General features: G+C 44.4%; 1 long non-coding RNA gene across 1 annotated transcript; it reads right to left on the reverse strand.

The window, feature by feature from the left end:
• Positions 1 to 11,629: 11,629 nt before the first annotated feature.
• LOC141264465 (uncharacterized) lies at positions 11,630 to 229,071 on the reverse strand. Its single transcript, XR_012319956.1, has 3 exons — positions 229,012 to 229,071; positions 227,026 to 227,170; positions 11,630 to 11,718 (listed from the first exon to the last, which is right to left on the reverse strand). It is a non-coding gene; the product is annotated as an uncharacterized lncRNA (long non-coding RNA).
• Positions 229,072 to 288,358: the final 59,287 nt, after the last annotated feature.

Genomic DNA, 288,358 nt, shown 5'->3' on the forward strand with positions numbered 1-288,358 from the left:
TACCCTTAGAAAACATGAAAAATATTTTGACCATATGGACATGTGAAACTAAGGTGCATCTTGTAATTAGAATTACAGGTGTCAACAAACTTGTAATTAGTCAGCCTGCCTATTTAAGGGGTGAAAAATAGTCACTGTGCTGTTTGGTATCATGGTGTGTAACCACACTGAACATGGACCAAAGAAAGCTAAGGAGAGAGAAGTCTCAGGAGATTAGAAAGAAAATTATAGACAAATATGTTGAAGGTTAAGGCAGAGGTGCACAACATTTTTTGGTCCAAGGGTTACATTGACATACTGAACCAATCCCAAGGGACGCAATATTTTTTTTAAAGGGGTACTTACATTAATGCATCACCAGAAACAAGTTTTGAGTATTTGAGGAGGATTTGGAGAGTTTCTGCTCAGTTTCTACTCCAAAAAAATCAGTGTGGACACAGCTAACTTAAACTGGAGCAGAAACTTGCCAAAAAATACAGAAACAGTGTTGGATACCTTCCTGTCTCTTCCACCTACACTGCCATGTCCACCTCTATCTCCTCCACCTCCTAGTTCTTAGTAGATTGTTGTTTAATTTTTTTATTCTAAAAATGCAAAAAAAAATGATGGATACCTCCTGCCCTATATACGAGCCTATTTGGGGACTCATATTGTATATAAGAGACTGTGTGAGCTCATTTTGTATATTGGAGGCTATGTGGGGGCTCATACTGTATATGTGGAGGCTATGTGTGGCTCATACTGTATATAGAGAGGCTATGTAGGGCTCATACTGTATATAGGAGGTTGCTGTGGGGGCTCACGTTGTATATATGGAGGCTATGTGGGGCTCTTGCTGTATATAGAGAGGCTATGTGGGGCTCAAAATGTATATATAGAGGCTAAGTGAGGCCTCATGCTGCATATAGGAAGCTATGTGGGGTTTCATGCTGTATATAGGCGGCTATGTACGGGCTCATACTTTATATAGGAGGCTATGTAGGGGCTCACACTGTATATAGGGGGCTGAGTGTGGGCTCTTACAGTAGTTAAGGAGCTGTCAGCATATTGAATTTTGCTCAATATTAAGGGATATAATTAATATGAATATAAAATAATTGTAATTAATATGTTAATATTAATATTGAGCAGAATTAATTTCAGCCCATTGGTGTGGCCCTCCACAGCAGTCACAGTCTCTCATGTGGCCCCTTGGGAAAATGAGTTGCCCGCCGCTGATCTATCCTGGTTTATATGTGTGCATCATTGTAACTCTGCTGTCAGTGTCTTCTTTGGATGCCTTTGCATACATGTATTTGTGCATTCAGATGCTGGTCATATTGTTCTATATACTGTATATACCAGATCTCCGATGCTTGCGCTCATTTTATGGTGCCTTCATTTTATTACGCCCATTATGTACTCGCAATATCTCCTTTATACACATGCGTATGTGGCACCCCAGGTCTGGTCGCCACAGTGGCAGCAATGTCATGTCTGAGAGCAGGTGGGAGGTTCCCTGGTTGGGGACAATTAGCATGCAGCACCTCCTGCCTCAGTCCAGGGAGGGGAGAAACCTGCCCTTAATATACTGGATCTGGGGCGGGGTTAGACAGACAAGTTAGAGACAAGGTTCCAGTAAAGTTGCAGATAGGGACAGGTCAGCAGCAGGCTGAGGAGTCCCTGTAGGCAGAGGAGGAACACGATCCCATGTTTTGATCACCCGTTATTGCATTTTATTGCACTGTTGCGGTGACCAAAAAAACCGTAATTCTGGTGATTAGAATTTTTTTCTTGTTACGCCATTTACTGATTGGATCAATTATTTTTTTATATTGATAGATCAGGCGATTATGAATGCGGCAATACCAAATATGTGCATGTGTTTTTTTTTAATCATTTTATTTTGAAAGGGGCGAAAGGGGGGTGATTTAAACTTTTATGTTTTTTTATTTTTTTTATATTTTTAAAAACATTTCTTTTACACTTTTTGCTTGCTTCTATAGTCTCCGTAGGAGACTAGAAGCAGCAGTTGTCAGATCTCTTCTGCTACAAACAGGCGACGAGCAGATCACCTCTATGCAGCAGAAATGCTCCAGTGCTATGAGCGCCGACCACTGGGCGACGCCCATAGCCATCTGGACATGACAACCACAGGGGTCTGCTGCAGACCCCGAGTTGTCATGCCCACCCATCGGTGACCCACGATCATGTGATGGGGTCACTGCTGAGCAGGGCCAATGCCGCACTTCCGGCGCGGCAATGTTAAATGCCGCTGTCAGAGATTGACAGCGGCATTTAACTGGTTAACAGCTGCGGGTGGATCGCGATTCCACCCGTGGCTGTTGCGGGCACATGTCAGCTGTAATAATCAGCTGACATGTGCCCGGTTCAGTGCAGGCTCACCGCCGGAGCCCCCGCTGAACAGGGGGTCATGGCCTGGGGCGTACTAATACACCCCAGGCTTTAAAGGGGTTAATGGATATGTTACGTGTGCCTACATTGTGATATACTGACACATATGCATAATATCATGTTGTCTTGTTGTTTATGGATGTGTGCTTTATTTCTTTTCTACTCATGCACACACTATAATTTGCTGTGAGATGTGGGACTAGCCTTATACAGTATCTGAGTGTAATTTCGCCGATATCCATCATACAATGCGCTGTTATTTTGATCAATACTTTATACTTAGCGTAACATGTGTCGCCGATCACGGTCAAGTGTGAGGTTGCCTTCAATCATGATTATACCGACTATGGTCTCATTCCTGGGTGTTGCCGTACACCTGCCTTTACTTTTACTAATTAACTACTGGCTATTTAACTAACAGTTTTTTTCCTTACTTGTAACTCGCTTCTCGCTTGCAGTGATTGCCTCAAAAATTTGTGCAATAAAATATTAAATAGGATGTCCCAAGATCATAGTTCACGTTAATATATATCTTTGAATAATAATAATTTCCACAATTGGTTGTGATTATAAAAATTGCTCCTGTGCTGAGATAATCTTATTAATGTGCCCCTGCTGTGTACTGTGTAATGGCTGTGTCTGACCGTGCAGGAACATGGTCTGATCATACCACAGCTCCTGGGCAGGTCGGGAGATAAAAAAAAGTATACTGACATTACAGCAGGAGATCGCAAATTGTTTCTTTGAGGTAAAACATTTATTAAAAACAGGCAGCAAAATGCTTTACCTTACAAAAAGAATCAGCTGAGAGCCCCTGCTGTAATGTCTGTATACTCGCTTTGCTTCCTCCTCTGCCCAGGAGATGTGGTATGATCAGACCATGTTCCTGTATAGTCAGACACAGCCATTACACTGTACACAGCAGGGGCACATTTATAAGATTATCTCAGCACAGGAACATTTTTTTTAATCACATCCAATTGTGGAACTTATTCTTATTCCAAGATCTATTGATTAAAATGAACTTTGTTTGTGAGAAAACCCCTTTAAGTTAAGCATACCATTATTTTTTTCAGGTTATTTTCATTATTTTTTTTTTAAATATCTGTTGAACCACAATTCAAAATCAATGTCTGCTTTTCATTAGTTGAAATTCAATAAATTTAGGTAAAAAATACTTTTGTCAGTTTCAAGTTATTTCAGTGATCATTGTGTTTTTTTCTCACTTTAACAAAAGGATACCATACCAACAATTTTGTCCATGCGTATATATGTATAAATACATGTATGGTCAATACAAAGGATTGACACGTGATTTATTCCTTCCAAGAACCATACAGAGGACTAGTGGACATTTAATACATATGGATGAAAGCTGTTATCTAAATAGGAAAGGGTTCTTTACAGTTAGAGTAATCAGACTGTGGAATGCCATACTACAAGAGATAGTAATGAAAGATATAATGTAAGCATTTTATAAAAGGGCTTTATGCTTTTCTCACAACAAATGGCAGTGTGGGTCACAAATAATCTACAAGTAGATAAAGTATAACTGATCAAATAGATTGAACTTGATGAACTTATTTCTTTTTTCAACCTATATAACTATGAAACTACAGTATGTAAGTATATAAGTATGACTTCTGGTGCACTGATATATGGTAAAAAGGAGATTGCAGCACTGTAGATTACACTATCTTGTTGACAGTCTGCTGCTAGTGACGCGCCCCCAGGGCCATGGGGTACCCGGAGCCGGGCCGGTAGACGCTGGGGGTTGTAGTCACCGTGGCGGTGACCCGGTCCATGACCCAGGGCGGTCAAACCAAGGGGTAGTATTTGTATATGAATGTAAATGTCCGACTACGCCACCTGTGGAATGCGGTCAATAGGAACCGCCGCTGCGGAACAGTCCTCTGAAGCCGGTGGTATAGCAGCGAGGGTGGTATAACTCCCCACAGGAAGAGTGCAGCCTCAGGGCAGTGTAGGTGGATGATGGTGGTTGTAGTGCAGGGAGTCAGTAATAAACACGGAGTCAATGGGATGCAGTCTCAGGTCCTTTACTCACAGTTGTTTCATTCCAAGTCATCACTGCAGATCACAACTTGCCACGTCATCCTGTGTTTACTCAGTGAGGGGCTCAGCCGACCCCCAGGTAACTCCGGAGCATTTAGCAGGACCCCCTTCTGTGTGTCCATTCTCTGGCCTTCTCCCTGCACCTCACACCCAGTGACACTTCTATCCGGTATCCTCGGGCCTTGGCGGGCAACGTGTGTTCCGTCCCCTGGGTCCTATGTGGCTACCTTCTTAGTGTACTGGTGTGGACTTGTGGCCTGCTGTACTTGTAGTGCTGCAGCCTCCGGTTTTCTAGTTGAACCTTGTAGTTCTTGCTAGTTGAGGAACCGGTTCCCTTTATCTGGCCGGACCCCCCTACTCTCTAGTAGCGGCGGGCGTACGGGTGGCTTGCTGCATGGCCCGTACCCCTAGGGTCCCTTCTCTCCTCGTTCCTGGAGCCTTTCCTGCTCCCTCTCCTCTCTTCTCTCCTTCCAGGCTCAGGCCTCCTGGCTAGGCCCGCCTCTGGAGCAGAGCTCATGCAGAGCCTCTGCTCCTGTCACTTCTCCTCAGACTGAACTGTGATCTAAGATGGTTCCTCCCTTTTATATGCTCCTACTCCAGTGCTCCCAGGATCTACGTCCTCCACCCCATCCACTACATAGTTCCCCCTCTCTAGGTGGTTCCTCCCCACTCCAGCCAGGGATCAGGGACTGTGCTCTCCCGTAGGAGCAATCTCGCCCTGTCCCCCGGAAATGTAGTGTAGTGAATGTAGTGTTAGGGTATTGAGCCATACTCCTTCCTTACCTGAGAGTGAGATACCACACCTCTGGGTGAGATGCAGTACCTCTGTGGCGACTGAACCCTCAGGGATGCCACACTAGCCAAAGAAATAGCCAGGTATAGCAAACACATGATCTCTGGTTCAAGTCCCCAGATGATTAAGAATATTTTAATAAAGAATACAAAAGTGTACCTTCTCATAAAAAAAAGTTCAAAAACTCTCAAATGCCAAAGGTTAATGTAGAATTTTGAGCCAATTGCAACTTTTTATGCATGTTAAAAATAGTGACAACATAATTATATTTGTTCCACACGCTTCAGAGACACTGCAGGTAGCGCTTCAGAGACACTGCAGAGCGCAAGCATGCCTGCGCTCTGCAGTGTCTATGAAGGATGACAAGCTGGATGGCATTGAGATGACAGGCTGGATCGCAGCTGAGCGCTGCCATCCAGCATGCCATCCTTCATAGACACTGCAGAGCACAAGCATGCTTGCGCTCTGCAGTGTCTCTGAAGGATGACAAGCTGGATGGCAGCGCTCAGCTGCAATCCAGCCTGTCATCTCAATGCCATCCAGCGTGGGAGAATTCTCCTGATCAAGCGCTGAGCGCAGGAGAATTCTCCCACGCTGTCAGTGAGGTGAGCTGAGTTCATTGGACATGAACTCGGCTCATCTGGATGCCGTCACAGCCAGACACTGAGGAGCGCAAGCATGCCTGCGCTTCTCAGTGTCTGCGGCATGGCAAGCTGGATGGCAGCTTTCGGCTGCGATCCAGCCTGTCATGTGAATGTAGCAGAGCTGAAGCCGTCCTGGGAACCATGGAAAGGTAAGGATGAGGTTGGTTTATTATTTTACTTTTATTGCAGAAGACATTGGTTTCAGCTGGAATGGGCGATACGGTAAGTATGGTTTAATTTAGAACATTAAAGAATTGTGTGTTTATTTCAATTAAAGGACTTTATTCTGGGTGTTTGTGTTTTTTTTAACTTTGACTAATGGGTTAGTAATGGGGGTGTCTTATAGACGCCTTTCCATTACTAACCTGGGCTTGATGTCAGCTGGCATTATAAGCTGACATCAACCCCAGCCCTATTACCCCACTTCCACCACTACAGGGCAGTGGGAAGAGCGAGGCTAAGTGCCAGAATTGGCGCATCCTATGGATGCGCCATTTCTGGGGCGGCTGACGGCTGGTGTTTCTAGCCTGGGAGGGGGCCAATATTCATGGCACCCTTCCTGGGCTATTAATATCAGCCACCAGCTGTCTGCCTAGCCTTTGCTAGCTATTAAAATAGGGGGGACCCCACGTCATTTTTTTTTTGGGTCCCCCATTTTAAAAGCTAGCAAAGGCTAGGTATTCAGCTGGGGGCTGATATTAGTAGCCTGGGAAGCTCCGTGGGTATTACCCCCTTCCCAGGCTTCAAACATCTGCCCCAGCCGTCTGCTTAACCTCCGCTAGAGACTAAAATTACGGGGAACCCCACGCTAATTTTTTTTTTAATAAATCCTTTATTTTAGCACTAAATGACAAGTACAGTAATCAACACTATCACTGTACTTATTATATATGTGACTGGCATGTTTCTATCTATCTAATCTATGTGTGATGCTCTATTCTTTCTGTTCTAAATTGTCGGGTACCGGTGTATGCCGCTGATGAATTGCCGGCCGGCTTTTTTAAAGAGACGGGTGCATGAAAACACTATTATTTTTTTTTTAAAATCCTTTAACACTAAATGACAAGTACAGTAACCAACACTGTCACTGTACTTCTTATATATGTGACTGACATGTTTCTATCTATCTAATCTATGTGTGATGCTCTATTCTTTCTATTCTAAATTGTTGGGTACCGGTGTATGCTGCTGCTGAATTGCCGGCCGGATTTTTAAAGAGAAGGGTGCATGAAAATCGGAGGGCACTAGTGTGTTCCACGTGCCCTGCTATGTTTTTCATGCACCCTCCTATATACCCTGCCTGCCTGTCTGCCTATATATTCTGCCTGCCTGACGTTTAATTAAGCACTGTTCCCATCGATTTGGGCAATTTTTGACCTTCTGCAGACCGCCAGGGGGGGACCGCCAGAAAAATGCTCGAGTTTCCCATAGACTTACATTGGGCTCGTTACTCGGGTCGAGCACCCGAATATTCCAATGTGCTCGACCCGAGCCTCGAACAGCCGAGCATTTTAGTGTTCGCTCATCACTAACAGCTACTAATCAGTGGTGTGGGTGGGGTGTACAGGACTCAGCATTCAGCATTCTGAGCACTGCTAGATCTGCAGCCGGACTGACCAGCGGCACGATACGACCACTGATCGGTAAACTTTTACCGATCGGTGGTAAATTGAATGCCACTTTGCTCATTCATCAGGTGATGGGCAGGAATGGCATGCATTTTTAGCAATGCTCATTCATGATTATCTTAAAGTCATAAAATGTTTGTGCAGCACAGAGTTGTTTAAAAATGTTGCTACTTTTGGCATTTTCACACCATTTCGCCAGAGCTAGGTTGGGATGGGGTATGAAATTAATCAATAGTACTGCCATGATTGTAGTAACATGACTGGAGTGACATTTCTGGGGAGGCGCACAGAGGAGCTTGCCACTGAGAAGATGCGCCAAATTCATTAATTGGCGTGTGACTCTTAGGCTGTGTGCCCACGTAGCGTTTTTCAAGCGTTTATGCTGCGGAATTTCCGCAGCGGAAACGCTTGTGAAACGCTAGGTAATCCGCACCCCATGGTCCCCAAGGGGATTCCGCATGTTCTATGCACATGCTGCGGATTTTTCCGCAGCGTTTATGCTGTGTACAAAAATCCGCAGCATGTCATTTAATTTTGCGGAAGTGCAGCGGAACTCCCGCCATTGACTTGCATTGAGACGCACAGAAACCGCGACTGTACATTTTTACAAGCGGCTTCTATGCGTCTCTATGTGCGGATGGTACCCAGTTCTGGAGGAGAGGAGACTCTCATCCAGACCTGGGTACCATTGTACCTGTAAAAAAAGAATAAAATAACAAATAAAGTTTATACTCACCTGTCCGGCGTCTTCTCTCTGAATGCCAGCAGCGCTGAAGGACCTTCGGTGACGTCACAGTCATGTGACCGCAGGCCCTTCACCGCTCTGTCTCGCGATATGCCGGCAGCCGGGAACCAGACAGGAACGAGCGCTGCAGCCACGCCGGGGCCTCGGGGGTGAGTATAGCTTTATTTGTTTTAATTTTTACGGTCACACTATATAAATCCATGCTGTTTGCATGGATTTATACAGTGTGACCTAGTTGTCAAGCACTTTCCAAGTGATGCTATCGCCTGGAAAGTGCTTGTCAATCTGCATGCGGAAACGCATGTGAACCCGCATGTGGATCCGCATGTATTCTGCAGGAAAAACGCATGCACAATCTGCATGCGTTTTTTTCTGCCAGGGAGATGCAGAAATGCTGCAGAAATTTTCTGCTTCATTTCTGCATCGTGGGCACTTAGCCTTTATGAATTAAGTGCATCGTACTCTAGCAGCTCTTCATTAAGACTGATGTGAGCAATCCCAGTCTTAATGAATCGGCCCCTATGGTTTTTAGTTTTTTTCTACTTTTCAGATTTATGTTTGCTTTCAGTGAATATAAGCACTCCTCTATTTAGTTGAAGGCAGTAAACTGTGATATAATAGCCAACTATCAGCTGAGAAATGGATACAATGGTATCCAATCTAGCCAATGTTCTTTGACTGTCTATTTTAATGTTTACTCACCCTAATCTTTCAAATCTTACAGGTTAATATATCTTTCTTGTATAAAGGCAATGATAAATAGAAAAATCCTCACTCTTTATTTTGTATTTAAAGGGCACCACATTTGGCACCAACTATTATAATGTGTTATCAGCAGAGGACTGGCTCCATTGTCTCCATTCAATCACTAAACAAACTATCAGAAAAACATTCCCAGACCTCAATGCACAAGTTTACTTGGGGCTTACCATGACATATTGATGTGTAACAGAGTATGGCAATAATTCTATGCATGTCAATATTACTTAACATCAGAGCAACAATATACAGTAAATATTTTATTTATTAAATACTAGTTTTCTAGTAAATATGACATGAGCCAGTATTTGCATGCTAAATATACAAATGAAACAAAATAAAAGTTGAAAAAAATGACGTCTTTGAGTATATTTTTAGGGGTTTTGCTAAATCTTATTTAAGCTAAAATATTTATATAATGATATGTGAATTTTATGGTTAATTAATTATCAATTATTTTATTTTTGTTGTTACATATTCACATTTTTTTATTCTGGAATCAAAGAAACACAAAATCTCACAGCAGGTAATAATAAGGAATTTAAAAGGAAGTTAAGTTATTTATCAAAAACGTACGTAAATGTTCTTAGAGTTACATGAACTAGAGATCTGTAATAGTAACACAGTACTGAAAATTCAAAAAAGGGTTTCTATGAATGTCTACCCTTGAACAGTATGGGGCATAATTATTAATTCTATATAATTTTTAAACCATGTCTTTTCAGTATAGTACAGTAGCCTTTCATGACTTTCACTACATTTACAGCTGCAATCAATGATTCGTTGATTTTGGTTTAGTAACAAAATTAGCACTGAGGGGTTTAATACGGCCCTCTTTGGTTGCAGTGTGTCAAGAATAAAAGAGACCATTAAGGTACTGCTACTGTAGTATTTCTCAGATCAATCAACTTACAGGTACAATAAGTGACTATACAAACTATAGCATTTCCCTATATATTACTTGAATATTCACAGATTGAGACTATCACTCCCATTTTTAATCTGGCAACTCAGCATTGAAGTTATACACGACAATCAGAATAAGCTTTTCTCTATTCCTATGTGGAATGAGCTGTGCATCTTGACCTCCTATCCCTGCACTGTAAAACTATAAAATGGCGCTCTTTGGATGGCCTCATTCTTTTATACTGTCTGTCATACTCCTTATGATTGACTGGGCTAGATCATGTGAGGCATAGTCCCAGTAAGTTAGTAAGTTAGTGTAGGGAGTATATTTGGGGGAGAAAGGTTGAACAGGATGGACCTAGGTCTTTATTCAATGCTACTATGTTACTATGTGATTTGATACATGCAGGGCATTATGGGGAAGTCCTTATGGGGAAGCCATTAATGGGAAGCTTGGCCATGGCTGATTCATCAGCCTGCTCACTGAGTCTTCAGCAGTATGTGAAATGGCACATGATATTTTTTTGTTTTTGTAATCCTCGTTAATCGAATCCCAGAGTATTCCCATTACCAGAGACTCACAAATTTCAGGAAAGTCAACTGGATGTCAATCCTCCACAGATTGATTTGCCTATCCCTACTGATATGCTCAGCTACACTTGTAGGTCTGAAAGACAATGGAAGCCACTAAAGTAGATTATTGCAAAAGCTTTTTCACAACATCTACAGCAACAATCTCAAGAGGTATCTCTACTATTTGTTTGGAATGTTAGGACTCACAAGACCATGAGGACAGAGGTTTTTCCCAAAAAAATAATACCTTATGTTATCTCGTGTTCATCATTTTATTGATTTTTTAGGATGTGGTCTGGCATTGTTTTGTTGGAGCCAGAATTTGATGTAAGTGCTTTGTGACCCGCCTGATCTAATAACAAAACGAAAGCCACTAATAACACTCAAGAACAGAAAGGCCAGACATTGCTGAAAGTAATGTAAAACCAGGTCTATGGCAAAATACCTAGGACAAATGAAACCAAGGTTAACCCCTTGTAGACATCTGCTGTACTTGTAAAGAGAATGTCAAGTGTGCACATATGAAGAGTTCTAGTGAGCTTCTCTCCGTCCATACACATAGAGTGTTGGCCGTGTTATACAGCTGTCACCTGCCTCTAACAGAATTTGGGTCTGATCGCTGCTGTTTAACCAGCTAAATTGTCATTGTCAATAGCTGTCAAATTCTCATGGATTTGGTGAAGAAAAAGAAAGTTATGGGTCTTTGAACAAGGGAAAGAAAAAATTGAAAGCACAAAAAAAGCTAAAATTGATTTGGTCAGGAAAAAATGAACTTGTACAAGTATGATGAAAAGAGAACAGTATGAAGAAGGAAAGGAAGGACTCTTATCTGAAGGATATCACTTCATCTGTCATTAGAACTGGATGACTGGTGTTTGATTATGTGACTGTGTACAGAAGTGCAGGATGAATTCTGGAGTGTATAGATCTATACATTTTGCTCAGCTTGCTAAAATAGATAAATGCTCAAATACTTTAAGTATGGAGCTTTATAGTACAGATCTGTAAAGGAGTCGTGCAATATCAGTCAAGGCTAGTTATATTCTAGAATACCAAACAATGCAGACCTTACTTACCATTACTATTGCAGTTCCACTACCACCTCTTCATTGCTCCCCATCAGTGTGGACAGGGCTAAAATGATGACGCAATGTCTATTGCATATCACCACAGTAGCCAATCACTTAGTTACAGCCAAACGGTCTGTGAAAATGGAGGAAGTATTAAAAAATTACAGTAATTCATATAATTCTTAAAGCGTTAATGCAATATAGCTACACATACAGTTGTGCTCAAAAGTTTACATACCCCTGCAGAATTTTTCCTTGCTTGGCTTTGTTTCAGAGAATATGAATGATAACAAAAAACTTTTTCTCCACTCGTGGTTATTGGTTCGGTGAAGCCATTTATTGTCAAACTACTATGTTTTCTCTTTTTAAATCTTAATTACAACCTAAAATCCAAATGACCCTGATCAAAAGTTCACATACCCTGGTGATTTTGGCCTGATAACATGCATAGAATTTGACACAAATGGGTTTGAATGGCTACTAAAGGTAACATCCTCACCTGTGACCTGTTTGCTTGTAATCAGTGTGTGTTTATAAAAGCTGAGTGAGTTTCTGGGATCCAGACAGACTCTTGCATCTTTCATCCAGCCACTGATGTTTCTGGATTGTGAGTCATGGGCAAAGCAAAAGAATTGTCAACGGATCTACGGGAAAAGGTAGTTGAACTGTATAACACAGGAAAGGGATACAAAAAAAATATCCAAGGAATTGATAATGCCAGTCAGCAGTGCTCAAACTGTGATTAACAAATGTAAAATCAGGGGCTCTGTAAAAAACAAACCACGGTCAGGTAGACCAACAAAAATTTCGGCCACAACTGCCAGGAAAATTGTTTGGGATGCAAAGAAAAACCCACAAATAACATCAGCTGAAATTCAGGACTCTCTGAAAGCTAGCAGTGTGGCTGTTTCAAGATACACAATAAGGAGGCACTTGAAGAAAAATGGGCTGCATGGTCGAGTCACCAGAAAAAAGCCATTACTGCGCAAATGCCACAAAGTTTCTCGCCTACAATACGTCAAACAGCACAGAGACAAGTCTCAAAACTTCCGGAACAAAGTAATTTGGAGTGATGAGACCAAAATTTAACTTTTTGGCCACAACCATAAACGTTACATTTAGAGAGAAGTCAACAAGGCCTATGATGAAAGGAACACCATTCCTACAGTAAAGCACGGAGGTGAATCGCTGATGTTTTTGGGATGTGTGAGCTACAAAGGCACAGGAAACTTGGTGAAAGTTTAAGGAAAGATGAATGCAGCACGGTATCAGCAAATAATGGAGGAAAATTTGTACTCATCAGCCCGGAAGCTGCGCATGGGACGTACTTGGACGTTACAACATGACAACGATCCAAAACACAAGGCCAAGTCGACCTGTCATTGGCTAAAGCAGAACAAAGTGAAGGTTCTGGAGTGGCAATCTCAGTCTCCTGACCTAAATATCATTGAGCCACTTTAGGGAGATCTCAAGCGCGCAGTTCATGCTAGATAGCCCAGGAATTTACAGGAACTGGAGGTTTTTTGCCAAGAAGAATGGGCTGCTTTATCATCTGATAAAATAAAGAACCTCATCCACAACTACCACAAAAGACTTCAAGCTGTCATTGATGTTAGAGAGGGCACTACACGGTATTAGGAACTGGGGTATGTGAACTTTTGATCAGGGTCATTTGGATGTTTTTGGTTGTCATTAAGATTTAAAAAGAGAAAACACAATAGTTTGACAATAAATGGCTTCACCCAACCAATAACCATGAGTGGAGAAAAAGTTTTTTTGTTATCATTCATATTCTCTGAAACAAGGCCAAGAAAGGAAAAATTCTGCCGGTGTATGTAAACTTTTGAGCACTTTTGAGAACTGTATATTAAAAAAATAAACCAGGGTCTAGGCAACCAAATGACAATAAATGGTTAATATTCACTTTAAATGTGACCTAACACGCTCATTTGGTCAATATTTATTGCTGCCAACCTTTCAGCACATATGTACACTTAGCTCAACTTGACTCAATAGAGAGAGGACAATATGTCACCAGACACCTCTGGCAGCAGTTCTTCCTTAAAGGCATTGTCACTTTTCAGTAAATATTCTATCATAGGTTGCTGTAGCTGTATATAAACAACAAGTAGAAGTCACCCTCCCCAGGTCCGGCACTGGTTCTTTACCACAGGTTTCTGCTATTTTTCTGCAGCCCTGTCATCACATCAACAGGCTGTCAGCAATCAGTGAGCTCAGCATCTTATGTTGTCTAAACCGACAGGGCCCCTGAGCTCACACATTGGCTTCAGCACCATCAACAGGAAGTCAGCACTGCAACCAAACAACAGAGACCAGGGCAGTGCCAGAGAGCTGGCGCTGGACCCCGGGAGGGTAAGTAATACTTGATTTGTCCTTTTTATAGCTGCTATAGCCTGTGAAAGAAGTTTTTCTGGAAGTTTACAATCCCTTTTAAGAACAACGGGATTGGATATGTTGAAATACAACTTCCCAATCCTTCTTTTTCTCCAAGATCTACTGTGGGAGAGGGTGATTTACTAGGTTCCTACAAACATTAAATGGGCAGCAGGTCCCTCCGATACCAGCGTGATTCATTTCAAGTGTATGGCCATGATTAGACCACAAAGACATATTATCCTGCAGTGTTGATCAAGCAAAAGGCAAAAACCACATATTCCTTACTCTTACAGCTTTAGTGCCATCTAAAGTAGGAAATGTATGTCGGGAAAAAAGACTGGAAATCAACTACTGGATAAACTTCTTTCCAATCCATGATGTACTATTACTATTACAACATGGAGAGGGTGCAGGTGTATGGAGTGGACTCAGCAGCTGAGCCCGCTCCTTACTGGGCAAGTGGCAGCTGTGTTATACAACCAGTCCCTGCCTCTCACAGCAGAGATCATACCTACAGTAGCTCCAATTGCTTAACCACTAAAGGAGGACCTGTCACTTGTTAAAAAATGAATTAAATATACCTTGTAAAAATCCCCAAGCGCTACTGATGCTGCTGCTCTTTTCTGCTTTTAGTTGTGTCACTGCATTGCAGAGATATTCACATTTGTTATTTTTTAAGCGCAAGATGTGAAATCTCTGATTGTAGTGCAACTGGGCATTTCTTAAGAATCTTCTTCAGCGACATTCACTTTCACAGGCTTTAAGTTCCAGATATTGCTAATCACAGCTGATCTAGCTATAATTGGCAGCATCTTGGAGAAAGTGGTGAAAGTGCATGCCCCCAGCAAAACTCTGAAGAAATGCACAGCTAAACTGCATGCAAAAATTTCACATTCTGTACTCTAAATGTAAATATCTATGTGACAAAGCACAAAACATAAATGACCAGTGATGTCTCTTCTTTAAATGCTGCTGTCCATCTCTGACAGCAGCATTTAACCTCCGGGCCATTTTCCGTTTTTTAATTATTTCCTCTCCTATAACTTTTTCTTTTAATATGGCAGTATGAGAGCTTGATTTTTGTGGGATGAGTTGTACTTTTGAATGACACCATTGATTTTACGGGGAAAAAAGTCCAATTCAACAATTGTTTTTTGGGTATTTTATTTACCATGTTCACTATGTGGTAAAACTGACTTGGCAATATGATTCCCCAGGTCAGAACCAGTATGCAGATGTCAAACATGTATAGTTAAATTTTTATATAAGTGGTGAAAAAAAATTCTTAAATTTGCATTAAAAATGTTTATCGCTATTTTCCAAGAGCAATAATGTTTTTTCATTGTTCAGGGTCTAGGACTGGGTGATGGCTTATTTTTAACGCTCTGAGAAGTTTTTTTTACTGATATAATTTGGGGATAGATACAATATTTTGATCACCTCTTATTGCATTTTATTGCAATGTTGGGCGGACAAAAAAACGTAATTCTGGAGTTTCAATTTTTTTTCTCATTTTGCCGTTTGCCAATCTGATTCATTTATTTTCTATTTTTATGGATCAGACATTTATGAACACAGCAATACTAAATATGTGTGTTTTTTAATTTTCTTTAATTGTTTTATTTTCAATGGGGCAAAACGAGGGTGATTGAACTTTTTGTGGATTTTTTTTATTTTTTCATATTTTTAAAAACTTTTTTTTTCACTTTTTACTTTATTTGATAGTCCCCCTAGGAGACTTGAAGTTGTGATTGCCCAATCATCTGTGCTATAGCTATGTATAGCTAAAGTCACAATCTCCTATGAATGCCAGCCACGAACCGGCATTCACAGGAGTATCATAATGACAGTCATGGGGGTCTCCAGCACACCCTTTGGCTATCATGACAACTCATCGGCATCCTGATGACAGGGACTCCGATAAGTGGCCAGAATGATGTGCTTCTGGCCGCCGCGTGTTAAATCCCACTGTCAGAGATTGACAGAGGGATTTAACTGGTTAACAACCACGGGCAGAGCAGCGATCCACTCACAACTGTTAAAGGCACCTGATAGCTGTGACAGCACATGTAGTGTAGTCACAGACTATGATGACTTTATACTGCAGGTTCAATTACCCTATGGGGACTAAAAAAAAAATAAAATTGTAATAAAAGAAAATATTTCAAAAAAACGAAAATAGTTTGAATTAACCCACTTTTTTCAATCCAAACATTGAAATTTAAAAAGTAAAAAAAAAGCATACTGCCACATCCATAAAGGGCAATCTGCCAAAATATAAAATTATTTAATCCATAAGCTAAACAAATAATTGAAAAAAATAATCACCCAAATTGCTGATTTTTGGTCACAATACTTCCCACAAACAAATGCAATATGAAGTCCTAACACAGCTCCATTAACAGAAAAATAAAAAATATGTCTCGTAGAACAGAGAAACAAACTATTTTTTTTCACAAAGTTCAGCATCTAAAGTAAAATTAAAAAGTATGGAAGTTTGATATCAGCTAATCATACTAAACTGGAAAATCATGATTCTAGATAATTTTTACTACACAATAAAAGATAACCCAAAAAGCAATTTCTGAATTGTTTTTTTTTTGGTCACCATTAGAGATGAGCGTTGTTCTACTCGAACTGTTCGCCAATCTCAAATTCGAGCTGTTTTGGGCGGTGTTCGAGCCGTTCGGCGAACACGAACAATTTGAGAAAAATTCGGCTGTTCGAGGTTATGTTCGATAACTGTTCGTGCACCAAAATCATAATTGGATTTTTTCTCAGTAATGATGAAAATTAATGTTAATACGCAGTTTGAGTGTACAGCGGGGTGGGGGAAGGGGCAGGGGATGGATCTCTGCAAGAACAATGAAGATCTCCATTTTTTTTTCTCTTTCCCGCATTTGCAGTGGGGAGGTGCAATCTGTCAGCCTATCAGCAGCGCACACACGGAGCGAAGTGCTTTTTTTCACACAAGCAAGGGCATGTGTCATTGGCAGTGTATGTCACATGTCCTTGCCCTATAAGACCAAGCCATTTTCCCCGTCGCCACCATTTTCTCACTGCTGCAGCTGCGTGTTAGACGGCACCGCTGTTGCTGTGTGCGCTATACCTTGTTAATTTCAAGCCAATTTTCGCACAAATCTACAGATAGCTTGGGAGTAGGGAATAGTTGTGATTGCAGTCCTTTTAAGGACTAGGTTACAGCATTTCCTACGACTTTTATCAGGCAGGTCTGTGCTCTTAAATAGATAGATTGTGGGAGTAAAGACTAATTGTAATTGGAGTCCTTTTCAGGACTAGGTTACATCAGTTCCTATCAGTTTTTGCCAGGCAGGTCTGTGCCAGTGCTGTGCAAGTTTTTTTCACAGCATTTGGCTGAATCTAGCAAAGCTAATCCTTTTTGGCCTATTGCAGAGTGTGTTAGTCAGTGGAGTAGCCTATCTGTGTTGCAAGATATACCACCTGTGTATAGAATACCAATTTTTTTACTGCACCTAGTGAAGTAAAATCTTTTGGGCATAGCATCATTCTATTAGTCCATCTATACTGACCTCCATCAGGTTGCAAATTGAATATAATTTTTTTCTGCATCTAGCTCTGAAAAAATATTGGGCTTCTAGCTGTGTGTGGGACTTGTTCTATTAATCCATCTATACAAACCTCCATCAGGTTGCAAACTGAATATATTTTTTTCTGCATCTACCTCTGAAAAAATATTGGGCTTCTAGCTGTGTGTGGGACTTGTTCTATTAATCCATCTATACAGACCTCCATCAGGTTGCAAACTGAATATATTTTTTTCTGCATCTACCTCTGAAAAAATATTGGGCTTCTAGCTGTGTGTGGGACGTGTTGTATTAGTCCATCTATACTGACCTCCATCAGGTTGCAAACTGAATATATTTTTTTCTGCATCTACCTCTGAAAAAATATTGGGCTTCTAGCTGTGTGTGGGACTTGTGGTATTAGTCCATCTATACTGACCTCCATCAGGTTGCAAACTGAATATATTTTTTTCTGCATCTACCTCTGAAAAAATATTGGGCTTCTAGCTGTGCGTGGGACTTGTTCTATTAATCCATCTATACAGACCTCCATCAGGTTGCAAACTGAATATATTTTTTTCTGCATCTACCTCTGAAAAAATATTGGGCTTCTAGCTGTGTGTGGGACTTGTTCTATTAATCCATCTATACAGACCTCCATCAGGTTGCAAACTGAATATATTTTTTTCTGCATCTACCTCTGAAAAAATATTGGGCTTCTAGCTGTGTGTGAGACTTGTTCTATTAATCCATCTATACAGACCTCCATCAGGTTGCAAACTGAATATATTTTTTTCTGCATCTACCTCTGAAAAAATATTGGGCTTCTAGCTGTGTGTGGGACTTGTTGTATTAGTCCATCTATACTGACCTCCATCAGGTTGCAAACTGAATATATTTTTTTCTGCATCTACCTCTGAAAAAATATTGGGCTTCTAGCTGTGTGTGGGACTTGTTGTATTAGTCCATCTATACTGACCTCCATCAGGTTGCAAACTGAATATATTTTTTTCTGCATCTACCTCTGAAAAAATATTGGGCTTCTAGCTGTGTGTGGGACTTGTTCTATTAATCCATCTATACAGACCTCCATCAGGTTGCAAACTGAATATATTTTTTTCTGCATCTAGCTCTGAAAAAATATTGGGCTTCTAGCTGTGTGTGGGACTTGTTCTATTAATCCATCTATACAGACCTCCATCAGGCTGCAAACTGAATATATTTTTTTCTGCATCTACCTCTGAAAAAATATTGGGCTTCTAGCTGTGTGTGGGACTTGTTGTATTAGTCCATCTATACTGACCTCCTTCAGGTTGCAAACTGAATATATTTTTTCTGCATCTACCTCTGAAAAAATATTGGGCTTCTAGCTGTGTGTGGGACTTGTTCTATTAATCCATCTATACAGACCTCCATCAGGTTGCAAATTGAATATAATTTTTTTCTGCATCTAACCCAGCCAATAGTTTTGGCCTAATACCACAGTTTGGCCACTCAGCTCTGCTCGGTTCCCATCCATTGTTTTTTTGTGCAAACAACTCCAGAGTTGTGAATTAGTTAACCACCAAAATGAGTGGAAAAAGGCCTGCTGCTGGTGGAAAGGGGAATAGGCGTGTTGGGAAGGGGAAAAAAGGTTGTGTCCGTGGGGTAGGTGTTAAAGCAACAGTAACATCTGCAGAAGAATGACCATCTTCCAGCCAAACTAAAATGTCTACTTCTTTTAGCGGACAATGTGATAAGATCCCTTTCTTACGGCCACGCCAATCGCTACAAATTCCAGATGAGGCACAAAAACAGCAGGTGCTTCAACGGATATCAAGTGCTCCTTTAAGTGGGCTCTCCTCCACATCAACTTCAACATCACAAATACTCCATTCCTCAAAGGTGTCACCCCAATCGCACTTGCTTCCTCACAGCTCCCAAATCTCCAGCTGCCCGTCTGAGTATGAGGTAGAACAGATGGTTGAGTCTGCAGAGCTGTTTACTCATACTATAGCCTGGGAATCAGAGGTCGACTCCAGCGCTTCTGTGAATCCAGACGAGGAAATGATCTGCACTGATGCCCAGAATCTTTATGAGTCGGATCCAGGACCAGACGCAGAAGGTTCTGACCATAATGTAGACCCTCATTCCCAAACTGTAACTCCTGTTGGTGGAGACAATGAGGAAGACGATGATAAGACTCAAATACCTGATTGGAGCGACAACTTTAGTTTTTTGTCAGGGCAGGAACAGGTTGGCTCTGAGGACGACGGGTGTGATAACGCACAGGGTGATGATGATGAGGTTGGAGATCCCACTTACTGTCAACCCACAGTCAGCCAAGAGATGAGGTCAGCAGAGGAGGTGGAGGAAGATGCTAGTGACGACGAGGTCAGGTTGCGCCTTCCTGGACAGAGACGTAGTACTGGAAGCACGTCAACAACTGCATCCTCAAACACAACTCTGCCTCTCACCACAAGTCGTGGTGGCTCTTCAGGTCGCATGGGTGCTAAGCCTTGCATAGCCTGGGCATTTTTTCAGATCAATAAAGATGACCCAACTCGTGTTATCTGTAACATTTGTCAGCAAAAGCTAAGTAGAGGCCAAAAAATACATAGTTTGAGTACTTCATGCATGAACCGGCACATGGACATGAAGCATAAGTTGCAGTGGGAAGCTCAGTGTGCTACAATGCGGCCTAGCCGGCCGGGCCAACCACCTTCTGCCATATCTTGTGCATCCGCGGCCTCTTCATCCTCTGTGACTGGGGGGACAGCAGTCACACCTGTTTTGGGGCGCAGACCTGCCACCTCTTTACCCGCAACAGCCAGCGTGATTGGCAGGTCTTCATTTTCTTTGGAGGTGGTAACACCAGCTGGTGTTGAGCGCTGTCCGACATCGATAGCACCACCTTTGGATCAAGGCAACCTAACATGTCCGCCTGCATCTTCCTCACAGACCGGCAGTTTGCCGGGGACACCCTTATCAACCCCGTCTAAGCACAATAGCCAGCCCTCGGTCCCTCAGATGTGGACAAGTAAAAGACCATTTCCTCCTAGCCATGAGAAAGCTAAGAGGTTGAATTTCACCATCTGCAAGCTCTTGGCTACAGAAATGCTGCCTTTCCACCTGGTGGACACAGAGGATTTTCGAGACCTTATGTCCGTCGCAGTGCCCCAGTACCAGATGCCCAGTCGGCACTACTTCTCAAAGAAAGGTGTGCCTGCGCTCCACCAGCATGTCGCACACAACATCACCGCTTCTTTGAGAAACTCTGTGTGTGACAGGGTGCATTTCACCACAGACACTTGGACGAGTAGGCATGGACAGGGGCATTACATGTCGCTGACTGGGCACTGGGTAACTATAGTGACAGCAGGACAAGGGGCTGCTGTCCAAGTCTTGCCGTCCCCACGAGTTGTGCGTCAATCCTCTTTATGTCAAAGTTCCTCCACTGCTTCTGCCTCCTCAACCTCCTCTCGGTCTTCCACCTGCACCCAAAGCCTGTCTGGTCATGCCACAAGCTTTCTAACTGCGCAGAAGGGATCCTGCACACCTCCTTACTATGCTGGCAGTAGGGCTCAACGTCATCAGGCGGTTTTTACATTGAAATGTCTGGGAAATGTGAGTCACACAGCTGAGGAGTTGTGGTCAGCTCTGGAGAACCAATTTCATGAATGGTTGTCTCCACTGGACCTGAAACCAGGGAAGGCCGTGTGCGACAATGCTGCAAACCTGGGTGCGGCCCTTCGCCGGGGCAATGTCACACACGTGCCTTGTATGGCTCACGTGTTGAACCTGGTTGTCCAGCAATTTTTAGCCCACTATCCCAGACTAGATGGCCTTCTGCAGAGGGCACGGTCGCTGTGTGCTCACTTCCGCCGTTCGCATCCCGCAGCTCAGCGACTTACATCTCTACAGAAGTCGTTGGGCCTGCCACTTCACCGGCTAAAATGCGATGTGCCTACCCGGTGGAATTCAACTCTGCACATGTTGCAGCGACTGTGGCAGCACCGACAAGCCCTGGTGCAATACGTTCTGACGTATAGCCTGGGCCAACGAGATTCAGAGGTGGGGCAAATCACGCTGGAGGAGTGGTCTCAGATCAGGGACCTATGCACCCTTCTGCACAGTTTTGAAATGGCGACGAAGATGTTTAGTGCTGACGATGCCATTATCAGCATGACTATTCCGGTGATTTACATGCTGGAGCACATGTTAAACAGAATTCGGAGTCAGGTGGTGGCACAAGAGGAGGTGGAGGAAGTAGAGGAGGAGGAGTTGTATGCGGAAGGGCTAACATCTGCAAGGTCCAGACGGTCGGCAGCACCAAGGCGGCAGGCATGTGAGGGTGGGGGAGATGGTTTTACCAGGGCGCATGGTAGCAGCCAAACTAGTGAGGAAGGTGCAGGAGCCCAGGAAGAAGTGGAGGACGAACTGATGGAAGACTCATCAGATGAGGGAGACCTTGATCACATTTCTGTTGTGCGAGGTTGGGGGGAGAGGACAGAGGAAGGAAGCATGATTGTTACCTCGCCACCAACACAACAGGGACTTGGTGCTCCTGGATGCGCAACACACATGAGTGTCTTCTTGCTGCACTACCTGCAACATGACCCTAGAATTGTGAGAATTAGAAATAATCCTGACTACTGGGTTGCCACACTGTTAGATCCCCGGTACAAAAGTAAATTTGCAGAAATTATTCCTGCCATAGAAAGGGATGCACGCATGCAGGAGTATCAGCAGAGACTGTTGCAGAATCTTACATGTGCTTTTCCACAAAATACCAGTGGTGCACGTAGTGAATCTCACAGTTCCAACTTGCCAACCGTGGGACCGTCAAGTGTTCAGCACTCAAACCGTAACAGAACCACAGTATCTGCTGGTAACATCAATTTTGCGGAATCATTTCACCACTTTTTTAGCCCATCCTTTGCAAGGCCACAGGAGACAAGAAGTCTGACACATAGTCAACGCCTAGAGACGATGGTACAGGAGTATCTCCAAGTAAACATTGAAGCCACGACTGTGTCACTGGACCCTTGCTCTTTTTGGGCTTCCAATCTGGATAAATGGCCGGAGCTAGCCACTTACGCCTTGGAGATCTTGTCATGCCCCGCAGCCAGCATTCTGTCTGAACGTGTGTTCAGCGCTGCTGGTGGTGTGCTGACAGATAAGCGCACGTGGCTCTCCACTGATAATGTAGACAGACTCACGTTCATAAAGATGAACAAATCATGGATCCGAAACGACTTTTCTACCCCTGTGTCATCCTGGAGAGAGTAAAAGCTTGATGATTGGTTAAAATCACCCTACCAACCGTTTTAAGCTTTCAAATTACTAATCATGTTTATCTGTATCTTGGCTGGAAAATAATTTGGGCTTTGTAGCAGTGTGCAGCACTGATCCTATTAGGCCATCTATACTAAAGCTTCACCAGATTTAAAATTAATAATAATTTTAAGCTGCATCTAGCCCGGAAAATAATTTTGGGGCTCCGAGATGCGCAAGACACATAAGTGCCTTCTTGCTGCACTACCTGCAGCATGACCCTCATATTGTCAGAATTCGAAGTAATCTTGACTACTGGGTTGCCACACTCTTAGATCCCCCAAACTTTTCGATCAACCTTTTCATTTTAATAAAGACCAAAAAAATGGTCATTTTTGAAATTATAAGCATTAGCAGGTTGTTAGAAACTGAAATCAAACAGTTTTCAACTCAAAACTTTATTCTAGGTGATGTTACATTTTCACATAGGACCCCTTGTTCGAAAGGAGCTTCTGAACTCTCTCGTCCATTGAATTTGTCAGGTTTTGGATGGTTTCTGCTTCAATTGTTTTGCATGAGGACAGAATACCCTCCCAGAGCTGTTGCTTAGATGTGAACTGCCTCCCGCCATCATAGACACTCCTTTTAATGATGCTCCAAAGGTTCTGAATGGGGTACAGGTCAGGGGAGCATGGGGGTCACACCATAAGTTTGTCCCCTTTTATGCCCATATCAGCCAGAGATGCAGATGTTTTATGTGCAGCATGAGATGGTGCATTATCATGCAGAAAAATGATCTTGCTGTGAAATACACGGTTCTTCTTCTTGAACCATGGCAGGAAGTGCTGTTTGAGAAAATCCACATACATTATGGAGTTCATCTTTAGCGCCTTCAGGGATCCTAAAGGGGCCGACAATCTCTCTCCCCATGATTCCAGCCCAAAACATTACTCCACCTCCTCCTTGTTGGCGCTGTAGCCGTGTTTGCGTGGGGTGTCCATCAACCAGCCATCCTCCACTCCATCCATCTGGACCATCGAGCGCTGCACGGCACTCATCCGTGAACAAAACAGTTTTGAAATCAGTCTTCATGTAATGTTTGGCCCACTGGAGCCGTTTCTGCTTGTGTGAAGTGGATAGAGGAGGTCGACAGGATGGCGTATGCACAGCTGCAAACCTCTGAAGGACCCTGCATCTTGTTGTTCGGGGGACGTTGGAGGCACAAGCAGCTTCAAAAACTTGTCTGCTGCTATGACAAGGCTTTCTTGCCGCTGCTCTTTCAACCTGACGTAATTGCCTGTAGGAAAGAGTCCTCAATTTGCCCTTATCAGCACGCACACGTGTGTACTGTGAATCAGCTACATACTTCTTGATTGCCAAGACACTTCATCCTGATCATCGCACAATGTTGATTGTAGTCATGCCTTGACCTAAACACTCCACAATTTGTTGCTTCTCTGCAGCCGACACATCCTTTTTCTTTCCCATTTTGGCAGAAAATGTAGGCTGCTTAATAATGTGAGACAGCCTTCTTAAGTAGTCTTGCCTTTCATTGGACACACCTGCCAAACTAATTAGCACAGGTGTCTGCAATTGCTTACAGTGATATAAAGAGCCCTGACACACATCACCATTAGTGTTGAGCCACCCCCGTAGTGTTCGAGTTCGGTTCGGTTCGTCGAACACCCGTGTGTTCGCCGAACTGTTCGTCGAACTGTTCGTCGAACACCTTCGAACACCGTTAAAACCAATGGCAGGCAAACAAAAACACATAGAAACACATAGAAAACACCTTCAAAGGTGTCCAAAAGCTGACAAACTGCTCAGAAGACATAACTAACACATGGAAAAGTGACAAGTACATATAGTCATGCGAAAATAAAAGAGGTGGAGGAGTAAAAGGAGGGGGAGACACAGATATAGGCATGTCATGCCCTTCTAAAATCCAAAAAGTGAGAAGCCGACACGGCCAGTCCGCTCCTGCCCGTGCCACCTCCGTGTCGCCGGGTTTGTGCCAGAGCCGCGGTGAACCCTGATGGCCAGCCCCCCTCTCCCAATACTGGTGCCTGTCCGCTGGTGGGTCGAGCGAGCCCCCCTGTGGTGGAGGCAGCTCTAAGCTTTTTAATTTAAATTGTCTCTCTAATTTGAATGAATACACTTTAAATCCATTTACAAGGATCTATTGGAGGGCAAGTCTCATGCCAGCAGCCGCGTAATTCCAGCTCCAGTAGCGTCCACTAAAGCTGCTGCAGTTAAAAAGCTTTTATAAGGATCGAGCTCGGCTGTCCACCGCAAGGCATCCTACTGCCAGTCCCAGCCCCTATGCCTTGGGGTGCCTCCTGATGCTCTTCACTGAGTATCCCGTGGTCCCGAAGCATTTCCTTTGAAAAAATGAAGTGTCCAAACTACAGGTGGTGTAGCTTGCTTAACAGCCGGGATAATCCGCTGACTAGCAGACCCTGCTACTAGGCACAAAGTATTTCCTGGGCTTGATGCAGTTAAAAATTTGTAATTAGATACTCTCGTTGGATGCTGAGAAAGCATTCCATAGAGTCTCCTGGCACGCCATATATGATTCTCTTAAAAAGCTTGGGGTAGGGGTCTAGGGGACCCTTTTATAGCCAAAATCACGGCCCTGTATCGCAATACGTCACCTAGGCTGAAGATAAATGGAACTGTAGCACCCTGAGGGCTCGGTTGCTACAGAGGTATTGCACCTCACCCAGAGGTGTGATATCTCACTCTCAGGTAAGGATGGAGTGTGGATCAGGACCCGACACCTGCATGCATTACACCACATTGCCGTGGGGCAGGGCGACCAATATGCCTCTGATATGTGCACGACAGTCCCTGTCCCTGGCTGGAGTGGGGGGAGGGAACACTGAGGAAGGGGAACCCTGTAGTGCAGGAGCAGGGAGGAAGCAGTTCCTGGGTGCATTGAGAAGGGAGTATAAAAGGTGGGCACCATCTTAGTTCAGTGCAGAGAAGTCTGAGCAGAAGTGGCAGGGAGCAGGGGCTCTGCATGAGCTCTGCTCCGGAGGCGGGCCTAGTAACAGAGGCCCAGGCCTGGAAGAGGGAGAAGGAAGGAAGAGGAGCGGAGAAGGCTCCAGGAACGAGGAACGAAGGGATCTCAGGGGTGCGGACAGGCGAGTCGCCACCGCACGCCAGAATCCACCTGCGTGGAGGGGTCAGGCCAAAGGGGGAGACCGGTCCCCGAAACTAGTGGAGGCAGGAAACGACCCTCAGCTAGAAACAGGAGGCTGTGACATTTTATGTGGCGCAGCCCCTCGCTACACCCGCTAGGAAGGCACCACATAGGGTCAGGGAAACTGGCGCCAAGTTTACCAAGAGGAGGCCCGAGGCAGCCGGACAGAAGGGTTGGTAAGAAAGGCCAGACAAAGGACACACAAAGGGGGTCCTGTGAAGCGCTCCAAAGATATCTGGGAGTTGTCTGAGCCCCTCACCTGGTGAGCACAGTACGACATGGGCAGCCGTTACCTGCAGACGTGGTCTGGATAATAAGAACTGTGAGTAAAGGCCCTGGACTGCATCACTGACTCCGTGTCATTACTGCTGCTGCCCTGCACCATCACCCCCATCCTTCGCATACACTGCCCTGAGGCTATACTCCTCCCGTGGGGAGTTATGCTACGCTCTGCTGCACCCACAACACCAGCCTCAGCGGTCTGCCCTGGAGCAGCGGTTCACTCTGACCGCAATCCACGGGTGGCGTAGTCGGACATTTAAACATCAAAACCACATAAATAGTTCCGCCACTGGTTTGACCGCCCTGAGCCACGGAACCGGGTTGCCGCCACGGAGACTACAACCACCAGCATCCACCAAAAAGGGTCCGGCTCCGGGTGTCCCAAGGCCCAGGGGGCGCGTCAGAACATTTTCATCACCTTTCACAATCACCAATGGGACAAGGCAGGGATGTTCTCTGTCCCCTCTCTTATACATCCTAGTGACGGAGCACCTGCTCTCATCAATTCGCCATAACCCCAATATTAGGTGGATTGAGGTGGGAGGCACCGAGTACAAGTGCTCTCTATTTGCTGATAATGTCCTAGTATATATCACTCAATCACATATATCCATCCATGCTGTTATGGCTGAAATAGATCACTTTGTTACATGGTCAAATTTTAAAATCAATGCAGCGAAGTCTGAGGCCCTCGATGTCTCCCTCCCCAAATCCATATAGGATTCCATCCAGTCCAACTTTCCCTTTGCCTGGCCCTCACAGGGTATCAAAAACTTAGGAATTTCTATTCATAGAGACCTCTCCCATCTATGTTATCTTAATTTTGGGCCCTTTATTGAACAACTCCATACAGACCACGGTTGGCAAGTTAGAACTGTAAGATTAACTACGTGAACCACTGGTGTTTTGTGGAAAAGCACATGTACACTGTGTTCCAAATTATTATGCAAAAAGTGTTTAGGAGTGATAAGGGAAGAATTTGTTTGTTTGTCAGTTAAACTCATTGATGGTGATGTGTGTCAGGGCTCTTTATATCACTGTAAGCAATTGCAGACACCAGTGCTAATTAGTTTGTCAGGTGTGTCCAATGAAAGGCAAGACTACTTAAGAAGGCTCTTTCACATTATTCAGCAGCCTACATTTTCTGCCAAAATGGGAAAGAAAAAGGATGTGTCGGCTGCTGAGAAGCAACAAATTGTGGAGTGTTTAGGTCAAGGCATGACTACAATCAACATTGTGCGATGATCAGGATGAAGTGTCTTGGCAATCAAGAAGTATGTAGCTGATTCACAGTACACACGTGTGCGTGCTGATAAGGGCAAATTGAGGACTCTTTCCTACAGGCAATTACGTCAGGTTGAAAGAGCAGCGGCAAAAAAGCCTTGTCATAGCAGCAGACAAGTTTTTGAAGCTGCTTGTGCCTCCAACGTCCCCCGAACAACAAGATGCAGGGTCCTTCAGAGGTTTGCAGCTGTGCATACGCCATCCTGTCGACCTCCTCTATCCACTTCACACAAGCAGAAACGGCTCCAGTGGGCCAAACATTACATGAAGACTGATTTCAAAACTGTTTTGTTCACGGATGAGTGCCGTGCAGCGCTCGATGGTCCAGATGGATGGAGTGGAGGATGGCTGGTTGATGGACACCCCACGCAAACACGGCTACAGCGCCAACAAGAAGGAGGTGGAGTAATGTTTTGGGCTGGAATCATGGGGAGAGAGATTGTCGGCCCCTTTAGGATCCCTGAAGGCGCTAAAGATGAACTCCATAATGTATGTGGATTTTCTCAAACAGCACTTCCTGCCATGGTTCAAAAAGAAGAACCGTGTATTTCACAGCAAGATCATTTTTCTGCATGATAATGCACCATCTCATGCTGCACATAAAACATCTGCATCTCTGGCTGATATGGGCATAAAAGTGGACAAACTTATGGTGTGACCCCCATGCTCCCCTGACCTCTACCCCATTCAGAACCTTTGGAGCATCATTAAAAGGAGTGTCTATGATGGCGGGAGGCAGTTCACATCTAAGCAACATCTCTGGGAGGGTATTCTGTCCTCATGCAAAACAATTGAAGCAGAAACCATCCAAAACCTGACAAATTCAATGGACGAGAGAGTTCAGAAGCTCCTTTCGAACAAGGGGTCCTATGTGAAAATGTAACATCACCTAGAATAAAGTTTTGAGTTGAAAACTGTTTGATTTCAGTTTCTAACAACCTGCTAATGCTTATAATTTCAAAAATGACCATTTTTTTGGTCTTTATTAAAATGAAAAGGTTGATCGAAAAGTTTGGGGGATCTAAGAGTGTGGCAACCCAGTAGTCATGATTACTTCGAATTCTGACAATATGAGGGTCATGCTGCAGGTAGTGCAGCAAGAAGGCACTTATGTGTCTTGCGCATCTCGGAGCCCCAAAATTATTTTCCGGGCTAGATGCAGCTAAAAATTATTTTTAATTTTAAATCTGGTGGAGCTTATTATAGATGGCCTAATAGGATCAGTGCTGCACACTGCTACAAAGCCCAAATTATTTTCCAGTCAAGATACAGATAAACATGATTAGTAATTTGAAAGCTTAAAACGGTTGGTAGGGTGATTTTAAACAATCATCAAGCTTTTACTCTCCCCAGGATGACACAGAGGTAGAAAAGTCGTTTCGGATCCATGATTTGTTCATCTTTATGAACGTGAGTCTGTCTACATTATCAGTGGAGAGCCGCGTGCGCTTATCTGTCAGCACACCACCAGCAGCGCTGAACACACGTTCAGACAGAACGCTGGCTGCGGGGCATGACAAGATCTCCAAGGCGTAAGTGGCTAGCTCCGGCCATTTATCCAGATTGGAAGCCCAAAAAGAGCAAGGGTCCAGTGACACAGTCGTGGCTTCAATGTTTACTTGGAGATACTCCTGTACCATCGTCTCTAGGCGTTGACTATGTGTCAGACTTCTTGTCTCCTGTGGCCTTGCAAAGGATGGGCTAAAAAAGTGGTGAAATGATTCCGCAAAATTGATGTTACCACCAGATGCTGTGGTTCTGTTACGGTTTGAGTGCTGAACACTTGACGGTCCCACGGTTGGCAAGATGGAACTGTGAGATTCACTACGTGCACCACTGGTATTTTGTGGAAAAGCACATGTAAGATTCTGCAACAGTCTCTGCTGATACTCCTGCATGCGTTCATCCCTTTCTATGGCAGGAATAATTTCTGCAAATTTACTTTTGTACCGGGGATCTAACAGTGTGGCAACCCAGTAGTCAGGATTATTTCTAATTCTCACAATTCGAGGGTCATGTTGCAGGTAGTGCAGCAAGAAGGCACTCATGTGTGTTGCGCATCCAGGAGCACCAAGTCCCTGTTGTGTTGGTGGCGAGGTAACAATCATGCTTCCTTCCTCTGTCCTCTCCCCCCAACCTCGCACAACAGAAATGTGATAAAGGTCTCCCTCATCTGATGAGTCTTCCATCAGTTCGTCCTCCACTTCTTCCTGGGCTCCTGCACCTTCCTCACTAGTTTGGCTGCTACCATGCGCCCTGGTAAAACCATCTCCCCCACCCTCACATGCCTGCCGCCTTGGTGCTGCCGACCGTCTGGACCTTGCAGATGTTAGCCCTTCCGCATACAACTCCTCCTCCTCTACTTCCTCCACCTCCTCTTGTGCCACCACCTGACTCCGAATTCTGTTTAACATGTGCTCCAGCATGTAAATCACCGGAATAGTCATGCTGATAATGGCATCGTCAGCACTAAACATCTTCGTCGCCATTTCAAAACTGTGCAGAAGGGTGCATAGGTCCCTGATCTGAGACCACTCCTCCAGCGTGATTTGCCCCACCTCTGAATCTCGTTGGCCCAGGCTATACGTCAGAACGTATTGCACCAGGGCTTGTCGGTGCTGCCACAGTCGCTGCAACATGTGCAGAGTTGAATTCCACCGGGTAGGCACATCGCATTTTAGCCGGTGAAGTGGCAGGCCCAACGACTTCTGTAGAGATGTAAGTCACTGAGCTGCGGGATGCGAACGGCGGAAGTGAGCACACAGCGACCGTGCCCTCTGCAGAAGGCCATCTAGTCTGGGATAGTGGGCTAAAAATTGCTGGACAACCAGGTTCAACACATGAGCCATACAAGGCACCTGTGTGACATTGCCCCGGCGAAGGGCCGCACCCAGGTTTGCAGCATTGTCACACACGGCCTTCCCTGGTTTCAGGTCCAGTGGAGACAACCATTCATGAAATTGGTTCTCCAGAGCTGACCACAACTCCTCAGCTGTGTGACTCACATTTCCCAGACATTTCAATGTAAAAACCGCCTGATGACGTTGAGCCCTACTGCCAGCATAGTAAGGAGGTGTGCAGGATCCCTTCTGCGCAGTTAGAAAGCTTGTGGCATGACCAGACAGGCTTTGGGTGCAGGTGGAAGACCGAGAGGAGGTTGAGGAGGCAGAAGCAGTGGAGGAACTTTGACATAAAGAGGATTGACGCACAACTCGTGGGGACGGCAAGACTTGGACAGCAGCCCCTTGTCCTGCTGTCACCATAGTTACCCAGTGCCCAGTCAGCGACATGTAACGCCCCTGTCCATGCCTACTCGTCCAAGTGTCTGTGGTGAAATGCACCCTGTCACACACAGAGTTTCTCAAAGAAGCGGTGATGTTGTGTGCGACATGCTGGTGGAGCGCAGGCACACCTTTCTTTGAGAAGTAGTGCCGACTGGGCATCTGGTACTGGGGCACTGCGACGGACATAAGGTCTCGAAAATCCTCTGTGTCCACCAGGCGGAAAGGCAGCATTTCTGTAGCCAAGAGCTTGCAGATGGTGAAATTCAACCTCTTAGCTTTCTCATGGCTAGGAGGAAATGGTCTTTTACTTGTCCACATCTGAGGGACCGAGGGCTGGCTATTGTGCTTAGACGGGGTTGATAAGGGTGTCCCCGGCAAACTGCCGGTCTGTGAGGAAGATGCAGGCGGACATGTTAGGTTGCCTTGATCCAAAGGTGGTGCTATCGATGTCGGACAGCGCTCAACACCAGCTGGTGTTACCACCTCCAAAGAAAATGATGACCTGCCAATCACGCTGGCTGTTGCGGGTAAAGAAGTGGCAGGTCTGCGCCCCAAAACAGGTGTGACTGCTGTCCCCCCAGTCACAGAGGATGAAGAGGCCGCGGATGCACAAGATATGGCAGACGGTGATTGGCCCGGCCGGCTAGGCCGCATTGTAGCACACTGAGCTTCCCACTGCAACTTATGCTTCATGTCCATGTGCCGGTTCATGCATGAAGTACTCAAACTATGTATTTTTTGGCCTCTACTTAGCTTTTGCTGACAAATGTTACAGATAACACGAGTTGGGTCATCTTTATCGATCTGAAAAAATGCCCAGGCTATGCAAGGCTTAGCACCCATGCGACCTGAAGAGCCACCACGACTTGTGGTGAGAGGCAGAGTTGTGTTTGAGGATGCAGTTGTTGACGTGCTTCCAGTACTACGTCTCTGTCCAGGAAGGCGCAACCTGACCTCGTCGTCACTAGCATCTTCCTCCACCTCCTCTGCTGACCTCATCTCTTGGCTGACTGTGGGTTGACAGTAAGTGGGATTTCCGACCTCATCATCATCACCCTGTGCGTTATCACACCCGTCGTCCTCAGAGCCAACCTGTTCCTGCCCTGACAAAAAACTAAAGTTGTCGCTCCAATCAGGTATTTGAGTCTTATCATCGTCTTCCTCATTGTCTCCACCAACAGGAGTTACAGTTTGGGAATGAGGGTCTACATTATGGTCAGAACCTTCTGCGTCTGGTCCTGGATCCGACTCATAAAGATTCTGGGCATCAGTGCAGATCATTTCCTCGTCTGGATTCACAGAAGCGCTGGAGTCGACCTCTGATTCCCAGGCTATAGTATGAGTAAACAGCTCTGCAGACTCAACCATCTGTTCTACCTCATACTCAGACGGGCAGCTGGAGATTTGGGAGCTGTGAGGAAGCAAGTGCGATTTGGGTGACACCTTTGAGGACTGGAGTATTTGTGATGTTGAAGTTGATGTGGAGGAGAGCCCACTTAAAGGAGCACTTGATATCCGTTGAAGCACCTGCTGTTTTTGTGCCTCATCTGGAATTTGTAGCGATTGGCGTGGCCGTAAGAAAGGGATCTTATCACATTGTCCGCTAAAAGAAGTAGACATTTTAGTTTGGCTGGAAGATGGTCTTTCTTCTGCACCTACCCCACGGACACAACCTTTTTTCCCCTTCCCAACACGCCTATTCCCCTTTCCACCAGCAGCAGGCCTTTTTCCACTCATTTTGGTGGTTAACTAATTCACAACTCTGGAGTTGTTTGCACAAAAAAACAATGGATGGTAACCGAGCAGAGCTGAGTGGCCAAACTGTGGTATTAGGCCAAAACTATTGGCTGGGCTAGATGCAGAAAAAAAATATTTTTAATTTGCAACCTGATGGAGGTCAGTATAGATGGACTAATAGACCAAGTCCCACACACTGCTAGAAGCCCAAATATTTTTTCAGAGCTAGATGCAGAAAAAAATTATTTTTAATTTGCAACCTGATGGAGGTCAGTATAGATGGACTAATAGACCAAGTCCCACACACCGCTAGAAGCCCAAATATTTTTTCAGAGCTAGATGCAGAAAAAAAATATTTTTAATTTGCAACCTGATGGAGGTCAGTATAAATGGACTAATAGACCAAGTCCCACACACTGCTAGAAGCCCAAATATTTTTTCAGAGCTAGATGCAGAAAAAAATTATTTTTAATTTGCAACCTGATGGAGGTCAGTATAGATGGACTAATAGAACAAGTCCCACACGCTGCTAGAAGCCCAAATATTTTTTCAGAGATAAATGAAGAAAAAAATTATTTTTAATTTGCAACCTGATGGAGGTCAGTATAGATGGACTAATAGACCAAGTCCCACACACTGCTAGAAGCCCAAATATTTTTTCAGAGCTAGATGCAGAAAAAAATTATTTTTAATTTGCAACCTGATGGAGGTCAGTATAGATGGACTAATAGACCAAGTCCCACACACTGCTAGAAGCCCAAATATTTTTTCAGAGCTAGATGCAGAAAAAAATTATTTTTAATTTGCAACCTGATGGAGGTCAGTATAGATGGACTAATAGACCAAGTCCCACACACCGCTAGAAGCCCAAATATTTTTTCAGAGCTAGATGCAGAAAATTTTTTTATTCAATTTGCAACCTGATGGAGGTCAGTATAGATGGACTAATAGACCAAGTCCCACACACTGCTAGAAGCCCAAATATTTTTTCAGAGCTAGATGCAGAAATTTTTTTTATTCAATTTGCAACCTGATGGAGGTCAGTATAGATGGACTAATAGACCAAGTCCCACACACTGCTAGAAGCCCAAATATTTTTTCAGAGCTAGATGCAGAAAAAAATTATTTTTAATTTGCAACCTGATGGAGGTCAGTATAGATGGACTAATAGACCAAGTCCCACACACTGCTAGAAGCCCAAATATTTTTTCAGAGCTACATGCAGAAAAAAATTATTTTTAATTTGCAACCTGATGGAGGTCAGTATAGATGGACTAATAGAACAAGTCCCACACGCTGCTAGAAGCCCAAATATTTTTTTAGAGATAAATGAAGAAAAAAATTATTTTTAATTTGCAACCTGATGGAGGTCAGTATAGATGGACTAATAGACCAAGTCCCACACACTGCTAGAAGACCAAATATTTTTTCAGAGCTAGATGCAGAAAAAAATTATTTTTAATTTGCAACCTGATGGAGGTCAGTATAGATGGACTAATAGACCAAGTCCCACACACTGCTAGAAGAACAAATATTTTTTCAGAGCTAGATGCAGAAAAAAATTATTTTTAATTTGCAACCTGATGGAGGTCAGTATAGATGGACTAATACAACAAGTCCCACACACAGCTAGAAGCCCAAATATTTTTTCAGAGGTAGATGCAGAAAAAAATATATTCAGTTTGCAACCTGATGGAGGTCAGTATAGATGGACTAATACAACAAGTCCCACACACAGCTAGAAGCCCAAATATTTTTCAGAGGTACTGTAGATGCAGATACAAATTATTTTTAATTTGCAACCTGATGGAGGTCAGTATAGATGGACTAATACAACAAGTCCCACACACAGCTAGAAGCCCAAATATTTTTTCAGAGGTACTGTAGATGCAGATAAAAATTATTTTTAATTTGCAACCTGATGGAGGTCAGTATAGATGGACTAATAGAGAAAGTCCGACACACTGCTAGAAGGCCAAATATTTTTTCAGAGCTAGATGCAGAAAAAAATTATATTCAGTTTTCAACCTGATGGAGGTCAGTATAGATGGATTAATAGAACAAGACCCACACACAGCTAGAAGCCCAATATTTTTTCAGAGGTAGATGCAGAAAAAAATATATTCAGTTTGCAACCTGATGGAGGTCAGTATAGATGGACTAATACAACAAGTCCCACACACAGCTAGAAGCCCAAATATTTTTTCAGAGGTACTGTAGATGCAGATAAAAATTATTTTTAATTTGCAACCTGATGGAGGTCAGTATAGATGGACTAATAGAACAAGTCCCACACACAGCTAGAAGCCCAAATATTTTTTCAGAGGTACTGTAGATGCAGATACAAATTATTTTTAATTTGCAACCTGATGGAGGTCAGTATAGATGGACTAATACAACAAGTCCCACACACAGCTAGAAGCCCAAATATTTTTTCAGAGGTACTGTAGATGCAGATACAAATTATTTTTAATTTGCAACCTGATGGAGGTCAGTATAGATGGACTAATAGAGAAAGTCCGACACACTGCTACAAGGCCAAATATTTTTTCAGAGCTAGATGCAGAAAAAAATTATATTCAGTTTGCAACCTGATGGAGGTCAGTATAGATGGATTAATAGAACAAGACCCACACACAGCTAGAAGCCCAAATATTTTTTCAGAGGTAGATGCAGAAAAAAATATATTCAGTTTGCAACCTGATGGAGGTCAGTATAGATGGACTAATACAACAAGTCCCACACACAGCTAGAAGCCCAAATATTTTTTCAGAGGTACTGTAGATGCAGATAAAAATAAGTTTTAATTTGCAACCTGATGGAGGTCAGTATAGATGGACTAATAGAATGATGCTATGCCCAAAAGAGTTTACTTCACTAGGTGCAGTAAAAAAATTGGTATTCTATACACAGGTGGTATATCTTGCAGCACAGATAGGCTACTCCACTGACTAACACACTCTGCAATAGGCCAAAAAGGATTAGCTTTGCTAGATTCAGCCAAATGCTGTGAAAAAAACTTGCACAGCACTGGCACAGACCTGCCTGGCAAAAACTGATAGGAACTGATGTAACCTAGTCCTGAAAAGGACTCCAATTAAAATTAGTCTTTACTCCCATAACCTATCTATTTAAGAGCACAGACCTCCCTGATAAAAGTAGTAGGAAATGCTGTAACCTAGTCCTTAAAAGGACTGCAATCACAACTATTCCCTACTCCCAAGCTATCTGTATATTTGTGCGAAAATTGGCTTGAAATTAACAAGGTATAGCGCACACAGCAACAGCGGTGCCGTCTAACACGCAGCTGCAGCAGTGAGAAAATGGTGGCGACGGGGAAAATGGCTTGGTCTTATAGGGCAAGGACATGTGACATACACTGCCAATGACACATGCCCTTGCTTGTGTGAAAAAAAGCACTTCGCTCCGTGTGTGCGCTGCTGATAGGCTGACAGATTGCACCTCCCCACTGCAAATGCGGGAAAGAGAAAAAAAATGGAGATCTTCATTGTTCCTGCAGAGATCCATCCCCTGCCCCTCCCCCCACCCCGCTGTACACTCAAACTGCGTATTAACATTAATTTTCATCATTACTGAGAAAAAATCCAGTTATGATTTTGGTGCACGAACAGTTATCGAACATAACCTCGAACAGCCGAATTTTTATCAAATTGTTCGTGTTCGCCGAACGGCTCGAACACCGCCCAAAACAGCTCGAATTTGAGATTGGCGAACAGTTCGAGTAGAACAACGCTCATCTCTAATCACCATCAATGAGTTTAACTGACAAACAAACAAATTCTTCCCTTATCACTCCTAAACACTTTTTGCATAATAATTGGAACGCAGTGTACATGTGCTTTTCCACAAAACACCAGTGGTTCACGTAGTGAATCTTACAGTTCTAACTTGCCAACCGTGGTCTGTATGGAGTTGTTCAATAAAGGGCCCAAAATTAAGATAACATAGATGGGAGAGGTCTCTATGAATAGGAATTACTAAGTATTTGATACCCTGTGAGGGCCAGGCAAAGGGAAAGTTGGACTGGATGGAATCCTATATGGATTTGGGGAGGGAGACATCGAGGGCCTCAGACTTCGCTGCATTGATTTTAAAATTTGACCATGTAACAAAGTGATCTATTTCAGCCATAACAGCAGGGATGGATATATGTGATTGAGTGATATATACTAGGACATCATCAGCAAATAGAGAGCACTTGTACTCGGTGCCTCCCACCTCAATCCACCTAATATTGGGGTTATGGCGAATTGATGAGAGCAGGTGCTCCGTCACTAGGATGTATAAGAGAGGGGACAGAGGACATCCCTGCCTTGTCCCATTGGTGATTGTGAAAGGTGATGAAAATGTTCTGATGCACCCCCTGGGCCTTGGAACACCCGGAGCCGGACCCTTTTTGGTGGATGCTGGTGGTTGTAGTCTTCGTGGCGGCGACCCGATTCCGTGGCTCAGGGTGGTAAAACCAGTGGCGGAACTATTTATGTGGTTTTGATGTTTAAATGTCCGACTATGCCACCCGTGGATTGCGGTCAGAGTGAACCGCCGCTGCAGGGCAGACCGCTGAGGCTGGTGTTGTGGGTGCAGCAGAGCGTAGCATAACTCCCCACGGGAGGAGTATAGCCTCAGGGCAGTGTATGCGGAGGATGGGGGTGATGGTGCAGGGCAGCAGCAGTAACGGCACGGAGTCAGTGATGCAGTCCAGGGCCTTTACTCACAGTTCTTATTATCCAGACCACGTCTGCAGGTAACGGCTGCCCACGTCTTACTGTGCTCACCAGGTGAGGGGCTCAGACAACTCCCAGATAACTTTGGAGCGCTTCACAGGACCCCCTCTGTGTGTCCTTTGTCTGGCCTTTCTTACCAACCCTTCTGTCCGGCTGCCTCGGGCCTCCTCTTGGTAAACTTGGCGCCAGTTTCCCTGACCCTATGTGGTGCCTTCCTAGCGGGTGTAGCGAGGGGCTGCGCCACATAAAATGTCACAGCCTCCGGTTTCTAGCTGAAGGTCGTTTCCTGCCTCCACTAGTTTCGGGGACCGGTCTCCCCCTTTGGCCTGACCCCTCCACGCAGGTGGATTCAGGCGTGCGGTGGCGACTCGCCCGTCCGCACCCCTGGGATCCCTTCATTCCACGTTCCTGGAGCCTTCTCCGCTCCTCTTCCTTCCTTCTCCCTCTTCCAGGCCTGGGCCTCTGTTACTAGGCCCGCCTCCAGAGCAGAGCTCATGCAGAGCCCCTGCTCCCTGCCACTTCTGCTCAGACTTCTCTGCACTGAACTAAGATGGTGCCCACCTTTTATACTCCCTTCTCAATGCACCCAGAAACTGCTTCCTCCCTGCTCCTGCACTACAGGGTTCCCCTTCCTCAGTGTTCCCTCCCCCCACTCCAGCCAGGGACAGGGACTGTCGTGCACATATCAGAGGCATATTGGTCGCCCTGCCCCACGGCAATGTGGTGTAATGCATGCAGGTGTCGGGTCCTGATCCACACTCCATCCTTACCTGAGAGTGAGATATCACACCTCTGGGTGAGGTTCAATACCTCTGTAGCAACCGAGCCCTCAGGGTGCTACAGTTCCATTTATCTTCAGCCTAGGTGACGTATTGTGATACAGGGCCGTGATTTTGGCTATAAAAGGGTCCCCTAGACCCCTACCCCAAGCTTTTTAAGAGAATCGTATATGGCGTGCCAGGAGACTCTATGGAATGCTTTCTCAGCATCCAACGAGAGTATCTAATTACAAATTTTTAACTGCATCTAGCCCAGGAAATACTTTGTGCCTAGTAGCAGTGTCTGCTAGTCAGCGGATTATCCCGGCTGTTAAGCAAGCTACACCACCTGTAGTTTAGACACTTAATTTTTTCAAAGGAAATGCTTCGGGACCATGGGATACTTAGTGAAGAGCATCAGGAGGCACCCCAAGGCATAGGGGCTGGGACTGGCAGTAGGATGCCTTGCGGTGGACAGCCGAGCTCGATCCTTATAAAAGCTTTTTAACTGCAGCAGCTTTAGTGGACGCTACTGGAGCTGGAATTACGCGGCTGCTGGCATGAGACTTGCCCTCCAATAGATCCTTGTAAATGGATTTAAAGTGTATTCATTCAAATTAGAGAGACAATTTAAATTAAAAAGCTTAGAGCTGCCTCCACCACAGGGGGGCTCGCTCGACCCACCAGCGGACAGGCACCAGTATTGGGAGAGGGGGGCTGGCCATCAGGGTTCACCGCGGCTCTGGCACAAACCCGGCGACACGGAGGTGGCACGGGCAGGAGCGGACTGGCCGTGTCGGCTTCTCACTTTTTGGATTTTAGAAGGGCATGACATGCCTATATCTGTGTCTCCCCCTCCTTTTACTCCTCCACCTCTTTTATTTTCGCATGACTATATGTACTTGTCACTTTTCCATGTGTTAGTTATGTCTTCTGAGCAGTTTGTCAGCTTTTGGACACCTTTGAAGGTGTTTTCTATGTGTTTCTATGTGTTTTTGTTTGCCTGCCATTGGTTTTAACGGTGTTCGAAGGTGTTCGACGAACAGTTCGGCGAACACACGGGTGTTCGACGAACCGAACCGAACTCGAACACTACGGGGGTGGCTCAACACTAGTCACCATTTCACCTCAATTAAAATTTTCTTCCTGTACATTGAATGGTAAAATGAATATTGTCATTCAACACTACAACTTGTCCTACAAATTCAAGCCCTCATGTGGCTATGTCAAAAGGAAAATCACTCTTAAAAGAAGGGGAGGAAAAAATTAAATGACAAAAATGAACATTGGCTGCATTTTTAACCTCTTCTTGACGTGTGCCATAGAAGTCGAAAGCAGGTGTATGGAGCCGACTCACGGGGTGAGCCCGCCTCATATCTGGCAGGTCATGGATGTGTGCTACAGCCAGGACCTGCCTCCAACTCTGCCCGTGATTGTTAACCTGTTAAACGCAGACAGTGGCATTCAACTTGCGCTGTCATGGGGGCGCGTCATTCCATGCGTATATGGGCATGCCCGTGACATGATCGCGGGTTGCCGATGGGTTGTTATGAGCGGTCCCCTGAAGACACCCGTGCTTGTCATTACGGAACTCCTTTGAAATATTACCTGTGGCCAGGCTTAAAAGGAGGCTGTGATTTTTGCTATATGCAACAATGCTGTAGCAAAAATAAAAAAAACATAAAAGTTCAAATACCCCCCCTTTTCCCACATTAAAAATAAAGATATTAAAAATTACACATATGTGGCATTGCTGCTTTCAGAAAAGTCCAATCTATCAAAATATAAAAAAAGTTAACCCAATCGGTAAACACCGTAAACCAAAAATGTCAGTTTTATTGGTTCCTGAAATGACACAAAAAATTCGATAACAAATGATCAAAAATGTCACATCTATCCCAAAATGGTATCAGTAAATCAGCAGTCGCCCTACAAAAAATCAGCTGTCTGACAGCTCCATATGCCGAAAAATCAAAACATTACAGGGCTTGGAAAATATCGACACAACTGCAACATTTATTTTTTTTGCAAACTTCTGAATTTTTTCACCATTAAAATAATAACAAAAACTGGACATGTTTGGTATCTCCATAATCGTACTGTTGAGCAGAATCATATTGCAAAGTAATATTTACTACAAAATGTACAGTGTAAAAACAATTCCCAAAAATCAATGACAGAATTGTGTATTTTTTTACAATTTCTCCCCAATTGGAATATTTTCCCTGCTTTCCAGTACACTATGTAGTAAAATGAATGATGTCATTCAAAAGTACAACTCTTCCCACAAAAAAACCAAGCCCTTATATGTCTATGCAGAAAAAAAATAAAAGAAAAAGAAAAACATTATGGCTCTGGGAAGAAGGGGAGGAAAAAGCGAAAATGCAAAAATGGAAATTGGCCATGTTGTGAAGGATTTAAGATGCTCATGTACTCTGCTTTAATACTTTTTAAAATAAGTCATATTTCGAGATACTTTCATTTCAGAGTTTGTGAACTCTTAAATATGTCAGCTTTGCATAGTGACATTACCCTGCCAATGATCATGTTTCATACTTCAAAGGTAAAGTGTTCCTGAAGACAAATCCTCCATATTAGCACCTGCTACAAGGCATATTGATAGAACCAGCTGTCGTGTAACTCACTGTATAAGTATATATTTACAAACAGCTTTTTAGACCTTAGGTAAATGAAGACAATGTTCAAGTTTCATAAATCCGGAAAAATTGTACAGGCTGTAGATGTTACATGTATGAGAATAGATATTGCTGCAAGTCTTTAAATTGCGCAGTAATTTGAATTACCTGATTGAATGTGTACAGTGCACTAATCTAAGTTCCATGTTCCCTGTGAATCAGTAGTCTGCAGTATGTGCAGCATGGCGATGTCTCTACATTTTCTAACCATGCAACCAAAGACGTAGCTGTGATCATTCAGATTCTTCTCCTACAACGCATCTGTCTGGGCTATGTAGTCAATTTGTGCTCTGCTGCATTACCAGGTATAGGAGATTGTTGTCTGCTTTCATCTTTAAAGGGGTATTCCCATCTTCAAAATCCTATCCCAATATGTAGTAGGTATAATAATAATGATATTAGCAAATACCTCCAATTAGAAATGTAGTATAGTATTTCTGATTCACTATGTGTCTTTCCTCATGTACCAGCATTGCAGGACCTTAGGTATCCATGGTTATGACCACTGTGGTAGATCTGTTCACTTGGTTGCACATAGAGGTAGACTCAGGAGCACTGTCTCTTTAAATCTTCTGTGGTTTATTAAGAGCACTGCATAAACCACGGAAACATTAGCAAAAAAAACACGGCCTTCCCAGCCTAACAGGAAAAACAAAACATAACATATGGCACAGTCCCGCCCACTTCAGGAACAAAACAACCCCAAGGTTTAGCTTCTCTTAACATGAACACCACAGCTCCAGATCTTGTGCCTTCAGATCCACCCCACACCAAATGCTCTAAAAGGCGGGGATTTTACCTGCTGAATTCCTCCCTTTCTACAGGTGTTTAATCACCCTAGCACTAAAGATGGCTGATTAACCCCTTTCTATACTTTATGTGCTAGAACGCTTTTTTAATGTTTATAATACTGGAGCTAACAATCTCGGTGCTACACATCTTCCCTCCAGTACTTTGCCATTGACTTTGTCACATATCCCCCCCCCCACTCTGCCAAAAGCCGTAAGTTTTGGCACCTTCAGTCACCAAAAAGTGAAGTCTTAACAGGGCATCTGCTTTACCATGCAGCTTCCCAGGCCTGTGTTCCAACTGAAAGTTGAAGTCCTGTAGCCCTGAGCTTCAACTCTTGGAATGCCATCTCTGCTTCAAGAGACCATTTGGCCATCACCGTCATCGTGCCCTTAAGGCCAGTCAGGGGTGTGGCTATCATAGCGAAATTCAGGATACACCGCTCATAGTATCCCACCATTCCCAGAAATACTTGAAACAGTTCCTTGGAGATCGGTTTCGGCCAATTTTGGACTGCCTCCACCTTATTCACACGCAACTTACTTTGTTTCTTCCGACGATGTAGCCCAGGTATTTTCCCTTCTTTTTCCCAATGGCACACTTCTTTGGGTTTATGGTAAACCCCACTTTCCTCAGCCCATCCAGCACGGCCTGGACCTTCTGCAGATGACTTCACCAATCCGGGCTGAATATCAAAATATTGTCGAGGTAAGCTGTGGCATACTTTTTGTGAAGAGCTAACTCTGGTCCATGACCATCCAGAATGTAGCTGGGGCTCCTTGCGGTCTGAACGGAATTCTGGTATACTAAAATCAACCATCAGGTGTAGAAGAGGCCATCTTCTCTTTTGCCCTTTGAGAGAGAAGGATTTCGCAGTAACCTTTTGTTAGGTCCAGGGTAATGATGTATCTGGCTGACCTTAGCTTCTTTATGAAATCATCAATATGAGGAATCGGATACATATCACATTTCAACATCACATTTAGTTTCCTATGGTTGTTGCAGAAATGCAACTCTCCCCCAGGCATTCGCACATTTAGTTCCGTCAGGATTTCATGTCAAACCACCTGTGTACGTCTTGGCAACTCCGAGAACAGGTGCCGGTCTCTGCCACTGTGATATACTCATTGTCCCCTTCTGGCTTGTCTAGCCCACACCAAGGTTCAACGGGATCCCTTAGTTGCCCTGCCTCTATGGATATCGGCATGTGAGAAATTTGGAAGTCAGAGGTGGTAGCGGGTAACTGGCATTTGGGACAATATCTTAGGATTTCTTGGTGACATCTGGGCCAAAAGAACCTCTGCATGACTCGTTCTTGAGTTTTGTCCACCCCCAAATGGCCACCTAGGACATGTGACTGTACTCTGTCCAACACCCTTTGTCTATAGGGTCCTGGTACCAATAACTGCTGCATTATCTCCTCCCTCACCTTATTAACTCAGTAAAATAAGTCCCCACTCAACATAAAATAGGGAAACCTGGTGTCAGTCCCCAACTCCTGTGCCATGCCGTTTATGATGGTTACCTTATTGAACGCTTCTTTTAGCGATAGGTCCCAATGTTGGGTGAACCCAAAATTTTCTCTAGTCACCCCTATCTCAGGAATGTCTTCCTCCAGGGATACTACCTTCTCCTCTTCACTCAATACACAGTAGGGAAACCATCAGACTCTGGGATTGATGAGACTTTTTTAGGGATCACCCGTTTCTTACCCAAGCAATAGAGGACCTCACCCATTCCCCACAAGTCTCAAAACAACACAGAGTCCTGGGCTATGATCACTGGGTGCAACAAATCCGGGACCATGCCGCCCTCATGGGACTCAGTACCTCAGGCTGTCTCAATGACCACTCTGGCCACCGGATAGTCTTTAGCATCCCCATGAATACAGCAGATGCCAACCTTCTTCCCAGAGATCAATTGGAGAGTTAATGTGGCTCTCACGAGGGTCACCAAACTCCCTTCCTTGGGATCTTGCCCGCACTTCTAACACCAACTGTGGTAGATCAGTTCACTTGGTTGCACATAGAAGTAGACACAGGAACACTATCTCTTTAAATCTTCTGTGGTTTATTAAGAGCACTGCATATACCACGGCAACGTTAGCAAAACAAACACGGCCTTCCGGGCCTAACAGGAAAGGCATAATCTATGGCACAGTCCTTGTTGCTACAGGTAACCACCCTCTTCAGGAACAAAACAACCCCAACAGTTAGCTTTCCTTAACATGAATACCACAGCTCCAGAGCTTGTCCCTTAAGGCCCACCCCATACCAAATGCTATAAAAGGCTGGGATTTTATCCTTGGCGTTCACACCTAGTACTAGGGACTAATCACACTAGCACTAAAGATGGCTGATTAACCCCTTTCTATACAACGTGTGCAGGAACAATTTTTCTATGTTTATATTACTGGAGCTAACAATCTCAGTGCTACACATCTTCCCTCCAGTACTTTGCCAGTGACTTTGTCACACCACTGATATAGTGACAGTTAGATAGCTAGTTGGTAGTTGTCGTAACCATGGATACGTAAGGTCCTGCAATGCCTGAACATGAGGAAAGAGACAGCGAATCACAAGAACAATACTACATTTCTAATTGGAGGTATTTGCTAATTTTATTATTATTACACCTACTACATATTGGGATAGGATCTTGGAGATGGGAATACCCCTTTAAGTGACAGTCACTTATGTAAATTATTAACAATCAGTAAATGGAAAAAGTTAAACACTATACACATATCTAAATAAAAATCTCATTAAAATGGATTGTCCAGCTTTAAGGACAATTGTTTTCTTACTTAAATGTATGCAATTGGTGCTTAAAATAATTTTTGCAATTGGGTTTCATTAAAAATTTTGCAACGTTTGCCTCCTATAGCCGCTGCATGACATTGTCTATTGCTGAGTGCAGAATGAGGGTCGGCCAAATTATCTTTATTTAATCAGATATGTTGAGGACATGATTTTGTGACACTTACTATTATACAGGTTTGACAGGTTCTCCTCCTGCTCTTGTTACTGCAAGCTTTTCGCACAGACTGAAAAGCTCTCCAGTTCATACAATGGCTGCTAGTGGAGGATCACTGCCTTCTTCTACATCCAATGCTAGTTGTACCACCTGGTTCTTTGTCCTATGGGCAATAGTAATTTCCGCACTCTCTGTGGATCCCTACAGAGCCCAATGATTCCATCCCTTCATATACTGGTACAAGTGGATTTTTCTATTTTTTTGTCCAAGAAGGACATTCCACACATACCCTATTCTAGCCCGACGAAGGGTACTTTTCCTGAAACGTTGCTATAATTCACTCTGCGTCTAATAATTTTTTTGGGATATGAGGGTACAAAAATAAAAAGCATAAAAAAAAACATTCCTTTTTGTGCCTATATTTAGTGTGCTAATCTTTAATACACTATTAATTGTCTGATAATGTAGGGAGCAATGTGGTCTACTTGAGTGAAATAAGCACCCAATCTATTCTGTGTATCTTAAATTGGAGGTTTCTCAACCCACCTTTTGTCTATTGATGTCAAGTATTTAACTAGAAAAAGTAGTGCAGTATGATGCTTATTTTATCCATTTTTGGGGGGTTAGATCAGTGTCAGATGGTGTGATCAAAGCCTCCAACACAGATATGAACAGAATGTTTCTTTGCCAGTTTGAAATATATAATTTAGCAAATTTGAAGTCAATATATGAATGTCATCCATATTTCTTCAGAAGAAACTTCACAGGAAAATAAGTGCAATCATGTTAGAGTGCCTTGAAAAAATATTCATGCTTTCCACATTTTCACATTAAACCCACAAACTTAAAGGGATTTTCCCACGAACAAAATTTCATTTTAAATCAATAGATCTTGGAATAATAATAACTTTCACAATTGGATGCGTTAAAAAATACTCCTGTGCCGAGATAATCTTATACATGTGCCCCTGCTGTGTACTGTGTAATGGCTGTGTCTGACCGTACAGGAGCATGGTCTGATCATACCACATCTCCTGGGCAGGGAGAGGAGAAAAGAAGTATACAGACATTACAGCATGGGATCACAAATGATTCTTTCTACGAAGTAAAATATTGTTTAAAAACAGGCAGAGAAATGTTTTATCTCACAAAAAGAACGAGCTCTGATCCCATACTGTAATTTCTGTGTTCTCTCTTTTGCTTCCTCCCCTGCCCAGGAGATGTGGTATGATCAGACCATGTTCCTGTACGATCAGACACAGCCATTACACAGTACACAGCAGGGGCACATTTATAAGATTATCTCAGCACAGGAATATTTTATTTAAACACATCCAATATTATATAGCACTGTGTACTTACATTTTGCCTTTCTACCCAGTTAATTATTCTGTTTTCTCTGCTTTATGTAGAAACAGAAAGTCTCTTGTTCCTGCAGTTATCATTCCCCTCAGGGACTTTTACAGTGACTTATGGCTCATACAGTGAAAATTGACCTCCTGTTTCTACATAAAAGGATTCAGCTAGTCTTTTTTTAATCACAAGATGTCATAGACCGGATGGAAAAGAGAAGAATTATCTGAAGAGAAGGGCAAAATAAGCAATTATAAGCACACAGTGCTTCACGACATTTGACGTAAATGTACGTCATGGCGATCATGAGAGCACAAGAGTGGTGCCCGCACGATCGCTGCCGGGAGTTCGGTTTAGGTGAAAGCCAATCCTCGGTTGTCACTGCCAGGAGCAGTGCCTCAACGCCCCAGGCCATTTAACACCCTATTTGAATCATGTCTTCCATTTCTTATGGCCCTATGTTTTCTGAGTTCAAAGGCTGACTGTTCATCTCTTCCAGTAAATCAAATGGAAAAAAATTGTTCTTGTGAAATATCTTCCTTATAACTCCCGGGGTGCTGTAGGATTGGAGACCAGGGCGCTGAATGGATTGAATTGAAATTCCACTATGTAAAAGATTAATCCCCATTGAATGGTCTCAGGATGTTCTACTGTTGGTAAGACATAGAACTCATGGCAGCATTCACTTTTTATTTTTCAGACAATCATTCTAGATATCCTAAACATTCTAAAGGGGGCTTCATTAGAGAAAGTTTAAGCCCAGTCCTATGCAGACCAATCCCTGTACTTTCTTCAGAATGTCAGTCTTTCCTTGATGTTTTTCTTGAAAAGAAGTGGTTTGTTTGCTGCCCTTCTTGACACCAGATCAGACTTCAAAAGCCTTCACCTCACTATGTGTGTGCACAGATGCACTGACAACTACCCATTGGGTCCTTGTGTGCGGTTGCTTTTCATCCAAAGGAGTGGACTCATTCACTATTTTGATTCCATGAATAAAGAATGGTATCTACATATCCTCCAAAAGCAACTTTTTCCTATGATCCAGGAGCAATTTGGAGATGACCAGTGCTTTTTACAGCATGATGAAGCAACATAGCGCAAAGCAAAAGTGATAATTAAGTGGCTTGGGGAACAATACATTGAGATTTTGGACTTATGGTCATTAATCTGAATCCAATTTAGAACCTGTGGTCAATCCTCAAAGGCGGGAGGGACAAAAAAAAACCAAAGAAATTGTGATATAATTCATGCATTGATAAGGCAAGAATGGGTTTCCATCAGTCAGGATTTGGCTCAAAAGCTGATATCCAGCTTCCAGGGTAAAATGCAGAAGTCTTGAAAAATAAGGGTCAATGTACTGTAAATATTGAGTCTTTGAATAAACTTGATGTATTTGGAAATACAGGTTTAAAAACTTATGAAATTCTCCCAAATTGTACATCTCACTAAAAGATATAAAAGCACTGAAACAGCAAGCTTTATGAGAACCAAAATTTGTGCCAGTCTCAAAACTTTTGCCCATGACTATACTCAGCTTTCTCCGCCACTTCAATAGGCAAAGAATGGAGGGGGAGGTAAAGCATATGCACTTCAGTTCCATTCAAAATGGAGCTCTGCAGAGCCATGTTCTCAACATCAAAAGCCACATCAGAGGACAACTTTCAATTCTGAGAATACTTCTTCTGTGACTGCATAATGGAAAGGTTCTCCAACTGGTAAGACTATGATCAAGTCACATTTTTGCCCATTGGTAGTGGCTTCTCTCTGAAGTCCTTAAAAATGGGATTCATGCATATCTGCAGAAGGAGCTATTGGTCAAATGCATATTTGTGTCCACCTCAAAAAGGCTGACACTGCCAAAAATGACTCCATCTGATTCATTAAAATCAATGGTCCCGTCAGCGGATATGCTTGAATGACATTTTCAGGGCTTCAGATGAAAGCCCTGACAGAGCCATTGATGTGTGTCAAAAATGTGATGTGAACATAGACTTTCTGTGATTTCTGGGGAACTTGCAGTAGAATCTCTTTGTCTGTCTCCAGCTCACGCCTCCATTGAATGTTATAAGCACCAGTTGCTGTTTCCTAACTCAGTAATGGCAAAGTCTATATTCACTGAAGACAGATTTTGCCTGTGAATTGAGAATATTGAGATTAAAATGTAATTTTCCCTGCTGAGAAATATTATAAAGTTTCTTATTTTCATGTGTACTTTTGATTTATGAATAAAAAAAATAGATGTTTATTCTATAAGGTATTATCTGACTGTCCCCCAATTTTTCCTATAAGCAGACAGCCCCTTTTCTCCGTTACCAGTCAGCAAGATGGTTAAAGCTCTCATTAGCAGTTATTCTCAATGAGCTAATTATACAGAGACAAGCTTAACAGAATCTAGAATGCCAGAAAAGTCAAAACATGATCTGGTATCTGTCACCATCTATCTACTCCATTAGGGAAGAGTCAGATTAATGAACAACAAAACTAATATAAAAAAAAACTGAAAAGAGCAGTTAATTGTTATCATCTACACTGTGTGCACAATTATTAGGCTAGTGAGTATTCTGACGATATCATCATTTTTATGCATATTGGATAAAGCAGATCTGGTGATATATGTTTGTGTAATGAGGAGGAAGTGGCCAAAATAAATCAACATCCTTTATCAAGGTGAACAGAATTATTATCTTCTCTTCCTCAGGCAAAATGAACTAAGAAAAGATTTAACTGAATCTAAAAGGTCAAAAATTGTTAAAGTCTTAGGCTGTGTACCCACAATGCGTTTTTGGTGCGTATTTTGGTGCGTATTTGCAGCGCGTAAACGCTCCAGAAAGCATTGCATACCTTATCCCATGACTTCCTATGACATTCTGCAAGTTCTGTGCACATGATCCGTATTTTTTCTGCGCAGATTTTACTCGCAGAAAAAATATGGACATGACCAATTCTTGTGCGTTTCTGCATGCGTATTTGCCTATACAATGCATTGGAAAAACGCATGGCAAATACACATGCAAATACGTGTCAAATAAGCATCAAAAACACATGTAAAAACCGCATGCGTTTTTCTGCCAAGGAGATGCAGAAATCCTCAGGAAAATCTCTGCTTCATTTCTGCATCGTGGGCACTAAGCCTTACAGAGTGATGCAGAGGTCTTGAAATTGCTAAGATAGTTGGACATGATCACAGAACCATCAAAAGTATTGTAGCAAATAGTCATCAGGGTCACAAAATACGTGTTGAGAAGAAAGGAAGCCATTATCCTCCAGTGCTGTCAGATTCCAGAACTGTAAATCTCCCTGAAGGCCCAGAAGTACAAGGTACAAGGTGTCAATGCTCAGTGACATGGCCAAGGTAAGGAAGGCTGAAATCCGACCACCAGTGAACAAGACACAGAAGGTGAAGCACCAAGACTGGGTAAAAAATATCTGATGACAGGTTTTTCAAAGGTTTTATGGACTGATGAGTAGTGTTGAGCCACCCCCGTAGTGTTCGAGTTCGGTTCGGTTCGTCGAACACCCTTGTGTTCGCCGAACTGTTCGTCGAACACCTTCGAACACCATTAAAGCCAATGGCAGGCAAACAAAAACACATAGAAACACATAGAAAACACCTTCAAAGGTGTCCAAAAGCAGACAAACTGCTCAGAAGACATAACTAACACATGGAAAAGTGACAAGTACATATAGTCATGTGAAAAGAAAAGAGGTGGAGGAGTAAAAGGAGGGGGAGACACAGATATAGGCAGGTCATGCCCTTCTAAAATCCAAAAAGTGAGAAGCCGACACGGCCAGTCCGTTCCTGCCCGTGCCACCTCCGTTTGTGCCAGAGCCGCGGTGGACCCTGATGGCCAGCCCCCCTCTCCCAATACTGGTGCCTGTCCGCTGGTGGGTCGAGCGAGCCCCCCTGTGGTGGAGGTAGCTCTAAGCTTTTTAATTTAAATTGTCTCTCTAATTTGAATGAATACACTTTAAATCCTTATACAAGGATCTATTGAAGGGCAAGTCTCATGCCAGCAGCCGCGTAATTCCAGCTCCAGTAGTGTCCACTAAAGCTGCTGCAGTTAAAAAGCTTTTATAAGGATCGAGCTCGGCTGTCCACCACAAGGCGTCCTTCCGCCAGTCCCAGCCCCTATGCCTTGGGGTGCCTCCTGATGCTCTTCACTGAGCATCCCGTGGTCCCGGAGCATTTCCTTTGAAAAAATTAAGTGTCCAAACTACAGGTGGTGTAGCTTGCTTAACAGCCGGGATAATCCGCTGACTAGCAGACACTGCTACTGGGCACAAAGTATTTCCTGGGCTAGATGCAGTTAAAAATTGTAATTAGATATTCTCGTTGGATGCTGAGAAAGCATTCCATAGAGTCTCCTGGCACGCCATATATTATTCTCTTAAAAAGCTTGGGGTAGGGGTCTAGGGGACCCTTTTATAGCCAAAATCACGGCCCTGTATCGCAATGCGTCACCTAGGCTGAAGATAAATGGAACTGTAGCACCCCGAGGGCTCGGTTGCTGCAGAGGTATTGCACCTCACCCAGAGGTGTGATATCTCACTCTCAGGTAAGGATGGAGTGTGGATCAGTATCCCGACACCAGCATGCATTACACCACATTGCCGTGGGGCAGGGCGACCAATATGCCCCTGAGATGGGCACGACAGTCCCTGTCCCTGGCTGGAGTGGGGGGAGGGAACACTGAGGAAGGGGAACCCTGTAGTGCAGGAGCAGGGAGGAAGCAGTTCCTGGGTGCATTGAGAAGGGAGTATAAAAGGTGGGCACCATCTTAGTTCAGTGCAGAGAAGTCTGAGCAGAAGTGACAGGGAGCAGGGGCTCTGCATGAGCTCTGCTCCAGAGGCGGGCCTAGTAACAGAGGCCCAGGCCTGGAAGAGGGAGAAGGAAGAAAGAGGAGCGGAGAAGGCTCCAGGAACGAGGAACGAAGGGATCCCAGGGGTGTGGACGGGTGAGTCGCCACCGCACGCCCGAATCCACCTGTAAAGGCCCTGGACTGCATCACTGACTCCGTGTCATTACTGCTGCTGCCCTGCACCATCACCCCCATCCTCCGCATACACTGCCCTGAGGCTATACTCCTCCTGTGGAGAGTTATGCTACGCTCTGCTGCACCCACAACACCAGCCTCAGCAGTCTGCCCTGCAGCGGTGGTTCACTCTGACCGCAATCCATGGGTGGCGTAGTCGGACATTTAAACATCAAAACCACATAAATAGTTCCGCCACTGGTTTGACCGCCCTGAGCCATGGAACCGGGTCGCCGCCACGGAGACTACAACCACCGGCATCCACCAAAAAGGGTCCGGCTCCGGATGTCCCAAGGCCCAGGGGGCGCGTCAGAACATTTTCATCACCTTTCATAATCACCAATGGGACAAGGCAGGGATGTCCTCTGTCCCCTCTCTTATACATCCTAGTGACGGAGCACCTGCTCTCATCAATTCGCCATAACCCCAATATTAGGTGGATTGAGGTGGGAGGCACCGAGTACAAGTGCTCTCTATTTGCTGATGATGTCCTAGTATATATCACTCAATCACATATATCCATCCCTGCTGTTATGGCTGAAATAGATCACTTTGTTTCATGGTCAAATTTTAAAATCAATACAGCGAAGTCTGAGGCCCTCGATGTCTCCCTCCCCAAATCCATACAGGATTCCATCCAGTCCAACTTTCCCTTTGCCTGGCCCTCACAGGGTATCAAATTCTTAGGAATTCCTATTCATAGAGACCTCTCCCGTCTATGTTATTTTAATTTTGGGCCCTTTATTGAACAACTCCATACAGACCACGGTTGGCAAGTTAGAACTGTATGATTCACTACGTGAACCACTGGTGTTTTGTGGAAAAGCACATGTACACTGTGTTCCAAATTATTATGCAAAAAGTGTTTAGGAGTGATAAGGGAAGAATTTGTTTGTTTGTCAGTTAAACTCATTGATGGTGATGTGTGTCAGGGCTCTTTATATCACTGTAAGCAATTGCAGACACCTGTGCTAATTAGTTTGGCAGGTGTGTCCAATGAACGGCAAGACTACTTAAGAAGGCTGTCCCACATTATTAAGCAGCCTACATTTTCTGCCAAAATGGGAAAGAAAAAGGATGTGTCGGCTTCTGAGAAGCAACAAATTGTGGAGTGTTTAGGTCAAGGCATGACTACAATCAACATTGTGCGATGATCAGGATGAAGTGTCTTGGCAATCAAAAAGTATGTAGCTGATTCACAGTACACACGTGTGCGTGCTGATAAGGGCAAATTGAGGACTTTTTCCTACAGGCAATTACGTCAGGTTAAAAGAGCAGCGGCAAAAAAGCCTTGTCATAGCAGCAGACAAGTTTTTGAAGCTGCTGGTGCCTCCAACGTCCCCCGAACAACAAGGTGCAGGGTCCTTCAGAGGTTTGCAGCTGTGCGTACGCCATCCTGTCGACCTCCTCTATCCACTGCACACAAGCAGAAATGGCTCCAGTGGGCCAAACATTACATGAAGACTGATTTCAAAACTGTTTTGTTCATGGATGAGTGCCGTGCAACGCTCGATGGTCCAGATGGATGGAGTGGAGGATGGCTGGTTGATGGACACCCCACGCAAACACGGCTACAGCGCCAACAAGGAGGAGGTGGAGTAATGTTTTGGGCTGGAATCATGGGGAGAGAGATTGTCAGCCCCTTTAGGATCCCTGAAGGGGTAAAGATGAACTCCATAATATATGTGGAGTTTCTCAAACAGCACTTCCTGCCATGGTTCAAGAAGAAGAACCGTGTATTCCGCAGCAAGATCATTTTCATGCATGATAATGCACCGTCTCATGCTGCACATAACACATCTGCATCTCTGCCTGATATGGGCATAAAAGGGGACAAACTTATGGTGTGACCCCCATGATCCCCTGACCTCTACCCCATTCAGAACCTCTGGAGCATCATCAAAAGGAGTGTCTATGATGGCGGGAGGCAGTTCACATCTAAGCAACAGCTCTGGGAGGGTATTCTGTCCTCATGCAAAACAATTGAAGCAGAAACCATCCAAAACCTGACAAATTCAATGGACGAGAGAATTCAGAAGCTCCTTTTGAACAAGGGGTCCTATGTGCAAATGTAACATCACCTAGAATAAAGTTTTGAGTTGAAAACTGTTTGATTTCAGTTTCTAATAACCTGCTAATGCTTATAATTTCAAAAATGACCATTTTTTTGGTCTTTATTAAAATGAAAAGGTTGATCGAAGAGTGTGGGGGATCTAAGAGTGTGGCAACCCAGTAGTCAGGATTACTTCGAATTCTGACAAACTGAGGGTCATGTTGCAGGTAGTGCAGCAAGAAGGCACTTATGTGTCTTGCGCATCTCGGAGCCCCAAAATTATTTATCGGGCTAGATGCAGCTAAAAATTATTATTAATTTTAAATCTGGTGGAGCTTAGTGTAGATGGCCTAATAGAATCAGTACTGCACACTGCTACAAAGCCCAAATTATTTTTCAGCCAAGATACAGATAAGCATGATTAGTAATTTGAAAGCTTAAAACGGTTGGTGAGGTGATTTTAACCAATCATCAAGCTTTTACTCTCCCCAGGATGACACAGGGGTAGAAAAGTCATTTCGGATCCATGATTTGTTCATCTTTATGAACGTGATTCTGTCTACATTATCAGTGGAGAGCAACGTGCGCTTATCTGTCAGCACACCACCAGCAGCGCTGAACACACGTTCAGACAGAACGCTGGCTGCGGGGCATGACAAGATCTCCAAGGCGTAAGTGGCAAGCTCCGGCCATTTATCCAGATTGGAAGCCCAAAAAGAGCAAGGGTTCAGTGACACAGTCATGGCTTCACTGTTTACTTGGAGATACTCCTGTACCATCGTCTCTAGGCATTGACTATGTGTCAGACTTCTTGTCTCCTGTGGCCTTGCAAAGGATGAGCTAAAAAAGTGGTGAAATGATTCCGCAAAATTGATGTTACCAGCAGACACTGTGTTTCTGTTACGGTTTGAGTGCTGAACACTCGACGGTCCCACGGTTGGCAAGTTGGAAATGTGAGATTCACTACGTGCACCACTGGTGTTTTGTGGAAAAGCACATGTAAGATTCTGCAACAGTCTCTGCTGATACTCCTGCATGCGTGCATCCCTTTCTATGGCAGGAATTATTTCTGCAAATTTACTTTTGCACCGGGGATCTAACAGTGTGGCAACCCAGTAGTCAGGATTATTTCTAATTCTCACAATTCGAGGGTCATGTTGCAGGTAGTGCAGCAAGAAGGCACTCATGTGTGTTGCGCATCCAGGAGCACCAAGTCCCTGTTGTGTTGGTGGCGAGGTAACAATCATGCTTCCTTCCTCTGTCCTCTTCCCCCAACTTCGCACAACAGAAATGTGATAAAGGTCTCCCTCATCAGATGAGTCTTCCATCAGTTCGTCCTCCACTTCTTCCTGGGCTCCTGCACCTTCCTCACTAGTTTGGCTGCTACCATGCGCCCTGGTAAAACCACCTCCCCCACCCTCACATGCCTGACGCCTTGGTGCTGCCGACCGTCTGGACCTTGCAGATGTTAGCCCTTCCGCATACAACTCCTCCAGCGTGATTTGCCCCACCTCTGGATCCCGTTGGCCCAGGCTATAAGTCAGAACGTATTGCACCAGGGCTTGTCGGTGCTGCCACAGTCGCTGCAACATGTGCAGAGTTGAATTCCACCGGGTAGGCACATCGCATTTTAGCCGGTGAAGTGGCAGGCCCAACGATTTAAGTTGCTGAGCTGCGGGATGCGAACGGCGGAAGTGAGCACACAGCGACCGTGCCCTCTGCAGAAGGCCATCAAGTCCGGGATAGTGGGCTAAAAATTGCTGGACAACCAGGTTCAACACGTGAGCCATACAAGGCACGTGTGTGACATTGCCCCGGTGAAGGGCCGCACCCAGGTTTGCAGCATTGTCGCACACGGTCTTCCCTGGTTTCAGGTCCAGTGGAGACAACCATTCATGAAATTGGTTCTCCAGAGCTGACCACAACTCCTCAGCTGTGTGACTCACATTTCCCAGACATTTCAAAGTAAAAACCGCCAGATGACGTTGAGCCCTACTGCCAGAATAGTAAGGAGGTGTGCAGGATCCCTTCTGCGCAGTTAGAAAGCTTGTGGCATGACCAGACAGGCTTTGGGTGCAGGTGGAGGACCGAGAGAAGGTTGAGGAGGCAGAAGCAGTGGAGGAACTTTGACATAAAGAGGATTGACGCACAACTCGTGGGGACGGCAAGACTTGGACAGCAGCCCCTTGTCCTGCTGTCACCATAGTTACCCAGCGCCCAGTCAATGACATGTAACGCCCCTGTCCATGCCTACTCGTCCAAGTGTCTGTGGTGAAATGCACCCTGTCACACACAGAGTTTCTCAAAGAAGCGGTGATGTTGTGTGCGACATGCTGGTGGAACGCAGGCACACCTTTCTGTGAGAAGTAGTGCCGACTGGGCATCTGGTACTGGGGCACTGCGACGGACATAAGGTCTCGAAAATCCTCTGTGTCCACCAGGCGGAAAGGCAGCATTTCTGTAGCCAAGAGCTTGCAGATGGTGAAATTCAACCTCTTAGCTTTCTCATGGCTAGGAGGAAATGGTCTTTTACTTGTCCACATCTGAGGGACTGAGGGCTGACTGTTGTGCTTAGACGGGGTTGATAAGGGTGTCCCCGGCAAACTGCCGGTCTGTGAGGAAGATGCAGGTGGAGATGTTAGGTTGCCTTGATCCAAAGGTGGTGCTATCGATGTCGGACAGCGCTCAACACCAGCTGGTGTTACCACCTCCAAAGAAAATGATGACCTGCCAATCACGCTGGCTGTTGCGGGTAAAGAGGTGGCAGGCCTGCATCCCAAAACAGGTGTGACTGCTGTCCCCCCAGTCACAGAGGATGAAGAGGCCGCAGATGCACAAGATGGGGCAGACGGTGGTTGGCCCGGCCGGCTAGGCCGCATTGTAGCACAGTGAGCTTCCCACTGCAACTTATGCTTCATGTCCATGTGCCGGTTCATGCATGAAGTACTCAAACTATATATTTTTTGGCCTCTACTTAGCTTTTGTTGACAAATGTTACAGATAACACGAGTTGGGTCATCTTTATCGATCTGAAAAAATGCCCAAGCTATGCAAGGCTTAGCACCCATGCGACCTGAAGAGCCACAACGACTTGTGGTCAGAGGCAGAGTTGTGTTTGAGGATGCAGTTGTTGACGTGCTTCCAGTACTACGTCTCTGTCCAGGAAGGCACAACCTGACCTCGTCGTCACTAGCATCCTCCTCCACCTCCTCTGTTGACCTCATCTCTTGGCTGACTGTGGGTTGACAGTAAGTGGGATCTCCAACCTCATCATCATCACCCTGTGTGTTATCACACCCGTCGTCCTCAGAGCCAACCTGTTCCTGCCCTGACAAAAAACTAAAGTTGTCGCTCCAATCAGGTATTAGAGTCTCATCATCCTCTTCCTCATTGTCTCCACCAACAGGAGTTACAGTTTGGGAATGAGGGACTACATTATGGTCAGAACCTTCTGCATCTGGTCCTGGATCCGACTCATAAAGATTCTGGGCATCAGTGCAGATCATTTCCTCGTCTGGATTCACAGAAGCGCTGGAGCCGACCTCTGATTCCCAGGCTATAGTATGTGTAAACAGCTCTGCAGACTCAACCATCTGTTCTACCTCATACTCAGACGGGCAGCTGGAGATTTGGGAGCTGTGAGGAAGCAAGTGCGATTGGGGTGACACCTCTGAGGACTGGAGTATTTGTGATGTTGAAGTTGATGTGGAGGAGAGCCCACTTAAAGGAGCACTTGATATCCGTTGAAGCACCTGCTGTTTTTGTGCCTCATCTGGAATTTGTAGCGATTGGCGTGGCCGTAAGAAAGGGATCTTATCACACTGTCCGCTAGAAGAAGTAGACATTTTAGTTTTGCTGGAAGATGGTCTTTCTTCTGCAGACGTTACTGTTGCTTTAACACCTACTCCACGGACACAACCTTTTTTCCCCTTCCCAACACGCCTATTCCCCTTTCCACCAGCAGCAGGCCTTTTTCCACTCATTTTGGTGGTTAACTAATTCACAACTCTGGAGTTGTTTGCACAAAAATACAATGGATGGGAACCGAGCAGAGCTGAGTGGCCAAACTGTGGTATTAGGCCAAAACTATTGTCTGGGTTAGATGCAGAAAAAAATTATATTCAGTTTGCAACCTGATGGAGGTCAGTATAGATGGACTAATAGAAAAAGTCCCACACACTGCTAGAAGGCCAAATATTTTTTCAGAGCTAGATGCAGAAAAATATTATATTCAATTTGCAACCTAATGGAGGTCAGTATAGATGGACTAATAGAACAACTCCCACACACTGCTAGAAGCCCAAATATTTTTTCAGAGCTGGATGCAGAAAAATATTATATTCAATTTGCAACCTGATGGAGGTCAGTATACATGGACTAATAGAACAAGTCCCACACACAGCTAGACGCCCAAATATTTTTTCAGAGGTAGATGCAGAAAAAAATTAGATTCAGTTTGCAACCTGATGGATGTCAGTATAGATGGACTAATAGAACAAGTCCCACACACAGATAGAATCCCAAATATTGTTTCAGAGCTAGATGCAGAATAAAATTATATTCAATTTGCAAAGTGATAGAGGTCAGTATAGATGGACTAATAGAACAAGTCCCACACACTGCTAGAAGGCCAAATATTTTTTCAAAGCTAGATGCAGAAAAAAATTTGATTCAATTTGCAACCTGATGGAGGTCAGTATAGATGGTCTAATAGAACAAGTCCCACACACTGCTAGAAGGCCAAATATTTTTTCAGCGCTAGATGCAGAAAAAAATTATATTCAATTTGCAACCTGATGGAGGTCAGTATAGATGGACTAATAGAACAAGTCCCACACACTGCTTGAAGCCCCAATATTTTTTCAGAGCTAGATGCAGAAAAATATTATATTCAATTTGCAACCTGATGGAGGTCAGTATAGATGGACTAATAGAACAAGTCCCACACACTGCTAGAAGGCCAAATATTTTTTCAGAGCTAGATGCAGAAAAATATTATATTCAATTTGCATCCTGATGGAGGTCAGTATAGATGGACTAATAGAACAAGTCCCACACACAGCTAGAAGCCCAAATATTTTTTCAGCGCTAGATGCAGAAAAATATTATATTCAATTTGCAACCTGATGGAGGTCAGTTTACATGGACTAATAGAACAAGTCCCACACACAGCTAGAAGCCGAAATATTTTTTCAGAGGTAGATGCAGAAAAAAATTTGATTCAGTTTGCAACCTGATGGAGGTCAGTATAGATGGACTAATAGAACAAGTCCCACACACAGCTAGAATGCCAAATATTTTTTCAGAGCTAGATGCAGAATAAAATTTTATTCAATTTTCAACGTGATGGAGGTCAGTATAGATGGACTAATAGAACAAGTCCCACACACTGCTAGAAGGCCAAATATTTTTTCAGAGCTAGATGCAGAAAAAAATTATATTCAATTTGCAACCTGATGGAGGTCAGTATAGATGGACTAATACAACAAGACCCAGACACTGCTAGAAGGCCAAATATTTTTTCAGAGCTAGATGCAGAAAAAAATTATATTCATAGAATCATAGAATCATAGAATGGTAGAGTTGGAAGGGACCTCCTGGGTCATCTGGTCCAACCCCCTGCTCAAAGCAGGATTCACTAAATCATCTCAGACAGATGTCTGTCCAGCCTCTGTTTGAAGACGTCCATTGAAGGGGAACTCACCACCTCTCGTGGCAGCCTGTTCCACTCATTAATCACCCTAACTGTCAAAAAGTTTTTTCTAATATCTAATCTGTGTCTCCTCCCATTTAGTTTCATCCCATTGCTTCTAGTCTTTCCTTGTGCAAATGAGAATAAAGATGATCCTTCTACAATGTGACAGCCCTTGACATATTTGTAGACAGCTATTAAGTCTCCTCTCAGTCTTCTTTTTTGCAAGCTAAACATTCCCAAATCCTGCAACCGTTCCTCATAGGACATGGTTTGCAGACCAGTCACCATTCTGGTCGCTCTTCTCTGAACTTGCTCCAGTTTGTCTATGTCTTTTTTAAAATGTGGTGCCCAAAACTGTACACAGTATTCCAGATGAGGTCTGACCAAAGAGGAGTAAAGACCGATAATGACTTCACGTGATCTAGACTGTATGCTTCTGTTAATACATCCCAGAATTGTATTTGCCTTTTTTGCTGCTGCATCACACTGTTGACTCATGTTCAGTCTATGATCTATTAGTATACCTAAGTCTTTTTCACATGTACTGTTGCTTAGCTCTATTCCTCCCATTCTGTATATGCTTTTTTCATTTTTATTGCCCAGATGTAGTACTTTGCATTTTTCCCTGTTAAAAACCATTCTGTTGGTTGCTGCCCACTGCTCCAGTTTATTTAGGTCTTTTTGAATCCTCTCTCTCTCTTCTCTAGTATTAGCTATCCCTCCTAGCTTTGTGTCATCAGCAAATTTAATCTGTTTACCCTCAATTCCTTCATCTAAATCATTGATAAAGATGTTGAACAATACAGGTCCCAGGACGGAGCCCTGTGGTACCCCACTTGAGACATTCATCCAGCTGGATGTGAAGCCATTTACAACCACCCTTAGAGTCCGATCACTAAGCCAGTTATGAATCCACCTAACAGTTGCCTGGTCCATTGCATACTTGGTCATTTTTTCAATAAGGATGGTGTGAGATACTTTGTCAAATGCTTTGCTGAAGTCAAGATATACTATATCTACAGCATTTCCCTGATCCATCCAGTCAGTGATTCTGTCATAGAAGGAAATTAAGTTAGTCTGACATGACTTGTTAGTTACAAACCCATGCTGACTCTGGTTAATCACGTCATTCTTATCCATGTACTTACATACATGTTGTTTAATAATTTGTTCAAAGATCTTTCCTGGTATAGAAGTCAGACTCACCGGCCTATAGTTCCCTGGGTCCACCTTCTTCCCCTTTTTGAAGATAGGAACAACATTTGCTCTTCTCCAGTCTTCTGGGACTTCTCCTGTTCTCCAAGAATTTTCAAAGATTATGGAGAGTGGTTCTAAAATTTCTTCTATGATCTCCTTCAGTACTCTGGGGTGTAATTCATCTGGACCTGGAGACTTGAACTCATTTATGTTAGCTAAATATTCCCTCACAATCTTTCTGTTTACAGATAACTTGGATTCCTCTATTCCTCTAAAAGGACAGTGAAAATCAGTTGATGTTACATTTTCTTTCTGAGAGAAAACAGATGCAAAATAGGAATTAAAAAGTTCGGCCTTCTCAACATCCTCTCTTACCATTTCTCCATTTTCATCCTGTAAAAATCCTATAGCATCTTTGACTTTTCTTTTACTTTTGACATACCCCCAAAATCCTTTTTTATTGCTTTTGACATCTCTTGCAAGCCTTAATTCATTGTCAGCTTTAGCTAACCTGATACGTGCCCTGCAGGATCTGCAGACTGCATTATAATCTTCTTTAGATATGCCTCCCTCTTTCCATTTAATAAACATTTCTTTCTTTCTTTTTAGCATGTGTTTAAGTTCTGTGTTCATCCATCCTGGTTTCCTTAAATGCTTCCCATTCTTCCTACTTTTCGGGATTGTTAACGATTGTGCTTTGAGAATCTCATTTTTAAAAATTTCCCATCCTTCCTGGACATTTTTGTCCTTAAGGACATCCAGCCATTGGATCCCTCCTATTCTCTTTCTGAGTCTCTTAAAATCTGCCTTTCTAAAATCTAACCTTGAAGTTTGAGTCTTCACATGTCTTCCTCCTCTAGTTATCCAAAATTCTATAATAGCATGATCGCTGCCTCCTAGCATCCCAGCCACCTTTACCTCCTCAACCATTTCCTCCCTGTTTATAAGGATTAGATCCAAAGTAGCAGATCCCCTTGTTTTCTCCCCTACCTTTTGGAAGATAAAGTTGTCAGCAAGAGAGGATAAGAATTTGCTTGACCTGTTAGTTTTACTTGAGAGAGATTCCCAACAAATGTCTGGATAGTTGAAATCTCCCATGACCACTACGTCATATTTTTTGGAGAACTTGGTCATTTGATACATAAAGAGTTCATCCATATCTTCAGCTTGCCCAGGTGGCCTGTAGTAAATGCCTACAATGGTGTCCTTTCCGTTGTTCTCTCCTTGTATTCTTACCCAAACAGTTTCCACAGAACTCCCAGTCTCTGAAGCTTCAATCTCTGTGCAGATATACGCTTTTCTAACATACAATGCGACACCTCCTCCTCGTTTATCAAGTCTGTTTCTTGCAAATAAGTTGTATCCTTTTAGCCTTTTATTCCAGTTTGCAACCTGATGGAGGTCAGTATAGATGGACTAATAGAACAAGACCCACACACTGCTAGAAGGCCAAATATTTTTTCAGAGCTAGATGCAGAAAAAAATTATATTCAATTTGCAACCTGATGGAGGTCAGTATAGATGGACTAATAGAACAAGTCCCACACACTGCTAGAAGGCCAAATATTTTTTCAGAGCTAGATGCAGAAAAAAATTATATTCAATTTGCAACCTGATTGAGGTCAGTATAGATGGACTAATAGAACAAGACCCACACACTGCTAGAAGGCCAAATATTTTTTCAGAGCTAGATGCAGAAAAAAATTTGATTCAATTTGCAACCTGATGGAAGTCAGTATAGATGGCCTAATAGAACAAGTCCCAAACACTGCTAGAAGGCCAAATATTTTTTCAGAGCTAGATGCAGAAAAAAATTATATTCAATTTGCAACATGATGGAGGTCAGTATAGATGGACTAATAGAACAAGACCCACACACTGCTAGAAGGCCAAATATTTTTTCAGAGCTAGATGCAGAAAAATATTATATTCAATTTGCAACCTGATGGAGGTCAGTATAGATGGACTAATAGAACAAGTCCCACACACTGCTAGAAGGCCAAATATTTTTTCAGAGCTAGATGCAGAAAAAAATTATATTCAATTTGCAACCTGATTGAGGTCAGTATAGATGGACTAATAGAACAAGACCCACACACTGCTAGAAAGCCAAATATTTTTTCAGAGCTAGGTGAAGAAAAAAATTTGATTCAATTTGCAACCTGATGGAGGTCAGTATAGATGGTCTAATAGAACAAGTCCCACACACTGCTAGAAGGCCAAATATTTTTTCAGAGCTAGATGCAGAAAAAAATTATATTCAGTTTGCAACCTGATGGAGGTCAGTATAGATGGACTAATAGAACAAGTCCCACACACTGCTAGAAGGCCAAATATTTTTTCAGAGCTAGATGCAGAAAAATATTATATTCAATTTTCAACCTGATGGAGGTCAGTATAGATGGACTAATAGAACAAGTCCCACACACTGCTAGAAGGCCAAATATTTTTTCAGAGCTAGATGCAGAAAAAAATTATATTCAATTTGCAACCTGATTGAGGTCAGTATAGATGGACTAATAGAACAAGACCCACACACTGCTAGAAGGCCAAATATTTTTTCAGAGCTAGATGAAGAAAAAAATTTGATTCAATTTGCAACCTGATGGAGGTCAGTATAGATGGTCTAATAGAACAAGTCCCACACACTGCTAGAAGGCCAAATATTTTTTCAGAGCAAGATGCAGAAAAAAATTATACTCAGTTTGCAACCTGATGGAGGTCAGTATAGATGGACTAATAGAACAAGTCCCACACACTGCTAGAAGCCCAAATATTTTTTCAGAGCTAGATGCAGAAAAATATTATATTCAATTTGCAACCTGATGGAGGTCAGTATAGATGGACTAATAGAACAAGTCCCACACACTGCTAGAAGGCCAAATATTTTTTCAGAGCTAGATGCTGAAAAATATTATATTCAATTTGCATCCTGATGGAGGTCAGTATAGATGGACTAATAGAACAAGTCCCACACACTGCTAGAAGCCCAAATATTTTTTCAGAGCTAGATGCAGAAAAATATTATATTCAATTTGCAACCTGATGGAGGTCAGTATACATGGACTAATAGAACAAGTCCCACACACAGCTAGAAGCCCAAATATTTTTTCAGAGGTAGATGCAGAAAAAAATTATATTCAATTTGCAACCTGATGGAGGTCAGTATAGATGGACTAATAGAACAAGTCCCACACACTGCTAGAAGGCCAAATATTTTTTCAGAGCTAGATGCAGAAAAATATTATATTCAATTTGCAACCTGATTGAGGTCAGTATACATGGACTAATAGAACAAGACCCACACACTGCTAGAAGGCCAAATATTTTTTCAGAGCTAGATGCAGAAAAAAATTATATTCAATTTGCAACCTGATGGAGGTCAGTATAGATGGAATAATAGAACAAGTCCCACACACTGCTAGAAGGCCAAATATTTTTTCAGAGCTAGATGCAAAAAAAAATTATATTCAATTTGCAACCTGATTGAGGTCAGTATAGATGGACTAATAAAACAAGACCCACACACTGCTAGAAGGCCAAATATTTTTTCAGAGCTAGATGCAGAAAAAAATTATATTCAATTGGCAACCTGATGGAGGTCAGTATAGATGGTCTAATAGAAAAAGTCCCACACACTGCTAGAAGCCCAAATATTTTTTCAGAGCTAGATGCAGAAAAATATTATATTCAATTTGCAACCTGATGGAGGTCAGTATAGATGGACTAATAGAACAAGTCCCACACACTGCTAGAAGGCCAAATATTTTTTTCAGAGCTAGATGCAGAAAAATATTATATTCAATTTGCATCCTGATGGAGGTCAGTATAGATGGACTAATAGAACAAGTCCCACACACTGCTAGAAGCCCAAATATTTTTTCAGAGCTAGATGCAGAAAAATATTATATTCAATTTGCAACCTGATGGAGGTCAGTATACATGGACTAATAGAACAAGTCCCACAGACAGCTAGAAGCCCAAATATTTTTTCAGAGGTAGATGCAGAAAAAAATTATATTCAATTTGCAACCTGATGGAGGTCAGTAAAGATGGACTAATAGAACAAGTCCCACACACAGCTAGAAGCCCAAATATTGTTTCAGAGGTAGGTGCAGAAAAAAATTATATTCAGTTTGCAACCTGATGGAGGTCAGTATAGATGGACTAATAGAACAAGTCCCACACACTGCTAGAAGGCCAAATATTTTTTCAGAGCTAGATGCAGAAAAAAATTATATTCAATTTGCAACCTGATGGAGGTCAGTATAGATGGACTAATAGAACAAGTCCCACACACTGCTAGAAGGCCAAATATTTTTTCAGAGCTAGATGCAGAAAAATATTATATTCAATTTGCAACCTGATTGAGGTCAGTATACATGGACTAATAGAACAAGACCCCCTACACTGCTAGAAGGCCAAATATTTTTTCAGAGCTAGATGCAGAAAAAAATTATATTCAATTTGCAACCTGATGGAGGTCAGTATAGATGGAATAGTAGAACAAGTCCCACACACTGCTAGAAGGCCAAATATTTTTTCAGAGCTAGATGCAAAAAAAAATTATATTCAATTTGCAACCTGATTGAGGTCAGTATAGATGGACTAATAAAACAAGACCCACACACTGCTAGAAGGCCAAATATTTTTTCAGAGCTAGATGCAGAAAAAAATTATATTCAATTGGCAACCTGATGGAGGTCAGTATAGATGGTCTAATAGAACAAGTCCCACACACTGCTAGAAGCCCAAATATTTTTTCAGAGCTAGATGCAGAAAAATATTATATTCAATTTGCAACCTGATGGAGGTCAGTATAGATGGACTAATAGAACAAGTCCCACACACTGCTAGAAGGCCAAATATTTTTTTCAGAGCTAGATGCAGAAAAATATTATATTCAATTTGCATCCTGATGGAGGTCAGTATAGATGGACTAATAGAACAAGTCCCACACACTGCTAGAAGCCCAAATATTTTTTCAGAGCTAGATGCAGAAAAATATTATATTCAATTTGCAACCTTATGGAGGTCAGTATACATGGACTAATAGAACAAGTCCCACACACAGCTAGAAGCCCAAATATTTTTTCAGAGGTAGATGCAGAAAAAAATTATATTCAATTTGCAACCTCATGGAGGTCAGTAAAGATGGACTAATAGAACAAGTCCCACACACAGCTAGAAGCCCAAATATTGTTTCAGAGGTAGGTGCAGAAAAAAATTATATTCAGTTTGCAACCTGATGGAGGTCAGTATAGATGGACTAATAGAACAAGTCCCACACACTGCTAGAAGGCCAAATATTTTTTCAGAGCTAGATACAGAAAAATATTATATTCAATTTGCAACCTAATGGAGGTCAGTATAGATGGACTAATAGAACAAGTCCCACACACTGCTAGAAGCCCAAATATTTTTTCAGAGCTAGATGCAGAAAAATATTATATTCAATTTGCAACCTGATGGAGATCAGTATACATGGACTAATAGAACAAGTTCCACACACTGCTAGAAGCCCAAATATTTTTTCAGAGGTAGATGCAGAAAAAAATTAAATTCAGTTTGCAACCTGATGGAGGTCAAAATAGATGGACTAATAGAACAAGTCCCACACACTGCTAGAAGGCCAAATATTTTTTTCAGAGCTAGATGCAGAAAAATATTATATTCAATTTGCATCCTGATGGAGGTCAGTATAGATGGACTAATAGAACAAGTCCCACACACTGCTAGAAGCCCAAATATTTTTTCAGAGCTAGATGCAGAAAAATATTATATTCAATTTGCAACCTGATGGAGGTCAGTATACATGGACTAATAGAACAAGTCCCACACACAGATAGAAGCCCAAATAATTTTTCAGAGGTAGATGCAGAAAAAAATTATATTCAGTTTGCAACCTGATGGAGGTCAGTATAGATGGACTAATAGAACAAGTCCCACACACTGCTAGAAGGCCAAATATTTTTTCAGAGCTAGATACAGAAAAATATTATATTCAATTTGCAACCTAATGGAGGTCAGTATAGATGGACTAATAGAACAAGTCTCACACACTGCTAGAAGCCCAAATATTTTTTCAGAGCTAGATGCAGAAAAATATTATATTCAATTTGCAACCTGATGGAGGTCAGTATACATGGACTAATAGAACAAGTCCCACACACAGCTAGAAGCCCAAATATTTTTTCAGAAGTAGATGCAGAAAAAAATTTGATTCAGTTTGCAACCTGATGGAGGTCAGTATAGATGGACTAATAGAACAAGTCCCACACACAGCTAGAATCCCAAATATTTTTTCAGAGCTAGATGCAGAAAAAAATTTGATTCAATTTGCAACGTGATGGAGGTCAGTATAGATGGACTAATAGAACAAGTCCCACACACTGCTAGAAGGCCAAATATTTTTTCAGAGCTAGATGCAGAAAAAAATTATATTCAATTTGCAACCTGATGGAGGTCAGTATAGATGGACTAATAGAACAAGTCCCACACACTGCTAGAAGGCCAAATATTTTTTCAGAGCTAGATGCAGAAAAATATTATATTCAATTTGCAACCTGATTGAGGTCAGTATACATGGACTAATAGAACAAGACCCACACACTGTAGAAAGCCAAATATTTTTTCAGAGCTAGATGCAGAAAAAAATTATATTCAATTTGCAACCTGATGGAGGTCAGTATAGATGGAATAATAGAACAAGTCCCACACACTGCTAGAAGGCCAAATATTTTTTCAGAGCTAGATGCAGAAAAAAATTATATTCAATTTGCAACCTGATTGAGGTCAGTATAGATGGACTAATAGAACAAGACCCACACACTGCTAGAAGGCCAAATATTTTTTCAGAGCTAGATGCAGAAAAAAATTTGATTCAATTTGCAACCTGATGGAGGTCAGTATAGATGGTCTAATATAACAAGTCCCACACACTGCTAGAAGGCCAAATATTTTTTCAGAGCTAGATGCAGAAAAAAATTATATTCAATTGGCAACCTGATGGAGGTCAGTATAGATGGTCTAATAGAACAAGTCCCACACACTGCTAGAAGCCCAAATATTTTTTCAGAGCCAGATGCAGAAAAATATTATATTCAATTTGCAACCTGATGGAGGTCAGTATAGATGGACTAATAGAACAAGTCCCACACACTGCTAGAAGGCCAAATATTTTTTTCAGAGCTAGATGCAGAAAAATATTATATTCAATTTGCATCCTGATGGAGGTCAGTATAGATGGACTAATAGAACAAGTCCCACACACTGCTAGAAGCCCAAATATTTTTTCAGAGCTAGATGCAGAAAAATATTATATTCAATTTGCAACCTGATGGAGGTCAGTATACATGGACTAATAGAACAAGTCCCACACACAGCTAGAAGCCCAAATATTTTTTCAGAGGTAGATGCAGAAAAAAATTATATTCAATTTGCAACCTGATGGAGGTCAGTAAAGATGGACTAATAGATCAAGTCCCACACACAGCTAGAAGCCCAAATATTGTTTCAGAGGTAGGTGCAGAAAAAAATTATATTCAGTTTGCAACCTGATGGAGGTCAGTATAGATGGACTAATAGAACAAGTCCCACACACTGCTAGAAGGCCAAATATTTTTTCAGAGCTAGATACAGAAAAATATTATATTCAATTTGCAACCTAATGGAGGTCAGTATAGATGGACTAATAGAACAAGTCCCACACACTGCTAGAAGCCCAAATATTTTTTCAGAGCTAGATGCAGAAAAATATTATATTCAATTTGCAACCTGATGGAGGTCAGTATACATGGACTAATAGAACAAGTCCCACACACAGCTAGAAGCCCAAATATTTTTTCAGAGGTAGATGCAGAAAAAAATTATATTCAATTTGCAACCTGATGGAGGTCAGTAAAGATGGACTAATAGATCAAGTCCCACACACAGCTAGAAGCCCAAATATTGTTTCAGAGGTAGGTGCAGAAAAAAATTATATTCAGTTTGCAACCTGATGGAGGTCAGTATAGATGGACTAATAGAACAAGTCCCACACACTGCTAGAAGGCCAAATATTTTTTCAGAGCTAGATACAGAAAAATATTATATTCAATTTGCAACCTAATGGAGGTCAGTATAGATGGACTAATAGAACAAGTCCCACACACTGCTAGAAGCCCAAATATTTTTTCAGAGCTAGATGCAGAAAAATATTATATTCAATTTGCAACCTGATGGAGATCAGTATACATGGACTAATAGAATAAGTCCCACACACTGCTAGAAGCCCAAATATTTTTTCAGAGGTAGATGCAGAAAAAAATTAAATTCAGTTTGCAACCTGATGGAGGTCAAAATAGATGGACTAATAGAACAAGTCCCACACACTGCTAGAAGGCCAAATATTTTTTTCAGAGCTAGATGCAGAAAAATATTATATTCAATTTGCATCCTGATGGAGGTCAGTATAGATGGACTAATAGAACAAGTCCCACACACTGCTAGAAGCCCAAATATTTTTTCAGAGCTAGATGCAGAAAAATATTATATTCAATTTGCAACCTGATGGAGGTCAGTATACATGGACTAATAGAACAAGTCCCACACACAGATAGAAGCCCAAATATTTTTTCAGAGGTAGATGCAGAAAAAAATTATATTCAATTTGCAACCTGATGGAGGTCAGTATAGATGGACTTATAGAACAAGTCCCATACACAGCTAGAAGCCCAAATATTTTTTCAGAGGTAGGTGCAGAAAAAAATTATATTCAGTTTGCAACCTGATGGAGGTCAGTATAGATGGACTAATAGAACAAGTCCCACACACTGCTAGAAGGCCAAATATTTTTTCAGAGCTAGATACAGAAAAATATTATATTCAATTTGCAACCTAATGGAGGTCAGTATAGATGGACTAATAGAACAAGTCCCACACACTGCTAGAAGCCCAAATATTTTTTCAGAGCTAGATGCAGAAAAATATTATATTCAATTTGCAACCTGATGGAGATCAGTATACATGGACTAATAGAACAAGTCCCACACACTGCTAGAAGCCCAAATATTTTTTCAGAGGTAGATGCAGAAAAAAATTAACTTCAGTTTGCAACCTGATGGAGGTCAAAATAGATGGACTAATAGAACAAGTCCCACACACTGCTAGAAGGCCAAATATTTTTTTAGAGCTAGATGCAGAAAAAAATTATATTCAATTTGCAACCTGATTGAGGTCAGTATAGATGGACTAATAGAACAAGACCCACACACTGCTAGAAGGCCAAATATTTTTTCAGAGCTAGATGAAGAAAAAAATTTGATTCAATTTGCAACCTGATGGAGGTCAGTATAGATGGTCTAATAGAACAAGTCCCACACACTGCTAGAAGGCCAAATATTTTTTCAGAGCTAGATGCAGAAAAAAATTATATTCAATTTGCAACCTGATGGAGGTCAGTGTAGATGGACTAATAGAACAACTCCCACACACTGCTAGAAGCCCAAATATTTTTTCAGAGCTAGATGCAGAAAAATATTATATTCAATTTGCAACGTGATGGAGGTCAGTATAGATGGACTAATAGAACAAGTCCAGACACTGCTAGAAGCCCCAATATTTTTTCAGAGCTAGATGGTGAAAAAAATTATATTCAATTTGCAACCTGATGGAGGTCAGTATAGATGGACTAATAGAACAAGTCCCACACACTGCTAGAAGCCCAAAAAAAGTTTCAGAGCTAGATGCAGAAAAATATTATATTCAATTTGCAACCTGATGGAGGTCAGTATAGATGGACTAATAGAACAAGTCCCACACACTGCTAGAATCCCAAATATTTTTTCAGAGCTAGATGCAGAATAAAATTATATTCAATTTGCAACGTGATGGAGGTCAGTATAGATGGACTAATAGAACAAGTCCCACACACTGCTAGAAGGCCAAATATTTATTCAGAGCTAGATGCAGAAAAATATTATATTCAATTTGCAACCTGATGGAGGTCAGTATAGATGGACTAATAGAACAAGTCCCACACACTGCTAGAAGGCCAAATATTTTTTCAGAGCTAGATGCAGAAAAAAATTATATTCAATTTGCAACCTGATTGAGGTCAGTATAGATGGACTAATAGAACAAGACCCACACACTGCTAGAAGGCCAAATATTTTTTCAGAGCTAGATGCAGAAAAAAATTATATTCAATTTGCAACCTGATGGAGGACAGTATAGATGGCCTAATAGAACAAGACCCACAAACTCCTAGAAGGCCAAATATTTTTTCAGAGCTAGATGCAGAAAAACATTATATTCAATTTGCAACCTGATTGAGGTCAGTATAGATGGACTAATAGAACAAGACCCACACACTGCTAGAAGGCCAAATATTTTTTCAGAGCTAGATGCAGAAAAATATTTGATTCAATTTGCAACCTGATGGAGGTCAGTATAGATGGTCTAATAGAACAAGTCCCACACACTGCTAGAAGGCCAAATATTTTTTCAGAGCTAGATGCAGAAAAAAATTATATTAAATTTGCAACCTGATGGAGGTCAGAATAGATGGACTAATAGAACAAGTCCCACACACTGCTAGAAGCCCAAATATTTTTTCAGAGCTAGATGCAGAAAAATATTATATTCAATTTGCAACCTAATGGAGGTCAGTATAGATGGACTAATAGAACAAGTCCCACACACTGCTAGAAGGCCAAATATTTTTTCAGAGCTAGATGCAGAAAAAAATTATATTCAATTTGCAACCTGATGGAGGTCAGTATAAATGGACTAATAGAACAAGTCCCACACACTGCTAGAAGCCCAAATATTTTTTCAGAGCTAGATGCAGAAAAATATTATATTCAATTTGCAACCTGATGGAGGTCAGTATACATGGACTAATAGAACAAGTCCCACACACAGCTAGAAGCCCAAATATTTTTTTTAGAGGTAGATGCAGAAAAAAATTATATTCAATTTGCAACCTGATGGAGGTCAGTATAGATGGACTAATAGAACACATCCCACACACAGCTAGAACCCCAAATATTTTTTCAGAGCTAGATGCAGAAAAATATTATATTCAATTTGCAACCTGATGGAGGTCAGTATAGATGGACTAATAGAACAAGTCCCACACACTGCTAGAAGGCCAAATATTTTTTCACAGCTAGATGCAGAAAAAAATTATGTTCAATTTGCAACCTGATGGAGGTCAGTATAGATGGACTAATAGAACAAGTCCCACACACTGCCAGAAGGCCAAATATTTTTTCAGAGCTAGATGCAGAAAAAAATTATATTCAATTTGCATCCTGATTGAGGTCAGTATAGATGGACTAATAGAACAAGTCCCACACACTGCTAGAAGCCCAAAAAAAATTTCAAAGCTAGATGCAGAAAAATATTATATTCAATTTGCAACCTGATGGAGGTCATTATAGATGGACTAATAGAACAAGTCCCACACACTGCTAGAAGGCCAAATATATTTTCAGAGCTAGATGCAGAAAAAAATTATATTCAATTTGCAACCTGATTGAGGTCAGTATAGATGGACTAATAGAACAGGACCCACACATTGCTAGAAGGCCAAATATTTTTTCAGAGCTAGATGCAGAAAAAAATTATATTCAATTTGCAACCTGATGGAGGACAGTATAGATGGACTAATAGAACAAGACCCACAAACTGCTAGAAGGCCAAATATTTTTTCACAGCTAGATGCAGAAAAAAATTATATTCAATTTGCAACCTGATGGAGGTCAGTAGAGATGGACTAATAGAACAAGTCCCACACACTGCTAGAAGGCCAAATATTTTTTCAGAGCTAGATGCAGAAAAAAATTATATTCAATTTGCAACCTGATTGAGGTCAGTATAGATGGACTAATAGAACAAGACCCACACACTGCTAGAATGCCAAATATTTTTCAGAGCTAGATGAAGAAAAAAATTTGATTCAATTTGCAACCTGATGGAGGTCAGTATAGATGGTCTAATAGAACAAGTCCCACACACTGCTAGAAGGCCAAATATTTTTTCAGAGCTAGATGCAGAAAAAAATTATATTCAATTTGCAACCTGATGGAGGTCAGTATAGATGGACTAATAGAACAAGTCCCACACACTGCTAGAAGCCCAAATATTTTTTCAGAGCTAGATGCAGAAAAATATTATATTCAATTTGCAACGTGATGGAGGTCAGTATAGATGGACTAATAGAACAAGTCCCACACACTGCTAGAAGGCCAAATATTTTTTCAGAGCTAGATGCAGAAAAAAATTATATTCAATTTGCAACCTGATGGAGGTCAGTATAGATGGACTAATAGAACAAGTCCCACACACTGTTAGAAGCCCAAAAAAATTTTCAGAGCTAGATGCAGAAAAATATTATATTCAATTTGCAACCTGATGGAGGTCAGTATAGATGGACTAATAGAACAAGTCCCACACACTGCCAGAAGGCCAAATATTTTTTCAGAGCTAGATGCAGAAAAAAATTATATTCAATTTGCAACCTGATTGAGGTCAGTATAGATGGACTAATAGAACAGGACCCACACATTGCTAGAAGGCCAAATATTTTTTCAGAGCTAGATGCAGAAAAAAATTATATTCAATTTGCAACCTGATGGAGGACAGTATAGATGGACTAATAGAAGAAGACCCACAAACTGCTAGAAGGCAAAATATTTTTTCACAGCTAGATGCAGAAAAAAATTATATTCAACTTGCAACCTGATGGAGGTCAGTATAGATGGACTAATAGAACAAGTCCCACACACTGCTAGAAGGCCAAATATTTTTTCAGAGCTAGATGCAGAAAAAAATTATATTCAATTTGCAACCTGATTGAGGTCAGTATAGATGGAGTAATAGAACAAGACCCACACACTGCTAGAAGGCCAAATATTTTTCAGAGCTAGATGAAGAAAAAAATTTGATTCAATTTGCAACCTGATGGAGGTCAGTATAGATGGTCTAATAGAACAAGTCCCACACACTGCTAGAAGGCCAAATATTTTTTCAGAGCTAGATGCAGAAAAAAATTATATTCAATTTGCAACCTGATGGAGGTCAGTATAGATGGACTAATAGAACAAGTCCCACACACTGCTAGAAGCCCAAATATTTTTTCAGAGCTAGATGCAGAAAAATATTATATTCAATTTGCAACGTGATGGAGGTCAGTATAGATGGACTAATAGAACAAGTCCCACACACTGCTAGAAGGCCAAATATTTTTTCAGAGCTAGATGCAGAAAAAAATTATATTCAAGTTGCAACCTGATGGAGGTCAGTATAGATGGACTAATAGAACAAGTCCCACACACTGCTAGAAGCCCAAATATTTTTTCAGAGCTAGATGCAGAAAAATATTATATTCAATTTGCAACCTGATGGAGGTCAGTATACATGGACTAATAGAACAAGTCCCACACACAGCTAGAAGCCCAAATATTTTTTTTAGAGGTAGATGCAGAAAAAAATTATATTCAATTTGCAACCTGATGGAGGTCAGTATAGATGGACTAATAGAACAAGTCCCACACACAGCTAGAAGCCCAAATATTTTTTCAGAGCTAGATGCAGAAAAATATTATATTCAATTTGCAACCTGATGGAGGTCAGTATAGATGGACTAATAGAACAAGTCCCACACACTGCTAGAAGGCCAAATATTTTTTCACAGCTAGATGCAGAAAAAAATTATATTCAATTTGCAACCTGATTGAGGTCAGTATAGATGGACTAATAGAACAAGACCCACACACTGCTAGAAGGCCAAATATTTTTTCAGAGCTAGATGCAGAAAAAAATTATATTCAATTTGCAACCTGATGGAGGACAGTATAGATGGACTAATAGAACAAGACCCACAAACTCCTAGAAGGCCAAATATTTTTTCAGGGCTAGATGCAGAAAAATATTATATTCAATTTGCAACCTGACGGAGGTCAGTATAGATGGACTAATAGAACAAGTCCCACACACTGCTAAAAGCCCAAAAAAATTTTCAGAGCTAGATGCAGAAAAATATTATATTCAATTTGCATCCTGATTGAGGTCAGTATAGATGGACTAATAGAACAAGTCTCACACACTGCTAGAAGGCCAAATATTTTTTCAGAGCCAGATGCAGAAAAAAATTATATTCAATTTGCAACCTGATGGAGGTCAGTATAGATGGACTAATAGAACAAGTCCCACACACTGCTAGAAGGCCAAATATTTTTTCAGAGCTAGATGCAGAAAAAAATTATATTCAATTTGCAACCTGATGGAGGTCAGTATAGATGGACTAATAGAACAAGTCCCACACACTGCTAAAAGCCCAAAAAAATTTTCAGAGCTAGATGCAGAAAAATATTATATTCAATTTGCAACCTGATGGAGGTCAGTATAGATGGACTAATAGAACAAGTCCCACACACTACTAGAAGGCCAAATATTTTTTCAGAGCTAGATGCAGAAAAAAATTATATTCAATTTGCAACCTGATTGAGGTCAGTATAGATGGACTAATAGAACAGGTCCCACACACTGCTAGAAGGCCAAATATTTTTTCAGAGCTAGATGCAGAAAAAAATTATATTCAATTTGCAACCTGATGGAGGACAGTATAGATGGACTAATAGAACAAGACCCACAAACTGCTAGAAGGCCAAATATTTTTTCACAGCTAGATGCAGAAAAAAATTATATTCAATTTGCAACCTGATGGAGGTCAGTATAGATGGACTAATAGAACAAGTCCCACACACTGCTAGAAGGCCAAATATTTTTTCAGAGCTAGATGCAGAAAAAAATTATATTCAATTTGCAACCTGATTGAGGTCAGTATAGATGGACTAATAGAACAAGACCCACACACTGCTAGAAGGCCAAATATTTTTTCAGAGCTAGATGAAGAAAAAAATTTGATTCAATTTGCAACCTGATGGAGGTCAGTATAGATGGTCTAATAGAACAAGTCCCACACACTGCTAGAAGGCCAAATATTTTTTCAGAGCTAGATGCAGAAAAAAATTATATTCAATTTGCAACCTGATGGAGGTCAGTATAGATGGACTAATAGAACAAGTCCCACACACTGCTAGAAGCCTAAATATTTTTTCAGAGCTAGATGCAGAAAAATATTATATTCAATTTGCAACGTGATGGAGGTCAGTATAGATGGACTAATAGAACAAGTCCCACACACTGCTAGAAGGCCAAATATTTTTTCAGAGCTAGATGAAGAAAAAAATTATATTCAAGTTGCAACCTGATGGAGGTCAGTATAGATGGACTAATAGAACAAGTCCCACACACTGCTAGAAGCCCAAATATTTTTTCAGAGCTAAATGCAGAAAAATATTATATTCAATTTGCAACCTGATGGAGGTCAGTATACATGGACTAATAGAATAAGTCCCACACACAGCTAGAAGCCCAAATATTTTTTTTAGAGGTAGATTCAGAAAAAAATTATATTCAATTTGCAACCTGATGGAGGTCAGTATAGATGGACTAATAGAACAAGTCCCACACACAGCTAGAAGCCCAAATATTTTTTCAGAGCTAGATGCAGAAAAATATTATATTCAATTTGCAACCTGATGGAGGTCAGTATAGATGGACTAATAGAACAAATCCCACACACTGCTAGAAGGCCAAATATTTTTTCACAGCTAGATGTAGAAAAAAATTATGTTCAATTTGCAACCTGATGGAGTTCAGTATAGATGGACTAATAGAACAAGTCCCACACACTGCTAGAAGGCCAAATATTTTTTCAGAGCTAGATGCAGAAAAAAATTATATTCAATTTGCAACCTGATTGAGGTCAGTATAGATGGACTAATAGAACAAGACCCACACACTGCTAGAAGGCCAAATATTTTTTCAGAGCTAGATGAAGAAAAAAATTTGATTCAATTTGCAACCTGATGGAGGTCAGTATAGATGGTCTAATAGAACAAGTCCCACACACTGCTAGAAGGCCAAATATTTTTTCAGAGCTAGATGCAGAAAAAAAATATATTCAATTTGCAACCTGATGGAGGTCAGTATAGATGGACTAATAGAACAAGTCCCACACACTGCTAGAAGCCTAAATATTTTTTCAGAGCTAGATGCAGAAAAATATTATATTCAATTTGCAACGTGATGGAGGTCAGTATAGATGGACTAATAGAACAAGTCCCACACACTGCTAGAAGGCCAAATATTTTTTCAGAGCTAGATGAAGAAAAAAATTATATTCAAGTTGCAACCTGATGGAGGTCAGTATAGATGGACTAATAGAACAAGTCCCACACACTGCTAGAAGCCCAAATATTTTTTCAGAGCTAAATGCAGAAAAATATTATATTCAATTTGCAACCTGATGGAGGTCAGTATACATGGACTAATAGAATAAGTCCCACACACAGCTAGAAGCCCAAATATTTTTTTTAGAGGTAGATTCAGAAAAAAATTATATTCAATTTGCAACCTGATGGAGGTCAGTATAGATGGACTAATAGAACAAGTCCCACACACAGCTAGAAGCCCAAATATTTTTTCAGAGCTAGATGCAGAAAAATATTATATTCAATTTGCAACCTGATGGAGGTCAGTATAGATGGACTAATAGAACAAATCCCACACACTGCTAGAAGGCCAAATATTTTTTCACAGCTAGATGTAGAAAAAAATTATGTTCAATTTGCAACCTGATGGAGTTCAGTATAGATGGACTAATAGAACAAGTCCCACACACTGCTAGAAGGCCAAATATTTTTTCAGAGCTAGATGCAGAAAAAAATTATATTCAATTTGCAACCTGATTGAGGTCAGTATAGATGGACTAATAGAACAAGACCCACACACTGCTAGAAGGCCAAATATTTTTCAGAGCTAGATGAAGAAAAAAATTTGATTCAATTTGCAACCTGATGGAGGTCAGTATAGATGGTCTAATAGAACAAGTCCCACACACTGCTAGAAGGCCAAATATTTTTTCAGAGCTAGATGCAGAAAAAAATTATATTCATTTTGCAACCTGATGGACGTCAGTATAGATGGACTAATAGAACAAGTCCCACACACTGCTAGAAGCCCAAATATTTTTTCAGAGCTAGATGCAGAAAAATATTATATTCAATTTGCAACGTGATGGAGGTCAGTATAGATGGAATAATAGAACAAGTCCCAAACACTGCTAGAAGGCCAAATATTTTTTCAGAGCTAGATGCAGAAAAAAATTATATTCAATTTGCAACCTGATGGAGGTCAGTATAGATGGACTAATAGAACAAGTCCCACACACTGCTAGAAGCCCAAAAAAATTTTCAGAGCTAGATGCAGAAAAATATTATATTCAATTTGCAACCTGATGGAGGTCAGTATAGATGGACTAATAGAACAAGTCCCACACACTGCTAGAAGGCCAAATATTTTTTCAGAGCTAGATGCAGAAAAAAATTATATTCAATTTGCAACCTGATTGAGGTCAGTATAGATGGACTAATAGAACAGGACCCACACATTGCTAGAAGGCCAAATATTTTTTCAGAGCTAGATGCAGAAAAAAATTATATTCAATTTGCAACCTGATGGAGGACAGTATAGATGGACTAATAGAAGAAGACCCACAAACTGCTAGAAGGCCAAATATTTTTTCACAGCTAGATGCAGAAGAAAATTATATTCAATTTGCAACCTGATGGAGGTCAGTATAGATGGTCTAATAGAACAAGTCCCACACACTGCTAGAAGGCCAAATATTTTTTCACAGCTAGATGCAGAAAAAAATTATATTCAATTTGCAACCTGATTGAGGTCAGTATAGATGGAGTAATAGAACAAGACCCACACACTGCTAGAAGGCCAAATATTTTTCAGAGCTAGATGAAGAAAAAAATTTGATTCAATTTGCAACCTGATGGAGGTCAGTATAGATGGTCTAATAGAACAAGTCCCACACACTGCTAGAAGGCCAAATATTTTTTCAGAGCTAGATGCAGAAAAAAATGATATTCAATTTGCAACCTGATGGAGGTCAGTATAGATGGACTAATAGAACAAGTCCCACACACTGCTAGAAGCCCAAATATTTTTTCAGAGCTAGATGCAGAAAAATATTATATTCAATTTGCAACGTGATGGAGGTCAGTATAGATGGACTAATAGAACAAGTCCCACACACTGCTAGAAGGCCAAATATTTTTTCAGAGCTAGATGCAGAAAAAAATTATATTCAAGTTGCAACCTGATGGAGGTCAGTATAGATGGACTAATAGAACAAGTCCCACACACTGCTAGAAGCCCAAATATTTTTTCAGAGCTAGATGCAGAAAAATATTATATTCAATTTGCAACCTGATGGAGGTCAGTATACATGGACTAATAGAACAAGTCCCACACACTGCTAGAAGGCCAAATATTTTTTCACAGCTAGATGCAGAAAAAAATTATATTCAATTTGCAACCTGATTGAGGTCAGTATAGATGGACTAATAGAACAAGACCCACACACTGCTAGAAGGCCAAATATTTTTTCAGAGCTAGATGCAGAAAAAAATTATATTCAATTTGCAACCTGATGGAGGACAGTATAGATGGACTAATAGAACAAGACCCACAAACTCCTAGAAGGCCAAATATTTTTTCAGGGCTAGATGCAGAAAAAAATTATATTCAATTTGCAACCTGATGGAGGTCAGTATAGATGGACTAATAGAACAAGTCCCACACACTGCTAGAAGCCCAAATATTTTTTCAGAGCTAGATGCAGAAAAATATTATATTCAATTTGCAACCTGATGGAGGTCAGTATAGATGGACGAATAGAACAAGTCCCACACACTGCTAGAAGGCCAAATATTTTTTCAGAGCTAGATGAAGAAAAAAATTATATTCAATTTGCAACCTGATGGAGGTCAGTATAGATGGACTAATAGAACAAGTCCCACACACTGCTAGAAGCCCAAATATTTTTTCAGAGCTAGATGCAGAAAAATATTATAATCAATTTGCAACCTGATGGAGGTCAGTATACATGGACTAATAGAACAAGTCCCACACACAGCTAGAAGCCCAAATATTTTTTTTAGAGGTAGATGCAGAAAAAAATTATATTCAATTTGCAACCTGATGGAGGTCAGTATAGATGGACTAATAGAACAAGTCCCACACAAAGCTAGGAGCCCAAATATTTTTTCAGAGCTAGATGCAGAAAAATATTATATTCAATTTGCAACCTGATGGAGGTCAGTATAGATGGACTAATAGAACAAGTCCCACACACTGCTAGAAGGCCAAATATTTTTTCACAGCTAGAAGCAGAAAAAAATTATGTTCAATTTGCAACCTGATGGAGGTCAGTATAGATGGACTAATAGAACAAGTCCCACACACTGCCAGAAGGCCAAATATTTTTTCAGAGCTAGATGCAGAAAAAAATTATATTCAATTTGCATCCTGATTGAGGTCAGTATAGATGGACTAATAGAACAAGTCTCACACACTGCTAGAAGGCCAAATATTTTTTCAGAGCCAGATGCAGAAAAAAATTATATTCAATTTGCAACCTGATGGAGGTCAGTATAGATGGACTAATAGAACAAGTCCCACACACTGCTAGAAGGCCAAATATTTTTTCAGAGCTAGATGCAGAAAAAAATTATATTCAATTTGCAACCTGATGGAGGTCAGTATAGATGGACTAATAGAACAAGTCCCACACACTGCTAAAAGCCCAAAAAAATTTTCAGAGCTAGATGCAGAAAAATATTATATTCAATTTGCAACCTGATGGAGGTCAGTATAGATGGACTAATAGAACAAGTCCCACACACTGCTAGAAGGCCAAATATTTTTTCAGAGCTAGATGCAGAAAAAAATTATATTCAATTTGAAACCTGATTGAGGTCAGTATAGATGGACTAATAGAACAGGTCCCACACACTGCTAGAAGGCCAAATATTTTTTCAGAGCTAGATGCAGAAAAAAATTATATTCAATTTGCAACCTGATGGAGGACAGTATAGATGGACTAATAGAACAAGACCCACAAACTGCTAGAAGGCCAAATATTTTTTCAGAGCTAGATGCAGAAAAAAATTATATTCAATTTGCAACCTGATGGAGGTCAGTATAGATGGACTAATAGAACAAGTCCCACACACTGCTAGAAGGCCAAATATTTTTTCAGAGCTAGATGCAGAAAAAAATTATATTCAATTTGCAACCTGATTGAGGTCAGTATAGATGGACTAATAGAACAAGACCCACACACTGCTAGAAGGCCAAATATTTTTTCAGAGCTAGATGAAGAAAAAAATTTGATTCAATTTGCAACCTGATGGAGGTCAGTATAGATGGTCTAATAGAACAAGTCCCACACACTGCTAGAAGGCCAAATATTTTTTCAGAGCTAGATGCAGAAAAAAATTATATTCAATTTGCAACCTGATGGAGGTCAGTATAGATGGACTAATAGAACAAGTCCCACACACTGCTAGAAGCCCAAATATGTTTTCAGAGCTAGATGCAGAAAAATATTATATTCAATTTGCAACGTGATGGAGGTCAGTATAGATGGACTAATAGAACAAGTCCCACACACTGCTAGAAGGCCAAATATTTTTTCAGAGCTAGATGCAGAAAAAAATTATATTCAAGTTGCAACCTGATGGAGGTCAGTATAGATGGACTAATAGAACAAGTCCCACACACTGCTAGAAGCCCAAATATTTTTTCAGAGCTAAATGCAGAAAAATATTATATTCAATTTGCAACCTGATGGAGGTCAGTATACATGGACTAATAGAATAAGTCCCACACACAGCTAGAAGCCCAAATATTTTTTTTAGAGGTAGATGCAGAAAAAAATTATATTCAATTTGCAACCTGATGGAGGTCAGTATAGATGGACTAATAGAACAAGTCCCACACACAGCTAGAAGCCCAAATATTTTTTCAGAGCTAGATGCAGAAAAATATTATATTCAATTTGCAACCTGATGGAGGTCAGTATAGATGGACTAATAGAACAAATCCCACACACTGCTAGAAGGCCAAATACTTTTTCACAGCTAGATGTAGAAAAAAATTATGTTCAATTTGCAACCTGATGAAGGTCAGTATAGATGGACTAATAGAACAAGTCCCACACACTGCCAGAAGGCCAAATATTTTTTCAGAGCTAGATGCAGAAAAAAATTATATTCAATTTGCATCCTGATTGAGGTCAGTATAGATGGACTAATAGAACAAGTCCCACACACTGCTAGAAGGCCAAATATTTTTTCAGAGCTAGATGCAGAAAAAAATTATATTCAATTTGCAACCTGATGGAGGTCAGTATAGATGGACTAATAGAACAAGTCCCATAAACTGCTAGAAGGCCAAATATTTTTTCAGAGCTAGATGCAGAAAAAAATTATATTCAATTTGCAACCTGATGGAGGTCAGTATAGATGGACTAATAGAACAAGTCTCACACACTGCTAGAAGCTCAAAAAAATTTTCAGAGCTAGATGCAGAAAAATATTATATTCAATTTGCAACCTGATGGAGGTCAGTATAGATGGACTAATAGAACAAGTCCCACACACTGCTAGAATCCCAAATATTTTTTCAGAGCTAGATGCAGAATAAAATTATTTTCAATTTGCAACGTGATGGAGGTCAGTATAGATGGACTAATAGAACAAGTCCCACACACTGCTAGAAGGCCAAATATTTTTTCAGAGCTAGATGCAGAAAAATATTATATTCAATTTGCAACCTGATGGAGGTCAGTATAGATGGACTAATAGAACAAGTCCCACACACTGCTAGAAGGCCAAATATTTTTTCAGAGCTAGATGCAGAAAAAAAATATATTCAATTTGCAACCTGATTGAGGTCAGTATAGATGGACTAATAGAACAAGACCCACACACTGCTAGAAGGCCAAATATTTTTTCAGAGCTAGATGCAGAAAAAAATTATATTCAATTTGCAACCTGATGGAGGACAGTATAGATGGACTAATAGAACAAGACCCACAAACTGCTAGAAGGCCAAATATTTTTTCACAGCTAGATGCAGAAAAAAATTATATTCAATTTGCAACCTGATGGAGGTCAGTATAGATGGACTAATAGAACAAGACCCACAAACTGCTAGAAGGCCAAATATTTTTTCACAGCTAGATGCAGAAAAAAATTATATTCAATTTGCAACCTGATGGAGGTCAGTATAGATGGACTAATAGAACAAGTCCCACACACTGCTAGAAGCCTAAAAAAATTTTCAGAGCTAGATGCAGAAAAAAATTATATTCAATTTGCATCCTGATTGATGTCAGTATAGATGGACTAATAGAACAAGTCCCACACACTGCCAGAAGGCCAAATATTTTTTCAGAGCTAGATGCAGAAAAAAATAATATTCAATTTGCAACCTGATGGAGGTCAGTATAGATGGACTAATAGAACAAGTCGCACACACTGCTAGAAGGCCAAATATTTTTTCAGAGCTAGATGCAGAAAAAAATTATATTCAATTTGCAACCTGATGGAGGTCAGTATAGATGGACTAATAGAACAAGTCCCACACACTGCTAGAAGCCTAAAAAAATTTTCAGAGCTAGATGCAGAAAAATATTATATTCAATTTGCAACCTGATGGAGGTCAGTATAGATGGACTAATAGAACAAGTCCCACACACTGCTAGAATCCCAAATATTTTTTCAGAGCTAGATGCAGAATAAAATTATATTCAATTTGCAACGTGATGGAGGTCAGTATAGATGGACTAATAGAACAAGTCCCACACACTGCTAGAAGGCCAAATATTTTTTCAGAGGTAGATGCAGAAAAAAATTATATTCAATTTGCAACCTGATTGAGGTCAGTATAGATGGACTAATAGAACAGGACCCACACACTGCTAGAAGGCCAAATATTTTTTCAGAGCTAGATGCAGAAAAAAATTATATTCAATTTGCAACCTGATGGAGGTCAGTATAGATGGACTAATAGAACAAGACCCACACACTGCTAGAAGGCCAAATATTTTTTCAGAGCTAGATGTAGAAAAAAATTATATTCAATTTGCAACCTGATGGAGGTCAGTATAGATGGACTAATAGAACAAGTCCCACACACTGCTAGAAGGCCAAATATTTTTTCAGAGCTAGATGAAGAAAAAATATATATTCAATTTACAACCTGATGGAGGTCAGTATAGATGGACTAATAGAACAAATCCCACACACTGCTAGAAGCCCAAATATTTTTTCAGAGCTAGATGCAGAAAAATATTATATTCAATTTGCAACCTGATGGAGGTCAGTATAGATGGACTAATAGAACAAGTCCCACACACTGCTAGAAGGCCAAATATTTTTTCAGAGCTAGATGCAGAAAAATATTATATTCAATTTGCAACCTGATGGAGGTCAGTATAGATGGACTAATAGAACAAGTCCCACACACTGCTAGAAGGCCAAATATTTTTTCAGAGCTAGATGCATAAAAAAATTATATTCAATTTGCAACCTGATTTAGGTCAGTATAGATGGACTAATAGAACAAGTCCCACACACTGCTAGAAGGCCAAATATTTTTTCAGAGGTAGATGCAGAAAATTTTTTTATTCAATTTGCAACCTGATGGAGGTCAGGATAAACGACTAATAGAACAAGTCCCACACACTGCTAGAAGGCCAAATATTTTTTCAGAGCTAGATGCAGAAAAATATTATATTCAATTTGCAACCTGATGTAGGTCAGTATAGATGGACTAATAGAACAAGTCCCACACACTGCTAGAAGGCCAAATATTTTTTCAGAGCTAGATGCAGAAAAATATTATATTCAATTTGCAACCTGATGGAGGTCAGTATAGATGGCCTAATAGAACAAGTCCCACACACTGCTAGAAGGCCAAATATTTTTTCAGAGCTAGATACAGAAAAATATTATATTCAATTTGCAACCTGATGGAGGTCAGTATAGAAGAACTAATAGAACAAATCCAACACACACATAGAAGGCCAAATATTTTTTCAGAGGTAGATGCAGAAACAAATTATATTCAATTTGCAACCTGATGGAGGTCAGTATAGATGGACTAATAGAACAAGTCCCACACACAGCTAGCATCCCAAATATTTTTTCAGAGGTAGATGCAGAAAAAGATTATATTCAATTTGCAACCTGATGGAGGTCAGTATACATGGACTAATAGAACAAGTCCCACACACAGCTAGAAGCCCAAATATTTTTTTTAGAGGTAGATGCAGAAAAAAATTATATTCAATTTGCAACCTGATTGAGGTCAGTATAGATGGACTAATAGAACAAGTCCCACACACTGCTAGAAGGCCAAATATTTTTTCAGAGCTAGATGCAGAAAAATATTATATTCAATTTGCAACCTGATGGAGGTCAGTATAGATGAACTAATAGAACAAGTACCACGCACAGCTAGAAGCCCAAATATTTTTTCAGAGCTAGATGCAGAAAAAAATTATATTCAATTTGCAACCTGATGGAGGACAGTATAGATGGACTAATAGAACAAGACCCACAAACTGCTAGAAGGCCAAATATTTTTTCACAGCTAGATGCAGAAAAAAATTATATTCAATTTGCAACCTGATGGAGGTCAGTATAGATGGACTAATAGAACAAGTCCCACACACTGCTAGAAGGCCAAATATTTTTTCAGAGCTAGATGCAGAAAAAAATTATATTCAATTTGCAACCTGATTGAGGTCAGTATAGATGGACTAATAGAACAAGACCCACACACTGCTAGAAGGCCAAATATTTTTTCAGAGCTAGATGCAGAAAAATATTTGATTCAATTTGCAACCTGATGGAGGTCAGTATAGATGGTCTAATAGAACAAGTCCCACACACTGCTAGAAGGCCAAATATTTTTTCAGAGCTAGATGCAGAAAAAAATTATGTTCAATTTGCAACCTGATGGAGGTCAGTATAGATGGACTAATAGAACAAGTCCCACACACTGCTAGAAGCCCAAATATTTTTTCAGAGCTAGATGCAGAAAAATATTATATTCAATTTGCAACCTGATGGAGGTCAGTATAGATGGACTAGTAGAACAAGTCCCACACACTGCTAGAAGGTCAAATATTTTTTCAGAGCTAGATGCAGAAAAAATTATATTCAATTTGCAACCTGATGGAGGTCAGTATAGATGGACTAACAGAACAAGTCCCACACACTGCTAGAAGCCCAAATATTTTTTCAGAGCTAGATGCAGAAAAATATTATATTCAATTTGCAACCTGATGGAGGTCAGTATACATGGACTAATAGAACAAGTCCCATACACAGCTAGAAGCCCAAATATTTTTTTTAGAGGTAGATGCAGAAAAAAATTATATTCAATTTGCAACCTGATGGAGGTCAGTATAGATGGACTAATAGAACAAGTCCCACACACTGCTAGAAGGCCAAATATTTTTTCAGAGCTAGATGCAGAAAAAAATTATATTCAATTTGCAACCTGATTGAGGTCAGTATAGATGGACTAATAGAACAAGACCCACACACTGCTAGAAGGCCAAATATTTTTTCAGAGCTAGATGCAGAAAAATATTTGATTCAATTTGCAACCTGATGGAGGTCAGTATACAGTACAGACCAAAAGTTTGGACACACCTTCTCATTTAAAGATTTTTCTGTATTTTCATGACTATGAAAATTGTACATTCACACTGAAGGCATCAAAACTATGAATTAACACATGTGGAATTATATACTTAACAAAAAAGTGTGAAACAACTGAAAATATGTCTTATATTCTAGGTTCTTCAAAGTAGCCACCTTTTGCTTTGATGACTGCTTTGCACACTCTTGGCATTCTCTCAATGAGCTTCAAGAGGTAGTCACCGGAAATGGTCTTCCAACAATCTTAAAGGAGTTCCCAGAGATGCTTAGCACTTGTTGGCCCTTTTGCCTTCACTCTGCGGTCCAGCTCACCCCAAACCATCTCGATTTGGTTCAGGTCTGGTGACTGTGGAGGCCAGGTCATCTGGCATGGCACCCAATCACTCTGCTTCTTGGTCAAATAGCCCTTACACAGCCTGGAGGTGTGTTTGGGGTCACTGTCCTGTTGAAAAATAAATGATGGTCCAACTAAACGCAAACCGGATGGAATAGCATGCCGCTGCAAGATGCTGTGGTAGCCATGCTGGTTCAGTCTGCCTTCAATTTTGAATAAATCCTCAACAGTGTCACCAGCAAAGCACCCCCACACCATCACACCTCCTCCTCCATGCTTCAGGGTGGGAATCGGGCATGTAGAGTCCATCCGTTCACCTTTTCTGCGTCGCACAAAGACACGGTGGTTGGAACGAAAGATCTCAAATTTGGACTCATCAGACCAAAGCACAGATTTCCACTGGGCTAATGTCCATTCCTTGTGTTCTTTAGCCCAAACAAGTCTCTTCTGCTTGTTGCCTGTCCTTAGCAGTGGTTTCCTAGCAGCTATTTTACCATGAAGGCCTGCTGCACAAAGTCTCCTCTTAACAGTTGTTGAAGAGATGTGTCTGCTGCTAGAACTCTGTGTGGCATTGACCAGGTCTCTAATCTGAGCTGCTATTAACCTGCTATTTCTGAGGCTGGTGACTCGGATAAACTTATCCTCAGAAGCAGAGGTGACTCTTGGTTTTCCTTTCCTGGGGCGGTCCTCATGTAAGCCAGTTTCTTTGTAGCGCTTGATGGTTTTTGCAACTGCACTTGGGGACACTTTCAAAGTTTTCCCAATTTTTCGCACTGACTGACCTTCATTTCTTAAAGTAATGATGGCCACTCGTTTTTCTTTACTTAGCTGCTTTTTTCTTGCCATAATACAAATTCTAACAGTCTATTCAGTAGGACTATCAGCTGTGTATCTACCAGACTTCTGCACAACACAACTGATGGTCCCAACCCCATTTATAAGGCAAGAAATCCCACTTATTAAACCTGACAGGGCACACCTGTGAAGTGAAAACCATTTCTGGTGACTACCTCTTGAAGCTTATCAAGAGAATGCCAAGAGTGTGCAAAGCAGTCATCAAAGCAAAAGGTGGCTACTTTGAAGAACCTAGAATATAAGACATATTTTCAGTTGTTTCAGACTTTTTTGTTAAGTATATAATTCCACATGTGTTAATTCATAGTTTTGATGCCTTCAGTGTGAATGTACAATTTTCATAGTCATGAAAATACAGAAAAATCTTTAAATGAGAAGATGTGTCCAAACTTTTGGTCTGTACTGTAGATGGTCTAATAGAACAAGTCCCACACACTGCTAGAAGGCCAAATATTTTTTCAGAGCTAGATGCAGAAAAATATTTGATTCAATTTGCAACCTGATGGAGGTCGGTATAGATGGTCTAATAGAACAAGTCCCACACACTGCTAGAAGGCCAAATATTTTTTCAGAGCTAGATGCAGAAAAAAATTATGTTCAATTTGCAACCTGATGGAGGTCAGTATAGATGGACTAATAGAACAAGTCCCACACACTGCTAGAAGCCCAAATATTTTTTCAGAGCTAGATGCAGAAAAATATTATATTCAATTTGCAACCTGATGGAGGTCAGTATAGATGGACTAGTAGAACAAGTCCCACACACTGCTAAAAGGTCAAATATTTTTTCAGAGCTAGATGCAGAAAAAATTATATTCAATTTGCAACCTGATGGAGGTCAGTATAGATGGACTAACAGAACAAGTCCCACACACTGCTAGAAGCCCAAATATTTTTTCAGAGCTAGATGCAGAAAAATATTATATTTAATTTGCAACCTGATGGAGGTCAGTATACATGGACTAATAGAACAAGTCCCATACACAGCTAGAAGCCCAAATATTTTTTTTAGAGGTAGATGCAGAAAAAAATTATATTCAATTTGCAACCTGATGGAGGTCAGTATAGATGGACTAATAGAACAAGTCCCACACACTGCCAGAAGGCCAAATATTTTTTCAGAGCTAGATGCAGAAAAAAATTGTATTCAATTTGCATCCTGATTGATGTCAGTATAGATGGACTAATAGAACAAGTCCCACACACTGCCAGAAGGCCAAATATTTTTTCAGAGCTAGATGCAGAAAAAAATAATCTTCAATTTGCAACCTGATGGAGGTCAGTATAGATGGACTAATAGAACAAGTCGCACACACTGCTAGAAGGCCAAATATTTTTTCAGAGCTAGATGCAGAAAAAAATTATATTCAATTTGCAACCTGATGGAGGTCAGTATAGATGGACTAATAGAACAAGTCCCACACACTGCTAGAAGCCTAAAAAAATTTTCAGAGCTAGATGCAGAAAAATATTATATTCAATTTGCAACCTGATGGAGGTCAGTATAGATGGACTAATAGAACAAGTCCCACACACTGCTAGAATCCCAAATATTTTTTCAGAGCTAGATGCAGAATAAAATTATATTCAATTTGCAACGTGATGGAGGTCAGTATAGATGGACTAATAGAACAAGTCCCACACACTGCTAGAAGGCCAAATATTTTTTCAGAGGTAGATGCAGAAAAAAATTATATTCAATTTGCAACCTGATTGAGGTCAGTATAGATGGACTAATAGAACAAGTCCCACACACTGCTAGAAGGCCAAATATTTTTTCAGAGCTAGATGCAGAAAAATATTATATTCAATTTGCAACCTGATGGAGGTCAGTATAGATGAACTAATAGAACAAGTACCACGCACAGCTAGAAGCCCAAATATTTTTTCAGAGGTAGATGCAGAAAAAAATTATATTTCATTTGCAACCTGATGGAGGTCAGTATAGATGGACTAATAGAACAAGTCCCACACACTGCTAGAAGGCCAAATATTTTTTCAGAGCTAGATGCAGAAAAAAATTATATTCAATTTGCAACCTGATGGAGGTCAGTATAGATGGACTAATAGAACAAGTCCCACACACTGCTAGAAGGCCAAATATTTTTTCAGAGCTAGATGCATAAAAAAATTATATTCAATTTGCAACCTGATGTAGGTCAGTATAGATGGACTAATAGAACAAGTCCCACACACTGCTAGAAGGCCAAATATTTTTTCAGAGCTAGATGCAGAAAAATATTATATTCAATTTGCAACCTGATGGAGGTCAGTATAGATGGACTAATAGAACAAGTCCCACACACTGCTAGAAGGCCAAATATTTTTTCAGAGCTAGATACAGAAAAATATTATATTCAATTTGCAACCTCATGGAGGTCAGTATAGAAGAACTAATAGAACAAATCCAACACACACAAAGAAGGCCAAATATTTTTTCAGAGGTAGATGCAGAAACAAATTATATTCAATTTGCAACCTGATGGAGGTCAGTATAGATGGACTAATAGAACAAGTCCCACACACAGCTAGCATCCCAAATATTTTTTCAGAGGTAGATGCAGAAAAAAATTATATTCAATTTGCAACCTGATGGAGGTCAGTATACATGGACTAATAGAACAAGTCCCACACACAGCTAGAAGCCCAAATATTTTTTTAGAGGTAGATGCAGAAAAAAATTATATTCAATTTGCAACCTGATTGAGGTCAGTATAAATGGACTAATAGAACAAGTCCCACACACTGCTAGAAGGCCAAATATTTTTTCAGAGCTAGATGCAGAAAAATATTATATTCAATTTGCAACCTGATGGAGGTCAGTATAGATCAACTAATAGAACAAGTACCACGCACAGCTAGAAGCCCAAATATTTTTTCAGAGGTAGATGCAGAAAAAAATTATATTTCATTTGCAACCTGATGGAGGTCAGTATAGATGGACTAATAGAACAAGTCCCACACACTGCTAGAAGGCCAAATATTTTTTCAGAGCTAGATGCAGAAAAAAATTATATTCAATTTGCAACCTGATGGAGGTCAGTATAGATGGACTAATAGAACAAGTCCCACACACTGCTAGAAGGCCAAATATTTTTTCAGAGCTAGATGCATAAAAAAATTATATTCAGTTTGCAACCTGATTGAGGTCAGTATAGATGGACTAATAGAACAAGTCCCACACACAGCTAGAATCCCAAATATTTTTTCAGAGGTAGATGCAGAAAAAAATTATATTCAATTTGCAACCTGATGGAGGTCAGTATACATGGACTAATAGAACAAGTCCCACACACAGCTAGAAGCCCAAATATTTTTTTTAGAGGTAGATGCAGAAAAAAATTATATTCAATTTGCAACCTGATGGAGGTCAGTATAGATGGACTAATAGAACAAGTCCCACACACAGCTAGAAGGCCAAATATTTTTTCAGAGCTAGATGCAGAAAAATATTATATTCAATTTGCAACCTGATGGAGGTCAGTATAGATGGACTAATAGAACAAGTCCCACACACTGCTAGAAGGCCAAATATTTTTTCACAGCTAGATGCAGAAAAAAATTATATTCAATTTGCAACCTGATGGAGGTCAGTATAGATGGACTAATAGAACAAGTCCCACACACTGCTTGAAGGCCAAATATTTTTTCAGAGCTAGATGCAGAAAAAAATTATATTCAATTTGCAACCTGATGGAGGTCAGTATAGATGGACTAATAGAACAAGTCCCACACACTGCTAGAAGGCCAAATATTTTTTCAGAGCTAGATGAAGAAAAAAAATATATTCAATTTGCAACCTGATGTAGGGCAGTATAGATGGACTAATAGAACAAATCCCACACACTGCTAGAAGCCCAAATATTTTTTCAGAGCTAGATGCAGAAAAATATTATATTCAATTTGCAACCTGATGGAGGTCAGTATAGATGGACTAATAGAACAATTCCCACACACTGCTAGAAGGCCAAATATTTTTTCAGAGCTAGATGCAGAAAAATATTATATTCAATTTGCAACCTGATGGAGGTCAGTATAGATGAACTAATAGAACAAGTACCACGCACAGCTAGAAGCCCAAATATTTTTTCAGAGTTAGATGCAGAAAAAATTATATTTCATTTGCAACCTGATGGAGGTCAGTATAGATGGACTAATAGAACAAGTCCCACACACTGCTAGAAGGCCAAATATTTTTTCAGAGCTAGATGCAGAAAAAAATTATATTCAATTTGCAACCTGATGGAGGTCAGTATAGATGGACTAATAGAACAAGTCCCACACACTGCTAGAAGGCCAAATATTTTTTCAGAGCTAGATGCATAAAAAAATTATATTCAATTTGCAACCTGATTGAGGTCAGTATAGATGGACTAATAAAACAAGTCCCACACACTGCTAGAAGGCCAAATATTTTTTCAGAGGTAGATGCAGAAATTTTTTTTATTCAATTTGCAACCTGATGGAGGTCAGTATAGATGGACTAATAGAACAAGTCCCACACACTGCTAGAAGGCCAAATATTTTTTCAGAGCTAGATGCAGAAAAATATTATATTCAATTTGCAACCTGATGGAGGTCAGTATAGATGGACTAATAGAACAAGTCCCACACACTGCTAGAAGGCCAAATATTTTTTCAGAGCTAGATACAGAAAAATATTATATTCAATTTGCAAACTGATGGAGGTCAGTATAGAAGAACTAATAGAACAAATCCCACACACAGCTAGAAGGCCAAATATTTTTTCAGAGGTAGATGCAGAAAAAAATTATATTCAATTTGCAACCTGATGGAGGTCAGTATAGATGAACTAATAGAACAAGTCCCACACACAGCTAGAATCCCAAATATTTTTTCAGAGGTAGATGCAGAAAAAATTATATTCAATTTGCAACCTGATGGAGGTCAGTATAGATGGACTATTAGAACAAGTCCCTCACACTGCTAGAAGGCCAAATATTTTTTCAGAGCTAGATGCAGAAAAATATTATATTCAATTTGCAACCTGATGGAGGTCAGTATAGATGGACTAATAGAACAAGTCCCACACACTGCTAGAAGGCCAAATATTTTTTCAGAGCTAGATGCAGAAAAAAAATATATTCAATTTGCAACCTGATGGAGGTCAGTACAGATGGACTAATAGAACAAATCCCACGCACAGCTAGAAGCACAAATATTTTTTCAGAGGTAGATGCAGAAAAAAATTATATTCCATTTGCTACCTGATGGAGGTCAGTATAGATGGACTAATAGAACAAGTCCCACACACAGCTAGAATCCCAAATATTTTTTCAGAGGTAGATGCAGAAAAAAATTATATTCAATTTGCAACCTGATGGAGGTCAGTATAGATGGACTAATAAAACAAGTCCCACACACTGCTAGAAGGCCAAATATTTTTTCAGAGGTAGATGCAGAAATTTTTTTTATTCAATTTGCAACCTGATGGAGGTCAGTATAAAGGACTAATAGAACAAGTCCCACACACTGCTAGAAGGCCAAATATTTTTTCAGAGCTAGATGCAGAATAAAATTATATTCAATTTGCAACCTGATGGAGGTCAGTATAGATGGACTAATAGAACAAGTCCCACACAATGCTAGAAGGCCAAATATTTTTTCAGAGCTAGATGCAGAAAAATATTATATTCAATTTGCAACCTGATGGAGGTCAGTATAGATGGACTAATAGAACAAGTCCCACACACTGCTAGAAGGCCAAATATTTTTTCAGAGCTAGATACAGAAAAATATTATATTCAATTTGCAAACTGATGGAGGTCAGTATAGAAGAACTAATAGAACAAATCCCACACACAGCTAGAAGGCCAAATATTTTTTCAGAGGTAGATGCAGAAAAAAATTATATTCAATTTGCAACCTGATGGAGGTCAGTATAGATGAACTAATAGAACAAGTCCCACACACAGCTAGAATCCCAAATATTTTTTCAGAGGTAGATGCAGAAAAAAATTATATTCAATTTGCAACCTGATGGAGGTCAGTATAGATGGACTAATAGAACAAGTCCCTCACACTGCTAGAAGGCCAAATATTTTTTCAGTGCTAGATGCAGAAAAATATTATATTCAATTTGCAACCTGATGGAGGTCAGTATAGATGGACTAATAGAACAAGTCCCACACACTGCTAGAAGGCCAAATATTTTTTCAGAGCTAGATGCAGAAAAAAAATATATTCAATTTGCAACCTGATGGAGGTCAGTATAGATGGACTAATAGAACAAATCCCACGCACAGCTAGAAGCCCAAATATTTTTTCAGAGGTAGATGCAGAAAAAAATTATATTCCATTTGCTACCTGATGGAGGTCAGTATAGATGGACTAATAGAACAAGTCCCACACACAGCTAGAATCCCAAATATTTTTTCAGAGGTAGATGCAGAAAAAAATTATATTCAATTTGCAACCTGATGGAGTTCAGTATAGATGGACTAATAGAACAAGTCCCTCACACTGCTAGAAGGCCAAATATTTTTTCAGAGCTAGATGCAGAAAAATATTATATTCAATTTGCAACCTGATGGAGGTCAGTATAGATGGACTGATAGAACGAGTCCCACACACTGCTAGAAGCCAAAAAATTTTTTCAGAGCTAGATGCTGAAAAATATTATATTCAATTTGCAACCTGATGGAGGTCAGTATAGATGGACTAATAGAACAAGTCCCACACACTGCTAGAAGGCCAAATATTTTTTCAGAGCTAGATGCAGAAAAATATTATATTCAATTTGCAACCTGATGGAGGTCAGTATAGATGGACTAATAGAACAAGTCCCACACACTGCTAGAAGGCCAAATATTTTTTCAGAGGTAGATGCAGAAAAAAATTATATTCAATTTGCAACCTGATGGAGGTCAGTATAGATGGATTAATAGAACAAGTCCCACGTACTGCTAGAAGGCCAAATATTTTTTCAGAGCTAGATGCAGAAAAATATTATATTCAATTTGCAACCTGATGGAGGTCAGTATAGATGGACGAATAGAACAAGTCCCACACACTGCTAGAAGGCCAAATATTTTTTCAGAGCTAGATGCAGAAAAATATTATATTCAATTTGCAACGTGATGGAGGTCAGTATAGATTGACTAATAGAACAAGTCCCACACACTGCTAGAAGGCCAAATATTTTTTCAGAGCTAGATGCAGAAAAATATTATATTCAATTTGCAACCTGATGGAGGTCAGTATAAATGGACTAATAGAACAAGTCCCACACACTGCTAGAAGGCCAAATATTTTTTCAGAGCTAGATGCAGAAAAATATTAAATTCAATTTGCAACCTGATGGAGGTCAGTATAGATGGACTAATAGAACAAGTCCCATACACAGCTAGAAGCCCAAATATTTTTTCAGAGGTGGATGCAGAAAAAAATTATATTCAGTTTGCAACCTGATGGAGGTCAGTATAGATGGACTAATAGAACAAGTCCCACACACTGCTATAAGGCCAAATATTTTTTCAGAGCTAGATGCAGAAAAAAATTATATTCAATTTGCAACCTGGTGGAGGTCAGTATAGATGGACTAATAGAACAAGTCCCACACACTGCTAGAAGACCAAATATTTTTTCAGAGCTAGATGCAGAAAAAAATTATATTCAATTTGCAACCTGATGGAGGTCAGTATAGATGGACTAATAGAACAAGTCCCACACACTGCTAGAAGCCAAAAAAATTTTTCAGAGCTAGATGGAGAAAAATATTATATTCAATTTTCAACCTGATGGAGGTCAGTATAGATGGACTAATAGAACAAGTCCCACACACTGCTAGAAGGCCAAATATTTTTTCAGAGCTAGATGCAGAAAAATATTATATTCAATTTGCAACCTGATGGAGGTCAGTATAGATGGACTAATAGAACAAGTCCCACACACAGCTAGAAGGCCAAATATTTTTTCAGAGGTAGATGTAGAAAAAAATTATATTCAATTTGCAACCTGATGGAGGTCAGTATAGATGGATTAATAGAACAAGTCCCACATACTGCTAGAAGGCCAAATATTTTTTCAGAGCTAGATGCAGAAAAATATTATATTCAATTTGCAACCTGATGGAGGTCAGTATAGATGGATGAATAGAACAAGTCCCACACACTGCTAGAAGGCCAGATATTTTTTCAGAGCTAGATGCAGAAAAATATTATATTCAATTTGCAACGTGATGGAGGTCAGTATAGATTGACTAATAGAACAAGTCCCACACACTGCTAGAAGGCCAAATATTTTTTCAGAGCTAGATGCAGAAAAATATTATATTCAATTTGCAACCTGATGGAGGTCAGTATAAATGGACTAATAGAACAAGTCCCACACACTGCTAGAAGGCCAAATATTTTTTCAGAGCTAGATGCAGAAAAATATTATATTCAATTTGCAACCTGATGGAGGTCAGTATAGATGGACTAATAGAACAAGACCCACGCACAGCTAGAAGCCCAAATATTTTTTCAGAGGTGGATGCAGAAAAAAATCATATTCCATTTGCTACCTGATGGAGGTCAGTATAGATGGACTAATAGAACAAGTCCCACACACTGCTAGAAGGCCAAATATTTTTTCAGAGCTAGATGCAGAAAAAAAATATATTCAATTTGCAACCTGATGGAGGTCAGTATAGATGGACTAATAGAACAAATCCCACGCACAGCTAGAAGCCCAAATATTTTTTCAGAGGTAGATGCAGAAAAAAATTATATTCCATTTGCTACCTGATGGAGGTCAGTATAGATGGACTAATAGAACAAGTCCCACACACTGCTATAAGGCCAAATATTTTTTCAGAGCTAGATGCAGAAAAAAATTATATTCAATTTGCAACCTGATGGAGGTCAGTATAGATGGACTAATAGAACAAGTCCCACACACTGCTAGAAGGCCAAATATTTTTTCAGAGCTAGATGCAGAAAAATATTATATTCAATTTGCAACCTGATGGAGGTCAGTATAGATGAACTAATAGAACAAGTACCACGCACAGCTAGAAGCCCAAATATTTTTTCAGAGTTAGATGCAGAAAAAATTATATTTCATTTGCAACCTGATGGAGGTCAGTATAGATGGACTAATAGAACAAGTCCCACACACTGCTAGAAGGCCAAATATTTTTTCAGAGCTAGATGCAGAAAAAAATTATATTCAATTTGCAACCTGATGGAGGTCAGTATAGATGGACTAATAGAACAAGTCCCACACACTGCTAGAAGGCCAAATATTTTTTCAGAGCTAGATGCATAAAAAAATTATATTCAATTTGCAACCTGATTGAGGTCAGTATAGATGGACTAATAAAACAAGTCCCACACACTGCTAGAAGGCCAAATATTTTTTCAGAGGTAGATGCAGAAATTTTTTTTATTCAATTTGCAACCTGATGGAGGTCAGTATAGATGGACTAATAGAACAAGTCCCACACACTGCTAGAAGGCCAAATATTTTTTCAGAGCTAGATGCAGAAAAATATTATATTCAATTTGCAACCTGATGGAGGTCAGTATAGATGGACTAATAGAACAAGTCCCACACACTGCTAGAAGGCCAAATATTTTTTCAGAGCTAGATACAGAAAAATATTATATTCAATTTGCAAACTGATGGAGGTCAGTATAGAAGAACTAATAGAACAAATCCCACACACAGCTAGAAGGCCAAATATTTTTTCAGAGGTAGATGCAGAAAAAAATTATATTCAATTTGCAACCTGATGGAGGTCAGTATAGATGAACTAATAGAACAAGTCCCACACACAGCTAGAATCCCAAATATTTTTTCAGAGGTAGATGCAGAAAAAATTATATTCAATTTGCAACCTGATGGAGGTCAGTATAGATGGACTATTAGAACAAGTCCCTCACACTGCTAGAAGGCCAAATATTTTTTCAGAGCTAGATGCAGAAAAATATTATATTCAATTTGCAACCTGATGGAGGTCAGTATAGATGGACTAATAGAACAAGTCCCACACACTGCTAGAAGGCCAAATATTTTTTCAGAGCTAGATGCAGAAAAAAAATATATTCAATTTGCAACCTGATGGAGGTCAGTATAGATGGACTAATAGAACAAATCCCACGCACAGCTAGAAGCCCAAATATTTTTTCAGAGGTAGATGCAGAAAAAAATTATATTCCATTTGCTACCTGATGGAGGTCAGTATAGATGGACTAATAGAACAAGTCCCACACACAGCTAGAATCCCAAATATTTTTTCAGAGGTAGATGCAGAAAAAAATTATATTCAATTTGCAACCTGATGGAGGTCAGTATAGATGGACTAATAAAACAAGTCCCACACACTGCTAGAAGGCCAAATATTTTTTCAGAGGTAGATGCAGAAATTTTTTTTATTCAATTTGCAACCTGATGGAGGTCAGTATAAAGGACTAATAGAACAAGTCCCACACACTGCTAGAAGGCCAAATATTTTTTCAGAGCTAGATGCAGAATAAAATTATATTCAATTTGCAACCTGATGGAGGTCAGTATAGATGGACTAATAGAACAAGTCCCACACAATGCTAGAAGGCCAAATATTTTTTCAGAGCTAGATGCAGAAAAATATTATATTCAATTTGCAACCTGATGGAGGTCAGTATAGATGGACTAATAGAACAAGTCCCACACACTGCTAGAAGGCCAAATATTTTTTCAGAGCTAGATACAGAAAAATATTATATTCAATTTGCAAACTGATGGAGGTCAGTATAGAAGAACTAATAGAACAAATCCCACACACAGCTAGAAGGCCAAATATTTTTTCAGAGGTAGATGCAGAAAAAAATTATATTCAATTTGCAACCTGATGGAGGTCAGTATAGATGAACTAATAGAACAAGTCCCACACACAGCTAGAATCCCAAATATTTTTTCAGAGGTAGATGCAGAAAAAAATTATATTCAATTTGCAACCTGATGGAGGTCAGTATAGATGGACTAATAGAACAAGTCCCTCACACTGCTAGAAGGCCAAATATTTTTTCAGAGCTAGATGCAGAAAAATATTATATTCAATTTGTAACCTGATGGAGGTCAGTATAGATGGACTAATAGAACAAGTCCCACACACTGCTAGAAGGCCAAATATTTTTTCAGAGCTAGATGCAGAAAAAAAATATATTCAATTTGCAACCTGATGGAGGTCAGTATAGATGGACTAATAGAACAAATCCCACGCACAGCTAGAAGCCCAAATATTTTTTCAGAGGTAGATGCAGAAAAAAATTATATTCCATTTGCTACCTGATGGAGGTCAGTATAGATGGACTAATAGAACAAGTCCCACACACAGCTAGAATCCCAAATATTTTTTCAGAGGTAGATGCAGAAAAAAATTATATTCAATTTGCAACCTGATGGAGTTCAGTATAGATGGACTAATAGAACAAGTCCCTCACACTGCTAGAAGGCCAAATATTTTTTCAGAGCTAGATGCAGAAAAATATTATATTCAATTTGCAACCTGATGGAGGTCAGTATAGATGGACTGATAGAACGAGTCCCACACACTGCTAGAAGCCAAAAAATTTTTTCAGAGCTAGATGCTGAAAAATATTATATTCAATTTGCAACCTGATGGAGGTCAGTATAGATGGACTAATAGAACAAGTCCCACACACTGCTAGAAGGCCAAATATTTTTTCAGAGCTAGATGCAGAAAAATATTATATTCAATTTGCAACCTGATGGAGGTCAGTATAGATGGACTAATAGAACAAGTCCCACACACTGCTAGAAGGCCAAATATTTTTTCAGAGGTAGATGCAGAAAAAAATTATATTCAATTTGCAACCTGATGGAGGTCAGTATAGATGGATTAATAGAACAAGTCCCACGTACTGCTAGAAGGCCAAATATTTTTTCAGAGCTAGATGCAGAAAAATATTATATTCAATTTGCAACCTGATGGAGGTCAGTATAGATGGACGAATAGAACAAGTCCCACACACTGCTAGAAGGCCAAATATTTTTTCAGAGCTAGATGCAGAAAAATATTATATTCAATTTGCAACGTGATGGAGGTCAGTATAGATTGACTAATAGAACAAGTCCCACACACTGCTAGAAGGCCAAATATTTTTTCAGAGCTAGATGCAGAAAAATATTATATTCAATTTGCAACCTGATGGAGGTCAGTATAAATGGACTAATAGAACAAGTCCCACACACTGCTAGAAGGCCAAATATTTTTTCAGAGCTAGATGCAGAAAAATATTAAATTCAATTTGCAACCTGATGGAGGTCAGTATAGATGGACTAATAGAACAAGTCCCATACACAGCTAGAAGCCCAAATATTTTTTCAGAGCTGGATGCAGAAAAAAATTATATTCAGTTTGCAACCTGATGGAGGTCAGTATAGATGGACTAATAGAACAAGTCCCACACACTGCTAGAAGGCCAAATATTTTTTCAGAGCTAGATGCAGAAAAAAATTATATTCAATTTGCAACCTGATGGAGGTCAGTATAGATGGACTAATAGAACAAGTCCCACACACTGCTAGAAGACCAAATATTTTTTCAGAGCTAGATGCAGAAAAAAATTATATTCAATTTGCAACCTGATGGAGGTCAGTATAGATGGACTAATAGAACAAGTCCCACACACTGCTAGAAGCCAAAAAAATTTTTCAGAGCTAGATGGAGAAAAATATTATATTCAATTTTCAACCTGATGGAGGTCAGTATAGATGGACTAATAGAACAAGTCCCACACACTGCTAGAAGGCCAAATATTTTTTCAGAGCTAGATGCAGAAAAATATTATATTCAATTTGCAACCTGATGGAGGTCAGTATAGATGGACTAATAGAACAAGTCCCACACACAGCTAGAAGGCCAAATATTTTTTCAGAGGTAGATGTAGAAAAAAATTATATTCAATTTGCAACCTGATGGAGGTCAGTATAGATGGATTAATAGAACAAGTCCCACATACTGCTAGAAGGCCAAATATTTTTTCAGAGCTAGATGCAGAAAAATATTATATTCAATTTGCAACCTGATGGAGGTCAGTATAGATGGATGAATAGAACAAGTCCCACACACTGCTAGAAGGCCAGATATTTTTTCAGAGCTAGATGCAGAAAAATATTATATTCAATTTGCAACGTGATGGAGGTCAGTATAGATTGACTAATAGAACAAGTCCCACACACTGCTAGAAGGCCAAATATTTTTTCAGAGCTAGATGCAGAAAAATATTATATTCAATTTGCAACCTGATGGAGGTCAGTATAAATGGACTAATAGAACAAGTCCCACACACTGCTAGAAGGCCAAATATTTTTTCAGAGCTAGATGCAGAAAAATATTATATTCAATTTGCAACCTGATGGAGGTCAGTATAGATGGACTAATAGAACAAGACCCACGCACAGCTAGAAGCCCAAATATTTTTTCAGAGGTGGATGCAGAAAAAAATCATATTCCATTTGCTACCTGATGGAGGTCAGTATAGATGGACTAATAGAACAAGTCCCACACACTGCTAGAAGGCCAAATATTTTTTCAGAGCTAGATGCAGAAAAAAAATATATTCAATTTGCAACCTGATGGAGGTCAGTATAGATGGACTAATAGAACAAATCCCACGCACAGCTAGAAGCCCAAATATTTTTTCAGAGGTAGATGCAGAAAAAAATTATATTCCATTTGCTACCTGATGGAGGTCAGTATAGATGGACTAATAGAACAAGTCCCACACACTGCTATAAGGCCAAATATTTTTTCAGAGCTAGATGCAGAAAAAAATTATATTCAATTTGCAACCTGATGGAGGTCAGTATAGATGGACTAATAGAACAAGTCCCACACACTGCTAGAAGGCCATATATTTTTGCAGAGCTAGATGCAGAAAACAATTATATTCAATTTGCAACCTGATGGAGGTCAGTATAGATGGACTAATAGAACAAGTCCCACACACTGCTAGAAGGCCAAATATTTTTTCAGAGCTAGATGCATAAAAAAAATATATTCAATTTGCAACCTGATTGAGGTCAGTATAGATGGACTAATAGAACAATTCCCACACACTGCTAGAAGGCCAAATATTTTTTCAGAGGTGGATGCAGAAAAAAATTATATTCAATTTGCAACCTGATGGAGGTCAGTATAGATGGACTAATAGAACAAGTCCCACACACTGCTAGAAGGCCAAATATATTTTCAGAGCTAGATGCAGAATAAAATTATATTCAATTTGCAACCTGATGGAGGTCAGTATAGATGGACTAATAGAACAAGTCCCACACACTGCTAGAAGGCCAAATATTTTTTCAGAGCTAGATGCAGAAAAATATTATATTCAATTTGCAACCTGATGGAGGTCAGTATAGATGGACTAATAGAACAAGTCCCACACACAGCTAGAAGGCCAAATATTTTTTCAGAGGTAGATGCAGAAAAAAATTATATTCAATTTGCAACCTGATGGAGGTCAGTATAGATGGATTAATAGAACAAGTCCCACATACTGCTAGAAGGCCAAATATTTTTTCAGAGCTAGATGCAGAAAAATATTATATTCAATTTGCAACCTGATGGAGGTCAGTATAGATGGACGAATAGAACAAGTCCCACACACTGCTAGAAGGCCAGATATTTTTTCAGAGCTAGATGCAGAAAAATATTATATTCAATTTGCAACGTGATGGAGGTCAGTATAGATTGACTAATAGAACAAGTCCCACACACTGCTAGAAGGCCAAATATTTTTTCAGAGCTAGATGCAGAAAAATATTATATTCAATTTGCAACCTGATGGAGGTCAGTATAAATGGACAAATAGAACAAGTCCCAAACACTGCTAGAAGGCCAAATATTTTTTCAGAGCTAGATGCAGAAAAATATTATATTCAATTGGCAACCTGATGGAGGTCAGTATAGATGGACTAATAGAACAAGACCCACACACAGCTAGAAGCCCAAATATTTTTTCAGAGGTGGATGCAGAAAAAAATTATATTCAGTTTGCAACCTGATGGAGGTCAGTATAGATGGACTAATAGAACAAGTCCCACACACTGCTAGAAGGCCAAATATTTTTTCAGAGCTAGATGCAGAAAAAAAGTATATTCAATTTGCAACCTGATGGAGGTCAGTATAGATGGACTAATAGAACAAATCCCACGCACAGCTAGAAGCCCAAATATTTTTTCAGAGGTAGATGCAGAAAAAAATTATATTCAATTGGCAACCTGATGGAGGTCAGTATAGATGGACTAATAGAACAAGACCCACACACAGCTAGAAGCCCAAATATTTTTTCAGAGGTGGATGCAGAAAAAAATTATATTCAGTTTGCAACCTGATGGAGGTCAGTATAGATGGACTAATAGAACAAGTCCCACACACTGCTAGAAGGCCAAATATTTTTTCAGAGCTAGATGCAGAAAAAAAGTATATTCAATTTGCAACCTGATGGAGGTCAGTATAGATGGACTAATAGAACAAATCCCACGCACAGCTAGAAGCCCAAATATTTTTTCAGAGGTAGATGCAGAAAAAAATTATATTCCATTTGCTACCTGATGGAGGTCAGTATAGATGGACTAATAGAACAAGTCCCACACACTGCTATAAGGCCAAATATTTTTTCAGAGCTAGATGCAGAAAAAAATTATATTCAATTTGCAACCTGATGGAGGTCAGTATAGATGGACTAATAGAACAAGTCCCACACACTGCTAGAAGGCCATATATTTTTGCAGAGCTAGATGCAGAAAACAATTATATTCAATTTGCAACCTGATGGGGTCAGTATAGATGGACTAATAGAACAAGTCCCACACACTGCTAGAAGGCCAAATATTTTTTCAGAGCTAGATGCATAAAAAAATTATATTCAATTTGCAACCTGATTGAGGTCAGTATAGATGGACTAATAGAACAAGTCCCACACACTGCTAGAAGGCCAAATATTTTTTCAGAGGTAGATGCAGAAAAAAATTATATTCAATTTGCAACCTGATGGAGGTCAGTATAGATGGACTAATAGAACAAGTCCCACACACTGCTAGAAGGCCAAATATTTTTTCAGAGCTAGATGCAGAATAAAATTATATTCAATTTGCAACCTGATGGAGGTCAGTATAGATGGACTAATAGAACAAGTCCCACACACTGCTGGAAGACCAAATATTTTTTCAGAGCTAGATGCAGAAAAATATTATATTCAATTTGCAACCTGATGGAGGTCAGTATAGATGGACTAATAGAACAAGTCCCACACACTGCTAGAAGGCCAAATATTTTTTCAGAGCTAGATGCAGAAAAAATTATATTCAATTTGCAACCTGATGGAGGTCAGTATAGAAGAACTAATAGAACAAATCCCAAACACAGCTAGAAGGCCAAATATTTTTTCAGAGGTAGATGCAGAAAAAAATTATATTCAATTTGGAACCTGATGGAGGTCAGTATAGATGGACTAATAGAACAAGTCCCACACACAGCTAGAATCCCAAATATTTTTTCAGAGGTAGATGCAGAAAAAAATTATATTCAATTTGCAACCTGATGGAGGTCAGTATAGATGGAATAATAGAACAAGTCCCTCACACTGCTAGAAGGCCAAATATTTTTTCAGAGCTAGATGCAGAAAAATATTATATTAAATTTGCAACCTGATGGAGGTCAGTATAGATGGACTAATAGAACAAGTCCCACTCACTGCTAGAAGGCCAAATATTTTTTCCGAGCTAGATGCAGGAAAAAATTATATTCAATTTGCAACCTGATGGAGGTCAGTATAGATGGACTAATAGAACAAGTCCCACACACTGCCAGAAGGCCAAATATTTTTTCAGAGCTAGATGCAGAAAAAAATTATATTCAATTTGCATCCTGATGGAGGTCAGTATAGATGGACTAATAGAACAAGTCCCACACACTGCTAGAAGGCCAAATATTTTTTCAGAGCTAGATGCAGAAAAAAATTATATTCAATTTGCAACCTGATGGAGGTCAGTATAGATGGACTAATAGAACAAGTCCCACACACTGCTAGAAGCCAAAAAAAATTTTCAGAGCTAGATGCAGAAAAAAATTATATTCAATTTGCAACCTGATGGAGGTCAGTATAGATGGACTAATAGAACAAGTCACACACACTGCTAGAAGGCCAAACATTTTATCAGAGCTAGATGCAGAAAAATATTATATTCAATTTGCAACCTGATGGAGGTCAGTATAGATGGACTAATAGAACAAGTCCCACTCACTGCTAGAAGGCCAAATATTTTTTCCGAGCTAGATGCAGGAAAAATTTATATTCAATTTGCAACCTGATGGAGGTCAGTATAGATGGACTAATAGAACAAGTCCCACACACTGCCAGAAGGCCAAATATTTTTTCAGAGCTAGTTGCAGAAAAAAATTATATTCAATTTGCATCCTGATGGACGTCAGTATAGATGGACTAAAAGAACAAGTCCCACACACTGCTAGAAGGCCAAATATTTTTTCAGAGCTAGATGCAGAAAAAAATTATATTCAATTTGCAACCTGATGGAGGTCAGTATAGATGGACTAATAGAACAAGTCCCACACACTGCTAGAAGGCCAAATATTTTTTCAGAGCTAGATGCAGAAAAAAATTATTTTCAATTTGCAACCTGATGGAGGTCAGTATAGATGGACTAATAGAACAAGTCCCACACACTGCTACAAGCCAAAAAAAATTTTCAGAGCTAGATGCAGAAAAATATTATATTCAATTTGCAACCTGATGGAGGTCAGTATAGATGACTAATAGAACAAGTCCCACACACTGCTAGACGGCCAAACATTTTATCAGAGCTAGATGCAGAAAAATATTATATTCAATTTGCAACCTGATGGAGGTCAGTATAGGTGGACTAATAGAACAAGTCCCACACACTGCTAGAAGGCCAAATATTTTTTCAGAGCTAGATGCAGAAAAATATTATATTCAATTTGCAACCTGATGGAGGTCAGTATAGATGAACTAATAGAACAAGTCCCACGCACAGCTAGAAGCCCAAATATTTTTTCAGAGGTAGATGCAGAAAAAAATTATATTCAATTTGCAACCTGATGGAGGTCAGTATAGATGGATTAATAGAACAAGTCCCACATACTGCTAGAAGGCCAAATATTTTTTCAGAGCTAGATGCAGAAAAATATTATATTCAATTTGCAACCTGATGGAGGTCAGTATAGATGGACTAATAGAACAAGTCCCACACACTGCTAGAAGGCCAAATATTTTTTCAGAGCTAGATGCAGAAAAATATTATATTCAATTTGCAACGTGATGGAGGTCAGTATAAATTGACTAATAGAACAAGTCCCACACACTGCTAGAAGGCCAAATATTTTTTCAGAGCTAGATGCAGAAAAATATTATATTCAATTTGCAACCTGATGGAGGTCAGTATAAATGGACTAATATAAAAAGTCCCACACACTGCTAGGAGGCTAAATATTTTTTCAGAGCTAGATGCAGAAAAATATTATATTCAATTTGCAACCTGATGGAGGTCAGTATAGATGGACTAATAGAACAAGTCCCACACACAGCTAGATGCCCAAATATTTTTTCAGAGTTAGATGCAGAAAAAAATTATATTCAGTTTGCAACCTGATGGAGGTCAGTATAGATGGACTAATAGAACATGTCCCACACACTGCTAGAAGGCCAAATATTTTTTCAGAGCTAGATGCAGAAAAAAAATATATTCAATTTGCAACCTGATGGAGGTCAGTATAGATGGACTAATAGAACAAGTCCCACTCACTGCTAGAAGGCCAAATATTTTTTCAGAGCTAGATGCAGAAAAAAATTATATTCAATTTGCAACCTGATGGAGGTCAGTATAGATGGACTAATAGAACAAGTCCCACACACTGCCAGAAGGCCAAATATTTTTTCAGAGCTAGATGCAGAAAAAAATTATATTCAATTTGCATCCTGATGGAGGTCAGTACAGATGGACTAATAGAACAAGTCCCACACACTGCTAGAATGCCAAATATTTTTTCAGAGCTACATGCAGAAAAAAATTATATTCAATTTGCAACCTGATGGGGGTCAGTATAGATGGACTAATAGAACAAGTCCCACACACTGCTAGAATGCCAAATATTTTTTCAGAGCTAGATGCAGAAAAAAAATATATTCAATTTGCAACCTGATGGAGGTCAGTATAGATGGACTAATAGAACAAATCCCACGCACAGCTAGAAGCCCAAATATTTTTTCAGAGGTAGATGCAGAAAAAAATTATATTCCATTTGCTACCTCATGGAGGTCAGTATAGATGGACTAATAGAACAAGTCCCACACACAGCTAGAATCCCAAATATTTTTTCAGAGGTAGATGCAGAAAAATATTATATTCAATTTGCAACCTGATGGAGGTCAGTATAGATGGACTAATAGAACAAGTCCCACACACTGCTAGAAGGCCAAATAATTTTTCAGAGCTAGATGCAGAAAAAAATTATATTCAATTTGCAACCTGATGGAGGTCAGTATAGATGGACTAATAGAACAAGTCCCACACACTGCTAGAAGACCAAATATTTTTTCAGAGCTAGATGCAGAAAAAAATTATATTCAATTTGCAACCTGATGGAGGTCAGTATAGATGGACTAATAGAACAAGTCCCACACACTGCTAGAAGCCAAAAAAAATTTTCAGAGCTAGATGGAGAAAAATATTATATTCAATTTGCAACCTGATGGAGGTCAGTATAGATGGACTAATAGAACAAGTCCCACACACTGCTAGAAGGCCAAATATTTTTTCAGAGCTAGATGCAGAAAAATATTATATTCAATTTGCAACCTGATGGAGGTCAGTATAGATGGACTAATAGAACAAGTCCCACACACAGCTAGAAGGCCAAATATTTTTTCAGAGGTAGATGCAGAAAAAAATTATATTCAATTTGCAACCTGATGGAGGTCAGTATAGATGGATTAAAAGAACAAGTCCCACATACTGCTAGAAGGCCAAATATTTTTTCAGAGCTAGATGCAGAAAAATATTATATTCAATTTGCAACCTGATGGAGGTCAGTATAGATGGATGAATAGAACAAGTCCCACACACTGCTAGAAGGCCAGATATTTTTTCAGAGCTAGATGCAGAAAAATATTATATTCAATTTGCAACGTGATGGAGGTCAGTATAGATTGACTAATAGAACAAGTCCCACACACTGCTAGAAGGCCAAATATTTTTTCAGAGCTAGATGCAGAAAAATATTATATTCAATTTGTAACCTGATGGAGGTCAGTATAAATGGACTAATAGAACAAGTCCCACACACTGCTAGAAGGCCAAATATTTTTTCAGAGCTAGATGCAGAAAAATATTATATTCAATTTGCAACCTGATGGAGGTCAGTATAGATGGACTAATAGAACAAGACCCACACACAGCTAGAAGCCCAAATATTTTTTCAGAGGTGGATGCAGAAAAAAATTATATTCAGTTTGCAACCTGATGGAGGTTAGTATAGATGGACTAATAGAACAAGTCCCACACACTGCTAGAAGGCCAAATATTTTTTCAGAGCTAGATGCAGAAAAAAAATATATTCAATTTGCAACCTGATGGAGGTTAGTATAGATGGACTAATAGAACAAATCCCACGCACAGCTAGAAGCCCAAATATTTTTTCAGAGGTAGATGCAGAAAAAAATTATATTCCATTTGCTACCTGATGGAGGTCAGTATAGATGGACTAATAGAACAAGTCCCACACACTGCTATAAGGCCAAACATTTTTTCAGAGCTAGATGCAGAAAAAAATTATATTCAATTTGCAACCTGATGGAGGTCAGCATAGATGGACTAATAGAACAAGTCCCACACACTGCTAGAAGGCCATATATTTTTGCAGAGCTAGATGCAGAAAACAATTATATTCAATTTGCAACCTAATGGAGGTCAGTATAGATGGACTAATAGAACAAGTCCCACACACTGCTAGAAGGCCAAATATTTTTTCAGAGCTAGATGCATAAAAAAAATATATTCAATTTGCAACCTGATTGAGGTCAGTATAGATGGACTAATAGAACAAGTCCCACACACTGCTAGAAGGCCAAATATTTTTTCAGAGGTAGATGCAGAAAAAAATTATATTCAATTTGCAACCTGATGGAGGTCAGTATAGATGGACTAATAGAACAAGTCCCACACACTGCTAGAAGGCCAAATATTTTTTCAGAGCTAGATGCAGAATAAAATTATATTCAATTTGCAACCTGATGGAGGTCAGTATAGATGGACTAATAGAACAAGTCCCACACACTGCTAGAAGGCCAAATATTTTTTCAGAGCTAGATGCAGAAAATTATTATATTCAATTTGCAACCTGATGGAGGTCAGTATAGATGGACTAATAGAACAAGTCCCACACACAGCTAGAAGGCCAAATATTTTTTCAGAGGTAGATGCAGAAAAAAATTATATTCAATTTGCAACCTGATGGAGGTCAGTATAGATGGATTAATAGAACAAGTCCCACATACTGCTAGAAGGCCAAATATTTTTTCAGAGCTAGATGCAGAAAAATATTATATTCAATTTGCAACCTGATGGAGGTCAGTATAGATGGACGAATAGAACAAGTCCCACACACTGCTAGAAGGCCAGATATTTTTTCAGAGCTAGATGCAGAAAAATATTATATTCAATTTGCAACGTGATGGAGGTCAGTATAGATTGACTAATAGAACAAGTCCCACACACTGCTAGAAGGCCAAATATTTTTTCAGAGCTAGATGCAGAAAAATATTATATTCAATTTGCAACCTGATGGAGGTCAGTATAAATGGACTAATAGAACAATTCCCAAACACTGCTAGAAGGCCAAATATTTTTTCAGAGCTAGATGCAGAAAAATATTATATTCAATTGGCAACCTGATGGAGGTCAGTATAGATGGACTAATAGAACAAGACCCACACACAGCTAGAAGCCCAAATATTTTTTCAGAGGTGGATGCAGAAAAAAATTATATTCAGTTTGCAACCTGATGGAGGTCAGTATAGATGGACTAATAGAACAAGTCCCACAAACTGCTAGAAGGCCAAATATTTTTTCAGAGCTAGATGCAGAAAAAAAATATATTCAATTTGCAACCTGATGGAGGTCAGTATAGATGGACTAATAGAACAAATTCCACGCACAGCTAGAAGCCCAAATATTTTTTCAGAGGTAGATGCAGAAAAAAATTATATTCAATTTGCAACCTGATGGAGGTCAGTATAGATGGACTAATAGAACAAGTCCCACACACTGCTAGAAGGCCAAATATTTTTTCAGAGGTAGATGCAGAAAAAAATTATATTCAATTTGCAACCTGATGGAGGTCAGTATAGATGGACTAATAGAACAAGTCCCACACACTGCTAGAAGGCCAAATATTTTTTCAGAGCTAGATGCAGAATAAAATTATATTCAATTTGCAACCTGATGGAGGTCAGTATAGATGGACTAATAGAACAAGTCCCACACACTGCTAGAAGGCCAAATATTTTTTCAGAGCTAGATGCAGAAAATTATTATATTCAATTTGCAACCTGATGGAGGTCAGTATAGATGGACTAATAGAACAAGTCCCACACACAGCTAGAAGGCCAAATATTTTTTCAGAGGTAGATGCAGAAAAAAATTATATTCAATTTGCAACCTGATGGAGGTCAGTATAGATGGATTAATAGAACAAGTCCCACATACTGCTAGAAGGCCAAATATTTTTTTCAGAGCTAGATGCAGAAAAATATTATATTCAATTTGCAACCTGATGGAGGTCAGTATAGATGGACGAATAGAACAAGTCCCACACACTGCTAGAAGGCCAGATATTTTTTCAGAGCTAGATGCAGAAAAATATTATATTCAATTTGCAACGTGATGGAGGTCAGTATAGATTGACTAATAGAACAAGTCCCACACACTGCTAGAAGGCCAAATATTTTTTCAGAGCTAGATGCAGAAAAATATTATATTCAATTTGCAACCTGATGGAGGTCAGTATAAATGGACTAATAGAACAATTCCCAAACACTGCTAGAAGGCCAAATATTTTTTCAGAGCTAGATGCAGAAAAATATTATATTCAATTGGCAACCTGATGGAGGTCAGTATAGATGGACTAATAGAACAAGTCCCACAAACTGCTAGAAGGCCAAATATTTTTTCAGAGCTAGATGCAGAAAAAAAATATATTCAATTTGCAACCTGATGGAGGTCAGTATAGATGGACTAATAGAACAAATTCCACGCACAGCTAGAACCCAAATATTTTTTCAGAGGTAGATGCAGAAAAAAATTATATTCAATTTGCAACCTGATGGAGGTCAGTATAGATGGACTAATAGAACAAGTCCCACACACTGCTAGAAGGCCATATATTTTTGCAGAGCTAGATGCAGAAAACAATTATATTCAATTTGCAACCTGATGGAGGTCAGTATAGATGGACTAATAGAACAAGTCCCACACACTGCTAGAAGGCCAAATATTTTTTCAGAGCTAGATGCATAAAAAAATTATATTCATATTGCAACCTGATTGAGGTCCGTATAGATGGACTAATAGAACAAGTCCCACACACTGCTAGAAGGCCAAATATTTTTTCAGAGGTAGATGCAGAAAAAAATTATATTCAATTTGCAACCTGATGGAGGTCAGTATAGATGGACTAATAGAACAAGTCCCACACACTGCTAGAAGGCCAAATATTTTTTCAGAGCTAGATGCAGAATAAAATTATATTCAATTTGCAACCTGATGGAGGTCAGTATAGATGGACTAATAGAACATGTCCCACACACTGCTAGAAGACCAAATATTTTTTCAGAGCTAGATGCAGAAAAATATTATATTCAATTTGCAACCTGATGGAGGTCAGTATAGATGGACTAATAGAACAAGTCCCACACACTGCTAGAAGGCCAAATATTTTTTCAGAGCTAGATGCAGAAAAATATTATATTCAATTTGCAACCTGATGGAGGTCAGTATAAATGGACTAATATAACAAGTCCCACACACTGCTAGGAGGCTAAATATTTTTTCAGAGCTAGATGCAGAAAAATATTATATTCAATTTGCAACCTGATGGAGGTCAGTATAGATGGACTAATAGAACAAGTCCCACACACAGCTAGATGCCCAAATATTTTTTCAGAGGTAGATGCAGAAAAAAATTATATTCAGTTTGCAACCTGATGGAGGTCAGTATAGATGGACTAATAGAACATGTCCCACACACTGCTAGAAGGCCAAATATTTTTTCAGAGCTAGATGCAGAAAAAAAATATATTCAATTTGCAACCTGATGGAGGTCAGTATAGATGGACTAATAGAACAAGTCCCACACACTGCCAGAAGGCCAAATATTTTTTCAGAGCTAGATGCAGAAAAAAATTATATTCAATTTGCATCCTGATGGATGTCAGAACAGATGGACTAATAGAACAAGTCCCACACACTGCTAGAATGCCAAATATTTTTTCAGAGCTACATGCAGAAAAAAATTATATTCAATTTGCAACCTGATGGGGGTCAGTATAGATGGACTAATAGAACAAGTCCCACACACTGCTAGAAGGCCAAATATTTTTTCAGAGCTAGATGCAGAAAAAAATTATATTCAATTTGCAACCTGATGGAGGTCAGTATAGATGGACTAATAGAACGAGTCCCACACACTGCTAGAAGCCAAAAAAATTTTTCAGAGCTAGATGCAGAAAAATATTATATTCAATTTGCAACCTGATGGAGGTCAGTATAGATGGACTAATAGAACAAGTCCCACACACTGCTAGAAGGCCAAATATTTTTTCAGAGCTAGATGCAGAAAAATATTATATTCAATTTGCAACCTGATGGAGGTCAGTATAGATGGACTAATAGAACAAGTCCCACACACTGCTAGAAGGTCAAATATTTTTTCAGAGGTAGATGCAGAAAAAAATTATATTCAATTTGCAACCTGATGGAGGTCAGTATAGATGGATTAATAGAACAAGTCCCACATACTGCTAGAAGGCCAAATATTTTTTCAGAGCTAGATGCAGAAAAATATTATATTCAATTTGCAACCTGATGGAGGTCAGTATAGATGGACGAATAGAACAAGTCCCACACACTGCTAGAAGGCCAAATATTTTTTCAGAGCTAGATGCAGAAAAATATTATATTCAATTTGCAACCTGATGGAGGTCAGTATAAATGGACTAATAGAACAAGTCCCACACACTGCTAGAAGACCAAATATTTTTTCAGAGCTAGATGCAGAAAAATATTATATTCAATTTGCAACCTGATGGAGGTCAGTATAGATGGACTAATAGAACAAGTCCCACACACAGCTAGAAGCCCAAATATTTTTTCAGAGGTGGATGCAGAAAAATTTTTTATTCAGTTTGCAACCTGATGGAGGTCAGTATAGATGGACTAATAGAACAAGTCCCACACACTGCTAGAAGGCCAAATATTTTTTCAGAGCTAGATGCAGAAAAAAAATATATTCAATTTGCAACCTGATGGAGGTCAGTATAGATGGACTAATAGAACAAATCCCACACACTGCTAGAAGCCCAAATATTTTTTCAGAGCTAGATGCAGAAAACAATTATATTCAATTTGCAACCTGATGGAGGTCAGTATAGATGGACTAATAGAACAAGTCCCACACACTGCTAGAAGAGCAAATATTTTTTCAGAGCTAGATGCATAAAAAAATTATATTCAATTTGCAACCTGATTGAGGTCAGTATAGATGGACTAATAGAACAAGTCCCACACACTGCTAGAAGGCCAAATATTTTTTCAGAGGTAGATGCAGAAAAAAATTATATTCAATTTGCAACCTAATGGAGGTCAGTATAGATGGACTAATAGAACAAGTCCCACACACTGCTAGAAGGGCAAATATTTTTTCAGAGCTAGATGCAGAATAAAATTATATTCAATTTGCAACCTGATGGAGGTCAGTATAGATGGACTAATAGAACAAGTCCCACACACAGCTAGATGCCCAAATATTTTTTCAGAGGTAGATGCAGAAAAAAATTATATTCAGTTTGCAACCTGATGGAGGTCAGTATAGATGGACTAATAGAACATGTCCCACACACTGCTAGAAGGCCAAATATTTTTTCAGAGCTAGATGCAGAAAAAAAATATATTCAATTTGCAACCTGATGGAGGTCAGTATAGATGGACTAATAGAACAAGTCCCACACACTGCCAGAAGGCCAAATATTTTTTCAGAGCTAGATGCAGAAAAAAATTATATTCAATTTGCATCCTGATGGAGGTCAGTACAGATGGACTAATAGAACAAGTCCCACACACTGCTAGAATGCCAAATATTTTTTCAGAGCTACATGCAGAAAAAAATTATATTCAATTTGCAACCTGATGGGGGTCAGTATAGATGGACTAATAGAACAAGTCCCACACACTGCTAGAAGGCCAAATATTTTTTCAGAGCTAGATGCAGAAAAAAATTATTTTCAATTTGCAACCTGATGGAGGTCAGTATAGATGGACTAATAGAACGAGTCCCACACACTGCTAGAAGCCAAAAAAATTTTTCAGAGCTAGATGCAGAAAAATATTATATTCAATTTGCAACCTGATGGAGGTCAGTATAGATGGACTAATAGAACAAGTCCCACACACTGCTAGAAGGCCAAATATTTTTTCAGAGCTAGATGCAGAAAAATATTATATTCAATTTGCAACCTGATGGAGGTCAGTATAGATGGACTAATAGAACAAGTCCCACACACTGCTAGAAGGTCAAATATTTTTTCAGAGGTAGATGCAGAAAAAAATTATATTCAATTTGCAACCTGATGGAGGTCAGTATAGATGGATTAATAGAACAAGTCCCACATACTGCTAGAAGGCCAAATATTTTTTCAGAGCTAGATGCAGAAAAATATTATATTCAATTTGCAACCTGATGGAGGTCAGTATAGATGGACGAATAGAACAAGTCCCACACACTGCTAGAAGGCCAAATATTTTTTCAGAGCTAGATGCAGAAAAATATTATATTCAATTTGCAACCTGATGGAGGTCAGTATAAATGGACTAATAGAACAAGTCCCACACACTGCTAGAAGACCAAATATTTTTTCAGAGCTAGATGCAGAAAAATATTATATTCAATTTGCAACCTGATGGAGGTCAGTATAGATGGACTAATAGAACAAGTCCCACACACAGCTAGAAGCCCAAATATTTTTTCAGAGGTGGATGCAGAAAAATTTTTTATTCAGTTTGCAACCTGATGGAGGTCAGTATAGATGGACTAATAGAACAAGTCCCACACACTGCTAGAAGGCCAAATATTTTTTCAGAGCTAGATGCAGAAAAAAAATATATTCAATTTGCAACCTGATGGAGGTCAGTATAGATGGACTAATAGAACAAATCCCACACACTGCTAGAAGCCCAAATATTTTTTTCAGAGCTAGATGCAGAAAACAATTATATTCAATTTGCAACCTGATGGAGGTCAGTATAGATGGACTAATAGAACAAGTCCCACACACTGCTAGAAGAGCAAATATTTTTTCAGAGCTAGATGCATAAAAAAATTATATTCAATTTGCAACCTGATTGAGGTCAGTATAGATGGACTAATAGAACAAGTCCCACACACTGCTAGAAGGCCAAATATTTTTTCAGAGGTAGATGCAGAAAAAAATTATATTCAATTTGCAACCTAATGGAGGTCAGTATAGATGGACTAATAGAACAAGTCCCACACACTGCTAGAAGGGCAAATATTTTTTCAGAGCTAGATGCAGAATAAAATTATATTCAATTTGCAACCTGATGGAGGTCAGTATAGATGGACTAATAGAACAAGTCCCACACACTGCTAGAAGGCCAAATATTTTTTCAGAGCTAGATGCAGAAAAATATTATATTCAATTTGCAACCTGATGGAGGTCAGTACAGATGGACTAATAGAACAAGTCCCACACACTGCTAGAAGGCCAAATATTTTTCAGAGCTAGATGCAGAAAAATATTATATTCAATTTGCAACCTGATGGAGGTCAGTATAGAAGAACTAATAGAACGAATCCCACACACAGCTAGAAGGCCAAATATTTTTTCAGAGGTAGATGCAGAAAAAAATCATATTCAATTTGGAACCTGATGCAGGTCAGTATAGATGGACTAATAGAACAAGTCCCACACACAGCTAGAATCCCAAATATTTTTTCAGAGGTAGATGCAGAAAAAAATTATATTCAATTTGCAACCTGATGGAGGTCAGTATAGATGGACTAATAGAACAAGTCCCTCACACTGCTAGAAGGCCAAATATTTTTTCAGAGCTAGATGCAGAAAAATATTATATTAAATTTGCAACCTGATGGAGGTCAGTATAGATGGACTAATAGAACAAGTCCCACTCACTGCTAGATGGCCAAATATTTTTTCCGAGCTAGATGCAGGAAAAAATTATATTCAATTTGCAACCTGATGGAGGTCAGTATAGATGGACTAATAGAACAAGTCCCACACACTGCCAGAAGGCCAAATATTTTTTCAGAGCTAGATGCAGAAAAATATTATATTCAATTTGCAACCTGATGGAGGTCAGTATAGATGGACTAATACAACAAGTCCCACACACTGCTAGAAGGCCAAATATTTTTTCAGAGCTAGATGCAGAAAAATATTATATTCAATTTGCAACCTGATGGAGGTCAGTATAGAAGAACTAATAGAACAAATCCCACACACAGCTAGAAGGCCAAATATTTTTTTCGAGGTAGATGCAGAAAAAAATCATATTCAATTTGGAACCTGATTGAGGTCAGTATAGATGGACTAATAGAACAAGTCCCACACACAGCTAGAATCCCAAATATTTTTTCAGAGGTAGATGCAGAAAAAAATTATATTCAATTTGCAACCTGATGGAGGTCAGTATAGATGGACTAATAGAACAAGTCCCTCACACTGCTAGAAGGCCAAATATTTTTTCAGAGCTAGATGCAGAAAAATATTATATTAAATTTGCAACCTGATGGAGGTCAGTATAGATGGACTAATAGAACAAGTCCCACTCACTGCTAGAAGGCCAAATATTTTTTCCGAGCTAGATGCAGGAAAAAATTATATTCAATTTGCAACCTGATGGAGGTCAGTATAGATGGACTAATAGAACAAGTCCCACACACTGCTAGAAGACCAAATATTTTTTCAGAGCTAGATGCAGAAAAATATTATATTCAATTTGCAACCTGATGGAGGTCAGTATAGATGGACTAATAGAACAAGTCCCACACACAGCTAGAAGCCCAAATATTTTTTCAGAGGTGGATGCAGAAAAATTTTTTATTCAGTTTGCAACCTGATGGAGGTCAGTATAGATGGACTAATAGAACAAGTCCCACACACTGCTAGAAGGCCAAATATTTTTTCAGAGCTAGATGCAGAAAAAAAATATATTCAATTTGCAACCTGATGGAGGTCAGTATAGATGGACTAATAGAACAAATCCCACACACTGCTAGAAGCCCAAATATTTTTTTCAGAGCTAGATGCAGAAAACAATTATATTCAATTTGCAACCTGATGGAGGTCAGTATAGATGGACTAATAGAACAAGTCCCACACACTGCTAGAAGAGCAAATATTTTTTCAGAGCTAGATGCATAAAAAAATTATATTCAATTTGCAACCTGATTGAGGTCAGTATAGATGGACTAATAGAACAAGTCCCACACACTGCTAGAAGGCCAAATATTTTTTCAGAGGTAGATGCAGAAAAAAATTATATTCAATTTGCAACCTAATGGAGGTCAGTATAGATGGACTAATAGAACAAGTCCCACACACTGCTAGAAGGGCAAATATTTTTTCAGAGCTAGATGCAGAATAAAATTATATTCAATTTGCAACCTGATGGAGGTCAGTATAGATGGACTAATAGAACAAGTCCCACACACTGCTAGAAGGCCAAATATTTTTTCAGAGCTAGATGCAGAAAAATATTATATTCAATTTGCAACCTGATGGAGGTCAGTACAGATGGACTAATAGAACAAGTCCCACACACTGCTAGAAGGCCAAATATTTTTCAGAGCTAGATGCAGAAAAATATTATATTCAATTTGCAACCTGATGGAGGTCAGTATAGAAGAACTAATAGAACGAATCCCACACACAGCTAGAAGGCCAAATATTTTTTCAGAGGTAGATGCAGAAAAAAATCATATTCAATTTGGAACCTGATGCAGGTCAGTATAGATGGACTAATAGAACAAGTCCCACACACAGCTAGAATCCCAAATATTTTTTCAGAGGTAGATGCAGAAAAAAATTATATTCAATTTGCAACCTGATGGAGGTCAGTATAGATGGACTAATAGAACAAGTCCCTCACACTGCTAGAAGGCCAAATATTTTTTCAGAGCTAGATGCAGAAAAATATTATATTAAATTTGCAACCTGATGGAGGTCAGTATAGATGGACTAATAGAACAAGTCCCACTCACTGCTAGATGGCCAAATATTTTTTCCGAGCTAGATGCAGGAAAAAATTATATTCAATTTGCAACCTGATGGAGGTCAGTATAGATGGACTAATAGAACAAGTCCCACACACTGCCAGAAGGCCAAATATTTTTTCAGAGCTAGATGCAGAAAAATATTATATTCAATTTGCAACCTGATGGAGGTCAGTATAGATGGACTAATACAACAAGTCCCACACACTGCTAGAAGGCCAAATATTTTTTCAGAGCTAGATGCAGAAAAATATTATATTCAATTTGCAACCTGATGGAGGTCAGTATAGAAGAACTAATAGAACAAATCCCACACACAGCTAGAAGGCCAAATATTTTTTTCGAGGTAGATGCAGAAAAAAATCATATTCAATTTGGAACCTGATTGAGGTCAGTATAGATGGACTAATAGAACAAGTCCCACACACAGCTAGAATCCCAAATATTTTTTCAGAGGTAGATGCAGAAAAAAATTATATTCAATTTGCAACCTGATGGAGGTCAGTATAGATGGACTAATAGAACAAGTCCCTCACACTGCTAGAAGGCCAAATATTTTTTCAGAGCTAGATGCAGAAAAATATTATATTAAATTTGCAACCTGATGGAGGTCAGTATAGATGGACTAATAGAACAAGTCCCACTCACTGCTAGAAGGCCAAATATTTTTTCCGAGCTAGATGCAGGAAAAAATTATATTCAATTTGCAACCTGATGGAGGTCAGTATAGATGGACTAATAGAACAAGTCCCACACACTGCCAGAAGGCCAAATATTTTTTCAGAGCTAGATGCAGAAAAATATTATATTCAATTTGCAACCTGATGGAGGTCAGTATAGATGGACTAATAGAACAAGTCCCACACACAGCTAGAAGCCCAAATATTTTTTCAGAGGTGGATGCAGAAAAATTTTTTATTCAGTTTGCAACCTCATGGAGGTCAGTATAGATGGACTAATAGAACAAGTCCCACACACTGCTAGAAGGCCAAATATTTTTTCAGAGCTAGATGCAGAAAAAAAATATATTCAATTTGCAACCTGATGGAGGTCAGTATAGATGAACTAATAGAACAAATCCCACACACTGCTAGAAGCCCAAATATTTTTTCAGAGCTAGATGCAGAAAACAATTATATTCAATTTGCAACCTGATGGAGGTCAGTATAGATGGACTAATAGAACAAGTCCCACACACTGCTAGAAGATCAAATATTTTTTCAGAGCTAGATGCATAAAAAAATTATATTCAATTTGCAACCTGATTGAGGTCAGTATAGATGGACTAATAGAACAAGTCCCACACACTGCTAGAAGGCCAAATATTTTTTCAGAGGTAGATGCAGAAAAAAATTATATTCAATTTGCAACCTGATGGAGGTCAGTATAGATGGACTAATAGAACAAGTCCCACACACTGCTAGAAGGGCAAATATTTTTTCAGAGCTAGATGCAGAATAAAATTATATTCAATTTGCAACCTGATGGAGGTCAGTATAGATGGACTAATAGAACAAGTCCCACACACTGCTAGAAGGCCAAATATTTTTTCAGAGCTAGATGCAGAAAAATATTATATTCAATTTGCAACCTGATGGAGGTCAGTACAGATGGACTAATAGAACAAGTCCCACACACTGCTAGAAGGCCAAATATTTTTTCAGAGCTAGATGCAGAAAAATATTATATTCAATTTGCAACCTGATGGAGGTCAGTATAGAAGAACTAATAGAACGAATCCCACACACAGCTAGAAGGCCAAATATTTTTTCAGAGGTAGATGCAGAAAAAAATCATATTCAATTTGGAACCTGATGCAGGTCAGTATAGATGGACTAATAGAACAAGTCCCACACACAGCTAGAATCCCAAATATTTTTTCAGAGGTAGATGCAGAAAAAAATTATATTCAATTTGCAACCTGATGGAGGTCAGTATAGATGGACTAATAGAACAAGTCCCTCACACTGCTAGAAGGCCAAATATTTTTTCAGAGCTAGATGCAGAAAAATATTATATTAAATTTGCAACCTGATGGAGGTCAGTATAGATGGACTAATAGAACAAGTCCCACTCACTGCTAGAAGGCCAAATATTTTTTCCGAGCTAGATGCAGGAAAAAATTATATTCAATTTGCAACCTGATGGAGGTCAGTATAGATGGACTAATAGAACAAGTCCCACACACTGCCAGAAGGCCAAATATTTTTTCAGAGCTAGATGCAGAAAAATATTATATTCAATTTGCAACCTGATGGACGTCAGTATAGATGGACTAATAGAACAAGTCCCACACACTGCTAGAAGGCCAAATATTTTTTCAGAGCTAGATGCAGAAAAATATTATATTTAATTTGCAACCTGATGGAGGTCAGTATAGAAGAACTAATAGAACAAATCCCACACACAGCTAGAAGGCCAAATATTTTTTCAGAGGTAGATGCAGAAAAAAATCATATTCAATTTGGAACCTGATGGAGGTCAGTATAGATGGACTAATAGAACAAGTCCCACACACAGCTAGAATCCCAAATATTTTTTCAGAGGTAGATGCAGAAAAAAATTATATTCAATTTGCAACCTGATGGAGGTCAGTATAGATGGACTAATAGAACAAGTCCCTCACACTGCTAGAAGGCCAAATATTTTTTCAGAGCTAGATGCAGAAAAATATTATATTAAATTTGCAACCTGATGGAGGTCAGTATAGATGGACTAATAGAACAAGTCCCACTCACTGCTAGAAGGCCAAATATTTTTTCCGAGCTAGATGCAGGAAAAAATTATATTCAATTTGCAACCTGATGGAGGTCAGTAGAGATGGACTAATAGAACAAGTCCCACACACTGCCAGAAGGCCAAATATTTTTTCAGAGCTAGATGCAGAAAAATATTATATTCAATTTGCAACCTGATGGAGGTCAGTATAGATGGACTAATAGAACAAGTCCCACACACTGCTAGAAGGCCAAATATTTTTTCAGAGCTAGATGCAGAAAAATATTATATTCAATTTGCAACCTGATGGAGGTCAGTATAGAAGAACTAATAGAACAAATCCCACACACAGCTAGAAGGCAAAATATTTTTTCAGAGGTAGATGCATGTAACGGGTCTGGGAGGCGGAACCTCTGGGCTACTATACAAGGGAGCGGTCCTTGTAAGGGAGCGGGTGGCGACCAGGCAGGCAGTCACAGCAGGTGACCGGGACAGTCTCTGGGTGTACGGGCAGGAGGTCACGGCAAGTGATCAGGGCAGTCTCTGGAAGAACGGGCTGGAGGTCACGGCAAGTGACCGGGGCAGTCTCTAGGTAAAGGGTAGGTACGACCTGTGATGGCTGAACCTCCAGGTAGGCTAGCAAGGCAGATGGAGAATGTGTGCTCCCAGGTGAGCAAGCGAGAGTCTCTGGAATAGCAGGTGGTCACAGCACGTGACGGCGGAGCCTCCAGGTAGGCAAGCAGGCAGGTAGCGGAGAAGCGCTCCCAGGTGAGCGGGCAAGAGTCTCTGGCCGGGAAGGAGCGCGCGCTGCCAGCAGAGCGGGAGAGGGACGCCGGGCACGGAGCAGAGCGGTGAGTGGAACAGCGTCCCTGCCTAGCAGAGGGCAGGGACGCCGGCACTACAGTACCCCCCCCTTTAGGCCCCCCCTTTTTTAGGCCAGATAGAAATTTAGCTAGGATGAGAGGGGCATGGATGTTCTACCGGGGCTCCCACGTTCTCTCCTCAGGACCAAACCCCTTCCAATCTACCAGAAAAAAGGTCTTTCCTCTTACCCTTTTATTGGCAAGAATGTTCTCTACCTCAAACTCGTCCTCAGCAGAAACCGGAGCAGGAGGCGTACCTGTAGACTTGGAAAAAGAGTTAAGCACCACGGGTTTGAGGAGAGATACATGGAAGGAGTTAGGGATCCGTAAGTTGGCCGGGAGTTTCAATTTATAGGCCACCGGGTTGATCTGACTGATGACCTCCAGAGGACCGATGAACCGAGGCCCTAACTTGTAAGAAGGTATCTTGAGTCGAACATATTTAGATGAGAGCCAGACTTTATCTCCTGGACGAAATTGTGGAGGATCCAGGCATTTTTTGTCAGCGTGTCTTTTCATACGCTCGGATGACAGAAGGAGTGCGGACCGGGTACTCTCCCATATGGAGGAAAATTTGCTAACGAGAGATTCCGCAGCCGGGTTGTCCACAGAGGTGGAGACAGGAAAAGGAATCCGAGGATGCTGACCAAAGACTACAAAAAACGGGGATTTGGAGGAGGATTCGCTCTCGTGATTATTATAAGAGAACTCGGCCCATGGTAGGTGATCCACCCAGTCAGAATGGTGGGCATTAACGAAGTGCCGGAGGTAACTGGTCAGGTTCTGATTGATCCGCTCCACTTGACCATTGGACTGTGGGTGGTAAGCGGAAGAGAAGTCCAGGGTGACGTCTAGTAGTTTACAAGTGGCTCTCCAGAAACGTGAGGTGAACTGTACCCCACGATCCGACACGATGTGGAGGGGCAGGCCATGAAGACGGAAGATGTGGCGGATAAAGTCTTTAGCCAGCTCGGGTGCAGACGGAAGGCCTGGCAGGGGAATAAAGTGAGCCATCTTGGAAAAGCGGTCAGCGACCACCCAAATGACCGTACAACCGGCAGAGACGGGGAGATCAGTTATAAAGTCCATTGCTATATGCTGCCAGGGGGCAGCAGGTACAGGAAGCGGAAGGAGGCGTCCGGCTGGCAGATGTCTCGGGACTTTGTTGCGGGCGCAGGACACACAGGCAGAAACAAAGTCTATTATGTCCTTGTGCAGGGTAGGCCACCAATAGTGCCGGGCAATAAGCTGGAGGGTCTTTTTCTGACCGGCGTGGCCAGCTAGTTTAGACGAATGGCCCCAGTGTAGGACCTTCTCCCGATCAGGTACTGAAACAAACGTCTTACCGGGAGGGAGACGATTTAGACTCACGGGAGCCACCTGCATTACTCTGGCGGGATCGATGATATGTTTAGGTTCTTCCTCAACATCGGACACCAGAAAGGATCGGGACAAGGCGTCTGCTTTGACGTTTTTGTCAGCCGGGCGAAAATGAAGAACAAAATCAAAGCGAGCAAAAAACAAGGACCACCGGGCTTGGCGCGGGTTAAGTCTCTGGGCATGCTGGAGGTAAGCCAAGTTCTTGTGGTCAGTGTAAATTATTACCGGATGAAGAGCCCCCTCGAGTAGGTAACGCCACTCCTCCAACGCCAGCTTGATGGCCAATAACTCTCGGTCTCCTATGGAATAGTTGCGCTCAGAAGAGGAGAAGAGTTTGGAGAAGAAGCCACAAGTTACCATTCTCCCGGAAGATGATTTTTGAGTAAGTACCGCTCCGGCTCCAGAGGAGGAGGCGTCAACTTCCAGGAAGAACTGCTTGTTGCCGTCCGGGCGATGCAGCACCGGGGCGGAAGAGAAGGCCTGTTTTAGGGAAAGAAAGGCCTCCTCTGCTTCGGGCGGCCACTCTTTGGGATTAGTACCCTTACGGGTGAGCGCGGAAATTGGGGCAGTCCAGGAAGAGAAGTGCGGGATGAAGAGGCGGTAATAGTTGGCGAAGCCCAGGAACCGTTGAATAGCCTTCAACCCCTCTGGTCGGGGCCATTTCTCGATGGCAGACAGTTTCTCAGGATCCATTTGTAGGCCGGTCTGAGAGATAATGTAGCCCAGAAACGGAAGCGAGGTCTGCTCAAAGAGGCACTTCTCATATTTAGCGTAGAGATGGTTCTGCCTGAGCCTGAGCAGGACCTGACGAACATCCCTCCGGTGAGTCTGGAGATCCGGAGAGAAGACCAAGATGTCGTCCAGGTACACCACTACGCAGGAGTAGAGAAGGTCCCGGAAGATGTCATTGACCAACTCTTGAAAGACGGCAGGAGCGTTACAGAGGCCAAAGGGCATTACCAGATATTCATAGTGGCCGTCCCGGGTGTTGAATGCCGTCTTCCATTCATCCCCCTGACGGATACGAACCAGGTTGTACGCCCCACGGAGGTCCAGTTTGGTGAAGATTCTAGCCCCCCTCAGACGATCAAATAACTCTGGAATGAGTGGAAGGGGGTACTTATTCTTCACCGTGATCTGGTTAAGGCCTCTATAGTCTATACAGGGACGGAGAGAGCCGTCCTTCTTTTTGACGAAAAAGAAGCCTGCTCCCGCCGGGGAGGTAGATTTCCGGATGAATCCCCTGGCCAGATTCTCCTCAATATATTCGGACATCGACCGGGTCTCAGCAGTGGATAATGGATAAATACGCCCACGGGGAGGAGAAGTACCAGGTAACAGGTCGATAGGGCAGTCGTATGGTCTATGAGGGGGTAGTGTCTCTGCCTCCTTTTTATTAAAGACATCAGCATAAGACCAATAAGGAATCGGAAGTCCAGGTAGATTAGCTGGGGTAGGAGAAGGACGGACGGGATGAACGGGAACCAGACAGGTCTTATGGCAGCCCTGTCCCCAGCGAAGGACTTCTCCGGTCTGCCAGTCAAGAACGGGTGCATGTTTCTGGAGCCAAGGTAGGCCTAGCAAGAGGGCGTGAGAGAGTCCAGGCAGAACATGGAAGGAGATACTTTCAGAATGCAGCATTCCCACCTGCAGAGTAATGGATTCGGTGATGAGTTGGATGGGGTGTGGTAAGAGCCCCCCATCCACGGCAGCAACAGACAAGGGTACAGCCAGAGGTTTGGTGGGGATGCGGTATTTCTCTACCAGGGACTGTGAAATAAGATTCCCGGCTGCTCCAGAGTCCAGTTGGGCTAGTTCAAAATAACGGTTCTCCCCGTAGACGATTGAAACTGACAACAGCAGGGATGGAGAGGATTTATTCTTGTCTAGGTGGACCTCTCTGAGCGAACCTAGACACAGGCGTTTCCCGACCTCTCCGGGCAGGCACGGATCCGGTGCTCCTTACTGCCACAGTAGAAGCAGGTCCCCTCGGCACGGCGTAAGTCCTGACGGGTCTTGACCATCTTGGTCTGGTCGACCTGCATAGGCTCAGGAGGGTGTACCTGGTTAGAGACAGAAGGAGTGACGGGTTTCTGAAAAGTAGGAGCTAGACGTGGTAACCTCCTCTCACGGGTGACCTCTCTGGCACGCTCCTGGAACCGTAGGTCAATCCGGGTGGCAAGAGTTATTAAGTCATCGAGAGTGGTAGGAATGTCCCGACCGGCAAGTTCATCTTTAATACGGCCGGACAGACCCTCCCAGAAGACGGAAACCAGAGCGTCGTTATCCCAGGCCAGCTCCGAGGCAAGGGTACGGAACCGTATGGCATATTGGCCCACGGTGAGACTTTCCTGACGGAGGCGTAGCAACGATGATGCGGATGAGGTCTTCCGTCCGGGTTCGTCGAAGACTTTCCGGAAAGCCGTGAGAAAAGCAGGCAAGTTGGACACCAGGGGGTCTCCTCTCTCCCATAGAGGATTTAGCCAGGCCAGGGCCTCCCCGGTGAGATGGGACATGATGAATGCAATTTTGGCTCGGTCGGAGTTAAACTGGTGGGACAATAGTTCAAAGTGCAGGGTGCACTGATTTATGAAGCCCCGAGCCTGGGCTGAGTCGCCTCCGAAGCGAGGAGGTGCAGAAAGCCGAGGTCCGGGGTAGGATATCATGTTGTTAGTGGACAGCGGAGCTGCCGGATTGCGAGACATGGCACTGGCAGAGGTTGTTGGTGGAACAGTCAGAGTGTCCAGGCGAGTATTGACATTCCGCAGGTGACCCAGGATGGACTCCTGTTGGGACCTTTGACGGGACAGTTCATGACACAGGTCCGAGAGCGAGGGAGCTTGGGTGCCACCGGGTTCCATGGCCCGAGCAAACTGTAACGGGTCTGGGAGGCGGAACCTCTGGGCTACTATACAAGGGAGCGGTCCTTGTAAGGGAGCGGGTGGCGACCAGGCAGGCAGTCACAGCAGGTGACCGGGACAGTCTCTGGGTGTACGGGCAGGAGGTCACGGCAAGTGATCAGGGCAGTCTCTGGAAGAACGGGCTGGAGGTCACGGCAAGTGACCGGGGCAGTCTCTAGGTAAAGGGTAGGTACGACCTGTGATGGCTGAACCTCCAGGTAGGCTAGCAAGGCAGATGGAGAATGTGTGCTCCCAGGTGAGCAAGCGAGAGTCTCTGGAATAGCAGGTGGTCACAGCACGTGACGGCGGAGCCTCCAGGTAGGCAAGCAGGCAGGTAGCGGAGAAGCGCTCCCAGGTGAGCGGGCAAGAGTCTCTGGAATAGCTGGTGGTCACAGCACGTGACAGCGGAGCCTCCGGGCAGGCAAGCAGGCAGGTAGCGGAGAAGCGCTCCCAGGTGAGCGGGCAAGAGTCTGGAATAGCTGGTGGTCACAGCACGTGACAGCAGAGCCTCCGGGCAGGCAAGCAGGCAGGTAGCGGAGAAGCGCTCCCAGGTGAGCGGGCAAGCTGGTCCATAGACAGACTGACCGGAGTTGTAAGGCAGACCGTCGGACCTCAGGCAAGCAGGCAGCTAGCTGATGTTCGCTCCCAGGTGAGCGGGCAAGTTGGTCCTTAGACAGACTGACCGGAGTTGTAAGGCAGACCGTCGGACCTCAGGCAGGCAGGCAGGTAACAGGAAATCAGGCAGGATTAGGACAGCAAGCTGGCAGGAATCTGGCAGGTAACTGGCAGGTAACTGGCAACGGGACCTGAGGGCTGAAGCAGAGTAGAACGGTGCAACAACATTGCTCGGGCACCTCCATTTTGGAGGAGGTGCCTTATATATGGTAAAGTCCTCCGGCCATTGGCAGGGGACTCCTTAGGACGGCGCGCGCGGCCCCTTTAAGAGGGAGGGAGGGCGCGCGCGCGCGCCCTAAGCACAGTGGCCGGGAAGGAGCTCGCGCTGCCAGCAGAGCGGGAGAGGGACGCCGGGCACGGAGCAGAGCGGTGAGGGGAACAGCGTCCCTGCCTAGCAGAGGGCAGGGACGCCGGCACTACAATGCAGAAAAAAATCATATTCAATTTGGAACCTGATGGAGGTCAGTATAGATGGACTAATAGAACAAGTCCCACACACAGCTAGAATCCCAAATATTTTTTCAGAGTTAGATGCAGAAAAAAATTATATTCAATTTGCAACCTGATGGAGGTCAGTATAGATGGACTAATAGAACAAGTCCCTCACACTGATAGAAGGCCAAATATTTTTTCAGAGCTAGATGCAGAAAAATATTATATTCAATTTGCAACCTGATGGAGGTCAGTATAGATGGACTAATAGAACAAGTCCCACTCACTGCTAGAAGGCCAAATATTTTTTCCGAGCTAGATGCAGGAAAAAATTATATTCAATTTGCAACCTGATGGAGGTCAGTATAGATGGACTAATAGAACAAGTCCCACACACTGCCAGAAGGCCAAATATTTTTTCAGAGCTAGATGCAGAAAAAAATTATATTCAATTTGCATCCTGATGGAGGTCAGTATAGATGGACTAATAGAACAAGTCCCACACACTGCTAGAAGGCCAAATATTTTTTCAGAGCTAGATGCAGAAAAAAATTACATTCAATTTGCAACCTGATGGAGGTCAGTATAGATGGACTAATAGAACAAGTCCCACACACTGCTAGAAGGCCAAATATTTTTTCAGAGCTAGATGCAGAAAAAAATTATATTCAATTTGCAACCTGATGGAGGTCAGTATAGATGGACTAATAGAACAAGTCCCACACACTGCTAGAAGCCAAAAAAAAATTTCAGAGCTAGATGCAGAAAAATATTATATTCAATTTGCAACCTGATGGAGGTCAGTATAGATGGACTAATATAACAAGTCACACACACTGCTAGAAGGCCAAACATTTTATCAGAGCTAGATGCAGAAAAAAATTATATTCAATTTGCAACCTGATGGAGGTCAGTATAGATGGACTAATAGAACAAGTCCCACACACTGCTAGAAAGCCAAATATTTTTTCAGAGCTAGATGCAGAAAAATATTATATTCAATTTGCAACCTGATGGAGGTCAGTATAGATGGACTAATAGAACATGTCCCACACACTGCTAGAAGGCCAAATATTTTTTCAGAGCTAGATGCAGAAAAAAATTATATTCAATTTGCAACCTGATGGAGGTCAGTATAGATGGACTAATAGAACAAGTCCCACACACTGCTAGAAGGCCAAATATTTTTTCAGAGCTAGATGCAGAAAAATATTATATTCAATTTGCAACCTGATGGAGGTCAGTATAGATGGACTAATAGAACAAGTCCCACACACAGCTAGATGCCCAAATATTTTTTCAGAGGTAGATGCAGAAAAAAATTATATTCAGTTTGCAACCTGATGGAGGTCAGTATAGATGGACTAATAGAACAAGTCCCACACACAGCTAGAAGCCAAATATTTTTTCAGAGCTAGATGCAGAAAAAAATTATATTCAATTTGCAACGTGATGGAGGTCAGTATAGATGGACTAATAGAACAAGTCCCACACACTGCTAGAAGGCCAAATATTTTTTCAGAGCTAGATGCAGAAAAAAATTATATTCAATTTGCAACCTGATGGAGGTAGGTATAGATGGACTAATAGAACAAGTCCCACACACAGCTAGATGCCCAAATATTTTTTCAGAGGTAGATGCAGAAAAAAATTATATTCAGTTTGCAACCTGATGGAGGTCAGTATAGATGGACTAATAGAACATGTCCCGCACACTGCTAGAAGGCCAAATATTTTTTCAGAGCTAGATGCAGAAAAAATATATATTCAATTTGCAACCTGATGGAGGTCAGTATAGATGGACTAATAGAACAAGTCCCACACACTGCTAGAAGGCCAAATATTTTTTTAGAGCTAGATGCAGAAAAATATTATATTCAATTTGCAACGTGATGGAGGTCAGTATAGATGAACTAATAGAACAAGTCCCACACACTGCTAGAAGGCCAAATATTTTTCAGAGCTAGATGCAGAAAAATATTATATTCAATTTGCAACCTGATGGAGGTCAGTATAGATGGACTAATAGAACAAGTCCCACACACTGCTAAAAGGCCAAATATTTTTTCAGAGGTAGATGCAGAAAAAAATTATATTCAATTTGCAACCTTATGGAGGTCAGTATAGATGGACTAATAGAATGATGCTATGCCCAAAAGGTTTTACTTCACTAGGTGCAGTAAAAAAATTGGTATTCTATACACAGGTGGTGTATCTTGCAACACAGATAGGCTACTCCACTGACTAACACACTCTGCAATAGGCCAAAAAGGATTAGCTTTGCTAGATTTAGCCAAATGCTGTGAAAAAAACTTGCACAGTACTGGCACAGACCTGCCTGGCAAAAACTGATAGGAACTCATCTAACTTAGTCCTGAAAAGGACTGCAATTACAATTAGTCTTTACTCCCAACCTATCTATTTAAGAGCACAGACCTACCTGATAAAAGTCGTAGGAAATGCTGTAACCTAGTCCTTAAAAGGACTGCAATCACAGCTATTCCCTACTCCCAAGCTATCTGTAGATTTGTGCGAAAATTGGCTTGAAATTAACAAGGTATAGCGCACACAGCAACAGCGGTGCCGTCTAACACGCAGCTGCAGCAGTGAGAAAATGGTGGCGACGGGAAAAATGGCTGGTTCTTATAGGTCAAGGACATGTGACATACACTGCCAATGACACATGCCCTTGCTTGTGTGAAAAAAAGCACTTCGTTCCGTGTGTGCGCTGCTGATAGGCTGACAGATTGCACCTCCCCACTGTAAATGAGGGAAAGAGAAAAAAAAAAAGGAGATCTTCATTATTCCTGCAGAGATCTATCCCCTGCCCCTCCCCCCGCCCCGCTGTACACTCAAACTGCGTATTAACATTAGTTTTCATCATTACTGAGAAAAAATCCAGCTATGATTTTGGTGCACGAACAGTTATCGAACATAACCTCGAACAGCCGAATTTTTTTCAAATCGTTCGTGTTCGCCGAATGGCTCGAACACCGCCCAAAACAGCTCGAATTTGAGATTGGCGAACAGTTCAAGTCTAACACCGCTCATCTCTACTGATGAGATGAGAGTGACTGTTGGTGGACCAGACAGATGGTCCCGTGGCTGGATCAATAATGGACACAGACCTCAACCTCAACTCAGGCGCCAGCAATGTGGAGGTGGGGTACTGCTATGGGCTGGTATTATTTAGGTTGAACTAGTTGGACTTTTCGGGTTGAAGATGGACTCAAAGTCAACTCCCAGACCTACTGCCAGTTTTTAGAAGACACTTTCTTCAAGCAGTGGTACAGGAAAAAGTCTGCATCTGTGCTGCGCTTTCCCGCCGGTTATTTCAAATGAACAGCTGCGGTATCAGGTGATGCCGATCAGCTGTTCATTTGAAGTCGCCGCGGTGCCCTCAGAGGGTTCATGTGAGTTCATGCTTGACTGCATTGCATGAACTCACATGAACTTTCCCATGGTCGCACAGGTCAGCCTCAACTCCCAGACCCGTCATGATTGGTGTGTGTGGGTGTCTGTGCGATGTGTGCGGGTGTGCGCGGTGTCTGTGCGATGTCTGCGGGTGTGTGCGGTGTCTGTGCGATGTCTGCGGGTGTGTGCGGTGTCTGTGTGATGTGTGCGGGTGTGTGCGTGCAGGCAGACATAGGCCGATGTGACACTACTACTCCCATCGGCCTATGTCTGTCCCCCATCCACTCGTGCCAGCAGGATCAGCTCGATTGGAGCAGTAGTTCCCATCAGCCTGATCCTGCTATATAAATTGCCCTACTGTGTCACCAATAAATTTTAAATACATGTCATTGGTGGCCAGTGGTTACCTACAATAAATTAGTTCATACATTACCTGTCCCCGCCGATCGCCACCTAAAATAAAGTAAAAAATAAAAAACTACACCTATACTCACCTAGACACCTAATTCCCCGAAGCCATCGATCTCCTGTAATAAAATATAAAATAATAAACCACAACCTTATCCTTACCCCTCCGTAGTAGTCCACGAGTGTCCCACGAAGATCTCCAGTTCAGAGCAGCCACATAGAATGTGACCGCTCTGAACCGCTGCCACCGCTAGAATGACGGGGCCGTAAAGCAGCCCCGTCATTGCATAAGCGGGTTCACCGGAGTTCAGGCAGCGCTGCTCCGGTCAACTCCTTTACGGCCCTGCTGTATCGTGAGAAATTCCCACGGTACAGCAGTGCCGTAAAGGAGGTCTCCGGAGCTGCGCTGCCTGAATGCACTCCGGTGACCTCAGTCAGTGGCTCCCACTGCCGGGAGCGGACGTGTTCCCGGCAGCGTGAGCTTACAGCAGCCATGCACAGCTGTCACCATCTCCAGATGTGACAGCTGTGCATGGGAGATCAGCGCAGGAACGTGGACAGGTAACTATTTTTTTTTAGTAAACTAAGAATTTAATAAAATTGTGTGTTTTATTTCAAATAAATTATTTTTTTCTGGGTGTAGTGTGTTTTTTCTTTTTAACACTTTGTAGGTTAGTAATGGGGGTGTCTTATAGACGCCCATCATTACTAACCTGGGCTTCATGGCAGCTGGCGCTGACATGAACCCCAGCCCTATTACCACCTGCCACCGCACCAGGGCAGCGTGGAAGAGCGAGGCTAAGTGCCAGGCCAGAATTGGCGCATCCTATGGATGCGCCATTTCTGGGGCGGCTGACGGCTGGTGTTTCTAGCCTGGGAGGGGGCCAATATTCATGGCACCCTTCCTGGGCTATTAATATCAGCCCCCAGCTGTCTGCCTAGCCTTTGCTAGCTATTAAAATAGGGGGGACCCCACGTCATTTTTTTGGGGGGGTTCCCCATTTTAATAGCTAGTAAAGGTAATTAAAAAAAAATACGTAGGGCTTCGCCCTATTTTTGTGTCCAGCCAGGTACAACTAGGCAGCTGGGGGCTGGAATCTGCAGCGCAGGGAGGCCCAAGCTTTCTGGGCCCCACCCGCTGCAAATTGCAGTCCGCAGCCGCCCCGGAAAATGGCGCGTTCATAGAAGCGCCATCTTCTGGCGCTGTACCCAACTCATCCAGGGCCCTGGTGCGGTGGCTCACTGGGTAATAAAGGGGTTAAGGCCAGCTTGGCATTATCAGCTGGCCCTAAGCCCGAAATTCATGGGGTCACGCCAATATTAGACATGACCACCATGAATTTCTAGTAAAGTATTTAAAAAAAACACAACACCCAGAATAAAGTCCTTTAATTGAAATAAAGACACAATTCTTTATTGTTCTAAATTAAACTATACTTACCATCACGCCCATTCCAGCTGAAGCCAACGATCTCCTGCAATAAAAGAAAAATAATAAACCAACCTCATCCTTACCTTCCCATGGATCCCACGACAGCTTCAGCTCTGCTACATCGAGATGACAGGCTGGACCGCAGCAGAACGCTGCCATCCAGCCTGTCATCCCGCAGACACTGAGAAGCGCAGGCATGCTTGTGCTCCTCAGTGTCTCTCTGTGACGGCATAAAGATGAGCCGAGTTCATGTCCAATGAACTCAGCTCACCTCATGCACGTCACTGACAGCGTGGGAAAATTCTCCTGCACTCAGCGCTTCAGCGTGAGAATTCTCCCACGCTGTCAGTGACGTGCATGAGGTGAGCCGAGTTCATTGTCGGCTCATCTGGATGCCGTCACAGAGAGACACTGAGGAGCGCAAGCATGCCTGCGCTTCTCAGTGTCTGCGGGATGACAGGCTGGATGACAGCGTTCTGCTGCGGTCCAGCCTGTCATCTCGATGTAGCAGAGCTGGAGCTGTCGTAGGAACCATGGAAAGGTAAGGATGAGGTTGCTTTATTATTTTTCTTTTATTGCAGGAGATCGTTGGCTTCAGCTGGAATGGGCGTGACAGTAAGTATGGTTTAATTTAGAACAATAAAGAATTGTGTGTTTATTTCAATTAAAGGACTTTATTCTGGGTGTTTGTGTTTTTTTTTTAACTTTCACTATGGGGTTAGTAATGGGGGTGTCTTATAGACGCCTCTCCATTACTAACCTGGGCTTGATGTCAGCTGGCATTATAAGCTGACATCAACCCCAGCCCTATTACCCCACTGCCACCGCTACAGGGCAGTGGGAAGAGCGAGGCTAAGTGCCAGAATTGGCGCATCCTATGGATGCGCCATTTCTGGGGCGCCTGACGGCTGGTGTTTCTAGCCTGGGAGGGGGCCAATATTCATGGCTCCCTTCCTGGGCTATGAATATCAGCCCCCAGCTGTCTGCCTAGCCTTTGCTAGCTATTAAAATAGGGGGGACCCCACGTCATTTTTTTGGGGGGGGTCCCCCATTTTAATAGCTAGTAAAGGCTAGGTATTCAGCTGGGGGCTGATATTAGTAGCCTGGGAAGCTCCGTGGGTATTACCCCCTTCCCAGGCTTCAAACATCTGCCCCAGCTGTCTGCTTAACCTTCGCTAGAGACTAAAATTAAGGGGAACCCCACGCCAATTTTTTTTTTAAAATAAATCCTTTATTTTAACACTAAATGACAAGTACAGTAATCAACACTATCACTGTACTTCATATATATGTGACTGACATGTTTCTATCTATCTAATCTATGTATGATTCTCTATTCCTTCTATTCTAAATTGTCGGGTACAGATGCTGAATTGCCGGCCGGCTTTCTTAAAGAGACGGTGCATGAAAACACTATTATTTTTTTTATATAAATCCTTTACACTAAATGACAAGTACAGTAACCAACACTGTCACTGTACTTCATATATATGTGACTGACATGTTTCTATCTATCTAATCTATGTGTGAAGCTCTATTCTGTCTGTTATAAATTGTCGGGTACCGCTGCTGAATTGCCGGCCGGCTTTTTTAAAGAGACGGTGCATGAAAACACTATTATTTTTTTAAATAAATCCTTTACACTAAATGACAAGTACAGTAAGCAACACTGTCACTGTACTTCATATATATGTGACTGACATGTTTCTATCTATCTAATCTATGTGTGAAGCTCTATTCTTTCTGTTGTAAATTGTCGGGTACCGGTGTATGCGCTGAAGAATTGTCGGCTTTTCGCATACATTCTACATTATTCTTAGTTGTTTTACTTCATGTAGAATTAACCTACAAGGAAAGAAAGGGTTTATTTTCATTCCGATATTAGTGTCCCATTGACTTGCATTGGTTTCCGGTATCGGAATCGGCGATATCCGATACTTTTTGAGTATCGGTCCGATCCAATCCGATACGATATTTCCTGATATCGGAAGGTATCGCTCAACACTAGACATGACCCCTTCCTCCCCTGACTTACACAATAAGCTTGTGGGCCCTCCTTAAATGGGAGATTTACAGGGAAGGAAAACAGTCACCACTCTGAACAGTGTCTGTGATGCTGTGGTTGGTGATGCCCAAAAAGTTGTTAGTCAACAGATTAAGAAACCAACAGGCTACATGGATGGAAGACATGACTGCTATTTTAAAGAAGGGTGGCTACATTTGTCACTGATATACAGTACAGACCAAAAGTTTGGACACACCTTCTCATTTAAAGATTTTTCTGTATTTTCATGACTATGAAAATTGTACATTCACACTGAAGGCATCAAAACTATGAATTACCACATGTGGAATTATATACTTAACAAAAAAGTGTGAAACAACTGAAAATATGTCTTATATTCTAGGTTCTTCAAAGTAGCCACCTTTTCCTTTGCACACTCTTGGCATTCTCTTGATGAGCTTCAAGAGGTAGTCACCGGAAATGGTCTTCCAACAATCTTGAAGGAGTTCCCAGAGATGCTTAGTACTTGTTGGCCCTTTTGCTTTCACTCTGCGGTCCAGCTCACCCCAAACCATCTCGATTGGGTTCAGGTCTGGTGACTGTGGAAGCCAGGTCATCTGGCGTAGCACCCCATCACTCTTCCACTTGGTCAAATAGCCCTTACACAGCCTGGAGGTGTGTTTGGGGTCATTGTCCTGTTGAAAAATAAATGATGGTCCAACTAAACGCAAACCGGATGGAATAGCATGCCGCTGCAAGATGCTGTGGTAGCCATGCTGGTTCAGTATGCCTTCAATTTTGAATAAATCCCCAACAGTGTCATCAGCAAAGCACCCCCACACCATCACACCTCCTCCTGCATGCTTCACGGTGGGAACCAGGCATGTAGAGTCCATCCGTTCACCTTTTCTGCGTCGCACAAAGACACGGTGGTTGGAACCAAAGATCTCAAATTTGGACTCATCAGACCAAAGCACAGATTTCCACTGGTCTAATGTCCATTCCTTGTGTTCTTTAGCCCAAACAAGTCTCTTCTGCTTGTTGCCTGTCCTTAGCAGTGGTTTCCTAGCAGCTATTTTACCATGAAGTCCTGCTGCACAAAGTCTCCTCTTAACAGTTGTTGTAGAGATGAGTCTGCTGCTAGAACTCTGTGTGGCATTGACCTGGTCTCTAATCTGAGCTGCTGTTAACCTGCGATTTCTGAGGCTGGTGACTCGGATACACTTATCCTTAGAAGCAGAGGTGACTCTTGGTCTTCCTTTCCTGGGGCGGTCCTCATGTGAGCCAGTTTCTTTGTAGCGCTTGATGGTTTTTGCAAATGCACTTCCGGACACTTTCAAAGTTTTCCCAATTTTTCGCACTCACTGTCCTTCATTTCTTAAAGTAATGATGACCACTCGTTTTTCTTTACTTAGCTGCTTTTTTCTTGCCATAATACAAATTCTAACAGTCTATTCAGTAGGACTATCAGCTGTGTATCCACCAGACTTCCGCACAACACAACTGATGGTCCCAACCCCATTTATAAGGCAAGAAATCCCACTTATTAAACCTGACAGGGCACACCTGTGAAGTGAAAACCATTTCCGGTGACTAGCTCTTGAAGCTCATCAAGAGAATGCCAAGAATGTGCAAAACAGTCATCAAAGCAAAAGGTGGCTACTTTGAAGAACCTAGAATATAAGACATATTTTCAGTTGTTTCACACTTTTTTGTTAAGTATATAATTCCACATGTGTTAATTCATAGTTTTGATGCCTTCAGTGTGAATGTACAATTTTCATAGTCATGAAAATACAGAAAAATCTTTAAATGAGAAGGTGTGTCCAAACTTTTGGTCTGTACTGTATATGTATAAATATATATATATATATATATATGATTTTTTTATACATGTCAGGAATGTATTTTTATACATTTTGAGTTGCCTGATTATTATTCTGACTTTAACAGCTAAAAATATACAATTGAGATGGGAATATTTACATTTTTCATTTATTTGCATAATAGTTTCCAAATGATATTCTCCTAAGAAAGACAAAACTTCACTTTTACTTTCTGAAATATTCAGGTTAATTAACCTTTTAGATTAGCCCACAGCATTGTAGTTGTTCAATAATGAAATAAATTATCAAAAATACAAATTGTCTAATAATTGTGTACACAGAGTGGGACGGGTTTAAACATTTTCTTCTCCTCCTTGGGTGTTAATAAAAATCTCTGATTGGGACATAGCTTTTGGGATGTAACTTTGAAACATAGCTTACGCCTTTATTGTACATACTGCAATATATGCAGTGCTGTAGCTAGGCACCTCTCCACATTTGATAATAATTCAGTGAGTACTCTTTCACCCTCATAAAATCTAATTACATATGTAAATACAAAGTTGCACTAAAGTTCCTATTTACAGATCATTACTAATATAATGCATTCAAAATGGTGCTACATCACAAAAATAAATAATACCACTTTACCACACAAGTGGTAATGCAACTCCACGACCTAGTGTCTCAATCCCCACCATCCTGTAGAATGTAAGGCAGCAAGTGCAGAGTCTATAAGACTTAAGGTGCAATATGGCAAAGCCCAGTTATGATCTCCCTCTGATATTTAACAATAACAAACAGGTCATGCTGGAGAAACTTGCACCTACTGCCACTCAGTGTCTTCAGCTCCTTCGTGAGAAACTAATGTTTGCTCAGCCAGTCTACCAAATAAAATTCCTGAGGTACGGAAATTGTGGATGGCTTTGCTTCTGGTACTGGGTGCTAATACCAAACCATGGCGTGCCATTCACTAGATATTCCTGGCTGGCTGGAGACAAGCTCATTCCCACAGAAAAGTACAAGCAAGCTAAGAAGATGGTGGCTTCTATCATCATGAAGGAGTTTGCTCGTTGTCTAGTAGTCCGGCTTTTATGCTAAAGATCCTGCTCATTTTTATAGTTTTAAGTGAGCACACAGAAACCGTGGTTTCTGCAGCAGGGCATCCAGGCCAGGATAGTGGCTGAGAAATTGCTGTATCATCAGATTGAGGATGCGAGCCATGCAAGGTTTCCCTGGCATAGGGTCGCCACCAGGTTTTCACCTTTATCACACACGGCCTTCCCTTGCTCCAGGTTCAGTGGAGACAGCCATTGCTCAAACTTGGCCTGGAGAGCTCTCCACAACTCTTCAGCTGTATGACTGCGATCTCCAAGGCATATTAATTTGAAGACTGCCTGATTGCAGTGAGCCCTGGCTGTGCAGTAAGGAGGTGGGGGGGATTCTCTCTGCACTGTTGGAACATGTGTCTCAGTAAGGCAGAGGTTGAGGGCGCAGGTGGAGGCCCTAGAGGAGGTGGAGGATGCAGAAGCACTGGAGGAAGTGTTAGACACAGAGGTTTGTCCCACAAGCCTTGTGGATTCCAACACTTGCTGTCTAGTGACACCTTGGTGTCTAGTGGTTTAGTTCTCCATCCCCTGTTGTGTAGTGGTTTAGTTCTCCAACCCTAATTGTTTAGTATGTTAGTTTTCCAACCCCTGTTGTCTTATTAGTTTAGTTCTCCAACCCCTGTTTTCTGTTAGTTTAGTTCTCCATGTTCTGGTGTGTATTTGTTTCATTCTCCAACCTTAGCTGTTTTGTAGTTTAGTTATTATTATTATTACTTATTATTATTATAGTGTCATTTATTCCATGGCGCTTTACATGTGAAAAAAGGGGTATACATAGCAAAAACATTTACATAATCTTAACAAAACGAGTCAGCGACTGGTACAGGAGGAGAGAGGACCCTGCCCGCGAGGGCTCACAGTCTACAAGGGATGGGTGGTGATACAGTAGGTGGGGGTAGAAGAGGTCATGCAGTAATGTGGTGGAGCGGTGGTTACTGCAGGTTGTAGGCTTGTTGGAAGAGGTAGGTCTTCAGGTTTCTTTTGAAGGCTTCCACAGTAGGCGAGAGTCTGATGTGTTGGGGTAGAGAGTTCCAGAGTAGGGGGGATGCGCGGGAGAAATCTTGTATGTGATTGTGGGAAGAGGAAATAAGAGCGGAGTACAGCAGGAGATCTTGTGAGGATCGCAGGTTGCGTGTAGGTAGGCACCAGGAGACTAGATCACAGATGTATGGAGGAGACAGGTTGTGGATGGCTTTGTATGCCATGGTTAGGGTTTTGAACTTGAGTCTCTGGGCAATGGGGAGCCAGTGAAGGGATTAACAGAGGGGAGAGGCCAGGGAATAGCGGGGGGACAGGTGGATTAGTCGAGCAGCAGAGTTTAGGATAGATTGGAGGGGCGCGAGCGTGTTGGAAGGGAGGCCACAGGGCAGGAGGTTGCAATAGTCAAGGCGGGAGATGATGATTGCATGCACTAGTGTTTTTGCAGAGTATTTGCTGAGGAATGCACGGATCCGGGAGATATTTTTGAGTTGGAGTCGGCAGGAAGTGGAAAGGGCTTGAATATGTGGTTTGAAGGAGAGATCAGAGTCCAGGGTTACCCCAAGGCAGCGAGCTTGTGGGACTGGGGAGAGTGAACAGCCATTGACGTTGATGGATAGGTCAGATGGGGGATATGAATGAGAGGGCGGAAAGATGATGAACTCTGTTTTATCCATGTTAAGTTTTAGAAATCTGGCAGAGAAGAAGGATGAGATGGCAGACAGACATTGTGGGATTTTGGTTAGTAGGGAGGAGATATCAGGACCAGAGAGGTAGATCTGTGTGTCCTCAGCATAGAGGTGATACTGAAAGCTGTGAGACTCTATGAGTTGTCCCAGGCCAAAGGTGTAGATGGAGAAGAGTAGAGGTCCTAAAACTGAACCTTGGGGGATACCGACAGATAGGGGGTGAGATGAGGAGGTGGTGCGCGAGTGGGAGACGCTGAATGTCCTCTCTGTTAGATATGAGGAGATCCAAGATAGGGCCAAGTCTGTGATGCCAAGAGATGAGAGTATCTGTAGTAAGAGGGAATGGTCGACTGTGTCGAAGGCAGATGACAGGTCCAGAAGGAGGAGGGTGGAGTAGTGTCGCTTGGATTTGGCGGTTAGTAGGTCGTTGGTGACTTTGGTCAGGGAGAAGTGATATGGGGCGGTAGCTAGTCAGAGAGGATGGATCAAGGGAGGGCTTTTTGAAGATGGGTGTGATTGAGGCATGTTTGAAACATGAGGGGAAGACATCGGTTGTTAGTGACAGGTTGAAGAGGTGGGTTAGGGTTGGGATGAAGACTGTGGTAAGGTTAGGTATGAGGTGGGATAGGACTGGATCAAGTTCGCAGGTGGTGAGGTGTGATTTGGAGAGTAAAGAGGAGACTTGACCTTCTCTAATGGTGGAGAAGTGGGGTTTGGAGGAGGAAGGTTGAGTAGATATGAGGAGGGGTTGTGCGGACTTTAGGCAAAAGCTTTGCCTGATGGTGTCAATCTTATGCTTGAAGAATGAGGCAAAGTCTTCGGCTGAGATGAGAGAAGAGGGAGGAGGCGCTGGGGGATGAAGGAGAGGATTGAAAGTGTTAAATAGCTGTTTAGGGTTGTGGGACAGGGAAGATATGAGAGATGAGAAGTATGGTTGTTTTTCTACAGTGAGTGTGGACTTGAAAATAGTGAGGGATTGTTTGAATGCGATGAAGTGTTCGATGGAGTGAGACCTTTTCCATCTCTGCTCCGCAACCCTGGAGGCCCGTCGCAGTTCTTTAGTAAGGTTGGTGTGCTAGGGTTGCCTGTTGATTGTGCGAGCTTTGGTATGTGTGAGAGGGGCGATCAAGTCGAGAGCTGCAGCTATTGTGGTGTTATATAAAGCAGCAGCAACATCTGCATCATATACATGTAAAGAATTTAGGGATTCAGAGATTGAGTTTAGGTCAAGGTGTTTGAGGTTTCTGCGAGGGTGTGTAAGTTTGTGGAATGGGGATTGTGGACCTGGAGAGGAGAGGGTAGAGAATGTGAGGAGGTTGTGGTCCGAGAGAGGGAGAGGTGAGTTAGAGAGGTTAGATAGGGAACAGAGGCGGGTGAAGATGAGGTCCAGTGTGTGGCCATCTTTATGAATAGCTGCAGAAGACCATTGAGCAAGGCCGAAGGAGGACGTGAGCGATAGGAACTTAGAGACAAATGAGTGGGAAGTGTCAATGGGGATGTTGAAGTCACCCATTATGATAGTGGGGATGTCAGCAGAAAGGAAATGAAGCAGCCAGGTGGTGAAGAGGTCTAATAAAGTGGTGGCTCGCCTTGGGGGTCGGTAAATGACGGCCAGTTGGAGGTCAGAGGGGGAATAGATGCGCACACAGTGCACCTCAAAAGAGGGGAGTGTAACGGAGGGTGGCAGTGTGATTTGGGTGAAGGCGCAGGTATCTGACAGGAGAAAACCTACGCCTCCACCATGTTTGCCATTGGGGCGGGGGGTGTGGGAAAGGTGGAATCCGCCATACGAAAGTGCAGCTGGGAAGGCTGTGTCAAAGGGGGTAAGCCAGGTTTCGGTGATGGCGAGGAAGGAAAGTTCTCCAACCCCTGTTGTATATTAGTTTAGTTCTCCATGTTCTGATCTGTATTTATTTCTTTCTCCAACCCATCCATTCCCACCCCCAGGGGTTAACGTCTGGTGACGAGGGTTTGGATTCTTCTCGGACCCTACTTCATCCGGGCCCGGATCAACTGAAATACGTTTTGGTCATCGCTACACATGCTTTCCCCCTCTTGAGTCTGTGAAGCTTTGGATCAGACCTCTGACTATCTGTGCTTCCTCATAGTCAGTTGGCCGGTTGGAGAGTTGTGAAGTGGGTGAAAACAAGGGTACTTGGGGTGGCAACTCTGAGGACTGTACTGTGTGTGATGTTAAGGTGGAGGAAGAGGAGCAGAGGTCACTTGATGTAGCGCTTGTCATCTACTGGAGCACATGTTCTTATTGCCCCTCATCTACAAGGTGTACCCCTTTGCAACTGCCAAAGAAAGGGAGTGGAGTCCAGTAACAGAAGTTTTCAACATGCTGCACAATTGCTCACTGCAGCAAAACAAACCTACTTCTCATCACTCATATCATACGTGTCTCACAACCCTAAACATCTATTCAGTACTTTCAAGTGCCTCCTCTGTCCACCAGCTCCCCCTCCCTCTCCTCTCCTCTCATCTCAGCTGAAGACTTAGTCTCATTCTTCAAGCAGAAGATTGACAACATAGGGCAAAGCTTTTGCCTAAAGTTCCAACAGCCCCTTCTCATAACGACTCAACTCTCCTATTCCAAAACCAGCTTCTCCACCATCACGGAAGATCATCTTTACTCTCCAAATCACATCTCACCACATGTGATCTTGACCTAATACCATCCCACCTCATTCCAAACCGTACCACAGTCTTCATCCCAAGCCTAACCCTCCTCCTCTACCTGTCACTAACAACTGGCATCTTCCCATCATAATTCAAACATACCTCGATCACACCCATCGTCCAAAAGCCCTCCCTTGGCCCATCCTATGTTTAGCTATCGCCCCATCTCACTTCTCCCCTATGCTTCCAAACTACTGGATCAACATGTCTGTTTTGAACTGTCCTCCCACCTCTCCTCCTGCTCCATCTTTGACCGCTTACAATCAGGCTTCCGACTTCACCATTCCACTGAAACTGCACTGACTAAAGTCACCAGTGACTAGAGATGAGCGGTGTTCGACTAGAACTGTTCGCCAATCTCAAATTCGAGCTGTTTTGGGCGGTGTTCGAGTCGTTCGACGAACTCGAACGATTTGCAAAAAATTCGGCAGTTCAAGGTTATGTTCGATAACTGTTCGTGCACCAAAAGCGTAACTGTATTTTTTCACATCATGCAGGGATTGTCTGCCACTCACGGTAATGCCACAGCCATGGTGGTTGTGGCATTACAGTGGTTGCCCAAATCGATGGGAACAGTGCTCACAGTGAAACGTGAAAAGCTGGCAATTCAGCAGCGGCATACACCGATACCCGACAATTTATAACAGAAAAAATAGAGCATCACACATAGATTAGATAGATAGAAACATGACAGTCACATATATAAAAAGTACAGTGACAGTGTTGGTTACTGTACTTGTCATTTAGTGTTAAAGGGTTTATTAAAAAAAAATAATAGTGTTTTCATGCACCCGTCTCTTTAAAAAAGCCGGCTGGCAATTCAGCATCGGTACCCGACAATTTAGAACAGAAAGAATAGATTATCACTAGTGTTGAGCGATACCTTCCGATATCGGGAAATATCGGATCGGATTGGATCGGACCGATACCCAAAAAATATCGGATATCGCCGATTCCGATACCGGAAACCAATGCAAGTCAATGGGACACAAATATCGGAATGAAAATAAACCCTTTCTTTCCTTGTAGGTTAATTCTACATGAAGGAAAACAACTAAGAATAATGTAGAATGTATTACATGAAAAGCCGGCAATTCAGCAGCGGCATACACCGGTACCCGACAATTTAGAAGAGAAAGAATAGAGCATCACACATAGATTAGATAGATAGAAACATGTCAGTCACATATATAAGAAGTACAGTGACAGTGTTGCTTACTGTACTTGTCATTTAGTGTTAAAGGATTTATTTAAAAAAATAATAGTGTTTTCATGCACTGTCTCTTTAAAAAAGCCGGCCGGCAATTCAGCATCCGTACCCGACAATTTATAACAGAAAGAATAGAGCATCACACATAGATTAGATAGATAGAAACATGTCAGTCACATAAATAATAAGTACAGTGATAGTGTTGATTACTGTACTTGTCATTTAGTGCTTTTAAAATGGGGGACCCAAAAAAAAAATGATGTGGGGTCCCCCCTATTTTAATAGCTAGCAAAGGCTAGGCAGACAGCTGGGGGCTGATATTAATAGCCCAATAAGGGTGCCATGAATATTGTCCCCCTCCCAGGCTAGAAACACCAGCCGTCAGCCGCCCCATAAATGGCGCATGCCTGCGCTTCTCAGTGTCTGGCTGTGACGGCATCCAGATGAGCCGAGATCATGTCCAATGAACTCAGCTCACCTCATGCACGTCACTGACAGCGTGAGAAAATTCTCCTGCGCTTGCGCTTGCCGTGAGCGCAGGAGAATTTTCTCACGCTCACCGCATGCGCAGGAGAATTCTCCCATGCTGTCAGTGACGTGCATGAGGTGAGCTGAGTTCATTGGACATGATCTCGGCTCATCTGGATGCTGTCACAGCCAGACACTGAGGAGCGCAAGCATGCCTGCGCTTCTCAGTGTCTGCGGCATGGCAAGCTGGATGGCAGCTTTCGGCTGCGATCCAGCCTGTCATGTCAATGTAGAAGAGCTAGAGCCGTCCTGGGAACCATGGAAAGGTAAGGATGATGTTGGTTTATTATTTTATTTTTATTGCAGGAGATCATTGGCTTCAGCTGGAATGGGTGTGATTGGTAACGCTCGACAATCATCCGACAAATAAATCGGCGAATATTGCAAATTCAGCGATCGTAATCAGAATGGAATATTGAAACTTTCGCTCATCTCCACATGTGACCCCTTCAGAATTTCACAAATTTCTGCATAACTTTAACCCAAAACAACACCAGATTTTTCACACAAGTGTGTTTGTGGTTAGGCGGAATGGGGTAGGGACAACTGAACGCTGCGCTGGGACAAGGACGTGGATGGTGATTGTTGCAAGTCTGGACAGGAGCATGGCGGGAGGCATCTTCGCATGCGCCAAGCAAACTTTTAGGCAGTGACCTGGGAGACAGAGATGCTTCCAGGGGTCTTCCCCATGCTGTTCCCACGTCTTTTAAGCACTGTATGCATGTGTCTGATGATGTGTCACACACCACATGGCCAGATAAGGTTGTAAAATGTTAAAATTACATTTCTCAGTGAATGCATTTGTCTTGGTTGAAAGCAATGCAAAAGTGCAAAAACGCATCAAAAACGCTATGTGTGAACATAGTCCAAGGTGTGGAGGAGCATTTTTGTTTTTGGCTATTTATTTTGCCTTATATACAAGTCATTACCCTGGAAAGGATGTTCCTTAACATATTTCCCAGAAAAATCCATTTTAGTTTCATTTTTGCATGATTTATTGTGAGCCCATAAAAGTGGCGCAATACCTCTGACAACATTGTTGACAGCAGTGACCTGGGAGTCAGAAATGCTTCCAGGGGTCTTCCCCATGCTGTTCCCATGTCATTTGAGCACTGTTCCAATCGATTTGGGCAATTTTTAGGCCCTCTGCAGACCGCCAGGGGGAGCCGCTGGAAAAATGCTCGAGTTTCCCATAGACTTACATTGGGCTCGTTACTCGGACTGAGCACTCGAGCATTTCAATTTGCTCGACTCGAACGAGTACCCGAGTACCCGAGTACCCAGTTCACCGACACACTGCAACAGAATAAAAATGGGAGAAATGTATGATTTTTGAACAGTCTTTTAGGTGATATGTCTGACAAAGAACAGTGGCTTTAAATTGTAGGCCTGTAATTTTCTAATATTATTCTACACGGAGACCTAGTGTGAATAGCTTCACTGACACACTGCAATGCAATGAAAATGGAAGAAATGTATGATTTTTGAACAGTCTGTTAGGTGATATGTCTGACAGAGAACCACAGCTTTAAATTGTAGTCCTGTAATTTACTAATATTATTCTACACAGAGACGTAGTGCGAATAACTTCACCGACACTGCAACAGAACGAAAATGGAAGAAATGTATGATTTTTGAACAATCTTTTAGGTGATATGTCTGACAGAGAACCACGGCTTTAAATTGTAGGCCTGTAATTTACTAATATTATTCTACATGGAGACCTAGTGTGAATAGCTTCACTGACACACTGAAACAGATTTGAAAAGGAGGCCAATATTTTTCACGTTCTGTTCAAATTTCTGGATTTTTATCCCTGAAATATGGAACAGATCTGGCTTTATTCTGCAGTGAAAACAAGCAAATGGAGCAGAAAACTGATGTACTCTGGATTGCTTTTTAACCAAATAACCAGGATTAAGATAAAAAAAAATTGCCCTGGCCCCTGATATCTGGGGCTATGTCTAGAAATATCTGTAATTATTACAGCAGCAGCAGACAGGACGTTCAACGGACCCTCTTGTGCTGTATCATACACTGCAGTCTGCCACATACACTGCCTGCCTGCCTAGCACTGATTATATGCAGCTGGATTAGTCCTCAGAAGGACTGTTAGGTGAGATGAATATATAGATATATGTTGTGGAATACCTATGCTAACTGTAAACAAGGAAATCTCTGCCTGACTCAGCAGCAGCTCTCCCTACTTTGCCTGTTTCCGGGGTAGACTGTGATGAGCATAACGGAGCCAGGTCTTATATAGACCTGATAACGCTGTGCGGCCAGCCAATCACTGTAATGCCCACAACCAACATGGCTATGGCATTATAGTGCATAGCAGGCAATCCCTGCATGTTCATTGGCTCTCTAAAGAGCGCCAAACATGCAGGGAGGGGACCCGAGTTCCCGCCTGAGCAACCTGGAAATACTCGCAGAGCTTGTCGAGTACAGTGATGCCCGGGCGAGTACCGAGCAGTGGCGAACACGTTCGCTCATCACTAATAAGTATATGTTTACAGACTTGTGTAAAGTTATTAATGAACTTAGAAATATACAGTCTCTTTGCACGCAGAGGTTTGATATGTGTTAAAGATAAAGGTGATGTAATGGTACATTGATTTGCATAATTCATTAATCTTATTAATATACTAACCACACTTGTTTTTTGTTTTGCATTTACTATGAGAAGAGGTAAATATTAATTAAATAATCTCTGTTTGATAGATTAGGATACAATAGATTGCACCCTTTGAAAAGTAAAAATGTAAACATTTCTGATGAATTTTGAGCAAACTGACCTCTGTATAGTCTATACATTACATGGACATAAACAAAAGCAAATGCAAAGTTCTATTTGTACAAAGTCATGATGACTGGCAGTAGCCAGCATTATTTGTACAGTATTATTGGTACTAGAATATTCATCAGTGCTGCAATACAAATCAGCTGAATTCATCTGTAAATATATGCAGCTATTTCCTCTCATGTCTGGTGAAATTCTCTTCAGCTGTCCTGTTTCATAGTTGCCAGAAAAAAAATATTTTGGATTATTTGTTGATACTTTGCCTCTCCTACATTACTAAGCCATTAACTATTCAAGAGTCTGAGAAAGATAGCTGGGGAACAGTCAGTGGGCTTCTATACACATTTGTTTATTGCCCGGTTGTAAAATTGAGAGCGGTAGTCATGGCCGAGCTGCTGTCCAGTTACACTCTGGCACTTTACAGAAAAAGTGTCCCAGCGCCAGTGTGCTGTCATCACACTCGCGTGGGGGGCATCGTGTGGGGGGCATCACATTCACTTGTAGGCTGCAGGTCTCCCCTGTCTCCAGGCCTCCATCTTCAGGAGCCGCCGCACACATTTCAGGGGACACCAATTTCATTGCAACAAGCAAACATTTACTGGTCAGTTCAAGTTCATCAGGGTGTAATATGTGGGATAAGACCACAACACTTCATGTTCTTACTTCCTCACAACTTCTTCAGTTCTACCACTCATTCATCCTGGACTGTCCCCAAGCTCACTGTCCCAAGTCTAACCCTGTGCTTACCCTGCACTATGCACTACTCACGTTGTACATTAACACTTTACATTACTTATACGCTGTACATTACCATCACACGATATAAAAGACATACATCACCATTCACATTACATGTAAAACCTCACAACACTGTGCACATAGCGCAATTGTTGTCTTCCGCTATAGGAACACAGCAGAACAGTCCACCACCCTTATACGGTTACAGCAATATCGTCAAGCTCGGCCATCATTTATCTAATAAGTTTGGGAGTCTTAAATGGAATCTGTTTCCAGGTTTTTGCTACCTCATCTGAGAGCAGCATAATGTTGGAAAAGATACCCTGGTTCCAATGATGTATCACTTTGTTTACTGGATGCAGCAGTTGTGACTCAATCAGAGTTCTTAGAAATAGCATGAAGCAGAGCTGAGAAAGCTAACCCGCCACCACAAGACTCTCTATGTGCATTGTCTATTGACAATGAGCTGCTTATCAGAGGAAGGGGCATGGTCGGATGACTTGACATGAGGCAACTTAATCCAGCAGGGATAATGTCCTAGTGATAAAACTTTAATTGTAAATAAACTACAGCACGTAGTCTAATAAGTGACGCATCACTGAATTCAGCGTTTTAACCTCTACTTCATGCTGTTCTCAGATTACATAGCATAAACCTGCTCACAGATTCCCTTTATTGGAGTTGTCCACTACTGGACAACCCCAGATTAATTATTTCAGGACCCCAATTAAAATAAAAACACTCACCTTCTGCAGCAGTACCATTCTAGCCATGCTGGTGTGGCTGTTCCAGGAGAGTGATGTGACTTGTGTCACGTGCAGGATGCAGCAAATAAGGGGCATCTCTTTGGCTGCAGCTTTTCAATAGTCAGTGCGGCCGTCTGCTCTGATGAAACCGTAAATAACTGCAGCTGATGAGCGGATGCTGATGGGCTGCAGCTTGCACTTTCCGGGAACAGGGTCTTTGAAATCTCTGGAACACTGCCGCTGCAGGAGGTGAGCATATGACTCGCCCCCTGAGCCGTGGGGCACACGGAACCGGGCTTCAGTGCGATGATGGGGGTAGTAGTGGCAACCCGATTCCGTGGCTCAGGGCGGTCAGACCAAATGCTGTGGCAGTCTATTTGTAGAGCTATGAATGTCCGACTACGCCACCCGTGGATTGCGGTCAGGGATGACCGCCGCTGCAAGGCAGACCGCTGAGGCTGGTGTTGGTGTGCAGCACAGGGATAGGATAACTCCCCACGGGAAGAGTGTAGCCTCAGGGCAATGTAGGTGAATGCTGGGGGTGATGGTGTAGGCCACAGTAATAAGAGTTCAGAGTCCGCTTCAAACAGTCCTGGGTCTTTATTGTAGGTATTACTACTGACCCAACAGGAGTACCGGGCAGGAATGGGCCTGGGTGTCTGAGGGCATTCGGGCGAGCCCCACTGGTCAGGGTGAGTGTGAAGGCCTACCGTTCTCTCTCTGCCCTTGTTGACTATCCCCCTTTTTCGTGGTGTAATAGCCCACGTCCCTGAGCTGGCCGTGTACTTCGCCTGTATGGCTTGCGACTCGGGCCTTAGGTACCTTTTGCTTTTCCGTGCTGTACCGGTCCCTCTGTGTGGCGGAGCCTCCAGGCTTCTTAGGCCAAGGAACCTGAAATCCCTTTGCGGGTTGGTTATCTGCTGCTGGGCTTGCAACCCTGACAGCCTCGGACCCCAATGTCCGGTGGTGATTCTCTCAGCCAGGACCGGCTCTCGTCGCCTCTGTCCCTGGCTCGCAGCTTCTCCTCTGCCTCACGGACTCCTTGGCTACAGCTCAACTGTCCCTCCTTCTCTGGGACTAGTCTCAGTCCTGAGCTAGGTCGTCCAGTTCTCCCTAACCCTGCCCCCAGTACCAGCTTTTATAGGGGCAGCCAGCTCACCCTACTGGCCTGGGACAGGAGGTGCTGTATGCTAATTGTCCCTGACCAGGGAACCTCCCTCCTGCTCTCAGACACAGCCTTTAATATTTGTGGCATCCAGGCCTGGGGTGACACACATACACTGTTTTATTTTAATTGTATCCAGAAATGATTAAGCTGCAACTGCTAACAGCTAATGAGATTTTTCTTTACAAATTTAACTCCTTAATCATCAAAATGTATGGTTTTGTTTACTATTACTAGTGGTAATGTAAATTAAAAATGCAAATTGATACCAAACTAAAAAATTGGGGTGAAGCAGAGTTTGCTCAAGAGTAAGTGGAGGGGAGATAGACCTCTTGGATTCTGCCCAGTATACTAGAAATCACCATAGAAATAAACCTGAGGCGCTGTTTCTCAGAGAGAAGGAGGATCACCCCATCACACTTTTACTACTACAGACTGCCCTAATCACTCTCCACTACTCCCAGTATGCTATAGTGTATAGAAACGTTTCCATAAACTGTTCCATTTAAAGTTACAGATTACTAAGAGAGACAGTGAAGATTGCTATTCAGAGATTGTCTTTACCTGTGGTTAGTCACTATGATTATCGTGCTATATTTCCTGAAAATGTTTTGCCTTACATCAGAACTTAAATTATATCTACAATGGACCAGACAACGACGATGGTGCCCATGATCTAAGGGCCCTTAATTGAAATGGCCCCACCCAACTATCGGCACCCAGCACCTGCCCAGCCTTGCACTGCATATCTTCTGCTGCCTGTCCTCCTTTCTGTATGTGACACTTTTGATGTCTATCACAATAAAGAAGATAGATTTTACTATCTGGTGAGTGTCTTTTATCATTCCTATACAAAGACTGTCTGCTGCGGCCAGAATTGTGCCAAAATTCAGCTGGTTAGTAAGCCAGTAGGCTCTGCTTATGGGTTGGCTTAGTCTTCTGACTGTTACTCATCTGTCTTGGGTCCAGGGCCCGGTACTCCTCCCTTCTCCTATGGCCACCAGTTCTTGATGACCACCTCCAGTTTCTCTTGTAGCCTGGTAAACTCCTATGACATCATCATTCTAGGATTTTTAAGGCCGACTCAGACAGTTTATGAGTGTCTGACTACTAAGCTTTGTGTTTAGTTACCATGTGCTTTTGAGCTTGCCTTGCCATTCAGTTTTCCAAGAAGGCAATCATCTCATCAGCAAACTCTAGTTTGTTTTTCTATTAGCTGTTATTGTTTCTTAGCCTAGACCTGCTGTTTAACCCTTCATCTGCTGTAAGCATAACAAACTCTACTTTGATGTTGTTCATACTAGAAATGTTACATGCAGAAGTAGTGCTATTGCAGAGTGTGACATGCAGAAGTAGTGCTGTTTCTTTAAAAGCATTCAGCAACTATTAGAAGTAACATAAGCACAGGAGACAGGAAGTGTTGTGCTCCAGAAGCATCCAGCAACTAGAGGGGTTAACACAGTCACATGAGAAGGGGAGTGTTTTAGCAGAGCCCCAGGGGATTGTGGGGAAGTTGTTTACTGTTTGGCTGGAGCCAAAGAGAAAGGTGGTGTGTGTGTTCTGTATCTCACAGAAGCGCCCCTGCAAGTGAAAAGGATATAAGTCAGAAGTGAAGCTAAGCACAGGTCAGGTAGAGTTCCTGAACTAGCAGTGAGAATATTGTCAGGCAGAAAGATAAGGACTAGAAGAAATGGTGTCACAGGGATCATCTCCCTCAGAACTCCCCCCCATCTCACTGTGCTGTAAAGAATATTGTGTTCATTAATGTGCTTTTGCATTAGAACTGTGCTGTCCTGTACTACTGGGAAGTGCTGTGCTGCTAAGGAAACTGTACTGTTTGTCACTGGAGCCTGTTGCTCATAAGACTTAACTTGCACTGGCTGTGCGGCTTCTTATTAAATGCTACTGTTCTACCGTTTATGAGGACTCTTGTCAAGTGTGTCTGATCAGCAAGTGAAACAACCTACGTGTCTGTGCCTGAGGGTCAATACCCCTGTGTGCCTGAGAGAAGCAGCAGCACATGGTCTATTGTCACCCTGAGTAACGGTTCCCCCAGCATTCCAAAGAATTCATGTAACCTGTCTTGCCCCTATCTGAACCTAGCAGCATGCGTGTAACATTGGTGGCCCGTACGGGAAATCCTGAGCGGGAATTAGCGTGTAGAGGGAGAAGAGGAAAAGTGTCTAGAAAAACACAGCAGCACAGCACTTCAACCAGTTAAAGGGGACCAGACCTAAAGAAAACTCACTAGGAGCAATGGATGTGGAAATACAAATGGACTGAATTAGTCAGCTGCTTCTTCAGTTAACTTGTGAATAATTGAGAACAGTAGCAGAATATATAAAGTTATCAGAAGAACAGATTTCTAAAGCACACAACCGCAACTGCTAGCTGCCATTAATGCAAAAATGGATGAGCTGGGGGAGAAAGAAGCTGAAAACATCATGGGGACATTCCTCCAGGAGCTAACACAGTTTCTAACCAGGTTGAAGTTGGGGGATGGAAGGGCGGCACCAATTACCAAAAGCAGGAATCTCCGTCCGCAGACAGAACTGCAGGAATTGAAAGAACAATTCAAAGCCTTAACAACAGCCCTGCAGGAATTGACCAAAACCTCTGAGCGGGTGACAGACTCAGACAAAACCTTTACCCTGCTCGGGTTAGATAAATCAGGGAGATAGTCCTCTCTAACACCACAAATCATCATAAGGAAAGAATTCAAGATCCTGGGACAGATTGGAGAGTGTGGACAAAAAAAGAGACTGTCTTATGTGAACTTGATGCACCTGCTCGATGCCGGCTTACAGAAAGGCTACCAGCCAGAAGAGATCGTTGAGTGGGTGGTGAAAGCAATCAGCCCAGGACTGAACCTCCGTAGTATGCTACAAATGAAGAGTCAATTGATCTTGCAACAGCTGAAGATGATTTTAAAATGGCACTATAAAGAAGAGAGTACTTCAGAATTGTTCCACCGACTCATTAACCTCTCACAGAAAAATAATGAATCATCCCAAAGTTTCTTGTTCAGAGCAAATGAACTGAAGGATAGATTGTTGTTTGTGTGGCACCCCAGGGGTCTGGTTTCCACAGTAATAGCAGTATTACGTCTGTGAGCAGGTGGGAGGTCTCCTGGGCAGGAATCCTAAGCATGCCACACCTCCTGCCCAGTCCTGGGAGGGGAAGAACTTCCCCTACATAAACTGGGGCTGAGGCAGGGTTAGAGAGAGGAGTTCCAGACAGAGACGGAGTCTGGTCTGGACACGCAGAAACAGGGACAGATAGACATCAGGAGCTCTGTAGGAGCCAAGGAGAAGCGCCAGGGGCTGGAGCCGTGCAGAGCTCGCCCTGGGAGAAGGTACTAAAACCGGACACAGGAGTCCGAGGCTGTGGGGACTAAGATATACCCAGCAGCAGAATCCATCCGGCAGGGGATTCCAGGTCCTCTGGCCATAAAAGCCCGGAGGCTCAGTCACAACGAAGGGACCAGCACCGCCATCCCGGAGCGGAGGCTAACAGGAGGCCCCAGGTCACCAGCCATACGGGTGAGCACCACACGGTTTACCCAGGGACGTGGGCTACTTGTAACCGCTGAAAGCAGGGTAGCCAGGAAGGGTACAGACTAACGGGAAGGCCTACAACTCCACCTGGCCAAGGGAACTCCGGCTTACTCGCAGACTAACCAGGCCCCAACTACTAGCCAGTACTACCGGGGGAATTTGCCTTGTACCATCAGTAAAGGCCCTGAACTGTACCCTCGCGTCTCCGTGCTTCCTTGTCGCACCGTTAGTGCTGGGACATCCACACCATCACTCCCAACATCACCCACATCCGCTGCCCTGAGGCCATACCTCTCCCGTTGGGGGTTATATCAACATTGCTGCACACCTATACCACCGGCCTCAGCGGTCTGCCCTGCAGCGGCGGTTTCATAACCGCATTCAACGAGTGGCGTAGTCGGACACTAATACCATCATACCAATAACTGCCACTTAGTTTGACCACCCTGGGCGCGGACCGGGTCACCGCCACACGAAGACTACTACCCCCATCGGATCCGGCTCCGGGTATCCCCCGCGCGCACGCGCGCCGCACTACAGCACTGGCCCAGGGGGCGCGTCAACTTTGGCGTAGTCGGCAGGATTACGTGCCCGCAACCACCGGGTACTGCGTGCCTGAAAAAGACTTTTGAACTTACCTGTGGTGAAGTTTCCTGCCGTCCGGAGTCGTTTCCCGCCGTCCGGAGCCGATTCCCGCCATCAGACTCCATCTTGGACCGTTTCCCGCCGTCTTCTGCCTTCTTCCCGCCATCCGCAGCTGCTTCCCGCCTTCGGACGCCATCTTCGGGACGCCGCACAGGAAGAAGAGGGGCGTGGACGCCGAAAGCGCGCGAGATCCGAAGCTCCGCCCCACGCTGACGCCGCGCAAGGTCCTGGAAGGAAGGAAGAGCGACGCTGACGTCATCGGAGTGCGACGCCAGGTCCTCAACCCCGACGATCGACTGCGGAGCCGCGGCCTACGGAAGAAGAGCATCGCAAGGTAGGCCACGGTCCACTAGGGGGGAGGAGGATGTCGGATACCGAGGAGAGCTCCACTGCCACAGCCACCGCCAGCGCAACCGCTGCTGCGGTCATGCCCTTCACCATGCCCTATATCCCGGGGGCAGCCTGGCTACCCCAGTACTCAGGGGAATCACATACCCTAAATGACTTTAGAGAAAGACTGGATAGCCTCTTCCATGTGTACCCCCTCACAGAAGAGCAAAAAGTGAGCATCCTGGTGGCCCAATTAATCGGGGCAGCCCAAAGGGAGGTAAAGTCCTGGCCACTTGGGAGGAAGAGGACTGTCAGAGAGATACTAGCCCGGCTGAAAGACACATTTGACACCCGCACCTCAGCCGAGATAAAGCTCAGATTTTACAGGTGCAAACAGCGAGCACATGAGAGTATAAGAGACTATGCTTTAAACTTACAAGAGGCCCTGAGAGCCATTAAGCAGGCAGACCCTGACAGCGTGGGAAATGAAGATAAGCTGTTGACTGAACAATTTATTGAGGGTCTACTATGCAATGCCCACCGAACCCAGTTGCGGGCAATGGCCTTACAGGGCCCTGACCTGGACTTTGCACAATTCAAGGACAGAGCCATCCGGGTGCTCCGAGAACCGGCACCAGGTGGCGCTGTGACCCACAGGCGCCCTGCTATCACTTATCACCAGGAGACGGCGCCCTTGTCTGCAGGGCCTGTGGGGGCTAATGCGCAGGCTTTGAACAATGACCCGGCAACAGACCTGCACCATCAGGTCCAAGAGCTGACTAAGAGTGTTGCCGCGCTAACCAGAACTGTGCAGTTTTTACAGGTCTCTTCTCCAGGAAAGATCCAGCTGGCATCCGGACCGGAGGACGTCCCGTGGCGCCGACTGAGGAGGACCCCACCGGCCAGAGGAAAACCCAGCGACAGATATAACGAGGACGGACGACCCATCTGCCGCCGCTGCAATCAACCCGGACATGTAGCAAGGTACTGTCATTTAAACGGGCACAACCTGGGGTAGAGGGCCAACCCCCAGGCATAAGATCATCAGGCCCATCAAACTGGCGTGATAAATACGTAGGGGGACGTCCAATCTTGCCTGTAGTACTGGATGGCATTCCTATGAGCGCCCTACTAGACACTGGGTTACAGGTGACCACCATCCCGTACGTGCTCTTCAAGCAGTACTGGAATGACTCGGACATAACCCGCTACCCAGATGACGACCTGAGTATCATCACCAGCAATGGTCAGCCCGTGCCGCAGGTGGGATTCAAGGAGGTGACCATTAAGATCGGTAAAGTCGAACTGGCGGCACAGGGACTGATTATAGTGGACATAGACCATCATGAGAGTCACCCTAGAATAACCTTGGGAACTAATGTGATTGAAAATTGTCTTGCAGAGGTGATTCTCATTTTACAGCAGGTTGCCAAGAACGCCAGTTCGAGCCAGCAGCGTGTGCTCCAAAAAGAGATCCGGGCACTGATGAAGCGGCAACAGGTGGAACTATCTGGTGGTGAGATAGGTAGCGTGAGAATGTGTGACCCGTTCCCTATTGCCATGCCCCCAAAAAGTGAGATGATGATTTGGTGTCAGGCAGCTATTGGTCTAAGAGGTAGAGACTACCAAGCAATATTAGAACCCATCTACTCAGACAGTAGGCCCACCATTTTGACAGCACGGGGGGTGGTCGATGTATGCCATGGGAGGGTGCCCGTTCGCATCATAAATATCGGGGAGAGAGAAGTACACCTGCCCCGGTATGCCACGCTAGCCAAATTGTTCACCATAAACCAGAATTCTGTACAGGCCGTGGAACCCTTGCCTCCATCTCAACCAGAGGAAGGTAACGGCTCTAAGAAACCAATGGAGGACTGGTGTCAGCAACTACATTTGGGTACTGACTCCACTCCCTCACACCAGAAACAGGGAGTCTATCGGGTGGTTCAAGAGTACGAGAGAGTGTTTAGTAAACACCCGTTAGACTTCGGGCGAGTAAAGGGGGTAGATCACCACATCCCCACAGGAGACCATCCTCCCATAAAGGAGAGGTACCGACCCGTACCCCCGGCACACTACCAACACGCCAAGGGGATGCTTAGAGACATGAAGGAGGCTGGGGTAATCAGGGACAGCTGTAGCCCCTGGGCAGCTCCACTAGTCTTAGTGAAAAAGAAAGACAACACTATGAGAATGTGTGTAGACTACAGGAAGGTCAACCGTATCACACACAAAGATGCGTACCCGTTACCAAGGATAGAAGAGTCCTTAGCTGCATTAAAATCTGCTAACTTCTTCTCTACTTTGGATCTCACTAGCGGGTACTGGCAGGTTCCTGTAGCAGAGGCGGACCGGGAGAAGACCACATTCACCACCCCGATGGGTCTCAGTGAATTTAACTGTATGCCGTTCGGGCTCTGCAACGCACCAGGAACCTTCCAACGGTTGATGGAATGCTGTCTGGGACACCGGAACTTCGAGACGGTCCTGTTATACCTGGACGATGTCATCGTCTATTCCAAGACCTACGAGGACCACCTGAAACACGTGGCAGAAGTATTTGAAGCTCTGGCAAACTACGGCCTAAAGGTGAAACCCTCCAAGTGTCACCTTCTGAAACCAAAGGTGCAGTACCTGGGACACGTGGTGAGTGCTGACGGAGTGGCTCCCGACCCTGATAAGATCACCGTGATTAAGGACTGGCCAAGACCCTCCAGCATAAAGGAAGTGCGGCAGTTCCTCGGGTTGGTAGGCTACTACCGAAGATTCATTCCCGGTTTCACCAAAATGGCAGCCCCTATGCAGGACCTCCTGATAGGTCAATCTCGGAAAGCCAGAAACCAGAAGCCGCCCTTCAGGTGGGAAAAGCTGGAAGAGGAGTCCTTTTGCCAGCTGAAGATGGCCCTCACGGGGGATGAAATCCTGGCATATCCAGACTACAGCCAGCCCTTTATCCTCCACACGGACGCAAGCAACATCGGGCTAGGAGCCGTACTGTCCCAGATCCAGCAAGGGAATGAACGGGTAATCGCTTACGCCAGCCGAAAGCTACGGCCCACGGAGAGGAACCCTGAGAATTATAGCTCATTCAAGCTGGAGTTCCTGGCAGTAGTGTGGGCAGTGACCGAACGTTTCAAGCATTACCTTGCCTCCTCCAAATTCACCGTGTACACGGATAACAACCCGTTGACACACCTGGACACTGCAAGGCTCGGTGCCCTGGAACAGAGATGGATGGCCCGCCTGTCCAACTTTGAATTCACCATCAAATACCGGGCAGGACGATCAAATGCCAACGCGGATGCCCTGTCTAGAATGCCGAACTTACCGGACGTAGGGGAAGATCCAGAAGATCTGGAATAAGTAGAGCTCCCTGCGTTCCACCGTCATGGGATTACCCTGTATTCCAACCGTGTGAAGGACAGGCGCTCAGCGATGTTCAATCCCTTGCCCCACTACAACTGGGCGGAGACGCAAGACAGTGATCCCGCAGTCCATTTGGTGAAGGAAATGCTGACCCAGGCCGATGCCCGTCTTGACCCAGATGCTCCGGAGGAGACCAAGCAACTGTGGAAGGAGAAAAGTAAGCTGTTCCTCTACAGGGAGAAGCTGTGCCGGAGAATGGTTAACTCTCGAACGCATGAGTTGACCTGGCAGGTAGTGGTCCCAAGACGAGACGCGGCTATGGTTCTGGAGGCATACCACAGCGGAGCAGGGCATTTCGGATGGAAGAAGCTGGAGTTCTTGTTGCGTGAACGGTTCTACTGGGTAGGCATGAGAGGAGCCATCGAGAGGTGGTGCAGAGACTGTGGCCCGTGCCACCTGAGAAGAAAGGACCGTGCTACCCAGAAGACCCCCTTGCAGCCCATCATCACCAGACAGCCACTGGAACTGGTAGCCCTGGACCATGTGAAACTGGCTCCAAGCAGATCTGGGTATGTCTACGCCCTCACAATCGTAGATCATTACTCCCGGTTCCTGGTGGTGGTCCCGGTCAAGGACTTAACGGCTCAAACAGCAGCTAGAGCCTTCCAGCAGCACTTCTGCCGTCCACACGGGTACCCGGACCAAGTGTTGACAGACCAAGGACCAGCCTTCGAAGCAGAGGTCTTCCAGGAGTTCTGCAACCTGTATGGCTGCAAGAAGATAAGAACAACGCCCTATCACCCTCAAACCAATGGACTCTGCGAGAAGATGAACCAGGTGGTGATAGATCTGCTAAAAACATTGCCCCTGGAAGAACGCAGTCTGTGGCCTGAGAAACTGCCCGATCTGGTGGACCTGTATAACCACATCCCTGTAGGTTCCACCAACTGTACCCCGGCTTACCTAATGAGAGCAAGACCTGGTAAGCTGCCTATTGACCTGGATATGGGAGTCCTGACGCCTGAGGACACCTTGCCAGAGGCAGACTGGGATACAGAACGGCAGCAGCAGTATCGGAAAGTACAGGAGAGCGTCGAGCGAAGTCTGTCTCAAGCTAGAGAAAGGCAAGAGAAGGCTTATAACCAGTATGCTCCCGCTGTTCCCCTGGTACCTGGAGAGCAGGTCTTGAAGAGGAAAAGACGGCTCCACAAGTTGGACGACCAGTGGGAGAAGGACCCGTACACCGTACTGCCATCAAGCCATGAGAACCCAAAGATTTGCGTGATCAGTAAGGATGGAGGAGAAACCACAGCCGTTGTCTCCAGAGACCACCTGAAGAAGTGTCCCGAGCATCTGCAAAACCCTGAAGAAGAAGATCAAGAAAACCCTCGACCCGCAGAGGAAAGGGAAGAAATGATCAGGACTGTACTCGGAGACTTCCCCCGGTCTTGGACACAAGTAAACGGTGCTGTCGTGGTACCCGTCCTCACCTTTCTCCAGCCAGCCCCGCAAGTGCCTACAGAGGAACCAGTAGAGCTGGAAGAGCAGACGGCCCAAGAGGCAGAAGAGTCCACACCAGCAGTACAGGAGGATCAACCCTCTGCTAGTAGTGAGCCTGCCGTGCCCCTAGTGAGCCAAAGAGTGCGCAGAAAGCTGCCCAGCCTGCCCATAACACCTCCTACACCCTGTAGTGCAGGACCAGTTAGTGAGCTCCGTAGGTCCACTAGGGTTACCAGAGGCCAGATGCCCGTACGTTGGAGAATCTAAGTTGGCTAGTTGCTTTAACTATTTTATGTTTACCTGTTTTGTTGTAGCCGTTGCTAATTATGTTTTTCAGTTACAGATTTCTTTATATGGACTGACAGGTTATGGACAGTGAGTAACCGGAACTCTGTTGTAAATATGTTTGGAGCGTAACCCAGGAATGGACTAAAGACTGTTGAAGACTCGGGGCAGGACAGACCCCTACCTGGTTACGGCTCCCTGTTCTTTGGTGAAATGCACACCCTTATTGCTTCCCGGTTACGGACACGCCGTGACCATCTCATGTATTTAATTGTTATTGTTTATACCCTGTTATGTATTGAAAAAAAAAAATATGTTTAGTCCGGGAGTACTAAATTTCACTAGGGGGGGAATGTGGCACCCCAGGGGTCTGGTTTCCACAGTAATAGCAGTATTACGTCTGTGAGCAGGTGGGAGGTCTCCTGGGCAGGAATCCTAAGCATGCCACACCTCCTGCCCAGTCCTGGGAGGGGAAGAACTTCCCCTACATAAACTGGGGATGAGGCAGGGTTAGAGAGAGGAGTTCCAGACAGAGACGGAGTCTGGTCTGGACACGCAGAAACAGGGACAGATAGACATCAGGAGCTCTGTAGGAGCCAAGGAGAAGCGCCAGGGGCTGGAGCCGTGCAGAGCTCGCCCTGGGAGAAGGTACTAAAACCGGACACAGGAGTCCGAGGCTGTGGGGACTAAGATATACCCAGCAGCAGAATCCATCCGGCAGGGGATTCCAGGTCCTCTGGCTATAAAAGCCCGGAGGCTCAGTCACAACGAAGGGACCAGCACCGCCATCCCGGAGCGGAGGCTAACAGGAGGCCCCAGGTCACCAGCCATACGGGTGAGCACCACACGGTATACCCAGGGATGTGGGCTACTTGTAACCGCTGAAAGCAGGGTAGCCAGGAAGGGTACAGACTAACGGGAAGGCCTACAACTCCACCTGGCCAGGGGAACTCCGGCTTACTCGCAGACTAACCAGGCCCCAACTACTAGCCAGTACTCCCGGGGGAATTTGCCTTGTACCATCAGTAAAGTCCCTTAACTGTACCCTCGCGTCTCCGTGCTTCCTTGTCGCACCGTTAGTGCTGGGACATCCACACCATCACTCCCAACATCACCCACATCCGCTGCCCTGAAGCCATACCTCTCCCGTTGGGGGTTATATCAACATTGCTGCACACCTATACCACTGGCCTCAGCGGTCTGCCCTGCAGCGGCGGTTTCATAACCGCATTCAACGGGTGGCGTAGTCGGACACTAATACCATCATACCACTAACTGCCACTTAGTTTGACCACCCTGGGCGCGGACCGGGTCACCGCCACACGAAGACTACTACCCCCATCGGATCCGGCTCCGGGTATCCCCCGCGCGCACGCGCGCCGCACTACAGCACTGGCCCAGGGGGCGCGTCATTTGCATCCAGAGATGTAGAAGCGGAAGAGAAGTTTAATGCTGGAGTAGCCCAGAAGAAGTTCTTGAGATCATTGGGAACGGGGTTAATCAGCAAAGACATCAAGTTGCAGCTGAAACAGTACCTAGAAGATCCTGGCATTCTGGACAATTGAAAAACTAATTGAAAAAAATGAATGAGGCAGCTAGTTTGGAGTCAGAGACTGAACAGACGTTAAAGAAAGGCTCTGCTCCTAAAATCACCAAAATGAGTCAGTTGAAGTTGGAGACCCCCAGTGGCCAGTCCGAAGATCATCATGGAAGCCCTCCAGTGTCACACTTGAGAGGAAACCTTAAATCACCAACAAAAGAGAGAACCGCCAGCGCTGACTGAGAGCAAGTAATAGGAAAACTGTGAGCCGAGTTGATTGAGGTGAAAAAGTTGATTTGTTCCAGGCTAGAACCTGTATTTCTCAGGCCCAGGAGTGGGTTCCAAAACAGAAGATATCCAGCTTGTGAAGCATGCCATTCATCAAATCAGTGTACTGTGTGTGTCCACTGTCTAAGATGTGGTGAGGAAGGACATTATGCCAAGGAATGCCAATGTTCATGGTCGTTTGGGTTAAAAGACAGGAGGTTGCCAGTGTGGGGTGACTGGTAACTGCAACACCGAGGAGGCACCAGAAGCAAATGCAAATCTCACCAAACCCCAGAACAGTGCATGAGGTAAAACGGCTGCGTCAGTACTATCCCCAAGTGTGTTCCCATCTACAACAGCTGCAAGAGAGATGGGGGCATCATTTACTTAATGCCCAGTGTAGAGGTCAAACGATGTACTCCTGGGAGGAAGATTCCATGGTCGATAAAGATAGCCTCATCAGCCTAATCGGTGAAAGGTGCTTTATACAGTGCCAGCTTGATGGACTCCTAGTAAAAGCACAGTGGGACACAGGAGCCCAAGCGAGCCTTTTAAATGAAGAATGGAGAAGGCGCTACCTGCCCCATACCTGCCTTCGGTCGCTAAAAGAACTCTTAGGACCAGTGGAACTCCACTGCAAAGCTGTCAACCAGACCGAAATCCCTTTCATAGGCTGGGTGGAAGTGACTTTCCAACTGAGGGCCATGAAAAACAGCAACACCATTGAGCTTTTGGTACCTTTTCTCATGACCAGTGATCAGAACGTGGCAGAGGATCCTATCCTGGGTTATAATGTAATCAGTGAGGTCATCACGAAACACAAGTCAGGGACACTGGTGGTGGATGCAATTGCCACATCGCTTGCCATACCCAATGTCGTGGCAGAAAATGTGATTCATAGAGTAAAGATAGCACAGAATACAATGGACCTAAAAGAAGTCAAGGTAGGCTGGCGCCCAACCATCATCCCTGCAAACCAAATGGTGGGGGTGAGGTGTGGAGTCCGGGTAGAACCGGGAAGAAAAGTCCAGAAAAGACTGTTCGTGACAAAAGACTCCCCAGAACTTCCGGAAGGCCTAGTTCAAGGTGAGACTGTGCTTACGATTCCTACTGGTGGGTTTTCTCAAGTGACAGTGATGAATACTATGAGACACAAAATTAGACTAGATCCAAAGACTGTTAGGTCACATCAAATCCGTTAAAACGGTATATCCAGCCATCGTGAGACCCGCCCAGGGGTCTACAGTAAATTCAGTCTCCCCCACCAAGGAACAGGTGTTGCCCAGGGGGAGAAATTGCACCACCCACCTCGAGTCCTGGGATCCCCCAGTATCCTTGAAACACTTGTGTGCTGAAGATCGAGCAGTAGCAAAACAGATGCTGTGAGATGAGTATCATGCATTCTGCGAAGATGACTCTGATATAGGTTGTATCCCATCGTTGCAGTTGAAAATCAATTTGAAAGACACGACCCCAGTAACTAGAAGTTACATGTTTGTGCCGAAACTGTTACACCGTGAAGTGAAAGAGTATTTGCAAGACCTAATCAACAGAGGTTGGGTCCAAAAGTCAAAGTCGTCTTATTCCTCTCTTATTGTTTGTGTTAGGAAGAAGGATGGTACATTGAGACTCTGTTGTGATTACCGGGAACTAAACTGAAAGTCGGTTCCTGATTGGCACCCGATACTAAAGATCCAAGATATGCTGGATAGCCTATTAGGAAGTACCTGGTTCTCTGTCCTCAATCAGGGTAAAGCATACCATCAAGGGTTTGTTGAAGAGTCCAGTAAACCTTTGACAGCATTCATCACACCGTGGGGATTGTATGAGTGGATCCGCATACCATTTTGGCTCAGTTCAGCTCCAGCAGAATTCCAGAGGAGCATGAAGACATGTTTAGAAGGATTGAGGGACGATATCTGCCAGCTGTACTTGGATGACAATGTGATACACAGCAAAAAATTTTGGGAGCTTGTTGAACACATGAGTACTGTACTCCAGCAGTATCAACAACACGGCGTTAAGTTGACCCCAAAGAAGTGTGAACTGTTCAAAAGGCATGTCCAATTCCTAGGGAAAATTGTGTCCGGAGAAGGATATACCATGGACCCAGCAGAAATCGCTCCGGTACTGGCCTTAAAAGACAAGCGGCCCTCTACTGTCGGGGAGTTGAGGCAGATCTTGGGATTCCTCTCCTACTATTGTACTTACGTTCGGAACTTCTCCAGGATTGCTGCCTGACTATACCTCCTCTTGGGGGGACCACAGAGTCAATAACACCCATGGAGAAAAAGAAGAACGCGGGCAGGACCAGAAAAGAAACAACGCCATTTCGTCACAACAGCCCATTTTCTGGACAGCATATCACCGGGATGTATTGGACGACCCAGTAGATTTCCTGGTAAAGCCACCCATCTTGGGATATCCTGATTTCAATTTACCATTTGTTCTTCATTGTGATGCTTCTCAAGTTGGACTGGGAGCTGCCCTGTATCAGAATCAATATGGAAAATTGAGGGTCATCGGTTATGGTTCTAGAATGTTGACAGACGCTGAGAAGAATTACCATCTACATTCCGGAAAATTGGAGTTCCTGGCAATGAAATGGGCTATCTGTGAATGATTTAAAGATTATCTCTATTACACCAAAGAGTTTGAGATATACACTGACAACAACCCTTTGACCTATGTCCTCACTACAGCCAAACTGAATGCAATGGGTCAGAGATGGGTCGCTGAAGTAGCTGACTTCAATTTCAGTATTAAGTACAGGAAATTCAATGCGGATACTGACAGATTGTCGAGATTGCCACTAGAGCCGGAGAAGTTCATGCAAGAATGCTCGGAGGAAGTCAGTCTGGAAGCAATTGAGAGCACTACCCAAGCAGTACAAGCTTATCAGGTGGAAGACACACCATTGTGGTGTCTGTTGACGGTGGAAACCACCATAACAGCGAGATAACAAGATCACCCCTCTCCATTCAACAAATACCAAAAGGAAAAATCCAAAGAGCACAACGGGAAGATCAAATAATTGGTAGAATACTACTTTATTTGGACCAAAATCGGTTTCCAAGTAAACGGGAGAGAGATAATGAGTCACTACCAGAATCTGTTTTAGTTAAAGAATGGACAAAGCTCTACCTCAATGAACACGGTATCCTGTATCGTAAAGGAGGACATAACCGGCAGTTGGTACTACACAGAGTATTCTGTAGGTTGGTCTTCAAAGAACTCCATGAAAACATGGGACACCTGGGAGTGGAAAGGACAACCAACTTGATCCGTGAACCTTTCTTCTGGCTATACATGCAGAGAGATATTGAGAGGCACGTGACCAGAGAGTGTGTGTGTCTGAAAGATAAACGTCCCTACACATCAACCCGGTCACCTATGGGCAACATCCAAACTATGTATTAGTTTGAGATGGTCTCAATAGACTTTCTACATCTCAAGACATGCAAGGGTGGTTACGAATACATCTTGATGGTGATGGACTATTTCACTCGATTTGCTCAAGCATATGCCACCTCCAATAAATCAGGTCAAACAGCGGCAGAGAAGATCTTCAATGATTTTGTTTTGAGGTTTGGGTTCCCTACGAGGTTACACCATGACCAAGGAAGAGAATTTGAGAACCAGCTCTTTGCCAAGCTAGGAAAGTACTGAAGGATTCAGAGATCCCACACAACGCCCTATCACCCAGAGGGTAATGAACAAGTGGAACGTTCTAATCGGACATTATTGTCCATGTTGCACACTTTAACAGCTGATGAGAATAAAGAATGGAAGAGTTCCATGTCAAAAGTGGTACATGCCTATAACTGTACAAAGAGCGATGCAACAGGTTACTCACCCTTCTTCCTATTGTATGGACGATCGCCAAGACTACCAATCGACAACATGTTCGATACTCCGGTGTCAGAGGCTTACAGAATGTATCCAGAGTACATCTGGAAATGGAAGGAATGGATGGCAGAGGCATACAACATAGCATCCAAAGTGGTTAGGCAAGGACAGTGCAAGAGTAAAGAGTACTATGATCAAAAATGTTATGGAGCAGAATTGGCACCGGGAAGCTGGGTGCTAGTCAAAACCGTACGTGAGAAAGGCGGTCCAGGAAAACTTCGTTCGTACTGGGAAGACAAGGAGTGTGTGGTCGTAAGGAGGAAAGCTGATGACAGCCCAGTGTATGAAATCCAATTGGAAACAGGAGACAAGAAAACCAGAATAGTCCATTGGAATTTACTACTACCCTGTGATTATTAGAGATGAGCGTTGTTCTACTCGAACTGTTCGCCAATCTCAAATTCGAGCTGTTTTGGGCGGTGTTCGAGCCGTTCGGCGAACAAGAACAATTTGAGAAAAATTCGGCTGTTCGAGGTTATGTTCGATAACTGTTCGTGCACCAAAATCATAACTGGATTTTTTCTCAGTAATGATGAAAATTAATGTTAATACGCAGTTTGAGTGTACAGCGGGGTGGGGGGAGGGGCAGGGGATGGATCTCTGCAGGAACAATGAAGATCTCCATTTTTTTTTTCTCTTTCCCACATTTACAGTGGGGAGGTGCAATCTGTCAGCCTATCAGCAGCGCACACACGGAGCAAAGTGCTTTTTTTCACACAAGCAAGGGCATGTGTCATTGGCAGTGTATGTCACATGTCCTTGCCCTATAAGACCAAGCCATTTTCCCCGTCGCCACCATTTTCTCACTGCTGCAGCTGCATGTTAGACGGCACCGCTGTTGCTGTGTGCGCTATACCTTGTTAATTTCAAGCCAATTTTCGCACAAATCTACAGATAGCTTGGGAGTAGGGAATAGTTGTGATTGCAGTCCTTTTAAGGACTAGTTTACAGCATTTCCTACGACTTTTATCAGGCAGGTCTGTGCTCTTAAATAGATAGATTGTGGGAGTAAAGACTAATTGTAATTGGAGTCCTTTTCAGGACTAGGTTACATCAGTTCCTATCAGTTTTTGCCAGGCAGGTCTGTGCCAGTGCTGTGCAAGTTTTTTTCACAGCATTTGGCTGAATCTAGCAAAGCTAATCCTTTTTGGCCTATTGCAGAGTGTGTTAGTCAGTGGAGTAGCCTATCTGTGTTGCAAGATATACCACCTGTGTATAGAATACCAATTTTTTTACTGCACCTAGTGAAGTAAAATCTTTTGGGCATAGCATCATTCTATTAGTCCATCTATACTGACCTCCATCAGGTTGCAAATTGAATAAAATTTTTTTCTGCATCTAGCTCTGAAAAAATATTGGGCTTCTAGCTGTGTGTGGGACTTGTTGTATTAGTCCATCTATACTGACCTCCATCAGGTTGCAAACTGAATATATTTTTTTCTGCATCTACCTCTGAAAAAATATTGGGCTTCTAGCTGTGTGTGGGACTTGTTCTATTAATCCATCTATACAGACCTCCATCAGGTTGCAAACTGAATATATTTTTTTCTGCATCTACCTCTGAAAAAATATTGGGCTTCTAGCTGTGTGTGGGACTTGTTGTATTAGTCCATCTATACTGACCTCCATCAGGTTGCAAACTGAATATATTTTTTTCTGCATCTACCTCTGAAAAAATATTGGGCTTCTAGCTGTGTGTGGGACTTGTTCTATTAATCCATCTATACAGACCTCCATCAGGTTGCAAACTGAATATATTTTTTTCTGCATCTACCTCTGAAAAAATATTGGGCTTCTAGCTGTGTGTGGGACTTGTTGTATTAGTCCATCTATACTGACCTCCATCAGGTTGCAAACTGAATATATTTTTTTCTGCATCTACCTCTGAAAAAATATTGGGCTTCTAGCTGTGTGTGGGACTTGTTCTATTAATCCATCTATACAGACCTCCATCAGGTTGCAAACTGAATATATTTTTTCTGCATCTACCTCTGAAAAAATATGTGGCCTTCTAGCAGTGTGTGGGACTTTCTCTATTAGTCCATCTATACTGACCTCCATCAGGTTGCAAACTGAATATAATTTTTTTCTGCATCTAGCTCTGAAAAAATATTTGGCCTTCTAGCAGTGTGTGGGACTTTCTCTATTAGTCCATCTATACTGACCTCCATCAGGTTGCAAATTAAAAATAATTTTTATCTGCATCTACCTCTGAAAAAATATTTGGGCTTCTAGCTGTGTGTGGGACTTGTTCTATTACTCCATCTATACTGACCTCCATCAGGTTGCAAACTGAATATATTTTTTTCTCCAGGAAGGGTACAGACTAACGGGAAGGCCTACAACTCCACCTGGCCAGGGGAACTCCGGCTTACTCGCAGACTAACCAGGCCCCAACTACTAGCCAGTACTCCCGGGGGAATTTGCCTTGTACCATCAGTAAAGGCCCTGAACTGTACCCTCGCGTCTCCGTGCTTCCTTGTCGCACCGTTAGTGCTGGGACATCCACACCATCACTCCCAACATCACCCACATCCGCTGCCCTGAGGCCATACCTCTCCCGTTGGGGGTTATATCAACATTGCTGCACACCTATACCACCGGCCTCAGCGGTCTGCCCTGCAGCGGCGGTTTCATAACCGCATTCAACGGGTGGCGTAGTCGGACACTAATACCATCATACCAATAACTGCCACTTAGTTTGACCACCCTGGGCGCGGACCGGGTCACCGCCACACGAAGACTACTACCCCCATCGGATCCGGCTCCGGGTATCCCCCGCGCGCACGCGCGCCGCACTACAGCACTGGCCCAGGGGGCGCGTCAACTTTGGCGTAGTCGGCAGGATTACGTGCCCGCAACCACCGGGTACTGCGTGCCTGAAAAAGACTTTTGAACTTACCTGTGGTGAAGTTTCCTGCCGTCCGGAGTCGTTTCCCGCCGTCCGGAGCCGATTCCCGCCATCAGACTCCATCTTGGACCGTTTCCCGTCGTCTTCTGCCTTCTTCCCGCCATCCGCAGCTGCTTCCCGCCTTCGGACGCCATCTTCGGGACGCCGCACAGGAAGAAGAGGGGCGTGGACGCCGAAAGCGCGCGAGATCCGAAGCTCCGCCCCACGCTGACGCCACGCAAGGTCCTGGAAGGAAGGAAGAGCGACGCTGACGTCATCGGAGTGCGACGCCAGGTCCTCAACCCCGACGATCGACTGCGGAGCCGCGGCCTACGGAAGAAGAGCATCGCAAGGTAGGCCACGGTCCACTAGGGGGGAGGAGGATGTCGGATACCGAGGAGAGCTCCACTGCCACAGCCACCGCCAGCGCAACCGCTGCTGCGGTCATGCCCTTCACCATGCCCTATATCCCGGGGGCAGCCTGGCTACCCCAGTACTCAGGGGAATCACATACCCTAAATGACTTTAGAGAAAGACTGGATAGCCTCTTCCATGTGTACCCCCTCACAGAAGAGCAAAAAGTGAGCATCCTGGTGGCCCAATTAATCGGGGCAGCCCAAAGGGAGGTAAAGTCCTGGCCACTTGGGAGGAAGAGGACTGTCAGAGAGATACTAGCCCGGCTGAAAGACACATTTGACACCCGCACCTCAGCCGAGATAAAGCTCAGATTTTACAGGTGCAAACAGCGAGCACATGAGAGTATAAGAGACTATGCTTTAAACTTACAAGAGGCCCTGAGAGCCATTAAGCAGGCAGACCCTGACAGCGTGGGAAATGAAGATAAGCTGTTGACTGAACAATTTATTGAGGGTCTACTATGCAATGCCCACCGAACCCAGTTGCGGGCAATGGCCTTACAGGGCCCTGACCTGGACTTTGCACAATTCAAGGACAGAGCCATACGGGTGCTCCGAGAACCGGCACCAGGTGGCGCTGTGACCCACAGGCGCCCTGCTATCACTTATCACCAGGAGACGGCGCCCTTGTCTGCAGGGCCTGTGGGGGCTGATGCGCAGGCTTTGAACAATGACCCGGCAACAGACCTGCACCATCAGGTCCAAGAGCTGACTAAGAGTGTTGCCGCGCTAACCAGAACTGTGCAGTCTTTACAGGTCTCTTCTCCAGGAAAGATCCAGCTGGCATCCGGACCGGAGGACGTCCCGTGGCGCCGACTGAGGAGGACCCCACCGGCCAGAGGAAAACCCAGCGACAGATATAACGAGGACGGACGACCCATCTGCCGCCGCTGCAATCAACCCGGACATGTAGCAAGGTACTGTCATTTAAACGGGCACAACCTGGGGTAGAGGGCCAACCCCCAGGCATAAGATCATCAGGCCCATCAAACTGGCGTGATAAATACGTAGGGGGACGTCCAATCTTGCCTGTAGTACTGGATGGCATTCCTATGAGCGCCCTACTAGACACTGGGTTACAGGTGACCACCATCCCGTACGTGCTCTTCAAGCAGTACTGGAATGACTCGGACATAACCCGCTACCCAGATGACGACCTGAGTATCATCACCAGCAATGGTCAGCCCGTGCCGCAGGTGGGATTCAAGGAGGTGACCATTAAGATCGGTAAAGTCGAACTGGCGGCACAGGGACTGATTATAGTGGACATAGACCGTCATGAGAGTCACCCTAGAATAACCTTGGGAACTAATGTGATTGAAAATTGTCTTGCAGAGGTGATTCTCATTTTACAGCAGGTTGCCAAGAACGCCAGTTCGAGCCAGCATCGTGTGCTCCAAAAAGAGATCCGGGCACTGATGAAGCGGCAACAGGTGGAACTATCTGGTGGTGAGATAGGTAGCGTGAGAATGTGTGACCCGTTCCCTATTGCCATGCCCCCAAAAAGTGAGATGATGATTTGGTGTCGGGCAGCTATTGGTCTAAGAGGTAGAGACTACCAAGCAATGGTAGAACCCGTCTACTCAGACAGTAGGCCCACCATTTTGACAGCACGGGGGGTGGTCGATGTATGCCATGGGAGGGTGCCCGTTCGCATCATAAATATCGGGGAGAAAGAAGTACACCTGCCCCGGTATGCCACGCTAGCCAAATTGTTCACCATAAACCAGAATTCTGTACAGGCCGTGGAACCCTTGCCTCCATCTCAACCAGAGGAAGGTAACGGCTCTAAGAAACCAATGGAGGACTGGTGTCAGCAACTACATTTGGGTACTGACTCCACTCCCTCACACCAGAAACAGGGAGTCTATCGGGTGGTTCAAGAGTACGAGAGAGTGTTTAGTAAACACCCGTTAGACTTCGGGCGAGTAAAGGGGGTAGAACACCACATCCCCACGGGAGACCATCCTCCCATAAAGGAGAGGTACCGACCCGTACCCCCGGCACACTACCAACACGCCAAGGGGATGCTTAGAGACATGAAGGAGGCTGGGGTAATCAGGGACAGCTGTAGCCCCTGGGCAGCTCCACTAGTCTTAGTGAAAAAGAAAGACAACACTATGAGAATGTGTGTAGACTACAGGAAGGTCAACCGTATCACACACAAAGATGCGTACCCGTTACCAAGGATAGAAGAGTCCTTAGCTGCATTAAAATCTGCTAACTTCTTCTCTACTTTGGATCTCACTAGCGGGTACTGGCAGGTTCCTGTAGCAGAGGCGGACCGGGAGAAGACCACATTCACCACCCCGATGGGTCTCAGTGAATTTAACTGTATGCCGTTCGGGCTCTGCAACGCACCAGGAACCTTCCAACGGTTGATGGAATGCTGTCTGGGACACCGGAACTTCGAGACGGTCCTGTTATACCTGGACGATGTCATCGTCTATTCCAAGACCTACGAGGACCACCTGAAACACCTGGCAGAAGTATTTGAAGCTCTGGCAAACTACGGCCTAAAGGTGAAACCCTCCAAGTGTCACCTTCTGAAACCAAAGGTGCAGTACCTGGGACACGTGGTGAGTGCTGACGGAGTGGCTCCCGACCCTGATAAGATCACCGTGATTAAGGACTGGCCAAGACCCTCCAGCATAAAGGAAGTGCGGCAGTTCCTCGGGTTGGTAGGCTACTACCGAAGATTCATTCCCGGTTTCACCAAAATGGCAGCCCCTATGCAGGACCTCCTGATAGGTCAATCTCGGAAAGCCAGAAACCAGAAGCCGCCCTTCAGGTGGGAAAATCTGGAAGAGGAGTCCTTTTGCCAGCTGAAGATGGCCCTCACGGGGGATGAAATCCTGGCATATCCAGACTACAGCCAGCCCTTTATCCTCCACACGGACGCAAGCAACATCGGGCTAGGAGCCGTACTGTCCCAGATCCAGCAAGGGAAAGAACGGGTAATCGCTTACGCCAGCCGAAAGCTACGGCCCACGGAGAGGAACCCTGAGAATTATAGCTCATTCAAGCTGGAGTTCCTGGCAGTAGTGTGGGCAGTGACCGAACGTTTCAAGCATTACCTTGCCTCCTCCAAATTCACCGTGTACACGGATAACAACCCGTTGACACACCTGGACACTGCAACGCTCGGTGCCCTGGAACAGAGATGGATGGCCCGCCTGTCCAACTTTGAATTCACCATCAAATACCGGGCAGGACGATCAAATGCCAACGCGGATGCCCTGTCTAGAATGCCGAACTTACCGGACGTAGGGGAAGATCCAGAAGATCTGGAAGAAGTTGAGCTCCCTGCGTTCCACCGTCATGGGATTACCCTGTATTCCAACCGTGTGAAGGACAGGCGCTCCGTGACGTTCAATCCTTGCCCCACTACAACTGGGCGGAGACGCAAGACAGTGATCCCGCAGTCCATTTGGTGAAGGAAATGCTGACCCAGGCCGATGCCCGTCTTGACCCAGATGCTCCGGAGGAGACCAAGCAACTGTGGAAGGAGAAAAGTAAGCTGTTCCTCTACAGGGAGAAGCTGTGCCGGAGAATGGTTAACTCTCGAACGCATGAGTTGACCTGGCAGGTAGTGGTCCCAAGACGAGACGCGGCTATGGTTCTGGAGGCATACCACAACGGAGCAGGGCATTTCGGATGGAAGAAGCTGGAGTTCTTGTTGCGTGAACGGTTCTACTGGGTAGGCATGAGAGGAGCCATCGAGAGGTGGTGCAGAGACTGTGGCCCGTGCCACCTGAGAAGAAAGGACCGTGCTAGCCAGAAGACCCCCTTGCAGCCCATCATCACCAGACAGCCACTGGAACTGGTAGCCCTGGACCATGTGAAACTGGCTCCAAGCAGATCTGGGTATGTCTACGCCCTCACAATCGTAGATCATTACTCCCGGTTCCTGGTGGTGGTCCCGGTCAAGGACTTAACGGCTCAAACAGCAGCTAGAGCCTTCCAGCAGCACTTCTGCCGTCCACACGGGTACCCGGACCAAGTGTTGACAGACCAAGGACCAGCCTTGGAAGCAGAGGTCTTCCAGGAGTTCTGCAACCTGTATGGCTGCAAGAAGATAAGAACAACGCCCTATCACCCTCAAACCAATGGACTCTGCGAGAAGATGAACCAGGTGGTGATAGATCTGCTAAAAACATTGCCCCTGGAAGAACACAGTCTGTGGCCTGAGAAACTGCCCGATCTGGTGGACCTGTATAACCACATCCCTGTAGGTTCCACCAACTGTACCCCGGCTTACCTAATGAGAGCAAGACCTGGTAAGCTGCCTATTGACCTGGATATGGGAGTCCTGACGCCTGAGGACACCTTGCCAGAGGCAGACTGGGATACAGAACGGCAGCAGCAGTATCGGAAAGTACAGGAGAGCGTCGAGCGAAGTCTGTCTCAAGCTAGAGAAAGGCAAGAGAAGGCTTATAACCAGTATGCTCCCGCTGTTCCCCTGGTACCTGGAGAGCAGGTCTTGAAGAGGAAAAGACGGCTCCACAAGTTGACGACCAGTGGGAGAAGGACCCGTACACCGTACTGCCATCAAGCCATGAGAACCCAAAGATTTGCGTGATCAGTAAGGATGGAGGAGAAACCACAGCCGTTGTCTCCAGAGACCACCTGAAGAAGTGTCCCGAGCAGCTGCAAAACCCTGAAGAAGAAGATCAAGAAAACCCTCGACCCGCAGAGGAAAGGGAAGAAATGATCAGGACTGTACTCGGAGACTTCCCCCGGTCTTGGACACAAGTAAACGGTGCTGTCGTGGTACCCGTCCTCACCTTTCTCCAGCCAGCCCCGCAAGTGCCTACAGAGGAACCAGTAGAGCTGGAAGAGCAGCCGGCCCAAGAGGCAGAAGAGTCCACACCAGCAGTACAGGAGGATCAACCTTCTGCTAGTAGTGAGCCTGCCGTGCCCCTAGTGAGCCAAAGAGTGCGCAGAAAGCTGCCCAGCCTGCCCATAACACCTCCTACACCCTGTAGTGCAGGACCAGTTAGTGAGCTCCGTAGGTCCACTAGGGTTACCAGAGGCCAGATGCCCGTACGTTGGAGAATCTAAGTTGGCTAGTTGCTTTAACTATTTTATGTTTACCTGTTTTGTTGTAGCCGTTGCTAATTATGTTTTTCAGTTACAGATTTCTTTATATGGACTGACAGGTTATGGACAGTGAGTAACCGGAACTCTGTTGTAAATATGTTTGGAGCGTAACCCAGGAATGGACTAAAGACTGTTGAAGACTCGGGGCAGGACAGACCCCTACCTGGTTACGGCTCCCTGTTCTTTGGTGAAATGCACACCCTTATTGCTTCCCGGTTACGGACACGCCGTGACCATCTCATGTATTTAATTGTTATTGTTTATACCCTGTTATGTTTTGAAAAAAAAAAAATATGTTTAGTCCGGGAGTACTAAATTTCACTAGGGGGGGAATGTGGCACCCCAGGGGTCTGGTTTCCACAGTAATAGCAGTATTACGTCTGTGAGCAGGTGGGAGGTCTCCTGGGCAGGAATCCTAAGCATGCCACACCTCCTGCCCAGTCCTGGGAGGGGAAGAACTTCCCCTACATAAACTGGGGCTGAGGCAGGGTTAGAGAGAGGAGTTCCAGACAGAGACGGAGTCTGGTCTGGACACGCAGAAACAGGGACAGATAGACATCAGGAGCTCTGTAGGAGCCAAGGAGAAGCGCCAGGGGCTGGAGCCGTGCAGAGCTCGCCCTGGGAGAAGGTACTAAAACTGGACACAGGAGTCCGAGGCTGTGGGGACTAAGATATACCCAGCAGCAGAATCCATCCGGCAGGGAATTCCAGGTCCTCTGGCCATAAAAGCCCGGAGGCTCAGTCACAACGAAGGGACCAGCACCGCCATCCCGGAGCGGAGGATAACAGGAGGCCCCAGGTCACCAGCCATACGGGTGAGCACCACACGGTATACCCAGGGACGTGGGCTACTTGTAACCGCTGAAAGCAGGGTAGCCAGGAAGGGTACAGACTAACGGGAAGGCCTACAACTCCACCTGGCCAGGGGAACTCCGGCTTACTCGCAGACTAACCAGGCCCCAACTACTAGCCAGTACTCCCGGGGGAATTTGCCTTGTACCATCAGTAAAGGCCCTTAACTGTACCCTCGCGTCTCCGTGCTTCCTTGTCGCACCGTTAGTGCTGGGACATCCACACCATCACTCCCAACATCACCCACATCCGCTGCCCTGAGGCCATACCTCTCCCGTTGGGGGTTATATCAACATTGCTGCACACCTATACCACCGGCCTCAGCGGTCTGCCCTGCAGCGGCGGTTTCATAACCGCATTCAACGGGTGGCGTAGTCGGACACTAATACCATCATACCAATAACTGCCACTTAGTTTGACCACCCTGGGCGCGGACCGGGTCACCGCCACACGAAGACTACTACCCCCATCGGATCCGGCTCCGGGTATCCCCCGCGCGCACGCGCGCCGCACTACAGCACTGGCCCAGGGGGCGCGTCATTTGCATCCAGAGATGTAGAAGCGGAAGAGAAGTTTAATGCTGGAGTAGCCCAGAAGAAGTTCTTGAGATCATTGGGAACGGGGTTAATCAGCAAAGACATCAAGTTGCAGCTGAAACAGTACCTAGAAGATCCTGGCATTCTGGACAATTCAAAAACTAATTGAAAAAAATGAATGAGGCAGCTAGTTTGGAGTCAGAGAGCGAACAGACGTTAAAGAAAGGCTCTGCTCCTAAAATCACCAAAATGAGTCAGTTGAAGTTGGAGACCCCCAGTGGCCAGTCCGAAGATCATCATGGAAGCCCTCCAGTGTCACACTTGAGAGGAAACCTTAAATCACCAACAAAAGAGAGAACCGCCAGCGCTGACTGAGAGCAAGTAATAGGAAAACTGTGAGCCGAGTTGATTGAGGTGAAAAAGTTGATTTGTTCCAGGCTAGAACCTGTATTTCTCAGGCCCAGGAGTGGGTTCCAAAACAGAAGATATCCAGCTTGTGAAGCATGCCATTCATCAAATCAGTGTACTGTGTGTGTCCACTGTCTAAGATGTGGTGAGGAAGGACATTATGCCAAGGAATGCCAATGTTCATGGTCGTTTGGGTTAAAAGACAGGAGGTTGCCAGTGTGGGGTGACTGGTAACTGCAACACCGAGGAGGCACCAGAAGCAAATGCAAGTCTCACCAAACCCCAGAACAGTGCATGAGGTAAAACGGCTGCGTCAGTACTATCCCCAAGTGTGTTCCCATCTACAACAGCTGCAAGAGAGATGGGGGCATCATTTACTTAATGCCCAGTGTGGAGGTCAAACGATGTACTCCTGGGAGGAAGATTCCATGGTCGATAAAGATAGCCTCATCAGCCTAATCGGTGAAAGGTGCTTTATACAGTGCCAGCTTGATGGACTCCTAGTAAAAGCACAATGGGACACAGGAGCCCAAGCGAGCCTTTTAAATGAAGAATGGAGAAGGCGCTACCTGCCACATACCTGCCTTCGGTCGCTAAAAGAACTCTTAGGACCAGTGGAACTCCACTGCAAAGCTGTCAACCAGACCGAAATCCCTTTCATAGGCTGGGTGGAAGTGACTTTCCAACTGAGGGCCATGAAAAACAGCAACACCATTGAGCTTTTGGTACCTTTTCTCATGACCAGTGATCAGAACGTGGCAGAGGATCCTATCCTGGGTTATAATGTAATCAGTGAGGTCATCACGAAACACAAGTCAGGGACACTGGTGGTGGATGCAATTGCCACATCGCTTGCCATACCCAATGTCGTGGCAGAAAATGTGATTCATAGAGTAAAGATAGCACAGAATACAATGGACCTAAAAGAAGTCAAGGTAGGCTGGCGCCCAACCATCATCCCTGCAAACCAAATGGTGGGGGTGAGGTGTGGAGTCCGGGTAGAACCGGGAAGAAAAGTCCAGAAAAGACTGTTCGTGACAAAAGACTCCCCAGAACTTCCGGAAGGCCTAGTTCAAGGTGAGACTGTGCTTACGATTCCTACTGGTGGGTTTTCTCAAGTGACAGTGATGAATACTATGAGACACAAAATTAGACTAGATCCAAAGACTGTTAGGTCACATCAAATCCGTTAAAACGGTATATCCAGCCATCGTGAGACCCGCCCAGGGGTCTACAGTAAATTCAGTCTCCCCCACCAAGGAACAGGTGTTGCCCAGGGGGAGAAATTGCACCACCCACCTCGAGTCCTGGGATCCCCCAGTATCCTTGAAACACTTGTGTGCTGAAGATCGAGCGGTAGCAAAACAGATGCTGTGAGATGAGTATCATGCATTCTGCGAAGATGACTCTGATATAGGTTGTATCCCATCGTTGCAGTTGAAAATCAATTTGAAAGACACGACCCCAGTAACTAGAAGTTACATGTTTGTGCCGAAACCGTTACACCGTGAAGTGAAAGAGTATTTGCAAGACCTAATCAACAGAGGTTGGGTCCAAAAGTCAAAGTCGTCTTATTCCTCTCTTATTGTTTTTGTTAGGAAGAAGGATGGTACATTGAGACTCTGTTGTGATTACCGGGAACTAAACTGAAAGTCGGTTCCTGATTGGCACCCGATACTAAAGATCCAAGATATGCTGGATAGCCTATTAGGAAGTACCTGGTTCTCTGTCCTCAATCAGGGTAAAGCATACCATCAAGGGTTTGTTGAAGAGTCCAGTAAACCTTTGACAGCATTCATCACACCGTGGGGATTGTATGAGTGGATCCGCATACCATTTTGGCTCAGTTCAGCTCCAGCAGAATTCCAGAGGAGCATGAAGACATGTTTAGAAGGATTGAGGGACGATATCTGCCAGCTGTACTTGGATGACAATGTGATACACAGCAAAAAATTTTGGGAGCATGTTGAACACATGAGTACTGTACTCCAGCAGTATCAACAACACGGCGTTAAGTTGACCCCAAAGAAGTGTGAACTGTTCAAAAGGCATGTCCAATTCCTAGGGAAAATTGTGTCCGGAGAAGGATATACCATGGACCCAGCAGAAATCGCTCCGGTACTGGCCTTAAAAGACAAGCGGCCCTCTACTGTCGGGGAGTTGAGGCAGATCTTGGGATTCCTCTCCTACTATTGTACTTACGTTCGGAACTTCTCCAGGATTGCTGCCCGACTGTACCTCCTCTTGGGGGGACCACAGAGTCAATAACACCCATGGAGAAAAAGAAGAACGCGGGCAGGACCAGAAAAGAAACAACGCCATTTCGTCACAGCAGCCCATTTTCTGGACAGCATATCACCGGGATGTATTGGACGACCCAGTAGATTTCCTGGTAAAGCCACCCATCTTGGGATATCCTGATTTCAATTTACCATTTGTTCTTCATTGTGATGCTTCTCAAGTTGGACTGGGAGCTGCCCTGTATCAGAATCAAGATGGAAAATTGAGGGTCATCGGTTATGGTTCTAGAATGTTGACAGACGCTGAGAAGAATTACCATCTACATTCCGGAAAATTGGAGTTCCTGGCAATGAAATGGGCTATCTGTGAATGATTTAAAGATTATCTCTATTACACCAAAGAGTTTGAGATATACACTGACAACAACCCTTTGACCTATGTCCTCACTACAGCCAAACTGAATGCAATGGGTCAGAGATGGGTCGCTGAAGTAGCTGACTTCAATTTCAGTATTAAGTACAGGAAATTCAATGCGGATACTGACAGATTGTCGAGATTGCCACTAGAGCCGGAGAAGTTCATGCAAGAATGCTCGGAGGAAGTCAGTCTGGAAGCAATTGAGAGCACTACCCAAGCAGTACAAGCTTATCAGGTGGAAGACACACCATTGTGGTGTCTGTTGACGGTGGAAACCACCATAACAGAGAGATAACAAGATCACCCCTGTCCATTCAACAAATACCAAAAGGAAAAATCCAAAGAGCACAACGGGAAGATCAAATAATTGGTAGAATACTACTTTATTTGGACCAAAATCGGTTTCCAAGTAAACGGGAGAGAGATAATGAGTCACTACCAGAATCTGTTTTAGTTAAAGAATGGACAAAGCTCTACCTCAAGGAACACGGTATCCTGTATCGTAAAGGAGGACATAACCGGCAGTTGGTACTACACAGAGTATTCTGTAGGTTGGTCTTCAAAGAACTCCATGAAAACATGGGACACCTGGGAGTGGAAAGGACAACCAACTTGATCCGTGAACGTTTCTTCTGACTATACATGCAGAGAGATATTGAGAGGCACGTGACCAGAGAGTGTGTGTGTCTGAAAGATAAACGTCCCTACACATCAACCCGGTCACCTATGGGCAACATCCAAACTATGTGTTAGTTTGAGATGGTCTCAATAGACTTTCTACATCTCAAGACATGCAAGGGTGGTTACGAATACATCTTGATGGTGATGGACTATTTCACTCGATTTGCTCAAGCATATGCCACCTCCAATAAATCAGGTCAAACAGCGGCAGAGAAGATCTTCAATGATTTTGTTTTGAGGTTTGGGTTCCCTACGAGGTTACACCATGACCAAGGAAGAGAATTTGAGAACCAGCTCTTTGCCAAGCTAGGAAAGTACTGTAGGATTCAGAGATCCCACACAACGCCCTATCACCCAGAGGGTAATGAACAAGTGGAACGTTCTAATCGGACATTATTGTCCATGTTGCACACTTTAACAGCTGATGAGAATAAAGAATGGAAGAGTTCCATGTCAAAAGTGGTACATGCCTATAACTGTACAAAGAGCGATGCAACAGGTTACTCACCCTTCTTCCTATTGTATGGATGATCGCCAAGACTACCAATCGACATCATGTTCGATACTACGGTGTCAGAGGCTTACAGAATGTATCCAGAGTACATCTGGAAATGGAAGGAATGGATGGCAGAGGCATACAACATAGCGTCCAAAGTGGTTAGGCAAGGACAGTGCAAGAGTAAAGAGTACTATGATCAAAAATGTTATGGAGCAGAATTGGCACCGGGAAGCTGGGTGCTAGTCAAAAACGTACGTGAGAAAGGCGGTCCAGGAAAACTTCGTTCGTACTGGGAAGACAAGGAGTGTGTGGTCGTAAGGAGGAAAGCTGATGACAGCCCAGTGTATGAAATCCAATTGGAAACAGGAGACAAGAAAACCAGAATAGTCCATTGGAATTTACTACTACCCTGTGATTATTAGAGATGAGCGTTGTTCTACTCGAACTGTTCGCCAATCTCAAATTCGAGCTGTTTTGGGCGGTGTTCGAGCCGTTCGGCGAACACGAACAATTTGAGAAAAATTCGGCTGTTCGAGGTTATGTTCGATAACTGTTCGTGCACCAAAATCATAACTGGATTTTTTCTCAGTAATGATGAAAATTAATGTTAATACGCAGTTTGAGTGTACAGCGGGGTGGGGGGAGGGGCAGGGGATGGATCTCTGCAGGAACAATGAAGATCTCCATATTTTTTTTCTCTTTCCCGCATTTACAGTGGGGAGGTGCAATGTGTCAGCCTATCAGCAGCGCACACACGGAGCGAAGTGCTTTTTTTCACACAAGCAAGGGCATGTGTCATTGGCAGTGTATGTCACATGTCCTTGCCCTATAAGACCAAGCCATTTTCCCCGTCGCCACCATTTTTTCACTGCTGCAGCTGCGTGTTAGACGGCACCGCTGTTGCTGTGTGCGCTATACCTTGTTAATTTCAAGCCAATTTTCGCACAAATCTACAGATAGCTTGGGAGTAGGGAATAGTTGTGATTGCAGTCCTTTTAAGGACTAGGTTACAGCATTTCCTACGACTTTTATCAGGCAGGTCTGTGCTCTTAAATAGATAGATTGTGGGAGTAAAGACTAATTGTAATTGGAGTCCTTTTCAGGACTAGGTTACATCAGTTCCTATCAGTTTTTGCCAGGCAGGTCTGTGCCAGTGCTGTGCAAGTTTTTTTCACAGCATTTGGCTGAATCTAGCAAAGCTAATCCTTTTTGGCCTATTGCAGAGTGTGTTAGTCAGTGGAGTAGCCTATCTGTGTTGCAAGATATACCACCTGTGTATAGAATACCAATTTTTTTACTGCACCTAGTGAAGTAAAATCTTTTGGGCATAGCATCATTCTATTAGTCCATCTATACTGACCTCCATCAGGCTGCAAATTGAATATAATTTTTTTCTGCATCTAGCTCTGAAAAAATATTGGGCTTCTAGCTGTGTGTGGGACTTGTTGTATTAGTCCATCTATACTGACCTCCATCAGGTTGCAAACTGAATATATTTTTTTCTGCATCTACCTCTGAAAAAATATTGGGATTCTAGCTGTGTGTGGGACTTGTTCTATTAATCCATCTATACAGACCTCCATCAGGTTGCAAACTGAATATATTTTTTTCTGCATCTACCTCTGAAAAAATATTGGGCTTCTAGCTGTGTGTGGGACTTGTTGTATTAGTCCATCTATACTGACCTCCATCAGGTTGCAAACTGAATATATTTTTTTCTGCATCTACCTCTGAAAAAATATTGGGCTTCTAGCTGTGTGTGGGACTTGTTCTATTAATCCATCTATACAGACCTCCATCAGGTTGCAAACTGAATATATTTTTTTCTGCATCTACCTCTGAAAAAATATTGGGCTTCTAGCTGTGTGTGGGACTTGTTGTATTAGTCCATCTATACTGACCTGCATCAGGTTGCAAACTGAATATATTTTGTTCTGCATCTACCTCTGAAAAAATATTGGGCTTCTAGCTGTGTGTGGGACTTGTTCTATTAATCCATCTATACAGACCTCCATCAGGTTGCAAACTGAATATATTTTTTTCTGCATCTACCTCTGAAAAAATATGTGGCCTTCTAGCAGTGTGTGGGACTTTCTCTATTAGTCCATCTATACTGACCTCCATCAGGTTGCAAACTGAATATAATTTTTTTCTGCATCTAGCTCTGAAAAAATATTTGGCCTTCTAGCAGTGTGTGGGACTTTCTCTATTAGTCCATCTATACTGACCTCCATCAGGTTGCAAATTAAAAATAATTTTTATCTGCATCTACCTCTGAAAAAATATTTGGGCTTCTAGCTGTGTGTGGGACTTGTTCTATTACTCCATCTATACTGACCTCCATCAGGTTGCAAACTGAATATATTTTTTTCTGCATCTACCTCTGAAAAAATATTGGGCTTCTAGCTGTGTGTGGAACTTGTTGTATTAGTCCATCTATACTGACCTCCATCAGGTTGCAAATTAAAAATTATTTTTATCTGCATCTACCTCTGAAAAAATATTTGGGCTTCTAGCTGTGTGTGGGACTTGTTCTATTAATCCATCTATACAGACCTCCATCAGGTTGCAAACTGAATATAATTTTTTTCTGCATCTAGCTCAGAAAAAATATTTGGCCTTCTAGCAGTGTGTGGGACTTGTTCTATCAGTCCACCTATACTGACCTCCATCAGGTTGCAAATTCAAAATAATTTTTTGTCTGCATCTAGCTCTGAAAAAATATTTGGCCTTCTAGCAATGTGTGGGACTTTCTCTATTAGTCCATCTATACTGACCTCCATCAGGTTGCAAACTGAATATATATTTTTTCTGCATCTACCTCTGAAAAAATATTGGGCTTGTAGCTGTGTGTGGGACTTGTTGTATTAGTCCATCTATACTGACCTCCATCAGGTTGCAAATTAAAAATTATTTTTATCTGCATCTACCTCTGAAAAAATATTTGGGCTTCTAGCTGTGTGTGGGACTTGTTCTATTAATCCATCTATACAGACCTCCATCAGGTTGCAAACTGAATATAATTTTTTTCTGCATCTAGCTCAGAAAAAATATTTGGCCTTCTAACAGTGTGTGGGACTTGTTCTATTAGTCCACCTATACTGACCTCCATCAGGTTGCAAATTCAAAATAATTTTTTGTCTGCATCTAGCTCTGAAAAAATATTTGGCCTTCTAGCAGTGTGTGGGACTTTCTCTATTAGTCCATCTATACTGACCTCCATCAGGTTGCAAACTGAATATATATTTTTTCTGCATCTACCTCTGAAAAAATATTGGGCTTGTAGCTGTGTGTGGGACTTGTTCTATTAATCCATCTATACAGACCTCCATCAGGTTGCAAACTGAATAAAAATTTTTTCTGCATCTACCTCTGAAAAAATATTTGGGCTTCTAGCTGTGTGTGGGACTTGTTCTATTAGTCCATCTATACTGACCTCCATCAGGTTGCAAATTGAATATAATTTTTTTCTGCATCTAACCCAGCCAATAGTTTTGGCCTAATACCACAGTTTGGCCACTCAGCTCTGCTCGGTTCCCATCCATTGTTTTTTTGTGCAAACAACTCCAGAGTTGTGAATTAGTTAACCACCAAAATGAGTGGAAAAAGGCCTGCTGCTGGTGGAAAGGGGAATAGGCGTGTTGGGAAGGGGAAAAAAGGTTGTGTCCGTGGGGTAGGTGTTAAAGCAACAGTAACATCTGCAGAAGAAAGACCATCTTCCAGCCAAACTAAAATGTCTACTTCTTTTAGCGGACAATGTGATAAGATCCCTTTCTTACGGCCACGCCAATCGCTACAAATTCCAGATGAGGCACAAAAACAGCAGGTGCTTCAACGGATATCAAGTGCTCCTTTAAGTGGGCTCTCCTCCACATCAACTTCAACATCACAAATACTCCAGTCCTCAAAGGTGTCACCCCAATCGCACTTGCTTCCTCACAGCTCCCAAATCTCCAGCTGCCCGTCTGAGTATGAGGTAGAACAGATGGTTGAGTCTGCAGAGCTGTTTACTCATACTATAGCCTGGGAATCAGAGGTCGACTCCAGCGCTTCTGTGAATCCAGACGAGGAAATGATCTGCACTGATGCCCAGAATCTTTATGAGTCGGATCCAGGACCAGACGCAGAAGGTTCTGACCATAATGTAGACCCTCATTCCCAAACTGTAACTCCTGTTGGTGGAGACAATGAGGAAGACGATGATAAGACTCAAATACCTGATTGGAGCGACAACTTTAGTTTTTTGTCAGGGCAGGAACAGGTTGGCTCTGAGGACGACGGGTGTGATAACGCACAGGGTGATGATGATGAGGTTGGAGATCCCACTTACTGTCAACCCACAGTCAGCCAAGAGATGAGGTCAGCAGAGGAGGTGGAGGAAGATGCTAGTGACGACGAGGTCAGGTTGCGCCTTCCTGGACAGAGACGTAGTACTGGAAGCACGTCAACAACTGCATCCTCAAACACAACTCTGCCTCTCACCACAAGTCGTGGTGGCTCTTCAGGTCGCATGGGTGCTAAGCCATTAGCCATAGCCTGGGCATTTTTTCAGATCGATAAAGATGACCCAACTCGTGTTATCTGTAACATTTGTCAGCAAAAGCTAAGTAGAGGCCAAAAAATACATAGTTTGAGTACTTCATGCATGAACTGGCACATGGACATGAAGCATAAGTTGCAGTGGGAAGCTCAGTGTGCTACAATGCGGCCTAGCCGGCGGGGCCAACCACCGTCTGCCATATCTTGTGCATCCGCGGCCTCTTCATCCTCTGTGACTGGGGGGACAGCAGTCACACCTGTTTTGGGGCGCAGACCTGCTACCTCTTTACCCGCAACAGCCAGCGTGATTGGCAGGTCATCATTTTCTTTGGAGGTGGTAACACCAGCTGGTGTTGAGCGCTGTCCGACATCGATAGCACCACCTTTGGATCAAGGCAACCTAACATGTCCGCCTGCATCTTCCTCACAGACCGGCAGTTTGCCGAGGACACCCTTATCTATCCCGTCTAAGCACAATAGCCAACCCTCGGTCCCTCAGATGTGGACAAGTAAAAGACCATTTCCTCCTAGCCATGAGAAAGCTAAGAGGTTGAATTTCACCATCTGCTAGCTCTTGGCTACAGAAATGCTGCCTTTCCGCCTGGTGTACACAAAGGATTTTCGAGACCTTATGTCCGTCGCAGTGCCCCAGTACCAGATGCCCAGTCGGCACTACTTCTCAAAGAAAGGTGTGCCTGCGCTCCACCAGCATGTCGCACACAACATCACCGCTTCTTTGAGAAACTCTGTGTGTGACAGAGTGCATTTCACCACAGACACTTGGACGAGTAGGCATGGACAGGGGCGTTACATGTCGCTGACTGGGCACTGGGTAACTATGGTGACAGCAGGACAAGGGGCTGCTGTCCAAGTCTTGCCGTCCCCACGAGTTGTGCGTCAATCCTCTTTATGTCAAAGTTCCTCCACTGCTTCTGCCTCCTCAACCTCCTCTCGGTCTTCCACCTGCACCCAAAGCCTGTCTGGTCATGCCACAAGCTTTCTAACTGCGCAGAAGGGATCCTGCACACCTCCTTACTATGCTGGCAGTAGGGCTCAACGTCATCAGGCGGTTTTTACATTGAAATGTCTGGGAAATGTGAGTCACACAGCTGAGGAGTTGTGGTCAGCTCTGGAGAACCAATTTCATGAATGGTTGTCTCCACTGGACCTGAAACCAGGGAAGGCCGTGTGCGACAATGCTGCAAACCTGGGTGCGGCCCTTCGCCGGGGCAATGTCACACACGTGCCTTGTATGGCTCACGTGTTGAACCTGGTTGTCCAGCAATTTTTAGCCCACTATCCCAGACTTGATGGCCTTCTGCAGAGGGCACGGTCGCTGTGTGCTCACTTCCGCCGTTCGCATCCCGCAGCTCAGCGACTTACATCTCTACAGAAGTCGTTGGGCCTGCCACTTCACCGGCTAAAATGCGATGTGCCTACCCGGTGGAATTCAACTCTGCACATGTTGCAGCGACTGTGGCAGCACCGACAAGCCCTGGTGCAATACGTTCTGACGTATAGCCTGGGCCAACGAGATCCAGAGGTGGGGCAAATCACGCTGGAGGAGTGGTCTCAGATCAGGGACCTATGCACCCTTCTGCACAGTTTTGAAATGGCGACGAAGATGTTTAGTGCTGACGATGCCATTATCAGCATGACTATTCCGGTGATTTACATGCTGGAACACATGTTAAACAGAATTCGGAGTCAGGTGGTGGCACAAGAGGAGGTGGAGGAAGTAGAGGAGGAGGAGTTGTATGCGGAAGGGCTAACATCTGCAAGGTCCAGACGGTCGGCAGCACCAAGGCGGCAGGCATGTGAGGGTGGGGGAGATGGTTTTACCAGGGCGCATGGTAGCAGCCAAACTAGTGAGGAAGGTGCAGGAGCCCAGGAAGAAGTGGAGGACGAACTGATGGAAGACTCATCAGATGAGGGAGACCTTGATCACATTTCTGTTGTGCGAGGTTGGGGGGAGAGGACAGAGGAAGGAAGCATGATTGTTACCTCGCCACCAACACAACAGGGACTTGGTGCTCCTGGATGCGCAACACACATGAGTGCCTTCTTGCTGCACTACCTGCAACATGACCCTCGAATTGTGAGAATTAGAAATAATCCTGACTACTGGGAAGCCACACTGTTAGATCCCCGGTACAAAAGTAAATTTGCAGAAATTATTCCTGCCATAGAAAGGGATGCACGCATGCAGGAGTATCAGCAGAGACTGTTGCAGAATCTTACATGTGCTTTTCCACAAAATACCAGTGGTGCACGTAGTGAATCTCACAGTTCCAACTTGCCAACCGTGGGACCGTCAAGTGTTCAGGACTCAAACCGTAACAGAACCACAGTATCTGCTGGTAACATCAATTTTGCGGAATCATTTCACCACTTTTTTAGCCCATCCTTTGCAAGGCCACAGGAGACAAGAAGTCTGACACATAGTCAACGCCTAGAGACGATGGTACAGGAGTATCTCCAAGTAAACATTGAAGCCATGACTGTGTCACTGGACCCTTGCTCTTTTTGGGCTTCCAATCTGGATAAATGGCCGGAGCTAGCCACTTACGCCTTGGAGATCTTGTCATGCCCCGCAGCCAGCGTTCTGTCTGAACGTGTGTTCAGCGCTGCTGGTGGTGTGCTGACAGATAAGCGCACGCGGCTCTCCACTGATAATGTAGACAGACTCACGTTCATAAAGATGAACAAATCATGGATCCGAAATGACTTTTCTACCCCTGTGTCATCCTGGGGAGAGTAAAAGCTTGATGATTGGTTAAAATCACCCTACCAACCGTTTTAAGCTTTCAAATTACTAATCATGTTTATCTGTATCTTGGCTGGAAAATAATTTGGGCTTTGTAGCAGTGTGCAGCACTGATTCTATTAGGCCATCTATAATAAGCTCCACCAGATTTAAAATTACTAATCATGTTTATCTGTATCTTGACTGGAAAATAATTTGGGCTTTGTAGCAGTGTGCAGCACTGATCCTATTAGGCCATCTATACTAAAGCTTCACCAGATTTAAAATTAATAATAATTTTTAGCTGCATCTAGCCCGGAAAATAATTTTGGGGCTCCGAGATGCGCAAGACACATAAGTGCCTTCTTACTGCACTACCTGCAGCATGACCCTCATATTGTCAGAATTCGAAGTAATCATGACTACTGGGTTGACACACTCTTAGATCCCCCAAACTTTTTGATCAACCTTTTCATTTTAATAAAGACCAAAAAAATGGTCATTTTTGAAATTATAAGCATTAGCAGGTTGTTAGAAACTGAAATCAAACAGTTTTCAACTCAAAACTTTATTCTAGGTGATGTTACATTTTCACATAGGACCCCTTGTTCGAAAGGAGCTCCTGAACTCTCTCGTCCATTGAATTTGTTAGGTTTTGGATGGTTTCTGCTTCAATTGTTTTGCATGAGGACAGAATACCCTCCCAGAGCTGTTGCTTAGATGTGAACTGCCTCCCGCCATCATAGACACTCCTTTTAATGATGCTCCAAAGGTTCTGAATGGGGTAGAGGTCAGGGGAGCATGGGGGGTCACACCATAAGTTTGTCCCCTTTTATGCCCATATCAGCCAGAGATGCAGATGTTTTATGTGCAGCATGAGATGGTGCATTATCATGCAAAAAAATGATCTTGCTGTGAAATACACGGTTCTTCTTCTTGAACCATGGCAGGAAGTGCTGTTTGAGAAAATCCACATACATTATGGAGTTCATCTTTAGCGCCTTCAGGGATCCTAAAGGGGCCGACAATCTCTCTCCCCATGATTCCAGCCCAAAACATTACTCCACCTCCTCCTTGTTGGCGCTGTAGCCGTGTTTGCGTGGGGTGTCCATCAACCAGCCATCCTCCACTCCATCCATCTGGACCATCGAGCGCTGCACGGCACTCATCCGTGAACAAAAACAGTTTTGAAATCAGTCTTCATGTAATGTTTGGCCCACTGGAGCCGTTTCTGCTTGTGTGAAGTGGATAGAGGAGGTCGACAGGATGGCGTATGCACAGCTGCAAACCTCTGAAGGACCCTGCATCTTGTTGTTCGGGGGACGTTGGAGGCACCAGCAGCTTCAAAAACTTGTCTGCTGCTATGACAAGGCTTTTTTGCTGCTGATCTTTCAACCTGACATAATTGCCTGTAGGAAAGAGTCCTCAATTTGCCCTTATCAGCACGCACACGTGTGTACTGTGAATCAGCTACATACTTCTTGATTGCCAAGACACTTCATCCTGATCATCGCACAATGTTGATTGTAGTCATGCCTTGACCTAAACACTCCACAATTTGTTGCTTCTCAGCAGCCGACACATCCTTTTTCTTTCCCATTTTGGCAGAAAATGTAGGCTGCTTAATAATGTGAGACAGCCTTCTTAAGTAGTCTTGCCTTTCATTGGACACACCTGCCAAACTAATTAGCACAGGTGTCTGCAATTGCTTACAGTGATATAAAGAGCCCTGACACACATCACCATCAATGAGTTTAACTGACAAACAAACAAATTCTTCCCTTATCACTCCTAAACACTTTTTGCATAATAATTTGGAACACAGTGTACATGTGCTTTTCCACAAAACACCAGTGGTTCACGTAGTGAATCTTACAGTTCTAACTTGCCAACCGTGGTCTGTATGGAGTTGTTCAATAAAGGGCCCAAAATTAAGATAACATAGATGGGAGAGGTCTCTATGAATAGGAATTCCTAAGTATTTGATACCCTGTGAGGGCCAGGCAAAGGGAAAGTTGGACTGGATGGAATCCTATATGGATTTGGGGAGGGAGACATCGAGGGCCTCAGACTTCGCTGCATTGATTTTAAAATTTGACCATGTAACAAAGTGATCTATTTCAGCCATAACAGCATGGATGGATATATGTGATTGAGTGATATATACTAGGATATCATCAGCAAATAGAGAGCACTTGTACTCGGTGCCTCCCACCTCAATCCACCTAATATTGGGGTTATGGCGAATTGATGAGAGCAGGTGCTCCGTCACTAGGATGTATAAGAGAGGGGACAGAGAACATCCCTGCCTTGTCCCATTGGTGATTGTGAAAGGTGATGAAAATGTTCTGACGCGCCCCCTGGGCCTTGGGACACCCGGAGCCGGACCCTTTTTGGTGGATGCTGGTGGTTGTAGTCTCCGTGGCGGCGACCCGGTTCCGTGGCTCAGGGCGGTCAAACCAGTGGCGGAACTATTTATGTGGTTTTGATGTTTAAATGTCCGACTACGCCACCCGTGGATTGCGGTCAGAGTGAACCGCCGCTCCAGGGTAGACCGCTGAGGCTGGTGTTGTGGGTGCAGCAGAGCGTAGCATAACTCCCCATGGGAGGAGTATAGCCTCAGGGCAGTGTATGCGGAGGATGGGGGTGATGGTGCAGGGCAGCAGTAGTAACGACACGGAGTCAGTGATGCAGTCCAGGGCCTTTACTCACAGTTCTTATTATCCAGACCACATCTGCAGGTAACGGCTGCCCACGTCGTACTGTGCTCACCAGGTGAGGGGCTCAGACAACCCCCAGATAACTTTGGAGCGCTTGACAGGACCCCCTTTGTGTGTCCTTTGTCTGGCCTTTCTTACCAACCCTTCTGTCCGGCTGCCTCGGGCCTCCTCTTGGTAAACTTGGCGCCAGTTTCCCTGACCCTATGTGGTGCCTTCCTAGCGGGTGTAGCGAGGGGCTGCGCCACATAAAATGTCACAGCCTTGTGTTTCTAGCTGAGGGTCGTTTCCTGCCTCCACTAGTTTCGGGGACCGGTCTCCCCCTTTGGCCTGACCCCTCCACGCAGGTGGATTCGGGCGTGCGGTGGCGACTCGCCCGTCCGCACCCCTGGGATCCCTTCGTTCCTCATTCCTGGAGCCTTCTCCGCTCCTCTTCCTTCCTTCTCCCTCTTCCAGGCCTGGGCCTCTGTTACTAGGCCCGCCTCCGGAGCTGAGCTCATGCAGAGCCCCTGCTCCCTGCCACTTCTGCTCAGACTTCTCTGCACTGAACTAAGATGGTGCCCACCTTTTATACTCCCTTCTCAATGCACCCAGGAACTGCTTCCTCCCTGCTCCTGCACTACAGGGTTCCCCTTCCTCAGTGTTCCCTCCCCCCACTCCAGCCAGGGACAGGGACTGTCGTGCCCATCTCAGGGGCATATTGGTCGCCCTGCCCCATGGCAATGTGGTGTAATGCATGCAGGTGTCGGGTCCTGATCCACACTACATCCTTACCTGAGAGTGAGATATCACACCTCTGGGTGAGGTGCAATACCTCTGTAGCAACCGAGCCCTCAGGGTGCTACAGTTCCATTTATCTTCAGCCTAGGTGATGTATTGCGATACAGGGCCGTGATTTTGGCTATAAAAGGGTCCCCTAGACCCCTACCCCAAGCTTTTTAAGAGAATCATATATGGCGTGCCAGGAGACTCTATGGAATGCTTTCTCAGCATCCAACGAGAGTATCTAATTACAAATTTTTAACTGCATCTAGCCCAGGAAATACTTTGTGCCTAGTAGCAGTGTCTGCTAGTCAGCGGATTATCCCGGCTGTTAAGCAAGCTACACCACCTGTAGTTTGGACACTTAATTTTTTCAAAGGAAATGCTTCGGGACCACGGGATACTCAGTGAATAGCATCAGGAGGCACCCCAAGGCATAGGGGCTGGGACTGGCAGTAGGATGCCTTGCGGTGGACAGCCGAGCTCGATCCTTATAAAAGCTTTTTAACTGCAGCAGCTTTAGTGGACGCTACTGGAGCTGGAATTACGCGGCTGCTGGCATGAGACTTGCCCTCCAATAGATCCTTGTAAATGGATTTAAAGTGTATTCATTCAAATTAGAGAGACAATTTAAATTAAAAAGCTTAGAGCTGCCTCCACCACAGGGGGGCTCGCTCGACCCACCAGCGGACAGGCACCAGTATTGGGAGAGGGGGGCTGGCCGTCAGGGTTCACCGCGGCTCTGGCACAAACCCGGCGACGCGGAGGTGGCACGGGCAGGAGCGGACTGAATGTGTCGGCTTCTCACTTTTTGGACTTTAGAAGGGCATGACATGCCTATATCTGTGTCTCCCCCTCCTTTTACTCCTCCACCTCTTTTCTTTTCGCATGACTATATGTACTTGTCACTTTTCCATGTGTTAGTTGTGTCTTCTGAGCAGTTTGTCAGCTTTTGGACACCTTTGAAGGTGTTTTCTATGTGTTTCTATGTGTTTTTGTTTGCCTGCCATTGGTTTTAACGGTGTTCGAAGGTGTTCGACGAACAGTTCGACGAACAGTTCGGCGAACACACGGGTGTTCGACGAACCGAACCGAACTCGAACACTACGGGGGTGGCTCAACACTAGTGATTATCTCCCACCACAGCAAGATTTCCCAGAAGTAGACTGACATTGTCCGAGATCGACCAAGGGACCACCACAGACTGAAACTCCGGAGGTGGATAGTGACCTTGAAAGTTCCGATGGAGAAGAACACATCGTTGTATTTCTCGGACCGGCAAGGAGAGGGACGTACCATCCTCAAGAAAGTGAACTAAGTCCCAAGGCTACAAAGTTTGAACCAAGATATGAAAAGCGTATATAAACTTTATTCAAACATTTATTTGTATACAGAAAAATAGAGCAAAATGTCAGGAAGACAAATAGGTACCAAATCGCCATACAATTAATAAAAACATGAATAAAAACAAGCAGGTAACACATACGATGCAGGTGTCATGTCTCACCACTAATTTCCTCTCTATTATCAAGTATTAAGAGACCATAGCAAATATATGAAGAGGGACACCCCGAGGAAAATCAATACATATTATAAATAGCCATATCCCAAGGTGAACATTACATATCCTTATGGTCTCACATAGTCAGCAGTTTAAACATAATTACCTAGGTGGGAGGCTGAAAACCCGCACGATACGTGCTTCCCCGACGCGCGTTTCGGCGCTGTTGCCTTTCTCAAGGGGACTGCTGTGGCTGGGCGAACGATCATTTAAATATCCCGCACAGAAAAGGACTGGCCAATGAAGCAGCACACCGCCCATATCGGAAGTAGTAGCCCACGTGTGTGTCGTCATGGTGATGCATGACGCTACCCAGTCATGCCCTGCGACTCACCGGAAGTGACGCAGAGAGCAACGCCGTAACCAAGATACCAGGCTCTGTCGGCATCACTGGGGAAACCGAGAGAAGACAGGCATGTAGGGACGGCGGTGCCCCTGCGTACAGAGACGCAGGTACATATATCATTACATATTGTACCGGTGTGAATCTACTTGTAAGTGTGCCAATGGGGAAGAGGGAACTCCATGGCTGACAGAGAGAGGGGGACTGCGGGTCATAAGGCGCCTCTCATACAATTAACCCATACTGTAATGGGAAACATAGACGGAAATGAGTGCATCAAGGCAACAAAACATGTGGCCATATGGGACATTTATATATACCTGTATGTAATAATCAATTGATCGCACATATTAAACCGATATATAAATTTAGCGCTTTAAATGTAGCTAATCCCCTCGTGGTATAAATGTACATATCAAAAACATACAGTATTAAAACCACATAATCACCTATTCAAAATACCATTCATATCATCATTTTGAATCATAAGTGATTACATATGTAAACCTAGTTTGGGAAGAAGGAGGCGCCATATGCAGATATAGCCATATCATACAATATAGATAATACAAATATGTGTAATGAAAATTACAACAGTTAAACATCACAATATGTATTTAACTGTTTTCACAGACGTCCTATCCCAGGTGGAGACTCCCGGCACAGATGGTATCGCTGTATGGTATAGATGTGCTCACATGATGGCCACATAGATACATCTAGAGATCATATATTCAGCCACAGCCAAAATCAATATACCTGCTAGAAAAAAAATAAAAATAAGAAACTACAACTACACAAATTAAAATATGCAGACAAATGGCACCAGCGCTATACTCTTACCGCATAAGATGGGTCACAAGAAAGGGGCAAAACTATTATTTTCGTTGAGACCGTTTGGGTGTAGGGTTTTCAAAGTCCAAATACACCTCGTCTCTATCTGTGCAAGTCTACGGGATACAGGACCACCACGTATGCTAACATCCACCATGTCAATACCTCTCACCTTTAAAAATTTGGCATTGCAATTGTGATGTGATTTGAAATGTCTTGGTATAGGTTTGAGAGTAGATATATCATTTTCTTCAGACGCAGCCAGTATCCCCAGTACATGTTCTCTGATGCGTATTTTTAGGCAGCGTGTGGTCATCCCAACGTAGATCAGACCACAAGGACACGTAGCATAATAAATCACATTTAAGGGTAGATGGTCTTTATCTGGAAGTAGATTCTAGGATGGTTACTGCCGACATTGAGTCGTTATATACCAGTATTAGACACAATGATGGGCTCCGTGCTGTACAGCACTTTTTACAAGGATCTTCTCTATCCTATGATATGCAGGCATTGGTGTTGGAATTATTGGAATTTACGCTCACTCACAATTTTTTCTTATTTAAGGGGTCCTTCTACACCCAAACGGTCTCAACGAAAATAATAGTTTTGCCCCTTTCTTGTGACCCATCTTATGCGGTAAGAGTATAGCACTGGTGCCATTTGTCTGCATATTTTAATTTGTGTAGTTGTAGTTTCTTATTTTTATTTTTTTTCTAGCAGGTATATTGATTTTGGCTGTGGCTGAATATACGATCTCTAGATGTATCTATGTGGCCATCATGTGAGCACATCTATACCATACAGGGATACCATCTGTGCCGGGAGTCTCCACCTGGGATAGGACGACTGTGAAAACAGTTAAATACATATTGTGATGTTTAACTGTTGTAATTTTCATTACACATATTTGTATTATCTATATTGTATGATATGGCTATATCTGCATATGGCGCCTCCTTCTTCCCAAACTAGGTTTACATATGTAATCACTTATGATTCAAAATGATGATATGAATGGTATTTTGAATATGTGATTATGTGGTTTTAATACTGTATGTTTTTGATATGTACATTTATACCACGACGGGATTAGCTACATTTAAAGCGCTAAATTTATATATCGGTTTAATATGTGCGATCAATTGATTATTACATACAGGTATATATAAATGTCCCATATGGCCACATGTTTTGTTGCCTTGATGCACTCATTTCCGTCTATGTTTCCCATTACAGTATGGGTTAATTGTATGAGAGGCGCCTTATGACCCGCAGTCCCCCTCTCTCTGTCAGCCATGGAGTTCCCTCTTCCCCATTGGCACACTTACAAGTAGGTTCACACCGGTACAATATGCAATGATATATGTACCTGCGTCTCTGCACGCAGGGGCACCGCCGTCCCTACATGCCTGTCTTCTCTCGGTTTCCCCAGTGATGCCGACGGAGCCTGGTATCTTGGTTACGGCGTTGCTCTCTGCGTCACTTCCGGTGCGTCGCAGTGCATGACTGGGTAGCGTCATGCATCACCATGACGACACACACGTGGGCTACTACTTCCGATATGGGCGGTGTGCCGCTTCATTGGCCAGTCCTTTTCTGTGCGGGATATTTAAATGATCGTTCGCCCAGCCACAGCAGTCCCCTTGAGAAAGGCAACAGTGCCGAAACGTGCGTCGGGGAAGCACGTATCATGCGGGTTTTCAGCCTCCCACCTAGGTAATTATGTTTAAACTGCTGACTATGTGAGACCATAAGGATATGTAATGTTCACCTTGGGATATGGCTATTTATAATATGTATTGATTTTCCTCGGGGTGTCCCTCTTCATATATTTGCTATGGTCTCTTAATACTTGATAATTGTTATGTTCTGCTACCAAAGCTAAGGAAAGAGAGGAGATCTGTCCCTACTATAGGACTCAGCTGAATCCCTACGATGTAACAGGGAACCTGATCCTGCGATCAGACCTGCTAAAGTCCTAATCTAGTCTGTACGGAGACCTATAGATGAGGGGAGGGAATCCCTACAAGTACTAAGGACTGGGAGGAATATGGGACACCTCCTAACAGAAATAGTAGCAGACAGACGAACAAACAAAATAGATAGAACATAGAGGTCCGTAGACCAAGCAAACTAACAGAGCTAGATACAGAGCACAGGCTAGCTAGAAAGTAGATATACAATGAAGTCCAGCAAAGCCAGAAGGGCGGAGCAGGATTAAATAGGCCAACAAGGTCATGTGACCAGCAAAGGAAAAAAAACCTAACAGCAAGGTTCTAACAGTACCCCCCCTTCTAAGAGGATCCTCCGGATCCCCTAGGACCAGGCTTATCAGGAAATCTCCTGTGAAACGCTCTGATAAGTCTGGACGCGGAAACATCATCTGACCTCACCCAAGAGTTATCCTCGGGTCCGAAACCTTTCCAGGCCACAAGATACTGCAAACTACCTCTATACCGTCTAGAGTCAAGGATGCGAGAAATTTCATATTCCCCGTCCTCCACCACCGGAGGAACAGAGGCAGAGGCGTCACCATCCGACACAACAGCTTTTTTTAACAGAGAGACATGAAAGACCGGATTAATTCTCCAAGAGGTAGGAACCTCCAACCTAACAGCAGATTGGTTGACAACCTGAAGCACCTTAAAGGGCCCTACAAACTTGGGACCCAATTTCTTAGAAGGAATCCTCAACCGCAGATTCCTAGAGGACAACCAAACCATGTCACCAACAGCGAACAAAACCTCCTGTCGTTTCCTATCAAAGTAGTCTTTAGATTTTCTGTTGGCCTCCTGAAGATTACCACGCACATCCGTCCAAACTCTTTCCAAATCACCGGAAAAATTCTCCTCCTCAGGCACGGCAGATCCCAACTTGGAGAACGACCCAAACGACGGATGTCTCCCAGAACAACAAAAAAAAGGCGAACAAACAGCAGAAGAAGATGTATGATTGTTCAGAGCAAATTCGGCAAGTGGCAGAAACTCAGACCACCCCTCTTGATTGTCTGCCACAAAACAACGCAAGAACTGCTCAACATCCTGGTTTTTCCTTTCTGTCTGGCCATTAGATTCAGGATGATATCCGGACGAAAACGACAAATGAATTCCCAACCTGTCACAAAAGGCACGCCAAAAACGAGCCACGAACTGAGGACCCCTATCAGAAACAATGTCAGTAGGAACGCCATGAAGTCTGACAATTTCCTTGACAAAGGCCTTAGCGAGAGTTTTAGCGCAGGGCAGTTTGACGAAGGGAACCAAGTGACACATCTTGCTAAAACGGTCCACGACCACCCAGATGACAGTAAAACCCTCAGAGGGGGGAAGGTCAGTTATAAAGTCCATAGCCAAATGTGTCCAAGGAGCACTGGGGACCTCCAAAGGACAAAGTAACCCCGCAGCAGGAGTATGTGAGGACTTAGATCTAGCACATATAGTACATTGGCGCACCCACTTAATGACTTCCTTCTGCCATCCAGGCCACCAAAAACTGCGACCCACCAGTCTCTTGGTCTCAGAGATTCCGGGATGACCTGCCAACCGAGATTCGTGACACTCAACAAACAAATCTCTCCTAAAGGTCCCAGGCACAAACAACCTCCCATGAGGAGTGTTAGATGGGGCATTCTCCTGAGCTTTAAGAATCTCATCTTCCAAAATGGAGTCTAAAGCAGCTATCACAACACCTTCTTGTAAAATGTTTTCCTCTTTCTCAGCACCGACTATGGGAGAAAAACTGCGAGACAAGGCATCCGCCTTAACATTCTTAGTACCAGGGATGTAAGTAACGGAGAAATTAAACCGCGAGAAAAACAGTGCCCACCTAGCCTGACGGGCATTCAGGCGCTTGGCAGCATCAAGATATATCAGATTTTTATGATCCGTAAGAACCTGAACGGGAAATTCCGCACCTTCCAAGAAGTGGCGCCAGTGTTCAAATGCGAGTTTAATAGCCAATAATTCCCGATTACCAATATCGTAATTCAATTCAGTCTCCGAAAATTTTTTTGAAAAAAAGGCACAGGGATGTAATCCATCCCCGTTATCCTGAGACAATACTGCGCCAACCCCCACAGAGGAAGCATCAACCTCAACCAAAAACGGCCTAGTAACATCAGGCTGCATAAGGATGGGAGCAGAGGTGAACCTCTCCTTGAGATACACAAAAGCTTCAATGGCCTCAGAAGACCACTGAACCGCATCGGCACCTTTCCTGGTGAGATCAGTCAGAGATTTGACAATACTAGAAAATTTTTTTATGAATTTTCTATAGTAATTGGCGAAACCCAAAAACCTCTGTATCGATTTCAAACCAATAGGCCTAGGCCATTCCTGCACAGCCTGAACCTTAACCGGATCCATCTCAAAACCTTTGCTGGAGATAATGTAGCCCAAAAAACTAATTCTCTGTACAGCGAACTCACATTTCTCCAGCTTAGCAAAAAGCGAATTGTCCATTAATAACTGTAATACCTCACGCACGCTCCGCCAATGAGACTCCAGATCTGGCGAATAAATCAAAATGTCATCCAAATACACAACCACATTTTTACCGATCAAAGGTCTAAGGATGTCATTAATCAGATTCTGAAAAAATGCAGGAGCATTAGTAAGACCAAAAGGCATAACCAGATTCTCAAAATGACCCACAGGAGTGTTAAAAGCAGTCTTCCATTCATCACCCTCCTTCATGCGCAACAGATTGTATGCCCCCTTAAGGTCAATTTTAGAGAACCACTTGGCCCCCAATAACTGGTTAAACAGATCAGGAATCAATGGCAGTGGGTAAGGATTGCGTACCGTAATTTTGTTAATCTCACGAAAATCCAGACAAGGACGTAAACCGCCGTCCTTTTTTTTTACAAAAAAAAATCCAACCGCCACAGGAGACTTAGAGGGCCCAATGTGACCGGCGGCCAAACTTGTCTGTATGTATTCCTCCAAAGCCTTCCTCTCAGGAATAGTAAGGTTAAATAAACAACTTTTAGGAAGAGTCGCTCCAGGGACAAATTCAATAGAACAATCATAGTCTCTATGGGGAGGCAAAACCTGCGATTCTTTCTCAGAAAAAACTCTCCAAAAATCCTGAATAGGAACAGGCAATTCTCCCCTATCCAAAGCTGCAATACGCCCGTTACAACACTTGTCATAACATTTATGGCTCCAGGCTTTAATTTCACTGGTAGACCAATCCAGTACAGGATTGTGAAATTTTAACCAGGGCAAACCCAATATTACTGGAGAAGGCAAGTTATTCAACACTACCAAATCCAATTTCTCATGGTGAACACCATTAATAGTGAGAGGAAATTCACTGACCTTGAGAGTAATATTCTTCAAAGGGGAGCCATCCACAGAAACCACAGCAATGGGGGATGATAAAGGTTCAGGTTTTAAATTGAGTTTTTCCACGAATCCCCCATCAATTACATTCAGTGTAGACCCGCAATCAACAAACACCCGAAATTCCATTAATTTTTCCTGAGCAATCGTGGAAGCAGCTAAAAATATACCCTTGGAATTTAAACAGGCAATACGGGCGTGACTGACCATTTTTTTTTCTTTCTTCATACGAAGCTCACAGCCTTTAATCAAATGACCAGATTTTCCGCAATAGAAACACAAGCCTTCCGAAAAACGACGGTCTTTTTCTTGAGAGCGAGGTGCCACCGATCCAATCTCCATCGGTTCACCACTGTTAGTACACACATTATCATAACCAGAAACTGACATAGCAGAGGATTTGCTCTCATTAACCCTAGCACGCAGTCTTCTATCCACCCATATAGCTAATTGCATAGCCTGTTGCAAATCCTCAGGTGTAGGATAAGCAATTAGCAGGTCTTTAACCCTTTCACTGAGCCCAGCAAGAAATAGACTTTTCAGAGCAGAATCGTTCCACCCTGTTTGAGTGGACCAACGACGAAAATGAGTACAATATTTTTCCACATTACCTGATCCTTGTTTTAGACGTCTCAACTCAGTCTCAGCTGATGCCACACGGTCAGGATCATCATATAATAATCCTAAAGCAGAAAAAAAACTATCCACTGATCTGAAGCATGTATCACTAGGTTGCAAAGAAAAGGCCCACTCCTGAGGCTCTTTGCGCAAAAGTGACATTATGAACCCTACGCGCTGGGATTCATCCCCAGAGGACTTGGGTCTCAAACAAAAATACAATAAGCAAGCATTTTTAAATGAAAAAAATTCTCGATGTTCACCAAAAAATAAATCCGGCAAACATACCTTAGGCTCCAAGAAATATGCTCCAGGACAGTTACTCACGTGCTGACGGAGCTCGGCCACTTCCAGAGAGAGTCCCTGCAGGTGTTTAGCCAAATCCTGAACCGACACCATGATGGAACAAAAAAAAAAAAAAAATCTTTCCTTAGAGAATTTGCAGGCTGGACTTACTGTTATGTTCTGCTACCAAAGCTAAGGAAAGAGAGGAGATCTGTCCCTACTATAGGACTCAGCTGAATCCCTACGATGTAACAGGGAACCTGATCCTGCGATCAGACCTGCTAAAGTCCTAATCTAGTCTGTACGGAGACCTATAGATGTGGGGAGGGAATCCCTACAAGTACTAAGGACTGGGAGGAATATGGGACACCTCCTAACAGAAATAGTAGCAGACAGACGAACAAACAAAATAGATAGAACATAGAGGTCCGTAGACCAAGCAAACTAACAGAGCTAGATACAGAGCACAGGCTAGCTAGAAAGTAGATATACAATGAAGTCCAGCAAAGCCAGAAGGGCGGAGCAGGATTAAATAGGCCAACAAGGTCATGTGACCAGCAAAGGAAAAAAAACCTAACAGCAAGGTTCTAACAATAATAGAGAGGAAATTAGTGGTGAGACATGACACCTGCATCGTATGTGTTACCTGCTTGTTTTTATTCATGTTTTTATTAATTGTATGGCGATTTGGTACCTATTTGTCTTCCAGACATTTTGCTCTATTTTTCTGTATACAAATAAATGTTTGAATAAAGTTTATATACGCTTTTCATACCATGGCCATGTGATCGTTGTTTTTTGCTTCGGCACTTTCCTATTTATAGTTTTTTCAACGATTGGCCACAGATATATATATCCAATGAGTGGGTTGCACCATGGATGGTTTATGCTTACCTTTCTTGATATATGTATCTATAGTGTGCAACTCTAAACTCTGCTCTAATTCACATTTTTGCGTTTTAAAGTTTGTACCAAGAAGTACAGATGAAGTCCAATTCAGATCTGATGATCGAACACTGGCCCCTGAAGAGACCGATCATCACTAAGGAGGAGCGAAATTACCAGACCATGAAGAAACAAGTGACTCAGGAGAAGTACAGGAAGTCACAGAGGCAGCTCCAAGAGCATCTGAGGAAGCATGAGAAATGAGTGCGGCGGAAGAAACTTCTGTGACTGAAGAACCCGTGGTCTCTGAGGAACAACCTATCAGAGGGATGTCGACTCGAGAAGTGAGGAGGCCAGTGATGCTGACGAATGAGACACTTGGTGAACCGAGTCATGTGCCAAGGACTGTCGACTGGAAACAGGTATCTCTGCATGCGGACCAGGTAATCCCACTTGAGTGGCAATATGGAAGATGTTGCCTGGTGGAAATACTTGTTTTCATGCTTTGATTTTCCTTAAAAGACTTTTTAGAAACAAAGAACTGTTAAAGCAAAGAGAAAGAGAGCTGGTTGAAGGTGTACGAAAAGCTCCAGCTGAAGAGATGCTGATTGTTTAAATTGTGTGAATTGTTTATTACTTACAGGCATCCTACAAGAAAAAGGTCGTAAGATTAGGTTGTTATCAATGTTTATGAACGTTATACCAATTTCACAATGCCAATTTGTATATAAAGTTATCCAACTTTCACCACTGCCGCAGAATTGGTCAGATTGACCAATTAAGATGAATGTCGAGGACGACATTCAAAAAGGAGGGAAGAGTGTGACATGCAGAAGTAGTGATGTTGCAGAGTGTGACATGCAGAAGTAGTGCTGTTGCTTTAAAAGCATTCAGCAACTATTAGAAGTAGCACAAGCACAGGAGACAGGAAGTGTTGTGCTCCAGAAGCATCCAGAAACTAGGGGGGTTAACACAGTCACAGGAGAAGGGGAGTGTTTTAACAGAGCCCCAGGGGGATTGAGAGGAAGTTGTTTACTGTCTGGCTGGAGCCAAAGAGAAAGGTGGTGTGTGTGCTCTGTACCTCACAGAAGCACCCCTGCAAGTGAAAAGGATACAAGTCAGGAGTGAAGCTAAGCACAGGTCAGGTAGAGTTCCTGAACTAGCAGTGCAGAGTATTGTCAGGCAGAAAGATAAGGACTGGAAGAAATGGTGTCACAGGGATTATCTCCCTCGGCAAACCCTTCCCACCTCCTCCATCACACTGTGCTGTAAAGAATGCTGTATTCATTAGTGTGCCTTTGCATTAGAATTGTGCTGTCCTGTACTACTGGGAAGACTGTGAACTGATGTGCTGCTAAGGAAACTGTACTGTTTGTCACTGGAGCCTGTTGCTCATAAGACTTAACTTGCACTAGCTGTGCGGCTTCTTATTAAATGCTTCTGTTCTACCGTGTATGAGGACTCTTGTCAAGTGTGTCTGGTCAGCAAGTGAAACAACATATGTGTCTGTGCCTGAGGGTCAATACCCCTGTGTGCCTGAGAGAAGCTGCAGCACATGGTCTATGGACGCCCTGAGTAACGGTTCCCCCAGGATTCCAAAGAATTCATGTAACCTGTCTCGCCCCTATCTGAACCTAGCAGTGTGTGTGTAACAGAAACCCTACCACAAGAGTGTGTATCTTATCTTCAAGCCAGTATTCTGTTTTTCTGTTCATCACTGCTGTCTTTAATCCTGCTAAGGACCATCTGCATACGGATAGCATACAACTCAGTCTTTAACTGTTTTTTTGCTGTAAGCCTTGGGTTCACTTTACACATACAATTTTGGTGTCTTCAGGTACTCCTTGCTCCATTGCCGATCTTTGCCGAGCCACATACAATTTGGCAAGTCCTACCTGCTGGACCATCATTTTTTGTCTATGTTGCTCATCCCAACCTACAGCTTAAAGAATCCATCTCACCAGGTGATGCCATATCACTACCATCCCTGGCCCTTTCTTTTGAAGTTGCAGTAAGCCCTCATTCTGGAGGAGACTACAACATATCACATGCTCCATATCCTCTCTGCTCCCACCAGAAAGGTAAAAAAAACTGTAGGGGAACAAAAGCGCACAAGACCATCGGGTGATAACCTTTTGGGAGCAAAAGAAAATAATAGGGAGGTGCTCACCTGAGCAGGTTGTGTGCAGGCACAACTCCTATGAACACTTCAAAATATCAGCTGCTGCTGCCTCGTGGCTAAGAGTTAATCTCCTCCAGGATAGTTGACCAATTTGGACGATAACAATTGCAAAGTTTTATTTCACTTGACAAAGACGCTAATCCAGGGTTGAAAATCGTTGTGGAAATAAAAACTTTTCAACTCATCTTGGTCCTAAAGGTTCTTCATAACAACAGGGCATGTTGATATCGTATTATCTCCCAAATTGGTGCACCAGAAAGGTAGGCACACTGGGTGTGCTTTAGGTGTGCTTTAGGAAAAAAAAATAATAATAATGATTGAATGTATATAGTCACTCAAAGTATTTATTTTCTTTGTGTTTGTATGTATAACTAATAAATGGGGAGTAGGGCCTCATGGGAGAGATGAGAGGAAGCAATTTCAAATCACGGTTTCCACCTTTTTTTGTGCTAATGAGGCATGAGATGATAGATCACCAGTATTGCACCAGAGACAAACTGGTTATGATGTAAATAATTTTATCACAATGTTTATATTTTTGGGGAAGGGAGCAATTTTGACTTGTTATATGTCCTCTTGTTTTAACGTTTAACGTTTAAGTAAAATGAAGGTATATTTTATTTTAGGTATTGTTTATTGTATTCAAGAAACTTGGTCAACATACATACAGTTTAGTTTCGGAACACACCAAAACCTACAATAACACCAGGGAGTTAGGAGTACAGCCAACATGGTGTTACTGCTTGTGTAATTTATTGATATAGATGCTATAATAAGGCATTTTCTTTGTACAGAATGGTCCAAGTGAGCAAATGATCACATCATGATGAAGTCCAATCAAAATACTATAGATAGGTAGATTATTGTCTATTTGGCTGCCCTTTTATATTACAGGAAGGAAAAATCCTAGTCTTAGTCGTAATAATTTTGGCATGAGCTTTGTATGGAAAAGGGGCAAAACCAATATTATAATAAAAGCAATGTACCGAACAAAGCTAACATCCCGACTAAAACAAATAAATATGAATTATAGAGTCTGGGAAACTTAATGTTGCTATTTGTATGAGTATACAAACTAATCTTGTGTCTATTATGTATTTATTGGAAGAAGTGTGCAGTAGTGTGTAAAGTTTCATTCTTCAGTCAATAGAAACTGTAGGGATAACTTAAAAGTACACAGTATCTTCTCAAAGCTCTTAATAACCCACAAACAAGCTTGTGTCTTCTGACTCAGTACAAAGTCTACCTTTGACTACTCTTCTTCAAATTTTAAAAGTATCGCATCAGGAATGTATCACAAATACTGAGGACTACCTTACAGCACCAGTGAGTAAATGCTTTGTACATTGCTCATTAAAGCTAATCTTTTGGTGGCCATTAAAGGGAATCTGTCACCCCCCTGGGCGATATCATACCTCTACTATGGGCATATAGGATATAGAAGTAAATCTATACATACCTGTATGGCCCATAGTAGAGGTTTGATTGCAGAGAAAAGCGTTTTAATCAATTCTATTTTGTACAGGCTTGGCGTCCGGGGGATGCCAAGAAACCCCGTCCATCACTGTCACTTCCCGGTGCCTGCGCAATAGAAACCTGCAACACAGAGCACAGACAGACGGGGCCGGGATGAAGCAAAGCACGCTCTATGTGAAAGCCACTTTGCGCATGCCCGGGAAGTCAGGGAGCACAGTGTATGTCACAGGACCCTGTAATGTGCAGGGGAGGGGGGGAATATGATAATTAAGCATATAGGTGGGGATTTGGGGGGGAATAATAAGCAGATAGGCGGGGATTGCTTGGCATCCCCCGGACACCAAGCCTGTACAAATTAGAATTGATTAAAAAACTATTCTCTGCAATCAAACCTCTGCTATAGGCCATACAGGTATGTATAGATTTACTTTTCTATACCCTGTATGCCCATAGCAGAGGTCTGATATCGCCCAGGGGGGTGACAGATTCCCTTTAAGGTGGACCACAGCAACATATTTTGACCATGGAAAGAGGTTGTAACGGGTCTATAAAAAAACTAGTTAAAGGGTTTTTTACACGAACAAAGTACATTTTAATTCACTGGCTGACAGTCAGGAGAAGGTCACTGTGCAAAAACAGCATATGGGCTCTTTGCAGCCCAATAACTCATCATAATGCACAATTCTATTGTTATGCACACGCCCGGGCTAAGCGGCGTGTGCGGGTGATTGATAGTGATTCCACTGGACCGTGCCGGAGAGTGTATGCCTGGAGGGGCGTGACTAAGTATTCACCCGATCCGACCAGGGTCGCACGACGGCATACGACGCCAGTGCACCAAGGAGGAACCGAGCAGAGGGACCAGGTGCTACTCCAGGACAGACCCCGGACACGGCTGTTGACCCACACAGGAAAATACAGGAACAGACTGGTATGCAGGCAGGCGGGTATGCAGGCAGGCGGGTATGCAGGCCGGGGGGTAAAGGTAAGCACAGATAGAGTGCAGACAGGGAGGCACTAGCAAGTAGGAACACAGGCGGGATAGGACCCAGTACACACCGGGATTCAGGAACAATACAGGCAGAGGGGTACAGGCAGGGCAGGACAGGACTGCCGGAGCAGCGGGCAGAAGCAGGGCAGGACAGGACTGCCGGAGCAGCGGGCAGAAGCAGGGCAGGACAGGACTGCCGGAGCAGCGGGCAGAAGCAGGGCAGGACAGGACTGCCGGAGCAGCGGGCAGAAGCAAGGCAGGACAGGACTCTGTTCACACGGAACAGACAGGAAGGGAAAGACAGAGCCAGACACCCACAGGGTACTTGCAGTGAAGTAGCGAGTGGACCACAAACTCACAAACGGGAGAACAGAGACAACAGGCAGGAGTTAGGTACGAGTACAGACTCTGCAGGAAAAGGAAGGGAACGGACAAAGAGGCAAAACAGGTAAAGGATAGGAGAGAGTTCAGACTGGAACTGAGTGTACGGAGGAGACCGACACTGCAGCGGGATACAGGAGCGGGTCTAGGTAATCGGCCCCTAGAAGGCGGGAGGAACAGGCTAGGAGCGTGTTCAGACAGGACAGACTAGAGAACACAGAAAGGACTCAGTTGAGACTCGGGAACTAATACCGCAAGGCAGGAGAAATACAGGACTTAGTTCAGACACGGGAACTAATACCGTAAAGCAGGAGACACACAGGACACAGTTCAGACACGGGAGCTGACACCGCAAGGCAGGAGACATACAGGACTTAGTTCAGACACGGGAACTAATACCGTAAAGCAGGAGACATACAGGACACAGTTCAGACACGGGAGCTGACACCGCAAGGCAGGAGAAATACAGGACTTAGTTCAGACAGGCCTGGAAATACAGCCTCCAGGAAAGGCGGACAGGGAAACAGGAACGGGACCTGGCAACTTCAGAGTGCAAGCACACACTGAAAGAACACATATGCTCAGGCAGGGATAGAAGGGAGCTGCTGAACTATATACCAAGTGACAGACAGCGATAGGCTGAGGACACACAAGGGGTGTGACCCACAGCAGGTACAAAAGGCAGGAAGTGATCGGGCGCCGCCCTTAAGCAGCAGAAACAGACACAGACACAAACAAGACAGCATGGAGGGAAGCCAGAGAGACATTCTGGACAGGAGATCAAGTGCGCTCTCTTGCACAGTGGGAGATGGACCACCATGCAAGGACGCCGCCAGGTATGTTACAGTACCTCCCCCCTTACGCCCCCTCTTCTTCAGGCCTGCCAGAATCTTCCGCAGGGAATTCGAGGACCAGTCGTTCACTGGGTTGGAGGGGGACAGAGACTTGAGGGTAATCTCTGCTTCGAGGTACATCTTGTCAAGCTCACAGGAAGAAATAGACGGGTTATCAGGTACATAATGAGGAAAAGTCACTGTCTCTTTGTTATCTGGTGGTACCCCGGAGGATTCAGGAAACAACTGGAGGTCCTCCACCGGGTCAGAAGAGTACTGAGGCTCAGAGAAAACATCTGCTTCAGAGTACACTGGGTCGGACTCACTGGAGGAAGCAGGCGAGGTATCAGGTACAGGAAATAGGAAAGTCTCTGTCCATTCACCACCAGGTGGCACCCCGAAGGGTTCTAAACACAACTGGAGGTCCTCCGCCTGGTCGGAGGGGTGTAGAGACTCGGGAGTAACTTCTGCTTCGGAGAACACTAGGTCGGACTCACTGGAGGAAGCAGGCGAGGTATCGGGTACCGAGTATAGGAAAGTCTCTGTCCATTCACCACCAGGTGGCACCCCGAAGGGTTCTGAACACAACTGGAGGTCCTCCGCCTGGTCGGAGGGGTGTAGAGACTCGGGAGTAATCTCTGCTTCGGAGTACACTAGGTTGGACTCACTGGACGAAGCGAGTGAGGTATCAGATCCAGGATATAGGAAAGTCTCTGTCCATTCACCACCAGGTGGCACCCCGAAGGGTTCAGAACACAACTGGAGGTCCTCCGCCTGGTCGGAGGGGTGTAGAGACTCGGGAGTAACCTCTGCTTCGGAGTACACTAGGTTGGACTCACTGGACGAAGCGAGCGAGGTATCAGGTCCAGGATATAGGAAAGTCTCTGTCCATTCACCACCAGGTGGCACCCCGAAGGGTTCTGAACACAACTGGAGGTCCTCCGCCTGGTCGGAGGGGTGTAGAGACTCGGGAGTAACCTCTGCTTCGGAGTACACTAGGTTGGAGTCACTGGACGAAGCGAGCGAGGTATCAGGTACAGAGTATAGGAGAGTCTCTGTCCTTTCGCTACCAGGTAGCACCCCGAAGGGTTCAGGAGGTCTCAGGGAGGACAGACCCTGGCGTGACTGCTTGCCTCTAAGTCTAGCACGTCTGGACTGCCTCTTGAGGTTGGGAGAAGTATTCCGGAAAGCGTAGTCACCCTGTGAGGATTCTGGGTGGGCCGTAGTCTCATTGGGCTGGAGAACTATTGCGCTACCCACACACATTACCTGACGGGGCTGCTCCGGGATATTGGGAAGTGAAGCTTCAGCAGGGGCTTCAGAGTTAGGGTCCTCGAAGACCATACGAAAGGCCACCAGGAAGGCCTGCAGGTCAAGGATGACAGGATCCCATGCTTCCCATAGGGGGGTGACCCATTTCAAGGCATCACCCGCTAGGTAGTCAATCATAAAGGACACTTTAGGCCAATCGGAAGGAAAATAGAGAGGGTAGGCCTTAAAGTGTAGCATGCATTGCTCCACAAATGCACGACACTGTCTTGGATCCCCATAGTAACGTGGCGGATCCGCAGGAACGAGGGCTGATAGATCCATCTGGACGGGTGCGTAATTCGCCTGGAACTCAGCTAAAGGAAAAAAAAAATTTATTTATTTATTTTAATGCATATATCCGCTGGAAAACTTCTCAGAGGGCGAAGGCCGTGGGGCTCAACGGGAACCATGGCCTGAGCATGCTGTTATGCACACGCCCGGGCTAAGCGGCGTGTGCGGGTGATTGATAGTGATTCCACTGGACCGTGCCGGAGAGTGTATGCCTGGAGGGGCGTGACTAAGTATTCACCCGATCCGACCAGGGTCGCACGACGGCATACGACGCCAGTGCACCAAGGAGGAACCGAGCAGAGGGACCAGGTGCTACTCCAGGACAGACCCCGGACACGGCTGTTGACCCACACAGGAAAATACAGGAACAGACTGGTATGCAGGCAGGCGGGTATGCAGGCAGGCGGGTATGCAGGCCGGGGGGTAAAGGTAAGCACAGATAGAGTGCAGACAGGGAGGCACTAGCAAGTAGGAACACAGGCGGGATAGGACCCAGTACACACCGGGATTCAGGAACAATACAGGCAGAGGGGTACAGGCAGGGCAGGACAGGACTGCCGGAGCAGCGGGCAGAAGCAGGGCAGGACAGGACTGCCGGAGCAGCGGGCAGAAGCAGGGCAGGACAGGACTGCCGGAGCAGCGGGCAGAAGCAGGGCAGGACAGGACTGCCGGAGCAGCGGGCAGAAGCAAGGCAGGACAGGACTCTGTTCACACGGAACAGACAGGAAGGGAAAGACAGAGCCAGACACCCACAGGGTACTTGCAGTGAAGTAGCGAGTGGACCACAAACTCACAAACGGGAGAACAGAGACAACAGGCAGGAGTTAGGTACGAGTACAGACTCTGCAGGAAAAGGAAGGGAACGGACAAAGAGGCAAAACAGGTAAAGGATAGGAGAGAGTTCAGACTGGAACTGAGTGTACGGAGGAGACCGACACTGCAGCGGGATACAGGAGCGGGTCTAGGTAATCGGCCCCTAGAAGGCGGGAGGAACAGGCTAGGAGCGTGTTCAGACAGGACAGACTAGAGAACACAGAAAGGACTCAGTTGAGACTCGGGAACTAATACCGCAAGGCAGGAGAAATACAGGACTTAGTTCAGACACGGGAACTAATACCGTAAAGCAGGAGACACACAGGACACAGTTCAGACACGGGAGCTGACACCGCAAGGCAGGAGACATACAGGACTTAGTTCAGACACGGGAACTAATACCGTAAAGCAGGAGACATACAGGACACAGTTCAGACACGGGAGCTGACACCGCAAGGCAGGAGAAATACAGGACTTAGTTCAGACAGGCCTGGAAATACAGCCTCCAGGAAAGGCGGACAGGGAAACAGGAACGGGACCTGGCAACTTCAGAGTGCAAGCACACACTGAAAGAACACATATGCTCAGGCAGGGATAGAAGGGAGCTGCTGAACTATATACCAAGTGACAGACAGCGATAGGCTGAGGACACACAAGGGGTGTGACCCACAGCAGGTACAAAAGGCAGGAAGTGATCGGGCGCCGCCCTTAAGCAGCAGAAACAGACACAGACACAAACAAGACAGCATGGAGGGAAGCCAGAGAGACATTCTGGACAGGAGATCAAGTGCGCTCTCTTGCACAGTGGGAGATGGACCACCATGCAAGGACGCCGCCAGGTATGTTACATCTATCTGCTTTAGAGGTCATAGTGCCCCTCTTACCTTGGGTCCCTGTGCAATGTTATGTCCCTGTTTTAAACAATGAATCTTAGAATATAAAAAGTTCCACAATTGGATCTGTTAAATAAAAATGTTTCTATGCTGAAATTATCTTATAAATGTGCCCCTGTTGTGTATTGTGTAATGGAGGTGTCTGTCTGACCGTGCACGAACATGGTCTGATCATACTACATCTCCTAGGCAGGGGAGGACGCAAAAGAGTATACAGACATTACAACAGGGGACCGCAGCTGCTGTTTTTAATGAAGTAAAACATTTCCCTTCCTGTTTAAAAACAATGTTTTACCTCACAGAAAATAATGTTTTACCTCACAGAAAAAAATCACTTGTGATCCCATGCAATCCTGTCTGTATTTTCTTTTGCTTTCACCCCTGCCCAGAAGCTGTGGTACGTTCAGACCATGTTCCTGTACGGTCAGACACAGCAAGGGCACATTTATCAGATTATCTCAGACAGGAACATTTTTTTAACACATCCATCTGTGGAACTTATTTTTATTACAAAACCTATTGATTAAAATGTACTTTGTTTTTGGGACAATTCTTTTACTTAAACAAATGAGCTAAGAAAGCAAACTTTTATATACTAATGTGTATAGCCAAAAAGTGCTTTTACAGTACCTCCACTCTTACATTAAATGGTTGGGACACTCCATGCCAGGAAAAGTTAAAGCGTACCTGTCGTTACAGATTATTCTCCAGGATAAACTGCCATGTTTCTACATGAGCAATAACACTATTTCTGACATTATAATTTGTAGCTTGTATTTTTTGTCAGTCAAGGGAATTCTGCAAAAATATCTGATCTGGCGCATGTGAAGACATTATACATTTTTGCAACAAAAAGCAGTGCATGAATGCCCAAAGTTAGCCAGAAAGTAAATTATTAGTAAATATGTTCTGGAAAAAAAAGTTACAAAAGTAAAACAAAAAGGAAAAAACACATTTAGAATGTGAAAATATTTTAAACAATATCAATCATTTAAAATATATATTTTTTGCATTATTCTATTACCACAAAGAATAAAGTTATGATGTTATTTATTTTGCTTTTGCAAATAATGTAATTGGAAATAAAAAAGAGGCCATTTTAAATTTGTAGATAAATTCCACTTTAGATAAAGAAAAATATATGTATAAGTATTTAGTTTAGTCTAACTTGGTGTTTTTCTATGAAAGATGGCCTGCCACCAGATTAAAAGCAGCCAAGTTTTGCTATTATTTTACTCCCATGTGCCCCTGAGTATTTGTTCCTTTTTTGTTTGTTTTTCTAATCCAATATACGGTTCCAGAGAAACAGTGCCTTGAAAAAGTATTCATACTCCATAAACTTTTCAACATTTTTTGTTACAGCCACAAACTTAAATGTATTTTATTGGGATTTTATGTAATATACAGCACAAAGCAGCAAGTATTTGTGAAGTGTAAAGGAAATGATACATGGTTTTTTAAATATTTTAAAAATATAAATGACGTGAATTTGTATTCAGCCCCCCTGAGTCAACACTTTTTAGGACCACCAGTCTCAAGTCTTTTGCGGCCTCTAACAGGTTTTCTTCCAGGATTGACCTGTATGTAGCTCCATCCATTTTCCCACCAACTCTGACTAGTTTCCCTGTCCTGGTGGAAGAAAAACATCCACACAGCATGATGCTGCCACCTCCATGTTTTACGGTGGGGATGGTGTTTTCAGGCCAATGCGCAGTGTTAGTCATCCTGTGAGCAACACCCCCTTGGTAATGACCAAAAAATTAGCAGCAAATATAAAAGCCCACATCTCTGTCTCTGGAACCATATGGTGGATTGGGAGGGTGGGGGAGCAATGTAGTGGAGCAGTAGGAATGACATAATACCAAAAACTGGACACATTTGACCTTGTGACATGTTCTCTTTAAAAATATTACATAGATAGCTACTGAAGCAGCTGGAGATGTTACTTAAGTGCCAGAAGTAAACAGTATTCAGTTCAAAATGTTTTTTGTAAGTATACAGACTTCTAAACAAACACTTTCCGGAGTGATTTAGACCTCAGCCCAGATGGACAGCGAGTGGAAGCTCCTTCACATTTTTCCATTAAATACATTTCCATTAAGGAAACCACAATGGTAGCTAAGACATTGTAATGCAGGAAGTATCTCGGTTTGACTGACCAAAACTTCTCTGTTCCTAATGCAATCTCTGAATTAATTGTAAAAGGTGATTGAATAATTTAGAGAAAAGTGTCACATTTCTTTAAAAGGTTTAAAAATAATGAAGAAAAGTGCAATGTGTCAGAATCATGCTTTAAATACTAGAGATGCTAAAATCTTCTGTGGCTGTAATTATATTCTGGGAGACATTTAAAGGAAAATATTTTTATTGAAATTGCTTCTGACAAGTACTTGGCATTTAATAATCATCAATACCTTTGTGCAATTTTGTATCAAGTCATAGGCCCTGATTCATCAAACAGCTTCACCAGAAATTTGGCGTAAAACTGTTTGAAACACACTTGGTTTTGACACCTGCCAGTATTGTCTTCCAGTCATCTTACTTGTCCAGTACTTATCATCAAGCAACTGGTCAGGAGTGAAGACCAAGAGTGTAACTCATTTTATTGCTGTCAACCACTCATTTCTATATTACTATGCTGAAAAAGGCCCAATTTCATGAATTTCTTACTACATTTGTTCCAATAGATAACTTTTGATATTACACGTCTTTTTCAATTACAAATGAACATATAGATGGTTTCGTTTGTGGTATGAATTGCTATTAGGGGGGTTTTGATTTGGTTTGAAATAATTCAGGGGTAAGGTTTGGGGTAGGATTTAATTGTGGACATTAGACATGAATGAATTAGAACATTATGAGATTCGATTAATGTTTTGCAAAACTAAACTTGCAGGGAATAGTTTCCTACGCTGCTAAAGCTTCAAAGAGTGAACTAGTGTCATTTTGATTGGCCTCTCCATAATGTCCTGCAGTTATGACATACAGTGGGGAAAATAAGTACTTGATACACTGCCGAGTTTGCAAGTTTTACCACCTACAAAGAATGGAGAGGTCTGTAAATTTTATCATTGGTACACTTAAATACAGATAACGAGTACAAACAGGAGCAATTAATACAGGTAATGAGTGCAGAGTAGGAGGGTTTCCTAAAGAAAAAGTAACAGGTCTGAGAGAGCCAGAATTCTTGCTGGTTGGTAGGTGATCAAATACTTATTTTATGCAATAAAATGCAAATTAATTATGTAAAAATCATACAATGCTATTTTCTGTGTTTTATTTTTAGATTCTGTCTCTCACAGGTGAAGTGTACCTGTGGCACCCCTGCAGGGGATTACCAGAGGATCCATAGGTGCAGGGAGAGATGTACACTTGGGCACACACAACACCTTCCACCCCAGGTCTGAGGGGAGGAGTCAGTTTCCAGGGAGACAGCAAAGCGGCAGTTAGTCTTGAGATGGGTGAAGGAGGAGGGACACATAGAGCTGTTGGCTGGGGACCAGTTAAGCCCTGAACTAGGAAACAGGTCTGTGTTGTGATGCGCCCTAGAGAGAGGGACAGAGGCTAGAAGGAGAAAGAAAGAGATAAAACTATTATCCCTTTAGCTCACCCGGACACCGGAGTCCGAGATTGCTATTATTTCATGAATAGCATAGAAAACCCAGACAGATCAGGAGGATCTACTCCCCCTGAAGAAGAAGGGGAAAGAGTTGCCAAACTTGACCAAGTATAGGACCAGGGGCCCAGAAACAGAATTGGTAGCCCCAAGGAAAGGTTCTCATTGTCAGTTGTGGAGAAGGACCCCAAAGAAAGTAAAAGGTGGCAGATTCAGCTTAAGGCAGGACTGATCCCAAACAGCGCACACATTGTTAGAGGAGGCCTCACAAATCTCCAGAGTGAATATCTCTACCTGCACCGAAAACCTGGTTAGCCTCCTGAACTGTACCTGTTACTAGAGATGAGCGTTGTTCTACTCGAACTGTTCGCCAATCTCAAATTTGAGCTGTTTTGGGCGGTGTTCGAGCCGTTCGGCGAACACGAACAATTTGAGAAAAATTCGGCTGTTCGAGGTTATGTTCGATAACTGTTCGTGCACCAAAATCATAACTGGATTTTTTCTCAGTAATGATGAAAATTAATGTTAATACGCAGTTTGAGTGTACAGCGGGGTGGGGGGAGGGGCAGGGGATGGATCTCTGCAGGAACAATGAAGATCTCCATTTTTTTTTTCTCTTTCCCGCATTTACAGTGGGGAGGTGCAATCTGTCAGCCTATCAGCAGCGCACACACGGAGCGAAGTGCTTTTTTTCACACAAGCAAGGGCATGTGTCATTGGCAGTGTATGTCACATGTCCTTGCCCTATAAGACCAAGCCATTTTCCCCGTCGCCACCATTTTCTCACTGCTGCAGCTGCGTGTTAGACGGCACCGCTGTTGCTGTGTGCGCTATACCTTGTTAATTTCAAGCCAATTTTCGCACAAATCTACAGATAGCTTGGGAGTAGGGAATAGTTGTGATTGCAGTCCTTTTAAGGACTAGGTTAAAGCATTTCCTACGACTTTTATCAGGCAGGTCTGTGCTCTTAAATAGATAGATTGTGGGAGTAAAGACTAATTGTAATTGCAGTCCTTTCAGGACTAGGTTACATCAGTTCCTATCAGTTTTTGCCAGGCAGGTCTGTGCCAGTGCTGTGCAAGTTTTTTTCACAGCATTTGGCTGAATCTAGCAAAGCTAATCCTTTTTGGCCTATCGCAGAGTGTGTTAGTCAGTGGAGTAGCCTATCTGTGTTGCAAGATATACCACCTGTGTATAGAATACCAATTTTTTTACTGCACCTAGTGAAGTAAAATCTTTTGGGCATAGCATCATTCTATTAGTCCATCTATACAGACCTCCATCAGGTTGCAAATTGAATATAATTTTTTTCTGCATATAGCTCTGAAAAAATATTGGGCTTCTAGCTGTGTGTGGGACTTGTTGTATTAGTCCATCTATACTGACCTCCATCAGGTTGCAAACTGAATATATTTTTTTCTGCATCTACCTCTGAAAAAATATTGGGCTTCTAGCTGTGTGTGGGACTTGTTCTATTAATCCATCTATACAGACCTCCATCAGGTTGCAAACTGAATATATTTTTTTCTGCGCCCTAGAGAGAGGGATGGAGGCTAGAAGGAGAAAGAAAGAGATAAAACTATTATCCCTTTAGCTCACCCGGACACCGGAGTCCGAGATTGCTATTAATTCATGAATAGCATAGAAAACCCAGACAGATCAGGAGGATCTACTCCCCCTGAAGAAGAAGGGGAAAGAGTTGCCAAACTTGACCAAGTATAGGACCAGGTGCCCAGAAACAGAATTGGTAGCCCCAAGGAAAGGTTCTCATTGTCAGTTGTGGAGAAGGACCCCAAAGAAAGTAAAAGGTGGCAGATTCAGCTTAAGGCAGGACTGATCCCAAACAGCGCACACATTGTTAGAGGAGGCCTCACAAATCTCCAGAGTGAATATCTCTACCTGCACCGAAAACCTGGTTAGCCTCCTGAACTGTACCTGTTACTAGAGATGAGCGTTGTTCTACTCGAACTGTTCGCCAATCTCAAATTCGAGCTGTTTTGGGCGGTGTTCGAGCCGTTCGGCGAACACGAACAATTTGAGAAAAATTCGGCTGTTCGAGGTTATGTTCGATAACTGTTCGTGCACCAAAATCATAACTGGATTTTTTCTCAGTAATGATGAAAATTAATGTTAATACGCAGTTTGAGTGTACAGCGGGGTGGGGGGAGGGGCAGGGGATGGATCTCTGCAGGAACAATGAAGATCTCCATTTTTTTTTTCTCTTTCCCGCATTTACAGTGGGGAGGTGCAATCTGTCAGCCTATCAGCAGCGCACACACGGAGCGAAGTGCTTTTCTTCACACAAGCAAGGGCATGTGTCATTGGCAGTGTATGTCACATGTCCTTGCCCTATAAGACCAAGCCATTTTCCCCGTCGCCACCATTTTCTCACTGCTGCATCTGCGTGTTAGACGGCACCGCTGTTGCTGTGTGCGCTATACCTTGTTAATTTCAAGCCAATTTTCGCACAAATATACAGATAGCTTGGGAGTAGGGAATAGTTGTGATTGCAGTCCTTTTAAGGACTAGGTTACAGCATTTCCTATGACTTTTAACAGGCAGGTCTGTGCTCTTAAATAGATAGATTGTGGGAGTAAAGACTAATTGTAATTGGAGTCCTTTTCAGGACTAGGTTACATCAGTTCCTATCAGTTTTTGCCAGGCAGGTCTGTGCCAGTGCTGTGCAAGTTTTTTTCACAGCATTTGGCTGAATCTAGCAAAGCTAATCCTTTTTGGCCTATTGCAGAGTGTGTTAGTCAGTGGAGTAGCCTATCTGTGTTGCAAGATATACCACCTGTGTATAGAATACCAATTTTTTTACTGCACCTAGTGAAGTAAAATCTTTTGGGCATAGCATCATTCTATTAGTCCATCTATACTGACCTCCATCAGGTTGCAAATTGAATATAATTTTTTTCTGCATCTAGCTCTGAAAAAATATTGGGCTTCTAGCTGTGTGTGGGACTTGTTGTATTAGACGATCTATACTGACCTCCATCAGGTTGCAAACTGAATATATTTTTTTCTGCATCTACCTCTGAAAAAATATTGGGCTTCTAGCTGTGTGTGGGACTTGTTCTATTAATCCATCTATACAGACCTCCATCAGGTTGCAAACTGAATATATTTTTTTCTGCATCTACCTCTGAAAAAATATTGGGCTTCTAGCTGTGTGTGGGACTTGTTGTATTAGTCCATCTATACTGACCTCCATCAGGTTGCAAACTGAATATTTTTTTTTCTGCATCTACCTCTGAAAAAATATTGGGCTTCTAGCTGTGTGTGGGACTTGTTCTATTAATCCATCTATACAGACCTCCATCAGGTTGCAAACTGAATTTATTTTTTTCTGCATCTACCTCTGAAAAAATATTGGGCTTCTAGCTGTGTGTGGGTCTTCTTGTATTAGTCCATCTATACTGACCTCCATCAGGTTGCAAACTGAATATATTTTTTTCTGCATCTACCTCTGAAAAAATATTGGGCTTCTAGCTGTGTGTGGGACTTGTTCTATTAATCCATCTATACAGACCTCCATCAGGTTGCAAACTGAATATATTTTTTTCTGCATCTGCCTCTGAAAAAATATGTGGCCTTCTAGCAGTGTGTGGGACTTTCTCTATTAGTCCATCTATACTGACCTCCATCAGGTTGCAAACTGAATATAATTTTTTTCTGCATCTAGCTCTGAAAAAATATTTGGCCTTCTAGCAGTGTGTGGGACTTTCTCTATTAGTCCATCTATACTGACCTCTATCAGGTTGCAAATTAAAAATAATTTTTATCTGCATCTACCTCTGAAAAAATATTTGGGCTTCTAGCTGTGTGTGGGACTTGTTCTATTAATCCATCTATACAGACCTCCATCAGGTTGCAAACTGAATATAATTTTTTTCTGCATCTAGCTCTGAAAAAATATTTGGCCTTCTAGCAGTGTGTGGGACTTGTTCTATTAGTCCACCTATACTGACCTCCATCAGGTTGCAAATTCAAAATAATTTTTTGTCTGCATCTAGCTCTGAAAAAATATTTGGCCTTCTAGCAGTGTGTGGGACTTTCTCTATTAGTCCATCTATACTGACCTCCATCAGGTTGCAAACTGAATATATATTTTTTCTGCATCTACCTCTGAAAAAATATTGGGCTTGTAGCTGTGTGTGGGACTTGTTCTATTAATCCATCTATACAGACCTCCATCAGGTTGCAAACTGAATAAAATATTTTTCTGCATCTACCTCTGAAAAAATATTTGGGCTTCTAGCTGTGTGTGGGACTTGTTCTATTAGTCCATCTATACTGACCTCCATCAGGTTGCAAATTGAATATAATTTTTTTTTGCATCTAACCCAGCCAATAGTTTTGGCCTAATACCACAGTTTGGCCACTCAGCTCTGCTCGGTTCCCATCCATTGTTTTTTTGTGCAAACAACTCCAGAGTTGTGAATTAGTTAACCACCAAAATGAGTGGAAAAAGGCCTGCTGCTGGTGGAAAGGGGAATAGGCGTGTTGGGAAGGGGAAAAAAGGTTGTGTCCGTGGGGTAGGTGTTAAAGCAACAGTAACATCTGCAGAAGAAAGACCATCTTCCAGCCAAACTAAAATGTCTACTTCTTTTAGCGGACAATGTGATAAGATCCCTTTCTTACGGCCACGCCAATCGCTACAAATTCCAGATGAGGCACAAAAACAGCAGGTGCTTCAATGGATATCAAGTGCTCCTTTAAGTGGGCTCTCCTCCACGTCAACTTCAACATCACAAATACTCCAGTCCTCAAAGGTGTCACCCCAATCGCACTTGCTTCCTCACAGCTCCCAAATCTCCAGCTGCCCGTCTGAGTATGAGGTAGAACAGATGGTTGAGTCTGCAGAGCTGTTTACTCATACTATAGCCTGGGAATCAGAGGTCGACTCCAGCGCTTCTGTGAATCCAGACGAGGAAATGATCTGCACTGATGCCCAGAATCTTTATGAGTCGGATCCAGGACCAGACGCAGAAGGTTCTGACCATAATGTAGACCCTCATTCCCAAACTGTAACTCCTGTTGGTGGAGACAATGAGGAAGACGATGATAAGACTCAAATACCTGATTGGAGCGACAACTTTAGTTTTTTGTCAGGGCAGGAACAGGTTGGCTCTGAGGACGACGGGTGTGATAACGCACAGGGTGATGATGATGAGGTTGGAGATCCCACTTACTGTCAACCCACAGTCAGCCAAGAGATGAGGTCAGCAGAGGAGGTGGAGGAAGATGCTAGTGACGACGAGGTCAGGTTGCGCCTTCCTGGACAGAGACGTAGTACTGGAAGCACGTCAACAACTGCATCCTCAAACACAACTCTGCCTCTCACCACAAGTCGTGGTGGCTCTTCAGGTCGCATGGGTGCTAAGCCTTGCATAGCCTGGGCATTTTTTCAGATCGATAAAGATGACCCAACTCGTGTTATCTGTAACATTTGTCAGCAAAAGCTAAGTAGAGGCCAAAAAATACATAGTTTGAGTACTTCATGCATGAACTGGCACATGGACATGAAGCATAAGTTGCAGTGGGAAGCTCAGTGTGCTACAATGCGGCCTAGCCGGCCGGGCCAACCACCGTCTGCCATATCTTGTGCATCCGCGGCCTCTTCATCCTCTGTGACTGGGGGGACAGCAGTCACACCTGTTTTGGGGCGCAGACCTGCCACCTCTTTACCCGCAACAGCCAGAGTGATTGGCAGGTCATCATTTTCTTTGGAGGTGGTAACACCAGCTGTTGTTGAGCGCTGTCCGACATCGATAGCACCACCTTTGGATCAAGGCAACCTAACATGTCCGCCTGCATCTTCCTCACAGACCGGCAGTTTGCCGGGGACACCCTTATCAACCCCGTCTAAGCACAATAGCCAGCCCTCGGTCCCTCAGATGTGGACAAGTAAAAGACCATTTCCTCCTAGCCATGAGAAAGCTAAGAGGTTGAATTTCACCATCTGCAAGCTCTTGGCTACAGAAATGTTGCCTTTCCGCCTGGTGGACACAGAGGATTTTCGAGACCTTATGTCCGTCGCAGTGCCCCAGTACCAGATGCCCAGTCGGCACTACTTCTCAAAGAAAGGTGTGCCTGCACTCCACCAGCATGTCGCACACAACATCACCGCTTCTTTGAGAAACTCTGTGTGTGACAGGGTGCATTTCACCACAGACACTTGGACGAGTAGGCATGGACAGGGGCGTTACATGTCGCTGACTGGGCACTGGGTAACTATGGTGACAGCAGGACAAGGGGCTGCTGTCCAAGTCTTGCCATCCCCACGAGTTGTGCGTCAATCCTCTTTATGTCAAAGTTCCTCCACTGCTTCTGCCTCCTCAACCTCCTCTCGGTCTTCCACCTGCACCCAAAGCCTGTCTGGTCATGCCACAAGCTTTCTAACTGCGCAGAAGGGATCCTGCACACCTCCTTACTATGCTGGCAGTAGGGCTCAACGTCATCAGGCGGTTTTTACATTGAAATGTCTGGGAAATGTGAGTCACACAGCTGAGGAGTTGTGGTCAGCTCTGGAGAACCAATTTCATGAATGGTTGTCTCCACTGGACCTGAAACCAGGGAAGGCCGTGTGCGACAATGCTGCAAACCTGGGTGCGGCCCTTCGCCGGGGCAATGTCACACACGTGCCTTGTATGGCTCACGTGTTGAACCTGGTTGTCCAGCAATTTTTAGCCCACTATCCCAGACTAGATGGCCTTCTGCAGAGGGCACGGTCGCTGTGTGCTCACTTCCGCCGTTCGCATCCCACAGCTCAGCGACTTACATCTCTACAGAAGTCGTTGGGCCTGCCACTTCACCGGCTAAAATGCGATGTGCCTACCCGGTGGAATTCAACTCTGCACATGTTGCAGCGACTGTGGCAGCACCGACAAGCCCTGGTGCAATACGTTCTGACGTATAGCCTGGGCCAACGAGATCCAGAGGTGGGGCAAATCACGCTGGAGGAGTGGTCTCAGATCAGGGACCTATGCACCCTTCTGCACAGTTTTGAAATGGCGACGAAGATGTTTAGTGCTGACGATGCCATTATCAGCATGACTATTCCGGTGATTTACATGCTGGAGCACATGTTAAACAGAATTCGGAGTCAGGTGGTGGCACAAGAGGAGGTGGAGGAAGTAGAGGAGGAGGAGTTGTATGCGGAAGGGCTAACATCTGCAAGGTCCAGAAGGTCGGCAGCACCAAGGCGGCAGGCATGTGAGGGTGGGGGAGATGGTTTTACCAGGGCGCATGGTAGCAGCCAAACTAGTGAGGAAGGTGCAGGAGCCCAGGAAGAAGTGGAGGACGAACTGATGGAAGACTCATCAGATGAGGGAGACCTTGATCACATTTCTGTTGTGCGAGGTTGGGGGGAGAGGACAGAGGAAGGAAGCATGATTGTTACCTCGCCACCAACACAACAGGGACTTGGTGCTCCTGGATGCGCAACACACATGAGTGCCTTCTTGCTGCACTACCTGCAACATGACCCTCGAATTGTGAGAATTAGAAATAATCCTGACTACTGGGTTGCCACACTGTTAGATCCCCGGTACAAAAGTAAATTTGCAAAAATTATTCCTGCCATAGAAAGGGATGCACGCATGCAGGAGTATCAGCAGAGACTGTTGCAGAATCTTACATGTGCTTTTCCACAAAATACCAGTGGTGCACGTAGTGAATCTCACAGTTCCAACTTGCCAACCGTGGGACCGTCAAGTGTTCAGCACTCAAACTGTAACAGAACCACAGTATCTGCTGGTAACATCAATTTTGCGGAATCATTTCACCACTTTTTTAGCCCATCCTTTGCAAGGCCACAGGAGACAAGAAGTCTGACACATAGTCAACGCCTAGAGACTATGGTACAGGAGTATCTCCAAGTAAACATTGAAGCCATGACTGTGTCAATGGACCCTTGCTCTTTTTGGCCTTCCAATCTGGATAAATGGCCGGAGCTAGCCACTTACGCCTTGGAGATCTTGTCATGCCCCGCAGCCAGCGTTCTGTCTGAACGTGTGTTCAGCGCTGCTGTGGTGTGCTGACAGATAAGCGCACGCGGCTCTCCACTGATAATGTAGACAGACTCACGTTCATAAAGATGAACAAATCATGGATCCGAAACGACTTTTCTACCCCTGTGTCATCCTGGGGAGAGTAAAAGCTTGAAGATTGGTTAAAATCACCCTACCAACCGTTTTAAGCTTTCAAATTACTAATCAGGTTTATCTGTATCTTGGCTGGAAAATAATTTGGGCTTTGTAGCAGTGTGCAGCACTGATTCTATTAGGCCATCTATAATAAGCTCCACCAGATTTAAAATTACTAATCATGTTTATCTGTATCTTGACTGGAAAATAATTTGGGCTTTGTAGCAGTGTGCAGCACTGATTCTATTAGGCCATCTATACTAAAGCTTCACCAGATTTAAAATTAATAATAATTTTTAGCTGCATCTAGCCCGGAAAATAATTTTGGGGCTCCGAGATGCGCAAGACAAATAAGTGCCTTCTTGCTGCACTACCTGCAGCATGACCCTCATATTGTCAGAATTCGAAGTAATCATGACTACTGGGTTGCCACACTCTTAGATCCCCCAAACTTTTCGATCAACCTTTTCATTTTAATAAAGACCAAAAAAATGGTCATTTTTGAAATTATAAGCATTAGCAGGTTGTTAGAAACTGAAATCAAACAGTTTTCAACTCAAAACTTTATTCTAGGTGATGTTACATTTTCACATAGGACCCCTTGTTCGAAAGGAGCTTCTGAACTCTCTCGTCCATTGATTTTGTCAGGTTTTGGATGGTTTCTGCTTCAATTGTTTTGCATGAGGACAGAATACCCTCCCAGAGCTGTTGCTTAGATGTGAACTGCCTCCCGCCATCATAGACACTCCTTTTAATGATGCTCCAAAGGTTCTGAATGGGGTAGAGGTCAGGGGAGCATGGGGGTCACACCATAAGTTTGTCCCCTTTTATGCCCATATCAGCCAGAGATGCAGATGTTTTATGTGCAGCATGAGATGGTGCATTATCATGCAAAAAAATGATCTTGCTGTGAAATACACGGTTCTTCTTCTTGAACCATGGCAGGAAGTGCTGTTTGAGAAAATCCACATACATTATGGAGTTCATCTTTAGCGCCTTCAGGGATCCTAAAGGGGCCGACAATCTCTCTCCCCATGATTCCAGCCCAAAACATTACTCCACCTCCTCCTTGTTGGCGCTGTAGCCGTGTTTGCGTGGGGTGTCCATCAACCAGCCATCCTCCACTCCATCCATCTGGACCATCGAGCGGTGCACGGCACTCATCCGTGAACAAAACAGTTTTGAAATCAGTCTTCATGTAATGTTTGGCCCACTGGAGCCGTTTCTGCTTGTGTGAAGTGGATAGAGGAGGTCGACAGGATGGCGTATGCACAGCTGCAAAACTCTGAAGGACCCTGCATCTTGTTGTTCGGGGGACGTTGGAGGCACAAGCAGCTTCAAAACCTTGTCTGCTGCTATGACAAGGCTTTTTTGCCGCTGCTCTTTCAACCTGACGTAATTGCCTGTAGGAAAGAGTCCTCAATTTGCCCTTATCAGCACGCACACGTGTGTACTGTGAATCAGCTACATACTTCTTGATTGCCAAGACACTTCATCCTGATCATCGCACAATGTTGATTGTAGTCATGCCTTGACCTAAACACTCCACAATTTGTTGCTTCTCAGCAGCCGACACATCCTTTTTCTTTCCCATTTTGGCAGAAAATGTAGGCTGCTTAATAATGTGAGACAGCCTTCTTAAGTAGTCTTGCCTTTCATTGGACACACCTGCCAAACTAATTAGCACAGGTGTCTGCAATTGCTTACAGTGATATAAAGAGCCCTGACACACATCACCATCAATGAGTTTAACTGACAAACAAACAAATTCTTCCCTTATCACTCCTAAACACTTTTTGCATAATAATTTGGAACACAGTGTACATGTGCTTTTCCACAAAACACCAGTGGTTCACGTAGTGAATCTTACAGTTCTAACTTGCCAACCGTGGTCTGTATGGAGTTGTTCAATAAAGGGCCCAAAATTAAGATAACATAGATGGGAGAGGTCTCTATGAATAGGAATTCCTAAGTATTTGATACCCTGTGAGGGCCAGGCAAAGGGAAAGTTGGACTGGATGGAATCCTATATGGATTTGGGGAGGGAGACATCGAGGGCCTCAGACTTCGCTGCATTGATTTTAAAATTTGACCATGTAACAAAGTGATCTATTTCAGCCATAACAGCATTGATGGATATATGTGATTGAGTGATATATACTAGGACATCATCAGCAAATAGAGAGCACTTGTACTCGGTGCCTCCCACCTCAATCCACCTAATATTGGGGTTATGGCGAATTGATGAGAGCAGGTGCTCCGTCACTAGGATGTATAAGAGAGGGGACAGAGAACATCCCTGCCTTGTCCCATTGGTGATTGTGAAAGGTGATGAAAATGTTCTGACGCGCCCCCTGAGCCTTGGGACACCCGGAGCCGGACCCTTTTTGGTGGATGCTGGCGGTTGTAGTCTCCGTGGCGGCGACCCGGTTCCGTGGCTCAGGGCGGTCAAACCAGTGGCGGAAATATTTATGTGGTTTTGATGTTTAAATGTCCGACTACGCCACCCGTGGATTGCGGTCAGAGTGAACCGCCGCTCCAGGGCAGACCGCTGAGGCTGGTGTTGTGGGTGCAGCAGAGCGTAGCATAACTCCCTACGGGAGGAGTATAGCCTCAGGGCAGTGTATGCGGAGGATGGGGGTGATGGTGCAGGGCAGCAGCAGTAACGACACGGAGTCAGTGATGCAGTCCAGGGCCTTTACTAACAGTTCTTATTATCCAGACCACGTCTGCAGGTAACGGCTGCCCACGTCGTACTGTGCTCACCAGGTGAGGGGCTCAGACAACTCCCAGATAACTTTGGAGCGCTTCACAGGACCCCCTTTGTGTGTCCTTTGTCTGGCCTTTCTTACCAACCCTTCTGTCCGGCTGCCTCGGGCCTCCTCTTGGTAAACTTGGCACCAGTTTCCCTGACCCTATGTGGTGCCTTCCTAGCGGGTGTAGCGAGGGGCTGCGCCACATAAAATGTCACAGCCTCCTGTTTCTAGCTGAGGGTCGTTTCCTGCCTCCACTAGTTTCGGGGACCGGTCTCCCCCTTTAGCCTGACCCCTCCACGCAGGTGGATTCGGGCGTGCGGTGGCGACTCGCCCGTCCACACCCCTGGGATCCCTTCGTTCCTCGTTCCTGGAGCCTTCTCCGCTCCTCTTCCTTCCTTCTCCCTCTTCCAGGCCTGGGCCTCTGTTACTAGGCCCGCCTCCGGAGCAGAGCTCATGCAGAGCCCCTGCTCCCTGCCACTTCTGCTCAGACATCTCTGCACTGAACTAAGATGGTGCCCACCTTTTATACTCCCTTCTCAATGCACCCAGGAACTGCTTCCTCCCTGCTCCTGCACTACAGGGTTCCCCTTCCTCAGTGTTCCCTCCCCACACTCCAGCCAGGGACAGGGACTGTCGTGCCCATCTCAGGGGCATATTGGTCGCCCTGCCCCACGGCAATGTGGTGTAATGCATGCAGGTGTCGGGTCCTGATCCACACTACATCCTTACCTGAGAGTGAGATATCACACCTCTGGGTGAGGTGCAATACCTCTGTAGCAACCGAGCCCTCAGGGTGCTACAGTTCCATTTATCTTCAGCCTAGGTGACGTATTGTGATACAGGGCCGTGATTTTGGCTATAAAAGGGTCCCCTAGACCCCTACCCCAAGCTTTTTAAGAGAATCATATATGGCGTGCCAGGAGACTCTATGGAATGCTTTCTCAGCATCCAACGAGAGTATCTAATTACAAATTTTTAACTGCATCTAGCCCAGGAAATACTTTGTGCCTAGTAGCAGTGTCTGCTAGTCAGCGGATTATCCCGGCTGTTAAGCAAGCTACACCACCTGTAGTTTGGACACTTAATTTTTTCAAAGGAAATGCTTCGGGACCACGGGATACTCAGTGAAGAGCATCAGGAGGCACCCCAAGGCATAGGGGCTGGGACTGGCAGTAGGATGCCTTGCGGTGGACAGCCGAGCTCGATCCTTATAAAAGCTTTTTAACTGCAGCAGCTTTAGTGGACGCTACTGGAGCTGGAATTACGCGGCTGCTGGCATGAGACTTGCCCTCCAATAGATCCTTGTATATGGATTTAAAGTGTATTCATTCAAATTAGAGAGACAATTTAAATTAAAAAGCTTAGAGCTGCCTCCACCACAGGGGGGCTCGCTCGACCCACCAGCGGACAGGCACCAGTATTGGGAGAGGGGGGCTGGCCGTCAGGGTTCACCGCGGCTCTGGCACAAACCCGGCGACGCGGAGGTGGCACGGGCAGGAGCGGACTGAACGTGCTGGCTTCTCACTTTTTGGATTTTAGAAGGGCATGACATGCCTATATCTGTGTCTCCCCCTCCTTTTACTCCTCCACCTCTTTTCTTTTCGCATGACTATATGTACTTTTCACTTTTCCATGTGTTAGTTGTGTCTTCTGAGCAGTTTGTCAGCTTTTGGACACCTTTGAAGGTGTTTTCTATGTGTTTCTATGTGTTTTTGTTTGCCTGCCATTGGTTTTAACGGTGTTCGAAGGTGTTCGACACTACGGGGGTGGCTCAACACTACCTGTTACCGGACATCAGTAAAAGAAAGGTACTGAAACAAAGATTTAATGTGTGTGTGTGCCTGCTTTGACATTACTGCCTATAGCGTTCGTACAAGCCGTATGTCGATCAGCTCAGCAACCATACACAGCGCTGGTAACCGACTTTACCAGTTACCACAGGAGGCGTCAGGACACAATTCTCCCATCATCCTGACCCCCATCCCTTTACTGACGGTCCAGGGCACGGAACCGGGAATCGACCAACCGTGATCCCCACAGAAGTAACCCATCCATCCCGGTATCCGAGTACCCCTACTCCTGTCGACTGACTCATACCTATGATAAAATTACAGACGTCTACATTCTTTGTAGGTGGGAAAACTTGCAAAGTCAGCAGTGTATCAAATACTTATTTTCCCTCTGTATAGTGGATTATCATACCTTGTAGAGTGGTGGTCAGCAGGGCCGAGACAAGGTAATTTGGTGCCCTAGGCAGATGAAGCCAATTATGTCCCCTTCTCCCCCAAAGCAAATGAATGGCTCATCGACTAATGTAATAGGACTCCTAATGCACCTCCCAACTTACCTTCCGATGCGTCAAGTAGAAAACTGTGATGACCACTTCCACTAGAATTGTTATCTTTTTTTACAAAAAAATGTCATCAAAAGTAAAAAAAAAAGTGTTGTACTTTAGGGTTGTGACATAACAGGGGGTGCTTGCAAACTTAGGTACAGAATCAATCATTTTTTGTGGACAATTTATACAATATGTTATGCATACGCCCGGGCTGACTGGCGTGTGCGTGATTTAGTGATTCCACTGTGCCATGAACCGGAGAGTGCCTGGAGGGGCGGAACTAAGTATCAACCCGATCCGACCAAGGTCGCACGACGGCTAATGACGTCGTGCACCAGGGAGAAACCGAGCAGAGGGACCAGGTGCTACTCCAGGCCAGACCCCGGACACGGCTGTTGACCCACACCGGGGAATACAGGAACAGGCAGGTTAGGCTGGCACACAGACAGGTGGGTATTGGCAGGCACGGCTGGCATGCAGACAGGTGGGCACTGGCAGGCACGGCTGGAGTGCAGACAGGAGGATACTGGCAGGCACGGCTTGTATGCAGACAGGAGGGTACTGACAAGTACGGCTGGCGTGCAGACGGGGAGGTACTAGCAGGTTGGAGCACAAGCTGGATAGGGTCCAGTACAGACTGGGATTCAGGAACAGAACCACAGATGCAGTAGACAAGCAGAGCAGAGAGGAACCACTGGAGCGGTGGGCAAGGCGGAGCAGAGAGATACCGCCGGAGCGGTGAGCAAGCAGAGCAGGGAGAAACTGCCAGAGCGGTGAGCAAGGCAGAGCAGGCAGGAACCGCCGGAGCGGTGAGCAAGGCAGAGCAGGCAGGAACCGCTGGAGCGGTGAGCAAGGCAGAGCAGGCAGGAACCGCCGGAGCGGTGAGCAAGGCAGAGCAGGCAGGAACCGCCGGAGCGGTGAGCAAGGCAGAGCAGGCAGGAACCGCCAGAGCGGTGAGCAAGGCAGAGCAGGCAGGAACCGCCGGAGCGGTGAGCAAGGCAGAGCAGGCAGGAACCGCCAGAGTGGGGAGCAAGGCAGAGCAGAGAGGAACTGCCGGAGCGGTGAGCAAGGCAGAGCAGACAAGAACCGCCGGAGCGGTGAGCAAGGCAGAGCAGGAAGGAACCGCCGGAGCGGTGAGCAAGGCAGAGCTGGCAGGAACCACCGGAGTGGTGAGCAAGGCAGATTGGGCAGGAACCGCCGGAGCGGTGAGCAAGGCAGAGCGGGCAGGAACCGCCAGAGCGGCGATCAAGGCAGAGCAGGCAGGAACCGCCGGAGCGGTGAGCAAGGCAGAGCAGGCAGGAACCGCCGGAGCGGCGATCAGGGCAGAGCAGGCAGGAACCGCCGGAGTGGTGAGCAAGGCAGAGCAGGCAGAAACCGCCGGAGCAGTGAGCAAGGCAGAGAGGACAGGGTGCTGTTCACACTGAACAGACTGGAAGGGAAAAGCAGAACCAGATACACACAAGGTACTTGCACTGAAGTAGCGAGTGGACTCTAAACTCACAACAGAAGTACAGAGACATCCAGTAGGAGTTAGGTGCAGGTTCAGAGACTGCAGGAAAAGGGAAGGTACGGACACAGAGACAAACAGGCTAGGAGAGTGTTCAGACAGGAACTGACACTGCAACAAGATACAGGAGCGTGTCTGGGTATACGGCCCCCAGAGAGGCGGACAAACAGGCTAAGAGATAGTTCAGACAGGCCTGGGAATACAGCCCCCAGGTTGGCGGACAGGCAAGAACAGAACGGGACAGGACCTGGCACATCAGAGGCAAGGAGCCCTCTGAAGGTAGGAGTTGCTCAGGCACCAGCTTCAGGATGGAGCTGGTTTAAATATCCAGTGACAGACAGCAATAGGCTGGAGACGCATTAGGGGTGTGCCCACAGCAGCTGCAAGAAACAGGAAGTAACCGGGCCGCCGCCCTAAGCAGTCAGGACAGGAACAAGCAGACAGCAAGAACAGAAGCCAGGCTGGCAGACTGGACTGAAGATTAAGTTTGCAATCTTGCATAGTGGGAGATGGTGCACTATGCAAGTACGCCGCCAGGTATGTTACACAATACAGGGGAAAAAAAGTGATATTCATCCTTGACGTCCTATATTTTAAATGTAGAGCCCATGGATAGTTAAGGAAATTAATAAAGCGTAACTATAATCGGGGCCGTTTAATTTCAAATAAGGTGTCCAGCATTGGGCAGATACCCTAATAGAAAATAAACAGACCCCCATTATAAAAAAGGGATATGTCTGATGGTTCTTGCATCCATCATATGACAAATACAGCTTGCACAAAACTGATGATGGCTCTAGTGATGTATTCCGGTTCTGGTGACATATTCATGTAGTGATGGTGTTTTTGAAGCTGTATTCATGTAGTGAGGATGATTCTGATGATATACTCACCACCAGAACCATCATCATTACATGAATACGAAGCTAAAATCATTGTCAGTACAAAATTAGAGCACCATAGCCATCAATAGTACATGAATATAGCACCAGAAACATCATCAGTAAATAAAAACCTTCACCAGAACCACTATCAATACATGAATACGTCTTCAGAACCATAATCAGTACATGAATGCATCACTAGATTCACCATCAGACCCACCATCAGTACTTGACGTCACCAAAATCACGATCAGTCAATTAATACTAGAACTACCATAAGTACATGAATATATATCCAGAAACAAGAGTACTTGAATACAAGTACCAAGCTTAGTACAACGATCAATTGTAAAATCAAGTCAGTACCATAGACAATTGTATCACATGAACTTACAACAGTATGTCCTTAACAATGGTAAATTGATACTGGGAGTAGTTATTAAGAGCCATCATTAGACTGCGGACCCTACATGAACCACAGCACTGACAAGACGCAGTCAGTATCACAAATGAACATTTACATCCAGGTACCTTATAGATTACATCATCTCTTGAATTGTCTCTTTCTTTTTCATCTCCATCTTGTTTAATGCCATGAAGACTTTTCACATCCACAGCTCGTCTCTGCAGACCTCAGTCTTCTCTGGTCTTTTGCAGCACATCCCCACACAGTGCCCTTAAAAATAAGAGTGCTATTAAAATGCCCTCTTCATTAATACATCTGTTCATACTATGACCTAAATAAACCTCCTATGGTGCATGAGTTCCACATGGTCTGTTATTATCAGTTATAATGGCCATACCAACCCCCCTAAGAGCCACGGCCCATGCCATGGCTGTCCCCTTTTTAATTTTCCATTACACTTTCTATATCTTCACACTAACCCTCCCTCATGCTATCCCCTCTCAATATTGTGCCTCCATTTCATGCTGTCTCCTCTCCATATCCATTCTGTGCCCCCTCTTCACACTATGCCCTCATTCTGCCCACCACGCTGCCCTCTTCAAAGTGTAACCATTCCTCACACTGTCCCCCTACACAGTATGACGGTCACCCATACGGCATGATATCCACAACAAGCCGCCAATATATAGTGTGGTCACCACCACAGCTCCCATATATAGTATGATGCCCACAACAGCTCCATATATAATATGATGTCCACCACAGCCCCACATAAATAGTATGATGTCCACCACGGCCTCATACACATTTTGGCCACCACAGTGCCTCAGATACTTTGCTGTCCCCCAGCACAGCCCCTCATTTCATTTCCCAAACACCCAGCCCCTTATTTCATGGCCTCCTGCACAGCCCCTCATTTCATGGCCCCCCACACAGCCTATCATTGTATGCCCCACCGTACAGTCCCTCATTTTATTCCCCCCATCTGCACAGCCCCTAATTTTAATCCCCCATCTGCAAAGCCCCTCTTTTATCTCCCCTACACAACCCCTCAGTTTATTTACCCATGTGCACTGCCCCTCCATTTATTCCCCATCTGCACAGCCCTTAAGTTTAACCCCCAATCAGCTTAGCCCCTCAGTTTATTACCCCCATAAGCACAGCCCCTCAGTTTATTACCCCAATCAGCACAGCCCCTTCGTTTATTACCCCCATCAGCATAGGCCCTCAGTTAAATACCTCCATCAGCACAGCCCCTCAGTTTATTATCCCATCAGCACAGCCCCTCAGTTTATTACCTCCATCAGCACAGCCCCTCAGTTTATTATCCCCATGAGCACAGCCCCTCAGTTTATTACCTCCATCAGCACAGCCCCTCAGTTTATTACCCCCATCAGCACAGCCCCTCAGTTTATTACCTCCATCAGCACAGCCCCTCAGTTTATTACCCTCCATCAGCATAGCCCCTCATTGTATCCCCCTATCAGCACAGCCCTTATTCTATTCCCCCCTATCAGCACAACACCTCAGTTTATTACCCCCATCAGTACAGCCCCTCCATTTATTACCACATCAGCAGAGACCCTCATTGTATTCCGCCCTATCAGCACAGCCCCAGTTTATTACCCCATTAGCACAGCCCCTCAGTTTATTACCCCCATCAGCACAGCCCCTCATTGTATTCCCCCACTATCAGCACAGCCAATCATTTTATTACCCCATCAGCACAGCCCCTCAGTTTATTACCTCCCATCAGCACAGCCCCTCATTGTATTCCACCATCAGCACAGCCCCTCAGTTTATTACTCCCCCATCAGCACAGCCGCTCATTGTATTGCCCCTATCAGCACAGCCCCTCATTGTATTCCCCCATCAGCATACCCCTCAGTTTATCCCACCATTAGCACAGCCCCTCGGATTATTACCCCATCAGCACAGCCCCTCAGTTAATCCCCCCATCAGCACAGACCCCAAGTTTATTACTCCCCTAGCAGCACAGCCCCTCAGTTTATTATCCCCATCAGCACAGCCCCTCAGTTTATTACCCCCCATCAGCACAGACTCTCTCCTCATAGTAATGTAAGAATTAAAAAAGAAAGGTTTATACTTACATAATCCCGGCTCCGCTGCACCGTCTCCTCCTCTGTGAAGTGCAGCAGTGGACACTGGATGGCATGATGACGTCACTCACTGTGCAAGTGCAGCTGTAGACGTTCACAGCAGAAAAGGTTCCCAGAATAATTAGAAGGGACCAGATCGAAATTCAGCACATTAAAACTTGTTTTTATTGTAGTCCATATAAAAACATATAGAAATCAAACCATTCAGTGCGTGTATCTTACAGGTCCAAATCCCAGGTAGGCATCAGATAAGGTTGACGTGTTTCAAACCTGTACAGTTCTTACTCATAATCAGGTTGTAAGCAGGATGAGTAAGATCCGTACAGGTTCGAAATGTGTCAACCTTATCTGATGCCTTCCTGGGATTTGTTGTACTTGTAGAATACATGCACTGAACACACTGACTTGTATATGGTTTTATATGAACTACAATAAAGAAAAGCTTTAATGTGCTAGATTTGGATGTGGTCCCTTGAAATTCTTCTGGGAACTTGTACTGCTGCTTCTTAATAGACATAAATATTCTGCTTCTATGTGCTGTAGAATTTCACACCTCATTTGCAAGAACAATTGCGAATGAATATGGTAATGCAATACGCTCATTACTCTTATAAAATATAATTTGCAAGTATACTTAAACATTTATGAACAGTTATAAGTAAAATATATTTCATGATTTTGGGTTTTACGTCTTGATTGCACACATGGAACATTAGATTGTTAGCTGCTGTTTACATGGAGTAAATTGTATTCTTATTTCATCTATTTATATACAAGGAATCTGGAGAATATTGTTATCTCAAGTGATCTATTTTTTTACATCCTCTTTTGTCATGAGACATCCTGTTTGGAATTTCATTAAGGACAAGGAATGTTGTTGGACATTTAGTTATTACACTTTTAATATAGCTATGGATTACAATGCAATACTAGTAAGGAGCAAAGAATCATCATGCATCAGTACATTTTTTTTAAATGTTGATACTTGTACATGTAACCATGACTTGAAATGCTCTATAAATGAATGAAGATGAGATTAAACACATGGAAAGCCTTATTAGAATTTATAAAAACATAGCATACAACAGATCCTCGGGAAAAAAATGCAAATGAATTCATGTGGAGTATCAGTTGGATATATCAGAAAGAAATTTGGTAAACATTTTTCAAAAAACACAAGTGTGAATGTCCCTTTGGAATAGATGTCATATTGAAAGTCTGTGAAATGGTGCACTCTATAATTTTAGTACTTAACTAGTGATTTTCCGTTTTGTTTTTTTTTGCCTTTTTTTTACAATTTCAGAGTACATTTCATGTCAAGTAGAAATGTTGTACTATATGGTATTGCAATTAGTGATGAGCGAGTATGTTCGGTTAACCCTTTCGGCGGGTATGCTCGGGCGAGTACTGAGTATCTTCAGCGTACTCGGTGATATGTTTGAATCACTCCCGTGTGCATGATTTGCGACTGTTTGACAGCTTTATTACATTCCTCATATGTATTATTTACAGTCGCAAATCATGCACAGGGAGGGATTCAAACATAACACCGAGTACGCTGAAGATACTCGGTACTCACCTGAGCATACTTGCCGAAACGTTTAACCGAACATACTCGCTCATCACTAATTGCAATACCAAATTAATGAGAGCATATAACTTTATATTTTATATTAAATATATTGTAATGCTATCACAAATCTTAAAGGGAATGTCTCATTATGAAATGACTTATTGTTTATTTTTTCTGTTAAATATAAATTAGATACAATAGTTTTTAATTTGGTGATTTTTTGATCCATATCAAAATCTTTTCTAAAAGTAAAAATTAGAGATATTGATATTTTTACTCTAACTGAGGCTATTTTAGACTCTTAACTTTCTAATGTTTCAGAGTATTCACACGTACATTGGCAGCAATAGATTGACTTTGACCTTATATTTTGTATTGAAGAATTTAACCCTTTAATGCCCCATCTCCGGTTTACCACTCTGTCCCTTTGCGGGTTTTCCTTCCTCTTTACTCAAGATCATGCTATCCATTGTCTCTGTCTCCTCTCACTTTGGGGCAACCACGTTATACAGCTCTGCTGAACACCCAGACCTTAGGTCTGGTCTAGTTGCAAGCTAGGCCTTGTCTAACATCCTGACAGGAAACTGTTTCTGTCCTTTCACCTTAGCTCCTCCCATTCTAGGCTAGTCCCAATAATTAACTCTAACCCTCCCTACTGTCGGACGTAAGACAACACCAACACTAATAACACATGTCACAATACACATTAATACACCATACCAAGACTGACAATCTGTCCCTCCGTGCACATTCCCAGTAGACCGCTGATACAGTTAGCTGCCTGGCCTGCCTCTTTATTATCTCGCTGGGCTATGTGCAACACTGTACATGTGATCCTGACCTCAGCACCTTATACGCTGAGCTTGGTCCAGTGCATCAGCCTTAATCTGACTGACTCCACCCCTTGACATCTCCCGCTGGCACTGAATATCTCTCAGATCTCTCACTGACTGCAGAGACAGAACAAAAGAAGGCTGCAGCTGTAAGTTTCTCTGTAATTGGGGCCGGGAGGAGGGGTATCCGTCTGCTTATTGCACCTCTTTATATTGGATTGGGTTGGTGTGGGCTCACTTTTAATAAAATTATAACTTTTGTATGACCGCTTTTCTGCCCTACATTCAGCCAATCAAAAAAGGAGCATGCCGTGCAGGAGAACACTGGCCAATGGACGCTTTCACATCAGACAGAGAGAAGAGCTAATTGGACAGGGTTCCTTTCCTCCTGCATGGCGCATCTCTGAAGAGAAGGAAGGAAATCCAGCAACCAAGCTACAAGGTCAGCTATAACTGCCTGTGTGTGCTCCCAGGGAATGACAGAAAAGCAGCTCCAGTTCACACAGTGACAGCTTCTCCTGCTCTGGTTGTCAGTCCCTAAAGAGAAGGAGGAGCTGCATTTGTACATCAGCCTCCTATGCAGAACAGAGGAGAGTGTGTTACAGTAGTGTTCAAAATAATAGCAGTGTGTTCAAAAACATGAGTTAAGCACAAAATCTTTATATTAGTTTTTATTTCCATGCATTGGAAACATTGCATACTGTTTTCTAATTCAAAACATGAAGTGAAATGTATATAATTTGTAACTACTTTACAGAAAATAGCAAAAAATGATCATTGATGGCTGTTAAAAAAAAAGCAGTGTCTGCATTTGTCTTTACAAACTTACAATATGTACTATTGTTTTAGGATTTAGCATTCCTATAAATCACTAACCTAATATTTAGTTGCATACCCACAGTTTTTTAGAACTGCTTCATATTTATGTTGCATAGAGTCAACCAACTTCTAGCACCTGTCAACTGTTATTCCAACCCAGGATGCTTTGACTACATTCCACAATTTTTTGGCATTTGTTTACTTTGCCTCAGAAGCGGCATTTTTTATGTCACCCCACAAGTGCTCTATTGGATTAAGGTCTGGGGATTGGGCTGGCCACTGTATTACCTCAATTTTGTTGGACTGGAACCAAGATGTTGCTCTTTACTGGTGTGTTTAGGGTCGTTGTCTTGTTGAAACACCCAATTTAAGGGCATATCCTCTTCAGCGTAAAGGCAATATGACCTCTTCAAGTATTTTAATATAAATAACTGGTCCATGATCCCTGGTATGAGGTAAATGGATCCGGCACCATGGTAAGAAAAACATGCCCATATCATGATGCTTGCACCACCATGCTTCACTGTCTTCACAGTACATTGTGGTTTGAATGCAGAGTTTGGGGGTCGTCTGACAAACTTTCTGCGGCATTTGGACCCAAAAAGAACAATTTTACTTTCATCAGTCCACAAAATGTATTTCCATTTCTCTTTAGGCCAGTTGATGTGTTTTTTGGCAAATTGTATCCGCTTCAGTACATGTCTTTTTTTGAACAGTGGCACTTTGCAGGGACTTCTTGCTAAGAGATTAGCTTCACACAGGCATCCTCTAACTGTCACAGTATTCACAGGTAACTTAAGACTGTCTTTGATCATCCTGGAGCTGATCATTGGCTGAGCCTTTGCTATTCTTCGATCCATTCGAATGGTAGTCTTCTGTTTTCTTCCCTAACTCTCTGGTTTTGTTTTCCATTTTAAAGCATTGGAGATCATTTTAGCTGAGCAGCCTATCATTGTCTGCACTTCTTTATAGGTTTTATCCTCTCCAATCAACTTTTTAATCAAAGTATGTTATTCTTCTGAACAATGTCTCGAATGACCCATATTTCTCAGGCTTTAAAAGAGAAATGAGCGGTCAGTGATAGCGCCACTCATAGGCACAATTGGCAGCGGTATGCATTTGCAAAAACACTTGTTTACCAGGTTTAAATCAATGGGGGCAGTATAGTATGTAGTGACAACCACTTTAAGTAAGGGCCACCTGATTCCCACCTGTTTCTTCACAGAATGATTGACCTCACTAATTGAACTCCACACTGCTATTATTTTGAACACCCCTTTCAATTAATTATTCAAATACACAGACTCCAAAACATGCAGATCATGAATGCTGAGTCTGTTGGTTTTCTTAGAATCTACTGCACCAACTGGTAAATTGTTTGACATGTGGTGATATAATTTATACCAAAAACAGTGATTAATCTGGTTTGTCATATTGGACTGCTATTATTTTGAACACTACTGTACTTGTATTTCGGGTATCTGCAGTGTGTGTGTGTACACTTGTTCAGCATACATGTGCTGTATATACAATGTGTACCTGCTGTGCATTTATTATATAGCATTTGTGTACTTAGTACATGCATGATGTGTATGTGACCATTTGATGTGTATGTAATCAGCATATGTTGTCCAGCATATGTGTGCTGTGCACTGGTATAGAATGTGCTGTAGGTATGTTTTATACGTTATGCAGTATTCTAAAATATTATTTTATTTAAAAGGAACCTGGCACATGAAAAAATGCAATTAATCTGTAGATATAGGGTTAATTTGCAGGTTAACCACAGTGTTCTGTCACTAGCACTGAGAGCCCCATTGCCAGGAGAAAAATGTACTTTAATCCTTTCGGTAGCATTCGGGTTTCAGTCACTGCTCTCTGAAAAAGAGAATGGCAGCTGTAGGCACCACCTGGAGTCAGTCAGAGTCGGGGAGAAATTACAGCCACCACTCACTATACAGAAACTGGACCAGCGCCGGTCCAACGCTGCAGGGGGAATAAAGTTAATTTCTTCCCAGTGGTGTAAGTGTCGGTGTCGCACTGTGTCAGAATGCTATTAACCTGCAAATTAACCCCATATCTCCAGGTTAATAGTGTTTTTTCACGTGGCAGGTTCCCTTTAACAATACAGTATTTGGAGATGTTAGTGTATAGAGACACATAGGCATCAATTCATCAAAGGTTTTCAGCCAGAAATCTGGCGTAAAACACTTTGACAAGTTGCAAAACTTTTGCTCAAGGTTGTGCAAAAATATTACGACTTTTTGCATTTTCATGCCAGTTTCATCTCTGCCAAAGTGGACGGAGCGGAGTTGGAACAGGGGTAAGACAGCAGAGCTTGCCTAATTCATGACGAGCTGAAGCATATGTAATGCCAGAAATCTTACTCCAGTCCACACACAGCACTTGTCAAATGCAGCAGGATTCAATAAGATGCATGTACCTCTTAATGAGTCCAGCACCTCTGACTCCAAAACATCCCCTCATCAAGCCCTGCATGAACAAACATGGTCTTGATGAATCAGGGTCATAGTAGCTGTTGTTTGACCTTGAATGGGTTGTCCACTATTCAGACAGCCCCTTCTGAATACCTAGGTTTCCTCCCCCAGTAAAAAAATTAACACTTATACTCACCTCTGGTGCTGGCGCCGTTCCAGCGGTGTCGGCACTGGCTTCACTCTCCCCTTCTTAAGACATACTTTACATCAGGAGGAAGTGAGAGCTGCAGCTCTCGCTTCCTCCGCAGATCTGATTTGTCCAAAGGAGGGAAAAGTGAAACCAGCGCTGACATAACAATATCACATGAGTCCCAGGAGAGCCAGTGCTGACACCACTGGAATGGCGCCGGCACTGGAGGTGAGTGTGCTATTATTTTATTGGGGGAAACATAGGGATTGTGAACGGTTGTCTGATTAGTGGACAACCCCAGTAAAGAAACCTGTGACGCGCCCCCTGGGCCAGTGTTGTTTGGGGGATACCCGGAGCCGGATCAGATGGGGGTTGTAGTCTCCGAGTGGCGGTGACCCGGTCCGTGCCCAGGGTGTCAAGCTCAGTGAGTGGCAGTCCTACAGATGTTGCTGGATGTTCTTTAGTGTCGACTACGCCACCCGTTGATTTGCGGTCAATACGGCCGCCGCTGCAGCAGGGTCCGCTGAGGCTGGTGGTGTGTGTGCAGCTTCTGGTGGTATAACCCCCAACGGGAGGGGTATAGCCTCAGGGGGTCAGTTGTAGAGGGTGGTGGTTGTGGTGGTGCAGTGAGGATGGTATTAAGACTCAGAGTCGGGCTGTGCAGTTCAGGGTGTTTACTTACTGCTGTTGTTCTGGTCACTCCGGCCTTGAGTGACCGCCCGAGCCGTGCTGCGTCCACCAGGTCCTGGACTCGGCCAACCCCCAGGTAATTCTGGAGCGTGATCCTGAGCTCCCTTTCTGACGTTCCTTTTCTCTGGCCTTCCCCACCAGGGATCCACCTATGTCCGGCTCCCTCGGGTCTCTTGGTGGGTACACCTCTTCTGGGTTCCCTGACCCTATACTTGGTCTGCCTTCCTGGTGGATTTAGTGGGGGGTCGTGGCAGATCCTGCCCACAACCTCCGGTCTCTGGCTGAGGATTAGTGCCCTCCACCAGCTTGGGATCCGGTACCCTTGTGCCAACCCTTCACCCTGTTGCTTGTATTTGGGCTCTTGGGGTTCCCTCTTCTTCCCCTCTGGGTCCTTCTGACTCCTCTCTCTCTCTTCTTTCAGAACTGCTTGACCCTCTACAACAGACTGACTAGTAGCTGTCTGCCTGTCTGACCCTGATCTAAGATGGTTCCCACCTTATATACTCCCTCTATGTGTGAGCTCAGGTGACCAGCACCCAATGAGCTCCTAGCATTACCCAGACTGCTCCCCCTATCTGCCCCTACACTACTGGGATGTTCCACCCCCCTCCCACTCCAGCCAGGGACAGACACTGTCGTACCTGCACATATATTGGTGGGAGTACCGTCGATCTGTCCCCCGGAAATGGGATGTGTGTAGTGTATGCAGCCTACTGAGCTCAGTTCCACACTTCATCCTTACCCGGGAGTGGAATACCACACCTCTGGCTTGAGGTGTAATACCCCTGTAGCAGCCGAATCCTCAGGGTGCTACATTCCCCCCTGGTAAATCACAGCACGTCCTCGGGCTGTAAGAGAATAAACATCCAAAACATACAATTTTTTTTCATAAAACATAAACATATAAAACATCATATATTATCAGCATAAACTTTTTCATAAATAACATTCTTGTTCCTCCGGCCACGGTGCAACTAGTGACCGGGTAAAGTGCGACAGTCTCTTCAAGAAAAACAACAGTTTCCTATAAAACCGGTAGGGGGCGCCTTAGAAAGCGCAACTATATACAAGGGAAGGTATGGCCGCTCTCAGTCCTCGGTCAGTGGGATTAAGGGAAATACGGGTAACAGTTTACACTTGTCCCAACGGGGACATATTTAAAGCAGCAACAGTTCACTGTACCCCGACGGGTAACTATTTACAGTCTCTTTACCGTACTTTAACGACGGCGTCCTCCTGCTCCTTCTTTATCTTCAGACCCGTCCGGGTCCTCTTGCTCCTCCTCACACCGCAGCTCCTTCTCCGTCAGGCGATGCACATGGAGGGCGTAGGGTCCTTTGGCACATTTGTGCCGGGTGAACGTGACCTCGTCCCCTACGTACAGGTCACGACCTCTGTGTCCCTCCGGCAGATGGCTCTCTACGTCTCTGCGGGTTACAAAGACGTCGCCGGGGGTATGATGGTCTCTTATGAAGCCCCACCCATGCTGCAGGTTGAATTTAATCACAGTCCCGGTGGTACGGGGACCATGAGCTGCACGGGGGTTCCTCCTGGTCCGGCTCTTCTGCCCTGCGCTCTGTTCCTGCAGCCGCTGCTCTCGGATCCGCCTCTCTTTCCGCTCTTGCTCAAAGGCTGCCAACTGCTGGCGGCAGCACTCCACTCGCTCTGCTGCAGCTGCCCGCGTTTCTTGAGTGAACCCCATGAGGTCTCCTCCGGTGGGGTCCCACTCGAATTGTGCTTCTTCTAGCGGGAGCGGGGTTCTCCTGACGGGCTTTGGAGCCGGAATCAGGGGCTCGCACAGGTGCCTTGCTCTTTGGAGTTCCAGTTGGTAGTACTCCTGGGGCCATACAAAGGGCTGCCCATCCGGGCACGTGTGCTGGGCAAATAGATCTTCGCCCAGGTGCGGCACTCGAGATGTTGAGGGCGCGTTGATGGAAGCGGCGCCCGGATTGACCAGGCCTTGCGACCAGGCTTGGGGCACCCTAAAGGTAAAGGGCACCGTAAGGACGGCGGCGCCCGGGGTTACTCGGCCCTGCGACCAGGCCGGTGGCTCCGCGGAGGTAGGGGGCGCTGTTGGAATTGCGGCGCCCGGAGGTACTAGACCTTGCGACCAGGCCGATGGTATTTCCTGTTTCGTCGCGCTCAGGGTCGAGGCGTGTGACGTCACAGGGGTCGCGGCCGCGGCTTCTGCTTGAGGCCTAGTCTGGCACGGTGACGATGCAGCGACGGGCACGGCAGGGGGAATTTCGGGCTCTGCGACGGGGAGCTGGGACAGGTACACGGTTTCTCGGCTCGGGGTAAAGACGTCCCCTTTACCTGCCTCCGTCCGTTCAGCTCCCTCCTCGGCGCCGTCTCCGGCCTTCACTCCTCCTGCACCATCCTCAGAGGCGGTCTGTCTCCTCGTCTCGGGTGGCGTGCTCCGCTGATGGGTTCCGGTCTGCTGGGCCATCTCACGGCTCCACTCCGTCAGCGTGTCTTGCTGCACCTGGGCCATCCTCCGTGCGAGGCCCTCCAGCGCGGTCTGTGCACACTCCCGGTCTCGGGGGAGCTGTGCTAGGATCTCCACTAAGCCTAGTGGGGTTGTTGCTTGCAACAGGCTCCTGACCACTGGGTCGGTGCTGCCTGTCTCTCCCTCCATCTCCGGGTACAACTTCTCCGGAGTCCTCTCCAGACTTCTTGTCTCCGGGTGCGCTCTCTCCAGACTCCTCCAGGCTGCACCCATCTTCGTTCTTTTCTTCAGTCTCCGCCCACATTGAGGGTGGTCCCGGGGCAACTTTGTGATTGTCAGTTCCAGGGGCAGTTCTCTCACGCTGATGGACACTTCCAGCATCACAGTCTCTGTTGGTGGGCGCGGTTTCCGCTTTTGGCGCCATTCTTCGACCTGGCCCACGATGGGAGGTGGCCTTTTGCCACCCTCTGGCACGCCCATAATGGCGTCCGCTCTTCCAAGGCGGGAAATCTTTGGAAATGGCGGGAATCGTCTCCCAGTGGCGGGAAACTCCATGGATGGCGGGAAAAAGCTGCAAATGGCGGACAACCGGCGGGAAACGACCTGTGATGGGGTCCGTTGGCGGGGACCCTCCGGAACCGGCGGGAGACTTCTTTTTAAGGTAACGGTGAACTTTTCTTCAGGCACGCAGTACCCGGTTGTTGCGGGCACGTAATCCTGCCGACTACGCCAAAGTTGACGCGCCCCCTGGGCCAGTGTTGTTTGGGGGATACCCGGAGCCGGATCAGATGGGGGTTGTAGTCTCCGAGTGGCGGTGACCCGGTCCGTGCCCAGGTTGTCAAGCTCAGTGAGTGGCAGTCCTACAGATGTTGCTGGATGTTCTTTAGTGTCGACTACGCCACCCGTTGATTTGCGGTCAATACGGCCGCCGCTGCAGCAGGGTCCGCTGAGGCTGGTGGTGTGTGTGCAGCTTCTGGTGGTATAACCCCCAACGGGAGGGGTATAGCCTCAGGGGGTCAGTTGTAGAGGGTGGTGGTTGTGGTGGTGCAGTGAGAATGGTATTAAGACTCAGAGTCGGGCTGTGCAGTTCAGGGTGTTTACTTACTGCTGTTGTTCTGGTCACTCCGGCCTTGAGTGACCGCCCGAGCCGTGCTGCGTCCACCAGGTCCTGGACTCGGCCAACCCCCAGGTAATTCTGGAGCGTGATCCTGAGCTCCCTTTCTGACGTTCCTTTTCTCTGGCCTTCCCCACCAGGGATCCACCTATGTCCGGCTCCCTCGGGTCTCTTGGTGGGTACACCTCTTCTGGGTTCCCTGACCCTATACTTGGTCTGCCTTCCTGGTGGATTTAGTGGGGGGTCGTGGCAGATCCTGCCCACAACCTCCGGTCTCTGGCTGAGGATTAGTGCCCTCCACCAGCTTGGGATCCGGTACCCTTGTGCCAACCCTTCACCCTGTTGCTTGTATTTGGGCTCTTGGGGTTCCCTCTTCTTCCCCTCTGGGTCCTTCTGACTCCTCTCTCTCTCTTCTTTCAGGACTGCTTGACCCTCTACAACAGACTGACTAGTAGCTGTCTGCCTGTCTGACCCTGATCTAAGATGGTTCCCACCTTATATACTCCCTCTATGTGTGAGCTCAGGTGACCAGCACCCAATGAGCTCCTAGCATTACCCAGACTGCTCCCCCTATCTGCCCCTACACTACTGGGATGTTCCACCCCCCTCCCACTCCAGCCAGGGACAGACACTGTCGTACCTGCACATATATTGGTGGGAGTACCGTCGATCTGTCCCCCGGAAATGGGATGTGTGTAGTGTATGCAGCCTACTGAGCTCAGTTCCACACTCCATCCTTACCCGGGAGTGGAATACCACACCTCTGGCTTGAGGTGTAATACCCCTGTAGCAGCCGAATCCTCAGGGTGCTACACCTGTAATGTCAAAAAATGCTATTAGCCTTCAGATATGGTGTTACTCTGCAAGATGATAGTGTTCTACAGCTCCCCTGCCCCTGCAATGATAGTCCAGCTACCAGGCCGTCGCAATGACAGTCCAGCTACTAGGAGGAAATTAACTTTATTCCTCTAGGCGGCCACCTGGCTTTTAGTCATAGAGTTGCGGCCGCAGCAACTTCAGTCATCATTGATTACATAGTGTGCAGTGGCTGTGACTGTACCCCAGGCACTGACGGTTGGCTCTGTAGTGATGCAGTCAGTGTCGGAGCATGTTCACAGCAGTTGCTCACTATGTACAAAGTGGTGATTGAAGCCACGCCTCTTTGGTTGAAAGCCAGAGGCCACGAGAAGGAATAAAGTTAATTTCCTCCTGGTAGCCGAACTATCAGCTGCGCAGCTTTGGAACTCTATTAACCTGCATATTAACTCCATATCTGCAAGTTAATAGCATGAAAAACTTCAACTGCCGCTCAGTTGTTAAAATCAGAAAAAAGTGTAGCCTAGACCTAACTGACAACTGGGCGTCACTTTTACCCTTCTTAATGGATGTGTTCTTACATAGTCTGATATTGGGCCGAATAATGGTACACTGCCAGACTGTTGATACAATAATAGTGACAATTTATTAAACAAGGGCCACATTCACACATCTGTGTGTCGCAGTCCGCGTGCAGACCGTCATCCATGAACTTGCCACAGGTCTTTTGACTTAAAATTGACAACCCCATAAGCATATATGAAGCTATAAAGTTCAGGTCAGGAGACTTGCGTCCAGTCGGTGAATAACTATATGTACTCAGCCTGTGACACATACAGTTGGTAAAATAAGTATTTGATACACTGACGATTGTAAGTTTTCCCACTTACAAAGAATGGAGAGGTCTGAAATTTTTATCGCAGGTACACTTCAACTGTGAGAGACAGAATCTAAAAATGAAAAACAGAAAATCACTTTGTATGATTTTTAAATAATTAAATTACATTTTATTGCATGAAATAAGTATTTGATCACCTACCAACCAGTCAGAATTCTGTCTTTCACAGACCTATTAGTTTTTCTTTAAGAAGCTCACCTACTTTGCACTCATTACCTGTATGAATGGTATCTGTTTTAACTTGTTACCTGTGTAAAAGACACCTGTCCACACACCCAATCAATCACACTCCAACCTCTCCACCATCGCCAAGACCACAGAGCTGTCTAAGGACACGAGGGACAAAATTGTAGACCTGCACAAGGCTGGGATGGGCTACAAGACAATAGGCAACAAGAAAAGAAAAAAACTTCGAAAAAACGTCCCAAGTCAAGAAAATAAAAAGTCTTTATTAGAAAAATTATAGATGAACAATGAGGATCACTCAGATGCACACAATATAAAAACAAAAGAGGAGCACAACAACGAGGAGCAACATCCATTCATCACTTAAGGAAAATGTGCACTGCCAAATGTAAGTGAGTTACCTATAAGTACAATAAAGCACTACAATAGAGATCCTACAAGGTAACTCATGAGAAGGTTAATGGAGAAAATAATCTGGTTTGAAAACTCTGCCCAGTGTGGAATCTAATCTAGAAGCATGTGCCCAGAGCAGCAAGAAAGTCTAAACATGACACCTCAACTATGAGCAAGGCGCTCATTATGAGAGGTGAAGTCTCCAAGCGGCAGCTCATACAATATGTATTTAATTCAAATCATGTACTTACACCCACAGTGGTTGGATATCAGTTCCTCGCTCGAGCTCAGCCCGATAGGCAAGCAGCTTGGTGAGAAGGCAACAACTGTTGGCACAATTATTAGAAAATGGAAGAAACACAAAATGACTGTCAATCCTCCTCGGCCTGGGGCTCCATGCAAGATAAGGGGTAAGGATTAGTGATGGGTGAGCACTAAAATGCTCGGGTGCTCGTTGCTCAGGTCAAGCACATTGGAATACTTGGGTGCTTGACCCGAGCAACGAGCACAATGTAAATCTATGGGAAACTCGAGCATTTTTCAGGCAGCTCTCCCCGGCGGTCTGCAGAGGGCCTAAAAATTGCCCAAATCAATGGGAACAGTGCTCAAATGACATGGGGACAGCATGGGGAAGACCCTTGAAGCATTTCTGACTCCCAGTTCACTGCTGTGAACAATGTTGTCTGAGTATTACGCCACTTTTACGGACTCACAATAAAACATACAAAAACAAAACCAAAATGGATTTTCCTGGGAAAAAAGTTAAGGAACATCTTTGCAGGGTAATGACTTCTATATAAGGCAAAATAAATAACCAAAAACAAAAATGCTCCTCCACACCTTGGGCTATGTTCACACGTAGCGTTTTTCATGCTTTTTTGCACTTTTGCATTGCTTTCAACCAAGACAAATGCATTCACTGGGAAATGTCATTTTAACATTTTACAACCTTATCTGGCCATGTGGTGTGACACATCATTAGACACATCCTGTTTCATTTATAATGGAGGGACTCTGAAAGTCACAAAGCCTATTTTTATAGGGGGAACAGGCAGCCCTTACTATTCTTAAAGGGCCAGCATTCGGCCTTCGCTATTGTTAGAGAGCCATCAGCCGGCTATGCTTTGTTGTTCACATTATTAACGAGTGGGTCTCCTATACTATTATTGCGCATGCAGTGACCGCAAGGGCTGCCAAAAATTTGGATGCACGTAACCCAATACCCACTTGAAGAGACATAGAGGAGGGCCTCAGTAAAAAATGTTCCCATTATAAAGGAACGGGTCTCCTATAGTGGTAATGCCGATGCTGTGACTGAAATGCCTGACAAAATTTGGGAATTACAAAGGAGTGGTTCTACTATACAGTTATAGGGTATGCAGTGAGTTCAACGGCTGTTTAAATTAGGGGAAAACACCAGTACCAATTTAAAGACACATAGAGGTGGGCCTCAGTAATGACATGTTCCCATTACAAAAGGGGCGGTTCTGCTATACAGTTATAGGGTATGCAGTGAGTACAATGGCTGCCAAAAATTTGGAGGCACTCCAATGCCCCTTGGAAGAGACGTAGAGTAGCGCCTCATGAAAAAATGTTCCCATTATTAGGAAGCGGGTTTCCCATAGTGTTTGCCTATGCAGTGAATGCAAAAGCTGCCAAAAATTTGGAGGCATGCCAATGCCCCTTGGAAGAGACGTAGAGGGCCTCATGAAAAAATGTTTCCATTATTCGGAAGTGGATCTCCCATAGTGTTTGCCTATACCGTGAATGCAAAAGCTGTCAAAAATTTGTAGGAACTACAATGCCCCTTGCAAGACACGCAGAGGTCAGAGAACCTCCTAAAAACAATGTTCCCATTATTAGGAAGTGGGTCTCCCATAGTGTTTGCCTGTGCAGTGAATGCAAAAGCTGACAAAAATTTGGAGGCACTCCAATGCCCCTTGGAAAACACGTAGAGGTCAGAGAGCTTCCTAAAAACAATGTTTCCATTATTAGGAAGTGGGTCTCCCATAGTGTTCGCCTATGCAGTGAAAGTAAAAGCTGACAAAAATTTGGAGGCACTCCAATGCCCCTTGCAAGACACGTAGAGGTCGGAGAGCCTTCTAAAAACAATGTTCCCATTATTAAGAAGTGGGTCTCCCATAGTGTTTGCCTATGCAGTGAATGCAAAAGCTGCCAAAAATTTGGAGGCACTCCAATGCCCCTTGGAAGAGACGTAGAGGGCCTCATGAAAAAATGTTCCCATTATTAGGAAGTGGGTCTCCCATGGTGTTTGCCTATGCAGTGAAAGGAAAAGCTGTCAAAAATTTGGAGAAACTCCAATGCCCTTGCAAGACATGTAAAGGTCAGAGAGCCTCCTCAAAACAATGTTCCCATTATTAGGAAGTGGGTCTCCCATAGTGTTTGCCTATGCAGTGAAAGCAAAAGCTGACAAAAATTTGGAGGCACTCCAATGCCCCTTGCAAGACACGTAGAGGTCAGAGAGCCTTCTAAAAGCAATGTTCTCTTTATTAGGAAGTGGGTCTCCCATAGTGTTTGCCTATGCAGTGGATTAAAAAGCTGCCAAAAATTTGGAGGCACTCCAATGCCTCTTGAAACAGACATAGAGGGTCTCATGAAAATGTTTTCCCATTATTAGGAAGTGGGTCTCCCATAGTGTTTGCCTAAGCAGTGAAGCAACGACTGCCAAAAATTTGGAGGAACTCCAACGCGCCTTGCAAGACACGTAGAGGAGGTGATATGGTAGATATGGTGGTGAATGATATGGTGATGGAGGATGAGGAGAAGGTGGAGGACAAGTGCAAATAGACAAAATCAGGAAGCGTATACCCATGTGTAGCTGTGAAGAGGTGCATAGACTTCCCAAAAAAAGACACTGGATTTGAGTTTATATTACGCTGCTATCATTTGGTGGTGTTGAGAAGTCTGGCCCAATCTAGCTCTTGTTCATTTTTATAAGAGTCAGCCTGTCAGCATTTTCAGTTGACAGGCGGATCAATTATAACTCCGGCTCCTCCTCCTCCCTACTTCCTCTTACTGTCGGGGTTCCTCAAGGATCAGTCCTAGGCCCCCTTCTTTTCTCCTTATACACCGCTCCTATTGGACAAACAATCAGTAGATTCGGTTTTCAGTACCATCTCTATGCTGATGACACCCAATTATACACCTCTGCTCCGGACATCACCCCTGCATTACTACAAAAGACCAGTGATTGTCTTTCTGCTGTGTCTAACATTATGTCCTCCCTCTACCTAAAACTGAATCTGTCAAAAACTGAACTACTCGTCTTTCCTCCCTCCATTAATCTACCTGTGCCCGATATTGCCATCTCCGTTTGTGGCTCAACCATTACTCCCCAGCTACAAGCCCGCTGTCTTGGGGTCATTTTTGATTCAGATCTTTCTTTCACTCCTCACATCAAATCACTCGCTCGTTCATGTCATCTACATCTCAAAAACATCTCAAGAATCAGGACTTTTCTCACCTTTGACTCGGCAAAAACTCTTACTGTCGCTCTTATTCATTCTCGTCTTGACTATTGCAACGCTCTACTAATCGGTCTCCCTCTTACTAAACTCTCCCCTCTACAATCCGTCCTGAACGCAGCAGCCAGGATCATATTCCTTGCCAACCGCTACTCAGATGCCTCTTCCCTGTGCCAGTCATTGCATTGGTTGCCCATCCAATATAGAGTTCGTTTTAAACTTATCACGCTTACCCACAAAGCGCTCCATTTTTCAGTACCCCCCTACATCTCCTCCCTTGTCTCAGTCTACCACCCTACACGTGCCCTCCGTTCTGCAAATGACTTGAAACTAAAATCCTCCATAATCCGAACTTCCCACTCCCGTCTCCAAGATTTCTCGCGTGCTGCGCCAATTCTCTGGAATGCACTACCCAGGACAGTTCGATTAATTCCCAATACCCACAGTTTCAAGCGAACCCTAAAAACACATTTCTTTAGACTGGCGTATCACCTAAACACACTCTGTCCATCCCAGCTTTCCCCCATATTAAAATCTTCTTCAACTTCGGGTTCAAACCAACCATGCACATAAAAGCCTCTGTCAGGACTGCACACATACTGGCTGGCGACCAGTCCATGTATTATTATTTATCCTATTCAGTATATCAAGGCTGCATTATACAATATATGTACTTTTTACCTTTTGTGTCTCCCCCACTTCCTCATAGACTGTAAGCTCGCGAGCAGGGCCCTCACTCCTTTCGATATGAGATATGCTTATTCTGTATTGTCTGTATAAGTCCCCCCTAAAATTTGTAAAGTGCTGCGGAATATGTTGGCGCTATAAAAATAAACTATTATTATTATTATTATTATTCACTCCACCAGTGGCACTAAAAACCCGCTCTGACAGAACGCTAGCGGCAGGGCAGGTCAGGACCTCCAAGGCATAGCGAGCCCGTTCATACCACGTGTCCAGCTTGGATACCCAATAATTATAAGGCACAGAGGAATCACTGAGGATGTTGATACAGTCGGCAAGGTACTCCCTCACCATATTCCCAAACTTTACACTCCTTGTGAGAGTACCCCGTGCCTCAGGGTCTGTAAGATGGGAGGGTCTGAGAAAACTGTCCCAGAACTTTGACAGTTTTCCCCTGCCTCTGCTGGTTTGGAGTTGGGTCTCTCTCGCCTGTACTCCTTGGTTGTCCAACGAACTGTGACCTCTGCTGCCAGCGTTTTCAGATGGGAATTTTTTTACTAATTCTGCAACAAGGGCCTTCTGGTACTGCACCATTTTAGTAGACCTATCCGCCTTTGGAATAATAGATAGAAAGTTCTTCTTGTAGCTTGGGTCTAGAAGTGTCACCAACCAGTAATGACTGACACCCAAAATTTGGAGAATGCAAGGATCATGGGAAAGGCAGCATAACATAAACTCAGCCTATGTGCCAGACTGCTACCATGCAAGACTTCCGTGTCCTCACCAAGAGGACGACTGACCTGGCTCTCCTCCTTCTCCCTGTCCTCAGGCCATCCACGCTGAACAGACAGTATGACAGTTGTGCAGGTAGTACCATCTATAGCACATGAAACTAGCTCCTCCTCCTCCTCCTGTTCCTCATTGTCACCCAATCCACGTTGGGATGAGATGAGGCTGGGCTGTGTGTACTCATCCTGTATGGTTCCTTACTCCATCTCATCATGCTCTGCCTGCAAGGCATCCTCTTTGATTGTGAGCAGAGAGCATTTCAGAAGACAGAGAAGTCGTATGGTGATGCTAATTATGGCTTCATCGCTGCTCACCATCTTGGTGGAGTCCTCAAAGTTTTGGAGGATGGTAAATATGTCTAACATCCATGTCCACTCCTGAGGTCTTATGTGTGGAGTTTGAAGTGAATATCGATGACCTTGTTGATGCTGGTAGTCAACAACTGCCCTCTTCTGCTCACAAATCCTTCCCAACATCTGCAATGTAGAGTTTCATTGCGTGGGGACATCACACACCAATCGGTGAGCCGGAAGCTGCAAACGCTGCTGAAACACGGTAAGGGTGGCTGAAGCTGTAGGTGACTTTCTAAAATAGGAACAAAGGCGGCGTACTTTGACAAACAGATCCAGCAGCTCCGGGTAGGTTTTGAGAAAGCGCTGAAACACGAGGTTACACACATGGGCCAGGCATGGTACGTGTGTGAGCTCGCCTCGCCTCAGAGCCGCCACCAGTATCCTGCCATTGTCACACACGACCATGCCTGGCTCTAGGTTTAGCGGTGTCAGCCACAGATCTGCCTGTTCTTTCAGAGCTGTCCACAACTCTTCAGCGTTGTGTGGTTTGTCACCAAAGCATATTAGCTTCAGCACAGCCTGTTGCCGCTTGGCCGAGGTAGTGCTGCAGTGCTTCCAGCTTGCGACTCATGTGATCATTTCGGACATGGATGCTGAAGAAGAGGAGGAGGAGGTGCAGGAGCTGTACAATGTGGGGTCAACATTCTGCTCACATATTCTTCCCAACATCTGCAATGTAGAGTTCCAACGTGTGGGGACATCACACACCAGTCGGTGAGCCGGAAGCTGCAAACGCTGCTGAAACACGGCAAGGGCGATGGAAGCTGGAGGTGACTTTCTAAAATGGGCACAAAAGCAGCGTACTTTGACAAGCAGATCCGGCAGCTCCAGGTAGGTTTTGAGAAACCGCTGAACCACGAGGTTAAGCACATGGGCCAGCCATGGTACGTGTGTGAGCTTGCCTCAGAGCCGCCACCCGGTTCCGGCCACTGTCAGGCACGACCATGCGTGGCTGTAGGTTCAGCGGTGTCAGCCACAGATCTGCCTGCTCTTTCAGAGCTGTCCACAACTCTTCAGCATTGTGTGGTTTGTCACCTAAGCATATTAGCTTCAGCACAGCCTGTTGCTGCCTGGTCGAGGCAGTGCTGCAGTGCTTCCAGCTTGTGACTGATGTGGTCATTTCAGAGATGGATGCTGAAGAGGAGGAGGAAGTGTAGGAGCTGTAGAATGTGGGGCCAACCCTGATTGACCCAGGGCCCGCAATCTTCGGTGTCGGGAGGACATGTTCCGTCCCAAGGTCCAACTGGGTCCCGGCTTCCACTATGTTAACCCAGTGTGCCGTCAGCGAGATGTACCGTCCCTGCCCATAAGCACTTGTCCACGTGTCTGTGGTTAGGTAGACTTTCCCGGTAACTGCGTTGTTGAGGGCACAGCTAATGTTGTGGGACACGTGCTCGTGTAATGTGGGGATGGCACACCGGGAGAAATAGTGGTGTCTGGAGACCGAGTACCGAAGGACAGCCGTGCCATCACGTTGCCGAAAGCTTCCGTCTCCACCAGCTTAACAGGCAATGTTTCGAGCACAAACAGTCGTGAAATGTGTAGATTTAGTAGTGTGGCCTGTGGGGCGTTAGCTGTGTATTTGCGCTTTCATTCCAAGGGCTGGGGTAGGGACAACTGAATGCTGGGAAAACTATGTGGATGTGCTTAATGATGGTGCTACTTGAGAGTGTGCAATGACAGGTGCAGGGCAAGAGGCATCCTGGCACATGCCATGGACAGGGGATTGGCTTGCATGCACAATAGCGGAAGAAGCAGTGGTGCCACCCGCAGACACTGTTCTTGGACCCTGGGGTTCGGCCCACTTAGTCGGGTGCTTTGCTGCCATGTGCCTGATTATGCTGGTGGTGGTCAGGCTGCTAGTTTTGCCACCCTTGCTGATGCTGGCCTGGCAGGTGGTGCAAATGGCCTTTTTGGGGTTATCTGCAGAGTCTTTAAAACACAACCAGACTCGGGAAGACCTAACAGTTGTACTGGCAACTTCTGTCGTGTTGATGTTACGGGGAACGATTGCCCGCCTTCTGTCTGCAACCACCACACTGCTTCTTCCTGCCTGTTGTGGTGCTATGCCTCCCTCCCCCTGTGTGCTGCTGTCCTCGCTCTGTATGTCCCCCTGCCAGGTTGGGTCAGTTACTATATCATCCACCACCTCGTCTTCCACTTCCACACCCTGGTCCTCCTCCTGACTTTCTGGCAATTGTGTATCATTATTGTCCACCTCTTGTGACAGTTTCCTACCGTCACCTTCGTGTGACCATGGCTGTTCAAATATTTGGGTATTGCTACAGGCAATCTCCTCTTGTCCCGCTTCAAGTGGACCGGGCAAGAGGCCCGAATCTATAAATGGAAAAGTGAACAGCTCTTCGGAGTGTCCAAGTGTGGGGTCAGTTGTCTCTGGGGACTCGGCATGGTAGGAGGAAGGAGGATCAGGGTGAGGAATATGCAGTCCAGACTCACAGCTACTGAGACTTGACCGAGCGGAAGAAAGGGTGGTGGTGGCTAAGTGACTGGAATCATTATCTGCTATCCAACCAATAACCCTTTTAAACGGCTCTGTGTTAAATTGTGGTGTTCTGCGGTCCTCTATTAGTTGGGACAGGAAGGTCGAGCGAGAAGATGTGGGTGTTTGTTGTGGCACAATTTCAGCTAGCCCACAGCCCACTGCAACAAAATTTCAATAGAGGCCAGAAATGGCAGAATTTTCAGCGCACTTATATGTGATCCGTGTGACGTACAGACCACAGTTTTTAATAGCTGGCCTGTAAGTAACTATTTTTAACAGCAAACAGGTGTCAATTACTTTGCTAACACACTGCAACAAAATTTAAATAGAGGCCAGAAATTGCAGAAATTTCAGCGCACTTATATGTGATCCATGTGCCGGACAAACCATGGTTCTAAACAGATGGATTTTTAGCGCCATAATATGGAAAGGATCTGGCTGTATTCTGCAGTGCCAACAACCAAATGGAGCAGAAAAACAGTGTTCTCTGGATTTCTTTTTAAGCAAATAATCAGGATTAAGATCCAAAAAAAAATTATTCCTGGCCCCTGATACCTGGGGCTATTTCTAGAAATATCTGTAAAAGCACCAGCTGAAGACAGAACTGGAGCTCTTTTTTATTATAAAAATACAAAACACAAACATAACACAAACATCACATAGAGAAAACTGAACCCCTGCAAAAAACACAACCCATAAACCCCAAAAGTCCAAAGTCCAGCAAGATAACGGAAAAAAAAAATTTGAACGCCCCCAGCAAGGGAAGAAACCTTTACTTTCCACCATATCAATAGGCCAAAAAAGACTTTACAAACCCTTTTCTTTTCCAACATCCGAACACATTCATCCACACCTAAACCCCCTGATATACAAAAGGAAAACCAAAATCTGGCCCGTTGCCCAAAAAGGAAAAATTAGGCCACCTGGCAAAAACTTATCATTAACACACACATATATATATACTGTATATATATATATATATATATATATATATATATATATATATATGTATATATATATATATATATATATATATATATATATATATATACAGGGTCGGACTGGGGTGCCTAGGGCCCACCAGGGAAACTGACTCTAGGGGCCCACACTACAGCCCACCATAAACGGTTTTATTACTTGTTATGCTTTTCTATAATGTACTATAGTTACATGATTGGCCGCGCTGTGAAGCACTGAGCGGCAGGACTTTCTTCGAACAGTCATTCCGTACTGCCAGAGTCCCTTTAATGGTAACTTGTCACCTTGAAAAACTATATTTATCTGCAGATATGGGGTTAATGTGCAGGTAAATAGGGTGTAAAGCCTGGTTAGACGGCTTATTTGAAAAGCGTTGGCTACACGGAGAAAATTACATTTTATTCTCCCTGCCGCCACTCGCTTCCTGTCATAGGATCGGTGCAAGGAGGGAGACATTACAGTCACCGCGAACTACAAAGTGAGCGTGCTGCAATAACATCCGGCACCTTGATTGTGACACTTCCATGGAGGCCAACCTCAGGCTGAGCTTCATTGAATGACTAACATGGCAGCAGCACCTGGCAACTAGTGCTGAGCTAGCGTGGTCGGATAAGGTGTGATCCCAGCATGCTCGGGTGTTATCTGAGTATCTTGTAGTGCTCTGCTACTATTCTCGAATCCCCAGGGTAGCATGTTTTGGGGCGGTAGACAGACGCAACACATGCAGGAATTGCCTGTTTGTTAGGTAATCCCTGCATGTGTTGCTTCTGTCTACCGCCGCAAAACATGTTACCGCAGGGACTAGAGCATATTAGCAGAGCACTACAAGATACTCGGATAACACCCGAGCATGCTGGGATCACACCTTATCTGACCACGCTCGCTTGGCACTAGTTGCCAGGTGCTGCTGCCATGTTAGTCATTCAATGAAGCTCAGCCTGAGGTTGGCCTCCATGGAAGTGTCACAATCAAGGTGCCGGACGTTATTGCAGCACGCTCACTTTGTAGTTCGCGGTGACTGTAATGTCTCTTATCCGACCACGCTCACTCAGCACTACTGGCAACCCATCAGCAACCTGCAACTGCGTCACAGGGGGCTGAAGGGAGCAGGTGACTGCATGCACCGGCCATTGTGCTATTTAAATGCCGCTGTCAATGATTGACAAGGGCACTTAAATACTCAAAACAGCAGCAATCAAGGCGAGCTCTGATCACTGCTGTTACAGGCTTGGCTCCGGCTATGTAACACAGCTGACATCTGCTCGGTATGGAGCAGGCTCAGCTCCTGAACTCGCTCCATACAAGCACATCCCTATAGTGACAGTTATGACAAGGTTAGCAAATTTCACTTGTCTGTTCCTAAATGTGGAAAGACAAATGGAATTCCTTAACACATGTGAAAGAGACCTAATAGATTTAGTAAAGGTGCCCCAAGCATATGAATGTTATTACACACCACAATGCACAGTTACATACACGCATCTTACAAAAATACATATTATTCCAGATACGTCGACACGCACAAACACGCAGACGCGAACAAACACATCAGTACATGAAAGCATCATCTGAACCACCATCATTTGTAATGTCAGGTCAGCCCCATGTATATTTGTATCGCATAAACCTACAACTGACAGTATGTAATTAACAATAGAGATACTGGGAGTTGTTATCAGTCATCATCAGACTGCGGACCATACAGGAACCACAGTACTGATGAGACGTAGGCAGGATCACAAATGAACATTTACATCCAGGTATCTTACCTGAGATGTCTTCTCTGATTAGAGTTGTTCTCTTTCTTTTCTCCATCTTGTCCAGACTCCATGATGACTTTTCTCATCCACAGCTCATCTCTGCAGACTTCCATCTTCTCCGGTCTTCTGCAGCACATCCCCACACGATGCCCTTAAAGATAGCAGAGTCATTATAATGCTCCTGATTAAAAATATCTACACTGAGCCCCTGAATAAACCTAACTCTTACAATGCTCCCTGCACAAAACATGACATACACTGTACCCCTCTTATGGTACCTGCTCTCCACACTGTCCTCTCCTTACCATACTGGTCCCCCTCTCCTCACTGTCCTCTCCTTACCATACTGGGCCCCCTCTCCACACTGTCCTCTCCTTTCCATACTGGGCCCCCTCTCCACACTGTCCTCTCCTTACCATACTGGGCCCCCTGTTTACATTGTCCTCTCACACTGTGTCCCCCCTATACTGTCCAGTCTCTATACTGTGCGCCTTCATCACACTCCCCCTCCTCAGCATACTGTTCCCCCCTTTCTGTGCCCTCACACTGTTTCCCCCATACTGCCGCATCTCTATACCTTCCCCCACACTACCTAGTCTCTGTGCTGTCACCTCACACTTTTCTCCCTCCATACTGTCTCCTCACACTATTCCCCCACTCTCCATACTGTTTCCTCATACATCCCCCTTCCCCATTCTGTTCCTGCACTCATTCCCACCCCTCCTCTGGTTCACCATACTGTTTCTTCACACATCTCCCCATTCTGTCTCCTAAAATTTCTCTCCCATCTCTCCCCAAATATAATAAATCTTCGGAAGACCACACAGACATGCAGAAACGCGCTTACACACACGAAAACAAGCGCACACAGACACATACTAAGGGCTCTTTCACACATCAGTACATGCGGTGACAGTTTCCACACGTACCAGAGACATTGGTACACGTAGACCCATTCAAATGAATGTTTTTACCTGCTGCACCTCCCACAAAACATCCCGCACACTGATGACAGCACTCTTCCTAAGCACCAGGTGCTGAACGCTGCTCTCATCATAGATCCCTGCCGGCGCTGCGATCAGCAGCAGCAGAGTCAATGATGAGAGTAGTAGTCTACTCCCGCCGTGTAGAACTGTAAAAATAGGAATAAAATAAAAAAAATCCTTATACTCACCTCTCCTAAGCGTCACCCGCTGTAATCCGTGCAAGCGCTCACGCCGAGGAGAACGACTCCTGCAGCGAGTGGGCCCCGGAGCTGAGCTCAACAAGGGGTGCCCTGTCAATCACTGAGCGCAGCTCCGGGGCCTGCTCGCTGCAGGAGTCATTCTCCTCGGCATGAGCGCTCACACGGATCACAGCGGGTGACGCTTAGGAAAGGTGAGTATAAGGATTCTTTTATTTTATTCCTATTTTTACAGTTGGACACGGAGGGAGTAGACTACTACTCTCATCATTGACCCTGCTGCTGCTGATCGCAGCACCGGCAGGGATCTATGATGAAGGCAGCGCTCAGCACCCGGCTCTTGGGAACAGCGCTAACTGTACACTGATTCCCAAGCGCCGGTACGTGTCACACGGATGACACACAGGTGGACACGGATATCTCCAGTCCCGTAAATATCAGGACATGTGAAAGAGCCCTAATATGCACACACAGATACACATACTCACAGAAATGGGGACACGTACACACGCAGGCAAGCACACACAGAAATGCACACGCAGTCATGTTCAGACACACTCAGACAATCACACACAAAAATGCAGACACACAGGGAAGTACGCACACATGTGAAGACATACAGTACAGACCAAAAGTTTGGACACACCTTCTAATTTAAAGATTTTTCTGTATTTTCATGACTATGAAAATTGTACATTCACACTGAAGGCATAAAAACTATGAATTAACACATGTGGAATTATATACTTAGCAAAAAGAGTGAAACAACTGAAAATAAGTCGTATATTCTAGGTTCTTCAAAGTAGCCACCTTTTGCTTTGATGACTGCTTTGCACACTCTTGGCATTCTCTTGATGAGCTTCAAGAGGTAGTCACCGGAAATGGTTTTCCAACAATCTTGAAGGAGTTCCCAGAGATGCTTAGCACTTGTTGGCCCTTTTGCCTTCACTCTGCGGTCCAGCTCACCCCAAACCATCTCGATTGGGTTCAGGTCTGGTGACTGTAGAGGCCAGGTCATCTGGCGTAGTACCCCATCACTCTCCTTCTTGGTCAAATAGCCCTTACACAGCCTGGATGTGTGTTTGGGGTCATTGTCCTGCTGAAAAATAAATGATTGTCCAACTAAACGCAAACCGGATGGAATAGCATGCCGCTGCAAGATGCTGTGGTAGCCATGCTGGTTCAGTATTCTTTCAATTTTGAATAAATCCCCAACAGTGTCACCAGAAAAGCACCCCCACACCATCACACCACCTCCTCCATGCTTCACGGTGGGAACCAGGCATGTAGAGTCCATCCGTTTACCTTTTCTGCGTCGCACAAAGACACGGTGGTTGGAACCAAAGATCTCAAATTTGGACTCATCAGACCAAAGTACAGATTTCCACTGGTTTAATGTCCATTCCTTGTGTTCTTTAGCCCAAACAAGTCTCTTCTGCTTGTTGCCTGTCCTTAGCAGTGGTTTCCTAGCAGCTATTTTACCATGAAGACCGGCTGCACAAAGTCTCCTCTTAACAGTTATTGTAGAGATGTGTCTTGCGCTAGAACTCTGTGTGGCATTGTCCTGGTCTCTAATCTGAGCTGCTTTTAACCTGCGATTTCTGAGGCTGGTGACTCTGATAAACTTATCTTCAGAAGCAGAGGTGACTCTTGGTCTTCCTTTCCTTTGGCGGTCCTCATGTGAGCCAGTTTCTTTGTCGTGCTTGATGGTTTTTGCAACTGCACTTGGGGACACTTTCAAAGTTTTCCCAATTTTTCGCACTGACTGACCTTTATTTCTTAAAGTAATGATGGGCACTCGTTTTTCTTTACTTAGCTGCTTTTTTCTTGCCATAATACAAATTCAAACAGTCTATTCAGTAGGACTATCAGCTGTGTATCCACCAGACTTCTGCACAACACAACTGATGGTTCCAACCCCATTTATAAGGCAAGAAATCCCACTTATTAAACCTGACAGGGTACACCTGTGAAGTGAAAACCATTTCCGGTGACTACCTCTTGAAGCTCATCAAGAGAATGCCAAGAGTGTGCAAAGCAGTCATCAAAGCAAAAGGTGGCTACTTTTAAGAACCTAGAATATAAGACATATTTTCAGTTGTTTCACACTTTTTTGTTAAGTATATAATTCCACATGTGTTAATTCATAGTTTTGATGCCTTCAGTGTGAATGTACAATTTTCATAGTTATGGAAATACAGAAAAATCTTTAAATGAGAAGGTGTGTCCAAACTTTTGGTCTGTACTGTATATACACACGTAGACATGCAGGCACTCAAATACATACACACAAACACATGCAGGCATATACAGTACACACACGCAAGCAGGCATATACACACACACTGTACACACACAGGCATATACACAGACACTGTACACACACAGGCATATACACACACACACAGGCAGGCATATATACACACAGGCAGGCATATATACACACACACACATGCAGGCATATACACACACACACATGCAGGCATATAAACACACACACACACATGCAGGCATATACATACACACACACACACACATGCAGGCATATACACACACAGGCATATACATACACACACACAGCCATATACACACAGAGGCATATACATACACACACACAGCCATATACACACACACACACATGCAGCCATATACACACACACACATGCAGGCATATACACACACACATGCAGGCATATACACACACACACATGCAGGCATATACACACACACAGCCATATACACACACACACATGCAGGCATATACACACACACACACACACATGCAGGCATATACACACACACACACACATATACACACACATACACACACACATATACACACACACACACACACAGGCATATACACACACACACAGCCATATAACTCACCCATAAAAACGTTATTGACTATTTGGCACGGTGCTCTTGACATGAAATTGAAGCAGTGAGAGCTGTAGAACTGCAGTCTTGTTTCCAATTCCAGGCCAGGCCACATTCCACATATCCAGCCCCGGAGCCGGTATAAAAAAAGCCCAGAGTCAGAGCAGGAGAGAAGGGGGCGGTGCCACCACCTGGTCGGGAGCCGGTATTACTACAGGGGAGCAGGCCAGAGCAGATATGGAGCCGGGATGGGACCGTATCAGAAGCCCGGGAGCAGGGAGAGCAGAGCGAGACATCAGCTTCGGTGGCGCCGGCGTTTCATAGGACGGCCCCGGAGCAGAGAGAGCACTGCAGAGCGCGGGCGCGCGTATCAGAGGCCAGGAGAGAGCGGCGTCAGCGTCACCACAGTCTGCCAGCCAGTGGGAAAGCAGAGCGCAGTACGTGTCACTGCCCAGAAAGAATCCATCCTCTTAGTGTCAGAGACTCACGTGGTAAGTATGCTGCATGCACGTCACTGCAGGCCCGCTGTCACCAATGAATGTGCCGTGCGCGCGACGCTACATTTGATTCAGCCGCGCTTTTAAAGGGCTCACACTTTTAAAGGGCCCCCGCCACCAATTTTCTCACTCTCATATCGGGGCCCACAGGGAAATTTCCCGCCAGGCCAGACCGACCCTGTATATATACACTGCTCAAAAAATAAAGGGAACACTCAAATAACACATCCTAGATCTGAATGAATGAAATATTCTCATTGAATACTTTGTTCTATGCAAAGTTGAATGTGCTGACAACAAAATCAAACAAAAATCAAATGGAAATCAAATGTATTAACCAATGGAGGCCTGGATATGGAGTCACCCCCAAAATTAAAGTGGAAAAACATACTACAGCCTGATCTAACTTTGATGTAATGTCCTTAAAACAAGTCAAAATGAGGCTCAGTATTGTCTGTGGCCTCCACGTGTCTGTATGACCTCCCTACAACGCCTGGGCATGCTCCTGATGAGGTTGCGGATGGTCTCCTGTGGGATCTCCTCCCAGACCTGGACTAAAGCATCCGCCAACTCCTGGACAGTCTGTGGTGCAACGTGACGTTGGTGGATGGAGCGAGACACGATGTCTCAGATGTGCTCAATTGGATTCATGTCTGGGGAACGGGCGGGCTAGTCCATAGCTTCAATTCCTTTATCTTGCAGGAACTGCTGACACACTCCAGCCACATGCGGTCTGGCATTGTCCTGCATTAGGAGGAACCCAGGGCCAACCGCACCAGCATATAGTCTCACAAGGGGTCTGAGGATCTCATCTCGGTACCTAATGGCAGTCAGGCTACCTCTGGCGAGCACACCCCACACCATTACTGACCCACTGCCAAACTGGTCATGCTGAAGGATGTTGCAGGCAGCAGATCGCTCTCCACGGTGTCTCCAGTGTCAAGTCTGTTACATGTGCTCAGTGTGAACCTGATTTAATCTGTGAAGAGCACAGGGCGCCAGTGGCGAGTTTGCCAATCCTGGTGTTCTGTGGCAAATGCCTAGCGTCCTGCACGGTGTTGGGCTGTGAGCACAACCCCCATCTGTGGATGTTGGGCCCTCATACCACCCTCATGGAGTCGGTTTCTAACCGTTTGTGCAGACACATGCACATTTTGTGGCCTGCTGGAGGTCATTTTGCAGGGCTCTGGCAGTGCTCCTCCTGTTCCTCCTTGCACAAAAGCGAAGGTAGCGGTCCTGCTGCTTGGTTGTTGCCCTCCTACAGCCCCCTCCACGTCTCCTGGTGTACTTGCCTGTCTCCTAGTAGCGCCTCCAGCCTCTGGACACTACACTGACAGACACAGCAAACCTTCTTGCCACAGCTCGCATTGATGTGCCATCCTGGATGAGCTGCACTACCTGATCAACTTCTGTGGGTTGTAGTCTGTCTCATGCTACCACGAGCGTGAAAGCACAACTAACATTCAAAAGTGACCAAAACATCAGCCAGAAAGCATTGGTACTGAGATGTGGTCTGTGGTCCTCATGTGCAGAACCACTCCTTTATTGAGTGTGTCTTGATAATTGGCAATAATATATATATATATTAATTTATTTATTTTTTTTCTTCCCACCTAAACTAAGCCGTTATACCAACACCCAAAGGTTCCACGAAAGTGTGTGGGCTATCACACCCCGCATACCACACCAAGGTCCATGAAAGTTTATGGCCTCTCCTCCACAAGCAAATAGGTCCTCTTTGCCTTCCCGGCATTCCGCAGGACGTCCATTTTTCCAACAAACCCCCACCCCACCTAAACTAAACCCCCCACAAGCATCACAGTACACACGTATACAAAAAGAAAACAATATCCACAAACTTTAAAATATCAATCCTTACAATAACAAACCTAACAAATGACCAAGAACATGACAAACTTACCATAAACCACAAAACTAATCCAGACACAAGTTTGGTGCTTGCAAGCCCTACACTCAGGATTCCGATATTCCAAAACAAAAAGCTATAAGTGATCATTAACCTGGATGCCACTGACCTCAGACATGACCCAATCCGCCTCCTTTCTCGAGAATACGAAAAGAGAAACGTCATCGGCGTACGCCACCACCCTCAAAGTGGCATCTGGCTCCGCTCGGTCCATCCCAACTCCCACCAACGGTCCGCACTCCACCCTCCTTAAAAGGGGGTCGATCGCGAACACGTATAACAGTAGGCTCAGAGGACAGCCCTGGCGGACACCAGATCTCACCTCAAAAGGGTGTCCAACCCAACCGTTCACGAGCGGAAAAGTCTCTGTCCCATTTTATAAAACTCTTAACCAATCAACATACCTCCCAGGCAGACCATACCTCAGAAGGACGGACCAGAGGTACTCATGGTTAACCTGGTCAATGGCCTTTGCCTGGTCTAAAGACAGCAAGTACCCCTTCCTGTGACCTGGCCTGCCCTGCTCCACTGCCTCCCTGACACCCAAGCAAAGCACTAAATGTACTGCGGCCTGGAACAGAGCAGTGCTGGGCCCACGAAAGGAGCCGGGGTGCAAACTTCACCAACCGATTAAATAGCACCTTTGCTAGAACCTTTTGGTCCGTATCGAGAAGTGCTATGGGACACCAATTCCCAATACGGGATGAGTCTTTACCCTTTGACAGGATAATCAGGGCCGACTTCCTCATTGAACTGGGCAAAGCGTCCGAGGAGAGACACTCATTAAACACCTCAGTCAAAAGGGGAATCAAAGAGTCCCTAAAAGTCTTGTAAAACTCGGATGTTAAGCCATCCGAACCAGGTGACTTTTTGGGCCGGAGCCCATCAATCGCCCGTCTCACTTCCTCTTCTCTGATTGCTTCTGCCAAAACAAGAAGAGAGGGGTCATCACCCGGCTCAGGGATGGTTTCAGCCAGAAAAGCCGACATCTCATCCCAATCAGGATCCCCCTCCCCAAGAAGAGGTGCGAATAGAAGGATCTGGCCACCTCCAGGATCCCTGATTTGGATCTGTTCAGGGAACCTGTACTGTCGATCAATCCCATTACCACCTTACAACTCACTGACATCCTGCAATTCCAGCAAGGGTTGGGCGAGCGGTACCTCCCGAAGTCCCTCTCAAAAACTAAGGATGTGTGGCTATCATACTGGTACCCCTTGAGCAAGGCCTTCACCCTGGAGATTTCTTCATGGTCCCCTCCAGTCGAGATGAGCTGCTCGAGTTTCCTCCCCAGATCCCGATACAGGTGGTCCCTGTTCAGGCCTCTAAGGCTCGAGAGCTGACGGAAGAACCTTGCAACCCTTTTTTTGAATGGTACTTGTGGTACCTGACTCTGAAGAAATTCCTCAAAAGACTGTCTTACTTCCGCTTCTTCCAGAAGGGATGAATTTAGCTTCCATAGGCCTGGTTACGGTATTAAAATCCCCACCCATGACCACCTGCTGGCTCATAAAAAGATAGGGCTTGATCTTCAGGAAGAGACACTTACGGTCCTACTTGGATTGTGGGCCATAGATGTTAATGAGCCGAAGCTCTTGTCCCCTCATGAAGATGTCTAAGATCAAGCACCTCCCCATTTCTACCTCAATCCCCTAGAGGATGAACCTCACCACCCCTTGAAGGTGCCCCAGATATTACCCCTGGCCTCTCACCCCTGACCTCCAATACAGCAGAGTCATCGAGGGCTTGGAACAGATTGGAGAGGGGGATTAGAGGGGAGCAGGTGAGCCCTTCCGTAGGCACCTTAGTAGCTGTGGGGGCTTTAGATTTTTTAGCCCTGTTCTTCCTCCTCCTCCAACTCTTACCGGTACTATTGTCACCCGTTTTTTTAGGCTGCTCCATAACCTCCTCATCCAGACTTTCATACCGGGAGGAATCATCGAAAGCAGCTAACTCCTCCCTCTCCATCCTCCTGATCTCCTCGCACACCACTTTCTCCCCCAGGGCCTCAGAGACTCCGGCTGCTACCTCCAGGGAGGGGACAGTCATCACCTCAGTCGCCTGAGGCTTATCCTGCCCCCTGTCCATACAGCACCTCACCTGTTGCCACTGGTGGGCAGATGTACCAGCCTTGCCATTCCTCACTTACCCCTCAGCCCCCCCCACTTCCAGCTTCAGCAGATGTTGCACCACTGGGGACCCCCCCATGGCTCTCCCCTGCCTGACCAGAGATGGTGTTGGAAAAGGAGCGGGGGCAGTGGCTGTACAGGTGACCTAGATCACCACACAGGTGACACCTAATGTCACCACAGGCCACGACAAGATGACCTACCCCACCACACAAGGCACATTTCTGCACCTTGCAGCCCGCGCTGAAGTGGCTGGGATCGCCGCACCTGTGGCAGACTTTTGGCTGCCCCTGGTAGAAGATTAGGATTCTGTCCCTCCCCAGGAATGCTGAGGAGGGGATGTGGGTGACCGTACCACCAGAACACTTCAACTTCATCATGAAGGTCCAGCCCCCTGACCAGATACCAAACTCACCCCTGTTCTTCTTCGGGACCTCTGTGATTTCCCCATAGCAGGAAAGCCACGTCATAATGTCGACGCCAGAGAGTGACTTGTTACTTGTCAGCACGGCCACCCTCTTTATGCCGTATTGGCGAGACACTGCCTGCACAGCAAAATCTCGCCAGCTGGGCTCCCCCTTCACTAGTTCAAAATTCGACCAGAAGAGCTCTAAGTCCTCCGGCCGAACAAAACTGATGTCAAAGATGGAGGTACCAAAAGGATGGATCAGGGCAAAGATGTCCATTGCCCTGAAGTCCATCTTGAGGAGGAGTTCCACGACTCTAGCTCTTGGTGGGCATGCTTCACTGCCACTCCACCGAAGACGAACCATATTCCTCTTGGCCACCTCCTGCCAGGCTGTCAGGAGGGACCATACTGTTTCCCCCTCCCTTTTATCTTGGAAGGTGGCCAGGCCATGTCTGTCCAGCCAAAAGGCCAGGTCCACCTCTCTTCCCTCTACCTCGATCGTCCGCTCTCCCTTTTTAAGGGCCTCCAGGAAATGGCACCGCAAGACACAGTCCCAGAGGTCCTGAGGCAAGGAAGCCCCCTGAGGAGACCCCGAAACCCTGGCCACTACCCCCAAAAAACTCCGGAGACTCGCGGCTGGGGAGACAGATGGACCAGCACCCTCCCCACGCCCCCTGCCCCCACTACCACCAAACTCTCCACCACCCGCAATTTTCGCCACAGACACACCTCCACTCGTATCCTCAACCACAGACACATCTATACCCACGCCATCCCCATCCATGCCATCATTCACCCCACTCATCCCACTCCCATTGTCACGCACGCTGGGGTCAGTATTATTTTGTTTCTGGGCACATTTCTTGCCACCCTCTTTATTATTACCAGCTTTATTATCCACAGCTTTATTACCAACTTTATTTTTATTATTATTGTTACTGCCACCTCCTGGTGGCACCTTCCTTGCTGGGGGGTTTGGTACATTGAGTGCCACGGCCCCTTTAAGAACCACGCTGCAGGGCTTAAGCAGCATGGTCTCGCTCACTAGGGCTGTGGCACTCACACTGCTTGTAGAGGCAGGGACAGAGCCAGGAGTAGCCACTCCCCCAGCTCCGTCCTGCCTCACTGTTCCTGAGTCCAGAGAAGCCTGGACCGCCGTGACCCCTGCCGCAGGTAAGCTTACATTCACAGGGGACCCCGGCAGACTGGCTCCCCCATTGCTCTCTGCCACAGCCGTGGCCACAGCTCCTTAACCTGCCGCAGCTGGTGCTGTTGCCAGGCTCCGCCCCTCGGCTGACTTCGTGCCCACGTGAGCGAGCGTTTGAGAGGCCGCGCCCCTTGAAACCGGCCAGGTCCACTCCCAGGGGCCCCCGGTCTGGCGGTACCGGCTCCCAGGGGCACAGCACCCTCCACCACCACACCCTTAGCCACAAACAAACCAGCAGCAGCAACTCTGGGGGCCGGCCCCAGGCTAGGCCACTCCCCCTCAGCACCCACCAGCTGCGGGGCCCCCGCTGGATCCTAGCGCAGATGCCCTCAATCTTGCCGCGGACCCCGCCAGAGGAGCCCGCCCCATCATTTTCTTTTTGGGGGCCGGCTCCACCCCCTTCATTTTACCAGGTGCCTGGGTCCCCAAAAGCGATCCAGCAGCGGATCCGTGAGTGGGGGACCCAGACACCCCAGGGCACATCGCCGGAGATGCGGCCCCCGGCTGTCAGTACGCTACCGGCGGTGCAGGAGGCAGCGGCAGTTACACTCGCCATCCCCTGCACGCCAGTGGGTGCACCAGATGCCAGGCCTGCCCCCCTCTCACAGGGGACACAGCCTGAGCACCACCACAGTTCTTGCCCACCGCCGGGCCACCCTCCACGTCATGCTCCATATCCGACACCTCAGCCTCACAACCTCTTCCGTTACCACAAACAGAGGTGGGCTCTGCATGTCATGAACTATAGTCTCCCTGCTCCCTTGCTGCGGACCCACAACAGAGCCTGAGCCAGTTTGGGTAGCGGGTGCCGACAGCGGGACCGGGTGCCCCAAAGAGGGGGACATTCACAAACTTGTGCACAACCGATATTTTTTTCTTGGCTTTTTTCTTAGTTTTTGATTTTCTTTTTGTCCCCCTCCCGGTTGCCTCACCCTCGCAGATCTCATCCCCAAATGTCAGTTGGTTAAAACATGCCGGGGACTCGATCTGCCGGATCTGTTGCATAATGAGGCTGCCCCCCTCACTGCTGCTGCTGCCACCACTATCCTCGTCCTCCCCTTCGCTCCCGCTACCCTCTGAAGAGCCAGAATCTGATGAGAGAGCCACCTGCTCAGGGGCTATCCCGCTGTGCGACGCCTGGAGATCTCTTACCAGGCTACCAGGTGGTGGGTAGGGCGTGACCTCCTCCTCGCATTCCTTTTCCTCTTCATCCTCTTCCACCACCTGGCCAGAGCTCTGTGACCCCTCCAGAGCCCCAATGGTCATGGCTCTGAACCGGTTGTCATTCTCCAGCTTCTCACAGAAGGGCCTGCTGCCAGCAAGGATCTCACACCTCCGGCTTTCCAGATCTTGTATGGACTTTTTAATCCTCCTGACCGAGGTGGATAGCTCAGCTATCTTATTGCTGGAGGCTCTGTCCGACCTCTCCTTAGCTACCCTCAACTCCCCCCAGAGGGTTTTTAGTTGTTTTGAGTCTTCCTCATACTCACAGAGGTGCGCATGGATGCGGGAGCCATAGCTGACAGTGGACTCCTTCGCCACCTTGGTGCCCCAGTCAAGGGGCACTGCTGAAGCACCCCTGCTCATACTCTGCCTACCTCCGGGGGGGAAGAGCCGCCGCGGCCATGGCCACAGGGGTCCTGCGGGTCCTAGTGCTGGATCCTTGACCCGATCTTGTGGTGACCCTAGCCGGTTTGGGTCCCATCCCCGGAAGCCAGTTCCAAATTGAGCCTTCTTTCCTGAGAAGGGGGCAGACAAAAGTCCTAGGTGTAAAATTTTACCTCCCTTCCCAGGAGCTCCTCCACACGCAGCAACTGCTCAGTACACGTCAGGCTCTTCACCTTCATCTTCCTGTCTGGAGCTGCAGCAGATAGAACTGGAATGGAACCTCTTGCTATATGCACTGCAGTCTGCCACATATACTGCCTGCCTAGCACTGATATCTATGCAGCTGGATTAGTCCTCTGAAGGATTGTTAGTTGAGATGGATGTGTGTATAATATATGGTGGTTTACCTACACTAACTAAGGGACAAGCAAATCTCTCCCTAAATCAGCAGCACCTCTCACTATACTGCCTGCTTCCAAAGTAGACTGTGACGAGCATGGCGGCGCCAGGTCTGATATAGACCTGATGACGCTGTGTGGCCAGCCAGTCACTGTAATGCCACAACCAACATGGCTGTGGCATTACAGTGTGTGGCAGACAATCCCTGCATGTTCATTGGCTCTCTAAAGAGCGCCAAACATGCAGGGAGGGGACCCGAGCTCCCGCCAAGCAACCCCAGAAATACTCGGCGAGCTCCGAGCATCTCGAGCAGTGAGATGTTCGGGCGAGTACCGAGCAGTAATGAGCATGCTCGCTCAACATTACTGGCGATATCTCCTGGCCCTCCTCACCACATCCCCACAGTTACTTCCACCTCCTTTCCACGATCTATCCCAAACTCTCACAACCCTTCTAACCTCATACACATTCGCCCAGCCCCCACCTCTCCAGTCCCACTAACAGGAGCGCTATGGAAAGCATGCTCCATCTGCAGCAAACTTTACTACATCCACAATCTTTTCATCACTAACAAACTTTCCTTCCTCGGCATCACCAAAACTTACGTACAGTGGATTCCACCTTTCCCACACCCTCCCGCTCCATTGGCAAGCATGGTGGAGGAGTAGGTTTTCTCCTACCAGATAACAGCTCCTTCACTCAAATCCCACTGCCACCCTCCGTTACTCTCCCCTCTTTTGAGGTGCACTGTGTGTGAATCTACTCCCCCTCCAACCTCCAACTGGCCTCCATCTACCATCCCTTAGGACCAGCCACCACTTTCTTAGACCATTTCACCACCTGGCTACTTCATTTCCTTTCCGCGGTCTTCCCTACTATCATCATGGGCGAATTCAATATCCCCATTGACACTTCTCTCTCAGCTGCCTCTAAGCTTCTATCCCTCACTTCCTCCTTTGGCCTTACCCAATGGTCTTCCGCAGCCACTCACAAAGATGGTCACACTCTGGACCTCATCTTCACCTGCCTCTGTTCCCTATTTAACCTCTCTAACTCCCTTCTTCCTCTCTCTGACTACAACCTACTTGCATTTTCTGCCCTCTCTTCTCCAGGGCAACAATCCCCAGTCCACAAACTTCCATACCCTTGCAGAAATCTTAAACACCTTGACCTACACTCACTCTTTGAATCCCTCCTCCCTCTTACAAACATCAGTTCCTTACATGATGCAGATGTTGCTGTCGCTTTATCTAATACCACAACAGCTGCAGCCTTCAATTCGGTCGCCCCCCTCACACATACCAAAGCTCTCACAATCAACAGGCAACCCTGGCACACAAACCTGACTAAAAAACTGAGGCGGGCCTTCAGAGCTGCTGAGCGTAGATGGAAAAGGTCCCACTCCAATGAGCACTTCATCGCATTACAGTCCTTCACTAATTTCAAGTCCACACTCACTGCAGCAAAACAAACATATTTTTCATCTCTCATATCCTCCCTGTCTCACAACCCTAAACAGCACCTCCTCCCTCTCCTCTCAGACAAAGTTTTTGCCTAAAGTCCCTCCAGGCCCTCCTCACACCTACTCAATCTTCCTCTCTTCTGCCTCGATCGCACCCATCCTCAAAAAGCCATCCCTTGACCCATCCTGTCTGACAAGCTACCACCCCATATCATTCATCCCCTATGCCTCAAAACTACTGGAACAACATGTCCACTTTGAACTGTCCTCCCACCTCTCCTCCTGCTCTCTCTTTGACCGCCTCCAATCTGGCTTCCGACTGCACCATTCTACTGAAACTGCCCTGACTAAAGTCACCAACAACCTACTAAAAGCCAAATCCTAGCGACACTACTCTCCATCCTCCTTATTGACCTGTCATCTGCCTTCGACACAGTGGACCATTCCCTCTTACTACAGACTCCCTCATCTCTCGATATCACAGACTTAGCCCTATCTTGGATCTTTTCATACCTAATAGATAGGACATTCAGCGTCTCCCACTCACGCACTACCTCCTCATCTCACCCCCTATCTGTCGGTGTCCCCCAAGGTTCAGTTCTAGGACCCCTGCTCTTCTCCATCTACACCTTTGGCCTGGGACAGCTTATAGAGTCTAACGGCTTTCAGTATCACCTCTATGCTGATGACATACAGATCTACCTCACTGGACCCGATATCTCCTCCCTACTAACCAAAATCCCACAATGTCTGACTGCTATCTCATCCTTCTTTTCTGCTAGATTTCTAAAACTTAACATGGATAAAACAAAATTCATCATCTTTCCACCATCTCATTCATCCCCCCCATCTGACCTATCTATCAACGTCAACGGCTGTTCACTCTCCCCAGTCCTGCAAGCTTGCTGCCTTGGGGTAACCCTGGACTCTAATCTCTCCTTCAAACCACATATCCAAGCCCTTTTCACTTCCTGCTGACTCCAACTCAAAAATATCTCCCGGATCCGCACATTCCTCAACCACAAATCTTCAAAAACACTAGTGCACGCCCTCATCATTTCCCGCCTCGACTACTGCAACCTCCTGCTCTGTGGCCTCCCCTCTATCACTCGCGCACCCCTCCAATCTATCCTAAACTCTGCTGCCAGACTAATCCACCTGTCCCCAAGCTATTCCCTGGCCTCTCGCCTCTGTCAATCCCTTCACTGGCTCCCCATTGCCCAGAGACTCCAGTTCAAAACCCTAACTACAGCATACAAAGCTATCCACAGCCTGTCTCCTCCTTATATCTGTGACCTAGTCTCCCAGTACATACCTGCATGCAACCTCTAATCCTCACAAGATCTCCTGCTCTACTCCCCTCTTATCTTCTCTTCCCACAATCGCATACAAGATTTCTCCCATGTGTCCCCCCCTACTCTGTAACTCTACCCCAACATATCACACTCTCGCCTACCGTGGAAGCCTTCAAAAGGAACCTGAAGACTCACCTCTTCCGACAAGCCTACAACCGGCAGAAACCATTGCTCCATCATACCGCTGTATGACTAGTCTACCCTCACCTACTGTATCCTCACCCACCCCTTGTAGACTGTGAGCCCTCATGGGCAGGGTCCTCTCTCCTCCTGTACCAGTTGCCGTCACGTTTTGTTAAAGATCATTGTAATTGTTTTTGTATATATACCCCTTTTTTCACATGTAAAGCGCCATTGGAATAAATGGTGCTATAATAATAATAATAATCTCGGGGCCAGGGGCTCCTTCCCTATCCCTAAAGCTATGGGCGCCCTAGCTGTCCCTGCTTCCCGGATTACTCCTAATGGTGAAGAGTAGACGCCATGGTCACGTGCCATGCTGAGTTCCTTATCTGTCCCCTCGCCCACCCAGGAAAGTGAGGAGGAGTAGTAGTGTATAAGAATACACAAACCAAATTAACAAGGAAAGATGTACAGAGATAAATGAAAATACCAATCGTACAAATGTGCACTCACAAACAACAGAGTGGAGCAACGTGAAGTAAATGAGCGACGTGGGATTTCAGAACAAGATGGCGGCCGTTAACGGCTCATCTGCCGCACGGAGGTCAGCGGCGATGCAGTCATCTGCAAGCCACCGTCGGGAGATTAGCGGCAACACAGCCGGCAGATGACCGGTGCTAGCCGGTCATCTCCCGGCTGCTCGCAGCAGAAGTACCCTGGCCGTCGGCCTCGCTCCCCAGTCCTCCCTTCACACTTGCCATCGGGAGATCAGCAGCCCTAGCCGCTACTGCTTCGCTGATTAGTCACGCCCGGTCGGCCGCATACATATTCTACAATACCCGATGCATTAGAATCGGACCACCATCTAGTAAATATATATTATTTTAGGAAAGCCCCCCACATGCTATTGCTATAAGTGGAACTTTACACGATTGCTCTAGCACCTTGTTTTATATGAAAGATGGTTGGACTATGGTGTTGTATAAAAAACATTATTTCCCAGAGAATCTTGAAAGCTCTTTACCAGTCATTAATGACAGCCCATTTGGAAAGAAATGCATCAGCAGTCGAGAAATTGAGAAAGAAAGCAAATTCATTTATATCCTTTTACTCCGCTGTCCATCCAGGATCCAGTGTCCATTTAGTCAATTACCAGAACATATATTTCTTTTACCAAATACAAAGAACATCAGGAAAGATGAATTCTACAAGCATTTCCTAAAATATTCAGGATGGAGGGTCAATTATGATGATAGTTAATGAGCACAGATACAGTCATGGCAGAAAATGTTGTCACCCTTAAAATTTCTCCAGAAAATGAGGTATTGATCCAGAAAATTATTTCAATTACACATGTAATTACACATTTCCTTTGTATGTGCTGGATCAACACAAAAAAAACAGAGAAAGAAAGGCAAATTGGACATAATTTCACACAAAACCCCAAAAATGGGCTGGACAAAATTGTTGGCACCTCTCCAAAATTGAGGGCAATCAACTTTATTTCAAGCATGTGATGCTCATTCAAACTCACCTTTGGTAAGTAACAGGTGAGGGCAATATGAAAATCACACCTGAAAAGAAATAAAAAAAGACACTAGTCCACATTTCAGAATCTAAATCCTTGTGCTAATAGTGTGCTCCAGAGTTGACACCAGTCCACATTTCAGAATCAAAATCCTTTGCGCTAATAGTGTGGTCCAGACACGAGTCCACATTTCAGCATTTAAATCCTTTGTGCTAATTGTGTGGTCCAGACAGACTATCTCAGCAAATAAATTTGTTAATTTAGTGACGGTGACTGGTAGGTCTGGGCCAAGGCTTGTGAAACAGCTGGTTAAAAGAGGGTAAGGGTACATCCAACGTGAGTGGGAAATTGCGAGATTGTAGTAGAAGAGGGAATAGGCTTAGTGTTCAAGGTATACATGGGATAGGTGGTAATGTTACTCAAAGCTCTACTGAACAAACACTGTCTTGTCCTATCCAAAGACAACTGACAACTTCTGTAATTAGACGGGCTACTCGGCTCCCTTTATTTGGCAACCGCACAGCAGTACACCTTGTAGATGAGGGCCAGAAAGAGCAAGTGCTCTAATGGATGGCAAGCGCTGCATCAAGTGGCCTCTCCTCCTTTTCCTCCACCTTAACATCACACACAGTACAATCCTCAGAGGTGGCACCCCAGTTACCCTTGTTTCCAACTCTCCAACCACCCAACTGACTTTTCACACATTCTATTCAATGGGCATCTGAGGTCTTCTCCAAAGATTCACAGACTCAAGAGGAGGAAAGCAACTGCACTGATGCCCAAATTTTTTTTCGGCTGGATCCGGGGCCAGATGAAGTAGGGTTCAAGCAAAATCCAGACACTCGTCACCAGACGTTAACCCCGAGGGGTGGAGGTGATCTTGATGAGACTCAGATACCTGAGGTGAATGCGGACTGTACTGTGCTGTCAGGGCAGGAAGAGGAGGGGGGTGACTCTCAAGGCAAGGAATGGGAGAATAAAAAGGATGATGATGAGTTTGTAGATCCCACTTTGTGTGAACAAAGAGGCATGCGGCTGAGTAGCTCAACAGACGAGGTGGAGGAGGAGGAAGATGAGGAGGTTACGTTGCGGCTTCCCGCATAGACACAGAGTGATGCAACCACGACATGCACTGCATCCTCAGGCACCACTCTGTCTGTGGCCAGTAGCGGTCACAGGTCTGCAGTTCACAGGGGAAGCAAGGGTTGCATAGCCTGGATCTCTTTTGAGACCGCAAAGGATGAGCCAACTCACGTTATCTGCCAACTTTGTAACAAATGACTCAGCAGAGGCAAAAATTGTAATAATTTGACTACTACATGCATGAACCGGCACATGCACGATCAACATGTGTTAGTCTGGGAATCTCACTGCGATAAAATGCAGACCAGCGGGCCTCGCCAACCACCAGCTGCCACATCAACCGCATCTGCTGCTTCTTCCTCCTCCATCACCGTGGCAAGTATTCTCACACAGGTCTCCGGCCGCAGAACCTCCACTTGTTTACCCGCTACAGTCGGAGTGAGTGAGAGCCCATCATCTGTTATGGAAGTGGACATGCCTGCTTTTTATGTTTTATCAAGCACACCACATCTTTCGCAATCCACCGTGACATCTCTGCTTGCATCTCATTCACAGTCCAGCAGTTTGTCATGTTCACCCTACTCCACCCTCTCTCAACACACCAGCTAGCCCTCTGTCCCGCAGTTGTGGTCACGCAAAAGATTGTTTCCTCCTACACATGCCAAAGCTAAGCCCTTGAACTTCACCATCTCCAATCTGTTGCCCATGGAAATCCTGCCTTTCCACCTGGTGGATACAGACGGTTTCTAAAAGCTGACGGCTGTCGCAGTCCCCCAGTACCAGTTGACCACTCGCCATTACTTCTCTAAGAAAGAAGTGCCTGCGCCACACTAGAAAGTCGCAGACAACTTCACCCATTCCTTGAAAAAATCTATGTCTGTCAGTGTGCATTTCACCACTGACACCTGGACAAGCAAGAATGGCCAGGGGCATTATATCTCACTGACAGGGCACTGGGTGACTCTGGTGGCTGTGGGGGCATACGGGAAGAGGCGCTCCACAAGTCTTGGAATCCCCAAGGCTTGCGGGACAAACCTTTTTGTCTAACCCGTCCTCCACTGCTTTTGCTTCCTCTACCTCCTCTAGGGCCTCCACCTGCACCCTCAACCTCTCCCTTAATGAGATACGTATTCCAACAGTGCAGAGAGAATCCTCCCACCTCCGTACTGCGTAACCAGGGCTCACTGCAATCAGGCAGTGTTTAAATTAATATGCCTTGGAGATCACAGTCACACAGCTCAAGAGTTGTGGACAGCTATCCAGGCCAAGTTTGAACAATGGCTGTCTCCACCAAACCTGGAACCAGGGAAGGCCTCGTGTAATAATGGTGTGAATCTGGTGGCAGCCCTACGCCGGGCCAGCCTCACACACATGCCTTGCTTGGCTCACTTCCTCAACCTGGCGGTACAGCAATTTTTTTGCCACTATCTCGGCATGCATGCACTGCTGCAGAAAGCACAGTCACCGTGTGCTCACTTCTGCCATTCGCACACTGCGGGTCATCAACTTGCATCACTACAGAAGTTTTTCGGCCTACTGGTTAACCGGTTGATATGCGATGTGCCGACACAGTGGAATTCCATTCTGCACATATTGCAGCGACTGGCAGCAGCAACGAGCAGTGGTGCAGTATGTCATTTTGCATAGCCTGGCCCATGCAGTACAGATGTTGTGCAAATCACGCTTGTGGAGTGGGCACAGATGAAGGAGTTCTGCACACACCTGCACAGTTGAAAAATGACTACTAAGATGTTTAGCACTGACTATGCCGTCATAAGCATCACTATTCCGGACATCCATGGAAGGATGGATTACGGCGATCGAGGGGGACTCAGGGTACCAGACAAACTGTTAATGAAGGTACAGGAGCCGAGAAACAAATGGAGGAGGACGACGACTAAGAGGTGATGGGCATGCAACAGTCAGGAGATGAAGAGGATAATGATCCCCTCTCTGTTGTCCGTGGGAGGGGACGAAGGTAGCAAGCTTGAGTGTTACCCCGCCACCAACACATCATGGACTTGTACCTCATGGAAGCCCCCGACACATGAGCACCTTCTTGCTACACTATCTGCAACATGATGCCCATATTGTTAGGATTAGAAATAGTGCTGACTACTGGATTTCCACTCTGTTAGATCCATGGTACAAGAGTAAATTTTGCCAGATGCTTCCCACCCGGAAAGAGATGCGTGCACGCTGGAGTATCAAAACACACTTGTAGACAATCTTAAGTGTGGTTTTCACCAAGACAGCAGTTGAGGCACACAGTGTACATCGCAGTTCTAGACTTACAACCCAGGGAACATTGAGATGTCAACACAAAAACATTTGCAGCAGCAGTTTAAGTGGCAGAAGCAATTTCTGTGAGTTGTTTCACACATTTTTTAGACCAGCCCGTGCACCAGCAGAACAGAGTACAAGTCTGACACGTAGTTAACGACTGGAGAGGATGGTGCAGGAGTATCTCAAGCTCAATATCAATGCCATTAGGGGGGGGTTGAACCCTTTTGCATTTTGGTCTTCAAAAATGGAAGAGTGGCCTGAGCTTGTCTCAGGAGGTTTTGTCATGTGGGGCAGCCAGCATTCTCTCAGAACTTCAGTAGTGTTGAGCGAGTATGAATTGTTAACCCCTTCGGCGAACACGCACGGGTGCTCGCTGAGTATTTACGGCGTGCTCGGTATCGAGGGGGGCTCAGGGTACCAGACAAACTGTTAATGAAGGTACAGGAGCCGAGGAACAAATGGAGGAGGACGACGACTAAGAGGTGATGGGCATGCAATAGTCAGGAGATGAAGAGGATAATGATCCCCTCTCTGTTGTCCGTGGGAAGGGACGAAGGTAGCAAGCTTGAGTGTTACCCCGCCACCAACACATCATGGACTTGTACCTCATGGAAGCCCCCGACACATGAGCACCTTCTTGCTACACTATCTGCAACATGATGCCCGTATTGTTAGGATTAGAAATAGTGCTGACTACTGGATTGCCACTCTGTTAGATCCATGGTACAAGAGTAAATTTTGCCCGATGCTTCCCACCCGAAAAGAGATGCGTGCATGCTGGAGTATCAAAACACACTTGTAGACAATCTTAAGTGTGGTTTTCACCAAGACAGCAGTTGAGGCACACAGTGTACATCGCAGTTCTAGACTTACAACCCTAGGAACATTGAGATGTCAACACAAAAACATTTGCAGCAGCAGTTTAAGTGGCAGAAGCAATTTCTGTGAGCTGTTTCACACATTTTTTAGACCAGCCCGTGCACCAGCAGAACAGAGTACAAGTCTGACACGTAGTTAACGACTGGAGAGGATGGTGCAGGAGTATCTCAAGCTCAATATCAATGCCATTAGGGGGGGGTTGAACCCTTTTGCATTTTGGTCTTCAAAAATGGAAGAGTGGCCTGAGCTTGTCTCAGGAGGTTTTGTCATGTGGGGCAGCCAGCATTCTCTCAGAACTTCAGTAGTGTTGAGCGAGTATGAATTGTTAACCCCTTCGGCGAACACGCACGGGTGCTCGCTGAGTATTTACGGCGTGGTCGGTATCGATGAAAGTATCGCCGCAACTGCATGTGTCACATCTGTCATACACCTGTGACACATGCAGGGATTACCAGTTTGTAGCGTGCTCGTCGAAGGGTTAACAATTCATACTCCCTCAACACTAGTCTTCAGCTCTGCTGGTGGTGTCCTGATAGATAAGCACATGCAGCTGTCCCGTGAAAGTGTAGACCACCAAACTTTCATCAAGATGAACAAGTCATGGATCTCCAAGGACTTTTGCACCCCAGTCCCAGACTGGGCAGACTAGGCAATGGTGTAGCTTTTAGTGTGCTGCATGGATCTGGCGTTATTGCAGTCTGTGACACCTTTGTCATGGCTTCTGTGCCTGCTATTTCTACTGCTGCTGATGCTACTAACAATTATTTGAAATGTGGAAACTCCAAGTTTGTTCTCCATCTGGTGGGTTGCCTGTAGTGGAAGGGGTGTCAGAGCCCCATTATACTATTTCTACTTTGGGGAAATTGATGTCACCTTAGTGGTGTGGGGCAATAATTTTTGGAAATGTGGAGACTCCAAGTTGGGTAGCCTTCATATGTGTTACCTGTAGCAGTGGGGCTTCCAGTTACTATCCTTACATTTTTCTAACAATAGCAGTCTACGAAGCTGATATTTGTGCCATCTAAGTGTGGCTGAGCAGAAAAGCAGTTTGAGCTGTCAATTGATGCCACTTTTACTGCTGTCTGCCCCTAATTTGAGCAGTTTTTGCAGCTTTTGGACCCCCATGAAGGTGTTGTCTATGCATTTCGTTTTGCCTCCCAATTCAATGGGGTTTGGATATGTTCGACGAACTGTTCGACGAACTGTTTGGCGAACATCGGGAAGTTCGCTGAACCTTGAAAGGTTGGCTCATCTCTAGTTCAGAGAAGACTGATTCTTCATTGGAAAAGTTGAGATCCACTACCACTGGCACTGTTTTACATAGTCAAGAAGGACAACTGATGAGAAAGTGGTCAGACTTAACACAATAAAAAGACTGATTTTCACGAAGTCTCCATTCTTTCCTCTGAGCACTTTAACTTTTTAAACTGTATGGGACTGGTGGTTGAAGCAGGTAGATAACAGTGTTACGTAACCAGTTACGTGATGTTGCATGTTTGCGCGTTGAGTGATGTTATGTGTCCTTAGTTACATGAGATATTATGTGACCAGTTTTTATACCACTTTTCCAGTCTTCTCTGTAATAATCGGGTGCTTATTCGAATAAAATGGTGAATGAAGTCATCAAAATTTGTGGGAGCATCAGCCCAGGCTAGTTTATCTTTGAGTGCTCTGGAGAATCCATTCTTAAAAAAAATAATTTTGCAGCATTATTCCATTCAGTATCAATCACCCACTGTCTGAACACTGTGGCGTACTCTGCAACAGAGCGCTTACCTTGATGTAGAGCCATCAGTGCAGCTGAAACTGTTGCACAATGATTAGTGCCATCAAACACCTGAGTCATGGCTGCCAGGTTGGCCTCCAGATCATCAAGTTGATCATCGTTAGTTTCAACAAGAGGGCTGGCCCAGGCTAAAGCTTTATGTGTCAGCATCATAATGATATTAAATACTTTTGATCTGTCAGTATGAAAGTGAGCATGGAATCCACCAAAGTACAATTTTCACTGGTTGATGAGTCCCCAAAATTTGTCACATTCTCCACTGAACCTGAAAGGTTGGAGAGGTGAGTGGAGGGGCCAGAGCTGTATGTTGATTTTGTAATTGAAGGATCTGCTCGGACTGCTGTGCAATCTTATTGCTTATATATTGTACAATATTCTGTATATCCTGTGTAGCTTGTCCAAAATTTGAACGTTATGGGATGTCTGAGTTTCAAATGCCGTATATTTTGTGTTTAGACTTTGTATATCTGCATAGATGCTGGTAAGCAAACGGCTCATCTTGGTTACAAGAACCTCCAATTTTCCTCTTTCGGCGGTTTCCATGATGATAGGCTTGAGTATCCTGTTATGATACTGGCGTAGCACTGCTGAAATCCAGTGGCTGGAGGTACACGAGCAAGGAACAGCAAGTGGAAATAGAAGTTCTTGGAGATAGCAAAGGAGTTGTAGGAAACAATCAGGAGATAAGTGAGAACAGTCTTGGTAAGACAGTTCAGGAGCTGGAGATTGGAACTAAACTAACAGCTAGACACAATACTCAAGCAATAAGTGAGAGATCCGTGTGGCTTTAAGTAGGCCCAAACAGGAAACAAGATGGATTCCACAGGTTCAGGATCTGCCATCTTGGTAAAGGGCAATTGCAGAACCTCCAGTGGTAAGGATTGAAATTGCAGCACAATTATCAAAGTGAACAATAGCAGCCACTAGTGGTCAAACTGCTGCAGGACAACAGGAATCCTGACAACATTACACAGACACATGCACATTATACAGCCATAATGTCACGCAAGGTGTGGGAAAGACTTAGTGCAACACAGAGGGAAAAGGAGCCCAGACACTAGGGAAAGGGGGGAGTTCAGACCTCCTAGTCTTGTCTTGTGTCACCCTGTCACAACTACAGTCTCTTCACCAATCGCCACACGCGTGCCTCACTCTGACTATTCTTGGCGTATGGCTAATGCTAGGGAAGGAAGGAGATGAACACTAGTCGATCTCCACTAAACTCTATAGACAACAAGGGTAGACAAACGGGGGGGAATTGCTTAGCTTTAGATGACTCCAAACAAATGGACACTTGGCCTCAAGCTCCAGAGAGGACGAAGTAATGCTCTTGCTAAGCATCACAAGTAGTAATTAATATCGCCGGCACCTCCCTCTCAGACACACCAGGTATTTATATACCAAGGCCAGAGAGCTAATTAGCCAGAGGGAGGTAGCCTCTGGGTCATAGAGACAGCCAGCCTCTAGGAAGATGTTTGTAATGCCAAACGTAGAGATTTCCTGCAACCAATTGCAGGGCGACTGTCTGTCACCTCTGACACACCCGTGACACATATATAAGCAAGATACATATACACATAACCTGCACATATACACATTACATCTACATACAGTACAGACCAAGAGTTTGGACACACCTTCTTATTTAAAGATTTTTCTGTATTGCCATGGCTTTGAAAATTGTACATTCACACTGAAGGCATCAAAACTATGAATTAACACATGTGGAATGATATACTTAACAAAAAAGTGTGAAACAACTGAAAATATGTCTTATATTCTAGGTTCTTCAAAGTAGCCACCTTTTGCTTTGATGACTGCTTTGCATACTCTTGGCATTCTCTTGATGAGCTTCAAGAGGTAGTTACCGGAAATGGTCTTCCAACAATCTTGAAGGAATTCCCAGAGATGCTTAGCACTTGTTGGCCCTTTTGCCTTCACTCTGCGGTCCAGCTCACCCCAAACCATCTTGATTGGGTTCAGGTCTGGTGACTGTGGAGGCCAGGTCATATGGCGTAGCACCCCATCACTCTCCTTCTTGGTCAAATAGCCCTTACACAGCCTGAGGTGTGTTTGGGGTCATTGTCCTGTTGAAAAATAAATGATGGTCCAACTAAATGCAAACCGGATGGAATAGCATGCCGCTGCAAGATGCTGTGGTAGCCATGCTGGTTCAGTATGCCTTCAATTTTGAATAAATCCCCAACAGTGTCACCAGCAAAGCACCCCCACACCAACACACCTCCTCCTCCATGCTTCACGGTGGGAACCAGGCATGTAGAGTCTATCCGTTCACCTTTTCTGTGTCGCACAAAGACATGGTGGTTGGAACCAAAGATCTCAAATTTGGACTCATCAGACCAAAGCACAGATTTCCACTGGTCTAATGTCCATTCCTTGTGTTCTTAAGCCCAAACTTGTCTCTTCTGCTTGTTGCCTGTCCTTAGCAGTGGTTTCCTAACAGCTATTTTACCATGAAGACCTGCTGCACAAAGTCTCCTGTTAACAGTTGTTGTAGAGATGTGTCTGCCACTAGAACTCTGTGTGGTTTTGACCTGGTATCTAATCTGAGCTGCTGTTAACCTGCGATTTCTGAGGCTGGTGACTCGGATAAACTTATCCTCAGAAGCAGAGGTGACTCTTGGTCTTCCTTTCCTGGGGCGGTCCTCATGTGAGCCAGTTTCTTTGTAGCGCTTGATGGTTTTTGCAACTGCGCTTGGGGACACTTTCAAAGTTTTCCCAATTTTTCGCACTGACTGACCTTCATTTCTTAAAGTAATGATGGCCACTCGTTTTTCTTTACTTAGCTGCTTTTTTCTTGCCATAATACAAATTCTAACAGTCTATTCAGTAGGACTATCAGCTGTGTATCCACCAGACTTCTGCACAACACAACTGATGGTCCCAACCCCAGTTATAATGCAAGAAATCCCACTTATTAAATCTGACAGGGCACACCTGTGAAGTGAAAACCATTTCCGGTGACTACCTCTTGAAGCTCATCAAGAGAATGCCAAGAGTGTGCAAAGCAGTCATCAAAGCAAAAGGTGGCTACTTTGAAGAACCTAGAATATAAGACATATTTTCAGTTGTTTCACACTTTTTTGTTAAGTATATAATTCCACATGTGTTAATTCATAGTTTTGATGCCTTCGGTGTGAATGTACAATTTTCATAGTCATGAAAATACAGAAAAATCTTTAAATGAGAAGGTGTGTCCAAACTTTTGGTCTGTACTGTATATACACATTATAAATATACACACGACCTGCACATATACACATTATACAGCCATATCTAGACGTTACACAGAGAAATGACATATACTTACTGACCCTCTTCTTTATCATCATGTATGCAGTAAGAACAGTGAACTCCTGAAGCTGGATATCAGCAGCCAGAGGGAGAGCTGTGCACACAGGAGACCCCCTGTCAGCTCTGCTCTGTCTCCGTCTCGACTGCTGAGCTGCCTGTAACATTACATAAGAGGAGAAAGGGATGTCACCCCCTCACTTCTCTTAAGGGCCAGCTATATTGCTATTCCCCACAGACCTGGCCTCACTGACCTCTTCCCTCTATCGATACAATCTCCGTCCCTCCTTCCATCACATACTCCCCCTTAGTGACACTGTGCAGTAGCTCTGCACTTAGTTGGATTGAGCCCCTGCTACAGCGGCCCGAAGAGCAGGTCCAATGAGCAGGGAGAAGGAGCTGCATGTCTGCACTCCGCAGAGCTGAGTCAGGCCAGTCCTGCCCTGCATTTTACATGGCTTTGTGCACAGATAATAAAGTTTATTTAATTATTAAAAAAGAAAGCTGCCTTTCATTTATTAGCTAAGCAGGTTTGACATCAAATCTTAAAAATTGTTTCATTGGACAAGGGAAGCAAAATACTTAGGGTACTCAAATGAGTGGAGTATTATCAAGCCCCAAATGCTTAGTGACAGGACGTCCCCCTGTGTGCAATCTAAGTGTCACATGGTCTGTCAGCATATACACACCTTTTCTGAAAGGCCACAGAGGCTGCAACACCATTAAGCAAGAGGCACCGCTAACCAAACACCATGAAGATCAAGGAGATCTCCAAACAAGCCAGGGACAAAGTTGTTGAGAAGTATAAGTCAGGGTTGGGTTATAAAAAATATCCCAATCTCCGATAATCCCCCAGAGCACCATCAAATCCATTATTATCAAATGGAAAGAACATGGTACCACAACAAACCTGCCTAGAGAGGGCCACTAACCAAAACTCTCAGCCAGGGCAAGTAGGTCATTAATTAGTCTGTGACCTGGGCAGGTAAATTCTGTTGCCCTTTTTTGCTGTGTTAATTGTTGAATTTTTGGAGTAATTTTAATTCCTATTTTTGTGCTTTGTTTTTAATTTTAAGAGGATTTTTAGGTTTAACTGGCAACTACAAACGGTCTGCAAGTAATTTTGCTACTATTGTTGCCCCTTTATCTGACCTTACAAAAAGGATTTATTTATGGTTAAATGGACCCCTGAAACTAAGGAGACTTTCTAGTGACCTAGTGGTTCATGTCTTTACAACATTTTAGTTTTCCTGTTGAATATAGATCAGGATGTCAGCTTGGCAATGCAAGATGCACTATCCAGAGTCTATTGTTTAGGACCTAAGAGTGTTCCATCTTGTTATTTGGGTTGTTAGATGAAGAACATTGGCTGGGAAAACTAATGCTCTCCATTGCATGGCTGAAAAGCCAATTGTCAGATGGAAGGCCTTGGTTAAAACTAATATTTAATACAAGAGATTTAATATGTTTCAGAAGGTATGGGGTCTGTGGGTGGATAGTCTCCTAACTAGTGATGAGCAAGCATGCTCGCTACTGCTCGGTGCTTGCCCGAGCAACTCACTGCTCGAGATACTCGGCGCTCGCCGAGTATTTCCAGGTTGCTCAGGCGGGAACTCGGGTCCCCTCCCTGCTTGTTTGGTGCTCTTTAGAGAGCCAATGAACATGCAGGGATTGACTGCCATGCATTCTAATGCCGTAGCCATGTTGGTTGTGGGCATTACAGTGATTGGCTAGCCGCACAGCATCATCAGGTCTATATCAGACCTGGCGCCGCCATGCTCGTCACAGTCACTCTGGACCAGACAGTGTAGGGAGAGCTGCTGCTGTGTCAGGGAGAGAATTGATCGTGTATTAGGTAGTGTAGGGAGAAAAACCGTACATTACACATATCCATCTTAACAAACAGTCCTTCTGAGGACTAATGTATCTGCAGAGATATCAGGCAGGCAGGGAGTATAGGCAGGCGGTGTATATAGCAGACTGCAGTGCATATAGCACAAGAGGCTCCATTCCAATTCTGCCTTCTGCTGCTGTTAGATATTTCTATACAAAGGTCCAGGTCTCAGGGGCCAGGAATACTTTTCTTTGGATCTTAATCCTCATTATTTGCTTAAAAAGCAATCCAGAGAACACCATTTTTTCTGCGCCATTTGCTTGTTGGCACTGCATAATACAGCCAGATCCTTTCCATATTAGACTGCTAGAAATCCAGCTATTTAAAATTGTGTTTTCTCCGTCAAACGGATCACATATACGTTGTCAGAAAATACTGCCATTTCTGGCCTCCATTAAAAATTTCCTTTAGTGTGTCATCGAAGCAATTCACCGCAGTTTGCTGTTCAAACTACTTACCTACAGGCCAGGTATTTAAAACTGTGTTTTCTCCGTCAAACGGATCACATATACGCTGTCAGAAAATACTGCCATTTCTGGCTTCCATTAAAAATTTCCTTTAGTGTGTTATTGAAGCAATTCACAACAGTTTGCTGTTCAAACTAGTTACCTACAGGCCAGGTATTTAAAACTCTGTTTTCTCCATCACACGTATCACATATACGTTGTCAGAAAATACTGCCATTTCTGGCCTCCATTAAAAATTTCCTTTAGTGTGTTATTGAAGCAATTCACAACAGTTTGCTGTTCAAACTACTTACCTACAGGCCAGGTATTTAAAACTGTGTTTTCTCCATCACACGTATCACATATACGTTGTCAGAAAATACTGCCATTTCTGGCCTCCATTAAAAATTTCCTTCAGTGTGTCATTGAAGCAATTCACCCCAGTTTGCTGTTCAAACTACTTACCTACAGGCCAGGTATTTAAAACTCTGTTTTCTCTATCACACGGATCACATATAAGTTCGCTCCAAACTCAGTCATTTGTAGTGAGCGTGGAAGATACTGTCCTCCATTTTAAATGGGCAAGGCACGTGGCAAGGGACGAGGAACTGGACGTGATGGTAATGGTGCATGCAGAGGCCGAGGACAAGGCCATAGTCAAGCCGAAATTGTGCCACAACAAACACCCACATCTTCTCGCCTGACCTTCCTGTCCCAATTTCTAGGGTACCGCAGCACACCACTATTGAACCCAGAGCAGTGTCAAAAGGTTGCTGGTTGCATAACGGATAATGCTTCCAATCACTTAGCCACCACCAACAGCACCCTGTCTTCCACACGGTCAAGCCTCAGTAGCCGTGAGTCTGGACCGCATATTCCTCACCCTGATCCTCCTTCCTCCCACCATGCCGAGTACCTAGAGACAACTGATCCCACACTTGGACACTCTGAAGAGCTGTTCACTTTTCCATTTATAAATTCAGGCCTCTCGCCCGGTCCACTTGAAGTGGGGCAAGAGGAGATCGCGTGTAGCGATGCGAAATATTTGAGCAGCCACGGTCACACGAAGGTGACGGTAGGAAAGTGTCACAAGAGGTGGACGATGATGAGACACAATTACCAGAAAGTCAGGAGGAGGAACAGGATGCGGAGGTGGAAGACGAGGTGGTGGATGATATAGTAACTGACCCAACCTGGCAGGAGGACATGCAGAGCGAGGACAGCAGCACACAGGGGGAGGGAGGCAGAGCGACCCAACAGGCAGGAAGAAGCAGTGTGGTGGCCGCAGACAGAAGGCAGGCAATCGTTCTCTGTAACACCAGCACGAAGGAAGTTGCCAGTACAACTGTTAGGTCTTCCCGAGTCTGGTTGTTTTTTAATGCTGATAACCCCAAAAAGGCCATTTGCACTACCTGCCAGGCCAGCATCAGCAGGGGTGGCAAAACGACCAGCCTGATCACCACCAGCATGATCAGGCACATGGCAGCAAAGCACCCGACTTTGTGCGCCGAACCCCAGGGTCCAGGAACAGTATCTGCAGGTGGCACCATTGCTTCTTCCGCTATTGTGCATGCAAGCCAATCCCCTGTCCATGGTGCATGCAAAGACGCCTCCTGCCCTGCACCTGTTGTTGCACACTCTCAAGTAGCAGGAATCAGGAAGCACGTCCATGTCCTTGTCCCAGCGCAGCGTTCTGTTGTCCATACCCCAGTCCTTGGAACGTAAGCGCAAATATGCAGCCAACGCCCCACAGGCCACACTACTAAATTCTCACATTTCACGACTGCTTGCGCTCGAAATGTTGCCTTTTAGGTTCGTGGAGACGGAAGCATTCCGCAACCTGATGGCAACAGCCATCCCTCGGTACTCGTTCCCCAGCCGCCTCTATTTCTCCTGGTGTGCCGTCCCCGCATTACACAAGCACGTGTCCCAAAACATTAGCCGTGCTCTCAACAACGCAGTTACCGGTAAAGTCCACCTAACCACGGACACGTGGACAAGTGCTTGTGGTCAGGGACGGTACATCTTGCTGACGGCACACTGGCTTAACATAGTGGAAGCCGGGACCCAATCGGACCTTTGGATGGAACACTTTCTCCCGACGTCAAGGATTGCGGGCCCTAGGTCAATCAGGGTTGCCCCCACGGTTTACAGCTCCTGCACCTCATCCTCCTCAGCCTCCTCCTCCTCTTCAGTCACAAGCTGGAAGCACTGCAGCACTGCCTCGGCCAAGCAGCAACAGACTGTGCTGAAGCTAATATGCTTAGGTGAAAAACCGCGCAATGCTGAAGAGTTGTGGACAGCTCTGAAAGAGCAGGCAGATCTGTGGCTCACACCACTGAACCTATAGCCAGGCATGGTCATGTGTGACAATGGCTGTAACCTGGTGGCGACTCTGAGGCGAGGCGAGCTCACACACGTTCCATGCCTGGCCCATGTGCTTAACCTCGTGGTTCAGCGGTTTCTCAAATCCTGCCCGGAGCTGCCAAATCTGCTTGTTAAAGTACGTCGCCTGTGTGCCCATTTTAGAAAGTCAGCTACAGCTTCCACCGCCCTTGCAGTGTTTCAGCAGCGTTTGCAGCTTCCAGCTCACAGACTGGTGTGTGATGTCCCCACGCATTGGAACTCTATACTGCAGATGTTGGGAAGGATTTGTGAGCAGAAGAGGGCAGTTGTTGCGTACCAGCATCAATAAGGCCGTCGGGATTCAGTTCAGACTCCACATATAAGACCTCAGGAGTGGACATGGATGTCAGAAATATGTATCATCCTCCAAAACTTTGAGGACTTCACCAAGATGGTGAGCAGCGATGATGACATAATTAGCATCACCATCCCACTTTTCTGTCTTCTGAAACGCTCTCTGCTCACAATCAAAGAGGATGAATTGCAGGCGGAGCACGATGAGATGGAGCACGGAACCATACAGGGTGATTACACACAGCGAAGCCTCATCTCATCCCAACGTGGATTGGGTGACAATGAGGAACAGGAGGAGGAGGAAGGAAAGGAGCTAGTTTCATGCACTATAGACGGTACTACCTGCACAGCTGTCATACTGTCTGTTCAGCGTGAATGGCCAGAGGACAGAGAGGAGGAGGAGGAGGAGGAGAGCATGGTCAGTCATCCTCTTGGTGAGGACACAGAAGTCTTGCCTGTTAGTAGTCTGGCACGCATGGCTGAGTTTATGTTACACTGCCTTTCTCATGACCCTCGCGTTCTCAAAATTTTGGGTGACAGTCATTACTGGTTGGTGACACTTCTAGACCCACGCTACAAGGAGAATTTTATATCTCTTATTCCTGAGGCGGACAGGTCTACAAAAATGTGACAGTACCAGAAGGCCCTTGTTGCGGAACTATTAAAAAATTCCCATCTGAAAATGCTGGTGGCAGAGAGCACACTTCGGTGGACAACCAAGGAGTACAGATGAGAGAGACACAACTTCAATCCAGCAGAGGCAGGGGAACACTGTCAAAGTTCTGGGAGAGTTTTCTCAGACCCTCCCATCGCACAGGTCCTGAGGTGTGGGGTACTCTCACAAGGAGTGCAGAGTTTGGGAATATGCGGAGTGTTACGCTCATGCCCGGACTGACTGGCGTGAGCGTGGTTAGTGGTCCCACTGTGCCACGAACCGAGGAGTGCCTGGAGGGGTTGACTATGGGCCTCGCCAGATCCGACCACGAACACACGGCGGCTTAATCGACTCCGTGGTCTGAGGAGGGACGTGGGAGGTGGCCCAGGTGCTACTCCAGATCAGACCCCGGTCACAGCTGTTGACCCACACCAGGGAATGCAGGAATGGGCAGGCACGGCTGGTATGCAGACAGGTGGGTACTGGCAGGCACGGCTGGTATGCAGACAGGTGGCTACTGGCAGGCACGGCTGGTATGCAGACAGGCGAGTACTGGCAGGCACGGCTGGTATGCAGAGAGGCGGGTACTGGCAGGCACGGCTGGTATGCAAACAGGCAGATACTGGCAGGTAGGAACGCAGGCTGGATAGGGACTAGTACGGACTGGGATACAGGAACAGAGTCACAGGTGCGGTGGACAAGCAGAGCAGAACCACAGGTGCGGAGGACAAGCGGAGCAGTGCAGAGCGAAACCGCAGTTGCGGAGGACAAGCAGAGCAGAGCAAAACCGCAGGTGCAGAGAACAAGCAGACCAGAGCAAAACCGCAGGTGCGGTGGACAAGCAGAGCAGAGCGAAACCGTAGGTGCGATGGACAAGCAGAGCAGGGCGAAACCGCAGGTGCGGTAGACAAGCAGAGCAGAGCTAAACCGCAGGTGCGGTGGACAAGCAGAGCGAAACCGCCGGTACGGTGGACAAGCAGAGCAGAGCGAAACCGTAGGTGCGGTGGACAAGCAGAGCGAAACCTCAGGTGCGGTGGACAAGCAGAGCAGAGCAAAACCGCAGGTGCGGTGGACAAGCAGAGCAGAGCAAAATCGCAGGTGCGGTGCACAAGTAGAGCAGAGCGAAACCGCAGGTGCGGTGGACAAGCAGAGCAGAGCGAAACCGCAAGTGCATTGGACAAGCAGAGCAGAGCGAAACCGCAGGTGCGGAGGACAAGCAGAGCAAGGCGAAACCGCCGGTGCGGAGGACAAGCAAGGCAGAACAGAGCAGAGTGAAACCGCAGCGCAGAAGGTGCAGGCAGACAGGACAGGGCTCTGTTCACATGGAACAGACTGGGAAACACAGGAAGATAGTTAGAACACAGGAGGTGGATACGGAGGCAGGGAAACGGGACAAGCAGAACCAGATACACACAAGGTACTTACAATGAAGTAGCGAGTGGACACAAAACTCACAAGCAGAAGTACAGAGACAATGAGTTGGAGTTAGGTGCAGGTTCAGACACTGCAGGAAAAGGGAAGGTACGGACATAGAGACAAACAGGTAACGGGCTAGGATACAGTTCAGACTGGAACTGAACCCGGAACAAGATACAGGAACGAGCCTGGGAACTCAGCCCCCAGGGTGGCGGAAACAGACTAGAAGTCACAGATACAGGTAATGGGCCTGGGTATACAGCCCCCAGGGTGGCGGAACAGACAAGATACAGAACAGGACCTGGCAACTCAGTTGCACAGAACACACTGAAAGAAAGTGTTGCTCAGGCACCTCCTACTGGGTGGAGGAGGTTTAAGTATCCAGTGACTCACAGCAATAACATTACAAGTATAGGAAGCCCGCTCCTTTCTAATGGGAACATTTTTTTATGAGGCCCTCCTCCACGTCTCTTCCAAGGGGCAATGAAGTACCTCCAAATTTTTGGCAGTCCCTTGCATTCAATGCATAGGCCAACACTATGGGAGACTCTCTCCTTTCTAACGGGAATTTGTCGTTATTGTGGCCCTTCTCTGTATGTCTTTAAATTCTTAGTGGGGGTTTTTCCTAAAATTGGTCAGCCGTTGGACTCACTGCATACCCTATAACTGTATAGCAGACCCTCACCTTTCTAATGGGAACATGTCGTAACTTGTTACTGTGGCCCTGCTCTACGTGTCTTTAAATTCTTAGTGGGGTTTTTCCTAAAAGTGGTCAGCCATTGGACTCACTGCATACCCTATAACTGTATAGCAGACCCTCTCCTTTCTAATGGGAACATGTCATACCTTGTTACTGTGGCCCTGCTCTATGTGTCTTTAAATTCTTAGTGGGGTTTTTCCAAAATTTTGGCAGCCCTTGCAGTCACAGCTTGGGCATTACCACTATAGGAGACCTGCTCCTTTATAATGGGAACATTTTTTTTACTGAGACCCTCCTCTATGTCTCTTCAAAGGGGTATGGGGTTGCGTCCAAATTTTTGGCAGCCCTTGCAGCCAGAGTGTCCGGGAACCTTCCTCCACACTTTTCTTAGCCAGGGCTGCTTTTCGGCAGGGTTGGACGGGCCCACAAGAGAATCGGAGACTCCTCCGGCGGGCCCTGGCTTCTCCTTCAGGAGAGTTCATAGTGTTGAGGTGAGGCCATGATGATGATAGAGGCCACCATCTGCTTAGTTTTCTGTTACTTGGAATGCAAGTGCAATTATGCAGCCAGCTACCCACCCACAGGCCGCAACACTAAACTGCCAGATTTCTGGGCAGCTATTTGCACTTGAAATATGGCCTTTTACGCTAGTGAAGGCAGAAGCTTTTCACAACCTCATGCCGACGGCAGCTGGGTGTCCATACTCGGTCCCCAGCCGCCACTATATTTCACGGTATGGCCTCCGCCTTCCACAAGCATGGGTCCCACAACATTACCCGTGCCCTCCCCAGTGCACTTACTGGGAAGGACCGCCTAATCACAAACACGTGGACAGGTGAATGTGGCCAGGGACAGTCCGGAGCCAGTCCATAACTTTTTTTGCTAAGAGTTGTTTTTAGCTCGGTGAAAGGACTAGCATAGAGGGAAACCGTATGTACCCTACGTGTCATTTCTCCCAGGAAGTCCTGTAATTGAGCTTGTTGCAGAATTAATGGCAGCCCGTCCAACATCAACTCGCACTTGTCGGTGGTGCTTTGACACACACACATCTTTCTTTGCGCATTTAATTTCTTGAATACAGAGTTGGGCAATGACCTGATCTGTAATGCGTTTTGAGAAATAACATGCATAAGCATGGCTGATCCACATTAAAAAAACAGCCATAGCGTGTCCGGGAACCTTCCCCCACATTTTTCTTAGCCAGGGCTGCTTTTCGGCAGGGTTGGACGGGCCCACCAGAGAACCAGAGACTCCTCCGGCGGGCCCTGGCTTCTCCTTCAGTAGAGTTCATAGTGTTGAGGTGAGGCCATGATGATAATAGAAGCCACCATCTGCTTAGTTTTCTGTTACTTGGAATGCAAGTGCAAGTATGCAGCCAGCCACCTACCCACCCACAGGCCACAACACTAAACTATCAGATTTCTGGGCAGCTCTTTTCACTTGAAATATAGCCTTTTAAGATCGTGAAGGCAAATGCTTTTCACAACCTTATGCCGGCGGCGGCCGGGTGTCCATACTCGGGCCCCAGCCGCCACTATATTTCCAGGTATTGCCTCCGCCTTCCACAAGCACGGGTCCCACAACATTACCAGTGCCCTCTCCAGTGCACTTACTGGGAAGGACCGCCTAACCACAAACACGTGGACATGTCAATGTGGCCAGGGACGGTACGGAGCCAATCCACAACTTTTTTTGCTAAGAGTTGTATTTAGCTCGGTGAAAGGACTGGCATAGAGGGAAACCGTATCTACCCTGCGTGTCATTTCTCCCAGGAAGTCCTCTAAAGCTGCTTGAACTTGAAATGTGGCCTGAGCATTACTGCTGGTACTTTTCTGTGGGAATTTGCTTGCCTCCTACCAGCCTGGAATATTTCCAGCAAACTATGGTACGACGCCATGGTATTAGCACTGCCCCCAGTACCAGTAGTGAAGCCACCCCCAATTTCCTTCTCAGGAATTTTATTTGGCAGACTGAGTGGCTGCCCAAATATTTTCTCACAAAGGAGCTGAAGATAGAGTGGAAGTAGGTGCAAGTTTATCCAGCCTGTTAGATATTAGAGGGTGAACGACAGCACATAGGATCAGTGGTTTGTACTAAAGCCTTGCAGCGCTGGGATCCTGGGTTCAAATCCCAGCAAGGACAACATCTGCAAGGACTTTGTATGTTCTCCCCGTGTTTGCGTGTGTTTCCTCCTCAGTAAAAAAGTAGCCATAGAGTGTCCAGGAACCTTCCCACACACTTTTCTTAGCCAGGACTGCTTCTCAGCAGGGTTGGATGGTCCCACCAGAGAATCATCTGGTGTGCCTTGGCTTCTACCTCAGGAGAGTTCATGATAGCACTAACTTTGCAGCTGCTATGGGGCTCTTGAGTAGGTGAGAAAGGTTAGCCCTCAGAATCTAATCCTCTGTTATACACAATAACAGTATAGGAGACCCACTTGTTAATAATGCGAACAACAAAGCATAGCCGGCTGATGGCTCTCTAACAATAGCTACGGCCGCCTGCTGGCCTTTTAAGAATAGT

This window comes from Phyllobates terribilis, unplaced genomic scaffold (assembly GCF_046119375.1).
Source record: "Phyllobates terribilis strain yellow unplaced genomic scaffold, ASM4611937v1 Scaffold_4__5_contigs__length_816908805, whole genome shotgun sequence".
Classification (NCBI taxonomy): domain Eukaryota; kingdom Metazoa; phylum Chordata; class Amphibia; order Anura; family Dendrobatidae; genus Phyllobates; species Phyllobates terribilis.